Source organism: Mauremys reevesii, linkage group 2, assembly GCF_016161935.1.
Source record: "Mauremys reevesii isolate NIE-2019 linkage group 2, ASM1616193v1, whole genome shotgun sequence".
Classification (NCBI taxonomy): Eukaryota; Metazoa; Chordata; order Testudines; family Geoemydidae; genus Mauremys; species Mauremys reevesii.
This window is the reverse complement of record NC_052624.1, coordinates 213,735,519-213,979,311: the sequence shown is the minus strand read 5'-3', so window position 1 is coordinate 213,979,311 and position 243,793 is coordinate 213,735,519. Positions and strand designations below refer to the sequence as shown.

Here is a 243,793-nt window from a genome sequence, read left to right as displayed (position 1 = left end):
TCGGGGGAGCAGGAAGGGAAAAAGGGGAGGGAGAAGAGAGAAAATATGGAGACAACTCAATGTATTTAATTTATGGTTTTGTGAGTGGTCATTTTTGTAGGCAACAAATGTTTTTTGTTTTTGTTTTTTTAAATAAAAAATGAAGAGCACCATTAAAGAAAGCATGATCCCTGATTTCTAAAGAAAACACTGTCTTTAAAAAAAATTGTTAAAATGCTTCTTGCAATCAGTCACATTTAGTCAGGTAACAAAGCAAGCATAACAGTATTAAATTGTAGTAACCTCACTGAAATCAACTACTCCCCCTTCCGAGGATTCAGAGAACCACTTCTGAGCTTGTCCTGTGGGAATAATGTTTTCTTTGGTAGAGGATTGAAGGAGGGTTTTTACTTCTCCATATGTTGATAAAAAAAAAATCTATGCATGTTAGGGATTTCCCCCTTAAATCTGTGTTTCTCATGCATGTTAAATATGGGTTGATTTCAAATTGCTGTTACACTCCAGGAGTAATACTGCCCTAAAAAGGCATTGAATGGCTAATGTCAAACAGATGTAAACATTCAAAATACTGACAAATTAAAAAAAACAAAACCAAAATAAAAAACACAAAAAACCCTGTACTGAAATTGTGAATTGAGTTAGGTTTCTGTAAAGCAGAAGAAATATTTTACAGCAGTACAAGAGAATTATGGCAACAAAGTAAAGCACTTTTCTTGTAACATTCATGAACAGTACAAATACGACAAAGTTATTCTACAGACTAAATTATTCTGTAACTATCAAATATAGTACAAAGCGAAATATTATGTGCTATAAAAGAAGCAGCTCCTTTAAATTAGACTAAAAATGTTTTTGTTGGTTTTACAGTGACAAAAGCATGATTACTGAAGACAACAGGATTTTTAGATTCAGAAACACTTAGCTACACAGGTCCATGATTATCCACACTGAATATTATTTTTTGCTTTCCCCCAAAGTCCTACAGAAACACAGAAAAAACTGCTGTGCTGCTTTCACAAAACTGTAGAAAGTCATTCAGTGTTTAAAGCAGGGCCGTTCGCACGTGTCAGCTAAAATGATCCCTTTAGATGACATTTTTGAGCTTTTGAGTGTTCATCCTGGTACTTCACCACACCTTGGTAAAACTGCTAAACCAGAGGCTACAATAACTATTCTGAAATTGTGCGTGTGTTTGTAAGGGGAAGGGAGGTGCAGCATAAGATAATTTTACTTCAGAAACTGCATTACAAAGCACCAGATGCACCAGTTTATAAACTGTGCAAGGAATTCCAGGACCCTAAAAAAATATGAACATTCTGTAGCTTACTCTAACACAGAGCCCTCATCAGGAAAAGGGATATAATTCTGCTTTATGGCTCAACCTTATTTTTACATTAATTCATTTCACGTGCTAAACCTCAGCAGGTAAACATAATGCTGAAATGAAGTGCCCAGTTCACCAATTTTTTTTATATTATTTCAACTAAGGGAATTTCTGACTGGAAAATTAGTTCTGCACAGGAACAGACAAACATACACACTACAAATGCCCTAATGTTAACTACACACCTCAAAAATAAGCAGATTAAAAAAAAAAAGGAAGGAAGGAGCACAAAAGTATTTCTTCCTCTCTCCCAAAAGTGCTGCAACTCGGGAAAAAACTTTGGATATTTTCCAAAAATGCATGTGTAAATTATTCCTGCAGGAAGGATGGATGGACTGACACACGCAAACACACAGAGGTGTCTTCTTAAGTAATGCTTATTCTCACCACTTTTCAGTGCATAAACCTTAAGTGTTCAACAGTGCAAACTGCACAATCACTAACAAACCAGAGTGACATGGGGATTGAAATTGGGACAAAATTAGACAAAACCAGGAGCAATCCAAAATTCAGTTATAATCTTAGGCCTGGTCTACACTAAGGGGGCAGGGGGAATCAATCTAAGTTATGCAACTTCAGCTACATGAATAACATAGCTGTAGTTGACATACTTAGATCTACTTACTGCAGTATCTTCACTGGTATGTTGATGGCTGACGCTCCCCCATCGACTCCTCCTGCGCCTCTCGCCCTGGAGGAGTACCGAAGTTGATGGGAGAGCGCTCGGTGGTCGACTTATCGCGTCTAGACTAGATGTGATAAATTGACCCCCACTGGATCAATTGCTGCCCGTCGACCCAACCGGTAATGTAGACAAGCCCATAGGTGGGTACCATTTTCAAGAGCACCTGCATGATTTAGGAACGTAAGTCCCATTTTCAAATTAAAAATCAATGAGACTCAGGCTCCTAAATCAGTTAGGTGCTTTTGGAATTTTACACCATGGCTATAAATCACTTACATCACTCACCAGATGTTTCTAAATAGTGGGTCAAATTCATTCCTAAAGCAACTCCACTGATGTCAAATAGAAATCAGTGCAATGGCAGCACCATGAAGGGGTTTGGCCAATTGTGTTATATTATTTAGCATCATTTTGTCCAAAGCAGTTTTATATAACATTTTATCTTATCTCAAATATGCAAACTGCAACCACAGTACAAAGATGCCATTGACATGAATTCATATTATATCATATTATTTACTCCCTCATCCGTCATTCAAAATAAAATATTTTTGGATGCTGCATTTTCTTTCAATACCATGTCAGTCATGGGTAGAATATATTTCAAGTTGCAAGTAAAAACAGATACTGATACATGCTGTGGACAAGGGATTCTGAGCCAGAAGTAAAAAGATTCCCAGCTCTCAGAGGGTTCATATAAACACAGGTTATCATGATTCTAAGAACTGGCCAATCTGTTTATTTAAGGGAATAAATTCTACCTCTACCATATGTAAATGCAATAGGATATAAGTCCAATACAGAAGTTTCCTTAAATATGGTTTGGTATGCATGACTACAATATACTCATGTTTACCCATGTGACCATCATAGCTCCCATTTGGGTAGCCATCAGCATACCACTGGAAATTACTTTTCAACTGTTTATTTTTAGTTTGTTTTTCACTCCACAGAAAGGCTTGAAAAAGTGGAAAATCTGTGGGATTTTCACCTTTCATAAAGGAGTGCTTTTGTATACAGAAAATATATTACTGTATCAGCAACAATTTTGTTAATGGAATCGTTAATAGCTTTGGATCACATGGTGTCAAAAATTAATACTTAGATGTCACTACTACAGTAAAACAGAACTCTAGTTGCACCACAGAACTTCTTATGGCAGGAATGTACTTCCTACAATGTTCCAACGAATTTTTAAAGACAATCAAAAGGAATAGTATATTTTATGTTTGTGAAAATGGTCCCAAAAGAAAATAAATGTGATTTGCATATACGGTAGAACCTCACTAATATGCACTGATGCCAGGGAGACCGATGATAAATTAAATAATTATAAATTACTAAGCAAGAAAAGATCATAAATAAACAAGTATAATGGATCATATAGTGTACTTTTTTCATTTGACAGTTTTATTGTTCATGTTAATACTTCAGGATATACAAGTAAATGTGTAGTGTTATATGTTTTGTATAAATACTAAAATCTGAGGAGTATGAGACCTCAACTCACTGCTATTACATGTTTCACTGAGAACTAGGGAGAGAATGTCTGTTTTTTGTGCAGATGGTAAGGGGTATGCATTAGTGAGGTTCTACTGCAATGGTAAAAATTACATTGCTCTCTATGCTCATATTTGTGTTGTTAGCCGCATGTCAGCATATGGGGGTACTCGTACTGCACATTGTGTTCTTGAATCTGGAGTAAAAAACAACAGCAAGATTTTTTCCTGTCCCCAACAGCTGCATGTGCTTTATCCCTTTATAATATTTTTCTTTTAGGTGGACAGGGCCCCAAAATTACTGCTGTTGTCCTCTCATGCTATGGTGACTAATGCATCTGGAATGCAGCTGTAGTCCTCAACATAAATACAGTACTGGATAAATACTGAAGATTATTTAAAAGATGCAGTATCCCTTTTAAGAAAAACACCTCTTTACTCCCAACTCTCCAAAAGATACTACAAGTGGTCTGAAATCTTTAACAAAAAAAGGTAGTGTTAAGTCACTTTTGAAAATAAGTTTTTAAAAAAGTCAAAACTTAAACATATTTAAATAGATAGTAAATCATATAGGAGGGGAAATAACTGATTTTCTACTATTCAGCTCAACACACAATTATAATCTGTCCTCAAATCATTAGTTATACCTTAGGATCAACCTTAGGCCATGGAAATGCTATTGAAATCCAGAACCTGTTTGTTACCTAGACCTGACCCATATATGTGTTTGGGATAGATAGCTCAATAGGTGTACAGGGGAGGTTTGGGGAAGAGGGAAAAGGAGAGGTTGCTCAGTTCTCTAAGAGAAGTCGTTACTTCCTCTACACTCCATTAAAGCCAAGAAGATTCTAGACATGGTCCAGCTAATCAAACCACATTTACAAATCTAATTCTCAGGGAATCAACAAGAACAGCTGACAATTAAAACCTTACCTCCATAATGCTTTGTGTAGAAGTGAGCAAACTCCTTTAATTAAATCTGTCTAAAGTCTCTCCTTCTTTTGTTAGGTTGACTGTCTATAAGTTATGGATGGTAAAGGTGGGTTCAAGAAAGCAATCATTAGAAAAATTGCAAGTCAATTTAGTAGCTCTGAAGGTGATTTGTAACAGAACACCAAGCTACTTTACCCAAAGCAGTCTTTACTCAATTTGTTAGTCATCTTGTTATCTCCGCACTTGCAGTACCCCAGCAGTTAGAAATCATGAGAATATAACTAACCTGTTATTCTTAACCTAGAGGGTCTGCTATCACTCTAGATAAGTGGGGAAATAGTGTGCTGCACTTTGTGCAAATAAATAGAAGCTAGGAATGACATGTTAATACCTTTTCTTTTAGACAGCAAGGAAGCTCATAGTAGCGTAGTAACAAGTTTGTTATTTTTTTAAAAGAAATTCTAACGGTTTCTTCTTCTTTCCAGGGAATGTCATGCAAGCAGAAATAACTAAATTCTGAAACAAAGCATCACCAGAAAAAAAAATGGCCTAAAATGTTACAATTTCTCCACTTCTTTGTTCTGTTCTCCCATGCTGAGAAGGGATACTGCATCTTTGACTCAGTTTCTACCGTACAACCAAACAAGCTACACACAGTTTTGAAGGGCCTATGCAGTCATCATGGCAGAAGGCTCCACAGCCTTTGCACACTATCATGGCTTTCAGCCTGCAAGAGCATTTCAGTTCCAGTTCATCTGCATTGCTGCTGTCAGCAAATTTCTGAACCGGAATCGGAACGTTCTGATTAGACAGACCTGTAGCAGTATTTGAGCCACTTCCCAAAATTCCAATAGATTTTTCAATCGCAGATGCTGCCCTTTTGAAGCTTGTGCTACCAAAGTGTATAGTTGGATAACTTCCACAGAGCTGCTGCTGCTGTGGGTGCTGCGTTTGTATTTTCTGAGTCGCTAATTGGGTAAAAGGCTTCTGTGGCTCAGAAAGTAAATAGGAAGAGAAATCTGCATTTTTTAATGCAAATGCTTTTAACTGTTCTTTTACTTCATTCTGATCGTACGAAGCTTGTTTTATGCCTAGTTCGCAGCTGCTGCTTAAACCTTCCTCAAAAGAAACAGGTTCAGATTTTATATTGCTACAGATGCTTGCTGGCTGAGGCCAACTAAGTCTTTTAGTGGTTTCCATAGTAACTGTCGGTTGTTTTTGATCAGATGGGACTTCTGCGTTTGGAATAGGGGGAGGAGGAGGAGGATGTACTAATGTTTTATTCTGGAGAGTTTGTGAGGCACTAGCAATGTCATCTCCTTCCTTAATTTGAATATTAGGGGAAAAAACACTTCCTAGCCTCAGCTGGTGAGCTGCTGCAGAAATACTGACCTCTCCCAAACCCTTCTGTTCCAGGTGCCTACTGAAAGCAAAAGCATTGCAGACAGATGGGACTTTTGAAGTAGTTTGCAACAAAGCTGCCGTAGGAATGGGGCCTCTTGCAGCCATGGACATTTGGTAAAAATGCTGTCTGTGTGAGGTACTAGCTTCTGCATGAAAACTGCCGTTTTTGTCAATGTGAAATAAGTTCTGTTGGAAACTGCATGAAGGCAGTGGCCTCTTCTGCTGCTTGATCTCTGGACTGTGAACAATTCTGTTCTGAACTGCATGTTTGTTCAGCCACTCTTGTTTAAATGGCTGACCATGCCCTAGTTGATTCATGTTGGAACTGATCACACAAGGAGCCACTTTAACATCTGTGTCCATTGATACCTTCCCAAGCTCACATTTCATTTGAGTGTGCTCCCCCACAGTCCTGGCCATCCGCTTTTTTGGATGGTTTTCACGCTTTCTAATTTGTAGTGGGGCTATGCTGCCTGCTGTAAATCCTTTACCATCTGGATTGGGTGAGCTGGAAGGATTTTCAACCATACTTCTCTCAGATGCTGATGTTTTACACACTGAGGTAGTTTGCAAAGGCAAGGGAAGCCTGTTAATTTCTAGTTTGGCTCCTGATCTGGGCTGCGGCAGCACTTTTTCCAAAGGCAGGTTGCCTTGCAGTAACTGTGTCACTAGAGGATTGTTAGCCTCAACTGATGACAAACGACAGCTAGAGCTTCCAGCACTTGTAACTCTTTTTAGGGTTTCTGTCGTCAATGACAAAGAGTCCTCCATGGAATCCGTAGCAGATGTCTTGGAGGTCTGTGTTGGCTGTGCACTTGTGGCTATTTCTGCAGTCTGGCTAGGCATTTCAGGTCCGGTAAAATCCTCAGTGTCCATCCTAAAGCACTTATCAGATTCGGTAGTTTCTGATTTAACAGGAACAGCGATGCTTGTCATAAGACTCCTTGACTGCAACTCTGACATTTGCGTGTAACTTGAAGGTTCAGTTTTGACAATTTTTAAACAGTTTTGCTCTGTATATTCTTTATGCTTGTTTGGGTTAAGATGGCTGACCATTGGCTGGTCTGTGTGCATTGCCTCTTCATCATGCCAGCAAATTCTGTTATTAGTGTTATACTGATTGACACAGGCAGCATCTACTTCACTTTTAAAGGCTGAAGGACCCCGTAACTGCTCCACAAAACCTTGGCCGGGGGCAACAACATCAATTAATTTATCTTGAGGAGTAAGAGGCACTTCTTGAAGACTTGTACAAGCTGCCTGCAAGGTTTTGCCCTCTTGCTTTGCTGTAACAGTTATGAAGCTGGAACTGTGCTCAAGGCTTTCATTACTGACTATTTCAGGCCTGCTTATTACAGACACCTGAGGACATGCTATATTTTGTAAGGCAGTTTCTGCCCTCACAAGTCTGCTCTGAAGATCTATGCTGTTTTCTGCATTTTCAATGGAAGCAGCCAGTGACAAATTGGTATTTAATGTTGTAGTGTGGTCAACAATGACTTTACAAGGTATAGACCTGTTCATGGCTGTTTGTGTAAAGCTCACTGGCTGAGATTTACTGGACAGATCTATTCGGTTTCGTGGTCCAGAACTTTTTTCCAAGTTGTCAGCACTTAATTTAGCAGTGTTGTCATAAGAACTTATTGTCACCATATTACCAGTAAACATTGAAATGGGTGGCCTTGCAACAGAATCTACTACTGCAGCCACATCACTGCAGCTTAAAGTCGCTCTAACAGTAGTGTTAATGGATACAGTACTTTGCTCACTGCATCCAGTTATGGCTATCTTATCAGAAGAAAATCTAGTAGTAGTCCCCACTGGGGGAATCAGTACAGAACTACCTGGGAGATGATTTGGCAAATTACTTGCAATGGATGAAGTTGGCACAGTGGTATATTGACTGGAGACTGCATTATTTGCACTGCTACTTGATACTGGCAACCTTCTCTCATCACTTGAATTTGACAAGACTGTACTGTCTATTGAGGCTGGAACAATAGTGTTATCAATACATTTTGGTACAATGGCAATGCATGGAGTATCAACCCCTTGGGTGGATTTCAGCATGTTTACATTACAAGCCGAAATCGTTGTGTTTGTACTGTCAACAGACATTAAAACAGAGGATTTATCAAGAGAACTTGCAAAGGGAAGTTCTTGAATTGTTCCCGACATAGCAGTGCTGCAAACAGATGCAGGGACTGAATTTTTACTATAAAGCACTGGCACATTGTTATTTTCAGTGGAGGTAGATGAGATAATTTTCTCACACAAATGTGGCATAGGTATGTTTTCATCAGAACTGTGCACAGATACGTCCGTAGCAGTTTCTGGCAATGCAGCTGTGTTAAGTGACTGCTGCAGTAAAGTGTTAGTCTCACGGAGGTGAGCAGACTTGTTGCTAGGAGACCTGCAGTTAGGATTAACTATAATGACACCAGTAGAAACTTCAATCTTTGTGTCAGAAGGAGTCGAGGTTTCTACGGACGAAGGACATTCCTTTGAACTGAGCTGCGACTTTGCTTCTTTACTGGTCTGGAGTAAGTGGGCTCTGGCTTGATGCTTTGCAAATAGTTTGGCCTTTGTTTGCTCCTTGATGTGTGCCAGTGTTCTTGTCTTCCCACCTTCGCAGGGACTCCCCATTGCTCCAGAGACTATGCTTGCAGCTGCTGCCACAGCAGCTGCAGCTGCCGCCTCTCTCTGGGCTCTAGCTTGCTGAGCTCTTGCCTTGATATCTGCAAGAGTTCTAGCCCCAGTGTTCCTCCCGCTGCTGACTGATGTACTCTGGGAAACCCTAGGTTCTGGTTTTGAAACAGGTTGACTCTTGATAATAAAAGGTGGCCCAATTTTTGAAAGTTGAATCTAAAAGAAGAAAAAAAACCAATTTTAATGGGGTATCAAACATATTAAATTTCTCTGCTGTCCCCTAAAAGGTTCAGAGCATGATAGCGAATTAGAGGTCAAACTAGATGGTCAGGTGGTCCCTTCTGGCCTTAAACTCCATCATTAGAATTACCATGCAGGGTAGTTACACAGGAAAATGCTAGAAGTTAACAATATGTTCATTCTCTAACAGAAGTAATGAGTATTTGAATTTGCCTCCATAGACCTACCCTTTTGTTGAGAAGGAAAGTTGACTGAATGTGATAAAATATAATGGTTATCTGATATAATTCATCACACCTTCCTAATCTCCATTGTATCTAGTTGGAGATCAATCTGTCCAGTGCAATGGGACTGGAAAAGGGTTTCCTAGTTAACACCTACTGCAAATGTTTGAAAAATAATAATCATAGTGGTTTTGCTCCTCACTCCAAGGCATTCAAACCTTGGTAACTACTTAACCTTTCCCTCGTTACACCAAACATTTATTGTAATATCAAATGCAACCAAAAAACTTTTCCTCCAGCTAGGAGGAGTCTGAAATTCCTATGAGTCTGTAATTCATACCATACCAAGGATCAATCCCTGACTGTGACTTAAAAGGGGTGAATCACAAAAATGTCTTTTTTCCTCCCTAGCGCTCTAATTTTAGGACACCTACCGTATCATCTTTCTGGTGCATCCCCTGCTCACTACTGTGTATTGAGACCCCAATCCTGCAAATATTTAGAGAGTGTTTAATGAACGTACATGAATGATCTCACTGAAATCAATGGGATGACTCATATTATATGTAAACACAAGCACATGTACGTGTGTTTGCAGGATTGGGGTGTAAGAGTCATGAAGTCACATCCAAGACAAGCTCCAACAACAATCAGCGGAATGCACTTCTATTAAACACAGCAAGCCACGCAGAATAGTATTTTAACCTCTTAAAATGGACACATTTTTCAGCTGTCCAGGTTAGTGGGGCCTCAGTGATCAGTGAGGTGACTTTCTTGTGGAGAGTAGCCGAGAGTTGAAGTAGCCATGGGATAAATGTGAGTTAAGGGAAGTCAAAGCTACAAAAGGGCCCTTATTATTTGGGACATTGGCGGGGTCATTCTTATAAGGAAAGGTAGCCGTTATCAGTGACACCATCTTACAGAGCTAAATACTGATTAAATGAAGATATGATTAACATATGATTTTCCAAAATAAATTTTAGAAATGCCTGCTGCTCTTTCAGTATCCCTTCAATGTCTCTGGGGCTGACTGTTTTGGTAGGAGCTGCCATTTTCCCAGCAAGGGACTAATTTGATGATGCAGTGTGGGATTGAAAGAGTCTGCTTTTCTATTAGAAAGCAGTGGAACTCACAGTTCCAGTGCTGTAGTAATATACATTTTATTTGTCTCCACAGTACAGCACAGACAGTATCAGTATAACTTTCCCCACACAGCTCTGTCAACAGGCCTCAACCCTAACCTTGAGGGAAAGAGCAATTCATTCTACATGCCAATTCAATTCTTAGCCTGTCTGCCGAATCTGCCAATTAGTGCTAGTTATGGTGGTGGTTTTGTAATGTGGAAACTTCTCAGCTGGGAAACGGAACGAGATCAAACTAATTTCACATATATCAATGAATATCCAGCAGATAGTGACCAAAAATCAACACTACTGATTTCATCTGGGTTTGAACTAGCAACCTACAGACAAAAGGTTCCATCATCTAGAACTAATCTCTTGAATCATTTTGTTTCTCCTCCAATTTTTTTTTAAAAATTGGTTAGTTTAATAGTTGAGTTAATAACACTTACTGTCATAAATAAACAGATCAGGGTTAAGGTCTCTTTTACCTGGAAAGGGTTAACAAGCTCAGTAACCTGAGAAACACCTGACCAGAGGACCAATCAAGGGACAGGATAATTTCAAATCTCTGTGGAGGGAAGCCTTTGTCTGTGTTCCTTGTTGGCTCTGCGTTCTCTCTTTTTGGATCTAAGAGAGGCCAGACATGTCTCCAAGTTCTCCTGGAGTAGTTCTTACTATCCAATAGTGAGTATTAATTAGAAAGGCGGATTAGTCTTATAATTTGATTTCTACATTTGCAATTGTGTGTTTGCTGGAGAAATATCTTTATTTCTGTTGTTGCTACTTTGCTTTTACTGAGAAAGAAAGGAGGGGGGTGTGGAGAGCCTCTCCAGGTTTATAGGTTAGACTCTGTGTATTTTTGCATCCTGGTAATACAGAGAGAGTGTACTTTCTTTTTTTGTTCTTTTTAATAAATTCTTTTCTTTTCTTTGGACTTGGTTAATTCCTTCTCGTGTGGAGATTCAAGGGAAGGGGAGGGGGGAAGAGTGAGTTCCTCCTGAGGGTGATTCACAGAGTTGAATCGGTGTGTATCTCTCCAAAGTGGCTAGGAGAGAGGAAGCGGGGAAGTGGGCTGCTTCCCTGTGTGTAGAGATTCAAGGAGTTTGAATCAAGGTATCTCTTTCTCCGGAGCAGGCTGGAGAGAGGGAAGAGTGGGGGGAGGGGAACTGGCTGTTTCTCTCTCTCTGGTGAGATTCAAGGGGTTTGAATCTGGGTTCCTCAGGGGAAGCTTGGGGGACAGGCAGTGTGTTACTCACTTAAAACGTAACTGGTGGCAGCGAGAACCAGATCTAAACGAGGATTTTAGTTTAAAGGAGTCCATGCAGGTCCCCATTTTGGAACCGAACAGCTCTAAATGGGGGTGAGACCTATGACACTTACATTAACACATTTCTTAAAGTACACTGCGACTTTAAAACACTACTTTGAAACATTTTGCTTTCCAGCTCAAAAGCAGATTTTTTTCAATCCTACTTTGCAACATCAATATTGATAAAATGGTAACTATTGTTTGATTGTGAATTTTTTAAATTATAATTATGATGCCTTTTTCTCCCTACTGATCTACTTTTCTTTGTAATTAGATAGTGATTAGAATTCCATACATAACGCTGGAGTCTTTCCCAAAAAAGACAAGAATACCACTAAAGTTAGAGTGGGCTAGCTTCCAACTGTATTCTTCCTCATCAACTACTATTAGCTGGTCCATGCTGTAGTACTAATGATTGAAACATTTACTGTATTTGCCCTTCTGATGAGATTAGCAACGTTCAATGACTATAGCAGTTACAAATAAATGGGAAAAAGGGACAGCTCTGAATAATTGGGAACTCACACTGCACAGCCAATAGGTTAAGTTAAGTAGACTGGACCTAAGTTTTGGCCAATGTCATCACGTACAAAACTAAGATGGACAAGACATCATGAAACAGACTAAATAAATCTATCGTCCTCACATGTTAAAAAGAAGAACTTTCCAAATAGAGCTAACTTTAAAAAAAAAAAAAGACAAATGTGTACAAACCAATTTATCTAGCCAGTATTTTGCTGCCTTTGCTTTGCTGCTAGTAAAGATATGTGCATTCTCATAAAGACTTTCTCCCTTACGGCTAAGGTTCTGCTTCTTAACTGTACAGGGAAATCTTGTATTTAAGCCATCATGTGTCCCAGTCTTGCAAAAAGATCTGCAAGCACACACCATTACTCATAGACTCTCAGGGTTGGAAGGGACCTCAGGAGGTCATCTAGTCTAACCCCCTGCTCAAAGCAGGACCAATCACCAACTAAATCATACCAGCCAGGGCTTTGTCAAGCCTGACCTTAAAAACCTCTAAGGAAGGAGATTCCACCACCTTCCTAGGTAACCCATTCCAGTGCTTTACCACCCTCTTAGTGAAAAAGTTTTTCCTAATATCCAACCTAAACCTCCCCCGCTGCAACTTGAGACCATTACTCCTTGTTCTGTCATCTGCTACCACTGAGAACAGTCTAGATCCATCCTCTTTGGAACCCCCTTTCAGGTAGTTGAAAGCAGCTATCAATTCCCCCCTCATTCTTCTCTTCTGAAGACTTAATAATGCCAGTTCCCTCAGCTTCTCCTCATAAGTCATGTGCTCCAGCCCCCTAATCATTTTTGTTGCCCTCCATTGGACTCTTTTCAGTTTTTCCACATCCTTCTTGTAGTGTGGGGACCAAAACTGGACACGCTACTCCAGATAAGGCCTCACCAATGCCGAATAGAGGGGAATGATCATATCCCTCGATCTGCTGGCAATGCTCCTACTTGTATAGCCCAAAATTCTGTTAGCCTTCTTAGCAACAAGGGCACACTGTTGACTCCATATAGAGCCTCTCTGCCTTCAATCTGGGTCCCTCTGCAGGACTGAGGATTTGACCAGCTGTAACAAAAATGACTCTGATGTAACAAATTCACTATTTCAACTTCCCTGGGGAAGCCAACTAGAATGAAAAACAGACTAAGAGAGAGCAAGCCCCTGCTTAATCTTGAATATTGCAGACTGGGGAATTAGCAAATATACTAAGAAACAATTGAAAAGTCCATGGATTTATTTTTAAGTCATATATATTTGGATTGTTTTCCCTTACATGAAAGTACCTTTGCAACAAAAAAGGGGTAACTCGAACTGTGCAACACAGAAAGAGAGGTATTGGAAATTGCTTATCTTTCTGTCCCCATACCAAACATTTAAGAGAAACAGAAACAAATCCAGAAGCAATCAGCAGATACCTCATCTTTAGCCTTCTGAATCAGTAGGCTTTTACTACCACTTTACCTTGAGGGGTGGGACTCGGGGCTCTTCTCTCGGTGGCTGCTCTTTCTCAGATGGACTCGTCAATGGGGCATTACGATTAGACTGATCATCTTCTATTCTAGCTCTCTTCTCTTTACAGATTCCAAAACTGTGCTGTTCTGCAGTCTTCCTCTTTGGGATCTCTGCATCTCTATTTTCAATTCTTACTTCAGGTGATTTTGTGGGTTCTAATAACTTAGATGAATGAGAACTCTCCAGCCGGATCTGTGCACTGCTTTGTTGTTTATGTGACTTACTTCTGCACACTTCTGAGAATGAAGTCTTTTCTAGAGATGAGGCATATACTTTATCATGTGGTTTAATTGGAAGGAGTTCAGTGCTTTTGCCCACTGTCCCTTCTGATACGACAGATATCTCTAATGGCGAGAGCACACCTTTCTTTTCCACTCTTTGCTGAACATGATGATTTTTAATTTTGATCACTTCTGGAGAAGAGAGTTCTGAAATGGAAGCAATATAAGATTTCTCAATTTCAGTATGTGATCTGCATGATTGATGAGTAAGATTTTTGCTCTGAGGCTCTTCCAATATTGGACTTTCAGGTATATTTGCTAGAGGACCCATTTTCATAGTTTCAGTTGTACACTGAATCAGTTTTTCTTGCGCAATAAGGTTTTCCTCTTGAGATGCCTTAGGAATGGTTGAAGTTTCTTCTTTTAAAGGGGAGAGGGATTCTTCAGATAAACATGGTGATTTCCTTTGTTGCAGAATAAGTCTTTCACTCTGTGGGGAATTAGAAATTGGTGATGTTTCTGACAGAAAAGGTAAACTGGTTGCCACAGATGTTTCAGAAGCTAGAAGTACAGAAGACATGGAAGAGGTTTCTGATGTTAACGGTAAATCAGACATTGGAGAGGTTTCTGATGTTAAAGGTAAATTAGAAGCTGGTGATGCCTCTGACGTCAAAGGTAAGTTTGATGTCAGAGATGCTTCTGAGGTTACAGGTGAAGTGGACACTGGAGATATTTCTGACATTAAAGGTGTGTGCAGGCTTTCTTCAATGGTCTTTTGCTGACTATCAGGTTCAATATTTTCACTGCTGGCTGCCTCAGATGAACAAGCCGTTTCATGAGATGCTGGAGTACAGGGCTCCTCTGAAGTGGACTGTGTGTCACCTCCTGGAGAGGCAATACCGATACAAGGTCCCTCTGGGCTTTCAGAAGAAAAGGAAGTTTCAGAAATACAAGCATTTTCAGATAACTGTTCATCAGGGTCACTCTGTAGCTCCATATCAACAGCAATGCCTCCATCAGTGAACAATGAGCCTTCTAAAGCAGAGTTTTGTGTTTCTGGAGCACTTAGCTCTTTTGTAGACTCAGAATCCCTCTCTGCTGTATCGCTGACAGAGTTCGTAGATGAAGCAGGTGATAAACAATCCTCCAGCTGATCAATCACAACTGACATTTCTTCCTGAGGACATTCTGATTTCAACTCCACTTTAATTTCAATGTGAGACAAAGTATCAACTACATCATTCATTACAACACAAGATGCTGAGTTGTCTACAAGTGGCACTGCTTCTACTTCTTCATTAGTACCAGCTGGGCTTACTGGCTCCTCAGAAAACTCATGTTCTGTTTTATGGTTCTCCTCCTGGCATTCACAGATACTTGTCTCAACCTCCTCAGCAATCTCTTCCTGAATTACAGATTCGTCAGGTACCAATATATCCTCTGAATCTGATTCCGCCATTAGATCCTTGACTGGAACCTGTTCCACATTACAAAGAGACTGACAGAAATCTCTTTCAGGAAGAGGTGGAATTTTCATGCTTTTCTGTTCATGGTCCTCAAAAGTTGTTTGTTTAGAAGGACCAGGTATACCAGAAGATCCACACAGCAAACTATTCTCATCTTCATCACTGTTCTGTACTGAAGTGAGCTTCATAGATTCTTCTCTTGACATTCCCAACCTAAAATACAAATCACTTAAGTTAAAATGTCATGTAATCACAGACAGAATTAAACAATTACTTGATTTTTGTCCTATGCTTTTACTGAATACATGCCATTAAAAGGGCATTGTCATATAAAAATAATGGGGCAGATTCAACAGAGTGATGCCAATTTACACTAGCTGAGGATCTGGCTTTATATATTTAGGAAAACAAATTTCCTTACCTGTATTACTTATATTACCTTTGATTAGTAAAACTTCAGGAATTTTAAAAATGCAATTTACTTTTTATTATTTAACCATTTGGCATTTTATTCAAATTGCACATAAAACGCAGACTAATTGGTTTCAGTTTTATTTATACTCCATTTCCCTTTCTGATTTTCATATGCCAGCACAATGCTGCAATAGTAGCACTGCAAGTATGGCAGGAGAATTGTTTAAATCCAATGAAAACAATTTTGGTTTGAAATTTAATAACAGTTCAGAAAAAATATTTCTATTAAAATCGCTGTTGCCTAAATTAGCAGGAAAAGCTGCACTTCAAAAACTCATTCTTGCCTCCAGTTGATGAACTGTTTCTTTTCTGTTTACAAACTTTTAATCATTTCATGTGTTTTTGCAATGAAGATTAAAAAAATCCCATTTCATCCTCATTTATTTTCCAATCAAGAGTCTACTACACAAAGTAAGAAAATATCAGTGGCAAGCTCACGTTTTTTATTCCATTCTATTTCAGAAGCATATAAAGCAGCATTATTTTATGATAAACTTTCAGTTTTTTAATATTTAGGTCTATGCATACACAAGTCCTCAGATTTCTCTATAATAAAAAAAATCTTTTAACATGCTTAAATAAAAAATAAATGAGGCATTTATAATCTTTGTATTTTAAGTGATGGAAGTGTAAAAAGTCACAGTGTGGGCCCTTGTTTACACTTCTATTTTAGGATTTTTCTTAATCCCTTTCTTATCTAAAATATTATGTATTAATTTACATATAATTCTATTGCTTCAGACAAATAAAACTAAAACACAGCTAAGAGTTGCAGACAATTGTTAAAATTTATAAAAGTTATTGGTTTAGGCTGAAAAATGACAACTGAATTTAGAACGAAGAGATACTGAGAGAAAATATAAAAAGAGCATGATCCTGCACTCTCATTTCTGAACAAAGACAATGGGTCTGAAGAATACTCAGCACCTTTTGGAGTGGGCCATGGGTGACCATACCAGCAGCAATGTGACACTCCAGAGTGCTGGAGAAGACACAAATGCTAGATTGTGGTGGTAGGAGGGGTATGGTGGTCTTCAGAATCATATGCCAATAACAGAAGATTGATCTCCATCCTCAGTTTAATGAGAAGACAATGTAACTGAATAAATAAGTGAGTGATGTGCAAGAACGAAGGATATCAGGAAATTAAGCAAGCAATGGTTTTGAATAATTTGCAGAGGGTGACAGAGGAAATAGGAAGTTCATTTAGGTCCGCATTGTAACAGCTCCAAGTATGGAATAATCATGGAATGAATCAACATTTTTAGTAGCACACTTTAGTAATTCTGAATAGATGGCATTGTTGACTATGCAATAACAATCATGTTATAAAAAATAATCAATCTATAATCAGTAACCAAACAGAACTCCCAGTCTCTTGATTGGAGAAGCAAAGCCAATCTCAAGAAAGGGATGGGGGCAGGGTGAAAGGTACTGTACAGCTAAAAGCCAGTAAGAGGACCTTGTTTTTAGCCTTGTTAAATACGAGGACATTCTGCAGCATTCGACATAAAATGTCTACCAATCACTTAGTAATATAGGCAGTGGTGCTGGAAATAGAGGTGCTGGGGTGCTGCCATACCCCTGGCTTGAAGTAGCAATAACAGACCCCAAATGCATGGTTTCCAGGATCAGTACCCCCATTATAAAAATTGTTCCAACACGCCTGAATATAGGAAAAATAGACTACATAATAGAAAAATATTGTAATATAGAAAAAATATATCAGCTGAAGAATTAGGAAATGCAAGAGAAAGCTGAACATAATCAGCACAGAAATGATACTCAAAACCAGGCGTCCTAATAATTTCAAGGAAGGGGAAGACAGACAATGGAAATAAAAAGGAGAAGGGATTAATACACTGAATCTACCCCATTATTTTTAATCTGACAATGCCCTTTTAATGGCATGTATTCAGTAAAGGCATAGGGCAATAATATTTCTGATACTATGACTTAAAGATGTTCCCATGGGCTCAGAGAACAGTGGATGAAGAAGCTTGCAACAAAGGAAAACCTTAAGGTCACAGGGTCTAAGACGATAACAGCCTACACAACTGGCTGGTCTTTCCACTGTTTTAAAGATAGCAAGACACCAAGACTGCAGTTACACGGAAAGCAGGGGTCAGCACCACCATGTTGTATGACGGACACTTGACAAAATTACCCTACTTAGTGACGGACATGGGCCAGGGGGAGGGGGGGAAAGAGGTTATGTCATTCAGTCATTCAATTTTTTGAAAAACTATCACGGACCTCAACATTTTTCTGTGTACAGACATGTTGCTGACCCCTGATGGAAAGTATCAGATTGATGGTAAAGGTGTTCACTGTACTGAAAGTGCTTCTAATTGGCTAGTGTGGAATTATTTGGTGAAGTCTGACAGCCAGTCTTGAAATTAAATATAGCCATCAAAGGTACACGGAGGATGATACAGTATCCATATTAAAGGGAAATCAGTGAGACTATTTTGGCATTTAATTAAGAGTTTTAAACAGCATTAAAATTCAGAGAATACTGGTCTAAAGCCAGTGGTAGATGATGACCATAGCCACTTTAATCTCAGAGTGGGAACAGAGATAGTCACCACAATATAAGACCACTGGAGTCAGATTCATCAAGTAAAAATCATGTTTTTTCTAAAAATGCAAATAGTTAATATATCTGGAATTGCACATCATCTGGTCATGATTAAGTACTTCAGTTAATCAAAGGTTTACTATTTCAAAGTAAGAGAAAATGGAGAAAACAGAAAATAAAATGGATGAATGTGAACAATAGGAAGGAGACCTTGCTATGTATTATATAATACACAGAGTCCGGCAAATAGATGGAACGGCTCTTGGGCGCAGTCTAAAGCTATGAATTGAAAGGGGGTTTAATCAGGGTGATCCCAAAAATTCTCAATTTATTAAAGATCCATCTCCAGGTAGATGATGGAACTTGAGAGCCAGGTAATGGAATATTTATAAGCAGTTACCTCAGCTGAGGCCACAACAAAATCTCCAAACTGACTGGAGAGGAAAATCGGTCAGATCCCAAGGTGAGATCCAGTTTGCTGCCAACACACCTGAGAAATAGCTCATAAAGAATCGGATCTATCAAGAGCTTCCATTTCAATGGAATCAAAGTATTTGAAGGCACTCAATCCAAACTGTATTCAAAACAAATTTAAAAAATCCAAGTCAAAACAAGGTAGTAAGCGGCAAGTAGACTGAACTCTAGTAAAAATGTTGCCAGACAAACAGTAGTCCACCAAGCAAACAACACTTGAGACAAGTCAAGCAGTAGAGAGATCTAGAGGGGTGAAACAGCAGGTGCCCGCAGATTAGCCAGATAAGAAACATGCCGATGAAACAGAACAGGTGGAGAAAAACAGGTTCAGTCTAATGGTCAGAAGAAATTGTGAGTATTATGACACCCAGCATTACTATCTGGATGTCAAAAGCCTACCATCAGTATTGCCCTGTGACACGGTCATTGCAGACTGAACCTTATCTGTTTGCCATGGCACCCAACTTTCTGTTAGCAAGGTAGAACTGCTGGTTCCTTTTAACATAATTAATACTATGCCCTATGGACATGTTACTCATCAGTGCATTTGGATCACCGTTTCCTTTAAAATACACTAATAATTTCGCTTAGTTTGTGCTTAAGCTTCTAATTATAGCAGAAAGTCCCAAGGCAACCTTTCAAAACAGCCCTCCTCTTAGAGCAGAGTTCTGTAACTCTGACTTGTATACTAACATGCATAATTAAAGGCCATTAGACTCCATAAACAAATGGCTAGCTTTACATATATTTAAATGAAGAGGTCTACAGTTGAACTATATCCTGGTCTCCAGGCTTTCAAGGAAAATGCTTTGCCACTTGATCAAAAAGAGCAGTTCTGTTATACTAAGGCATCCCAGAGTGTTAACAGATAAAATGGTATTCAAACAATGCTCATGTTGTGAGAAAGCTGCTAGCAAGGAAATGTAAAGTTAAACTTGAAACTCAGTCCTTTAATCTGCTGCCTTATTTCACTGAAATACTGCAGTGGTGTGAAATCAATGGATTGTGCAAGGTAGCACCTATGCGCTAATGTCCAGGCACAACGCTTTAGTTACTGTCATAATCCTGACTTTATGTATATGTAGGTTTTGGTCTCTGAATGTCCTTGACTGCTTAAGTAAACAAAAGCTGTTTTAAAATAAATAAAATATAAACAATCCCACACATTATAATGGCTCCTTTGGGCCTTTTCTGTCTATTAAACACATATATTATCCACACAAATTTTACATAAGATGTATTCTAAGTTATAAACTGAACCCACTTTAAAGTTAGAAGTGCACAAAAAATTACATAAAAACCAAAAAACTCTATATTCTATATTTTAACACTTACATACGTCAGAGCACTGGACTGACTTTTTAAAAGCCATTTAAAAGGGCGTTCTCAGGTTTAAAAAACATTAACGAATTTCCTTACCTATATTAGATTTTTAAAACAGAATGAATGTTAAGGCTGTAAACAGCTCCTGTAAACTGGGATAGCTATACTGACATCAGAGCTATGATGACTTAAACCAGCTGAACCTTTGGTCCAATACATCTAATTCACTTTACTCCTCTTCTGAAATTTGTTTTGTTTTTGTACCTCATCTCAGAAAATTAAATTAGACTACTCAATTTCACTTTTGTAAAGTTATTCTCTAATCAATTTCACCTACCTATTGTGTGCACTAGCACAATGCTGGAATGTCTGGGTCAGAAACAGCTTAGGAGACTAATTTTTTAAAACTGACTTTTTAAAAAATGTCATAGAAATATCTCTTTTGGTCTTTGGTTTTGTAAAAGCTTTGTTTATAATTTCAGGCAAAAACTGGCTTGTTACAATACTTTTAAAATAAAAATTATTCCCATGTTCAGACTCTGTGTTTTAAATTCTGCACAGAATGAATTTTTGAGGATGAGTTCTGAACCCCATAAAATTCATTTTTAAAGTAAACGCTGATATGCCACTATAATTTTACCCACAATTTCTTATACAGGGGAACTACTGCCTTTGATAACTGGTTTATTAAGTTTTACAACATATGTGACTGTATTATGTCAAGCACAGAACAATATTTTCATTTCCTTCTAAAAGAAAATGAAACAAAATGGTTTTTGGTCCAATACTTACTTTTCACCATAAAACCTTTCAAAGAACCTTTCCTTCCAAGGTTCTGTTTTCTTTTCCTTTTCAATCTCTTGTCTGATGCGCAACTGCATTTCTGGAGTAAATTCTCCTAAAAAACAAATACTAATATATTGAATAAAAGTTGTCAAGGTTTACGCTAATACGGGACCATTATATATTGTACAAAGATACACAGATATACTGTTCTTTGTTATAGCCATCCAAACAGTAATTCAATGGAAAACAAAGGTGAGTGTGACCTGCATGACTGCAATTAGCATATAACTTTGGTATTTCCAAAGTATATTGGTGGGATTTAGTCACATGCATTTATGTTTCCAAAGCTGACAGTGATGAAAATGCTTATCTAGTTATTTTTAAACTGCTCAAATAAGCTGCCCTAGTGAACTATAGAATTATTAACTGAAAAGAGATTCTCTAGAAAAATTCAAACCTGAATCAGCAATTACTGTTGCTGAATTTCTGCTGTACTGCATTTTCCATTCTAAAAGTATTTCTCAAATATACATCTTTTTTTATTTTGGCTAAAAAAAAAAGGCATCTTTCATAAAAATTAATATTTGGTAAATCTGAGAACAAGTAGAGAGTTACCTTCTGCCAATCGTTGTTTCCACCCTTGTGCTGCATATGCAAAGAATTCATTATTTAGAGCGGAACTACTGAGGCGCAAAACTCCATCACTTCCCATCTAGAAAATAAGCCGATGGTAGCAGAAGACACTGTCAGAAATAGCTTCAACTAAGATTACATAAGAATAGAGTTCCAATTAAGGGGAATGGGAAGGGATAGGAGGTGGGAATAACAAAGGAAATCAACTACTAGTATTAAAACAGCATTTTCATTATAGTCATTACTGTAAATGCAAGTGGCCTAATCCAGCATCTATGTGCCTACTTCAAAAATCATTAGTATTACCAATGATCACACAATTTACAACTGATTGATGTGGTTTAATCACAGCCATATACCTTGAGCCTAATATGCCTAGAATTGTACACAAAATCGAGATCATTATTGTACTTCCTGGAATACAGTATAGAAACAAATTAATTAAATGTAATGAAGGCAGTAACTCTAGCATATTTCTCTGTGCTGAAGAAACCTAGTTCCCATGACATCTACTATATCCTACTTGCTGAAAGCAGTGTGGAGAAAAACAATTTTCCTTAACAAAAACATAAAAAGAAAGAAAAAAAATAGTATAACATTATCAATAAAAAAAGCAGCAAAAACCCTGTAAATGTAATTTTACAGGCATCAAAAGGGTGAAAATGGTGGGTGTGCTAAAATAGTAATTATTTTTACTTTCTACATATGTAAAACACAGTTATTATTAAAATATTATTTGAACTACCTCATCTGCAATAAGTGATTAAAACAATTCTAGTATTGATTCTCTTTTTATGGCATATTGGACACATTTTGTTTTTCATTTCATGGATGCATGTTGAAATAATGTAGATAACAATTTATCAACTAAGAAAATCAATAAATAAAATGCATTACAGGTCACATCACATCTGTAATAATTTTCCTATAACAGCAACAACAAAAAAGATAAAAACACCAGACAGAAAAGGCTTTAGTAGCAGCCAATTTGTTCAGGTCAAAAGGTACCTAGTGCTCAGTATAGTTCATTATACATCCTTTGAGGTTGCTAATAGATAAACGTTTGACTCTTTCTCTGTCATCTGCTAGTGCAAAGCGTCACAATTCTCAGCATGCCAGCACACTAATTTTAACTATGAACATAACTCCAACTGCCCTCCTCCATCCCAGATCTGGAAATAGAGAAGGAAGCAGATGTCACAGACACATTTAATAATATTTAACAGTATCTACCTAGTTATTTTCCTGATTTACAACTAATGCTGCTCTCAATCTCCAGCACAGTTTTATAAATTTAATCATTTCACAGCTGATTAATAACCCATAATATTCTGTTTTATGAACTAAAGAACACCAGAGTAAGTTTTAAAATGCAAAGTTGCGAAAACAGGAAGACTAATCAAGGTGGAGTCTGGGAGCTGGGTGCCTCAGTCCTGAAAGGAAAACTATAAAGGACCCCGGCTGACTTCAGTGGGGCTCAGTGAGGACACGTATCTGTCTGGGTGGGTCTCTTTGCAGGGTTGGGGCCTTAAGTGGCTTCTCTTTTTTGTCTGAACACAGCAATGGCATTTTCCTGCAAAGTCAATACAACAGAAGCAGTTGCTGACAAGTAATATGCTACTTCCTTTTCTGCTCCAAAGCTTAATGTACTGTTCCTGCATACCTCCTACATCCCACACACGTAAAGGGACCAAGGGTCTGAGTCACACATTACTTTGATCAGCTCAAGGGTCTAGCGTGAATCAAAGTGGAGATTCTAAAGAGAGAAGATGATCTACATCCAAGAAAGAGGAACTGATAAAGAAGGTGAGAATTTAGTTTCTATATATTACTACAGAGATACATTTAGATGACCAAATATATTAGTGGTTCTCAAACTTTAGTACTGGTGACCCCTTTCACATAGCAAGCCCCTGAGCATGACTCCCCCCCCTTATAAATTAAGAACACTTTTTAAGTATCAGAGGGGTAGCCGTGTTAGTCTGGTTCTGTAGAAGCAGTAAAGAAGCCTGTGGCACCTTATAGACTAACAGAAGTTTTGCAGTTTTGAACACTTTTTAATATATTTAACACCATTATAAATGCTGGATGCAAAGCGGGTCTTGGGGTGGAGGCTGACAGCTCGCAACCCCCCGTGTAATAACCTTGTGACCCCCTGAAGGGTCCTGACCCCCAGTTTGAAAACCCCTGAAATATATGTTGCAGAAATTCTTTGGGTAAAGATGCAAGGAATGAAAAACAAAGCAAAATTAACTGTGGACACCACTTAGAGATCACGAGGACAGGAGAGAGAACAAAAAATTCCTAGACTAGTTTCTTAGGCTCCAGTGCCAATGGGAGATTTTAAGAAACATTTGCTTGGTAAAAAAAAAAAAAGAAGATGAAAAACCCCCTAAAACATTAAACAAACAGTTCCTAAATTACACAGAAAACTATTTAATGATCCAGAAAGTGAAACCACTCCAACTAGAGATGAAGGTGCCCATGATTTAATATTTTTAACTAATCTGAAGGAACTGTTTGAGAATGAAAGAACAATAGGGAAGCACTGAACCAGTGCCCACTATCTAGGCTCACGTTATTAAGGAATGGAATGGAATGGAAAGGAATGACATAATGCAGGAGTAACAGATATCAGGTAAGCCAATTTTGGGGGTTTGAGAAATCTACTAAAGTGCAATATGATTAAGCACTATAGTCCACTGCTGTGGTTAAAGGCTGTAGAATCCTAAGAGACAGCAAGTCAGATCCTGAGCTGGTGTTAATCAGCATAGCTTCACTGTGGAGTTACACCGATTCACATCAACTGAGGATCTGGCCCAAAATAATTAAGGCACAGCAGTCAAAATTTCTTTTGAAAAAGAATACAAGAAATAAGAATTGGCCAGCTTCTGTGACCTTATAAAATACACTCAAAAGTTTGAGGTTAAAGAAAATCTGTACTGAGAACAGAAAAGGAAGAATGGACTCAATCAGTGAAAGCTTTAAAGGAAAAGGAGGATGGCAGAAAAGCAAAGTGAGTTAATGATAACCAAAGAGGTTAAAGTGAATAAGAGAGGCTAAACTAATAAGAAATAAAAAATACCTGACATGTTAAACTCCTTTTTAAATCTGTATTCAAGAAGAAAAATAGAGAAGTCTGAAAACTTTAAAAAAGAAGCAAGATCTTGTAAAACTAGCTATTAAAAAAGAACAAAGATAATGGAATACTTGAAAAATTTGAACACACGGTGTGCAAATCATCTGATCTAATGACACAAAGCCTATAGCATAAAGGAAATGCATTAAACAAATTTACTGCACTCAGAAGCTACTGAAAAATTATACACAAGGATTTCATATAGTTCAAGGCCAGAGGGGATCATTAGAAAATCTTCTAGTCTGACCTCTGTGTAATCACAAGCCATTAAATTTCACCCACAATTCTGTGTTGAACCAGTAAATTGGGTTAGACTAAAGCATTTCAGTCCTCAGAGACTGAACTGCTACATGCCACAGGCAGAAAACAGGGGAGACCAAGGTGCCACCAATGTCTGATGTCCCTGGAATGGCAGGGAATTGATAAGAGATACTCAGGTGTTCGTAGCAGGTGATCTCTACTCCATACCACAGAGAAAGGCAAAAAACTCCCAAGGTCCTTGCCAATCTGACCTGCAGGAAAATTCGTTCCTGACCACAAATCTGGCGATCAGCTAAGCCCTGAGCATATGCGCAAGATACACCAGCCAACCATTTCAGAAAGAGGATTCTTTATATCATCTTAAACACTGGTCCACCCAGTCTGGGGTCCCATCTCCAACTATGGCCATTCTTAATAATTCAGAGGAAGGCAAACAAACAAACAAAACCCACAAAACTCCAACCGCCATACACACCAAAATGTCAATTGTTCAGCCACGGGAAAAAATATTCTTCCTGACCCCAGTTAGCAGCCAGCTGAAGCCCTGAAGCAAGAGATTTGTTTATAGTGATTGTCTTAATGCAGATCTGAAAATGGCATGAGCATGATGAGAGCAATGTATAGCTTCCTATTCTCTCCATGGACCATGAAGTGAGAGAATATAAACAGGACTCACACAGTCTAAGGCTAGGAGGGAACATCACAACCACCCAATCTGACCTTTGTGCACACAGACCATGAAGCTGGATTAAAACAATCTTTTAAAAAGATATATAAACTTGTCTTAAAGACACTTAGAGCTGGTGAGTCCACCACCTATCCTGGTAAGCTGTTTCAATGTTTAATACCCACAATATTAGGAAACTGCATCTTATTTCAAGGTTGAAATTCTAACTTCTAACCCAGGGGTAGGCAACCTATGGCACGCATGCCAAAGGCAGCACGCAAGCTGATTTTCAGTGGCACTCACACTGCCTGGCCACCGGTTCAGGGGGCTCTGCATTTTAATTTAATTTTAAATGAAGCTTCTTAAACATTTTTAAAACCTTATTTATTTTACATACAGCAATAGTTTAGTTATATATTATAGACTTATAGAAAGAGACCTTCTAAAAACATTTAACTGTATTACTGGCACGCGAAACCTTAAATTAGAGTGAATAAATGAAAACTTGGCACACCACTTCTGAAAGGTTGCTGACCGCTGTTCTAACCATTGAATCTAATTATGCTGAAACATTTACTCCTGGGGGAATTCTGCGCCACTGTGCAAGCGCAGAATTTATGTCCCCTGAAGATTTCTTTGCTTCCACACAGAAAAATGACTTTTTGATGGGGAAGCAAAGTGAAGTCACAGAAATGGTCATGTGACCCTCCCCAGCAGTATGCTTTGGGTGCCCAGGGCAGCCGGCAGTGAGGTAAATCACTGTGGGACAGGGGAGGGAGTGGGGAAGACATGGCTGGTGGTTCCTACCCTGCGCCGGGCAGGGCTTCTAGTCCCAGCTGGACTGGGGAGACTGGGACTTCCTCTTCCCCTGCACGGCATCCAGGGCTGTGTCAGACCCATGCCGAGATTTCTCCCCCGGCTGTAGGAAGCGCTGCAAACTCTGCCCCCCCCCACGCTTCCTGCACCCCTCGCTTCTCAGCTGCAGGGGGAGGGATCCCTGTACAGGGATCTGCTCCCCCATCCGCCCAACCCCCGTGTATCCAGACCCCCTCATGGCCAGACCCTCACCCCCCTGCACCAGAGCCCCACCCCGACAAGCCCCACTCCCCCAGCATCTGGACCCACCACTAAGCCTCCCACACCCAGACCCCTTGTCGAGCTCTATCCCCCACAATTCAGACACGGCCCACTACTGAGCCCCAACCACTTTCACCTGGACTCCCCTGTACAGTCCCATTATCACTGCACCAAGAACCCCCCAAAAGGCCCCTGTACATCCAGATACCACCCTCCCGTCCCCGCACTGAGCCACCCGTACCCAGATTACCCCACACAGAACCTTCTCACCCCACACCTGGATCCCCCAACACTAAGCCCCTCCACACTTGGATCCTGCCTTGCTGATCCCGCCTGCCCACACCTGGTGCACTTGGCACAGAGGGGCAGGCCCGGTCCTTGTGCTGTGTCAGGGTTGCAGCCTCACCACTGAGTCCATGTTCCAGGGGGAAGCTGCACAGTGATCTCCCACCTCTGTGTAGCCAGTGGCCTGTGAGCCCCAATGCCATGCTGGAGCTTCCACATTTATTTGATGAATAAAATGTGCAGAATTTTAAAATATTGTGCACAGAATTTTTATTTTTTTGGCACAGAATGCCCTCAGGAGTAAATACTGGAGAAAAGTAAATGTGACACAGATTTTCCCAACAGGAAATAAAAATAATCCTGACAATTACCCTAATCTAACTTCTATATCTAGTAAGATAATAGATCAATTATTACAGGGGGAAAAAATCACTATGTCTGAAAGCTGAACCCTGCATCTATTAAGGGCCATGGCAACACTCCCATCTGACTTCAAGGTGTGTCGGATTCAGTCTCTAGAAGGAAAATAGCTACAAGCAGTAGGTAAAAAGCATTTACAAATATGTCTGTTAAGATTTAGTCATGCTTTGACAAAAATCACAACATTAGTAAACAGTGAGCACCAGATTTATTATATTTGTATTCTATATGACACTGTCTCACACAAAAACTTAGCTAGACAAAGTATTTACTGTAGGAAACAATCCCATACTGCCAAGGAAAAGGACTAGATGAGCATGTCAGTCGTTTCTATTATTAGTTGGGAACTTTTCAATACATTTTTAGTCTGAAAATGCACATTTGCTGACACTGAAACTTTTTTCCAAAGCATACTGGTTCCAACAAAGATTTAGTTGGGAAAGATTACCTGGTTTTGACCAGGGGAAGAGAGAACATGCCCCAGAATAGACAAGTGGCTAGGGCATTCACCTGGGATGTGGGAGAGCCAGGTCCCTGCTCTAAATCAGGCAGAGCACCCCCCTTAAAACTTAAGTTTTGGTGAAACTTTCATCAGGAAAATTAAGAGAGAATAGCCAATAGCCCAGTGGTTCAGGCACTCACATGGGATGTGGGAGATGCAGGTTCAAGTCCCTGGTCTGAATCAGGCAGAGCAGGAAGGGACTGGAACCTGGGTGTCTCACACTCCACTTGAGTGCCCGAATCACTGGTCTATTGCTATGCTGTGTTCCCTCTCCCACTCTGGTTTTTGGGGTTTCATTTTAAAAAAATATGTAAATACAAAAGGTCTTGGTTTCATTCCATATCAGAATGGAAATATATACCAAAACCTCAACATTTTCGTGAAATGGAATTCTTATTTTCCAACCAGCCCAAGTCGCTTCCCATCTCCATTTCTTATGGATAAGAAAGCCTACTATCAGCAATTGCTACTTTAATTAAGAGTAGTAAGGAAATGGATTCAAGGATTGTAGCAGGACAAGGAAGTAGTGTCCTGCTTTAGAACACTGAACTTTCCTCCATTTCAATGGAGCAAACCAGGAACAAGGAAGAATCCAATTGCTAGGAGGAAAAAAATTCAAGTTACTCATCCCCTCTTCTCACCAATATTCTAGTTCCAAACAAAAGACTGTGTCACAAGTGACACTGACAGGAAAAAATATATTTAAATCGTCCTATCAATATAACAGGCAAAGGAAATTTCATTCTGATTTCACATGTTCTACCATATTTAAAAAGAGGACCAAGAGTCCTTCAGTCCCAAGGTGTCAGGTGGTGGATTGTGCATCATGCATCTAAACCTTTGCGTGTATTGCATATCTCAGAGGATTAATTTCTACCTGAATTGCAAAAGCATAAGAAGAAAGAATTTACATTTCTGAAGCCAAAGGGAGTATTTACTTCTATATCTCATCCATGGAGACAGCACAATTAAGAGCTAGAGCTAAATTAGAATTTGGAGAAACATGCCAATAAAGCACTTTTTAAATACACTATTAATTTTTATGGTCTTTAAGAAATGTTGTCCAACAGAGACAGTGCATTAATGAACTGGAACTCCAAACAGTTCTTGAAAGCTTTATATTTTTTCTATTAGGGTTTGAATTCCTGTTTTGTCTGATTACGCACAATGGCAGTGGTAAGTCTAAAACAAAATTATTTTATGAAAAATTCAAACCAGAAACTTTAAGAGTATCTTTTTTATTTAAGAAAATAATTGTCACATCTCAGTGGTTGTTTTCATAACAGGACATGGTAATGGCAAACAGTAATGCAAAGCTTAACTGACTAGGAATTTTCTACCAAGGTCTAGTTTAACTCCTTTGTTGATGGTTCCCCCACTGCAGAATCTGCATGGCAATAAAATTTGGTTATGTTTTCTGCAGTTCCATTAGAATGCGAATGTTGTCGACACTTCAGGAGGGACACAGCAATATTCACATGGGTGCATTCTGCTCCACACAGCTGCTGTTACCTGAGAAGGCACTGAATTGGCCAATCCATTATTTCTTTCTCCTATTTATTTATAAAACTATTAATAATCATTTCTACACAGCTGCTCTGCAGTACCACATATATTTCTCAAATATAAAATTATATGTCCAAGCACAATTAACCCAGAAAGTAATACATTGTATGATCTGACAATAGTATCTCACATTACTAAAAAAGGAGAGACAGCTTTAAAAGGGAAGGCTCTCCTAAATTAAGTGCATTATATCACATAATTATACACTTGTTACGAACCACTATTCAACTCCTTTTGTGCTTTTATTTTTGTCTTGGGGGGAAAAACAGGCCTATAATTTATAGAGTTCCCAAAAGGTATTTAAAAGGAATTACATACAAAAGGACAAGGGTCTGTAAGAAAATACATCTTGTCATCTTTATTTATTCATTGAGGTGTAACACTGGTTTTGAAAGCACTTAATACTGACAAGAAGCAAGCAGTTTTAGGTGACAATACAAGCTTCAAATTTTTAAAAGAAAATTAATTATATATTATATTACATTACAAGTAAAGGTCTCTGTGAGGACAACTATAATTTTTGTAAATATGTAGGGACATAAAATACTCTACCATGAGACTGCGGAAAAGGGCATTTTGGATAACATCTGGTTGGAAAAACGGAGAAACTTTCTGCAAAATTTTTCATGAAAAAGTGTCCCTTTTTTCTACCAAAATTATTAAATTCAATATTTTTCAACCAAATATAGGTGAAAGGGAAATCAGGGTTTACCTACATATTTATATATACCCACAATATGCAATGATACCTTTCAGCATTTAAGTGAAAAATATGATGCAGAGAGAATTAACCAGTGGCTCTGCACTATTGCTGCCATTTCCTGCACCTTAAAGTCCAACTTAAAAAGCAGGCCTCCAGTCACTCTACTACCACTCTCAAACTGGGCACCAGCTTTTAAAGACCACCATCCTGCACAGCAACAGAATTGTGAATGCTCAGAAACACACACTTTTTTAAACTGCAAAAATGTTTACCATCACATAGGCTACAATGGTTGTACTTGTTCCTAACAATGCTACTGGTCCTTTATTAGATGGAAATGGTAGAATTCTCAATAATAATGCAGAAAAGGCAAAGTGTTCAATATACATTTCTGTGTATTTCTGTTCTGTATTTGAGAAAACACAGATGATTCAGTCATATCATATAACACACTTGCCATTCCACTGGTATCTCAGGAGGATGTTAAACAGCAGCTACTCAAGTTAGACATTTTTAAATCAGTATGTCCAGAAAACTTACACCCGAGAGTTTTATAAGAGCTGGCAAAGGAGCTTGCTGGACTGTTAATGCTGATTTTCAGTAAGTCTTGGAATACCAGGGAAGTTCCACAAGATTCGAAGAAAGTAAATGTTGTGCCAATATTTAAAAAGGTTAAATGGGACAACCTAGGTAATTATATACCTGTCAGTCTGACATTGATCCTGAGCAAAATAATGGAGTGACTGATACAGGACTTAATTAATAAAGAAATTAAAGGAGGGCAATATAATTAATCCCAATCAGATCCTATCAAACCTCTTTTTTATGAGATTGCATGTTTGGTTGATAAAGATAATAGTATAGAGATACTATTCTTAGGCTTCTGTAAGGCATCTGACTTCGTACCAGTGATATTTTGATTAAAAAACTAGACAAATATAAAATTAAGATGGCACGTTTTAAATGAATTAGAAACTGGCTAACTGAAGGTCTCAAAATGTAATTGCAAACAGGGAATCATCATTGAACAGGTGTAGTTCTAGTGGGGTCCCACAGGGATCAGTTCTTGTCCCTTCATTATTTAATATTTTTACTAATGATATGGAAGAAAATATAAAATTATCACTGATAAAGTTTGCAGATGACACATAAATTGAGAGAATAGTAAATAAAGAAGAGAACAGGTCACTGATACAGAGTGATCTGGATTGCTTGGTAAGCTGGGCGCAAGCAAAAATACATGCATTTGAATACAACTAAATGTAAATGTATACATCTAGGGGAAAAAATGTAGGCCATACTTACACGATGGGGGAATCTATCCTGGGAAGCAGTGACTCTGAAAAAGATTTGGGGGTCATGGTAGATAATCAGCTGAACATGAACTCCCAGTATGATGCTGTGGCCAAAAGGGCTAATGCAATCCTTTGATGCACAGACGGGGGAATTTTGAGCAGGAATAGAGAGATTGTTCTACCTCTATATTTGGCACTTGTGCAACCACTGCTGGAATATTGTGTCCACTTCTGGTGTCAACAATTCAAAAAGGATGTTGACCAACTGGAGAAGGTTCAAAGAACAGTCACGAGAATGATTAAAGGACTACAAAACATGCTTTATAGCAGTAGACTCAAAGAGCTCAAACTATTTAGCTTAACAAAGAGAAGGTTAAGGTGTGACTTGATTACAAGTCTATAAGTATCTACATGGCAAACATATTTAATAATGGACTCTTCAGTCTAGCAGAGAAAAGTATAACACGATCCAAGGGTTGCAAGTTGAAACTAGACAAAGTCAGACTGGAAATAAGGCATATATTTTTAATGAGACAGTAATTAACCATTGGAACAATTTAACAAGGGTCATGGTAGATTCTCCATCACTGAATTATTAAATCAAGATTAGCTGTTTTTATAAAAGATCTGCTCTAGGAATTATTTTGGGAAAGTTCTATGGCCAGTGGTATATAGGATGTCAGCCTAGATGCTCACAGTGGTCCCTGCTGGCCTTGGAATCTATGAATCATGGATCCAGCAGACCTAGTTGCCATGGACCTGGAGTGCAAATGGGGCTATTTGACCAATACCTTTCAATCTCAGGTCCAACACCTGACATTACTTGTATCAGATTTGGTTAGATGATGTGCCACGCCAAACTCATTTTATTTTTGCTGGTCACAAAGCATAACAAAGGAAGTTGCCAGGAGAGGAACAGTGTCCATATTCTCCACAACCAATCTCCACTGCAAGAGAGGACTCATTCCAAGGACAAATCTATTTGACCATATACACATATTGCCTGAGTCCCACGACAAAATCAACACAAGTACCTTGTAGTGTACAGGATGCCCTATAGCTGCACAAAATTCCCAGTGGAATGAGTGTTGCTACCAAACCTGGTAAAAAGGGATAGTGACAGAGACTTTTCCAACATGATGATCAGGACTTTATGTCTATCATGACAAACACGGTGTTCTACCAACAGGTCATCAGGCCCATGCACATGGCCACACACAGTGATATAATGCACTTAATTTAGGAGAGCCTTCCCTTTTAAAGCTGTGTCTCCTTTTTTAGTAATGTGAGATACTATTGTCAGATCATACAATGTATTACTTTCTGGGTTAATTGTGCTTGGACATATAATTTTGTATTTAAGAAATATATGTCGTACTGCAGAGCAGCTGTGTAGAAATAATTATTAATAGTTTTATAAATAAATAGGAGAAAGAAATAATGGACCTGAACTACTGGTTTGACCAATTCCTCCACTTCTCTCATGCCCACATGAGGTGGGCCATCTATGCCAGTCCATATTCAGAGGCTCATGGATCCCACATTTCCATAACTTCCTGCTGATGATCAATGACCAAACACTAGACCATGAATCAGAGAGGCTGGTAGGACCCTAAAACCATTTGCCATCCAGAGTCATTGATGCACCAGCCCCTTCACATGACAATATCACCATAAATCACAATGACATTAGTGGGAAAAGACAAATCTGAATTTCATCATCTAAGGTCAGATCTGACCTTAGAACCTACACTATGGCAGTGAGTGATGCTAAGACAGACTTCACTTCCACTATAGTTTCTGCAAAGTCTCTGCCTATGTAGCTGCTTAAGACAGCAGATTGCCTAAAGTACTTAGACTACTATTTCCCAATTTCAGATCTGAACATTTTCAGCTTCTTGGAATAACCAGCCCACTTCACAGGAAATACTGACTATAGGCGAGACATTTTCTCCAAGCCCTGTTGAAGCAGTATTTAGAGTAGAAGGAGTAAAGCACATCAATTGTCCTGACTGATTTTGGGCTTGTCTCACATGCACAAGTTCAGTGTGTGCAGGAGGAAATCTGTGCCACCATAGTCAAATTAGATCCTTACTCTCTGATTAGTGACTTAGGGCCACTACTGACAAAGTACCAATAACTCAATTAGGGAGAGCAATTTACTAGCATTTCTAAAAAAAACAGATGACAGCCTGACCCAGGGGTCGGCAACCTTTCAGAAGTGGTGTGCAGAGTCTTCGTTTATTCACTCTGATGTAAGGTTTTGCGTGCCAGTAATAAATTTTAATGTTTTTAGAAGGTCTCTTTCTATAAGTCTATAACATATAACTAAACTATTGTTGTATGTAAAGTAAATAAGGTTTTTAAAATATTTTAAAAGCTTCATTTAAAATTAAATTAAAATGCAGAGCCCCCAGACCAGTGGCCAGGACCCGGGCAGTGAGAGTGCTGCTGAAAATCAGCTTGCGTGCGCCTTCGGCACGTGTGCCATACATTGCCTATCCCTGGTCTGAGCTGTACTTAAGAAGATCATTGCCAGTGAGTGATGGTTTATTAGCTAATTAATTTATTATCACCCTTTACTACTTCTACTACCATAATGCCCAAGGTTCTCCCAAGTCAGGATTAGGGTTCCACTGTACTGTACAAACACATAAGTAGAAACTTCTTTGTCTCAGAGAGCTCACAAGCTAGATGAAGAAAAGATGTCTGCAAGATGCACCTCTTTCCAATGCAAGGGAAGTGAGCATAACAGTAATGGGCTCATGAGGTTGAATAGACAAGCTGTGCTATTTTTAAACAAAAGAAGAGATTAATGGATCTCTACAGGCCATCCATCTAGTCAAAACCAGCTGGCAGTTCTACCACAGGCATCATACTACAGATGGGTCTTGAGGAGGACAGTACTTGCTTTGTGGATGAGAAAGAGAGCATTCTACACGTAAGTGGCAGTTTAAAGTAAAGTGAAAAAGTGCTTATGAAGCATTGGTGAAGTAGAGGGGACTGCCACAATGCAGTCACATAATTGTGATGGACACTGAGGGCACATATTTTTAAGCCTCTAAAGTAGCATATAGAAAACGAGTACTGGATGTGTTAAAATGATCATTTCATGCACAAATTACTCATTTAACATGTGCAATTGCTTGTTTTCCAAGTACAAAATTCATGTATAAGTGCACAACGTACCAAAGTTATATGCTACAAGACTAGAAAAGCTCCCTGTCAGGTCTCAATACTATATTCAGATACAAACCTTAATTCTTCCTTAAAACTGATTAAATAGCCTATTAAAAAGTAATATACTACTGTTGCCTGCTCCATACATCCCATCACAGTCCTTTGCCTATAAAACTGCCATCCATTACACTACTGTTAAAAAACAGCAAACGCTTACTCTCATCGCTCCTCTGACCAGTTGCTAAATCTCCTTGTTGTAAGAAAGGTACTTGAGAAGGTAGTTGCATTCCACTTTCATGCCCATTTGCTTCATTATTGATTTCAACTTCTCAGTCTACCTTCCAGTCAAGTCACTGTACCCAACTTGTTCTTGTCAGGCTATATAACAATCTGCTTTACAATGCAATTCACTAAAGCTATTGAATCATCTCAGAAGCACCCAATAGTCTGGACCATATAATATTTAGAAAATATTATCGTCTCAGTAAGACACTATTCTGGCTTTGTTTAAACACTACTTGGATCATCACACTTTACCCCCTAAATTGCAAAAGTGCACGCCCTCAAACGCAACCTGTTGTTCCTCAGAATTCCATCTTGCCCCTCTCTCTCTCTCTTACACAAGAGATTTTTCTCAACTTTATACCCTTCATAATGGCGGTTCACTATCCAACAGGCTGAGAATGGGTGCGATGGACCCTGCTTATGGTATGACAATACCTCTCATTCTATGGCTGGAGAGGGCCACTGAAGAGCAAGGTGAGATATTTCCTGTGCCAGAGCCTGGGAGTATTGCCTTACTGCTAGACTGGGAAGCAAGAAACTAACATTGGGAATTGAATCTCAGATCTCAAGCATGGCTGTGTAGAGCATTATGATTAGTTCACCTGTTCTTTTAAAAATAAATATGCCGCCAGTGCAACAGAACACGGCATTCATTATGCAAACAGAACCTAAATATTTCAAGCTCTATATTTGCTCCTGCCAGTCTCTGTGCTGTTTAACAATCAGACTGACATTCAGTCTTCAGAAATTCCTAACCAGCTTTGCCTCAATTGCTTTAAGACTGAGCTCTGTACAGTAATGCAGAGCAATGATCTTCCCTGTCTTTCACTTTGGTCAAATCTCCCGAGAGCCAGTTCTGTCAGGGAGCTCTCCATATTAAAGCACGGGATAGCTACTACAAAACTTTACATTTTATCCATCTAAAAAGTATCTTCAGCATAAGACACCTGCAGGCTAAGAAGGAGTTGGAGAATCAATCCCATGATTTTCTAACTAGTATATGAAATAACTGCAATATTCTGTATCTCACCTCTCTATAGTTTGCCACTCTGCCACTGATACTATACCCATTCCGGGGTCCCAGAATGAAACAAATGGAAGCAGATGACTAGGACACAGTCATGATTGGCAAGCCTGAAATAGTGGTTTTTATTTTAAATTGCTCTACTTGCCCCTGAAAATCTATCAGTTCTCCAAAACAATGGTTGCAATAGTGATAAAATACCAATGTTCCTGCTAAAGAACCTACCAACAGCAAAGGTATTGGATTTCTCTGTAGGTAAGAACATAGGGTTGGTAATACCAGATTAGACCAGTGGTCCATCAAGTCTGGTATCACGTTCTTGACAAGCGGCAAGAATCAGACTGCTCATTCTTCAGAGGAATGTGCAAGAGACCTCACAAAGGCCAATTATTAGACAAGCTATGATAGAGGGAGGTTTCTTTCTAATGCCAGGAATTAACTGGCATATGCCTAGAAGTATGAGGGTTTTTAACCTCTTAAAAATATATTACGCCCATTTAACGTCACTGTAGATGTTGTTAGTCATAAGTATCTATTTTTTTTTAAATGAAAGCTGATAAATGCTTGGTTTCAATACCATCTTGTGGTATGGCAGGGAGTTCCATGTATTAGTTGTGTAAAAATACAGTACTTAATTTTTATAAATTTTACATTTGTTGCCTTTTAAATTTCATTGGATTCTGGCATTATAAAAAAGATTGAAGAGGAGCTTTTGATTTACCTTCCCTACACTGTTCATTATTTTACATTTTTCTATCATGTCATCACTTATTTCTCTCCTCTCAAATGACATTCCCATCTTATTCTCTTTCCATAAAAGTTATTTACTTATTCCCATAATACCAGAACTAGGGGTCACCAAATGAAATTAATAGGCAGCAGGTTTAAAACAAATAAAAGGAAGTTCTTCTTCACGCAGCGCACAGTCAACTTGTGGAACTCCTTACCTGAGGAGGTTGTGAAGGCTAGGACTATAACAATGTTTAAAAGGGGACTGGATAAATTCATGGTGGCTAAGTCCATAAATGGCTATTAGCTAGAATGGGTAAGAATGGTGTCCCTAGCCTCTGTTGGTCAGAGGATGGAGATGGATGGCAGGAGAGAGATCACTTGATCATTACCTGTTAGGTTCACTCCCTCTGGGGCACCTGGCATTGGCCACTGTCGGTAGACAGATACTGGGCTAGATAGACCTTTGGTCTGACCCGGTACAGCCATTCTTATGTTCTTATGTTCATACCTCTCACTGCTTCTGTTGCCCTACGCTGGACCAGGGTGGATAAAAATCAATGATTAAAAAAAACAAAAAACATTTTAAAATCGGATTTTTTTGATAAAGTGCTTTTTGAGGAGAAAACCTATCTAAAGATAGTTTTAATTAAGATACATTATTGCTCAAAGATATCTCATCATGGAATAGGGATTATAATTCTAATTCTATAGTATGAGACAATATATTCATGTAATGTTTAAGAAAAGTTTTCTAAATGAGTTCCAATAGCTCATAGATTAGGGACCCAATCTTATGGGGCTCCAGAGGCTTCTGTATAGATTACTTAGATTAACCTTTCTATCTACCCAACGGGTCTGTCTAGAAGATACCATCAGAGATGCTTGGTTTTGCAGTTCTCAAATAGTGGATTTGTATCTCTGGAGATAACATGCTTGTTAACAAGAAACATGTTTTAAAATAAATAAATAATATATAGAGGTGAGAAAATAACAGACCTCAACCCTGTTGTCCCACTGCAAATTTGTGTACGCAGAGTCACAATGGGTAACTCAATGGGTAGAATGGGTAAGAATGGTGTCCCTAGCCTCTGTTGGTGGTGGAATAGATCTGGATAAAGAGAAGAAATCTGGAGATAAATGTGACAAGTGAGGGACAGGCAATAGAAACAAAAGTGAAATTGTTTGAGAAGCATATTCCAGAAGTTTTGAGGTCTTTCTAAGTGTACTCTTCATTGATTTGAGATCTTCCATATCATTCTCTCACTAGAAGGGAAAAGCTAGAATGGAAGCAGGCCATAAAAGAGACCCAGTTTGGGAATATGTTAATGAAGTTCCTTTATCTGTGGGTAAGACAGGCATACGTGCAAAATGCAAACAGTGTAACAAAGAAATGCAAGGCCTGGTTGCCCAAATGAAACAACATCATGAGAAGTGTTCCTTCTCAGGAGGAAGCTGCGTTGATGCATTTTAAATGCAGTTGTGATAAAATATAAATAGTTGAAATCAACAGATCTTCCTTTTACAATTTCACCTTTAAAGTAGTACCGAGTGTCAGTGAATGCAATGCGTAATACTAAATGAGCAGTATGGTAATAATAATTAAATAACTGCATTGACTTATTTTGTTTAGGAGAATCTATCCTCAACATACGGGATTCTGAAGACTATCCACCTTCAAGATCACCATCATTTTCTATAGTTTCAGAGTTATTTCTGCTATCTAGTTTTTGAGATGGGATGACCAGAACTGAATACAATATTGAAGATGGCTTATTATCAATCTATATAATGGCACAATACTTGCAGCAGCATCTCTCTCTGTATATACAACTTAACATTTTGTTTGCTTTTCTGTTCATTGAACAGATGTCTTTACTGAGCTGTCCACAATATCGGCTAGAGCATTTTTTCTAAGCTATCTCAGAAACCACCACTGAGTATTTCAAATCATTTTTTCCAGCATACCTCACCTTACACTTATCTACATTGAATTTCATATGACAATCATGCCCAACTGTCCCTCTCAGCCAGGGCCTTCAGTAGCTTCTTTTCTCGTACTCTGCTAACCTACATAACTGTGTCATCAGCAAATTTTGCCAACAAAACTGCTTTTCTGGATTTTTTAATATATTAAACATCCATCCTTGCCTGAATCCCTGGAGCACCCCAGTATTTATCCTCACAGTGCTTGTGGTCATTGTACATTTATATAGGCCTAACCTCTTACTCTGTCTCCTTACTCTGTGCTGTTAGTAGACAAGATATTTAAATTTATAAACGGGTTTTGTTCATGTAGACTTGGAGCCCATTCCTGAAAAACCACCCCTTATAAAAGTACTGAATGCCTGCGATGCCCATTTAAGCCTCTGAGTGTTGCACACACTAAGCACCTTGCAGAATCAGACCTCCCAAGAGCAGGGCTCCTGTACTGGTTGATGCGGAGCTATGCTGATAACCTGCTTCTTTCAGGACATGATGTAGTTCATGCCAGGGCTGCTGTAATAGCCCTTGAGGACATTTATTGGGTGAGGGTTTCCCATGGGACACCGATCAACATCACAGAACACATGCAAGCAAACTAAACAAACATCACAGAACACATGCAAGGAAATCCAAAATGAGTTTATGATAACCCAGCTACTATGGGCAAAAATGGAGTCCTTACAGTGAGATTCTTTAACCTGCCCCCATGTGAAGTACAAAACCTTCAGAAGGCACTTTCTGCCATAAGCCTCTTTATCTTAAGTCAGAGTGAGCAAACTACGGCCCACGGGTCATATCCAGCCTGCAAACCGTTTTAAGCCAGCCCATGAGCTGCACCAGCAGCTCGGCACCACTCCAGCACTCTGGCCGGGGCGGGGTTGCACCACGCGGCTCAGCCCTGCTCCATCCGGGGCGGGGCTGCACCATGAGACTCCCGGAAGCCGGCATGGCCCTGCTCCAGCACCTACATGCTCCAATGGGAGCTGCAGGGGTGGTGCCCGAGGATGGGGCAGCAAGCAGAGCCACCTGGCCACGCCTCCGCGTAGAAGCCAGAGAAGGGACATACCACTGCTTCCGGGAGCTGCTTGAGGTAAGTGCCGCTCGGAGCCTATACTCCCTGAGCCTCTCCCCATGCCCCTGCCCTGATCCCCCTCCCACTCTCCAAACCCCTTGATCCCAGCCCGGAGCACCCTCCTGCGCCCTAAACCTTTCATCCCCAGCCCTACCCCAGAGCCCACACCACCAGCTGGAACCTGCACCCCTTCCTGCACCCCTGCCCCAGCCCTGATCCCCCTCCCGCCCTCTGAACTCCTCGGTCTCAGCCTAGAGCACCCTCCTGCACCCCGAACTCCTCATCTCCAGCCCCACCCCAGAGCCTGCACTCCCTCCTGCACCTCAGACCCAGTTTTGTGAGCATTCATGGCCAGCCATATAATTTCTATTCCCTGATGTGGCCCTCGGGCCAAAAAGTTTGCCCACTTCTGTCCTAAGTAATAGGTGGGCAATGTTCATGGGATTTTATTCTGAGTCATCCTCTCACCATGCCCAGAGACCAAATTAATATACCAAGTGCCTTTTGGTAGAAGGGTGGTTTAGCCAATCCCAGTCTTCACAGTGTATCACTTCAAAGCAAAGTAGCTAGAGTTAGTAGGGAAAGAAAATGCAAATCACATAGAAGAGAAAAAAATAAAATTAAAAAGTAATGAAGCCCCTTCTCCAGTCTACATCCTTGCTCACAAGAATGGTGCAAACATATGGCAACAACAGGCATTTGTATACAGATCAAACGCAGCTGGTAGAGCCAAGTTTAGACCCACCAATCTTGCCAGTGCCCTTTTGAAATTCATTCATCATGCAACTTCACTATGACACTTCACTGTCTCCATCATCAATCGTTTGCTATTTTAAAAAAATGAATAATGCATCCTATTAAAATAAGCAGAGAAAGAAAGAGCTAAGTACATATGTAGATGAGCTAAGTACATATGTAGATGAGCAATAAAAATGGGGAATAAACAATAAAGGAGCAGAAAATTATGAAGTATAACAAAAACACACACTTCAGGTTTTCAAGGACTCAGATGGTGGAAATGAGAGAGATATGATGGCAGCTGGAAACTACAGAACATTTTATAAACAGTGAGACTTGCCAAAAACAGAGACAGAAGGGCAGAAACTTGTATTTCGTTTACTGAAGATAAGAATGTTAGGAGAGGTTAATTTGAAACACAGAAGCGAAGCTGTGTGTAGTTATATATACACACAAACACGTGGGTTTTTATGATACAGAGAAAATAGTCTGGGAATTTGAAGATAAACCTATCTTTTCTAGAGACTGTCAAAATATATTTAATAAGTATTGTTAGTCTCAGAAGGAGAGGGAAGTTCTGAGTTTCAAAAAAAGATAATGAGGAATCAGAGGGTTACACAAACCGAACATATGGAAATGTGTGACTAATCAGGACATTTCTTTGACAATAAAGCACACTACATTAAAACTGAAGAGTGCAAGAATGCCAAAACAGATACAGACTCAGAACGAAGGTAGTTGCCACTAATCATACTATATGCAAATCTATGCAGATGACTCTTTACTACGCTCAGAACTCAGTATCTTTTTGCTCACAAACATAGCCAACCTCAACTTTGCATTTCATCTAGATGCCAAGAAAAAAAACAATTGCAAATTATGCCTCAGAACTCTGACATTCTGGTGTAACAATAATCTGAATATTACTGTTTACTCAGTAACAATGTCTCTTACAGTGGTCTCAGCCTTCAGCCACAGTTTATTCAGCCCAGAATATGGTTATTATCTCATAGGCAGAACAGGAAGCAACCCCAAGTGAGCATCAACATAAAACAAGAAAAATGGGCTGCATCTGTATATGGAAGAGACAGATAGAGTCTAGAGATAATGCTAAATATATTACTTGACCTAAAAATCTAAATCCGAAGGGGAGATCTAGAAAGAAAACTAAGGAAAAGCTTCTGCTAGAAAATTGTTTGTTCCACAAGATCTATAATGCAGCAAAACAAAATGGTAAGAGTGTTTTACAGAATTTAAAAAAAAATTGACAAAAAAATTGACAAAACAAAGGTACTCTTTCCCTCCCCCCCACTACTAATGTAGGAAATAACCAAGACAGACCACAGAAGTACAAACATATATTTTCAAAGTGAAATGTGATTTGGTTAATTTAGACCTTGTCTAAATCAAGCAGTCAACTGGGATAGCTATATTCATTCTAATACACTGTAGTGTCAAAAGCGACAATGGAATCCAACCTGGCTGAGATGCAAGAAGCTAAATGAAGAATTAAAACAGAATAATAAATCTGGAAAAAGGAAAAGATAAAGCAAGTTTCAGAAGCGAGCTACAACAAATTAAAAGAAAAAAAGAACATCTGAAACAAACAGCATCTTTTAATTGCATACATATTAAACAAGTACAACTAAATTTATTTTCATATAGCATCTGTCATACAAGTATCACTACCAAATGCTTCAGAACAAGTTACAAAGTTGAGACATTTATAAAGATCATAATACAATGAGGAAAGTTAAAAGACACCCTCCACCCCAAAAAATAACGGCGAGGTGAAGAAGATCAGCTGTAGGCTGTGATTAGCAAAAGCATGAATGAAGAGCAGCCTTTTTAATAGGCTTTGAGAATTTGAAAAGATGAGAAATAGTGCAGTCATCAAGGAAGACAGAGGAGGAAAGGAGTTGGTGGAGGGGGAAAAATAAGTGTAAAGAAGCAGATGCCTTTATGACTACCTGCTAATAAAACATGTATACCTCTCCCCATGAAAAATAGAATTGTAGAGTATTACAGATAAACATCTTAAACAAGTAAACAATAATTTCACATGACACTGTAGTGATTTTAAGTTAAATAGGAAAAGTGAGTCTTTTACAAAATTCTTAAAAATAAAAATGCTTTACTGTGAATACCTTGCACACTGGCCAGATGCAAATATTTAGTCATGCATATAAAAGCCTGATTGCAGGGGTTCAAAATGGAAATATTGTCTCAACTCCAGCTACAAAAACATCCCAAATCCTATGCTATCATTCACCCAATGCCGAGAGAATAATGGTAATATCCTGCACTTCTAAAGCACTTTTCATCTGGCAATCTCAAATATTTTACAAATAATAATTAGACCTACAACACCCGTGTTTATAAAACTACAGATGGAAAGCACAGACAAAGCAATTAAGTGACTCATCCTATGTCACACTGAGAATCAATGGCAGAATTTGGAATAGTAGTCTGAAGTCCTGCTCCGTGGTCTCTTACTCTAACCATTAGATCACATTGCCTCCCTACGTATAAGGATAAGGAGATTGTGTCCCCATAGGAAAAGAGAAAAATGACACAGAAAACATGAGGTCAACAATCCAGAAGAAAAAGGAGTAGACACAAAAAAGGAAATTATTTAAAAAAATAAAGTAGCATTCGACAAAGATTTTAAAAAAATAAACAGACGGACTGCAATTTTCAGTTAAAAATACATTGGGGGGGGCTAATCAGGGGAGAGAACAATAAAGGAGATACAACAGTAAATGCTGTTTTCCCCCACACCCAACCATTTATTGTAACATACCATATTTTTAGTATGAGAGGAGGAAGGGTGGCTAGGAAAGAGGTAGGGGTTTGTTTGGCTCCATCATCCACCAAAATCATCCTGCTTATAACGCCCTGCATGTGTCTAAACCAAGAATTTTAGGGTATTGTTCATCCATCAATCTAGCCCACTGGTTATCAACCCGTGGCCTGCAGGCCGCTTGCAGTCCAATCAGCACACAACTGCGGCCTGGGGACATCCTCAGGGCTATACAGATAGTATAGCAGTGGATGTGGTATACCTAGACTTTAGTAAGGCATTTGATACAGTCTCACATGATATGCTTATCAATAAACTAGGCAAATACAATTTAGATGGGGCTACTATAAGGTGGGTGCATAACTGGCTGGATAACCATACTCAGAGAGTAGCTATAAATGGTTCCCAATCCTGCTGGAAAGGTATAACAAGTGGGATTTTGCAGGGGTCGGTTTTGGGACCGGCTCTGTTCAGTATCTTCATCAACGACTTAGATATTGGCATAGAAAGTACACTTATTTCTAAATACGCTTATTTCCAAACTGGGAGGCATTGCAAATGCTTTGGCGGATAGGGTCATAATTCAAAATGATCTGGACAAATTGGAGAAATGGTCTGAGGTAAACAGGATGAAGTTTAATAAAGACAAATGCAAAGTGCTCCACTTAGGAAGAAACAATCAGTTTCACACATACAGAATGGGAAGAGACTGTCTAGGAAGGAGTACGGCAGCGAGGGATCTGGGGGTTATAGTGGACCACAAGCTAAATATGAGTCAACAGTGTGATGCTGTTGCAAAAAAAGCAAACATGATTCTGGGATGCATTAACAGGTATGTTGTGAGCAAGACACGAGAAGTCATTCTTCCGCTCTACTCTGCGCTGGTTAGGCCTCAAATGGAGTATTGTGTCCACTTCTGGGCACCGCACTCCAAGAAAGATGTGGAGAAATTGAAGAGGGTCCAGAGAAGAGCAACAAGAATGATTAAAGGTCTAGAGAACATGACCTATCAAGGAAGGCTGAAAGAATTGGGTTTGTTTAGTTTGGAAAAGAGAAGACTGAGAGGGGACATGATAGCAGTTTTCAGGTATCTAAAAGGGTGTCATAAGGAGGAGGGAGAAAACTTGTTCATTTTAGCCCCTAAGGATAGGACAAGAAGCAATGGGCTTAAACTGCAGCAAGGGAGGTTTAGGTTGGACATTAGGAAAAAGTTCCTAACTGTCAGGGTGGTTAAACACTGGAATAAATTGCCTAGGGAGATTGTGGAATCTCCATCTCTGGAGATATTTAAGAGTAGGTTAGATAAATGTCTATCAGGGATGGTCTAGACAGTATTTGGACCTGCCATGAGGGCAGGGGACTGGACTCAATGACCTCTTGAGGTCCCTTACAGTCCTAGAATCTATGAATCTATATATATTGTGTGGATGTGGCCCACATAACAGAGAGCTGCACATGCGTCCCACAAAGATAAGTAGGTTGAGAACCAATGATCTAACCCCAATGCTGCTCCACCAATGGTGACAGTGTTATGTAGAGTAGCTTTCGCTGTTCTGGTACTAGCATGTTGTTGAGACTTGACATCTGTTTTAATTTGCAGTTATACAGTGCTCCACTCCACTACTTGCTACTCCTGTGGTACTAGTGCATTGTGTGGACCTATACCACAGTTCCCAGCAGGGGTCCCTTAAGAGGGTGATTGTAGGAGGAGCATCTCTCAGTTAGAAAAGTGTTGTATCAATTTTTTCTTTAAACATGAAATTAATATTTTCCAATGTAAATAATAATATATTTTGTAAAATTAAATTGACTCAATGTTCCATATAAAAATCCTTATTTTTTAAACAAGAAAAAAAAAGTTACTCACCTTTTGTAATTGTTGTTCTTCAAGATGCATTGTTCATGTCCATTCCATTGTAGGTGTGTGTGCTTGCCACACCTGGAAGTTTTTACCCTCAGCAGTACCCGTAGGGAACCGGCTCTGGCGCGCTCTGGAGAGGTTCGCATATGCGCTGGTATAATGCGCGCTGACGGCCCCCTCCCTCCAACAGTTCCCTCTTGCCAGAAGTCCGATAGAGGGGAAGGAGCATGGGTCATGGAATGGACATGAGCAACACATCTTGAAGAACAACAATTATGAAAGGTAACTGTTTTTTCTTCTTTAAGTGCTTGCTCATGTCCAGTCCATTGTAGGTGAGTTCCAAGCAGTACCTTCGGAGGCAGGTAGCAGTTCATGAATGCGTCATTTGCAACACAGCTGTGCCAAATCCAGCGTCATCTCTGGCTTGCTGCGTGATGGCGTAATGTGTCTTGAAGATGTGTACTGACGACCATGTTGTGGCTTTTCAGATGTCCTGGTTGGGAACATGGGCCAGTAACGCAGCCGATGACGCCTGAGCCCTTGTGGAATGAGCAGTTATTAATGGTGGAGGCACCAACTGTGCCAATTTGTAACAGGTATGGATGCAGATAGTTATCCAGTATAAAATCCTCTGAGCCAACATTGGAAAGTCATTCATTCTCTCAGCCACTGCAACAAAGAGATGAGTTGATCTAAGGAAGGGCTTACTACGCTCAAGGTAGAAAGCCAGGGCACGTGTGACATCTAGGGTGTGTAGACGCCTTTTCTCATTGTATCTGTGGGGCTTTGGACAGAAACTGGGAGGAAGTTGTACTAGTTGACATGGAAGTGCAACATCATCTTTGGCAGGAAGGCAGAATGGGGACGCAGTTGGACTTTATCCTTGTAGAACACCATGTAACGGAGCTCCGACATAAGAGCTTTAATCTCGGAGACTTGCCTTGCTGAGGTAACAGATAGAAGGAATGCGACCTTCCACGACAGGTGCGAGAGACAGAAAGATGACAGAGGCTTGAAAGGAGGACCGATGAGCCTGGAGAAGACCAGGCTGAGATTCCATTGGTGAACCAGATCCTGGACCAGAGGAAACAGTCTCTCAAGGTCCTTCAAGAACCTGATCGTTGTCACATGTGAGAATACCGATTTACCGTGGACATGAGGGTGGAAGGCCAATATGGCCACCAAGTGCACTTTGACTGATAAAAAGGCCAGGCCCTCGTGCTTTAAATGCAGGAGGTAATCCAGGATGGATTACAGAGATGCGCTGACTGGAGAGATATTCCGCTTTGACGTCCAGCAGGAAAAGTGCTTCCACTTTGCAAGGTAGGTAGCCCTAGAGGAGGGCTTTCTGCTTTCCAGAAAAACCTGCTAGACCTGAGTGGAGCAGGCCTGCTCCTCAGAGTTCAGTCATGCAGCATCCACACTGTGAGGTGGAAAGAGGTGAGATTCAGGTGCAGCAACCGCCCTCCGTGATCCTGAGAGCAGGTCCAGATGGTCAGGAAGAGGCCATAGGGCTGCTACTGCTAAGTCCATGAGCATGCCAAACCAATGCTGATGAAGTGCCTTGTCTTTCTTGATCTTGGAAAGGACCCTGCTGATCAGTGGGATTGGCAGGAAGGCATACATCAGAGTGCCCGACCATGACAGGAGAAAGGTATCGGATAGCGAGCTGCTGTCAAGGTCTTGCAGAGAACAGAACTGGTGGCATTTTCTGTTTTGCCTGGTGGCGAAGAAGTCCACTTGGGAAGCTCCCCACCTCTGGAAGAGCATCTTGATGACTTCCGAGTGGGGGAACCACTCATCATGAGAGAAGAAGGACCTGCTGAGGTGATCCACCATCATGTTCCGAACACTGGAGAGATGGGAGGCTTCCAGGTGAATCGCATGCTGGATGCGGAAGTCCCACAGGTGAAGGGCTTCCTGACAAAGGGCTGATAACTGGGCTTACCCTGTCTGTTTATGTAGAATATAGAGGCCGTGTTGTCTGTCAGAACCTGTACCATACAACCAGACAAATGGAGAAGGAAAGAAGGAACACAGCTAAGATGTTCCTCTCTCTCTCTTCACTTACCTATGTGACTTGTCTCTCACATACCACTCTCATTGAGAGAGAGAGCACCAAGGTGTAGCACATAACTGATAACCGTCTGGAATACTGTTGGCCGTGGAGTTACAAACGGAATACACCGGAATACCGACCACCATTGGAGGAGAGTACCCAGAGGGAGGATCATGAGGGAGGATCCATCTGGCTGGGGAATAGACTAACAACAGCCACATTTGAAGGGGCCTTAGCTGCAGCCTTGCATGTCGGACGACATAGGTGCACACAGTGAGCAGGTGTGCAGTGACTTGTGTGATCAGATCCAACATCGCATCTGACGAAGTGGGTATTCACCCACGAAAGTTTATGCTCCAATACTTCTGTTAGTCGAGAAGGTGCCACAGCACTCTGTTGCTTTTTACAGATCCAGACTAACATGGCTACCCCCTGATACTTACTAGAGCAAGAGCAGCATTCAAGCCCCGACACTGGAAGTAAGAAGGAACTAAGGGAGGGAAGGGGCCAGCAGCGCCCTTATACGGCACATATGCACGCCACTCCGGGGGCGCCAAAGCCAGTCCCCTATGCATACCACTAAGGGTAAAAACTTCCAGCACCGGTGCATGTGGCAAGCACACACACCTACAACGGACTAGATATGAGCAAGCAATCAAAGAAGACACTCAAGACTGCCTGCTCTGCTCCATATAAAACAGAAAACTCATATACATAAAATGACAGAAGCTGCACTCGCTCAAAACAAAAAAAGCAATCAGAAATACAGGACGCATGGCACACTATCCAGAGTGGTTGCTTGTACTGACAGGCTATAGGAGGATAGTGCAACTTTGGCAAGACCAATTGCAATAGCACATCTTCAGTAATGAACTTACAGTCTACAGCTAACACTGTAATATTGCAGTGCCCCAGTGCAGGCTATAACCAAGCTGAGCCTTGTTCCAACCAGGAGCAATTTCAATAGTTCTGTCAAGACCTGTGCACTGCAGCAAGCACTTACCTGTGAGACATGTCACAAAGAAGCGTGAGGACAGCTTGCAACAAGGGCTTTAATAACCCTGCACAGAGTGAACAGCTTCCACAGCAGTAAGCCTGTATGTGCTAGCAAACACCGATTCACACTTTTTAACAACTGTGAATAGGTTTGCAAAGACTCAAAAAACCTGGTATTTAAACAAAATTTTCACATCATGGTGTTTGTGCGGCACCTAGCATGACATTGCCCTGATCCTGACAGGGGCCTCTACTGAAATGAAATATAAATAAATAAATAAATAAATAAACAAACAATTTTTAAAAAGCAGCAAGAGGGCTATTAACGCATTGTTCATCTTAGCTGAAATGCACTGAACTTGACAATCACCACAGTTAAGAGCTTGAGCCAACTTCTATAGTCTTTCCATTCACTTACATTTAAACAAAAAAAACCACTAGCATGGTTTTGAGAAATCTCTCACAGTTGCACTGCCACTAGCAGAACTTCACTACTGGGAGCAATAGTGGGAAGACTAGTTTAGACGGGACATGGGTATATTTTCCAACATGTCACTTAACAGTGATCTGAGCAAGTTGGAAATATGAAATTTGTCAAAATATTGTGAACACTGAAAAGCAATCAGGTGTGAAATCACTATCAAGAGATTGACTTCAATAATCATTGAGAGATAAGTATGTACTGAGATTAGGACCACTGGATCAGCAAATTAAATTTTAAGGCAGCCACTACATTGTTCTGTAGGGTAAGGTAAACATTTCAAAAGTGCCCACTTGACTTAGGACCCTAACTCACATTTTTGAAAGTGGCATAGGCATTCAAGAGCCTAAGTCCCATTAACCTGTCAACTGACTTTCAACGTATCGTATTTTTGAAAATGTACCATAAAATTAATGAAGAAACACACCCATACAAAACTGAATTTTTCCACTTTTGTAACTGCTGTGAATTGAGAAATTGTACATGAATCATGCACTATGAAACTAAATTGTACCATAAAGAAACTTGAAAAAATGCTAAGCTTTTCACACTAACCAATAAAATCAAAGGCAAAAATCAGTTAAGGAAAGAAATATACCATATGACCGTCAATTACTGGACACAATGGGGTGCCATTTTAATGGCTTTTTTAATGTGCCTAGTTGTGCCTAAGTACACAAGACATATGGCACACTTCACCCTGTACTATGAATTTTTCCTCCTAGCTTGTGTGTTTCCATCACAACTTCAAAATTATTTCAGTGTAGTTCTTGAATGGGTAAACATTTACATGAGCAATTATAATGAACAACAGAAAGCTCAGTACCTACCCAATGATAAAAAATTGAAAAAGAACAATTAAAAAAAAAGAGAGAGCATTAGTACAACTAGCTAAAAACAAATATAAATCGGGAAGGTGTCTGGGGTAAGATATCTATTATACAATAATTCCACAGAGAAAAATGTAAAATGAATCATGTGAAAACAGTACAACACAAAGGATGAATTCTGAATAGAAAGATGTCATAACACAGAAAGGTTTGTGAGGCACTGCAGAAAATGTCAAAGTCTTTGCCTGAAGAACAGATGCTGCAAAGAAAGCTGTCAAAATGATGGGTTGTACTACTAAAAAACGCAGTGTGAAAAAGAAGCTGAACTTGCTCTCTCCTAATATAGCAGGGCTGTATGTTAAAATAGTATTAAAGTATTAATAAAAATGACAAAAACAAGCTGACAGAGTGAGAGCTGCCAAACCATCTTCGTCTCACTTTGTTCTGCTCAAATATTGTAGCTGATATGTACTATACATCACCTTCTCTCAACACTGCTGAAATACTTGAGTATCTCAACCTAAGCACAGGTAATTTCAACAGAAAAAACAGGCTTAAAAAAAAAGGAAGTTACTTTCATAGATGTTCATTTGTCTTGAGCTAAGCAAAAGCAAAGAGTTTTTCAAAATGAAGTTTTGTAGGTGACTGGTCCCTAAATCACATTGCCTATTTGAAAGGAATATATGAAATCAAACTTATTTCATTTAAAAAATGATCTGCACATTTTTTCCAATAAAGCATTCAAAAGGAGTTTTAACATGGGACTTGTTCTAGATGTGAAGTGCCAACATTAACCCAATCGAGTGGGTCAATGATGTGAAACAGAAACAAAATATTCTGTAGGTAAAGTTGAGCTGAACATGACAGGATGTAACAGTGTTTTAGATCACTATTACTCGCACTGACTCCCAAGACAGGCTTCAGTTCTGGTGTCACTGATCTACAAACAAAAGTGCTTGAGGAAGGTCTTGACTCATAATAATTTTTGTTTAAGAGGAGATATTATGCAGTGTCTAATATCAAGGATTTGTTTTTATGAATCTTAAATATTCACATGCTTTTGTGAATTATTACATTATTTATGTATTTTCCTAATAGTATTTAAATGTAGAATTTTTTGCCCTACTGACTACCTAGTTCTTGCCGTGAACGGTAAGGGTGACCTGAATTCAAACCAAGAGATTTCCATTTCAGTGGCTAGGGGAGACTTACTTTCTGCCAGGCCATTTGCTATTGCTCATTTTTGTCTTAAATGCTCTGGAGCTGATAAGATCTGTTGACTAATACATGCTGGCAAGCATAGAAATATGTATCATAATAATATGTATTATTCTCTCATATATATATTATACATACATACACAGACACAGACACAGACACACACGTATACATTAAGCATCAACAACAGTAAGCACAAATATTGTAACTGATGCAGCTTAACCTAGCTCATATAATAATCTTGTTCACTTATGCTAAATCTCCCATAATTCCTTACATCTGCTAAAGTAAGCATTTGGCATAAGCAGATAAGAACCTTGTCAAAAATCAAGATACATTTGCTCTACCTTCACTGACCAGTACATGGAATGCTAGTATCCAAAACAAAGATAAGGCAGGAACTCATGGGTTGCATTTTAGTGATGTGAGGAGATATGTAATTTGTAAAATAATATAAATAATACCATCAAATGTGTAACTGGGGGGAGCACACCTTCTGTGTGAGGTGCATGCAACATTGCTGCAAAGGACAGCTCCTTGGAGTCTGGTAGCATATACCTTTTTCCTGTGCCGTATTAATAATCTGACTAACATTGATTATTAGATCCCTTGAGTATATTTCATAACAAACCAAAATATGGTCAAGCAATTGACTAAAATTTATCAACAGCTCAGAAGCCCTGGGAGCCCCACAATGCAGACTATGGGGCCCCAGACCTACCAGGTTCCCTACTCCTGAGCAGTTTGCCAAGGAGGCTGCCAATACATCAGGGACACAAATATTTTCTGGGACCAAGGCTCTGGAGCAGCCCACCAGGCAGATTGCCCCAGAGCCAGGGCTCCATTCCCTTTCACGGAGAATCTCAAAATATTTGTCCCCCCCCCCCCAATCATAGAGAAAACTAATTTCAAAATAACAAAATCCTCTGGGCAATGGAAATACATTTTTCCACCCAGCTCTAGTTCCAAATTATTTTCATGATATTTTGAACACAAAGAATGCTGCATGAGCATCTTTACTGCTGAAATAGAACCTAATCAACATGTAACTCGGAACTGTTCAAACATATAAGTTGTGAATAGCAGATGGCATTCACGCATAGATACTGTTCTAACAAACATTCTGGATGTTAAGAAGATGATGATTTTAAAATGTAGGGAACAATCATACAGTACTCAGGCAAAATTCCAGTGAGAATAGGAAAGAACACACACAACAAAAGCGTGATAGTGTCCAACCTTTTCCATGCAGGGACCCCACCCCTAAGCCTCTGTTCCCATTTAGTAACATGGGAAGGGTGGGGTGGTTGTGACTCCTCAACACCAGCTCATCCCCATATTGAGAACATCTATTCTAAAGTGCAGGATTTGGTTCTAAGCCTTTTTTGAACTATTAAACACAATTAAATCTTGAGTTAGTGGGGGGGGGGGGGGCTTGCTTAACTAAAAAAGGCTACTCACTTAAGTAATGGTTGCTAAAAATGTTTGTATAAATGCATGACAAGTTTCAGCCCAATGCCATTTAAGAAGGTGGAGTTATATAACTTAGAAAAATGGTGTTTGTGACAGAAATGACAATTGACCATTCATCATATAGTTTCTGTCTGGAGCAGTAATAAAGTGTAATTGAGCCTGCACTTACTCAACACTATATTTCATTGATCACCATACATGAAGACAAATAGTATTGATATATTGCATTTACATAGCATCTTTCATCACAGCACTTCATATAGCATATCCATATAGAACTGCTGAAATGCAGCCATCTCTAGGGAGGACGACACCAGCTAACTATTGATTGCACAATAGTATAAGGATGGGAAAAATTTAATTGCATGTAGAAATCATTAGACAAAAAGTTGTGGAAAAAATATCTGTGGAGTTTGGATTTCTCCAGCATTAGCAAGTAAGTGTACAAGTGTTCCCAGAGATGGGCAGGGAATGGGCAGGCATTTGCTTGGCTGACGTGGTCACTGGGCATTTAAAGCTTTCCTACCCCCAAACAACACAGCTTCCAAGAGAGACTGGTGAAATCAGGTGTATATGAGGGCAGTAAGAGATACTGCTCAAGTGGCTACCAGGGCTCCAATTTCCCACTTCCCCTGCAGAGAAAGGCAGGGTCACTCTAGCTTTTCTGCTCCTGGTAGCAGGTGGCCCTCTGAAACAATGACACATGGACACCCTCAGACTATGTCTGTTTAGGCCCCTCAAAATCCTTACCCCTCTCGCTCCCGGGCGGAAGGTGGGATAAAGGAATATCTTCCCTGGTATTCACTGAGTATGTACACACTTCGATCTAGAGGGTAAGCGGTGATTTGAGAAGACGCACCCACATTAGCTGTGACTGAGATAGCACACTAAAAATAGAAGTGTAATGGCTATACTCATACACATTCAGCTTGAAGTACAGACATACCCTTCCTGGTTCTGGGGTTGGAGGAGACTGAGACAAGAGCATGGCCTGTGAAAACACAGAGAGCTCAGCTCAGAAAAGCCATGCTGCTACCGGGAGTGGAAAAGAGCCTGCCAAGAGAAGTCCAGCCCTGCCTCAGTGGGAGAGATTAGGAAATCAGAAACCTGACAGGCCCTGCGTCTCACTCTTTCCCGCCTCTGGGAGGTGTATCAATGACCAGCACTCACCCCAAACAGGCAGAGGTGAGACAGTGTCCTTACTTTGATCAGCCCACTCCTGTTCGCAGCCAGGAGGATGCCTTATGGGGCACCTTTTCAGATGTCACATCAGGAAACACCCACATGTGGTATTACAACCTCTGTAAAGGTCAGGGACAGGCCCCCAGAACTTCCATCCTCCAAGAGACAAGAAACCCTGAAATGATCATTCTTCCAGCCACCAAATCTGCCCACTATTCCCAAACATGTGCCCCATGTTGGCTTTCCAAACGCATATAAAAAAAAAGAAGAGCCTGAGTTTCTGTTCAGACACGTGAAAGACAGAAAGAGGCATAGGGAAAACATGAGACTAAAGAAAAAATATTGCTGTAAGAGTATGAGGCTGATGGTGTATTCTTTTAGTAACTACTTTTCTTGGCCACGGAGTTGAGGTTAGTTTTGTGGTACTGTGCCTGTTGCACTCGTATGTATTATATCAAAGTTTATTGAAACAAGAATGAGAAGGAAATGTTTTTGAAAAAATTCTTCGTAATTTAGGGCCTAGTTCAACAAACATTCTTGTTTTTCATACCAAAAAACATGCAAACCTAAAAAAAAATCAATTTTCCATGGTACTGAGCATGAGTGCAGTTTTTATTGAATACATTATCTTAAATGAAGGTAAGGCAGTAACTCAGTACTGTGGTCCCTATCTTTTTATAATCTTTACGTTAGGAGGCTTGTAAATAATGCCAGTAGTTTTACAAATTGAAGTGTGAATGTTTAGCTCAGACTGGATTGGATAGGAAATAGGATCATATCTAACAATCTTATCTCTTCTGAATCACTAACTGAAGGCTGTTAGATAACTGAAAGCTATCAATAAAATTTTAACTGCATCGCAAATTTAAATCTAACTGGTTTTCTGCCTCATGAAAAACTGTCCTTTTTAATTTTGTTGATAGCAATTTTAAGTGCATCTGAGGAGAATGAGAATAAATAATTCTACATAACTTCTGATGCAGATCTGGCTTTTAATGTTCAACTTAAAATACTCCCTGTTGACAAAGCATATAGTTTGAAGAATCCTTAAAATATAGTATATAATTTGTTAAGATGTTGAGTCAATCAATTGTTTATATTGTTCTCGCTATCTTTCTGTTGTGTTTTTGTGGCATCTGCCATCTTCACAAAAACTGAAGAATGAGCCAAGAACCTCAAGAGCGAAAGCCATGAGTCACAACAGTTTGATCTAAGAGTTGGACTCTGTAGCTGGGGCTGTTACAGACTCAAATCCTTTGTGGACTGAGAACAGAGAGGAAATGTATGCAAATAGTCAGTGAGTTACAACGCAAAGTCCTGATTCAGCAAAGTATTTAAGCATGTAACTAACTGTAAGTAGATGCGTAGTCCCATTGAAGTCAATGAGACTATACATTCATTTAAATTAGGCAAGTGTAGCCTACATTACTATTGTTCTAAGATACAGAAAGGCTCCCCTGCCCTAAGGAGCTTACAGTCTAAAGGACAGATACAGAAAGGACAACACACTTGGGAAACCCGAACTAATAACTTGAAAAATGTATCTTCTCTTCCCATGCCCATTCCCATTATCTCCAGTGGAGCAGGTGTATGACTAGATGAAGTGAGCACTGGTGGGGCTCATGCAAGAAGTGAGTCTTTTAATAGGGATATGAATGAGATGGGAGGAGGCCTCATGCACTGGAACTGAGAATCTGTTCCAAAATAGACTGAAGTGTGGAAGAAGGCATGGAGTGAGAGAAGGTAACAAATTAAGCATTGAGCCTGATGATGTTGGCAGAGTGCAGAGGCTGAGGGGAACACAGCAAAAAATGACATGTGGGGTGAGATTGTGTGGGTCCTTGAAAGACAAGAAGTTTAAGCTTGCTATAGAAGGCAAAGGGGAGCCAGTAAAGGGATTCAACTGCTTAAGAAGGTGATCTGACCGGCTGCATTTTGGACGGGTTGTAATTGAGTGCCTTGGGTTTCAGGGAGGTCATAGAAATGGAGGCAGCAGGGAGGCAGGACATGATCTGGATACAAGTGAATGTTAATTAAAACTCGCTGATGTAGAATAGCTAAGAAAAAACAATTATTTTACAAGTTTCATTCTATAATGATTTTGAGTGGAATCAAGTCAGACTTTGTAAATATTCCAAAACACAAAAAGTTTTATTAGTAAGGAAGCAAATGTTTTATGTTTCTACTTACCTGCCTGTCTACTTCTGGAAGCAAAAGCAGGAGGTATTGTTGAAAATGCTGAGGTAAGGAAGCAAAGGTGTGTTTGTTTATTAAAGCCCTCAGGTTAGTGTTCACTAGAATAGATCCTGGTGTTTCTATGTCAATATCCTCAGCTTTGGTCCATTTCAAATGTCCTGGAGTAAACAAACAACACATTTACCTTTACAACAGATAACAGAGGGAACAGGAACAATAATTTTTCTCAAAAGTTATTTATATTTTATATAGTATACTGCACTCCAATAAGACAGAGCTTTGGTGAAGGGGAAATACAGCTTTCTCCTGGATTCTATGAGCTTCCTTTTATACATCCCAATGTTCACTTCCTCACCTTTCACAGCATCCATGTTCCACTCTACACCATGACCAATATTCTCTTTTTTGAACTAGAAGTCAGGATATCACCAACATATTTTTAAGCATCTACTGCTAAGCAAAATTAGCTCACACAAGACTGAATGTTTGCTAGAACATATGTGGCTGCCTGAAGAGGCCAAAGTGGGTGAAACTTTATTACACAGAGTGAAGTTTTTATTTGTGCTCCTGCACCTGCAGTACATTGTTGTCCACCTATCCTATTCATTTGCTTTTTCTATGTATTATCACTCTTCTGTATTTTTATTTGCTGTTAAAAAACCCTCAGTGCATTATCACAACTTGAGACATCTGATCACAGAGAGACTGTCTAATTTATGAGTGATATATTAATTTTGTGCAAATCAATTAATATTTTTCTGAATTTTCATAAAATCAAAAAGATGTAAATAGCATACTGCAACTGCAGACTAACCCACTAAGAAATCTGTCAAATGGGATAATAAGACTCATTAAATTAATTAGCTGACCAGTCCCAGCAAGTCCAAAAGAACATGCAAGTTCCAGGTGAGATTAAAAAAGAATAGATTTGTACCCAGAAGGTTCAGTAGAAGTGTGCAAGACAGAAACTGCTGAGGCCAATCACCTGAGATTCTTGTTCGCTTGGACTTTTAATATTTCAAAAGGCCCTGCAAAGGAATGTTTCAGCAAGATCACACCCAAGCAACAAGGTGAGTCATGCCCGAATTCCAAGGGAGTCCCCTGGAATTTTTTTGTCATTGTTGTTAATAATGAGAATACTCAGCACTTATACAGGGCCTTTCATCTGAGGATCTCCAAGTGTTTTGTAAAGGAGGGTTGATATCCCTAGTTTACAGATCGGGAAACTTGGGCAAAGAGACCTTAAGAGACTTGTTGAATGTCACTCAGTATGAAGAGTAATATGAATACAAGTACTACAATTTAATTTTTCTGAATTTCTTAAGAGCCTTACTATTTGGTCTCTGCTGAAAAGCTATAATAGTGTTCAGAACCTCATGGAAAGGAAAAAGTTCGCAGCCAATTTGCAAGTTCAATAGTTTCCCCCTTTGAATGAATAGAGAAACTCTCAGCCTCCCATAAATTTCTTGCAATTTCTTGTTACTTTTCAACAAGCAATACTGACTGAATGAGATAAGGCTTAGTTTGTCTTTAGCATAGTGTAACCTTATACAACATATGCTTTGAACATCCTGCATTTCAATACAGCAAAAACTCCATTAAAACCATTGAATCCCCCGTTATGAAGGACAATCATGTGGAAGAAGTACTCATTTTAATGAGTGTATCACATTAAATTGTCTTCACCATCTGTTCCACCCACTAACTATACATGCAGAAAAAACATAATTCCCAAGTGTAATATGAGTAAGTATGATGTATATGATTTAAACGTATGTTTACATTCTGTTCTTTTACTAATGTAGGATGCATCTGTCTTCATGTTTTAGGTGCAAATTGGAGAAAAATTATTCTCCCCTGCTAATATCTTCCCCTTCGATGGAAAAACCTCATGGAAAGGGAAAAGGTGCTCCTAAGACTAAAAATGAGTTTTATACTGCAGAGTTGCTACCATAGTATCTCCTCTAGAATGAAAGTTTGAGGTGGACAGAGGGTGTGATGTCTTGAAATTGCAAATAGCCCAAGAAGCTATAGAAAAATCAGGTTTCATCTTCACAGATCTGGGGTATACACATGTTGTGTTGGCGCCTTCACCCTGCTATCAACTTCAATTCTGTAGTACTGCAGAGACCTTATGAATTAGTAGGAATAATTGTTTTAACAACACAACATATCGACCCCAGAATAAAGTACCGGTAGAATATTCTTAGTAGAAACCTTGAAAAAGACATGCTTAAAAATGTGTTCAGGAGGATGCCAAACATTGAGATGAGATGATATCTCTCTTCTTTGCTTATAGAGAGGTACCTCGGGCAACAACCTTTCGAATTATTTTATGATCATCAATCTAGGGGACCCATAGCTATCAGAGAACTGGAAACTGAGGTCAGATAAAAAAATAGAGCCCTGCAATTATAGAATACACCCCAAAGACGAGAGAAACTCACTCAGTTTATTGAGCTGGCAAAGGAGAATCTAGCACAAGTCCCAGTAAACCAGAAGACATGGTATGATAACAGGGGCGTGGGAATTAAATATAAACCAGGTGAAAAAGTTTTCCTTCTGCTCCACAGCAGTGAGACTAAATTAGTAGCAAAATGGCAAGGACCATGTAGTCATGAGACTGATCAGTGCTATATATTATGCAATTACCACAGCTGGTAAACAAGGGCAAAAATATATTCTATGAATTTATTCAAAGGGGTGGACTGAACCCCGAAGTAGTCAAAAGGGTTTTCTTCCAGGGCATACCACAAGTAAATCAGAGAGTGCAATAGAAGAAATATGGGAGATTGGGAGAGTCTCTGGGAATTGAGATAGTTAAGCAATGTCTGGAATTGAACCAGGCATAGCATTGGGATTTGGACCTACTCTTAAAGGTATATAGCAATTATTTTACTAGAACCCCAGAACACACTGATACTTACTCACACAATAGATATCGAGGGCCATAAACCCATAAGACAAAGATTCAAGCGTATATCTGAATGGATGAAACCTTTGGCAGAGGAAGAAAAAGAAAACATGCTCAAATTAAAGGTTCCTGAAACCTCCAGAAGCCCATGGCATTCCCCAGTGGTTACCGTGCCCCCAAAAGACAGGGGAATTAGGTTCTGTATAGATTTCAGAAAAATTAATGCTATCTCTACATTTGATAACTATCCAATGCCAGGAGTTGACAAAATACCGGAGAAAATGGATGTGGAAAAATCTCTCTTAACCGTACATCTAGACAAAAAATACTGCAAGATCCCTCTAAGCCCAGCATTGTAAAACAGAAGTTCCAACATCCTAGGGATTTTTTTTATTTAACAACAATGCTATTTGGTCTATATGGCCCACCAGCCACTTTTTAAAGATTGATGGATAGTCTGCTGAAAGACAATGTATGAAACTGAGTCACATCACTCGATGATGGGCTGTTATTTAGCAAGACTTGAGTGAACTCTCTGGTACACCTATGAGCAGCAGTCTAAGGTACATCTACACTACAGCTAGGATCAACGCTCTGAGATCAATCCATCAGCGGTCAATTTAGCAGGACTAGTGAAGACCCGCCAAATCGACAGCAGATCGCTCTCCAGTCGACCCCTGTACTCTACTCCCGATGAGAAGAGTGAGGTAAGTCAATGGGAGAGTTTCTCCCATCAACCCCCCACGGTGTAGACCCCGCGATAACTCGAGCTAAGGTAAATTAACTCCAGCTACGTTATTCACATAGCTGGAGTTGTGTAGCATAGGTCAACTTACCGCGGTAGTGTAGACGTAGCCTAATAATTACTTGTAGCAATCGATATGAAGACATGTTGTTTAGCAAAGAAAAAAATTAAATATCTTGTGGGTTTTTTGTTTTTGTTTTCCTCTCTTTCAGAAAATGGATTCATAAAACTAAAACAAGACAAAGTCAGGACACTAAAGGAGACCAAAGTTCTTACCACTAAAGGAAAACTTAACTCCTTTAAAAAGTTAGCCAGCTACTTACAGAAAGTTTATTCCTAATTTCTGAGATGGTTGCTTCACTAACAGATCTCACCAAATACCTGTCAAAAGGACTCAGACTGCTGAATGTGAACAATCCTTTGTGGAGATAAAGAAACAATTATGTTATTGCCCCATTTTACATAGCCCAGTCTTTGAAAAAATTTTTTTGCAAACAGATGCTTCTAAACTGGGAATGGGAGCAGAGCTGAGCCAAGAATTTGAAGAAATGGAACGCCCTATTCTGTATGTGAACAGAAAACTGTTCTCCAGAGAACAGAAACCTTCCACAACAGAATAGGAAGATCTAGCTTTTGAAAAGTTACTTTATCTCCTCTTAGGACCAGATTTTACATTAATTACAGATCATCATCCACTAAATTGAATATGAAAAATATTTGGTATTTAGCACTACAGCCATATAGCTTCAAAATAATGCATGAGTCCTAAAATCAACATAAAAATGAGGGTATCGTATCTCATTATGGGATGGAATATGAAAATGTTATTCAATTAACAGGTTTTCTCCTGACAAGTAGTAAGAATGTGCCATTCTCTTTGGGAATAAGAAAGAGAAGATTGTGAGAAACATAACAGGAGATGAGAGTACTTTCCAGCTAGTAAAAAGGGTAATGTAGCAAGCAGTAGCTAGTTACAAAATGGCCTCTTTGGGCTGCAACTACTTGGCACTGTCAAATTTAAAAGGCCAGTTGCAGAAAGGCATGCTAGGAAAAAGATTCCTATATAAAGGCAACCCTGCGGAGTTCACAGGGATGAGGTAGCCATCAAAGGAGGTATGCTACTAGGGAAGAGCCTGCTTTTGCATTGATAACAGCATCAGCATATTACAGTGACAAAAAGGAACTCTCTAAAGGGAGATTACATGGTTTATAAAAAGTTCAGTATTATAGTAACAAATAAAATACTTTAGACATCCCAGGTCCTACTCACCTAAACCAGACTTTTTTAATCTCTTTAAGTGCTGACTTGTTTGTTTTCCAGTTGGAGATTTTTGCCCATGTTTCATTTCTTTATCAGAACTGTCTGCTTCACCATTTTTAGATTCAGATCCTTAAAAATAAAAATAAATAAATAAAAAATTACAGGGATGCACTTTCTTCCTCCTTCAAAACAAAAATAGGGTTTTTTTTAAAATCAAGAGCAACATCTACTTTATCTGATACTTGCTGAAAGGTAATATACTTTTTGGCCACAATTTGATTCCCGAGCACTGGAGGAAATGGAAGGAAAAGTTCAATAAATCAAGTAAGTCATGAAAACTAAAATTTGCTGAACACTGCAGTCAATCAAGATGTTCACTAATCCACTATAAATAGAGCTCTGCTATAATACTCAAGAAATATCTTGAAAAATAATTAAGCTCCATATTATGGAGTAATAAAGCAATCAAAGGAGAAAAAACACATTTCTTTGCAAAGTAACTTTTACAAAAGAGGCGTACCTGGAAAATACAATCATCGATCTGTTATAAATGTGGATGTACATCTCTGTAGGATCCTTTTAAAATGAAGCAGCTAACAACCAGAACTAAAGGTCAGGGTTGCACTGTGATGATAAGAATGTTGCCAGAACAAAAAAGCTAATGCAAAGATCTCTGGTATTGCAATGGAGAACTGAGACACAAATTCACACTCACAGAGGAGCTGTTTTTTGATGGCGTTGAATGCCAGCATGTGGTCTTCCATTAGAGTTCCACAGCCAAACAGAAATATTACTTTGCATTCCCTTAAAGCTGCTGCTGCTATCAATTGTCAGTTTATTATGTACTTTCAGTTCTTTAATAATAAAAGAAAGAAAAAAAATCTTTGACTCACTAGATTTGGTAAGAAAATAAATAAGTTAAACAAATCTACTATGTGGAAATATCATTATTTGCAGCAATTCTAAATTTTGTATGCTACAGATTCAGTCAGAGGAAGGCTTTGTGACTAGAACTGATATTTCACGCAGTCCTTTAGCTATTTACCTGAAGGTGAATCCGACTGCTCATCAGACACCTTTAATGGTGTCAAAACAACACGAGGAACAGTCTTGTTTACCATCATTGAGACTCCATTTCTTCTTTTCTGCTGTTGTCTTAAAGCCTATAAAATAACAAAACATAAAAATGCAACAAAAATACTGCTTTTAAGTGGATTACATGAGACATTTGCCTATCATTAAACTGAACCTCCTAAGATAACTACTTTACATAGTTACTGATTTTTCAGCCTTCACACTAGTCCCCTTTATGTCATTTTCTTTTAAAAGCATAAAATCAGGCTTTTGGTTTTAGAGATAAAGAAGATGCACCTTAGATCATTTTCCAATACAGTTTTGACAACAAAGAAGCATATAACCGTTTGCTCTACCTTAGCAGCACAACATGATAACCCATGGAATTTGAAACTAAGACATCCAAATAAAATAAATGTAAAATAAATGTTTTGAAACCAGAATAAAAATGTGTGTGTCTGCACATCTCTTGCAGGTGCATCCTCTCCAGTATACTGCTCAGTCAATCAAGTTAACACAGAGTGTCATCAGTATGTACAGCATGTAAGGACTACAGTATTGATGCACTCACTCAGCCGTGAGTAGTGCTGCACAAAATCACTGAACATGGCAGGAATCATTTATTTCTGTGAAGGGAATCAGTCCTAATCTTGGAAACCTTGCAGCACTTGGCTTCTGTCTGCTTGACTTTGGGCATTAACCTTCAGAACACGAACATGATGGTGTTCTGGCAAATCCAGGGAAAAACGATACAAGAATAAATCTCTACAAATGGGAGTGCTTTGTGTTTCATAGATGGATCAACTACAGGGGTTAATAATGTAATACAAAAATATAAAAAGTTTAGAAACAGTGAATATCTGCCAGATTTTCTGTATAAAACAAAGACATGAGAGTCAAAGGTCTTAAAAATATATGAATATGAACTTTTGCCAGTTAAGATATTTACAAGAATTGAAAGTTTGGAACAAGTCAGAATGGACTGGACTCAATACTGATCTTCTCTAATCTTCTAATTTTCTGCAGTCTTAATATTGCACTCTTTTTTTCCTCTCTGATTTGTGTTTTGGTTTTTTAGATGGCACTCAAATAGAGGACATGTTTGTAAGGACTAAAGGGATTATTCATACTAAACATCAGTGCCTGATTTATGAAGTTAATTCTGTAATTCATCTGTAGTATGCTCAAAATATTTCATAGGTAGAACAATTCCAAAAACCTAAACAATTATCTATTTAATTTAAATAAAACACTATAAAATACATTCAGCCACATAAAAATATAGTTAAACTATTTCATTAATGAATTTATAGGATGCTTATCCAAAGGCATCTAAGCACTATGCAATCCAAACCAAAATAAAACATCTGGAAATCAAACAAAAGAGAGAAGCTGCTCAGATCCACCTGAGGCTATCCCAAAGGTCAGCGAAAGCAGAAACCAAAACAGTCAAGACCAATCCCAAATTTCACACCTCACCAGCCATACCAGCATGTACACAGTGCCAAAAACTGTCTCAAAACACTTCCCTCAATCCATAGTATTGCCTGGCTAAAATTAAACCCAGATGTCACTTACCCAAATAACAATATCATTTAGATAGTAAATTAAAAAAAAAAAGCCAATAAAGGATTAATTGAAAAGGAAGCAAAGTTGTGTGATATCAGTCAGCACACATATGTAACCACAACCATTCTCTCTTTATTAACTCCCTTAGCAGATTCATATATGTATTGAACTGCAGGGAGAGGAGATTATAAACCCACAATCTCCTATGGGGAGACCCCTAAAGTGAAGCTGAGCAGGTGCCCATGACCAAACAGAGTCCACCCCCTACCAAGACTGAGCACAGCCATTCGGGAGCACTCTCACTCACCTCCACCATGGACCTCAATCTTGTCATCAGCACTCGATGGCAACCAATATTTCCTATATATTATACAGAAAATGCAACAGAGGCATATTTGCATCAGTTTCATTGGGCAAGTAAGAGATGGGGCATTCTCCATCCACAAGAAGTTTTAGTCTATTTCGATCTAACTTCGGCATTTTCTAATGAACCCATAACCAACGTATCTAGGCACTGAATACAAAGGTACGCTTCTCTTCGTCACTCAGATTTATTTTTAATTTAAATTTTCATAATTTATTGTTTTGAGACCCATGGTCTTCTATTTAACAATCAAGCAGCTAACTATGGGAATGATCCTGGAAACTTACTGCCATGCATGGACCTTTCCTTGCGTCTGGAGGAAGTGAAATAAGGGTCCGTACATGTGAATACGTGCAGGACTAGGCCCTAGGATAATGAAAGCTATGAAGCTACATGCACATTGTATTTTTACTTGAGTTAGTTACAAAAGTACCAATGAAGAATATGGTTTCCAGCAAGGAAAAAAATGTTAACTACTAACTCAACCCATGCCTGTCCTTCCTCAAACCTCCCAAAGCGAAGATATGGAAAAAACTGAATAATTGATATCTATTGTAAGGCAATGTCTGGGATTTTTGTCAGCCCACCCTGTTTCCTGGGGATGCTAATCCCTGCTGACTCGTCATGGCAGATGGAGCTTGTTAGCTCCACACTGGATTTAAGGCCCTTTTGGTAGTGGGAGCTGAGGTCTAGCACTGAGAGGTTTTTGCAAGAAAACCACAGGAAGAGACAAGCTTAGGAAGAAATCTCAGTCGGATGTTTATGTTTTTATTGTTATTTTAGTAACCAGTAAAACCAAATTCCAGAAAGAGTAAGTTTGGCCTAAAGAAGCATGTGCATACTCTTGTAAGGTGGAGACTCTACCGTCATATGCCTAGCCTGAGATTTATCAATTTTAGGATAGAAGACTACTGTAGGATATGAGAAGAATCTTGTATCCTAAGATTAATTAGGTTAAAAAGGCTGTAAAAGGCAGAGTCCAGAAGAGAACACAAATTTCTTGAAACACAGCCCACTGTACTAACTGTAGAATTCTAATTCCCAACTGATTTCCATCAAGTAGTCACAAAGGAAAACTTGCTTTTTTTTTGCCCCCACTAGAGAGCAGCAGTGCACTGGAGGTTTCATGGTATTTCCTAAAATATAGGTCAATTATATTTAACTGATTTTAAGGTTGGAAAGACTCTCTGACCTAGGTGGGGAAATGGCTGTTCTCCCTGCTAACAACTGAAAAAAGCCTCCCTTAGTGGAGGAATATCCAGTCAAACAGTAACTGGGGAGAAGAAAAACCATGCACCCTAAAGATGGTGTAAATTCCCCTCCAAACCCAGAAGAGCAAAAGGTCAAGTTTTTTGTTTGTACCTTACACTGCTCTGAAATCTGTGTGACTTATTTTTTTTACATCTCTACAATTCATAAAGAAACAGTGCAGCACACAGATAAAGAATGAATATAGAAAAACACTTCTATTTGAGATTAAACGCATGACATGCTCAGAACGTCAAAAAAACAGTTATTAACAACACAGATATGTAACAGTTGGTTGCATCAGGCAACATCATCCTGGATTGCTACTTTGTTCTATAAATGTCAAGTCTGCATTCTGAAACTTCTATCATGAAACATAACCTTTGAAATTTCACACATTATGGATCAGAAATATTAGGCTATGGAATTTTTCTGTTCTGACATATGAAAAACAGGATCTGTGACATGCTGAAGAAAATCTATTATGCAAAATAAATAATGAGTCCACACCAGGACCATGGATTCTAAATTGGAAAAGAGGAAACAGATAGATTTATACTGTATCACCAATTCATTTCACATCACCATAAATTCAGTCTTTGTCCCTTTGCTTACCTCTATTCTGCTAGCCAAATTTAAAAAGTATAACTGCTATTCCTCCATTAAATTAAAATCTCACTGAAAACTTTCTTTCACAGATTCTAAAAAAAACCACAACAGCGAGCATTACAATATACTTCCAACATTCTTATGAGGCTGCTACATGCTTAAGATTTTTAACACACATTAAAAATGTTGAATTATAAATATATAAGTGCAACACTAAGCACCTTGTACAACAGTATTATGTAAAACTGTATCATGAAAACGGCTACAGAATATAGGAGTAAGATCCAAATACATGGAAGGGATTTATTTATTCCATGCTAGACCTGTAGACCAGGATCAATAATGTATGTAAGAGTAATGGTAAACAATTTTGAGAGGCAGTGTAGTCCAGTGCATAGAGTACTAGACTTGAACTCAGGAGACTTGGGTTCTAGTCTCATCTCTGCCACTTGTCTGTTGTATGACCTTGAGCATGACACTTTTGTATCTGTTTGGATTCCCACCTTTTGTCATGTCCATTTAGACTGCAAGCTCTTTGGGGCAGAGCTTTCTTCTGGAATGTGTTTGTATAGTGACTAGCACAATGGGGTGCCATTCTTGGTCAGGCTTCTATATGCTACTGTAATACAAATTAACTGGACATTGTGTACACGAGTGATGGCATGGAGGTAAAATGTAATACAACATACGGCAGCATGTGTGTGTTAAGCCAGCATTACTTCTTCTATAAGAAGCTTGATCATACATTCACAGCTACAATTTCCATAGACCATTGTAGTACAAAAGTAAATCTATTTTTTGTTGCTTTTCAACAGCACAAAGAAACTGGAAAGACAAAAGAGCTGATGTTTGCGTTAAATAACCATTCTGACTTGCATGAGAATTGGGACAAGGGTGGCATGTGCATCAACTCGCTAATAATTTTACTTTCAAAAAAGAAGAGAGTTTGTTTCAAAACAAAAAATGGTTTGTGTAGTATTAAGTGGTTAACAGTGATCAACGGAAAAATCTTCTATGGAGAAAAACTCTCTCTCTTCCAACTTAGCAAAAAGCAAACAAGCTACACGGGAAGCAGCTTGTGTCATATGTTTTATTTTAATAACAAAACTGGACTATATTAATGTGATCTGGTTAGTTTGCACTTGCAGGGTCTACATGGTGCAGTGCAGCATGCAAGTACGCGCTGCAATTTACAGCCCCATGATCTGAACTGCTGAGCCATGCAGGCTGTTTTGTTATTAAAATAAAAACCAAATCACCATTTTCTTTTAAACCAAACTCCCCAACCATGGTGCACAGAACACACAAAGGATATGCTCAGCCAGATTCTCTATCTGTTTTCCCTAAATAAAGCATGTATCATACCACTTTTAACTGAACTAGTGACATTGCATCAATATAAATAGCAATTGTGCAATGCATCTTACTTCTCTGCAGACCTGCTCCATGCCCACACTCAGCATGCCAGTCAACAGTGCAGGCACACTGCCATCTGGGTACCTATCCCACAGTTCCCAGCATAGCTCCCTAAAGTAATGGATTGTGAGAGATTTGGAAAGGCTTCTTGGAACCCAAGGGAGTCATGGAAGAAGGTGGTCCAACTTCTGTATCTCCCTGGGAAACGCAGCCATTTCTGCAAAATATTTTCAAAATGATGGTCAGGCCGAATGGATAGAGCTCATTCTTTGCTCAGGGAGAATTTTCTGCTGGAGGCCATGAAAATTAATGGCCAGACATTACACGTGGCCCAGGAGAGGCAGCAGGAGATGTTCCAGTGCAAACTTAGATCAGCAGTACATGGAAAACATGGGGCAACTTGTTTGTCAAGAGAGAAGCTCGATCCGCCCTCATCCTAGCCTACGTGACTCCACGAGTTACTTAAAGGAGAATTTTGTCAAGCCAAGTGCTACATTTGGGACAAGACCACCACCAACTGGTGGATAGAGTTGTTCGAGAATTTGGAGAAGCAGCAGTGGCTGCAGAACTTCTAAAGAAGTAAGGAGACCTTTTATTCCCTTTCTCAAAAGCTGACCCCAACAATGCAGCAGTGGTGGATTTGACCTGAGGTAGTTGCTAATACAAGGATACATTTTATGATTTTGGGTGTGATGGTAAAGGAGGGGTGCCCAGAAGGATTTAATACGGTTATGTTTCAAGCTCAAAAAATTTTGCTTAATGAAATTTTAGAGAAAGAAATCCTGAAAACCATGTTTATTAAAACACAAAACATGCAGGCCAGCTGCAATAAGCACCCAATACAATTAGCCACAACCCCCCCACACACAGTTAGTTGGACACAATATGAACGGAGAATGAACCTACTCCTGTTCTCTTTTTCCTGACAATAGGCAGGGGTTGAGTACCATGGAAATGGCCAGGAGGCAAGTTCTATAAATACTGCTACTGTCCCATACCATGCCACTGTGTTGAGGAGCTGGCATCCACACACAGGGACCTGTGGAAGGACACACTGTGAACTTTGCTTTCGGGCTCTACATGTATTCCCTGAAGAACCACCTCTGGAACACTTGCGCTTCCAGCCTCATTTTCCTGTCATGGTATTTTTAAATCATGACTTCTCAGTTCTCTTTCCTATTTGTCTTGGCATTCAAAAAAAACAATTTAGTTTGTCCTCCTCACACTTCTGTTTCTTGGCTGCATTTAGTAAGTTCTATCACTGTCCCTTTCCATGTTTCCCTGACGGTAAAGAAACAATTCATCTTTCTCATTTTTCACCTGTTGACACGAAGATTTGTCAAGCAATCTGCCTCTTGTGTTGCCAGATGTCTGATCACTCTCCACTTTGTTGAGCTAGCATTTCCCAGTTGTGGCCTTGATGCAATGATGGTTTCTAAAATTAAATATAAGGAAATGGTTAATATGCATATTAACACACTAGACCCCTTACAATACCAAGAATGCAATACAAGCAACATTTTTTCAGTTCACTTTGGAATTCCAAAGCCTTCAAGGAAGACACCCTGTGCTAGGATTAGAGATGGTAATGATCGTCTCCCTAACATTTATTTATTTTTGTTCCCCGATGAAATTTTGGGTTAGCTGCAAGGGGTCTGAGTGTGTTCCTGGTAGGAGGTAAAGGATGTACGTTGCAGTACAGCGAGACGAATACTGGGTTATTTACTGCAGACTGCAAGATGCCTGGAAAGACCCTCTGCACTAGATTGTAGCAAAGTAAAAAGATTGCTATTAAGGTGAGCATGAGAGGGTAGGGGGAAAAGACACTAATATATTTGCTATATTTATTTTCTCAATTGGTAACATAGGATGTGCAATGGAGCTGAAGAAAGTGAAGTGAGTTTATCTGAGGGCCAGGGAGTTTGGAAACTGAATTAAGAATGAATGTCTACAGCACTGTCTTTACCAGAATATTTTTTAGAATATTTGGGAAACTTTGGGTTAAATTACACCATTATCTGATAGGCTGCTATCTTGTGCTGACTGACAGAGTGATGCTTTCACTGCTCTGGCCTATAGCTGCTTTAAAGCAGGTTGCTACCTGATAATAGCTTAGGCTTGTGTCCCATGTACGTGATAGAAAGATGACATGAAATGTGGTTGGAAATAGCTAAGTGCTTTATGTCCTCTTACCCAAAAGCAGCATGTGGACCAAGCCATAGTCCCCATCATGTAGCTTTCTGAAAGCATTCCGTTTTGCCATTTTCAATATATCTGTGGTTCTATAACTTTATTTTTTAGTTTTCCCTGCTTGGTCACCCTGTCGAGACTGGTCTTGTGGCATGGTTCAGAAACACCTATGCAGAATTTGCCAAGTACTTGTATCCTTACTTCGAACAGCAAATGTAGCTGACAAAAGGGGTGTTGTGCATGGGGCATATGGAGAGGGCTTCTGAATCTGGCAGTGTTCACTGGCGGAACACAACAAAGCAAGTGGAGGGGTTCCTTCCTCCCTCATGAGAGACTGCATCTACCCATATCACAACAGTTATAGCAGCACTCAGATGAACCCAGCCATCAAGCATGCAGATAAAGCCCAAAGCAGTAAAAACATACCTTGTGTGGAGGTCCCCTTATTTCCTGAGCATCATATCCTCCCAAACCCATTTGGCTGCTGTCTCTGGAACTTGTCTCAATCAAGAGGGCTTGAGGCCCCAGCACAGTTGCAGACATGTCCTGGCCCTCACTCTGATTCTAGGCCTGGATGATGGCGTCCTCCTCTTCTTCTCCCCATAGCACACTGCTGGGTGCCTTGGTGCTGTCAAAAAGGAACTCCACTCCTTTAATTCCAAAGGGCCAAAAAAATGAGGCAGGTTTTCTTCCCTGACTGGAAGGTCTACTGGCATCCCAGGCATTGTTGCACTGCAGCTTCAGACTCTTTATCTTCTCCTGGCACTGTCCCATGGAGCAAGTGATAAGCTCCTGAGCAAAATGCTTTTACACCTGGTCACAACACAGTTCAGCAGACACTATCACTTCACCATCTTAGTGGTTCACAAGCATCCTGTGTCATCTGCATCAGACCAGCCGATAGATATGCTCATATGATGGCTTCTTCTGAGAAATGCCCCAAGAGCAGTTTGGTAAATGGAGCAATCACAAAGAAGTGGATGCTGGTGAGAAAGTGTGTGCCATGAGATTTAAAGTGGGTACAGTAGCTCATTCAGTACAGGTGAGGGACTTGCAGAAAACTTGACCCAGATCAACAGAACAGAAATTTTACCAGAGAGGCACAGTGGAGGATGGAGTAATTGCCCATTGCAGCTGCTATGCCAGAACTTGAGGTCTGTACTTGAGTTAACCTTGCTCACAGCAAGTGCAACTTACATAGTGCTATGATCACCTATGCTCCATTGGTAGCAACTGTGTGTGTGGATTGTTACTTGCATGGTAGGAGACCCTCACACTGGTTAGCAGGCCAAAATCCTCTAGTGTAGACAAGATCATAGAGGGCAAAACAACATGGGAATGATGCCACATCCCCTGCCCAATAGTAATGGATAAGAAGAGCTGTGTGGCACGCACCTGCCTCCAAAAGCAAGAAAGAAATAAGAATCTAGCAAAGGAGAACCTGCCAGTAGAAGCTACACATAAATGGGAGCTCTACCTCAGAAACTATTTTGGAGCAAGCCATCATAAACTAGGATCAAGTCGTTAAACCCTCCACTCAGTTATAATCAAGAGCAAAGTCAGGTGGTGAAAATCCCGCACCCTCCACAAAAGGGGAGACAAATGTGCCACATACTGGAAACACACCCAAGATTGAAATACTCAAAACACTTGCCCCAAAAGTGTAACAAAAGAGAGGGTGGCAATGCTAAAAAGCTCCAGGGATTGGGACCTTAATACAGGCCTTGGAAGATGAGAACACGAGATGTGAGCTATGACACAGACTTTTAGAGTGGACTAGCACTGCAACCTCCCCTATCACTGAAAAGCAGAGCGCAGTAATGACTAAGCAACAGTTCCCATCCCCCACCGCCATTCTGAGTTAGTGCATGGGCAGGACCCAGGGCTCAAAAGGTGCCCTCCTCCTCCTCACACTACAGGCATAGCCGCAGAAGCATGGTGATACTGGAACAAATCCCAGTACACAAGGGGAATCGTCCTAAGATGCAGAATGTTGCAGGGGAGAGCTAAACCTACTCTTAGTGGTCTAAAACAAAGGATTTCTATAAATCTTTATAAAAAACAACCTAAACTCCAACATAATACTTTAAAGCCAACTTCAAATGATTTGTTTGGTTTAATAACTATATTAACAGAGCAGACCACTCCACCTGAGCTCAGGTCTTCAAGTAATATTTCACATTATCAGCTAGACTTTCACTTACATTTAGTGGGCAAAAATTAAGCAAAAGATCAATATTAATTCAAAAATCTTGCCCTTATTTAATATGATGAAGAGAAAAAATGGTTGAAAGAATGCTTTGTGGACTGTCATTTTGTGAGGGACAGTTTTATTAAAGAAAAAATAAATGTACAACCAGGCAAGTGCTCACTGTGACATTGTACAGCATTAGTAGCTCTTACTAAGAGCACAATAAAGGTTTAGCTTCTTGTTATTGCAGACGAGAACCAGTAAGTTAATATCAGTTGGTGGAGTGTCACATACAATTGCCTAATGTTTCTGTGTATTTAAACATACTGCGGGCTCTTCTTTGTGCAAAGATGACACATTATGTGTCCATAACAGCAATAGAAACCCTGAAGAGAGGATATATGGTAGGTGAATAAACTTTCAACAGCAATTTTCTGAATAAAATTGCTATTGAAAGTTCATTCACCTATCTTATAGGATTTACAATACTGGATTAAATCAAATACAGCATCTTGTCTGGCCAATACTCGATGCTTCATAGGCAAGTAAAAAAAGTGCAAAAAACCTCATCACCTCAATACACCTAACCAATTGTACAATGTTGTACATGAGATAAAACATTCTTCTTCACAGACGGCTGTAATAATAAACTCACAACCTGAAGCATAGGATCTAATTACCATAATCTTAATTACAGCTGCTTTCCATTCTTTCCATTGACTACTTAGCATTCTGGTGCTCTTGCAAACCTACTGCCCTATGGACAGTTTTACAAGGACTTCCATCTCGGATATGAATTTTTATGTTAATTAAGCTTCTCTAATTGCTTTTGGTCTCTGTTCATTTGGTTTACTTTTGTTTTCAGCATTTTCCATCCCCTTCACTCCCCCAAAAGCAAGTAAGTGACAAATCTGACCCTAAGTGTTTAGATACATGTTGATTCTTTTCTGCTCTAAAGATTAGGAGTTCAGGTAAAACAGTAGTGGCTTACTCAAATTTCAGTACACTCACATATTACAAAAAATGTTTGCCTCACTCACAACTCACCCGTACTCCACACAATTAGTAAAGCCTGCTGCACCCACCGCTCTACTTCTGCTGACCCAGAAGTCTGAAGGCTCCAATTTAGCAAACCATCCCTATCCTGCAACTCATGTAGGCATGTGCTTAAAGTTAACTTCAAGCACATGCTTAAATCCTATTGACTTTAATGGGACTTAACCTTTAGTGCTAAAGTGTTCTGCTGAACTGGGATGGACATAAGCACATGCTTAGGTGCTTTGCTGAGCTGTGGCTTAAGTTAATAACTCTGGAATGGCCTAGTGTTTGAGATAGTTGGCTTCAACTACCATTTTTATTTGCTAAATGTAACCTAGACACAAAATAAGGGAAATATTAACCAACACCACCTTATTACACCAATATTTAACAAAAGTTTTATTTTATTTGATAAAATAAAATCTTTAAGAAATGGGAACCATTTCTGCCTTTAGCAAATAGATAGCAGGATTAGAGTGATGTTTTTTAAACAAGCATTTCTTTGGTTTTTCATTCACTTTGCTCTAACATTAAATTGATTAGCACTGTTTTGAGCAAATTTTTCACATCATTATACTGTTCAGTTTACATCAGACCATGAATATTCAGTCACCTGTTCTAAACTTTATTATTTATTGTGCAACCCAAACCCATCCAAAATCAGTTTATTCAAAACAAAGAGACTCTCAGGTACTGTATTTTTGCATTAAATACAGTATGTGGACACACAGTCTACAGAGAAACTGAACAGCAAGTATATTCATCTCTCAGTGCTACAACCTCTCACAAAATCTGTTTTCCAAAATTTATTTTAAAAAAAGTTTGTCAATAAAAGTATTTATATAAACAAAACTTGGGAAGTAACAATAAAGCATACAAAACATTTTTGCTTGCATAGAAACCATTTAAAAAACCCTCAAGTATACAATAATAAGCAGGATTACAACACTAGTGCACAGAACACAAAAGCGTCAAAATTTTGCCCCACAACAGTTGTTCTTATTGCAGATGTTTACAGATCAAGAAAAAAATGTCCAGCTAAATAAGTTGCTGGTACTTTTATTAGAAATGTCTTAACATTTTTCTGTGGTGTTTCTACATTGATTTCTTGTTTAAATAGTCAGGCAACATGTTAAAAAGAAAGCCACCTGACTACCAGTAAATACCAGCTTACCTGTTTAAGTGCCTTTTTGGTGTGCTGCTGGAAGGAAGACACTAGCTTGCTTTGCACTGGTGTGTTAGTAAGGCTCGAGTCTCGATTGGAAGACGCTTCTTCAGGTATCTGCTTTGGACAAACTATGAAAAAAAAAAAAAAAGCATTTTAATACCATTGCTTAGGCACTTGAGGTCTTAAGAGGATCCTACAAATGGAATAAGGGACCCTGTCACCAGAAAGCAATCTCCAAGGCTGATGAACCAGGAAAGCCATGGAGTCCCAGGATCTGCTAGACTTGAATTTTCAGCCACACCCTAACGTCTAATACATTGCTTCACAAATGTTTGTTTCTAATCATGTTCAACCCTAGACTTGAACAGAGATGAGTGCTGTGTTCCAGAATACGAACGTTCACACTGGGAGTTATACCAGTATAACTACAGCAGTCTAATTATATTGCTAAATCTCTACTTGTAGACATCCAAGCTCTAAGTGGCAACAGAGGCTGGGCCAGGACAGAAGTTGTGGAGTGTAGGAAGCTCAATTACATATACTGAGCTCTTTTCCATGTCACCCCACCACACTGGGGCTACCTCTCCAATTCAGAAAACTAAACTTTTCTCTTGAATAAGCCAGTCTGTTGTAGAACCAAATTCTGTACCGCTCAGGAGCTCATGGGTATTTTCCATCTAATCAAGCCTTGATGTGGCAATTGAAATATTTTACGTATATCACAATGTTTTCTAAATAGAAGTAGACAGTAACTTATTTTCCCCAGGAAGTTTAACAAGATTACATGTCTGAATATATATTTAGAAGAGAGACACTGATGGCCCTGTGTTCTAAAAATATTTATAACTATGTAACTGCATAACAGATTGTAATGGCTTCTAAGAAGCCATCCCCGTCTATCATGTAACTATTGCTTGGTAAACCAAGAACACACACATGCTCATTTGAGTGATGGACTGGAATAGCTCACAAAGAGGAGTTCTGGTCTCTGAGGCAAATATATGTTGCTAATTTTCAGGTCTCTTAAAAATACATGTTTTAATGAGTTAATATTACAGTACTTGCTTTTAAACAGCTGCCTGAATATGTGTGTGTCTGAGGGTCTCTAAGACAAAAAAAAAAAGGGGCCAAGTAAATTAATTTATATTTTAAATCCAACTATGTTTAAACAATATTAAGACTGCAAAAACAGCCAAAACATTCCATTAGACTTACTTTTTAGTAGATAAAAGTAAAATGGCTGTAAAAATGATTGCAGACTCTGATGTTTTGTCTATACTGCTACTTCCACCAAATTTTAAACACCAGTGTAGCTAAAACAGTGTTAGAACCAGTTTGAATTTTGTGTAAATTTCCCCATGCTCACATAGTAACTGGTTTCAATCCTCAGATACACAGTGAAGATTGCCACATATCTTGGAATATCTACTATAGTGCTATGCACGTGTAAACAATCCAGTAGATGGTTTTCCAAAATGTGCAATGGGGTGTACCACATCTATAGAAGCAGGTTTGGGATCCTCAATAGAGTTGCAATGGCATATGTCAGCTGTGAATTTGGCCTTATACTTTTATCCTGATTTGCTGTGTGGTTTTTCTTTTTATTGCTCAGTGGAGTGAGCAGAGAATTCAGTGCCACTCAATTTCTTCGTCTTTGGTAATGCCTTCCACCATTAATATTATTGAAACTTTTTTTTTGTATTTATAAGATAAAGTATGGAATTCTGACAACTTAATTGCCAATAATTCATTGCCAGTATGAGGTATAACTGGTAACACACTGAACATTTGTTTTCATCTTGGGAACAAAAAATAGTCAATACTCATCTCACAAATGGTAGAGAAAGAACTACTTTTTCACAGTTATGTCATTATGTCAATACAGTTCTCATAGTGGATTGGGAAGAGAGTTTTGCCAGAAGCTTTATAAGTGAAATTTGTCTCCTTTTTCTTTTTTGCTTATGCTGAAATTATGCCTCACAATACCTCAGGGAGCTGATGGGCAAAAAATGCCTTGAACTCAACTGCATCACACGGTTTGGATAAGAGAGTCTTTTTCACATGATCAGCAAAGCTTACTATCAAAGAGACAGCTTAAAGAAGGTATCAGCAGCAAACAAACATGCTAGTCTAAATATTTATTTAACCCCATCTCTGCAATATTTGGGCACCTAAGATATAAAACACACAATCCGAAAACAGAAACTTGATATTTTAAATTGCTCAACTTCTGTTTCCACATCCCTTTTTGTTTTTAATAAGAAATTTTCATGGATTGTTACATTTCTATGAGGTGGCCAGTTTGTTTTGTTGGCAAAACAAAGGGGTCAAAGAATTGAAGGAAAAGCAGGAGTTGGTCTATGTATATAAAACCCTACAATGTAAGAAAGCGCAGAAGAGTGGAATCTATTATAAAAACAAATGAATTTTAGAAAAAATATGACAGGAAAGCCACAAAGTGTCCTTCATAAGAAAGTAAGATGCAACATGTCCTGTCACTAAGCATATATTTTATTCCTCCATGGTGACAGGGAACCCCACCCACTCCTTATATAGAAAGGTCCGATTTTGATGCAATTTCCAGGATATAAACCCAAGTGTCCTTCATTTACTTTGGTGATGATACAAGTTCACAATGTTGTGATGCTGTATCACCATCCAAATGGCAAGAAGTCATACAGCAAATGTCAAACTCTTGATTCAAAAATCTCAGGACAAAGCAACAATATTTGTAACCATAAAGAATGGAGGGGGGAAGTCTTATTATCTTACTTCCTGTGAATGAAAAGTGATACAGAAGGAAAACTAATGGGAAAAGTTGAAGAGTAGAAGCAATAGCAATACTCTAAGGGGAATGGCAATATTCATAAAAGCAACACTCAGCAACAAAACAGTCAGCTCCAATATGCAAAACAGAATGAAGAAGAGTGTAATAGAAAACAGAGTTATAGGCAGGAAGAGCTAGAAGTAACAGGGCACATGTCCATATACACCAATGATAAGTATATGGAGCTGCCACATGCACACACATACTATATCAGAAATGTGGGATCCTTTGTTCTCTCTGGATTATAAAACAGCAGCAGCAATACAACTGACTGCCTATGCAAAAAGTTCTGAGTAGCATGGAGCAGAGTGGGAGAAATATCTGGGTAGTCAGCAATTATTCACCGCTAGTGCTACGAGGAAGTAGGGGAAGAAAAAGGAAGCAAGCAGAATTAAGACAAGGGAGGCACTTCATTCAGTGAGATGATTAGCATTACTGTGTTCTAGTCTATATGTCATCTCCTCCAAGGGTACAGGACCCAGTAGAGGAAGTCAGAAGAAAGTGGCTGCGAGACAATAAACTGTTAGGTCTGTTGATTTTCTTTAAACAAAACGTAAAATCAATGTGCCAACCTTTGACAGCATGGTTCACTAACTTTCTCCAAAACCTTAAAATTAAATGAGGCTTGGGATACCAATATTAAGTATATTTATACACCAAAAAATGTTTAGTGAAACATAATTCAAAATGACTGTGCAGCTACAGCACTGAAAGTTATTAGGAATAATATTAAGCAGACTTGTTTATGATCTACAAAAAAAGAAAAAAATTCTCTGACTGCTTTAAGAAGCCCCATCTTTCCAAAAATATATGGAACAGTTGATTTTGATTTCAGACAGGCCAGACTGATTTAAAATCAGACCAGAAAAATCAACAGTGGTACAATTCCTTCCTTACTATGGTAACCACACCAGATGAGAAAGTGTGTCTGTAATATGGCTATTAGTAAAACAAATTAATATTACTACCATATGCTAAAAACTGTAGTCTACCTCAAGAATAAAATCTATGCCCACACTCTTTAATATTAAACTATACAGAAAACATCCTCAGAAAAACATAAATCTCTGACTAAAATATCCCACAAAATTCTATATATTTTCTTTGGGTGACACAGATATATACTTGTTTTGACATAATTGGTCATGGCTTGTCAACACTGATATGTCAAGCAATTCACCTAAGTCACACTTTCATCTGCAGAGCTTAACTTGCAAAATCTGAACAGTTCACATTTCCAGTCTGTTGGCTTTATTCTTTATCAAACAAAATATAGTTTGGGAGGTAAAGTGATTGTATAGTTCTTTGTATAAGGGAAATAGCAGTATTGTGAAAACATCAGTAATAGTGCTCAAACACATTTTTTTGGAAAAGAAAAAACAGAAAAAAGCCCTGTAAAATGATATGCTCACGTTAAAGTAACCAATGCAGCACAAAATAGAATGGAACTAAGAACTCCATAAATCTCAGAAAACTGTGGATCCTCATTCCACAGCAAGGCAACTTTTTCATCAGAGAAGTATGATCTGTTACTAACCAACCAACCCCCAACCCTTTAGGCCTCACTAATTCTGCTCTATAGCAGAGAATAAAAGAGCCAAGAGACCTCACTCAATTAGCTCCCAGCCTCTCACATTGCACCACCTCAGTAGTTGGGACCTTCCCACCCACAGCAATGAAGCAAAGGGTAGTCAATCTTGCCCTGGAGGGGGCAGATAATTTTCCTTTGTAACTAGTGGTGGGGAAATGAAGAAAATAAATCAAAAGCTGGGTCTCTGTCCAATCTGTAAGCTGAGGAAGAGCCCCATATGTTCAGGCTGTGATCCCATTAAATTTCTGCTGGGGAACACTGCACATTAGTATCAGAATATACACCAAACACATTCAGCGGAATCGCTAAGCATCATTCCCAAGAGCCCAATTGCTATAAGTGACAGGCTGCCCTGAATGAGCCAAAATTTCCAATCCTGGGAAGGAAGAGTGTGGAAAGCCTCAATGAATACTTCATAGCCAAAGGAAGGGGAACATTAGCTCCATAGTCAAGAGTTATCCTTGTGGTTTCTTAGCCCAGAAAACACACAGAATTTCAATGGACTAACAATTGCAAAGACAAAATTTCAAGACTCAGGATGAATCTGATCCTCCAACTTCTCGATGGCTGACCTACTATATCCACTAGTGTTATACTATAGATGAATTTGTCACAATGTAGTCAATTTCACTTTTGCAACTAAAGAAGTTTTAAATTTAAGAAGTGCTGGGAACTGTAGTTTTTGTTAGGATGTAGTAAGGTCACCTAGGACTACTCTACACTTAAAAAGCTGAAGTTGGGGTTCGCCTGTCGGCGTAGGTACTCCACCTGCCTAAAAGGCGGTAGATGGGTTGATGGGAGAATTCTCCTGTCAACCAACCAGCACTGTCTACGCTGGGAGTTAGATAGGTTTAACTGCGTCACTCAGGAGTATGGATTTTTCACACCCTGAGCAATGTAGACCTAATTTCCTAGTGTAGATGAAGCCCTACTCAGAGCTGGTCACACTTTAGAATCTATGTTTGTCACAGATTGGAAGTGGAAGTCACATCTTTCTATGGATCACTACCATCTCCATCTTGAGATCATGATGCACTCCTCTGATTGGAGTGAAGGACCAAGTTGGCAAATGGAACTCAATGGGTTTCAGACAATCTAGAGATGGATACTGTTTTGATTACAGACCACACTACTGTGGTCTGCCATGCACAGTAGGATATTATAACCATTTCTTATCCTAGACTATTATCATTTTGGATCTTAAACACTAAGTATGGCTTCATCTTTGCATGTTACTTGGATGACTTACAACTGATGATAAGAAAGGCTGCTAGAGGGCTGCTGGTGGAATTCTCATTCCAAAGTAGGTAACTGGAGCATGAATAATTTTTTTTTTAAACATATGCCATGATGGTATGGGAAATCCTGATGTGCAACCATTCCAGATGGTCGTCAACCTAATTAATCCAAGTTGTTAGCACAGCATTCAGTGAAACAATCACATGTTTATCACTGAGGAGTTCTAAATTTTTTTTTCTAAAAACACTGCTCAGATCCAGATCAAGAAGTTTGCACCTGTGCTGGCAAAACTGTACCGGGGAGAGTAGGGAAAAAGGAAGAGAAGAGGAGCAGATTTTTCTATCATTTAATTTCAAACAGAGTTTTGCTGAGGTAGTGAGAAATCTGAAGGCTATGACTGAAAGACAAGTGGAGAGACACTGGGACCAGTTAACTATCAGTGCCCCCTGCTGGGTAGCCTCTACTTTTAAAGAAGATATTGTTAGACACACACATACTCCCGCCCCTGCTCAACAAACTCTCTCAAGATGGAAGATTACTCCAATTATCACCCTGTCTTGAATCTTCCTTTTGGGAAAAGGCTGTCAAGGACGACGGGTGGAACCATTCTGGCAGCATCTAGGACTCTCAAGTCTTCTCACCCATTCAGTACATTACACAGATTATACTTGTGTCAGTCGGTGACTTTCTTCTGGCAATGGATGAAGATCAAATACTCATGCTCATTCTTTCAGACTGTTGGACAATGCTGCCTATGAAGTTATGCTGACACATTTACAACCCAAGCAAAGATATATGGAATCACCCAAGTGGCTCCATTCCTTTCTTTAAGGGAGAACCCACAAAGTAAAATAGGCCAATTGCTCATTTACTTTTAGCAAGGCCCCAGAGGCTTCTAGCTTCTATTCTGGCTTCTCACATGTTCAACATCTATCTGAGCGGGGAACCATCTTATTGTTCTATGTTTGTACAGTGCCTAGTACAACAGGGTCCTGATCCACAATGGGGTCCTGGGGCTCCGAGACATGATTGAAATACATATAATAAATAAATAAATAAATAAAATATGGAGCCGCGGAGACAAGAAAGACAGACAGACAGTATACGGACAATATCCAACATTATATAGTTTCACAGATTTGTAGATTTTAAGGCAAAAGAAATTATTACGTTCTTCTAGTGTTACTTCCTGTAAAACACAGGCCAAAGAATTTTATGCAATATTCTTGCATCAGGCCCACATATTACGGTTGAGTTAGAAACTGGGGGGGGAGGGAGAAAAAAAAAAGCACATCAGATCTTAAAGACTTCAAATGATGGAAAATCCACCACATACCCTGGTAAACTGTTCAAAATATGTGCCTTAATTCTAACCTGATTTTATCGAGCTTCAGCTTTTAGCCACTGAACCTTGTAAAGCCTTTATCTGCTAGATTCAAAAGGGCTCTCTTCTACCAGAAATCTTCTCTCCATATAGGTACTTATCAAGTATGATACATCACCTCTTAATTTTCTCTTTGATAAAATAACTAGCTTGAGCTTCCTAAGTGTCTCACTGTAAGGCATATCTCCAAAATGCAAATAATTCGCGTAGCTCTCTTCTGAACTTTTTCTATACTTTTTTTTTTTTACATCAAAAATGTATACAGCCCTCTAGTAATGGTGTTACCAATGCTGTATACAGAGGTGATATCACTTCCTTATTCCTACTTGATATTCCCCTGTCTATATATCCAAAGATTGCATTAGCCTAATTAGCTAGAACATCGCACTGGAAAAAACGGTTACTTACCTTTGTAACTGTTGTTCTTCGAGATGTGTTGCTCATATCCATTCCAATTAGGTGTGTGCGCGCCGCGTGCACTTTCGTCGGAAGACTTTTACCCTAGCAACCCCAGTGGGCCGGCTGAGCGCCCCCTGGAGTGGCGCCATAACGGCACCGCATATATACCTCAGCCGACCCACCCGACCCTCAGTTCCTTCTTGCCGGCTACTCCGACAGTGGGGAAGGAGGGTGGGTGTGGAATGGATCTGAGCAACACATCTCGAAGAACAACAGTTACAAAGGTAAGTAACCGTTTTTTCTTCTTCGAGTGATTGCTCATATCCATTCCAGTTAGGTGATTCCCAAGCCTTACCTAGGCGGTGGGGTCGGAGTGAGACGTGGCGGTATGCAGGACCGCAGAGCCAAAGGCTGCATCATCGCTCAACTGTTGGACCAGGGCGTAGTGTGAGGCGAAAGTATGGACGGACGACCAGGTCGCCACTCGGCATATCTCTTGTATAGGTAGTTGCGCCAGAAAGGCAGCGGAGGACGCCTGGGCCCTGGTAGAGTGGGCGGTGAGATGGCCCAAAGGGACATTAGCCAAATTATAGCAGGTGCGAATGCACTCTGTGAGCCACGAGGAGATTCGCTGCGACGAGACAGGAAGACCTCGCATCCGGTCAGCAATTGCCACAAACAGTTGCAGGGATTTGCGGAACGGTCTTGTCCGATCAACATAGAAAGCCAACGCTCTGCGAACATCGAGGGAGTGAAGTCGTTGCTCTCTCGGAGATGCGTGAGGCTTCGGAAATAAAACTGGCAGGAAGATATCCTGGTTATTGTGGAACGCGGACACTACCTTTGGGAGAAACGCTGGATGTGGACGTAGCTGCACCTTGTCCTTATGAAAAACGGTGTACGGCGGGTCCACCATGAGCGCTTTGAGCTCAGAGACCCGCCTGGCAGATGTGATAGCCACGATAAAAACCGTCTTCCATGAGAGGTACAGCAAGGAGCAGGTGGCCAGCGGCTCAAAGGGCGGAGACATGAGCCTGTTGAGGACCAGATTGAGGTCCCAGGTGGGAGTCGGATGACGCACCTGGGGGTAGAGACGATCAAGGCCGTTTCTGAAGCGAGTAGTCAGCGGGTGAGAGAACAGCGTATATCCCCCCTCACCAGGGTGGAAAGCGGAGATGGCCGCTAAGTGCACTTTGATGGAGGACAGTGCAAGACCTTGCTGTTTCAGCGACCAGAGATAGTCAAGGACCATTGGAAGCGGGAGTTCCGAAGGAATAGCATCACGCACTTGAGCCCAGCAAGCGAAGCGCTTCCACTTGGCCAGGTAGGTAGATCGAGTGGAAGGCTTTCTGCTGCTCAATAAAACGTGCTGCACAGGAGCAGAGCAGCGCAACTCCGTCTGGTCTAGCCACTGAGGAGCCACGCCGTGAGGTGGAGGGCCGGCAGGTCTGGGTGACGGAAAGTGCCGTGATCTTGTGTTATAAGATCTGGGTGAAGCGGCAGAGGAATTGGGCTGGCTACCGATAGACGGAGCAGCGTGGTGAACCAGTGTTGTCTGGGCCACGCTGGTGCAATTAAGATGAGACGTGCCTTGTCCCGTCGGAGCTTCATCAGGACCTTGTGTATGAGGGGAAATGGAGGAAAGGCGTAGAACAGGTGACGAGTCCATGGAAGGAGAAACCCGTCCGACAGAGAGCCAGGAGCCAGGCCTTGAAAGGAGCAAAACTCCTGGCATTTGCGGTTCAATCGGGACGCAAACAAGTCTACATGGGGAAATCCCCACTGTTGGAAAATGGCATGAGCGATGTCTGCTCTCAGCGACCACTCGTGGCAGAGAAAGGACCTGCTCAGGCGATCCGCGATGGTGTTCTTGACGCCAGGAAGGAACGACGCCACCAGATGTATTGAGTGGGCTATGCAGAATTCCCACAGTAGCATCGCCTCGTCGCAGAGGGGGGATGAGCGGGTCCCGCCTTGCTTGTTGATATAGTACATGGCCGTTGTGTTGTCCGTAAAGACCGAGACACAACGGCCGTGGAGGCGAGTTTGGAATGCCCGGCATGCCAGGCGTACTGCCCGGAGCTCCCTGATGTTGATGTGCACGTTCAATTCCTGCAGCGACCAAAGGCCTTGAGTCCGAAGATCGCCGAGATGGGCTCCCCATCCAAAGGACGAGGCGTCCGTTGTCAGGGACAAGGAAGGTTGAGGAGCCTGGAATGGGACCCCCGCACATACGTGGGAAGGGGTCAGCCACCAATCCAGGGATTGAAGGACACCCGCTGGGATGGTGAGTGGGTATCCAGAGGGTCCCTGTGTTGGCGGTATCTGGAGTGGAGCCACAGCTGAAGCGGGCGGAGGCGGAGCCTGGCAAACGGAGTGACGTGTGTGCAAGCCGCCATGTGACCAAGGAGGCGGAGACAAGCACGGGCCGAGGTCATCCGAGAGGCCTGTAGGTCGCGGATTAGCTGCGTAAGGGCCTGGAACCGGAGCTGCGGAAGGAAGGCTGTGGCTAAAGAGGAGTCCAGGGTCGCGCCAATAAAATCCAACCTCTGAGTTGGAACTAAGGTAGACTTTTCTATGTTGAGAACTAGGCCCAGGCTCGTGAATAAGTTCCTGATCTCTGCGACCTGATGCTGGACCGTGGCCTGCGAGTCCCCCCTGATAAGCCAGTCGTTGAGGTAGGGAAAAACGGAGATGCTGCGTCGACGGAGGTGGGCGGCGACAACGGCCATGCACTTTTTGAACACCCTTGGGGCCATGGAGAGGCCGAAGGGGAGGACCGCAAACTGGAAGTGTAGGTGAGCGATTGTGAAGCGGAGAAAGCGTCTGTGCAGTGGGAAGATGGCGATATGAAAATAAGCGTCCTTCATATCGAGGGCAGCATACCAGTCTCCCGGATCCAAAGTAGGGATAATGATCCCGAGGGATACCATGCGGAACTTCAACTTCAGCATGTATGCGTTGAGGTCTCGCAGGTCGAGGATGGGTCGAAGGCCTCCTTTGGACTTGGGAATCGAAAAATAATGGGAATAAAACCCCTTGCCCCGTTCCGCGTCCAGAACCCTCTCGACCGCTCCGATGGCTAGGAGCGAGTGCACCTCTTGTAAGAGGAGTTGCTCGTGAGAGGGGTCCCTGAAGAGGGACCGGGAAGGAGGGTGGGAAGGTGGAGGTGAAACGAATTGGAGTTGGTAACCACGTTCCACAGTGCGCAGGACCCAGGCATCGGTGGTCAGCCGAGCCCACGCTGGGAGGAAATAGGAGAGGCGGTTGGAAAAGTGTAGGGAGGGATCTGGAGAGAGATCCGGTATGTCGCCCCCGGGCGCATCTTCAAAAGGATGGTTTAGGACCCGATGGCTTAGAAGGGGTTCACCTTTGGGACGGTTGGTTGCCAGGCCGTCACCCACGGCCCCGGCGACCCCGCCGCCGACCAGAGTCTTGCCTGTAGCGAGGCATATAGTAAGGGCGGTTAAACTGGGGACGGAACGGACGCCTCTGGGTAGCCGGGGTATGCATCCCCAAAGTACGGATGATAACCCTGTTGTCCTTCAGATTTTGAAGCTTGGAGTCCGTCTTTTCTGAGAAGAGCTCCTTCGAATCAAAAGGAAGGTCCTGAATGGTGTATTGAACTTCAGGAGGAAGCGTCGAACTCTGGAGCCAAGAGATCCGGCGCATGGTAACACCCGAGGCTACAGTACGTGCTGCCGAGTCAGCCGCGTCTAAGGAGGCCTGTAACGAGGTGCGTGCTACCTTTTTACCTTCCTCTACGAAGGCTGCAAACTCCTGTCGGGAATCCTGAGGCAGTAGCTCTTTGTATTTCTCTACCTCAGCCCAAGTGTCATGGCCGTAACGGCTCAGCAAGGCCTGCTGGTTAGCCACACGGATCTGTAGGGCACCGGCAGAGTAGACCTTGCGACCAAGCAAGTCCATGCGCTTGGCCTCCTTCGACTTAGGAGCCGGGCCTTGCTGGCCGTGCCGCTCTCTGTCGTTGACAGACTGCACCACCAAGGACGAGGGGGCAGGGTGCACATACAAATGCTCGTATCCCCTGGAAGGGACCATGTATCTGAGTTCCACCCCTCGGGCTGTGGGCGCAATAGACGACGGAGTCTGCCATAAGGTATCAGCGTTCGCCTGGATAGTCCTTATGAAGGGGAGAGCTATGCGGGTTGGAGCGTCCGCGGACAAAATGCTCACTATCGGATCACTCACTTCCGATACCTCCTCAGCCTGCAGATCCATTCGCAGTGCCACCCTGCGAAGGAGCTCTTGGTGCGCCCGTAAGTCAATTGGCGGGGGACCTGCTGATGACGAGCCTGCCACCGCCTCATCCGGGGGAGAGGCGGAGGAAGAAGTGCTGGGCAGGATGGCGTCTTGGTCAGCATCCGGCCCCTGTGAAGGTTCCTGCCCCAGAGATTCCTGGGCAGGCTGATTCTCTGCCTCCGCGCCGGATGGTACCTCCGTGTCAACTGGGGGGCGGCTTATAGTAGCCTCTGGGATGCGTGACTCGTGCGGTACGGTACGCATAGGAGGCACAGGAGGACCTTGGCTTTGGTGGTAGGCCCAAGGGGTCCAATAACCCCACTGATTTGGGTCCTGGTCTGCAGGATGGGACTGCCGGAAAACTCCCGAAGGTAATCGACATAGTAGCTGTCGGCGTGCGAAGAGGCCGAGGCATGTCGAGATGGCCAAGGTGGAGCAGATAAGCCTTGCGCCTAAGTGCCCACGGATCTCATTTCCCGCCTTTGTGGCGAACGGTGCCGGGAGGCATCTCGATATCGAGAGCAGGAGCGAGAATGGGACCTGCGACTGGCGCGGTGCCGGGAGGTCGACCGGGATCTCCATGATCGGTGCCGGGAACGACTCCGCGAGTAGCGGCGGCCATATCGGTACCGAGAGCTTGATCGGTGCCAGGAGTGACGAGTCGGAGAGCGAGAGAATGACCGGTGCCGCGAGTCTGATCGGTGCCGCGTGGTTGAGCGGTGCCGGGACTGCGAGCGGTGGTGCGATCGGGTCCCAGATCGGGATCGGTGCCGAAAGCGGGAGCGGGAGCAGCGTCGAGAGCGGGAACGGGTTCGGTGCCGGTCAGAGTCGGTGCTGGCAGGTGGCTTAAACATGGACGGCTTGCCCATGGAGCGGGGCACCTGCACCGGTGGTGCCGGGGGCGGTGGCACAGCCGGTTCCGTCATTGCGATGAGGTCCCATGCCGCCTCGAAGGTCTCCGGAGTCGATGGCAGTGGCATCTCTACTGCGGCCAGAGCCGGGGAGGTTACAGGTGCCGTGCTCGACGGCCTCTCAGGGGCCGGAGTCGCCGGTGCCGGCAGAAGCATCTGCAGCAGAGGAACCGGTGCCACGGCAGGTTTCGGTGCCGGGCGGTCCGGACGGGGCGCACTCTGGTGCTTCGGAGCCGGTGGTGCTGTGGAGGCAGCGGCCTTTCCCTTCTTCGCCTTCGGCGAGAGAGAGCGTCTTTGGGCCGGTTTTGGTGCCGATGGCGCTTTCGGTGGCACAGCAGAGTGGCCCGGCGCCGTGGCGGTGCTGCGAGAGTCCGTCGGGACAGCGGGCGGTGCCGCGGCCGGAGGGGTTAAGGCTGCCTCCAATAGGAGCTGTTTAAGCCTAATGTCTCTTTCCCTCTTAGTGCGAGGCTTGAAAGCCTTGCAAATTGGGCACTTAGTAGATAAGTGCGATTCTCCTAAACACTTCAAACAGGAGCTATGAGGATCTCCTGTAGGTATAGGCCTGCGGCAGGCTGAGCACGGCTTGAAACCCAGGGAGCCGGGCATACACTCCGGTCCCGGGTGCGGGTGGGGCTAACCCTCGAACCCGCTAACTATCTAACACTAAACGGATTTTAAACTATCAAAAACAAGAAAACCTAAGCTAAGATAAGAACTATGTACAAATTTTAACAGAGAAACTATGAGGAAGCTAGGGAAGCGGAGGTCAGACAAGCTGCACTCCGCTGTTCCAACGACCGACACGGGCGGTAAGAAGGAACTGAGGGTCGGGTGGGTCGGCTGAGGTATATGCGGTGCCGTTATGGCGCCACTCCAGGGGGCGCTCAGCCGACCCACTGGGGTTGCTAGGGTAAAAGTCTTCCGACGAAAGTGCACGCGGCGCGCACACACCTAACTGGAATGGATATGAGCAATCACTCGAAGAAGAAACTCACGTTTAATTCCATGATCCCTACGTATCTTCCAGAGTTACTGCTTTACTGGATTCATATCCCCATCCCATTAGTGTCATCTACTTTCTTTGTTCCTAGATGTATGAACTTGCATTTGTTTGTAATAAAAAGCATGTTGTCCAAATTAGTCCAGGTACCAATCTGCCTTACTGACCTGGCCTTGTCATTATTTACCACTCCATCAATTTGGTCATCTATAAACTTTACCACTAGAAGCACTCCTTTTGCCTGATGATTCCTACTGAGATCACTCATTTGTCCAGTTCTTAATCTGTTTAATATGGGCAACACTGATCTTGTGCATTGCTCATTTTTTACGCAGTTGTGGGCAGTAAGTTAAATACCTTATGTTAGCACTTACTGACCAAACTTGTATTCTCATCAAAAAGTGATATTAAGTTAGTCTGATAAGACCTATTTTTCATAAAATTATATTGACAGAATTAGTTATGCTACAATCTTTTATTCTTTACTGATTGCATCCCATATTAGCCTTCCCATCATTTTGCACAGGAATGTCATACTAACCAGACCATAGTTACCAGGCTCATCCTATTTACCCTTTTCAAATATTGGGAAAACATTCATTCTTCCAGTCCTCTGGAATTTCCCCCATATTCCAAGATTTGTTGAAAAATCAGCACCATTAGTTCAGAGAACACCTTGGCCAATTTTTTTTTAAATGCCTGGTTGCACGTTATCAGGACCTGGAGATTTAAAATGTTTATCCATTGCTGTTTAACATCCTGTCTAGTAAATGTCTGAATACAAAGTATTTCATTAAGAAAGCAGTCTGACTGCTCAGAGCTCCGGTATGAAATTGCAGAAAAACCTGAGAGTCTCTGGATTAAGTTTAGAAGTGTGAACAACAAGGGTGATGTCATGGTGGGAGTCTGCTATAGACCACCAGACCAGAGGGATGAGGTGGACGAGGCTTTCTTCCAACAACTAGCAGAAGTTACTAGATCGCAGGCCCTGGTTCTCATGGGAGACTTTAAATCACCCTGATATCTGCTGGGAGAGCAATACAGTGGTGCACAGACAATCCAGGAAGTTTTTGGAAAGTGTAGGGGACAATTTCCTGGTGCAAGTGCTGGAGGAACCAACTAGGGGCAGAGCTCTTCTTGACCTGCTGCTCACAAACAGAGAAAAGAGTTAGTAGGGGAAGCAAAAGTGGATCGGAACCTGGGAGGCAGTGACCATGAGATGGTCAAGTTCAAGATCCTGACACAATGAAGAAAGGAGAGCAGCAGAATACGGACTCTGGACTTCAGAAAAGCAGACTTTGAGTCCCTCAGGTAACTGATGGGCAGGATCCCCTGGGAGAACAACATGAGGGGGTAAGGAGTCCAGGAGAGCTGATTGTATTTTAAACAATCCTTACTGAGGTTGCAGGAACAAACCATCCCGATGTGTAGAAAGAATAGTAAATATGGCAGGCGACCAGCTTGGCTTAACAGTGAAATCCTTGCTGATCTTAAACACAAAAAATAAGCTTACAAGAAGTGGAAGATTGGACAAATGACCAGGGAGGAGTATAAATATATTGCTCAGGCATGCAGGAGAGAAATCAGGAAGGCCAAATCACACTTGGAGTTGCAGCTAGCAAGAGATGTTAAGAGTAACAAGAAGGGTTTCTTCAGGTATGTTAGCAACAAGAAGAAAGTCAAGGAAAGTGTGGGCCCCTTACTGAATGAGGGAGGCAACCTAGTGACAGAGGATGTGGAAAAAGCTAATGTATTCAATGCTTTTTTTGCCTCTGTCTTCACAAACAAGATCAGCTCCCAGCCTGCTGCACTGGGCAGCACAGTAAGGGGAGAAGGTGACCAGCCCTCTGTGGAGAAAGAAGTGGTTCGGGACTATTTAGAAAAACTGGACGAGCACAAGTCTATGGGGCCGGATGCGCTGCATCCGAGGGTGCTAAAGGAGTTGGCGGATGTGATTGCAGAGCCATTGGCCATTATCTTCGAATGATGGTGGGAAGCGTCTGGAGGTAGGCAGAAAAAAAAAGAGTAATGTAGTATAGTATTAAAATATAGCATGTTATTAAAAGTCAATTTATTAACTTTTTTATTAACGTCTTTAACTGTAACGTGAATAGTCAGTGCTAATTTTGACAGTCATTTCATTTTTGGCCACTTAGCTGGCAGCGTTTTGCATCAACCAGAGCATCAATATTAGGTTTGATATCCTGAGACAAAACCAATCTCAGTGTTGCTTTCAAATGTTCATCAGTGAGCCTTGACCTTAACACAGATTTGTTAATCTTCATGGAAGAGAAAAACTGTTCACATATATATGTACTTCCAAACATTGCAATTATCCTTGCGGAAGCAGAGAATAACATGGGAAATCTTTCTTGTGAAAGAAACCTGTAGAATTCTGGAATTCCAACATCTGTATACTTCTGCTTCAAAATGGTGTCACACTGAAGCTGTGGAACCTCCTTGTTTTTCATTTTCATGAAGTAATCAATCTCCTCTCTAAGTGCATAAAAACCCGCTTCAAAACATTTCCACGACTCAATCATCTAACCTGAGTGTGATACAGAAGTTCCCCATATTCACTGTCCATACTTGCTAGAAAAGAAGTGAACTGTCTGTGATTTAGCCCTCAGGCACGTATAAAATTAACAGTTTTAACAACTACATCCATAACTTCCTTCATTTGTAGACTTTTACTACACAGGGCTTCTTGGTGCAAAATACAATGTATACCGGTGAAGCTAATTCCTGGTATATTGAGGCTGTTCGGTTTGGTCTTCAATAATCCAACCACACCAACGTTTTCAGAGCACATTGATGGTGCACCGTCCGTAGCCAAAAAATACGAGTTTGTTCCATGGCAGCGCAGCTTTTTCAATGCACTCTTCAAGTTCTTGAAATATGTCACGTTCCATTGAGGTACCCTTCAGTGGCATTAAGTCTAGCAATTCTTCAGTTATATTCAAATTGCAATCCACACCTCTAATGAACACTGCACAGTGTGCAGTATCTGAGACATCTGTACTCTCATCAAGAGCAATTGAAAATGCTTCGAAGTCTTTTGCCATTTGAATCAATTGTTTTTGCACATTATCTGCTAAATCTGTTATCCTGCAGGCAACTGTATTGGCAGACAAGCTTATGCATTCAAAACTCTCTTCCTATCAGGACATAAAATTTCGCTGTCCTTCATAAGACATTCTTTTATGAATAAGCCTTCTGTAAAAGGTCACAATGATTTAGCTATCATTTCACTTATCACAAAACTTGCTCTTACTGAATTTTTGCTAGACTTGTTAATCCCCGAAAAGAAATTTCTTTGCTTGGCAAATGCTGCTTTAAGTTGCTGAACTTTTTCCTCTCGGGTTTTTCCGGTGAATGCATCATATTTTTCACGGTGCATCATGTCGTGGTGCCGACGCACATTATACTCCTTGGGAACAGCAATCGTTTGCTGACAAATAAGGCATTGAATTATATCTTTTACCTCTGTGAAAAAAATATAAATTTGCCCATTTGTTTTGGAAAACACTCTTTTCTTCCATAAGTGATCTTTTTTTCAACGAAGTCATTTCCAAGCGGTTTTAATAAAATATATACACTCAGTAATGCACCTCACTCAAAGGACAAAACATGCACTTAGCTAGATTGTGTCAAAAGACTCACTAAAATCAAGATATCACACCTACTGTTTGCCCCATCCACTAGAGCAATAATCCTGTCAAAGAAGGAAATTAGATTGGTTTGGCATGATTTGTTCTTGACAAATCCATGCTGGCTATTCCTTATAACCCTCTTATCCTCTATGTGCTTACAAAGTGATTGTTTAATCATTTCTTCCACCATCTTTCCAGGTATTGCAGTTACACTGCCAGGTCTATAATTTCCTGGGTCCCCTTTGTTCCCCTTTTTAAAAGGTAAGTATTATATTTGCCCTCCTCTAGTCCTCCGAGACTTCACTGGTCCTCCACGACTTCTCAAAGATAAATGCTAACAGTTCCAAGACTGCTTCAATTAGATCCCTAAGCACCCTAGGATGAACTTCATCAGACCCTGCCCAACTTGAATACATCTAACTTACCCAAGTATTCTTTAACCTGTTCTTTCCCTGTTTCAGCTAGCATTTCTTCCCTTTGTTGTTAATATTAATTTTGTTGAGTATTGCTCATCATTATCCTTTTTAGTGAAGACTGAAGCAAACTAGACATTAAACTTTACCCAGCTTCTTTCCTAGTACAAATCAGAAATATTTATTCAATGTTTTTGCTTTCTTTGCATCATTATTGACAATTTTTCCATACCTGCTTAGTAATGGATTTATGACTTTCCTAGGATTTCATTTGCCCTTGAAATACTTCTTAAAAGTCCTTCTTGCACTATGTGCCAGTTAAGGCTGCACACATTACATATCTAAAATAAAAGTCTCTAAAGTAAGGAAATGAAAAGTTCAGCCATCTAACAGTACATGCCCTTTATAGCTCTATCCAGATTCACAATCTCATAATTCAACTCACAAATGCCTTCTATCTTAAGTATATATATGGCCCCATAATCATGGTTTCTGAGCACCTCACAATCTTTAATATATTTATCCTCACAACACCCCTGCGAGGTAGATAAATATCATAATCCCCATTTTACAGATGAGGAACTGAGGCACAAAGAGACTTAGGGCACGGCTTCACTACCGGCCGGATCGGCGGGTAGCAATCGATTTCTCGGGGATCGATATATCACGTCTCATCTAGACGCGATATATCGATCCCCGAACGCCCTCCTGTCGACTCCAGAATTCCACTAATGCGAACGGCGGTAGCGGAGTCAACATGAGGAGCCGCAGACGTCAATCCTGCGCCGTGAGGACGGTAAGTAATTCGATCTAAGGTACTTCGACTTCAGCTACGCTATTCACGTAGCTGAAGTTGCGTATCTTAGATCGATCCCCCCCCAGTGTAGACCAGCCCTTAGTGACTTGCCCAAGATCACACAGGGATTCTGTGGCAGACCAGGGACATTAACCCAGGACTCCTGTATCCTAAGCTGGTGCCCAAACCACTGGAACATCCTTCCTCATTCTATCCTTCCTTATATTTATCTGAGTAATAATATCCACAAAGATTATATAAATCCAATAACGGGTATTCATCCACCCTTATGCCTCAGAAAGATCCAAAAGGGTATGCTTCAAGTCCACTAGTGGGTCAGGGTTCAAGAGGGAAGGCAGAAGAGAGAAATGCTCAAAAAAGGGCAATTCCAGTGGCATATAGCCATGAAAACTTCCAATATACTGTAAAGTATGCACAGTATAAACACTTTACTGGTTAATCTTCAAGAGCTATAGCATTCACCACTAATTGTTAGTACTTGGTTTAGGGGTTTATATATGATGAAAATTTGAGGGAGTAGGTTCTCTCTTTATACGTATCTATTACCTCCTAAAAGTAAGACGTTTTATTTCTAAGGGTGGCATTTTAAAGTACCATTGTTCAGCGTATTGGTATTTAAGATTTAAGTCACACTGCCTCCATTGTACTGGGCACCATACCAGCACAAAGTAAGATCCCTGCCCCAAAGAGTTTATAAACCTAAGACCTTGTCCTACACAAAGAACTGTGTTGGAGGAACCCTGTGCCCATGCAAAATCCCACTGGGGCTCCAGTCAGGTGTAGGACAGAGTCTACCTACCTACCTACCTACTCTACCTACACTCTGCAAGATTGGGGCCTAAGAAGGCCTAAGAAGGCAAGCGATATACTAGAGGGAGAAGGGGGGAAATACTACATGAAAAACAGGTCTACTTAGAACATTATAAATACTCCATAGCTTCCCCATAACATACCTGTCTTTTAAAAACAAAAAGGCCACTTTTCTCATGTGGCCCTGACCCCTTCATAACAACAAAATTAGGACGTTGTTTCTCAAAGTTGTTTTAACTAATTGCAAAAACCACCATAGTTTATTTTGAAAACATGAATAATGAACCTAATTGGTATATATGCTTTCCATAGTAGCTCCTGTAAAGTGAAATTAAGAATACCTACCTCCATTTTCTTCTCCATTACTATTGTTTGTCTCAGCCATTTCAGTGCCATCTAACTCAGATTCACATCCTATATCCAATGTTCCATCTGCTGGGCATGTAGATTCTTCTTTCTGCAGTTAAAAAAACCCCCAAGAAAACCCAAATGGGGGTGGGGAGAGGAGAGAGAAAAGAAAAATAATGTAAGGCCAGCCACAAAAAATGTTTATATTACTGTTAGGTTTACCCAAAGGTAAAACTGTTGCAACACATTTGGGTGTCTACATTTCAAAAACTAATCTGCTTCCTGTATATGAGTTACTTTATGGAAAGAAGTAAAACGTGATCTTTACGAGATAGCTCTTTTAAGCTTTTGATTTTCAAGTTATCCTGTAAAAAGTCACAATTTAGACTTTTGTAAGAAAAAGTTATAAATCAAAATGCACTTCTTTCGCTTTTTATGTTTGAACAGACTTGTTTGGCACTTAAAAATTCTAGTCATCTAGCTGAACCTCCTAAGTGCTGCAAGAGAAACACAAATCCTTTAATGTTTCTCTTTTGCCTGTGCCTGTTTCCTGAATTCAAATAGTAACCTGGAACTCACAAGCCATGGGAATGATTGCAAATACCTGGTTTCGAGCCAGGGATCTCTTCAGATTTAAAACAAGACCAAACTAAACATTCTTCCACTAGCAAATGAGAAAATGATTATTCTGAAATACATTCATTGTTAACCAAAAAACAGTGTATTTTTAGTTCTAAGGACCAACATTATCCATACTGCTTTTATTGTTTCTAAACTGTGCACAATTATTTTTCTATCACAAATATCAAAGAATTTCCCCCAAAACTTCAATAGATTAAATCTAGTCTGTAGAACATGTAATTTCACATTATTGTTTTCTTGCCCCTACTTCACCCTCCGCCCCAGTATGAAGCCACTATAGTTTGATCATGGGTATCAGGGGGAAAAAAAATGTTTTCAAACACACAAGAAAAAACCCACAACTACAACCATCACCACCACTTAATATCAAACCACTCAGGATTTTATCACTGTAATTATATTCCTGATTTAAAATAAGTTGCAACTTAAAAGCTATTTACACTGAACTTGCAAAAGTCTTCCACTGTTCAAAAAAATTAAATATTAACACAATTACTTCATGAGAAAGTCAGTGATCTTCTTGAACTCACTGCTTATAAAACAAAGGCCTTTCTGTTAACAACTCTATAGCATGGTTTTCTTACCATACGCCAAATTCAAGAACACGTATACTCTTTGAGATAAAACATTCAGTGTTTACTTTCATTATAAGACATCTGAAAACAGTTAGAAAAAGACTTTCAGCTCATCTACTCCTCACAGAATCTAATTTGTTTACCTTTATATCTATTGAGACATACATGGCGTTATTAATCCACTTTATGTACTTTCTATATGCAAAAATTCAACTTACTTTGAGAGCATAGAGTCCCAACTTCCCAGGGATTTTGAAGAATGTTCCATCACCTACACGAGTGTTAGTATGAAGCATTGCATTCAGACAAGCTAATGGAGAGGTTCCACTGAAAAATAAAATTGTGCAAAAATAAAGCAGTCCAAGATCGAGTGCCTCTTGTAAAACTATTCCCTCTTTTTTCTTTTTTTTTTAAACCCATGCTTGCCTTGCCTTTTTTTTTTTTTTTTAAATTCTCCCAACCTTGAAAACATCTACATTACAATAACAGGCCAGTTTCAAACTTAATCATATGCATCTGTCCCCTAGGCTTCAGGCAAAAAGTCTGTGAATTATAATTATGCTTTTCTTCATATAGCAACCAGCTCCACATTCTAAAGGAACCAAAGTCCAAATATTTATGTGAAATTACTTCACAAATAACACCATGAAGCCTCATTTTCAAAATGTTACAGACAATGTGGCTGCTGCACATGAATGATCAAAACAGTACCAAGTTCAAGGGCAGCTGCATCCCATAGGATGAAAGGCAACAAAAGAATAATAATAAAGAGCCCAGGAAGAACATATTTAAACTTACAGGAGTTAAAGTTATTTAGGACAGTATTTTCCTAAAATGGCCAACCTAAGTTACTATAGAAACATACACACACATATTTTATACTTTTAGTGGAGCAATAATTATATGCAATATCATATTGAAATGAACTTTAAAGTACCTTTTAAAAATGGTCAAATAAAATCAATACCTTCACACTGTGTTTAATTTGTACGAATATCTTTATGTGATGTATACACAGGGCTAGATTTTACATGCAAGAGAAAAACAAAGCATGCATTTTTGCTCTGGCTAAATTCATATTATTCTGAAAAGTTAATCTGGGGGATAGTGGGGGTGCAGGGAGCGCTCACAAACTTATCCTATTTCATATTAATGGAATAACTAAAATTAATTACAGCGTTTATAGATACGATGACAGTACACCTATCTCCCCACACACATTGCTATACTTATTATTAGAGACTGAACTTTCAATTGTGTTTCTTCACATAGACTCCAATCTTGCAAACACACATGCTTAACTTTATCCACATAAACAGTCCCATTGACTTAAGACTAACTAGTCATATGTGTAAAGTTATGCATGATTGTTTGCAGGACTGAGGCTACACCAGCAAAATACTGGGCCTGGAACTTAAAGTCCATCAGAAACTAATATGCTTCAGTTAGACAATACAAAAAGGCTGCAGGAATTATGGTTCAGGAGTCCATTATACAATTTTTAATTATAGTAGTCCCTATTCAAAACTGTTTCTGGTAGATTTTATTGGTAGGAGCTAAATTCTGTCCTCTGATGTGCACACTGTTCCTAATGAGTTCAATGGTTGCATCTCAAAGCAGAATTTGTCCATAATATATATACATACCTCTACCCCGATATAATACGACCCGATATAACACGAATTCGGATATAACACAGTAACGCAGTGCTCCGGGGGGGAGGGGGGGGCTGCGCACTCCGGCAGATCAAAGTAAGTTCGACATAACGCGGTTTCACCTATAATGCGGTACAATTTTTTGGCTCCCGAGGACAGTGTTATATCGGGGTAGAGGTGTACACTAATTTTCTGACAAAATGGATTATATGATCATTTATTTGTTGTTCCAGTAAAAGCTCATAAGTAGTTAGTTAAGGTGTCCTCATATCAGAACAGCTGTATGATATAATTTATTATAGGTTACCTAAAGTACCATATTACCACAATATCTACTTCTGTATTGACTTTCAGACAGTGTACATGCTGCTTCTTCATTAAAAACCAATACTACAGCTAAAACTGCGGCTTATAGAGCTTCATGTCAGATATTAAATGGTAAATTTTAAAACATACAAAATAACATTTTTAAAGGATTTGTTCTTTAAAAAAAATATTTTTCCTGCAAATAAAAAGAATCCTACATGTGATTTTGAGCTGATATACTACTATGTGACCAGTCTAGGATGTGAGTAAATTACAAGTACAGTTATTGTACTAGCTGTAAAGTAGAATATATTAAAATGTCTTGTAACTGTTTGAAGATCAGTGAACACAGTTCAAATGAGATGCACACCTTTCTCTAGAAATGTTCTTATTGAATTACTGGTGCACATACAGTGACATATGGCATTTAACTGAGCAATGCAAGACCATTTTTCTCAAGTTACATTTTTTAGCTGATAACATATATAACTTGAAGCTACTGATAATTATGTCAGATGCTTGGAGCTTCTATTTAGTGAAGCTGTCAAAAATGAAGACTATTTCAGCAGGATGCTGATAGGAAGATGCTAACTGCAAAGGCAGCTGAATTCTATGCATGGAATAACAAAATAGAGTTGTGTGTGTCTATATAATACTCAAGTTTGCATTTAGCATCTTTCTTCTAATTTCTGCTGCTGGTCCATCTAGAGAGATTTTGGTCACAACACTTGTGTTTAGGTATCTCATCATTAGGCAATTACAATACAAGATAAATGCACTCAAAATGTAGAACTCTCCCCCCACAGCCACTATTGTTCTCACAGCAGGTATCTTAATCTTCAAATACTGGCCAATTGGTAAATGGACAATAGTAACAACTTTCAGAGTACAAAGGAATCCATGTCAGCTACTGATGTGCCAACTTCAACAATCCCTATATTAGCTCCCCTCCTGTAGAACACCAAGAGGGGGAAGTGGAGATCAGACCAATTCTCCTTGTGTTGAATTTGAACTGTATAATCCTCAGGAGAACTTGCCACATACTTCTTCAGGAAGCACCAGGCTGCATCCTGAAAACCCAATGACCAACGATCCAATCATGCAGTGTGGTGTCAGCTGAGTGGAACTGAGTCTGAATATTACCCTAGTTTGCTAGGGATGCATGAAACATATAATGAGCACTCCAACCTTCCCTCCTTCTTGAAGGCCACACTCCTCTTTTCACAGGCTACCACTCTTTCGTCTTTATGGTAGAGAGAGTCAAGGCTGCAGTTGCCCAAGAGTATCTTAAAAAGCTACACGGCTGTTTTCCCCTTTCACTAGGTCTTTCCTAGGCATTTTGTGACTTCTCTGCACTATTTTATTCCTTGCATGTCAAACAGAAGATACTCAAAAAACTTTGGGTCAAACTGTATCAGAATCAGTTCAATTTTGACCAAGTTGCACATCGTGCCTTGGTATTTATGACTCTAAAAGAGCCACGTGTTTTAAACCTACACATTGAAAAAATGTTTGTTACTATAAATCAGCATATATGAAAATTATTTTACATTTTAAAATAGGGTGACTAGACAGCAAATGTGAAATATCGGTACAGGGGTGGGAGGGTAATAGGAGTCTATATAAGAAAAAGACCCAAAAATGGGGACTGTCCCTATAAAATCAGGACATCTAGTCACCCTATTTTAAAATTACATTTTATACTGTGTGGAAAACTATTTTGTTATTATGAAAAACATTCTTGAGTACTTTCATCTGTAATAGTATATGTCTTTAAGGTGGGTATTTCCTGTTACCACAAGAAAACCGATTTACTCTCACACACAAAAAACAAGCACTTTTAGAAAATACTTTCAAAAGTATAAAATATTTTAAAAGATACTTACTTCCTATAAAGGAGTTAGGGAGGCACGAAGCAACCACATACAAAACAAGAAAAAGAATAATTGGTTAGTCTTCCAATACAAAAAGGTGTTACGACTTTTTGATAATTTAAAAGATATTGTCAAGTAGTTTAGGATGCAAAATTTGTTGTTTTCTAAAACTGTTATGATTTAGAAGGACACAAGTTCTTAAACACTGTGTGGTATCTTCCTCCTAATATGCACACAAACTTCCATTTACCAGTGCAAGCTTCCCCTTTCTCCCCTCAAAAAGGATCTTGTATTTTGTGCTTTTGAGCTCCCTCTGCAGGTTCTGCAGCAGGAGTTAACTAAATTAACCCTCTGCAAGTAGACAAGAAAGAAATCTGACAACTATGTTCAATTATCCTCCATAAAACATCTGGGAGAACTGAAGAAAGATTTTTTTGAGAGAAAAAGAAAAAGTCAAAACAAAAAAGGTTTTTTTTTTTTTTAAGATTAAGCAGCATGAAAAAAATGTTTATAAAAATTAAAAAAAAAAAAAAAAAAAAGTTGTGTAGCCTAGTTTTTAATCAAGATGGATTGCCATGCGAAAGATGGCTTGCCAAAGTACACTGTTTAAAAAAAAAGGGAAATTAATTGATTAAATTCAATTTAAACAAGTACAGCATAGCAGACAAATATTTCCCCACACTGCCCAGCCAATGTACCTCAACTGCAGAAGAAGGGAGGCCACCAGTAGCAACAAGAGGAGTCCAGCCATTACGCACATGCAGATTTTTGTTTAGGCCTCTTCATCAAGATTAGTAACAAGGGTGTCACTTAGTTCCAAGTCTGATGACAATTTCAATAATGTGGACACCTGAGTGCTGCAAATGGTACTAAAATCACCAATTCATTTCACACGGGCAATCAAACAGCCAACTGACACTAACAACTTTTGACCACTACTGGAAACAAACCAAAAGTGAAAGCTCCATAACTTATTACTAATCCCTAGAGCTAACACGAGCCGTATCTTTAGTAGTATTCAAATATTCTGTAGAAGCTAGAGATTTACCCTACACTATAAATAAATTAAACTAATATTTTTTCAATATATGTGACAGCCAGAAATGCTGGGGGAAGCCTTGACTGAGCATGTTGTCTGCCCATGCACATTGTAAAGCAACACATATGGGGCCTGATCCAAAGGCCAGCTAAAGGCAGTGGAAATACTTTAATTGACTTCATGCAGCTTTGGATCAAGCCCTTCCTTACACTGTAACAATCAGCATGAGGTTATTACCCCTCTCCTCTTCAAGAACTAGCTGACACAAAACTTAAAGTGAGCAAAATCATTTCAACTAGGAAAAATACACATGAACATACACAAAGCTCTGATCCCGCAAACGTCTCCATCTAGTCAGACCCACACGCACTACAGGATCTGGGCGGGGACATTTTCTAGTTTTCAACTATATTTGCTTAGAGGTGCCCATGTCTAAGAACCACCCTCATTCAGTAGCTACACTTATGTACATTATTTACTTGAATATAATTTTACAGAATTCACCCCTAATTTAAAGCAACTGATCAAGTAATTAAATGTAAAAAAAGTTACAACTTCACCAACATAAGGACTATTGATACTACACTAGATTAAATAATTTATAGTTCTCCTAAGGTTTTCAGGAGTTCTCTCCCCTGACCATCACCACCCATATAAGCAAATTGGTCATAATGTAAGATAGTGGTTCACTGAAGCGGACACAGAGTGTATTCTGTTACAGATTATTTAATACCTCACAGAGTATATACACTTTGGAAAGCAAGAACTGCAAACATGGATCTTTAACCTACAACAGGGGCAGGCAAACTTTTTGGCCTGAGGGCTGCATCGGGTTTCGTAAATTGTATGGAGGGCCAGTTAGGGGAGGGGGTCGTGGCCCGGCCCCCACCTCCTATCTGCACCCCACCCAGGACTCCTGCCCCATCCAATCCCCCCTATTCCCTGACGGCTCCCCCCCCAGGCCCCTGCCCCATCCAACCACCCCTTCTCCCTGTCCCCTGACTGCCCCTGGAACCCCGGCCCCTGACTGCCCCCTGCTGCCCCATCCAACCCCCCCTCCTTCCTGACTGCCCCGGGGACCCCTGCCCCCATTCAACACCCTGTTTCCCGCCCTGACCCTTATCCACACCCCCACCCCCTGACCACCACCCCGAACTCCCCTGCCCTCTATCCAACCCCCCCTGCTCCCTGCCCCCTTACCGCACTGCCTGGAGCACTGGTGGCTGGCAGCGCTGGAGCCAGGCCATGACAACGACACCACCAGTCCCAAGAGCTCACAGCCCCGCCGCCCAGAGCATTGCGCCGGCGGCAGAATGAGCGAGCTGCGGCCGCGGGCGGGGGGGGGGGGGGAGAAAGAGGGGCCAGGGGCTAGCTTCCCGGGCCAGGAGCTCGGGAGCCAGGCAGGACCATCCCGCAGGCTGTAGGTCAGGGGTGGGCAAACTACGATGTAACACTGTCTTCCTGAACAAAGAAAAACTTCTCACATGAAGGTAAAAGTACAACGCAAAAGAAAGTTTATACTGAAGAATAAGATACTAACCATATTGTAGGTGGCTAAACTAGAAAAAATATATATAATACAAATGTCACAACATATACTGTACAGACAAATTATATTTACACCTTACATTCACTTTTTTAAAAAGCTATGCTTGTTCTCTTTTAACTGATCTGTGCCCTTTTGTCAGACACTGCTTAAAATACCACCCTGTATATTTCTAATATTCATAGGTTCTAAAGAATATGCTTGTATCATTAGGAAGCCCCTTTAAATAACATAATGCTTATTACTATAAGTTACCTTGACCAGAAAGGAAATGAGAATAATATTTTACAAAACATGCTTTCACTGTAATTTGTTCTGCATTTGGGGGAAGCAGAGAGAAAAAAAAACCAAGAAGATGAGACATACTCATACTGAAATGTAACTGCCTTGCAGGGAGGGAAAAAAACAAAAGAAACCCACCACAGTAGCACATAACTTTAAAAAGGAGATCTACACAAAAATGAGAAAGCTGGTTAAATGGAAATTAAAAGGAACAGTCACAAGAGTGAAATGCCTGTAAGCTGCATGGAAACTATTTAAAAATACCATAACAGAAGCTCAAACTAAATGTATTCCCCAAATTAAAAAAAAAAAAAGATAAAAAATGCCACCATGGTTAAACAAAGTAAAAGAGACAAAGGCAAAAAAGCATCCTTTAAAAATTGGAGTCAAATCCTACTGAGGAAAATAGATAGGAACACAAACTCTGTCAAGTCAAGTGTAAAAATATAATGAGGCAGAACAAAAAAGAATTTGAAGAGCATCTAGCAAAAGACACACAAACTAACAACAAAAATTAAGTACATAATTAGCAGTAAGCCTGCCAAATAACCAGTGGAGCCACTGGATGATCAAAGTGCCAAAGGAGCACTCAAAGAAGATAAGGATGTTGCAGAGAAGCTAAATGAATTTTTTCATCAATCTTCACTGCGGAGAACGTAAGCGCGATTCCAACACCTTATTCATTCATTTTAGGTGGCAAATCTGAGAGTTCTGAAGAAACTCAGATATGAAACTGTAGAACTACTAACTCTGATATGTAACCTATTGCTTCAATCAGCCTCTGTACGAAATGACTGGAGGATAGCTAATATAACACTAATTTTTAAAAAGGCTTCAGAGGAAATTCTGGCTGGTAAGTCTAACTTCAGTACTAGGCATTTGGTTGAAACTATAGTAAAGAACAGAATTATCAGACACATAGATGAACACAGTATGTTGGGGAAGAGTCAACACAGCTATTAGAATTCTGAGGGTGTCAACAAGCATGTGGACAAGAGTGATCCAGTTGATGTAGTGTACTTGTACTCTCAGAATGTCTTTGACAAGGTCCCACATCAAAGGTTCTTCAGCCAACTAAGCAATTGTGGGATAGGAGGAAAGGTTCTCTCATGCATCAGTAACTGGTTAAAAACAGGAAACAAAGGGTAGAAATAAATGGTCAGTTTTCACAATGGAGAGAGGTAAAAAGCAGGTTCCCCCAAGTATCTGTTCTGGGACCTGTGCTGTTCAATGTATTCATAAATAATCTGGAAAGGAGGTGGACAGTGGGATGACACAAAATTACTCAAGATAGTTAAGTCCAAGATTGACTGCAAAGAGTTATAAAGGGATCTGACTAAACTAGGTGACATGGCAACAAAATGGCAGGTGAAATTCAATGTTAATAAATGCAATGCAATGTGCTTTGGAAAACTTAATCCCAACTATACATATAAAATGATGGGGTCTAAATTAGCTGTTACCAGTCAAGACAGACATCTTGCAGTCTTAATGGATAGTTTTCTGAAAACATCTGCTCAATGCGCAGCACCAGTCAAAAAAGCAAACAGAATGTTAGGAGCCATTAGGAAAGGGATAGATAATGAGAAAGAACATATCATAATGCCACTTTATAAATCCCCGTTACACCACACCTTAATACTGTGTACAGTCCTGCTTGCCCCATCTCAAAAAATATATATTAGAATTGGAAAAGTTACAGAGAAGGGAACAAAAATGATTAGGAGTATGGAATAGCTTCTATATGGGAAGAGATTAAAAAGACTGGAACTGTTCATCTTAGAAAAGAGATGAATAAGGGGGGATAGGATAGAGGTCTATAATGGTCATGAATGGTGTGCAGAAAGTGAATAGGGATATGTTATTTCCCTTTCACGTAACACAAGAATCCAACAAAAATATGCAGCAGAACAACAACAAATATAAAGGAAGTACTCCTTCACACAATGCACAGTGAACCTGTGGAACTCACTAATGGGATATTGTGAAAGCCGAAAGTAAACTGGGTTCAGAAAAGGATTAGATCAATTCATTGAGGGTAAGTCCATCAATGGCTACTAACCAAGACAGTCAAAGATGCAACCCCATGCTCTAGGTGCACCTAAGCCTCTAAATGCCAGAAGTTGGGACTGGACAACAGGGGATGGATCACTTGATAATACCCCGTTCTGCTCATTCCCTCCAAAGCATTTGGCATTGGCCACTGTCGCAAGACAGGAGATTGAAATAAATGGACCATTGGTCTGACCCAGTATGGCCAGTCTTATGTTCTTATTGTAAGCCCATTTCCATCCTGAGCAATCTTTTCCAATGTGGTAGTTGCAGTATGCAGAATATAGAAATAATCTAATGCTAATAATGATGATAAATTTTTAAAATGCATGCTTACGAAACTCAGGCAGAAACAAAAAAGTACTTTTTGAAATCCTCATCAAAAACTGTTTCAGAATAAAAATGGAAACTGAAGCAGGAAGAATTCAGCATGCGCTAAAATGGTTGCCAAAGACATTAGCTAAAGTGTCCCCCCAAACATAGGATTTCCTCTCCATTCAGTATAATCTACGAGCAGGTATTTCACTACTTTGAGCAAGGCACACTTAAACCACCAAAAGAGTATATAACTTTGTGATAGTCATTTTCTTCAATAAGCAAGTAAGTGTGATTTTTCTTCACTTTTTTCATTACAAAGTAGCCTATTAATAATTATAACTAATTGTATAACTACTTTTTTGTTTCTGCTCCAATGCTAGTGGCTGTCTTGAAGAACAAAATTAGGGGGAGAGGAAACACATGGGCTCTTGCCATGGAGAACAAGCCATGGAAGAAGAGGTAAAGGTCATAAAAGGAGATTCCCCCAAAGCCAATAAACCTATTCTTTCTGCTTGAGAAATTATGGTTTTGATGCATATTATGTACTGAAAGTCTTGTTTTCATATCATATTTCACAGGCACTTGTGATTTTTAAATGTATTTGATTAGAAAGTGAAAAAATATCACTGTGCTATAATTAGAAATGTACTAAACACAAGACAAACCGCCATAAAATGTGTGAACACAAAATGAATAGTTAGCTTCCAAATCTCTGTCCTTTGAGTTGGGTGTCAATTGTATGTCATTCATTCTTCAACAAAAAATTAAGTTTGAAACTAAATGACCATGTCAAACAAGACACATTTAGCATTATTTTAATCCCCTTCCTTCTCTAACATTTAATCCCACACTAGGGAGCTACAGAAAGTTATCACTAATTCTGTTGTTTAATTTAGCCATCTTAAAACGGTTAGCCTCCCCCACAAAAACCTCTTCGGGTTGTTTTGGGAAAAAACCACACACTGACCTTTTCCTTTTCTAACTAGCTTTATTCTTTGTGTGGTCAGAATTTCATTGGCTAGCCAAGTGATAATTTACAAGGTAAAATATCCTAAAGAAATATAATACTAATTGTGTTTTTCCATGAAAACACAGCTCCACAAGAATATGAACCTTAGGAGCAGACTGACACACTTTTGTGCAAAGTAAGTAAAATGTTCATGTGTTAAGTTAACCACCAAAGGGAGCACTTACAGTGTTTGAAAGTGACTGTATCAAAGTCACACACAAAGAAGAAGAGAAGGGACAAATTATCTGCTCCTGAAAATCCATCTAACTCAACAGTTGTCACTATGGGGCAGTCCTCTCAAGGGAAGCATGAGAATGTGTTAAGGGAACCACAAGATGTGCCTGTGTGTGTGTTGGGGGCAGGGGATTAGAGCTCTCTGTCTGTCAGCCCAAGGTGACTGGGCTGGGGCTCCTGCAGGAGGGCCGTGCACACCCAGAAGGAGGAGATTAATAATAGGAGATATACCTATCTCCTAGAACTGGAAGGGACCTTGAAAGGTCATTGAGTCCAGCCCCCTTGCCTTCACTAGCAGGACCAAGTACTGATTTTTGCCCCAGATCCCTAAGTGGGCCCCTCAAGGATTGAACTCACAACCCTGGGTTTAGCAGGCCAATGCTCAAACCACTGAGCTATCAGCTGGAGCCCCACCACATGGGCTCAGGGTATCCTTCTCCCCCGCCTCCCATTCTCTCACAGGGAGGCAGCCTGGGCTCAGATTCTTCCCTGTCCCCCGCATCTCTCACCTGGAGGGGTGCAGCAGCAGCAGCGCAGAAGCAAAGGTGGCACAGGGGCGCTAAGTTTGCTGTGAAAAGTGATATTGATGAATATCACTTTTTCACATTGCCACCCTTACTTCTTGCTGCTACTGGCGCAGTGTTGCCTTCAGAGCTGGGCGCCAAGCAGCAGCCGCTGCTGCTCTCTGCTCTGTCTTCAGAGCTGGGTGGCGGTATATGTACTTGTGGAGGGAGGGGGAGTGTGAATGACTACAGACACAAAGAAGGGGGGCCCAAGTTTGAGAACCACTGATCTAACTCAATGGAACTGAGCCCACTTACAGCTCCAGAGAAATTAGCCATATTTATTTTTATAGCTAGTCTAGAAAAATAAATTTTTTCAAGTCACACCCGCTGCAAAGACAAATGCAAAATGTTACTAAAATTAGATCAAGGGAACACCCAAGAGGTGATAAAGCACATATCAGCCCTCTTTCCCCCTCACAGCCATGCAAAAAAATCCAACACCAAAAATCCAATTACTAAATTTTTGAAATTAAATAAAAATACATATTTCAGGTAAATGAAAAATGTGTTAAATTATGCCAATACCTAATCATTCTTTAAACCAGTCCAAAAACACTATTTGGTGAAATAACTGGCAATTGTTGAATGTGAAGATTTTGTTTTCATCTGATGGATGTTTACAGATATATCTTTTCTCTCCGAAATTGTTAAAACCTAAAAAAAATTACTGACATTTTGAAAGCCAGAATGTGACATGAAACGGAAGGATCTATGTATGGAAAGAGTTTATGAAAATCTCACATTCTGCTGAGAGGGCCAGCTTTAATACAAATATGCTGTAGAGAAAAATAGTGCACATTTTCTTTCAGCTGCTTTCACTAACAAAAGTCTCAATATGTTTAGCTGATCTTAATTATTTTACTCCTTTAATCCAGTATTTTAAAACTGACAAGTTGCCAAGATGCTGTCCTGTTTGAATTTGCCACATTAATGTGCAGTTTCTAGCACACACTTTTCTGAGTAAGATTTGGAATTCCCGCTTAAAATTTCTGAGGAAATTATTCCTCCATCCAAAATTTACCTCATGCCTAATCTCTACCTTTACATCAAGTCAGAGGAATATCAATATTATAACGATTTTACTGTTTTTTTTACTTAAGGATGAGTTCTTAGGTCCAACTGAATAGGGGCCACAACATTGCTAGCTTCAATCACATACACACTTGGATTCTGCTGCTAAAAGTATTCTAATATAGTTTCCCTGACCACAGTGAGGATGGTTCAGTTTTTTATTTAAAGAGCTTTTGAGACTCTATTACAACCACTGAAATATACTCTACTAGGAAATAATTTTGACCCTATTCCATAATTTCATCCCCCCTCACCTGACCCTTTTCCTCTTCCCTAGGAAGGATATTTAAGTGCAAATAAGATCTTTATTCCCAGCCATCAATACAGCAACCATGATGTAAAAAACAGAAAACTGACTTCAAAAGAGGAAAAAACAGTAGGAAAACATAAACCAAGGAACAAAGATGTTTTCATGGAAATGTCAGTAACAAAACACAGGCGGGGGGAATTGAGAGGGTGGAGGTGGGGTGGGGAGAAGAAATGATGATGATACAAGCAGAATTCATACCTACTACAGTGATTTCTCCCTCTTCCCCCCCACCCAAGTGATCCATGAAACATTTGTGGATCTTTAAGAACAGGTTGGGTTGCAATTATCAGTTTTGTTCTCAGATATAAGGAAATCTGACCAGCACGCTATGAGATATGAAGCTACACGTCTTCAGCGACCCCCTCCATCAAGGAGAAAAGCATCACTGATATATTCTGAAAGGAGTCCAATTCAAATCTCTGGCGAGGAGGATGAGCTCCATGGTGGGACAACAAACAATGGCTGTGAAAAGACACAAAGAAAACTTCTAGGCAAAAAAAAATCCCCAATACTCTAAATTTAAAGGTGCCTTGACTAGTTGCAAAGGAGTGTAGAGTACAGTGGATTTAAATCGGTCATTTAGAAATAAAATCTTTTTAGCACAAAGTACTCTGGAAGTCAAAGATAATAATCACTCTGTGACTTCTGATCTAAAGCTAACAACCCTAGTTAAGCCTTATTTTATGTTCCCCTATTTCTGTGCAAAACTCTGCAGGGACAGCACCTTTTATTCCTCCTTTAAAACATGAAAAATGCAGGAAAGTAGTTTTTTTCCCTCCTTGTAAGCATTCATGATTTTCTCCTCTGCTTTTTATGGGTCATTATTTTTCATCTGATTTGTTTTGAGAGAGTGACAGTTTACAATTTTGACACTGAACATCAAGTGGGGTTCCCCTCCAAAAACATTCATTTTCATGTCTTAGTATATCAAATTTTTACAATCGGGGGCAGGGGGGAAATAAAATGTGGGAAAGTATCATCCTATTTCTACATAAACCATTTATATTTAAACAATAAATGAAAAAAATAAAAATTTAAAAAACAAAATCTATTTTGGGGGATATTAGAGTAGAACAGCAGAAAGAAGATTCTTTCCTCTATAATAAAAGCTGGGTTGGGAAAATCCTCTCTTTCTGTAGTAATTTACCCTTTAAATACCCTCAACTCAAACATCTATGAAGTGATACTGAGAAATGACAGTCACAAACAAGACGACTGGCTATCAAGGAAAGCCAAAAATAGTGATCTTATAGTAATACTTCTTGGTATCAGAATTAAATATCAGCAGAAGGATATCTGCTTGCCTTTGACTACTCCAAAATAAATATAACTGCTAAGGTTTTGCTGCCTAGCACAGTCAAGTATGTCTTCAAAATATTTTTGTTAACAACTCTCATCTATCACGGAACACTAGAATATACAGCCTGCAGTTATGGTATATATAATTAAGAAAAAATCAAATTTTACATGGCCTAGAGTACCGGTTCAAGTTAAGATTGTGTTTTTGAGGAAACACACATTTAAATATGGAAGGTATGCTGCTCAGATTGGAATATGCACAGTGAATCACTATGCTGAAGAAGTTATAGTTAGCAGTGTTCCACTGTAGAAACCTCCTTTCTTTCCTTCAAAGTACTAGGCAGATTATTGAACCTTCATGTTTTAATTTGGCCCAGATGCAGATTCCACTATTACAAGTTATGTTATCATTAGCTCTTCTTTGTTCTTTTTTGACCTTGAGTGGTTTATTAATTCTGAGAGTGGTTTTTAAGCTTAGCATATGGTAAAATCTCAATGTACTTTCAAAACTTCATTCCATAATCAGTTAAGGTTGTTAGGTGACAACAACAATATTACCTATCACATCAATTGCAAGATCCCAGCACTAAACTGTGGAGAAATGAATAATTAAGGGAATCATAAATCTTATACTGCTCTCGTAACAGACAAGCACATTATTCTTACTGGGTGAAATCTTGATTCCTAGTCAATGACAAAGATTGCCATTAACTTAAATGGGTCAAAGATTTTACCCACTAATTACAAAGAAATGCATATTTCATCACAAAACAATCTTAACTCTTACCCAGGAATTGTTAGGATATTTATTTATCATTTATTATTACCTTGATTTCAGTGTCTAAATACTTCCTTTTGGATGAATACCATTAAATGGTAAACATTACTGGATAATATATTTATCAACTGAGAGTAGAAAGTTTGGTAACTATTTCTAATTCATGTTTAATGAGAATATTGTTTATGTATTCTTCAGTAAGAATCTATTTAATGTTTTAATCTTATGTATTCATGGTATAAGTATGACACTGATCCTGCAAATACACACTTCATTGAACGTGCATATGGATTTCAAGATAGGCATGTGCTTAAATACCTTCGTGAATATCAGAGCCTCCCACTGCACATCAGAAAATGTATCTAGATTCACCAGATAGGTATGTTAGATATGCATAACTAGCACAGCCAACATTAACTCCAAAAAAATGGTAAAAAGTGCAGAGGGCCTGTGCACCAACAGAGCTCGGGCCTGCCTTCTGGCCCTCTTTCCAACCAACCAGGATACTTTGCAAGAGACAAGTGTCCTCCCCTATTAACTCACCATGAACTAACCCCCAACAACAGACCCAGATTTGAGGGCTTACTTTTGGATTGTGGTGTAAAAACATACCTATTTTTTCCAGTAGGGCCAACTCCAAGTGTTCAAAACAAATAAAAAGTTTGGCCCATTAAAATCATAAGACTGGTTTAAAAATCAGGATATATATATATATATATATGGTTCTTTTTATTTGATCTCTGATTTTTGAGGCTTTACAGTTCATATTTTCAAGCTTTAATCCATAACCATGACAGCTAGAAACTAATTTTGTTAAAAATTAAAACCTGAGATTCTCAGGCAGTCATATGAAATAGGGCTTTTAAAAAAATATCTAGTATTGTGAGATTCAGGATAAAATTGAGAGAGCTGGCAAGTGATGGGGGCAAGATCTACCACAAGATAGGAGAAATTGATGGTTTTGAATTTTTTGGTGTATGAAACTCATCCACTGGAAAAAGTTGCCTCTCTCTTCCCTCGAAACCTTTACAGGGACACTGGGCAGTGAGATACTAGGTGGGAGAGGGAGGTTTAGTTGCATAAACGGCCTTTGAAGCCAATCCTGTGGTACTTAACTGATGTCGGGGACCAACCCCTCCTTCCTACAGTTTGAGATAGGAGTACTTCTATCCTGTTGGTGGCCAGGGAGGCAAAGCAACGTCCTTCGCCTCCCCAATAAGGCCTTAAATTTTCAACCACCAGATTTGTTTTGGTTGATGAATTGGACATCAAATCTCAGTTTAAGTTCCCCTCATTGTGAGGAAATTCCTAGTAACTTTGTGGATAAAAAAAATGAATGGGTTTGGACCACACTACATCTCACAGATACAAGAGGACATACACATATGGCAAAAACTAAGACTTCTCTGGCTGCGTTTTGGTATCTGTGAGTGTCAGTGGCCAGAGGTAAGCAGAACGATTCAGGTTACATGTCTTTCTGGATGATAAGAACTAATATGGAAAAATGGGTACAGTACTGGTGAAAAAAATTCAGTGCCTCCCTATGAAAAGGCATTTTGCTGTTATAAAGAATTTTTTTCCTCAGGAAATTATCAGCACTTGATAATGACAATCTGACCAACTTCCTAATCTTCCTTTTCTAGCTAAGATTATGGACCAGGTTGCCACACAACCCTCACAGTATTTTGATGTCTAAGATCTCCTTAATTTTTATCAGTCTAGTGCAAATCTATGGACAGCAACTCTCTCCATAATATCACTGCCTTAGTTCATGCATTTCTATACATCATCTGGTGGAATGATATTTTGATATAGCTGGTTAGGTTTACAACTTTGTAACACTCTTGCAAAACAAAACAAAAAAACCCAACCAAACAAAAAAAAAGTTTCTTTGATATTTAGCATATATGAAGAGGTTGAAACTGGGCTGATTTTCACCTGCTCTCAATCCATAACATAACCAAAGTTTAGTAGCTCTTGAGAAAAGATTATAGCCAACAGCATTTATTTTTTGGACATTTCTTTCCCAGCCTTTTCACCCTCTCAAGTCTTAGATTGTCTCTCGCTTTTTGGCTGGGGTAGTTGTAGAGGAAGGATGTCATTCTTCAGATAATGTGGTTCAATTTCTAATTGACCAGATATTTAAAATATTTTAAAGGTCTATTAAACAAAGAGATGGACTGGTAGCACAAACAAAGATAAATTAAAATAAATAGTGGAAAACAACAGTGGTTATTTTCAGTACAAATTTACAATTGTCTTCAGATATGTATAATATGATAGACATGAAAGCATTTCAAGCTCTTCTAAAAGACAAAAAATATCCCTTGGTTGGATTCTCAAAAGCTGATAAACTGATCTCAGTAATAACTGAAGCAGTCTCATAAAGAAACAGGTAAAAGCTAAAATTTTATCCATGAAGGCTATATACTGAGAGAGAGAGTCTAGAAGCTACACATTTTTCTGGTTTCCATCTAGTGAACAAGCATCTTCTACCAGAAGAGCTTCCAAATTCCATTGTCTGCTCTCCAATTGCAGGTAAAGTCCATTATGAATGAGAAAAGAGAATCTATTTTGTCTCATTTACCTGTCAAGGCAAATAGCTCAAAAGAGCACTCTCTAAGAACATTTTCTATCTTCTCATAGCATCTTTACTGTTTGAATAACTACAGATCAGAGGATGTTAATGTCCCTAAATTTTGTTTAAAAAATTCATTAATCCTATTCACAAAGGTAAAAAAATGGCTTCTACTTGTCAATTCCTCCCATTTACACCTTGAATATTTGCCAGCCAAAGGATTATTGAGAGTTCAGTGTTCAGAAAGTCATCTGTATTGATAAATACTGAGTTGTATGTGAATTATGTGCAGAAAATGGGAATTTTTCATGTGGCTTAACCAAAAACTAACCGTATATTAAGTAGTACACTTTTTTCTTTCAGATAATGTCATATAAGGAATTAAGAAAAATTTCCGTATCAGCATACTAATTGCTTTTCATTTTCATTCTGCTTTCACACTGAAAATTGGACAAAGTAATTTGATCTCACAGTAACTTTAAAGATTGGTATAAGAATCGAGAAAATTATAAGAAAACAGAACTATTTAGCTTTAAACAAAATAAAAGATGCTGCATTTAGAGTGTCTATGATATGCCTTCCTGAAGAGTTACACTTGATCTATATCAAAATCCTTGTAAAGAGAAGTCTTGCAGTCATTTTTGGTTTTATTTCTACACAGAGATGTTTTGGAAGTTAAAATATACCAATGTATGAATAACATTTCAGAAACAGACCCCAGAATGCCCCTCCTACCCCATATATACACTTCAACAACTCTCCACCAGCTCCCACTTAGCCTGACAGCCTCCACACACACATCCCAGCAGCCCTGTAATATATCCTGCTCACCACAGCCCCCCAGCAACTCAGCCATACTGGCCTGGCCACAACCTCCAACATCCCCTTCTCCTCCAACATCCCAGCCCCCAATCCCGCACACACACACCCGTGCTCCACTCGCCCCCACACACGCCGCCTCCCAATACTCCCCACTCACCCCAGGGCACAGCAACTTGCCCCCAGGACCTTCTTGGCTGTGCACCCTCCTCCACCCCTTCTTGAGCAGTGCTCCACTCCTGTCCCAGCTCAGATTGCCACTCCTGATCCCAGCTGTGATGGAGGAGCAGCTGAGCCAAATTTGAGTAAATGGCACTGCCTGCTAAACTATGCACAGGGTTGCAGCATCACTGAGTTTTATTTTGGGGGGTTTTCCCCAGTGGCTGTGGGCCCCTCTGAGATGGAAGCCCTGTGAAAGTGTCCTGAGGGCACATTGGTTAAGATAGGCCTGCAAGGTAGAGGGTTTGCGAGTGTCCCCACATCCTCTCATCAGGATCACCTAATCTTCCCCCTGCCAGGGTTTTCTGTATACCTCTATTCCCCTTTCCCCCTACCAGGATCCCCCATGTCAGGGACTGTGTGGACTTCCCCATTCTGCCCCCACTTCCTCCTAGTCCCCCAAGTTATTTGTATTCTTTCTTTCTGAGATATAGATCATTGAGGGTATCAACCTGTTAAACTCTATTAGGAGGACAACAGATGAGACTGAGTATGCAGGTGTTAATGGGTGCCATCAACTAGTCCTTTTACCTATAGTCAATTACAGAGGTGTTTACAGCTGTGGCAGTGCTAATCAACTGTCAGGGTTCCATGTGTCCCCCATTTTTCCCCTTTCAGTTTCCAGATTTTCCCTAATAGCAGCAGAGAGTTCTGACCACGGAGGCCTGCAAAATTGTCTGAAATTCTGAACTGATTGGATAAGAAGTTAAAAAGTTATTGCATTACATACAGCCCATTGAGCTGAGCATAGTCCTTCACAAGCTCTATCTGCCACCAAACCTCAATGAACTGAAGATTTCTTAAAATGCTAAGAGCTCTGGAAAATAAGGGGTTCATATTATTAGAAAACCAATTTACAGTCTCCCTCCTCTTAACCAGGAGATGTTGGCAAAGCTGGCTGATTAAGACAAACCTCAGAGAACATACCACTCTTTACATAATAGTGGTTAAGTTAACAAGGGTTCAGATGAACACACACTTTGACTGGACATAGGTAAAAAGATTAAATTAAGCAAGGGAAAATTCTAAGATTGAGTATCAGGAAACTGCTCCCCAAAACAGAAGATCTGTTAAATCAGGGGAAAAACTACCACATTAGTTATTTTAAACCAACCGGGAGAAACCACTGGATACAGGGAAGAAACTTGCACTGCCAGGGGAATGGATTAGTGATCTAGTCAGACTTTCTCCCTCTTTAACTTCCACGTGTGTATGAATGGATCTGTACACATCTGTAAGAAATCTTAATTTCTCTCTCTCAAAAAAGATGCAAAATTTAAAGTAGATTATTTTTTTTTACTTAGAGGAAAGAAAAGAATTATAAAAGTCAACTTTTGCTGCTATATTGCCAAAGGGAGGCTACACCTTCCCAGAAAAAAACATTGAAAGATGTTCTTGACACTACCTATATAAGTTTTAAAGTGACAATATGCATTTGGGGACTCCAATACTCTAGTTTCCATTTCCACACAAGTTTTATTAGTTACTAATTTGGGTCTCTCAAAAAATTCTATAGCTGAATTGTATTAACCATGACAAAGGATAGATGAACACAGGTTGTCTTTGTTATATAAAGCATCAAAAATATAGAACATTAAACCTTCTCTTTCACTATGAAAAGGATGCTGAGGGTGGAATTTGTAGAAAGGACGACACAACTTTAATTTTCACAGCTGATGCCTATTTCCTGCCTACAAACAGTAGGTGGGTTGGACCAATAAGAAGTGTTGATTTTTATTGTACCCGGTGTAGTTGGTAAATATCACAAATAAGACTATCAATTATATACTCGTTCATAAGCCGCATTTTTTATTAAAAAAGGGAAGCACCAGAGAAGGGGGTCGGCTTATGAACGGGTATAGAGAGGGAGGAGTGAGACACAGCCCCTCCCCTCAACAGAGGGAGCCAGGAGAGGCAGCAGAGCCAGAAGGGAAGAGGCGGGGCCAGAGTCTCTCTGCTTCTGGCCATGCTGCTCTCCCCCCAGCCTCCGAAGCAGCTGAAGCTCCGGGGCTGGCAGGTTGCAGCCGTGCCGCTCGCCCCACCACCCAGAGCAGGCTGCGGCCGTACCGCCCGGCCCAGCCCACTGGAACATGCTGTGGCCGCACTGCCTGGTCTGGCCCACCGGAGCAGGCTGCAGCCGCACTGCCCGGTCTGCCGGAGCAGCTCCAGCCAGGCCAGAGACATCCTCCCCTGGTCCTCCCCAGATAAGGTGGGAAGAGATGGGATAGGAAGAGTGTGGGGGTCCCAGGCTAGGGGTGGGGTCATGTGGGGGGTGGTCACAAGGGTTACTTCCCTGACCCCCCGTTTCTCCACCCCCCAAAAAATTTCCCCACCAGTTGCTGTCCCGGCGCGCCAGCTGCTTACCCTGATGGGCTGGGACACCTTGTTTACGTAGGTTTACCTCCGTGCCTGTGGACGCTGGAGGTAAACAAACCATCTCAGCCCTGCAGCGGCTTATCCTCATGGCCCAGGCGCCAAAGTTTGCTGACCCCTGAATTATAGGGTCGGCTTATGAATGGGTCATAAAACTTTTTAATTCTTCCTTATCCATCTTGGGGAGGGAGGTCGGCTTATAAACAAACCGGCTTATGATCGAGTATATATGGTATACTATTAGTCATTATTCATTGTAACAATTGTTTACTGTCCCTCCCTCCATACTTAGAAAAAAGTAACCTCTGCAATATGGCACTAATACACAATGTGGATCCTAATTTCAGCAAGTTACAGTGTAACAATGGAGACTTGGACATATTCAAAGACAAAATGCTTTTGTTTTACAGACCTAAAATGATGACATTACAACTAAACATGGATTAACTGTAAAATCTTCACTTTCACTGTATGTGCTACAATTTCACAGTATAACAACAATATAGCACATATTCCCTTTAAACGGGCTTCAAGCACTTAACACTCCTATCTAGCCTTTGGGGAAAAAACAGAATGGGTAAACAAAAACTGAAATAACTATACAAGTAAAATGAAAATATATTTTCATTATAGCTAGGAAAGCAAGCTTCTCATACAGATTACATTCTCATTTTCACGGTCTTCATAGTGAAGTACTTTCCAGTGTTATTTCTTGATTTAAAATAAACTATTTTATTGCTGACCCTTTAGAAAACCAAGCAACAGTATTTTGCATAACCACCTATGTAACTTTCATAGAAGTTATGTCACCCATTGCTGTACCTAGACACATCAGACTGTAGTATTACAAAGTTCACAAGGAGGAGAAATGAAGCACTGAACAACTTACAAACAGATATATTAATTGAAAAAAATAAAATCAATCACCTTACATAAGAGAATCAACTATTCTAAGGCCCCAGTTCACTAAAGCACATAAGCACATGCTTAAATTCTTTGATGATCAGCACCAAAGTGCAGAAGGGGAAACCTTAAAATACATTGTAACTGATTTAAGCTCTTGAAGAGCTAAGGGAAGTGATGGAGTGACTAGATTGGTGTTTTTTATTCCTACAAATTAGTTACGAAATATGAATATCTGTATACACTCAGCTACTACATACAGTCGGTTTACAACAGGATACAAATTATATTATGGGCTGCCTGTATTTTATCCTCTTTATTTTATATATTTATACATATATGCACACACAGAGAAAGGTCTAGTGCAGAAGTCAGCAACCTTTCAGAAGTGGTGTGCCAAGTCTTCATTTATTCACTCTAACTTAAGGTTTTGTGTGCCAGTAATACATTTTAATGTTTTTAGAAGGTCTCTTTCTATAAATCTATAATATATAACTAAACTATTGTTGTATGTAAAGTAAATAAGGTTTTTAAAATGTTTAGGAAGCTTCATTTAAAATTAAATTAAAATGCAGAGCCCCCCGGACCGGTGGTCAGGACCCAGGCGGTGTGAGTGCCACTGAAAATCAGCTCGCGTGCCGCCTTCGGCACACGTGCCGTAGGTTGCCTACCCCTGGTCTAGTGGATAGGGTACTGACTGGGAGTCACAAGACTAGGGCAAGTCACTCCACCTGTCTCCATACTTCTCTTGCCCCTCCACCCTATGCCTTGTCAATTTATATAGTAAGATCTTCAGGATAGAAGCTGTTTCACACTATGTGTTTGGGCCCAGTACAACGGGGTCCCAATCCACTATTATAAATACAAATACATAATGCCAATGGTCTTTTCAACTCCCTCTTAAATTTAACCCACATGATAATCAATTTGAACTTAAATTTATATCTGAGAGAAACATAAAATTGACACCAATTTGAAATATTTCTTATATGACAAGCAGAAGCAACAGTCCAACTGCATCAAAGACACTCATGGAAACAACTTATTTTTACTGTTCTGTCCCTTAAAGCCCCTTGACAAAGCTTCCATGGCATTCCAAAATGGAGAGAAGAAGTGTTAAAATATACCAATTAGGGATACTTTCTACATAAACATGAACTAAAATAAGCCATCAGTGGCTAAAATATGATACATTAAAATATGCCTAAAAATTATGAATTTTAGAATTATCAGTCCAGAATAGTGTATCCAAGATTCAGAAACATTTACAAATAAAAACTGTAGTCTTTGAAACCTCCAATTCACCTGTCTGCAATGGAATACTAGGGATCTTATTGTTTAATATATATTGCTACAGCATTTAAAGACCACAACCATGTCAAAGTTCCATTGTGCCTGTATACAAACATATAATCTATGACTGTCTCTTCCCCCAAAGACCGTACAGTGTAAAAAGACAAGTAACAGGTATCTGAGACAAACAAGAGGGCCAGGAGGGGAGTGGTGGAGATACAGTAGCAAATATAATATGACATGCACCATTCTTGGCTGGTCAGCAACAGTGATTGCAGCTGTCCACCTGCATTGCCGTAATCAGGTTGCAGTCTGCTATATGCATTATGGAAGAGGTGAGTTTTGAGAAGGTACCTGAAGGAGGACCAGAGAGGGGATCTGTCTAGCAGTCTTTCATTGAAAGAATGAGTAGAAGTTACTCAGACACAACTTCTCTCATCACTCCATAGCCAAAAACTGCATCTGTTGATGCATATGCAGTAATTCAGTCATACTAGGTGAAAAAAATGCACACAAGCTTTATTTCGCTCTTCCACCAAAATGTCCCCTCTCTGTCCCAAAGATTGACTACATAAAGTCAGAATAGGTTCTGACACTGAAAAAAACAATGTGCTCCTTCACCTGAATAGGCGTCCCAAATACAATCTAGCAAACTAGAGTTACCTTAGAGGTTTTGGTCCCCATCCTTGGCTCTTCCCATAACAAAACGAACCAGAAGACCAAAAATTCTTCTTTGTTCCAAAGTTGAATTTTAAGGTTCTATAACAGTCAAAGGGCACATGCTGCATTCTTTTTTATTCTGAGTGGAAGAATAAAACTGGACAATGATAGTATTTCTTGACCAAGAAGAAACCTTGAAACTACTGGAGAAAGGAAGAAAAGCCTCCCTATACCGTGGAGAACAAGAAATAGGTTGGCAGTAAAGAGAACTGAGCTGCCAAGCTCATTTACCCTATTTGCAGAAAAGCAGCAACTGGGAAAGGGTTTTTAAAGTCAGCAACTCCACATACAAAGAACTCAAAGGCTTAAAGAGAAACTGGCAGAAAGATCAAGGGATGTAGAAGCACTGGGTAAAATATCAAAAGCACCTACATCACTTAGAAGCCTATATCCCAGTGACTTTAGATGGGACTTCGGCACTTTTAAAAATTTTATCCAACAGTTTTAACAGAGAGAGAAGGGATAAATGCCCACTCAGAGCTGTGACCCAAATGGAGTCCCCTGAGATTCCAAAGAGTCCCTGAGCGCTACCAGTGCCTTCCTAAAAGCCCTATATTAAAGGAAATTGATGTACATTTTTTTTCCTCTGAAAAGAATCATTTCCTCCGGCTCATTCTGAACTCAAAATAAGACCTTCGGTATGCATTGTCCCTATTACCAACCAAGGAAATCCAGTTAACAGGTGACTTAACTAACTAGCCGAATAGGGAGGCTTTCCACAAGGACAGGGGAATGAAAAGAGTCTTATATGTTTCTGATGCATTGATTCCAGAGAGGATCAGAAACCGCTGGAGAATCTGAAACCATAACCAGACAAGACTGAGGCAATGTACACCTCTATCCCAATATACTGCGACCCGATACAACACAAATTCGGATATAACGCGGTAAAGCATTGCTCAGAGGGTGGCGGGGCTGCACACTCCAGCGGATCAAAGCAAGTTTGATAGAACGCGGTTTCACCTATAACACGGTAAGAGTTTTTGGCTCCCAAGGACAGCGTTATATCAGGGTAGAGGTGTACCAGGATACTCAGTAAGTACAGCTTCTGTAGGACACAACAGCATTACTGGAATTGGAGCCAGAAAAAAACAAAAAAAGAATGACGGTCAGAGACACTACCTCCTGTGACAAGGTATCTGTTTCAAGAAATTTGGGGGTGGGAATGGACAGGTCCTTGTACACAAAACTGGTGCAGTGAAAAAAGTTTCAGGATCCACTCCATTTGTTTCACCTTAGAAGCTGAGAGCTTAAAGAGTCTGGTGAGTATACTGTTTAGGTTGACCAGGGAGGGTGTCATTTATCGATGAACAAATTAGAATTGCATACGGTTAGGTGTTCTCCTTTGATGGCTCTTCTCAAGTAACAGATGAAGTCATGGGGTTACTTCCAGGCAACGTACTGGTGTAATATTTCTGCACAAATAGCATAAATCCTCTAGCAGAAAATCTTGAGAATAATCACAGTCTCTCTCTGGCGCCTCCTCAGTCTCTGAAATCTCAATATCAGCAGCTAGGTGAGAAAAGGCTATTATCACCTTTGAGGATGAGAAGCAGAAAGGTTTGAGCCAGCAATGTTACCTATGACAAATATGTCTTCTTAGTCTTCCCAAAGAAGATTATCACCACCAGAATCTATCTGATCCTGTGTAGACAGCATGACCTTGGGCAGAGTAACAGCTGCACGAGAACCAATGTACTTTTTGGATAGGAGAGGGAGATGAGAGAGAAGGACTTGAATTGACATTTCCTGTAGTAACTAAGAGGGAAGCCAAGTCAAGAAGGAAAGAGAGGTAGGGTTAAGAATTCTACGGATAAGTTATAAATGCAGTAAAAGTAGCAGAGTGAGCAAGATTTCTTACTTCTTCTAAAGCAGTGGTTCTCAACCTGTGGCCCGCAGGCTGCTTGCGGCCCAATCATCACACAGCTGCAGCCTATGTAACATCCTCAGGGCCATACAGGTAGTATTGGATGCGTCCCACAATGGTAAATAGGTTGAGAACCACTGTTCTAAAATAATAGTAAAAGTAATAGGCCAGTCACAGTTACTTGAAGATACTCTCAGGTCAAACATTCCTTAACAGCAAGAAGGGTAAGGAATGATCTTGCCCCAGAGTTCAGAATCCTGAGTGTGACAGAGGAGGAGGTCAAAGAGATACAGGACCTGTGGGTTAAAGTTGCATTCTAAAAGTTAAACATTTCTTGCCCCCCTTTTCTTGGTTTATTGCCCTTTTAACTCCCATAGAGTCACTTTTTCTTTAATCTATTCTAGAGAGGAAGGAGTAGGAGTGAATTTCTGAGTGTTACCAAGCAAGGCAGAGGGAGAAGTACAAAACTAGGGAGAAACAGGGCATGAACAAGAATCCTCAGCACCAAAACGTTTGGCACAATTTGACTGGAGATTTTCCCCAAAAACTCATGTGATAAGAACTGCAGACTGATACAGTTTCTGGATTCAAATGGGAGGGAATCACATAACTTACTTCAGGTTCCAATATGTGTTAACATTTCATAGTACATTCCAAAGAGTCAGCCTATGATTTTTTTCATTTGTACAGTAGAACCTCAGAGTTATGAACACCAGAGTTACGAACTGACCAGTCAACCTTACACCTCATTTGGAACTGGAAGTACACAATCAGGCAGCAGCAGAGACAAAAAACAAAAATAAAAAGCAAATACAGAACAGTACTGTGTTAAATATAAACTACTAAAAAAATAAAGGGAACGTTTAAAAAAAAGATTTGACAAGGTAAGGAAACTGTTTCTGTGCTTGTTTCATTTAAATTAAGATGGTTAAAGGAGCATTTTTCTTCCACACAATAAAGTTTCAAAGCTGTATTAAGTCAATGTTCAGTTATAAATTTTTGAAACAACCATAATGTTTTGTTCAGAGTTACGAACATTTCAGAGTTACAAACAACCTCCATTCCCGAGGTGTTAGTAACTCTGAGGTTCTACTGTATTTATTATTGCTGCTCTTTCTATTATTGGGGGTAGTTACTATCTGGGGGTGGGAGGTGTCATTTAATAGTATTTTTCATCCATTGGATGCAAAGATACCTTCTGCAATGAAACAAAAAATATACATGTTAAAATAATCATTAATTTTTTACAGTAAGACTCTGAAACCCTAGTCTTTTTTCTTCTCCTCTTCCCGAGGATCTGAATTTTGTGTTCCACTGTGGCTGTGTCTCTCCACAAAGTAACACACTCTTCAGAGAACAACTGCATCTTTGGAAAGTCTGTATGTAGCCGGGACATAGTAATTTTGTGCAGTTTAGTACTGTAAGTGTTATCTGGGGGTAAGAATTCAGATATAGCTTTGTACATTATGATAGCTTTAGTACCGCTCCAGAAAGGCTTAACAAAAACTGCAGTGTCACAAAGTGACAATCAGTAGATGACCAGAGGCATAACAAGTAAAAACAGGAGATGGAGTATCTGTGATTCATAATGTTCCAATCTTTTATTTGGGAAACTTTTGTTTTGTTTTAACTAAAACAAGCAATTCATACTGCTAGATTGAAGTCTGCAGATTCACTACCTGTCCTAAATATAATTCAGACATATTTGAAGCTTGTACTTTTAGCACATATACCTCATGACTATGGAATGAGTTGCCTTTTCATTTCTGGGAAGGCAAACTGGTTTCCATTTTTCAACAAAAATGAAAACATACTTATTTGATGTTTCATGTTTATGTAAAGCACCTGGAGCATTCTGTAAGGAATCCTGTATGCACTGCGGGAGTTTAAAAAAAAAATCTACTTGGCCTTGACCAGTGGGTAACTACTCCCCACTGGGTATAGGAGCCTAAGCTATCAATTTTGGCAGAATTTAAACTTTCACTTGAAGAAAAAACTTCAAGCCCTTTCAAATGTCAATCTAATGTAAACTAGCATAGTGCTGTATTCTTGAGTCTGCAGACAGTGATGTCCACTGCCTCTGCTGCTGCTTGTAGCTTCCTCAAACAGCAGCAGAGTGAATTTATATGGCTCTAGCTCAGTTTCCCTACTGTTGTTCTGAACCCTGTAAGCAGCAGTGAAGCTGTCACAAATCATGTCAATTTGATGATGCTGCCTAGGAAACCTGTAAGCAGCAAAAGCAGGCGTGGAGTTATTCCCAGAAGAAGACCCACCCACACCTGTCCACCGGCCAAAAAAAAGGTCAAGGCAACAGGAGGGGTACAGTAGCCAAGAGCTGTCTCCTCTCTCCCCTCACATCAGCCAGGAGCCTCTGGAAGTGCCAAAAATCCAACCACCAGCTACAGGGGTTATGGAGCATCATACATATCAGACAATTACTATCCTGAGACTAATAAAAGAGAACAAGCACTGAAAGTAGCTCAGGATCAATACCCACTGTAAAAATCTCAACACCTACTCCCTCTCCCAACAGCTGGGGATAGTGGCGGGGCTGAATTGTTCATCAGGGCATTCCCCTTCATCACCACGAGTGGTATACCCCTCCTCATCTTTCATCTATCACTTCATATCTGGCTACTAGGTTTCTGGTAATTATTTCAATCCCTCTGACGTTTCTCTAATAATAAAACTGCCTGCTGTTGGCAAGTGAGTCAATTCTTTTCAGAATCCTTTTTTGCCATCCTACACTCTCGCAAATTAACATTATAATTCTTTTTAATTGGAAATAATCAGAAGAGGTTCTGCACAAAGATTTCTCATAAGTCCTTCCCCACTACACTATATCGCTTGGACTCTAAACTAGCATGCAGCAAACCTGTATAAACTAGAAAACATGGAAGCCAAACAACTTTTGACAAAGTTAACTTCCATTTACAAGCAGCAAAGAATACTGTGGCACCTTATAGACTAACAGACGTTTTGCAGCATGAGCTTTCGTGGGTGAATACCCACTTCGTCGGATGCAAGTCACTGTGAATGGCTGCCAGAACATTAATTTTGTTCTATCTTTCTAACTGCCTGATAAATTCTCACATAGAAGAAACCTACTGACACATAACAGATCCTTATCACCATGAACACATTTTTAATCACACCTGGATATTTGCAACTTTACAAGACGTTAAATTGACGTTTCTTACCATGTAATTTTTATAGTGATTCTGACATCTCTCAAAATCAAACATCTACTCTTAAAATCATTGTGGATTTTATCTCAATTTTAAAAAAATTATATTAGAACACAAGTGTTTGTTTTAATTAACCCATATATCTTTCTCATTATCCCCTCTTGACTTAGCCTGCTATAAAAAACATTATAGCAAATACAGGAAATAAAATTAACTAAGATCTCCAATTACATACACACATTTGATTTGTTTTTATGAGGAAAACAGTAGGTTGGAAAGCTATGGAAGTTGGTAATGGAGCAGGAAGTCTCTCTCAATCATCAATTCAAATTTGACTCATGTCAGTACTATCCAAAAATTGTTATCATTAAACCACTGCTTAGTGGCCTATGTGAAATAATTTCGTGTTTTCAATCCAGTTAAAAATGGCCAGGTGCACAAATGACACCTTCATTTGTAATCTCAGCAGAGAGGCCAATGTTTAAACAGGCACATAGCTAGGCTACCCTGTCTCCAAGAAAAGCAATTATTTCAGAATAAGGTTGAGGTACAACGAAAGGTAAACTTGAGGTTTGCACTATTGTTGCATGCATTACAACTGCTCTGTAGATAAAAGACTACAGTTTCAAGGATGTCAGTTTGCTAACACTTACATTTAGACACACAAATAATTTATTTTCATTAGTTAAGAAAAATGTCAAACTTTTAGGCCCCAAAATTGTTTACCTTAAGAGTTGGTTTTCCTTCCAGGTACAGAGAGGAGGATTGGCCAGATGATGATCTTTTTACAAGTGATTGTCGCAGCAGGAAAGATATTTAAAAAACAAAACAAAAACAAAACTGAAACATGCATCTCAACATGATAAAAATCTGTGCAAGTGTACTCTCCAGCACAGCTTATGACCATAGTTTTGTTTGTTTTTCCCTTGAGGTGCACCTGGATTTGTGGTAGTGTTTTTGTTTTTTAAATTTTCTCCCTGCTGGACTTAATTTGGGTAGAAAAACAACCAAACTGTTGGGGAATTCCACATCTTATAACATCAAAGAGAAATAAATGTAAGGGCCTAAAAGGCCGACAGAGTCCTCCTAAAGATTGGCCGCTAATGGCAACAATAAAAATGCCAAAACTTAAAAGTTATTAATTCTGAGTTGCTAATACAGCAAGAAATGTTACATTAGTTACTTTTGCAATATACATGCAAAATGACTGAACTGAGCAGTCCTATTGTTCACTATACAATGGAAAGGCTGGAAGAGAATTCTAGGAGAACTTCACCTAGAATTGCTACAGGTTTGCTGATAAACATATCAGCATAAGGAAGAGGGAATAGGATACATAACCCTTCACTGGTGGTTCAAATCTAGTCCAGTTAAAAGAAAGTCATCAAAGAATGAAGGCTGTTCAGTGGTCCAAGACACTTTGGTGGTCTCATTCCAGCTCTTTTTTTTGGGGGGGGGGGAAAGGGTGGTTGGGGGGGGGGTGATAGAGGTTGACTATTCATCACAAAATCCACCACTACTTGTAAGTCTCAGTAGATAGCAGCATGGAGACTAAAGTGCCTTGTAAGCCATAGAGATGGTCCCCTGCAGATTATAGTTAAAGTAGCATGGCTAAATAGGATAAGTTTGCACAGCCTGCTGCTCTAGTAGAGGAATTTAACCACCATCATTCTCAGACAAAAATCTTTCATGAGCCTTAATTTCAACTATTTTCAATGCAGTAGAAAACACTTAATCCAAACTTTGTTTAAATTTAAACTCAATTCTAAAAAAAAAAAAAAAAGTCACAATTTCCAGACAACTGCAACAATCAATTTTTAGGCTCCTCAATTTGGGGCTCAGTTAAATAGACAATATAGAGATTTGTCCTGCCTTCAATAGCAGGAATGCTCATCACTACATATGATATTCCGTATAGTTAGTTACTACTAATTACCCAGACATGTGCTGCATTCATTTTACAGCACACATACTCAACCACAATACAAATCATACAGAAATAAACACTTGTCGATCCTTTTCTTGCCTGTCACTCTGAGTTCATGCATTACTACAAGGCTGATTTTCCGTTTAGTAGCTTCTTCTTCCTGTTGCATGATTTATTTATATTTACCATCAAAAGGAGTTTTTGTGTTTTCTGTATTTTAAGTATATTAAAGAGCTAGCTTCACCCCCTACCCAGTCTCTGTACACTGCTTCCTCTTTAATACACCATGATGGGGAGAAAAGCATTCTAAGAATTATGAAGAGGTGTTGTTATTATAACAAGAATTATTAGAATAGCATTGTAAGCCAGAGTGCATAGCGTCATATCACAAGACTAGAAAGAACAATCAGCAGCTCATTCTGTGGAGTATCTTAATATACAATTTTCAAGTGATTTCTTTTCTGAGACTTGTTTGTTGTTTGCATATCCTTGTGGCACAGAGCCTAAGTTCAGACATTTATTTTCTAAAGCTCTCTCCTTCTTCCTTGGCACTGGCACAAACATTTTAAATGATTTCTGAACAGCAACTTCATTTGCAGAGCTTTAGGGGGCATATGCAGCTTCCACTTATACATAATACTATCCCTGCTGCTGTTCATTCCACCAACACACACTTATTATATTTTACAATATGCTCGTATCTAGTTTACCACTAAGCTGCATGGTTATATACTGTGAAAGACTCTACACTGCATTATTCCTTCTGTTTCTTAGGAAATGTTTCTGAATGACAAGAAACATAACACAGTACCTAGGGAAGATTCTTTTGGGTAAACAGTATACATTCAGAAATAACAGATATAATGCATTACTATTCTACTAGACTAGTAGTCTTTAAAAGATCACTTGCCCTACATGTTAGGCGCCACAGTAAAAGGATACAATTAAAATAGAAGCAAATGCCTACCTTATTTTGCTGCCGCAGGTCAACACCTACTGACACAGTATCTTTGAAGAGAAATTCCCTGTGAGCTGTTATCCCTCAACACCAGTCATAGAAGAAGAAAATGCACCCTGTATTTGAGCATCATTACTTTCCTCCCCAAACTAATCTCTCCTTTCTCATTAGAGTAATCTGTCGTTTTGTCTTCATGTCCAAGCTCTCAGTTATAGCTTAGATCACCTCACAGTTGTGATTCAGGAATTAGGAGCTGTATGTCCACCAGAAGCTCGACCCAAAGCCACTGGAGCCAATGGAAAGACTGCTACTGACTTCATTGGGTTTTGAATCAAACCCCGTTACCCCAACCTGCCCATCCTCCAGGGGTTTATCCATTGCAATCCATTTCTGCATCCAAATCACTTGCAATAAGTTGAGTCACATGATTATTTAAGAAACATTAAAAAAAAAAGTGGGTGAGGTAATCTCTTTTATTGGCCCAACTCTGTTGGTGAAAGAGATGAGTAGGTGCAATAAAAAAAATATTACCTCACCCACCCCTTCTCACTATCATCCTGGGACCAACACACAACACTGAAAACTAAAAAAGTCAGATAAGCTTGCCATGCACTGACATTCCGATTTAGCCAGTGCATATTACTTTAGGAATGGCATACAGCCCAACTAGATTTCATTGTTTTCAAATAAATTGTAAGAGATATTGAACATATAAATACTGACCTTGTTTCTTTTAACCCTTCTTTCTGAATTACTTCCAGTATTTGTTTTGCAGTCATTGGTGAGTTGGGGTGTTTTTCCAATGCCTAAAAAGAAATGACATATATGTGTAAATAAGATACAATAATTCTGTGAATTTGAAAAGTTATGTGTTCATGCACTTTTTTCCTAATTATTTTTGGAGGGGGGGTTGCAGTGTTGAGACTGGAGTCCGCCATCTGTTGGAAGGCCAGATATAGTCCAGGACACTGCAGAAAAAGTGAGATTTACTTGCTGCTTGTGTGCATCATCTGCTGAAATGCATGGGAAGATTCTTCCAAAGATACAAAATAAACTAAAAAGAGTTAAAATATGAAACCTATTTGAGGAGACCAATACGGCAGTACAGTTTCTCTGAGGTGGGGAGGGGGGAAGCGAGAGAGATTGCTAGTTTTTGCTCACTATTTTAAAAACAGTATGAGGTCACTGAAGTACTGTGCTTACATTTTATGAGGACCTCAGAAACAAAAAAGGCTAAAAACTTCTGTTTGCAAAGGAGGAGCCACTGTCAGAAGTGACATGATAGGTTTCAAATTTTAAATGCTTTTTGTTTTTAAAAAGATGAAAAATTAAGTGGTCAAAACTCACAGAAGCACACAAGATGCCACATGACTCACTCGAGTGCAGTATGTTTTCCAGTTCAGCTCAGTTTTCCACTCCTTTGCCTTTTCCAATTGAGCCCAAATTAATCCACTCCTCATCCCAATTCAGACCAATTGGCATGGAACTTTCTAGTTTGTCATTTGCTTTTTGTCCCTTTTCAGTTTTAGCCAGTTAACTCTTTCTGCCATTTTTTTGCTCATGTAAGGTGCCAGATTGACAGCCCTGGAAACTGAAATCCTTTATCAACAGAAAAGGTACAGCACAGGCAATGGCAATGCAAGCTTCCCCACAGTGTCTTTCCAACATGACTCAGTAACAACTTGCACTTCCACCTCTGGCAAATGAGAAATTGGTTTGGTCTCCATGCTCATTCAATCCTTTGCCTCTCTTTACTAGTTACCAATTAATGCCAATTGTGATGGTAGCTACTGTAACGTGGACACCTGTCCACTCGGAACTAGAAACATACCACCAAAACATATCACGTAAGTCACCGAAGACTGGATGGTGAATATTTTCAATCACTACTAACCAGGGCTGTAATTCAAGCAGGTGACCTAGAGGAGCCAAAGCCTCCATACCCTCTACCAATCCCTTGAGCTCCCAGGGCCCCTCCTGCCATTTTACAGTTCTGGTAGCTTCCTGTTCTCCCCTTTCCAATTCAGAACACTATTTACCAAATCCCTTGCCCCATATTGTTTTCCATATCAGACAAGCTTATTCTTTACCTTTTAGTTCTACAAAAGAAAAATGCAGAAATGAGGGCTGCACTACAAAGGTTTGGGAGCTGAACTGAGCTTATAACAATGTGTACGTAAATAGGAAAGATTATACATGGAATTTCCAGGAAAGGAAAATGGAATGGTGACCTGAAAGGGGGAAAAGTAGGGAGGAAAGAAATTAAAAGATGCAAAAGGGATCAGTGAAGAGGGATCTCGGAAAGAGATTATTACAAGGGAGAGGAGAGGAACTATAGACAAAACAGGAAGTAGTAGCAATAGGACAGTCTAATTCACTGGAAAGAGGACAATGTGAGTGAAGATTAAGACTCGAATGATGGAGGTTAATAACATCAAAAGGCAAAAAAGGAAAATATAACCTTTGGAGTAAGGAAGAGAGGCGAGATAACAGAAAAGGATGAAGTAAAATGAATATGCAGTAAAATGGAGGGGGAAAAGGGAAACTGAACTGAACTGGGAACACTCCAGAGGGCAAACTGGGTAAAACTGGAAAGGGCAGAAGAGGAAACTACACTGTACTGGACATGGCTATGAAGGAAACTGGGTGCACTTGAAAGTGGGGTTACTCACTGTGGAGGATTCCCTGTTTCTCTTCCTGAGTACAGGCCCCTCAGCACACCTGGGCAGCTCCTCCCTGCAATTGAGAAAATTTGGGTAGCCCTGTCCCCTTCTCTATGACATCACATCCTACTCTATAAAGGAAGTAAAAGTGCCAAGTATTACAGTGTGAATTTGATGACAGTGGGAAGGAAACAATAAAGCTACGCAAAACATCAGAAATCACCCTGTCTGGGGAAGTGGGAGAAGGGAGGGCAGTATGTGCTGAGGAAACTGCACTGAACGGATTGTGGAAACAATAGCCAGACACATGGATACAGATCATCTTCACAAAACAAAACAAACAAAACAAAAAAGGAACTGACAAAGCAATATGTATAACACTACAGAGATTTTAATCAACCTCACAAGACAGCTTTTAAATACCAAAGTATGAAGTAAATACATTCTGGATATAACGACATACTAAAATGGAGAATATGTTAGAAAGGCTGAATGTGCTGGAATGAACAATTGCCCATTGTGTGAAATGGTTTAATCACTGGATGCACAGTGTGGGCTGTGGTTTCATATATCCTGACAAGTGTAACTGTATTAATCTAGCCATTTAGAACAGATATATATTATATGCACGTGTACACACACACACCCCAAACACACACACACACAACACAAAAGTTACCTTAAGTGAAGAGCAAACATTTCCTGATTTAGAATACTATTGAATGAGAAGTCAGTCTTCCGTATGTCTGGGGTTTTTCATAACTATTAAGAAGACTATTTTAGCTAAATACAGTAACTAGGCTGTATTTCTTGTGTAAGGAAAAAAAACTAGGCAGGCTTAATTTAAAGTAGCTTATTTGAAGAAAGTAAAAGTGATTAGTTGAAGAAACATTTCAATGAAGGGTTTATGATTTCCCCCACCTACCTATGGAAAACAGGATGAGGTGACAGTACAGAACATCACACATACAGCAATATTATGAAGAAGCTTGTGCGCTAACGAACAGACTGAACTTATACCTGCACCAACAATGCATACCTCCACGGCGCACCCACCACCCCACAAAAAAATTGTATTTCCATGGATTTTTCACAATAATGCTAAAGATTAAAATTGAACTAGTAATTGTCCACTAAGACATGTAAAATAATAAAAGAGAATAGCTTAATGCAGTATGAACACCTTGGTAAGACAAGGTAATGAAGGGCAAGGGAGGAAGCCTTACCTGTTTTAAATCTTTCTCCTATTTCCCAACCCCATTCTCCAACATTCATATCCCCTGAATGGGAATTTACTTAGACCTGGGCAATGACTGATAATGCTGGGATTATAATTAATAGTTAGGACCCCAGAGCAAGTCAAATTACAGTCATGAAAAATATGAGTCTTCCTGTCCCTAGTTCTTTGGGATATAACCAACATATTTTCTTAAGGGCGGGGAAGGAAAGGAATGATTTGCACTGTATCCTTGAGTATCCTACATTTGTTCTTCCACATTAGGCATAACTAGCAATGAAATTCACCATCTAAGCAGGACTAAGAAAAGTGGTGAGCAACCTGCGGCCCACAGGCTGCGAGTTTGTTTACACTGGCCAGCCGAAGGCATGGCTGCCCGCAGCTTCGAGCGGCCACAGTTCACCGTTCCCGGCCAAAGGGAGCTGCAGGAAGTAGCGCCGGCCATAGGGACGCGCCAGCCACAGGGACGCGCCGCTCCCATTGGCAAGGAATGGCAAACGGTGGCCACTGGGAGCTGCGGGCAGCCATGCCTGCGGATGGTCAATGTAAACAAACTGTCTCGCGGCCCACCAACAAATTACCCTGACGGGCCATGTGCAGCCCGCAGGTTGCCCACCCCTTACTAAGAAGATCCTTAAGATCACTGAGTGTTCAGTACAGAGGTCACCAGGATACTTGAGTAGTTTACCCAAACCCTGCTGATTTGGAGAGTGAAGAGACCAGGACTCTGAACCAAACCCAGGTTCTATCACATGGCACTTCTGAGAGCTACTAGTAGAAAACAGACTTATTAATAAACATTAATGGTCCAGAAGACAAATTGGCACTTTTGAATTTTTTCCCCGTGGGTGCTCCAGCCCCAGAGCACCCACAGAGTCAGCACCTATGCTCCTGTATACTATTGACCAACAGTCAGAGCACCCACACACTAAACCCAACAACCACATTTAGACTAAAGTATCACAGCCCACAGGAGATTAAACTATTATTTGCCACAGGCACAAAACAGGAGGGATAACGGTGCACCAATACTTGAGGCTGCTGCAATGGCAGGAAATTAAGTGTGAGATACCTACATGATCCTAGCAAGCAAACCTCACTACTAGCTCTTCTTTGCACCCGTTCCTGTTTGAATTAGTCTTTCCTGAATAACAGTGAACAGAATCTGTACACAATATTCCAAATGAGGTCTTATCAGAGCCTTGCACAATGTCTTTAACACTTCTCTATCTCTACTGGAAATGCCTTGCCTGATACATCCTAGGATCGTATTTGCATACTTTGCATTACATTGGTTACTCTCGGGCATCCTGTGCTCAACCACACACTTAGGTTTCTCTCCTTCTGTCAATTCCAACTGATAAACCTCCATCTTATAGCAGAAATTCTTATTAGACCCTAAGTGCCTGACCCTTCACTTTGTAGTATTAAATTTCATTCAATTTCTGTTACTCAGTGTTCAGGATCATCTAGTTCTTCCTGTATAAAGCTCCAATCCTTCTCTGTATTAACAATGCCTCCCAACTTTGTACCATTATAATCTGTTTGGCAGTAATGAAACCGGGAGATAACCTCTGTATGTAACATATCACCAGGTTTTTTTAAATGTATGTGTAAAATTGGCCTTCAATGCACATAATCAAATCTGCTCAACTGTTTGCAATTCAACCATTACAGAGCAACACAAGCAGAGAAAACAGACAGTGGTGCAAACTACAGTTTTAGCAATCACAGAACTCAAGAACGCTATTCTCCAGTGGCAAGTAGGAAGCTTTCGCAGACAAGTACCATCCACTTCTGCAGATTCGAGCCATTATGTTTGCAGAAAAAAAGATTTCTTAATATGAAGCCAATGTAAACCGATACAGTGCTGTCTTCTTAAACTAGCAGACAAGGCTGCTCCCATGGCTCTGCTGCTGCTCATAGCTTTGTCAAGCTTTCCACTGATACATCCAGATCCCTGTGAACAGCAGCTAAACTGAAAAGAATCAGGTACATTTCATTGCTGCTGCTTGGCAAAGCTACAGTCCAAGAAACCACAATGACAATAGAGCAACACACTAGGAAAGACAATCCAAAAAACCCAAACACCACAGGCTGGGAGGGAGGTAGAAGTGATACTACCTAGCCCTTTTTCTAAGCAGCCACAGGCAGGGGCGGAGGGGGAGGAAGGCCCCACACAAATCTTTCATATTGGTTTTTGGTCAGCAGATTTAGCCTTCTGGCTATTAGGTTTCTGCTAAAACGTCAAAGCCTTCTGTTGTGAGAGGAGAGACTGATAGGTAAATCAATTAGAAGAGAGATTTGGGGAAGTATTTTGGGCTGGGACTGAGGATAAGAGAAGCAAGAAGAGACAGACAAAGGGGAAGAAGTAGGGGACACAATATGTGAAAAAAAGAATGTAACAGAGTGAAAGGTAAAAGGAGGAAAAGATGAATGAAGACAACAAAGGAAGGTACACCACGATTACTTGCTTGCTGGTGGTCTACAGATAGTTGGCTGGTCACATGATGCTAGCTCTCTTCATTTCCAGCTGCTAAACTGCATTAAAAGACACTAAAAATATGTTAATAACTTTCCTAATATTACTTTTCCATATGAGCAATTATAATTGCCATGGGGATGTTATACAATTGTGAATGGGAGGGGAAGTGTCCCTGAGAGACTTTTTTTTTTTTTTTAAAGGATGTGGTCTATATGGTGAAAAAAAATTGAGAAATCCTGTATTATTATAGGAAAGAAATGAAAAAGTAGAATGAAGCCAAGAAGAGTATGAAGATTTAATAAAAGCAAAATTATATAGCGATATAAATATAGTACATTCAGGTTTTCCAAGTATATCAAACACAAAGTTTAACAACTGATTGGTACATTGCACATATATATCGTGATCCACATTGGCTCCCTATTGGTTTCTATAAAGACCTAGTGGCTTAGAATACGCCACCCTAAAAGTTCAGACAGCCAACACCATAGTCGGCAGAGACACATGAGCTGCAATCCCTTCAGTTGCCCTGGGGGAAAACAGCTGGCAGATAGTTTTCTGTCAGAATATCAACTTTGGAACATACTCCCCATCTTGGTCTGAAACTGCCCCAGTATTCTGACCTTCAGGCCATGGAAGGCCTGTCCAATTCCTTAGGCATTTGATGAAGGTGAAGACAGAGAATGAAGCTCTCCAGTAGGATGGATGATTTCTCTGTTCTACTGCTTTGATTGGCTGGGTTAATGTTTTTTGGGGGGACTGGGATAACTGGATCAGTTTTGAGTATAATGTTTTTTCTATAATGCCACATTTTAACTCATGTAATGGAAGCTAGGGCTCTTTGAAAAATCAAAATAAATGGCATACTTGCATTTAGAATTCAAAATAAATAAATGTCACAATTAAATACAATATACAACGGAACAGCACAACTGTTTTATTCCTTTAAATTGCAGAGGCTGTGGCAAGTAAAATTTTTTGTCATAATGAGTAAAATCAACCCTCAGGCTAGTAGGTAAAGAGTACATTTCCCATTTTATTACTTAGTAAGACAAGGTAAGTATCTAAATGACTAATATCCTGAACCTGCATTGGGATGAGTTATCATAGACCCCAGCACATCCCACTGACTATAACAGGATTTCGCATAGGCAGAGGGTCCATGCTACCAGATTGCTTTGCAAGATCAGGGTCAAAGGCAAATATCTTGATGAACACTGAGTTTTGTTTCCATTTCTACTATAGCATGAGCTCTATTACTATTCCAGAGAGTCTCCTTTAGTTCCAGTGACAGAGGGCTACGAGTTTAGAGTATTAGGATGGGAGTTCTAGTCTGTGACATATGCATGCGGTTAGCTGACAAACATAGGTGCTATGCAGTTTGTGGCTATGAATCATTACATTGGATGAAGCTCCGCTGTGGAGAGAGCAAAGAGAAAAAGATAGCCCTCCCACCCCACCACCATATCAGAGATTAGTTACAAACTGCCCTGAATTCATGGCCATGATCCTTAACTGCATCCATAAGGGAGGTGAATGCCTCTTTGGCGCATACACCTGGTACAAGGGGAGAAAGCGACCATGCTTAGGTGATTGAGACTGTTCCTTTCCACCCCAACAGTTTGTGTCCTGCATCAGCTTGCCTGTATTTTATGCTGTATATTGTTTCCCCTCTATTATCTAAAGAAACACTATGAAAAATTAAGAACATCAGAACAGCTATACTGAGTCAGACCAAAGGTCCATCTAGCCCAGTATCCTGTCTTCTGACCGTGGCCAATTCCAGGTGCCCCAGAGGGAATGAACAGAACAGGTAATCATCAAGTGATCCATCCCCTGTCGCCCATTCACAGCTTCTGGGAAAGAGGCTAGGGACACCATCCATGCCATCCTGGCTAATAGCATTGATGGACCTATCCTCCATGAACTTATCTAGTTCTTTTTTTAACCCTGTTGTAGTCTTGGCCTTCTCAATATCCTCTGGCAAGGAGTTCCACAAGCTGACTGTAGAATTGTGTGAAGACATACTTCCTTTTGTTTGTTTTAAACCTGCTGCTTATTATTTTTATTTGGTGATCTCTAGTACTTGTGTTATGAGAAGTAGTAAACGACACTTCCTTATTTACTTTCTCCACATCAGTCATGAGTTTATAGACCTCTATCATATCCCCCCTTTGTCATCTCTTTTTAAAGGTGAAAAGTCCCAGTCTTATTAATCGCTCCTCATTCAGAACCCATTCCATACCCCTAATCATTTTTGTTGCCCTTTTCTGTACCTTTTCCAATTCCAATATATCTTTTTTGAGATGGGGCCGACCATATCTGCAGGCAGTATTCAAGATGTGGATGTACCATGGATTTATATAGAGGCAATATGATATTTTCTGTCTTATTATTTACCCCTTTCTTAATGATTCCCAACATTCTGTTCGCTTTTTTGACTGCCGCTGCACATTGAGTGGATGTTTTCAGAGAATTATCCATAATGACTCCAAGATCTCTTTCTTGAGTGGTAACAGCTAATTTAGACCCCATTGTTTTATATGTAGAGTTGGGATTATGTTTTCCAATGTGCATTTGCACATTGCATTTATCAACATTGAATTTCATCTGCCATTTTGTTGCCCAGTCACCCAGTTTTGTGAGATCCTTTTGCAGATCTTCGCAGGCTGCTTGGGACTTAACATTGATTGCTATGTGAGTGATGGAGAGAAAAATAGCACACAAAAGCCTGAATATATTCACTTTTTTGTATATGTTATATCACTCTAACGCAAACTAATATAGATTTTTTTTTCAGACACTAAAAGGTTTACTGTACTACTGATGTTTCAACATGGTCAGAATCAAAACACGTGAAGAGGAAGTCTTCTGAAATCGTGTGTGTGTGCGCGCGCGCACGCACACAAGTGTGCGTTTTTACAAGCTTCCATCACTTACTCACTTTGGAAGTACTCCTTAAACATTACATTTGCCTGAGGAAAGTAACAGAATTCCTACTGGCTACTCTCTAAATGTACCAGATTTAACAAGAGGAGACAGTTATGCCAGTTTTCTTTCCACTCCTCTCCTACAAGGAGTTATCTTGTTAGATGGTGTCCTACAGATACAGACCTAAGATTTCAGAGAGAAAAAATACTAAACTATAACATATAGGATTAAGAATAAAATATGTTTAGGGGTACATACAGCAGCTAAACACGTACTTCCTATCACCTTTTAAAATACTTTTTCTAGATCAGGGTTATCCATGAAATTAATAAAAAAAGCAGATTTTGTGTTGTGACTGATATGGGTATATTGTGAGGCATGAATACAATTAAGCATTTATAGCCATGGTCTGGGCTGATTATAACAAGGCTTTATTTACAAATAATAGGATTGTTACATTATACCACATCTAATAATAATATAGAAAGAAATACTGTGTGACCCTTAACAAATCACGTAGCCTCTCTGTGACTCAGTTCTCCCATCTGTAAAACAGATAAAATATTTATCCTCATTGTACAGCATTTTGATGCTTGGATGAAAAGTTTATTTACATTCTCTCAGTCTTTGTAAAGAGATTCCTTATCCTTGCAAGACTTAGTGTTTTCTCTCTTCCTCTCTCATCGCCAGCTACACAGCACAGTTCCCTGTACTGCTGCCTGTTGGCTAACATGAAAAGAAGGGGAGCAAAACTGTGTTGTTACTGATGTAGAGAGTGAACCTTTGTTCGTACTTTGGTAGGTTTTATCCTTATAAGGATGACCAAAGTGTGTGTGCCTGGAGGGTGGATGGGCTGGGGTGCAACACAGAAGGTCAGGACAAGGAAAACTAAAACCGGAAGGGAAGAAGTGACTTCCTCTCCCCCCCCCCCCCCCAAAAAAATAAAGCATCTGAATTCCCCCATCAGGAAAATCCCTCCAAAGAAAAGTGAAATGAAAGCCATCATCTTGTTTTATTCAGGGGGGAATTATTCAATTTTCGAGGGAACTGGTATTACAAATGAAAGGGACTTTGGGGGTTTTCAAGCTTACAGAATGTTCAAAACTGACTTGAAATCAATTTGAATTGTGACATCATATCCCTGTATGTAGTCAATTCACTGGTACAATCAAATTATAGTACTTCAAATGCTCCAAAAGTAGACAGGAAAGTCACATTTTTGAATTAGAGAAATATAGCCTTCTCGCGCCACATATATAGAGAGAATTCTTTTGTTAGCTGCCAGTGGGATTTTGCTATCTTTGTTAAATATAAAATGGTTAGTGTCATAACAATGAACATCCATCATTTTTATGACATTTATCTTCATGAGTGAGGAAAGGAAGGGCTACTGTGAATTATTCCACCTCTCCTCATGAGATGATTAAAGTCTTAAGAGATTAGTCATCAATACCAGCTGTATATAAAATAAAATACATGACGGTGTGGGATGCTAGAAGTTTTAATTGCCATGAATTGGGGAACAACATCTTACTCGCAGATGGTACAGCTGTCAGTTACTCATGCAAGGTTCTCAAGCAAGGGAGAATCAGTATTTTGTACCACACCAAACCATGCATATTTTGTTTGAGTCACATATCTTGTTCATTTTTAATTCTAATCTTCCTACTGTCTTCCCCCACCTGGCTTTAAAGTATACTAGCTGTAACAAAAACGGGCTCTATTTGGGTGGAACCTAGGGATGTTCGTATAAAGTTTGGCAAATAACATGTTGTTTCAAACCCATTACAAACAAGAGTTTGGCAAGGTACCGATAGATTAGATAGAACACATGATGGTGTGTCTATATAACGGGGAGATGCCCTAAAGGTTTTATTGGGAAGACCTGCATAACTTACAGCTTTTCTATTTGAGAACGATCTGACCTAGGGTTGCCAATTTTGGCTGGAGGGATTCCTGGAGGTTTCAGCACATGACAATCTTTAATTAAAGATTAATCTTTAATTCCTGGAGACTCCAGGACAATCCTGGAGGGTTTGCAACCCTAATCTGACCATCCCAAACTGCTGGCAATTAAAAAAAAAAAAAACACCTTTCATGGCACCTTATACCAGCAGTTGTTCTGTTGGTTTGTTCATTTGTTCTGGGGTGATTGTTGTTTATAATACACACAAAAGAGTATGGTATTTTCCCATTCCCATTCTTCCTCATGGCAGAAAATGCTTTTGATTACAATTGTGGTGAGTTGTAAGTGCTTGGAATGCATGGTAATCACAAGGTTGAATGAAGGGGAGCAGATTTGTTTTTTGGGGGTGAATTGCCCTGGTTCTTTTGGAGAAGTTCTCCTTCTCTGGTTACTGCTAGATCACACCTATCATTTAATCTGTGACTCAAAAGATAATTCTAGGAAATAATTTTTTGCCTTTGGAATACACGAAATGATAAGCATTACCAGTTTTCCACAGGGAGCATATCTTTATCCACACTACCCTTGATAAGGGCTTCAGGAAGCCCAAGCATAAGGTTTTCAAAAATTCTCTGATGCGATCAGTAACTTACACAGATCAGCCATATAACAAGGCAACATTACTGTGAGGAGGATATACCATGACAGTATGGTTGGGAGACACTGCATTGACATAGCTGACAAAGTAAAATCAACAGAGTGGTTTACCAGCTGAACAGAAGTTTCCCTTAGAGATTTAAACTCAATAAACGGGATCAATCTTCATAGCCAGAACAATTAAATAGGGCCTCATGCCCACAAGGAACACAGATGAACTCTGACTTCAAAATTACAGAGGTGATAGTGAGACAGAGATAAAGATGTGATCCTTATACCAAGAGTTTGTAACCCTAAGCCCAAAATTAAGATGCAGATTTTGTCTACCTATCTGAGTAAAACCTGAAAGCACTCAGGATAGGTCACTAGTTGTTGGCAGCCATGAGCTCCAGACTCAGCCTGGAATGACTACTCTTCGCATGGGCCATAAGCCTGCTTCAACTCTAAAATCAGATCGAACAAGAACTCGGCACACACTAATGGGAAATCTGAGGTGCAATAAATCAGCCTGCATGCCACAAAACTATGAATCACAAACAAGGTAGATACTTTAATTTGTAGAGGAGAGGGTACGTAGGATTTTCTTTTACGGCCGGGAAGGTTATAGGTACATCATTTTCATACAACTGGGTTTCCTGCTCAACCAAGAGATGAGCTTTATTTTAGGGCTCTCTTAGTTTACTGCCTTCTCTCTCACTGTCCTATCTTCATTCTACTTTGAACAGCAATGGCCTTTTTTGTTTTCTGGCAGGTGAAAGCATCAAAGAAAAGCAAACCAGGAAAGGGCAAAACTCGCCCATTAGGTAATTAATATATGATTTACTCAATGGCAGATTCATTCTGCCCTACTTGAACTACACATTTGCCTTTCGTGAGGGGAGTTTTACCCTAAAGTAAGCCCTTTTTTGGAACCACAGAGGTAAACATTAGCAGCTCCTACTCTCAGCATAGCACTAGTCTTTTCACATTTTAAGTAAGACTTTTCTGAATGCTCAGTATGAATTTTTATTTTTTCGTAGTCCCAGGAAATCAAGGAATTTCTTTAGTGGATTCAATAACGTGGCCCTTCCTGGATACTACACTGTGACATGATGGAAGACTTGAATGTTTTGATGACCCTGAGAAGTTTGCCAGGAGGAGTTACTCCTGGTAGGGCCATCCAAGCCATATAGGTCAAAGGGTAAGGTTCAGATTAAAAGCAGTCCACTGGTCCTACAAGTTGGGGGTTAAACAAGCCTAGGGGGATAGCCAGAAGGAAATAATATCACCAACTGGCAAAATAGCAACTGCATTCACCAATTTCAACAGGATCTGATAAGTTATAGATTTTAAGTTATCAACCAAACTATGACTCTTCAATTCAAATGTTATTTCCATCTTAACATACGGATGTGAAAGCTGGAAAGTCACCAGAGACAGATGTCTAAATGTCTTCGAAAGCAAATACCTTAGAAAAATACAAGATAGTAAATGAAATAACATATGCCAAGATTTGTCAGAGTTTAACACCTCCTGATCTCTAAAGTTATCCAGGGGGAAAAAAAGATGGAAATACAAAGGACATGTGTTAAGAATGAAGCCAGAGCATCTGCCATGGCAAGCGTGCCATTGGGCAGCTGAAAGAACGTGCAAAAGGGGCTAAGTGAAAGAATACCTTCATCGAACACTACTCAGAGCAGGATATCTATGGGACTTAACAACATAGAGAACATACACAGTGTGGATTAGGATAGACAGGGATAGAGGAGCCTTGCTCAGGCCCTAAGTGACATATGACAGCACGGGAAGGATTATGATTTAAAATCAACTGCAGTCCACAGGAAAAGATTTAACTGTCTTTTATCCTTCAACTCTATTGGTGCTCTACCACAGAATGAACTCTCTTGCTCAATGGAGCAATCTCAGAATATTTTTATTTTAAGGATATGGAACACTATTGTAAAATTGGTATCCTAAAAGAAAAGAAAAGGCCCTTGCCTATTCACAAAAGCACTGAAAAGAATTCTAACACGGAGCTATAGAGTCAAAACATTCATTACCAAAATCCCATGCAAGTTACACAGACTCCCCAACAGCCTGCAGTCTTAGTTCCAATGACTGTGGTCTTAGAAAACCATGTTTCCTTAAAAAATCCTGTTAACAGAAAGACGAAAGGTCACTTTGCACAAAGGTTATGATGCCTCAGCATTGGCCTCCAGTGTAGCTATCCAGTTCATCTTCTGCCTATAAGGCAATACAATGCAGTAGTTAGATGAGCCTTTTGCCTTAAACTGTTCCAGATATTGTGACCCATAAATACAAATCTATTTGTGGAACATTTCGATGTTATATTCTTCAACGGTAAGAAAATATATCAGTATTTCTGGTTACTAAACAAAAAACAGCAGTAGTCTCATCCTGCAAAAGAGATTCCAAGACAGGTACACATATAAGCATTGCTTTTCTAGAAGCAATCTGGACAAGATCAGGTGACACTAACTCTGAAAATTCCATTAGTAGAAAGGATTGCCTATCGCTCAAAGGAGAGGAAAATATTTCATAAGACAAGTGGGTCTTTTCATTTATTTCTAAAGGGTTGGTTGATTTTCTTTTTTTACCTTTTCAATGTTCTCTTGGTTGAAATGGATGATAAGGCAAATTATCCTAAAATTAGTTGGAATGTGATGTAATAAGAAACACAGTAGTTCATTTCCCAGAAAAAAGTTCTAATTATAGTTGTGACATTCCTCTGGTGTTCTCTGGACCTGTGATCTACTAGGTCACTCCAACCCTTGACTCTGGGAGCTAGCCTTACCCTGCTCTGCTGTGAGAACCCCCACTCCCAGGCTGTTCACACACAGCCTCTGGCATGTAAGCTGCTCCCAGCTATGTGAGTGAGCACTTTTGGCCAACCACTGCATGGATTCTGCAACTGAATGACACTAGCCAATATCTCCGGTCCCAGACACAGCCCTAGAAACCTTTGTCTTGCAGTGTCCAGTTATGCCCGTTCGTCAATTTAACAAAGAAATTGATATGTACCAGACTTGTTATCCCAAGGGAAGTCTCTGACACGCTTCAAACCAAACTTACTGCTTCAAGTAGAATAAACAAACAGATTTATTAACTATAAAGATAGATTTTAAGTGATTATAAGCCAAAGCCCAACAAGTCAGATCTGATCAAATGAAATAAAAGCAACACATTGTAAGCCGATCTTAACATTTTCAGTGCCCTTACAAACTTGGATGCTTCTCACCACATGCTAACTGGCTGCTCTTCAGCCAGACTCTCCCCTTTGATCAGCACTTCAGTCACTTGGTGGTGGTGTCTGTTGATGGAGGTGAAAGAGAGGGAGAGCATGGCAAATGTCTCTCCCTTTTTATCATGTTCTTTCTTCTCTCTTGGCTTTGCCCTCCCCACCCCCAGAGTCATGTGAGCATTACCTCATCATAGTCCCAAACTGACCAAGGGAAGGGAGGTGACTCACTCGAGAGTCCAACAGATCCTTTGTTGCTGCCTAGGCCAGTGTCCTTTGTTCCTGTGAGGCTGGGCTGGGTTTGTTCCATACATGCCCTGATGAGGTGTGAACTGCCCCTCTGCTCTGGAGGAGTTTTTGCCTGGGCTTGTTTTAAGACATGAGAAGACATTTTGAGCCTCATAACTATATACATGAAATTACAACCTATAACATTACTAAAACAACAATGCTCAGTGCATCATGAGCCTTCCAAAGACACCCGACATGACAAACTTTACATTGGATACCACACAATCATTTTATAAGGATGAACATGGGGGTGCAGGGTGTTCCCCCGAGGTACAGAGTGTCACAATAGTTTCTACAGAGGACAGGATTCTTTGGTTTGTTGTTTTAATCTCCATACTTCATAATACCAAATACCTGAAGAAAACAAAAAGTTAGCAGGGAAGTCTTATTTGAGATTATTGTGTTACCACTTCACTTAAATAAGTAGCTGACAGTCCAATAAAGTGTCTTCCCAAAATTAAGAAAATTAATTTCTCTCTCTCTTTCCATTTCTCTCCTTCTCTATCATGGAATTTTGGTTTCCTCCTGGGATATTTTTTTTTTGTTCCACTTCATACTGTGTGTGCGCACCTCTGCATCTTTTCCCCCACTGCAGTTCTCCAAGTCCTCTCTGCCACTTTTCCCTGGCCCCTTGCCAATATTGCTGCTCCCACACAGAAGAGGCATGCTAGTTTGCATTTTAAAGTTCAAGAGATAGGTACGTGGCAAAATACAACGATACAGAAAACTTTAAAAGAGTTTTATAATATGCCTACCACAAACAAATTCTGTATGAATATATGTCTAAATGCAGGTTTTTGGAACATTAGTACTTACAGAAGTTTTCTAGACTTCCCAGAGCTCTCTCTCAAACACACACACACACACACACTTCAATATCTGAGTAACTTCCACCCTTAATGGCACTTCAAGTAATACATAAGGGGTTTCTTAACATGCAAGTTTTAAGAATGCTGAGAAGAGCAGATAGGTGCAGTGTTCTTTTAAATTTAAACCGATAGTTCTCTCTGCATCTGTGACTTTCAGGAGCACTTTCCTACGCACACATCAGGCATCAAACTTCACTTTCTGTTTACAAGGACATTTATGTAGGTCAGGCCCAAAGTTTAGACAGTAGGGATTTTTTTATTTTGTTTTGTTTTCAGACTTAAACATTGGCCTAAAGGGTTGCAACTCAGACATTGCAGTACTCTGCTAGAGCATGTGAATAACAGTGAAATTAACCAGTTTATTTTCATTGCCCAACTAACCAAAATAAAAACAGAAAACTGTATAAATGGTGAAAAATATTTTTAAATATAATCCAAATTTTAATCACTTAAAATGTTAGTAATATAAAGAATCTTTATGGTAGTATATTAGATAGAAGTTGTACCTATGCAGGGCAGAGAACCTCATGAATGGGTGGATAGAATCTTTGTTCTTTTTCAAACACATCTACTCTATCATTTGACAGTAACTCCAAAATACACTAGCTGTAACAGATGCCTGAAGAGAAACAATTAAGAAGATCCATTTTTAGAGAGCCAACTAAAGTGAAGAGAAGAAAGCAGCTTGAAGTGTTCTTGTTTTTTTTTTTAAATCAGCTCATCAAATGATAAACACAGTGGCTCAGATATGTGCTCATCACCTTCCAATCCATACAAAATATAGCCATTAAAATCTTCTAACCCATTGCTCTATATCACATCCTTTTTTTTAACCTGTCCTCTGTCTTATCTTCAACTGCATTACATTTATACCTTGATTTAATCCTCATGCCCTTCACTCCATCCATCTCTACCTATTGTTTGTTCCTCATCACTTATATTGTATCCTGCCCTTCTATTTCACCAGTTACGCCAGTCCACCCAGCCATCCATTTGTTCACTTCTTCCACGTTTCTGCTTTCTTACACACTACCCTATATGCAAGGAAAGCCTTCCCAGAACTAACCAGAACAACTTTACAACATCTACCTCAAAACCCTCTTTTGCTATTGACCACTATGACAGACCCAGACCAGTGTGGTACAGGAGTCTGGTAGAGGGCAAATATACTGGTCACTGGATGAGGAGTTTTCTGTTCCCTGAGTGACCAAAGCAGGGGCTGCACTAGAGTAATCAGGAACCTGCTAGAACCAATTAAGGCAGACAGGCTGATTAGATCACCTGCAGCCAATCAAGGCAGGCTAATCAGGGCACCTGGGTTTAAAAAGGAGCTCACTCAGGTGAGAAGGAGCCAGAGGAGAAGAAGTGCATGTGCAGAGCTGGGAGCAAAAGGAGCTGAGAGGGTATACTGCTGGAGGACTAAGGAGTACAAGCGTTATCAGACACCAGAAGGAAGGTCCTGTGGTGAGGATAAAGAATGTGTTTGGAGAAGGCCATGGGGAAGTAGCCCAGAGAGTTGTAGCTGTCATGCAGCTGTTACAGGTGGCACTATAGACAGCTGCAATCCACAGGGCCCTGGGCTGGAACCCAGAGTAGAGGTTGGGCCTGGGTTCCCCCCAAACCTCCCAACTACTGATCAGACACAGGAGGAGTTGATCCAGACTGTGGGGAAGATCACTGAGGTGAGCAAATTTGCCAATAAGCGCAGGACCCACCAAGGTAGAGGAGGAACTTTGTCACATCATGGATAGCTAATATTAGTTTGTTTACTAAAAATATCCAAATGATTCAGAATCATCAAGCTGTCCACAGTTAGCCAATGTTACTTCATTCATCCTCCTTCCCTCACTGATTGTTTCATAAACATTCACCTCTGCCTTGTTTCAATTTAGGTTTTAACCTTTTCGGGTCAGGGATCACGTCTTCATTTAGAACAATACAGCCCTGATACTGACTGGGGCCTTTAGGGAATCACACAACCCAGATAAAATAAAATAAAACATTTTTCTTGTTGCCTTGCTATCAAATAGCATATATATATATTTAAAATTCTCAGAATGCAACACCTGGGATGGGGGAAGTAGACAATTGCTTATAAAAGTATGTTTATCCTGAAATATTGCGAGATGACATTACTAGATTTTAAGTCAGAAAACTGGAAGAGGAAATGAGATGCTCTATGTAACAGGAAATAGTTTGAAGCATAGGTGTTATCTAAAGGTGACCTGCAAACATAAAAAGTAAATTCCATTGACTTCAGCAATACATATTGATTGAATGCCCTCACTGAAAAGGCAAAGATAGACATTTAGCATGTAAGGCCAGATCAGACTATGTGCAGAGGACCGCCTGGGAGACGCTGAGTAGGCTCCACTCCAAATCACATCAAAGGAAACTGAAGGCACTCAAGACAGGCACTCAACATCTTGCAGGATTGGGCCCATGAACAATCCAAATTTTCCCTTTTCTGTTCTTATTTCAGGTCTTGAGAATTCAGACATCTGGCTCCTGATTCTCTGCAATACTCCACTGGACCCCATGCTGTGATATCACAACTACTAAGGAAGCTTTCTGGAGCACTGAACCCATCTATAGGGAGCTGAGGGCTCTTCCAAGGGCTTTGTGTAGTTTTCCAAGTTACTTTAAAGTCATATAACATTCCTCTTTTCTTCAGTATCTATATTCAGAGGTCTGGCTCTAGAGTACCTCATTGGTACCTGAAGCATCACAGTTGATCAAGACAGACATGTCTTCAGAATATCTCAGAGAAAAAAGTATGGCTTAGTTGTTTATAAGATTAATGTGTCTCATTCTAATTAATAGGGTCACTGTCCACATATTGGACAAGTAAATTAAATTTACATCTTATTTGCAGTTCACCTTTTTAAATTTTTTTTTAAATCTACTAATCTCTAGAATACTCAATACTAACAAAAAGTGGTGCTGCTATGTACATGCAACCACAGAAGGTAAAGAATAGATGGAGGAGTTGTGCTACCTAACAAGTGCAGCAATTGCTTTGAATAAAAAAAAAAATCCAAGAAAGCTCTAGGGCAAATAAATAACATTAAAAAACCCCACAGATCTTCAAAGCAACATTGATTGTGGATCAAAGTGAAAGGCCATCAAAACCTCCCGAAGCAGCAATATTTCTGCATGTCTAAAAAGAATGAACTTAGAAGAAATATGGAAATAATAGTAGGTCTCTGTTAAGCCAACAACAAAGAAACCCTTAGTGTAGTAAAACAAAGTCATGTCAAATCCCCATTTTTAGAAATGCATGAACTTCCTTTCATAACGTTTTAAACTGTATTTATAGTAACAAGAGTGAAGACTGGAGACAAAAATCAAAGGTATTATTACAAAGCTCTAGTTATACATGTTACTATTCTGATTTTTGGTCCCATTTGTGGGCTTCAAATATAAAGACATACTGCAATATAATTCCATACCGCTGTATGAGCTACTTCAACTACACAATCTCAGTAGAACAGAGGACAAGTGACCGGTAACCAGATTTGGACAGCCAGCCACACTAAACGTAAACATACAGGCTAATAACCACAACTCCAAAGTAGTTATTTTTTAAAACAGCAAATTCTTTAATTGGCATACAAACTTGCTACTTTTTTTAAAGTCTTTTAATTTCAACTATTATGTAGGAACAATAATTTATTCTTAAGACCTGTAGTGCCAGGAAGCTACAAAAAGAAATACTCAGAACCAAAGCATTAGAACACCCCAGTTCACTCATCTCCTGTACCAAGAAGATTCTGCATAGTGCAGCAAAACAGGCACAATGCTAAGCAATTGGAGCAAACCTCTACATTCATTTAATTATGAATAGGGCTTGGAGGAGGAAAAGCAGGCATTAGAGGGTAATCTAGTGAACATAAGTGATGTGAAAATCTACTAGTTTCAGAATTTTCAGCTACTCCCACTATCAAGTGGAAGTTACAGTTTAAGTATGCTTTAGAGCTGTGCTTAGAATAAAGACAAAAGGACAGTGATGAGGGCAAGTTATTCACAGAAATTCTTTCAAACGGTTCTGATAAAACACCATCCTTTATAGGCAGATGCTCAATGCCTCATGAAATATACTGGCTACGCTGGTCTTGAGGGTTTACCAGCCTGCAGCATCTGCTCCCTTCAAGCCTATTTTACCTATCTGGGTCATAAGTAAAGCAGTATGCCTCGCAGCCATAACTAATGGCTGAGTGTTGTTCTATGACAACTCCGATCTATACCATTGAAGGACTGAACCTCAAAAGAACAAACCCCTTCAGTTTAACTTCAAATTTGTGTTGACATTTTCCAAGTGATCCATTCATTCCCAACAGCCATGCATTTGTAAATCTACATTCATTTCATTATTTTAGAGTCTTCCTCAATTTTAAAGTGACTGAACTTAGAATGTGAAACTACACAGAGACAAAAATTACCAGAACTGCTGGCTTATGACATCTATTAAAAATATAAACAGCTGGTCTACAATCAATGCTTTTGTGATGCATCTGTACTGTGTATGTCTTGTGCAACCAATGAACTTGGAATATCCAACTCAAGGCACCAAATTAGTATAGGACAGAAGTTAATATTTCAGGACTTATAATACTGGTCTTAAGAACACCTAGAACTGAGGAGGCACAAGCTTTTCCATTCAATGGTGTCATTTTTGGTTGCTTTAACTTTTTCAGTCTTTAAGCTTTTTCCTGAAATTTGGCAGGTTTGCTCTCTCTCTGAGCAAACAAACAACTAAGTTTAAAGAATATATGAGCCAAAACAGTTCAATTGTACTCTCCTCCTCCCTCCCCCATTTATAAAGTGCTATGTTTTTCTCTCTGATTAGTGGAGGTGAGTGAGGAAAGAGGTAGGGTGCTACATATGGAAAGAAGTTAGACCTCAAAGGAACCCTGCCATCCTCCAAAAAATACAGGCCAAGGAATGTCTCCAGGGTTCCTGCCTTATTGATTGCACAGTCTAAAACATTTTAATGTGATATAGTAAACAGCTGACTATAGTCGCATTTGTTAGTTTCTTCTTTCATTAAGACTCTCTACAAAAAACATTACAAGAATGTCAAGATGACAGACGATTTATTCAAGTATCAAGAAATGATAAATGTAAGGTTGCCTATCAACCTTAAGCATGATCGCTTGGATATATGCATTACAGAACAGCCTTATTATAAAATAATCTACTATTTTTTTTCTGCAGAACTGTTGCCTCTTTCTTTGTGCATGCTGAACAAGGAATAAGACAGGGCTGTGTAATGATATGGGTGTGAGGTCCAGATTATCCCTGCTTTATTCTATGTAATTGTTGTATGGGGCATATGAGTTTGAAGTGAGGACGCTACGGACACCACTATATCCACTTCTACCATGACTAGTGTATAGCTTAGGGCTAAGGAACTAGACTGCAACCCAGGGAATCTGCATTCTTTTTCTGCCTCTTTCAGAGATTTCCTATGCAACCTTGGACAACACATTTAATCTCTCTGTGCTTCGGTTCTGCATAGGTACAATATTTAATAATACTTAACTTCACAAGCGTGTTGTAGGGCTAAATCAATTTACATTTGCAAGGCTCTCAGGTACTACAGTGATGAGTGTCAAATAAGAGAAAAAACATTTTAGTTAGTCCACAGTTTGGAAAATGTGCAGTACATGAAGCACGGGGCCACACACTGGAGGAACAAAGAGGACAAAGTGAAAAACTCAGCTATTTCATTCACTGAGCACTGTCCCCATTCTGTATTGTGTGAGCTAGAGGTGCTATGGAAAAAACAGTGCATGAACATATAATTTTGAGACTGTACTGTAATGCATACACATACACAAGGGAGCAGAGTTAAGGTTATCTTACAATCTTAACTTTGTCATTTCATAACTTGGGAGTAATTCACTTTACAAGCTTAACACACTTGTAGGTTTTTATAGGAAATATAAAAAAATGAGTATCAGTACTTATAACTTATTAATTCAACCTTCCTATTCTTAAAAATAAAGAAATTCAGAAGCCAATCAATTGTATAACGTAGATATTGATCTAGCTAGCTCATGAGTCATTACGTGTGAGTATGTATCAATCACTTCATTCTTTACTTGTCGTTGGAAAGAAATTGATTTAATCAAGCCTTGCAGTAATACATTATTGATGTATTCCAAGAAAATGGAATCATAATGAACCATCAGGTCCTTTACATAAAATACTATAAGTACTCCACAGATTTGGCCTCAATAAAGATCTGCTAGCATGAATCCCTGCACTAGTAGATCCTGATGCAGAATCAGGGTCAAAGCAAGCAGTCTGTGCATAAGTCATATAGGAAACAGATTATGGACAAGCTTCTGGACAATTTAGTAACTTTAGGAGGCTGAACAACATTTTGTACAACAGGCAACGTGCTTCATCACCCACTCTTCATATAAAGCAACTACCAGTCCTAGTAGGTTTACACAATCAAGGCTGTTCTGAGTGAGAAAAAGAATGCCACTCAAACAGAGAGAGTTTCCCTATCTATATCAGATCAATCTATGTTCTAGAAGCTATTGAACTTTTCCACAGAGTTGACTACACCTTAAGAGATTTTCCTTGCACAGACCACCTCCCTTCCCATTCATGATGGCTTATATTCCCTGTGGCAGCTACAGCAATTGCTTACATGCAAAACTAACATTAGGATAGAATTCCAAGTATTTTAAACATCTTTTAATGAAGTTTAGCAGCTTACAATACAACAAAAGCCAGCCACAAGCCACAGCCACAAACAACCATAAAGAGCTATAAAGTTAATGAGTTTGGGAACATCTATTCTAGTCATTAGTTTGGGGAAGAGAGTGCCTTCTTAATACACTTACTCCTTTACCAGGATCCACAGAGTTAAGGAAAGACAATAGTGAGAAAGTAAGAACCTTGGGCCTGGCACATTTCCTGTTTTAGACAGACATATTTTTCAACTCTAAAAGTGCCTACATCAAACCACCCTTGCTAAAGCTGAACTAACTGTAGTATATTTTTTTTTGCCACATGTCCAATGAACCTTATATGTTCAATCAATGCAAGACTCCTATGAGGCACTGGCAGTGACATCTATAGTTAGGACTGCCTCTTATTTTGATACAAATTATGCAGTGGAAGCACTGAAAGGCTGAAATTCCTATGTAATGCTCCATAGTCCCACAAGACACATCCTTTCAAAAAGGACTGTGCTTCACAGCCATTCTAAGACAAAAAATAAATAAAACAGACATTCACTAGCACCACAAGAAAAGGATCACATTCTTTTGATACTAATTTAATTGTTGAAATAATCAGTAAAATATGAAATTGATATGAATAACCAAAAAAACCCACCCAATATAAACAGCAGCAGATCTTTCTAGCTGTCCTCTTTCTATAACCGCATCTAACTGATGCTGAAACAACCCCATCTTCAGGGAAAGCATACGCACTATAGTGTACAACCACACATGCTGTATTGTACACACACACTGTGAAATTCCTAGAATGGAGAGAACTCACACAAAAGGGTCCTGAAGCACAAAGTAAATGATGTGTCCTAATACACTTAAGTGAACAATAAAACAAAGTCACATAAAACAGATACTGGAGAAAGACGACGACAAATAATTCCTCAAACCTCTGGGAACACATTAAGTCTTTAGAGCCAGATAGCTTTCTGAGGGGTGGGATTGATTGCCTGGGCTATTTCTCTACACAGATGGGTGGAGAGGAATCCCTGGATAATTCTCTCTCCTACACACACTAATGGAGTGATGGGAAATCCTTGGATCTTTCACTTACATATATTTTAAAGGGGGGGAAGGACTTTTCTGGGATATTTGAAACAAATACACGGGATAGGGAGAAGGGAATTTCTCTCTCTCACACACACACACGATGTTTTTCGACACACACTAAAGAAAGGTGTAGCTATTTCCCCACACATTACAGGGAAAAGGGAGAGCTATGTCTCTCTCACATATACACACTACAAGAGGGGCTACCCTGGTAATTTCACACACACGCATACCAGGGAAAGGAGGCGCCCCCTGGGGATGAGGGAACTTCACACGCAGTGTGTGTGGGGGGGGCGGATTCCCCTGGCTAGCCCCTCACACACCCTTATAAGGGGGGAGGCTAGGTTGCCACTCACACCCGCTACCGCCCGACGAGTCAATCGCTTCGCTCACCAAGCCCTGCACGCTCACTCCAACATCCCCTACTGATTGCAACAAAGCCGGGGGGGGAGGGTCCTGTACGGGGCTGACCGCCCCCTCCACTCGCCGGGGGCTCGCCCGCCCGCACCATGCGAACGCGGCACCTACCAGGCGGGCAGCCTCGGCCCAGGTGCGGTCCTTCTTCTTCCTCTTGTCTTTCATGTTTGCATCTCATTGAGATGGTTCTAGGGGGGCGGGGGGAGGGCGGACTGGAGCGTGCGGGGGAGGGGGGCCCGGAGGGGCTCCACACAGACAAGGCTACACGGGCGCGGAGCTCCGGAGCCCCCGGGGCGGGGGGAGGAGAAGGGGGCTGGGCCGGCTCGGGCTCGGGCTCCCGCAGCAGCACAGCTGACAGCTTGAGGGATGCTCCGCTACTCTCACAACAATGCACTATGACGTCACACAGGGGAATGGCGACCGCACCAAACATCCCAGCCAAGGCGGACGCCCTCGCGAGGAAACCGAGCGCGAGACCAGAGCGATTCAAAAACCTCGCGAGAGCTGTGAGGGCGGCTGCCTCTGCCCAATGGGGGGGCGCTAAGCGGAGACTACATATCCCAGGGTGCAGTGCGCAGCCAGCCGGCGGAGCGAGCTGGAGCATTGCCCCATGGGAAGTGTAGTCTCCCCTAGGCAGCGTGGCTAGAAGCCGCTGCGCGTTGTTGCCAAAATTGCTAGGCAAAGCCAGAAACTTGTATACGCGTCTGTCATAGGAGGGGCAGCGCTCGGTTATTATAATGTGTGGGGGGACAGCTAGGCACTATGGCAAGAACGTGGTCATTTAAAGGTGATGCCTATTAGAGCTGGCTTGCTGTGCTTTCAATTATAAAATAAAATGTTATTTTTAAATCCCACCAAACCTGTTAGGGCTATTGCCAAGCAATATATACACCTTAAAGAATCAGAACAGTGTAGGTTACAAAAATTAAAATCTGCATCCACAGCCTCCATCCATGTAGATCCCTGAGACACACTTACATCCACACACTGTAGCTCTGCTGCACTTCCCGTACCACAACCATACCTCCATTCTGCCATCCTATGTTCTATCTCCCAATGTATGAACCATCAGCAGTCTCACCGCCTCCTCAATCAAATACCCTCTTTCTATTCACCTGCCCTTTACAAGGCAGAGACGATAACATCTCACCTCTTACCTTGCATAAATCTTCCCACAATAGTTGATACCACAACATTTTCATGTCTTACTCTGTATATATTGCCCCACCCTCTCAATAGCCTAGCAACATCACTATAAATTTATTATTCACTCTACCACCCACACACAGGACCGATATCCACCCTAATCCATCTAAGGTACACATTTTTGTCCCAAAGTATCTCATACTAAAACAGGCTATAAACAAAAGCCCTTATCCTGCAAAGATTTCCACACAAGCTTAATTCTAAGTATGTGAATAATCCCTTTGAAATCAATGGAACTACTTGCGGTGAGGGTTAAACAAATGGTTGAGTATCTGCAGAATCAGGGGGACTCAATCCTGGAATTACTAATGATAACCAGTAACGTTCATGGTAGGAAGTATTCTCCTGGATTGCTTATTCTACACAGGGGACTGAATGGATAAGCTTACAGTATAATACAGTACTTTCCCTTAGTCATTTAAAAATTGAAAAGTAGCTATGATGCTTACCATATACCCATAATGATGTTATGTGGACAGTATACATGATAGTAAGGTATAGAAATTGTTTGGAGCATTTTATTTCTGAATTGTCTGGTTTTCAATTTTATTTTTCAAACTACAACATTCTAATGAAATTCATTTTATTGTATGTTCATAACTTTCCAACTTTAACTGTCTTAAAGTTTATATACCGGTATATATATTTTAAAAAGCAAATGAAATTAAACACACCCTTTATATACAGTCTCCTAAAAGAATTAACAAGAATTAACCAAGGGCTTGACACATCTTGAGCCCAATAATGGATACTCTTTCCCCTGGTACTATTACAGATTGTATCTTTTCCAGTTTGTTATTTACCTGTACATGAAGTTCACATACTCCTCTAGTGGGAATAAACTCACCACTGAAGACCACATGTTTTAGCCATATACCTTCACTGTCTGTGGCTTTTCTTTGAGAGTTACTAGCAGTATTTCTACTGTCGGACTGGTGTCTAATTTAAAAATTATAAATGTCCCATTTGTTTTCAGATCGATAGTTCATTCATCTTGTGCTTCAGCATAGTCCATTACGCCGCTGAGCTAATGGTGCTATCATGATGCCCTTTGTCCACACTATGCACAGACTGCTGGTACTTGCAAACTCTTTCAAAGTGATGTAATCCATTGTCATTCTTGCATTTTTACATATGGTGGGCATTATCCTAGCTTGCATTGGTTGCCACAGCATGTGCAGCTCCTTGTGCTGTTCTTGTTTGACTTTGACTCTAAGCTCTATGTGCCTTTATGCCTCTGATCTCTTCATGCACTTCCCGTACCACCAAATGGCATACACAACACCCCCTTGCAGCCCAGTATGACACTACTCATCCTGCTCCAGTGGTTCTCTAATGGTTGGCCACTGCCTCTTGCAGGGTCCAGTACTGAGGAACCCAAGCCTTCCAACTAAGCCATTCTCCAGTTCCATCCCTTCTTCTGTATAAAAGTCCCCAAACAAGAGAAAACAAGGCACTAAAAAGAGTGTTGTCTGGCAAGTTTTTGGCAGGACTCCATCCTTGTCTTCAGGTTCTGTCTTCTGTCTCCCTGGGCCCAGTCTCCCTATCAATAGACTTGCCTAGCTGGCATGCTGTCTCAGATTCCTGCATACAACTGCCTCAGTTAACTGAAAATGAATACATTAAATCCTTCAGAATCAGTCACTATCAAAAATTCTGAGCAATATTGCTCCTCCTTGTATCAGACGAGAGGTTGCCACTGACAAGTTACTGGAGAAAGTACACGCCGACCAGGGCCGTCCCTAGGCATATGCCTCATACACAGCTGCATAGGGCACCATGAAATTTAGGGTACCACCAAATTGCCCCAAATTTCATGAGCCCTAGGCAGCTACGTGCTGCATACGCGGCAGCACCAGCCCCGGCGACCAGCCCTATCCCTCGGTCGGCCCCTGCCTCTGCTACTGCTTCTGGCTGATGTCTCACCACCCACTGGAAGGATTGCATCCCCCTGCTGGAAGGATTTGGGTGAATCATTCCATGATGATCTTTTCTGCCACCTGAATCCCGGTATGTACCTCTGGCTGGAGCCACTACCGCCAGTGTTCTTTCAAGCTCTGAGCAACCACCCATGGCCATGCACCAGCGGTAAATTTCTCAAGGCAGAATTGGTGTTGTTAGGTTTCTGGTGAGATGCTGAAGGTGTCTAAGATGGCTACTTTGACATGCATGTAGTCTAGGACACTCATCACATCAAGACTCCAAGATGTGGCGGGTCAAGTAAAGGGCTGATAAGGTGGCCCAGCTCTCTTTGGGCCATCGGTCTGACAGCAACCTGCTTGAAAGTGACAAGTAACATCTCAAGGTCGTCTGCAGGTCCCATTTTGGTCAGCTTTACTGGGATGGGTGGGGTTGGATCTGTCTCCCCCTCCTCCAATGGTTAGGCTCAAGTTGCCCAGGGTGGTTGTAGGAGTGTTGCCATCTGCTGAATGAGCCAATGTTGTTGCCCCTGGTGTTGTGCTATCACTTCTTTAATCAAATGCTGATGTTGCTGCTGCTTTGCCACCTGTTGCTGCTGTTGGGTGGTGAGCTGCTGCAGCAGCTGGCTCTGCTGTTGCTGCTGCTGGGCAGCCTGCTGCTGTTGGTTTTTGAGAACCCATGTTAGCAGTTTCTTACTATCCATCCCTGGTGTTCTCTGTGTGTGTTTTTCTCTTCTTATGGTCTACAATCAGGCCTGGGTCACTGTCGTGCCCTCCTTCTCCACCAAATGTAAGAGGATCCCTGGTGGCCCAGTGGTTAGCACCCACCCAGTAATAGGGACAGTGGTAGGGGAGCCCAGGCCCACCCACTCCACTGGGCTCCAATCCAGTATCCTAAGATGGTCAACAGAGGGTCAATCCTAGAGGCCCTTCTGATTTACCCTCTCTGGGTTACTTCCTACCACTGCTTTCCTCCTTCAGCTTCTGGTCACAGATAAAGGGTGGGTGAGGAGGGAGAGAAGAAACCAAACCACCAACATCAGTGGGGCTCAGCATAAAGTCCTATTCCCTTAGGGAGACTTCTCCAGCACCTTTTTCAGGAGCCTTCTGGGTATGTCTGTACATCTCCCCAGCCTCCCACTTTCTAAGCTAGGTTGCTCCCTTGTCAACTCTGTCTCCAGTTGGAGCAAGCTCTGCAGGGTGGGAAGGGTGGGTCTACCTGGTGCCAGTACTATCCAGTTAACCCCTTCCAGCCCAGTGTGGGGTTCGTAGACCCCATCATAGTATTTTATATTGTTTTCTTAAATAAAAGAACTAAGAACACGTCTAGTATCAGTTTTAAAAACAAAGCCATTTTTCAGTTACTTGATCATTAAGAACACAGGGGCAGATCATTAGATGATGTAAATTGTCATAGCTCCATTGAGTTCAATGGAACTATGACAATTTACACCACCTCAGGATCTGCTCCATTGTCTTAGACGCAAACTCTTTCATTTGTTACATTTTTGTAACTCAAAACAACCAAACCAAACATTCTTAAATTTGGCAAACAAACAAACAAACAAACAAAACCACACAGACAGCAAATTCAGACCAACCTGGAAAGTTTTAACTTGAAACTGTTACTTTGTCAAAGTTAAAACAGGTTGAAAATAGGGTTATTGTACAAAAATTCATCCTCATCTTTAACTCTCACTTCATTAGTAGGATATTATGGGCCCAGTGCAGTGTGCTCTTGGCCTTGTAGTATTAAGACCACACATGCTGATTAGAAAGTCTAGAGGTAAAGAACGGGTTTACAGTATATTTTTAACATGTGATTCCAATGAGAGGTACAAATCATTCAGTTTCTATATATATATAAAAAAATGAAAGAGAGAGAGAGAGAGAAATTCCTCAGTGACTTACCCAGAAAATATTCAAAGATTTAGCCTTACTTACCATTCATTGCTCATGGGCAAGAAAGAAAAAGTGGGCCTTAAAGTGTGCCCTGAATACTAACAAAACGTGGATTGCTATGGATCTGGGGAGGAAGTGAGCTCCAAAGTTATGTTATTTTTTGGTATGTTTAATCATCTGGACTGAATTGTCTGGCTTTGAATGTTTTCAGTCTGTACAGTATGTGTGAATTACAGCATTGTCAGGATGTTAAGGATGAGCCCAAATTAGAGCTCTAAGAAACAGATAGTACTACCTCAAATATGGTCATAATCAAGCCATAAATTGCTACCAGGCATAACCACAGCTCTATGAATAGTAATGCCTTTCATTTTTGAACTTACAAGAATGTAATACATTGCTTGAATTGCTTCTTTGGGAGGAGAACATGTCACTTTCCCAATAAAATATGTCAGGAAACTTCTTGACTTTGAAGTATAAATACTATAGGTGTATGACTGCTCTGAATCACAGCCGTCTACATTTTTAATCAACCAATTATGGAACACACTGAAGCTGTTAAAATGTGGAAGAAATATACCATGAGGATTATAGGACCGTTGAAAGTTATTGAAATCTGCCCTTTAGTAAAAAGGTCAAAACCTGTAAGTTCCAGATGGAATATTACTCTCTAAGTGGAAAATCCAAAATGTTAGAGGGATTTTTACTGACAGTGTTGAAGGAATATTAAGATTTTGAATTTAAAAAGAATAACATTCCACAAAATGTGAAAAAATGATGGTTGAAAGTGCCAATACATCATCTTTTTTTAAATGTTACATTTTTATGACCATCCTGTTTGATCACAAAGTTTTCTTCATTTTGCAAGTGCTCTCTCACTCTCTTTTTTTCTCTTTTGCTGCTGAGACAGGAAAAAATAAATAATATATATTTATATATACAAATTCAGTTGCACATTTATAGTGCATATATATATTAGTATATATATTAGTATTCAGGGCACACTTTAAGGCCCACCTTTTCTCCCTTGCCCATGAGGCAATGGATGTTAAGTAAGGCTGAGTCTTTGACTATTTTTTGGATAAGTCACTGAGGAATTTGTTCATTATATATATACATTTTCTCCTTCATGATTTCTGAATAATTTTTCTTCATGAAATGCTTCTAAATTAAGAAGAAATGCCACTTATAATGGAAACATGGGCAAAGTACTAAAAGGACATCACAGGGAATTTTAAACTGAAATCACCACAGAAAGAAGATAACAGAATATCAGACTCAAGGGGCAAAATCTTGGCTTCATTAGGGAGAGTTTTGCCATTAGCTTCAATGGGATTCCAATTTCATCCAAGATCCACATTCAGATCTGAGATTTTTGTTCTCAAACATGTTGTTGTAATTCACTTTTTCCATAATGTACAGTCACTGTTGCATGATTCTTAGAATTTGCTAGTGGTAGCAATATCAGCAAGTGAAATCACAATTAATGCATGTCACCACCAGTGTAAAATGGTTTATGTGTCTAATTGTATTTTGTGGTTCATCATCTAAGACCAGTATTCTCTCAGAAGCGACATGACTAATCACTTTGGAAAAGTAGTTCATTTAAAAATATCAGCAAAAATCAACATATTTGTGTTTCTCTGAAATGAGTGGCTAAAAATATAATTAAAATAACTATTGAGGTTTTTGAGAGCAGTAAACATAATTAACAGATCCCCTTTTATTTAGACTGACAATTTTGTTTTAGGAGAACACAGATAATTTATTTAAACTAATTCCTCATTTAAATTGAGTGCTAATTGCTAAATTGTTTCTTCATAATGTTACCACAGAAAAATGTGTATCAGATGCAAACACAGAGATTGATAGTTTCAACTTTAGTGTAATTGCTCATTTTTCTTCATCAGAAATGAACAAAAGATCATTAACAGTGATTAATAAGAAAATATTTCAATAAATAACATAAGTGTTCTAAAATCTTCAGTATTGCTAAAATGTATCTGTCACACTTAAGTGATTACTTCCTGTGTTCTCTGTATTTTGATTAAAATAATATGACTATCAGGCAGCACATTGTTCTACATCTGAAAAATGAGATGTAGAACAATGCAGTGATTAGCTACCTTTCAGTAAGTAAAACCAATGTTACAATCAGACAATAACAGGATATGGACATTTGAATAACTTTGTTATAATAATTATTCACTCAGTAAGACATTTATAAATTCTTGTGTGTCTTTGATCATGAAATTCTCTCATAGGAAATTGTTATACTACACTCTGTTTCTCTGCCCATTTGATTTAAGTTTAACCAAGCCATAGATTTATACTCTGTATCCATCTGTATCGTACCCTCAAACGCGTGAATCTTGAGATCATCGATACACACACACACACACCCTGTTCCTGTGATTACTTAAAATTCTTCCCATTTGCATTCAGCCATTGAATTATGCATGGATCAAATAAGTTAATATCCTAAGGGCATTGCAACAGGATTTATAAATCCCACTCTATGGCAGAGATGGGAAGGGCTAGAGCAGTACCAGGCCAGGGAGGCCCTGCCCCTCCAGCACTGCTGAGCATGCTCCTGGGAGAAGACCAGGATAAAGGGAGCTTCAGTGACCCTGGGGTGGTGGATGAGAAAGAAGCCATTTTCTGGAGGAATACTGCTTTGCAGCAACAGGAGTGGAAGATTCTACCAAAAGGACCTGGCTGAGTGTCTTCCCTCTCACTCAGACACTCCCCAGGAGGGAGAACTGTGGGAAAGGGCTCAATAAGTCAACAGGCATTGGCCCTAGACTGTAGGGGTTTGGAAGTAAAGACTCCAAGCCCACTGTGACTATGCCCCAAACTGAGATGCAGTGGTGGTAGGAAGTTGGCTGGCTGAATTTAGGCTGGTGCACACAACTTGACTTTCAGGGCCCTGAACCAGGACCTAGTGGAGAGGGAGGGTCCAAGCTTCCTATCTACCTTGGAGCTATGTTCCTTACTCCAAGGAGGGCAGAGTTAGGGCTTACCATCAAACAGGCGAGACTAACTAAGATGGGGTGGGCAAATTATAGCCTGGAAGCCGCTTCCAGCCCTTCAGACATTTTAATCTGGCTCTCAAGCTCCCGCCGGGGAGTGGGGTTGGAGGGCTTGGCCTGCTCCGCGTGTGCCATGGCTCCCGGAAGCAGCGGCATGTCCCCCCTCTGGCTCCTATGCATAGGAGAAGCCAGGGGGCTCTGCACACTGCCCCCGCCACCTCCGCAGCTCCCATTGGCCAGGAACTGCGGCCAATAGGAACTGAAGGGGCGGTGCCTGCAGACAGGGCAGAGCGCAGAGCCATCTGGCTGTGCCACTGCGTAGGAATCAGAGGGGGGACATGCCGCTGCTTCTGGGAGCTTCTTGAGGTAAGCGCTGCCCAGAGCCTGCATCACTAACCCCCTCCCACACTCCAGCCCTGGTCCCCCTCCCACCCTTTGAACCCCTTGGTCCCAGCCCAGAGCACTCTCCTGCACCCCCAACTCCTCATCCCCAGCTCTCACTCCCCCCCCACACCCCAATCCCCTGCCCCAGCCCAGAGCCTCCTCCCACAACCCAATCTTCTCATTTCTGGCCCCACCCTAGAGCCCGCACCCCCAGATGGAGCCCTCATCCCCTCCCAAACCCCAATCCCCAATTTAATGAGCATTCATGGCTCGCCATACAATTTCCATACCCAGCCTCGGGCCAAAAAGTTTGCCCACCCCTGAGCTAAGACCTCATATCCAGAGGACAGGGACACCTTAAACTAACAGAGACTGGAATCAGAGACCCAGCACTCTAGGCATGTGGACTGAACAAACCACCCTGCTACAGGCTTGTTTTCAGGGCAAGTTACTATGCTGCAAGCCAGCAAGTGAATCTACAGCAAATCATAGAATCTCAGGGTTGGAAGGGACCTCAGGAGGTCATCTAGTCCAACCCCCTGCTCAAAGCCAGACCAATCACCAACTTTGTCAAGCCTGATCTTAAAAACCTCTAAGGAAGGAGATTCCACCACCTCCCTAGGTAACCCATTCCAGTGCTTCACCACCCTCCTAGTGAAAAAGTTTTTCCTAATATCCAACCTAACCTCCCCCACTGCAACTTGAGACCATTACTCCTTGTTCTGTCATTTGCTACCACTGAGAACAGTCTAGATCCATCCTCTTTGGAACCCCCTTTCAGGTAGTTGAAAGCAGCTATCAAATCCCTCCTCATTCTTCTCTTCTGAAGATTAAACAATCCCAGTTCCTTCAGCCTCTCCTCATAAGTCATGTGCTCCAGCCCCCTAATCATTTTCATTGCCCTCTGCTGGACTCTTTCCAATTTTTCAACATCTTTCTTGTAGTGTGGGGCCCAAAACTGGACATGGTACTCCAGATGAGGCCTCACCGACGTCAAATAGAGGGGAATGATCACTTCCCTTGATCTGCTGGCAATGCCCCTACTTATACAGCCCAAAATGCCATTAGCCTTCTTGACAACAAGGGCACACTATTGACTCATATCCAGCTTCTCATCCACTGTAACCCCTAGGTCCTTTTTTGCAGAACTGCTGCCTAGCCATTTGGTCCCTATTCTGTAGCAATACATGGGATTCTTCCATCCTAAATGCAGGACTCTGCACTTGTCCTTGTTGAACCTCATCAGATTTCTTTTGGCCCAATCCTCTAATTTGTCTAGGTCCCTCTGTATCCTATCCCTACTCTCCAGCGTATCTACCACTCCTCCCAGTTTAGTGTCATCTGCAAACTTGCTGAGGGTGCAGTCCACGGCATCCTCCAGATCATTAATGAAGATATTGAACAAAACCAGCCCCAGGACCAACCCTTGGGTCACTCTTCTTGAAACCGGCTGCCAACTAGACATGGAGCCATTGATCACTACCTGTTGAGCCCAATCTAGCCAGCTTTCTATCCACCTTACCGTCCATTCATCCAGCCCATACTTCTTTAACTTGCTGGCAAGAATACTGTGGGAGACCGTATCAAAAGCTTTGCTACAGTCAAGGAATAACTCATCTACTGCTTTCCCCACATCCACAGAGCCAGTTATCTCGTCATAGAAGGCAATTAGGGTAATCAGGCATGACTTGCCCTTGGTGAATCCATGCTGACTGTTCCTGATCACTTTTCTCTTCTCCAAGTGCTTCAGAATTGATTCCTTAAGGACCTGCTCCATGATTTTTCCAGGGACTGAGGTGAGGCCAACTGACCTGTATTTCCCCAGATCCTTCTTCCCTTTTTTAAAGATGGGCACTACATTAGCCTTTTTCTAGTCCTGATCTCCATGAGTTTTCAAAGATAATGGCCAATGGCTCTGGAATTACATCTGCCAACTCCTTTAGCACCCTCAGCCCCATGGACTTGTGCTTGTCCAGCTTTTCCAAATAGTCCTGAACCACTTCTTTCTCCACAGAGGGCTGGTCACCTCCTCCCCATGCTGTGCTGCCCAGTGCAGCAGTCTGGGAGCTGACCTTGTTCGTGAAGACAGAGACAAAAAAAGTATTGAGTACATTAGCTTTTTCCACATCCTCTGTCACTAGGTTGCCTCCCTCATTCAGTAAGGGGCCCACACTTTCCTTGACTTTCTTCTTGTTGCTAATATACCTGAAGAAACCCTTCTTTTTACTCTTAACATCTCTTTCTAGCTGCAACTCCAAGTGCAATTTGGCCTTCCTGATTTCTCTCCTGCATGCCTGAGCAATATTTTTATACTCCTCCCTGGTCATTTGTCCAGTCTTCTTGTAAACTTCTTTTTTGTGTTTAAGATCAGCAAGGATTTCACGGTTAAGCCAAGCTGGTCGCCTGCCATATTTACTATTCTTTCTACACATCGGGATGGTTTGTTCCTGCAACCTCAATAAGGATTCTTTAAAGTACAGCCAGCTCTCCTGGACTCCTTTCCCCCTCATGTTATTCTCCCAAGAGATCCTGCCCATCAGTTACCTGAGGGACTCAAAGTCTGCTTTTCTGAAGTCCAGAGTCCGTATTCTGCTGCTCTCCTTTCTTCCTTTTGTCAGGATTCTGAACTCGACCATCTCATGGTCACTGCCTCCCAGGTTCCCATCCACTTTTGCTTCCCCTACTAATTCTTCCCTGTTTGTGAGCAGCAGGTCAAGAAGAGCTCTGCCCCTAGTTGGTTCCTCTAGCACTTGCACCAGGAAATTTTCCCCTACACTTTCCAAAAACTTCCTGGATTGTCTGTGCGCCACTGTTTTGCTCTCCCAGCAGATATCAGGGTGATTGAAGTCTCCCATGAGAACCAGGGCATGCAATCTAGTAACTTCTGCTAGTTGCTGGAAGAAAGCCTCGTCCACCTCATCCCCCTGGTTTAGTGGTCTATAGCAGTCTCCCACCATGACATCACCCTTGTTCACACTTCTAAACTTAATCCAGAGACTCTCAGGTTTTTCTGCAGTTTCATACCAGAGCTCTGAGCAGTCATACTGCTCTCTTACATACAATGCAACTCCCCCACCTTTTCTGCCCTGCCTGTCCTTCCTGAACAGTTTAAATCCATCCATGACAGTACTCTAGTCATGTGAGGTATCCCCCCCACCCAAGTCTCTGTTATTCCAATCACATTATAGTTCCTTGACTATGCCAGGATTTCCAGTTCTCCCTGCGTGTTTCCCAGGCTTCTTGCATTTGTGTATAGGCACTTAAGATAACTTGCTGATCGTCCTACTTTCTCAGTATGAGGCAGGAGTCCTCCCCTCTTGCGCTCTCCTGCTCGTGCTTCCTCCCAGTATCCCAGTTCCCCACTTACCTCAGGGCTTTGGTCTCCTTCCCCTGGTGAACCTAGTTTAAAGCCCTCCTCACTAGGTTAGCCAGCCTGCTTGCAAAGATGCTCTTCGCCTCTCTTCATTAGGTGGAGGCCGTCTCTGCCTAGCACTCCTCCTTCTTGGAACACCATCCCATGGTCAAAGAATCCAAAGCCTTCTCTCTGACACCACTTGCGTAGCCATTCGTTGACTTCCACGATTCGACCGTCTCTACCCAGGCCTTTTCCTTCCACAGGGAGGATGGACGAGAACACCACTTGCACCTCAAACTCCTTTATCCTTCTTCCCAGAGCCATGTAGTCTGCAGTGATCCACTCAAGGTCATTCTTAGCAGTATCATTGGTGCCCATGTGGAGAAGCGGGAAGGAGTGGTGATCCGAGGGCTTGATGAGTCTCAGCAGTCTCTCTGTCACATCATGAATCCTAGCTCCTGGCAAGCAGCAGACTTCTTGGTTTTCCCAGTTGGGATGGCAGATAGAGGACTCAGTCCCCCAGAGGAGGGAGTCCCCAACCACCACCACCCACTTCCTTTTCTTGGGAGTGGTGGTCGTGGAATCCCCATCCCTAGGACAGTGCATCTCATGCCTTCCAGTCGGTGAAGTCTCCTTTTTCTCCCTTCCCTCAGGTATATCATCTAGTCCACTCTCCGCATTAGTATCTGTGGAGAGAACATGAAAATGGTTGCTCACCTGTATCTGCATTGCTGGTACATGGACACTCCTCTTTCTTCTTCTGGTGGTCACATGCTGCCATATTTCTTCACTGTCCTTCTGTCCCCACTGTGCAGCCTGCTCTGATTCTTCAGAATGTTGTGCCCATAGAAGCATATCCTGACGTCTGTCCAGGAAATCTTCATTTTCTCTTATGCAATGCAGGGTTGATACTTGTATCTCCAGACCTTGAACCTTCTCTTCCAATATGGAGACCAACTTGCACTTTGCACAGACAAAGTCGCTTCTGTCCTGTGGAAGAAAGACAAACATGGCACATCCTGTGCAGGTCACAGCAGCTGATCGCTCACCATCCATATTACCTTCCTTCTAAGAGCTTCCTCAGCTGTTGCATTAACTACTAAGAAAAGCCTGCAACATGAAAGCCTCAGTGGGCTCTCCCCAGGCAAACTCCCAGTCAAACTCCCTCTGTTAGCCTCTCCACTGTTTGCCACTCCAAGCAAACTTTGAAATAGTAGTATATGTTGTCAGACGCTACCGGTGTGGTGCTCTGCTCTGTTCAATGTTGATATCTGTTGGCTGCGTGCGTGTGTTCCCTCTGTGTGCTGCCCTGGCTCTGCAGATCGCTGGCACAGCAGACCCTGAGAGAATCCCCAATGACCACAGACTCTAATAAGGTACGAAGGCACCCAGGCAGGGCCGGCTCCAGGTCCCCGCATGCCAAGCGTGTGCTTGGGGTGGCATGCCACGGAACAATGGACACAGCTCAGTCAGTGGCAGGACTTTCCACTAAGGGTTGCCTTTCTCTTGATACAGGTTGCTTTGAACAAACTATTCATCCATCATCCTGTCTATCCGTCATATTGTTCTTTCATATTGTCTATTCATCATATTGTCTCTACCTTATTGTCCTTTCATATTGTCGTCAATCCATCATATTGTCTATCCATCATATTGTCCTTTTATGCTCTCTTAGAGTTACACTCTGGTCTGCCATGCAATAATGTGCCATATAGACAATCCCTAAGTCATGCCACAGTTCCTGTTGTCAAGAAGATACTAATGACTAGAGCTGGTCAGGATTCTTTTCACAAAATATTTATCCATAAAAAAATTCTGATTTGTTAGAATTGAAACATTTTTCAGGAAAGGGTTGGTTCTGATGAATTTCCCATTTGGAAAAACTGAAAAAAGTTTTGTATTTGTCAAGTCCCATTTTGACATTTTCAAAATATGTTCAAATATTCTGTTAGAAACAATTTCTTTAAGAAATTTAAGTTAATTTATTTTAATTTTTTTAATGTAAAAGGTCAAAATCTAAATAAAATGTTTCAACATTGTCAAAAAGATGTCTGAATCTCCATCTCTCTCACTTCACAGATCTTGGGGAGACAGACCTGTCAGACAGCACAGCAGCAACCCAAACTGAAAGCAATACTGACCCACACACCCAACAAAACACTATCTGTCCATATATCTATTCAAGTGACACCATCATCAGAGGACCATCACCATCAGCCCCACACCATCAGCACATTCACCTCCTGCACATCTATATGCCATATAGTCCCAAGAGTATGAAGGACAGCACAACCTCATTCACTCTCTCAGTTCCTTCTTGTCATCCAGTGTCTCAAAGAGTCTCTGAGCTGTGGGGATGGAGGGTGGGTTATGGGATCTACATGCACAGAACATCTAGAAAACCAACTATAAGATAAGTAACTGTTCTTTCTTTTCTTCTCTGTTCTTCCCTGGTTTTAGCCCATTCTCTTCCTCTCTCTCTGCACTGAGCCCTGGGAGAGTGCACTGGGGGGAAGGGGCTGGGGTTGGGGTGGGGGGGTCTGGCCAGAGCTAGAATGAAGGGAGGAGTCCAGGGTTGGGGCAGGAGGTTTTGTGTGGAGAAACTTACTGGGCAGCTCCCATTTGGTGGTGGTGGTGGTGGGGATGTGGGGTGGGGGGGTGGGAGTGCAGGGTCAGGGCATGCATGGGGTATGTGTGTGTGTGTGCATGGGTGGGGGGAGGGGGGGGGGGGGGGGGGTGAGAGAGGTACAGGGGTCAGGGAGGGCTGGGGGGTCATGTGGGGGGCCAGAGTCAGGGGGGGGGGGGTCAGGGGGGCAGGGTCAGGGGCAGTGGCTGTGTGTGGGGGGGGGTCAGGGGGGGGGGGGAGGGGTGGGTGAGTGGCAGGGCAGGGGGGGGGGGGGGGGGGGGATTGCCTCCTGCCCCTGCAGGAGAGGCGGTGGGGGGGGGGAGAGAGAGCAGGCTGCCAGGCATCTAGCGATGAGCTGGGGCAAAAGACTTCAGAAACAAATCATGTTTGTGTAGACATGCCTATTCTTCCGAGGTGAGCAGCACAATGGAGCTGCTTTGTCAAAATGATCACTTTTGGCTGTTGTTGGATTACACTTGTTGCCGCTAACTCCACTTGGCAGAAGGGTTATATAAGACATTTTTAGACAGTCTGTAATACATCTTGATAATCTTTGAGAGGAGACTGGTTTGCCCTTTGAGCACTTGCATGTGTGCATGCAAGTCTAGGGAGTCTTCCTCAATCTTCTTGTGCTCCTAACCTACTGCATTCCATTCAGTGTTTTCTTTGCCATCCAGGATTAATGAGATCTTGGGAAAAAACCCACAGGTAAGTGTATATACTGGTTAATGTGAAAGTCTGAAATGTCTTTTGAGATAAATTTGGGATGTGATCGTATAGTTACTTTGTGTGGAAAACTGTGAATGGAGGATTGGACATAAGTCGTGCATCGCACTCACTCTGTGCACAGAAGTGATAGCTACCAACAATGCCCTTTAATTGAAAAATGGTGGAGGGAGCAAGGTGAAAGAGGTTCAAATGGAGGTGCCATTAATGATTAGAGAACTAAGTTCAAATTCCATGAAGGTAGCATATCCCTAATTGGTGGAAAGGTGTGCAACAATCCGTTAAGAAATTCTGTGACTGTAGGATGGGAAATTACCAAAGAACCTTGAAGAGGAGGATGAAAGTCTAGATGAACTTTGGCTGAACTAAACAAGAGTACTGAATGATTTAAATTATAGTAAATAATCCAGAATTAATGGAACAGATGCTTGTAGGGGATTGATCTGTTTCATCTTCATCCATAAGGAAAATACTTACCAATTTGCAGCATATGCTTTCCTGGTTGATGGCTTTCTATGTTCCATAATAAATCTCTGGATCTCATCAGGATATTTTCTATCCGTGGAAGTTAGACAGAGAGCCTCTATGTCATGAAGTGACGAGACTTTGGATACAGATGGAATATGTTGCCAGAATCTGAGAGATTGTTTGGCAGAAGAGGGAGTTATATGTTATTGAATGGAGAGTTGCAGTAGGTCTGGATACCAAAGTTTCCATAGCTATGCTGGAGCCACTGGGATCATCTCAGCCCAGTCTTGTCTCACTTTCCTGAGCACCTTGGGGATTAGGGGCAAAGGAGGAAATGCACAGAGCAGATAATCCAACCAAGGGATCAGAAAGACATCTACTAGAGCACCTTGACTCCAACCTCTTTGAAAGACAGAACAGGGGACATCTTGTTGTCCTTGGCTGCAAAAATCTATTTTTGGGATCCCCAAGTTTGAAATAGTTTTGTTGTACTGTATCCTTTAAGGACCATTCATAAGAAGAGGACACTGTCCTGCTTAGGTAGTCTGCTAATGCATTGGATTCCCCTGGTAGATGTACGGCTATCAGATCTATGTTGTGCTTGAGGCACCACTCCCATAGCAATATGGTCTCTTGACAGAGAGGGCTTGATTTTGCTCCCCCTATCCATTTATATAATACATCACTGAAATGTTGTTTGCCAATTTGTACTGTATGATTTTTTATTAGAGGAAGAAAATTTGCAGGACAAATGAATTTCTCTCAGTTCCAACATATTTATGCAATCTGAATGATCAGCAGGAGTCCATAGATCTGGAATCAACCCAGATGTACTCCCTGTCAGAGGTAAGGCCAGCTAAGACTGCCACTAGCCTGCTCCTCTGCTAACTTTACTGGTAGTAAATTAATAGACTCAGCTGCACTGCCCTGGAACAGCCTGATTAATCACAGTGCCTGATTGGCTGCAGGACCAGCAATCTGAGTTATAAACCAGCAGCAACAGCAGAGCACTGACTGCTCAACACACACAAGCCTGTGGATTCTCTACCTTCCTGTGCTCACCTCTCTTCTAGCCCTGTTCCAGCCTAGACCTTGCCCTATACCTGGCCTTGTTCAAGTTCTCTCAGCCTCATTCCTACCTCAGAGCCAGCTCTGCTTCTGCCTTCCTTGACTCCAAGCAATCTGGTTATGACCCCTGGCTCCAATTCCTGGCTTTGGCTTTGTCTCAACCCTGTTGCTGCTGGGTTTAAAAATCAGATTACTGATCCTGCTGCCAATCAAGCACTGTGATTAAACACTTGAGGTGCAGTCGAGAGGCAAGACAGAAGGACCATGCACTGATAATGATCATGTAGTACTTGGAAATGAAGAAATTTCTTGTGTGCATGATATATCACAACATGAAAATATGTATTTTTATCCCATGATATACAATTGTATTTGGCCAGCATAATCTAGTAGCTTGCAGTTATGACCTGAAGAGATGCAGAAGAATAAATCTTATGGCCAAGCAAATCCAATTTCTTTGGTTCTTTTTCTTAGGGGGTTGACTTGTAAACCTGCTTGAATCATTCATTCACTGCTGTAATCAACAGAGGTGGTAGTGATGTCTATGTATATGGGAGTCCAGTGAAATTTTCATGACAGGTGGCCTGGGTTGCCCTGATGGTGACTTTGATTAGCTGAGAGAGAAGAATAGTCACTTTACCTTGAATAGTCTCTTGCAATATCTGTTATCTGTTTTACCCTTGTATTTAGCTGTGACACTGAGTATTTTTCACAGACCTGAAGAAGAGCTCTGTGTAAGCTCAAAAGCTTGTCTCTCTCACCAACAGAAGTTGGTCCAATAAAAGATATCTTGCCCATCTTGTTTCTCCAACAAAGGAGACAGCAGTTCAGGGATTATCCTGATATCCGCTGTGTCCCTAAAGGAGATGGCTGAAGAGTTTCTGGGTACCATACTTTTGAGGGGGAAAGGCTCAGTGCCATATCTGTCAGCTGCTTTTTTATCAGTAGGAAGTACTCTCAGTACTACAGAGGCTGATATCTCCAACTCTCTGAGTCAAGACTGAGGAAGCTGGCTGTAAGCATCCTGGAGCCAGAGTTTGTCAATGCTGGGGTATGATGAGACTGTTACCACAGTATCATTTAAGCCCATGTTGAAGGATTCTTTGAGGCTTGGGGCTGCTACAGAGGCAGATCCCTCCAGTACCACATTCCTTTGGAGAGCAGACTTGCCTACTTCCAGCTGCTTTGATCTGCAGGATTCTGCTCTCTTCTCTCGCAGTACTGGGGAAGGTGACCAGCTCCGGTCAGAAGGTCTAACAGAGCAGGTCTTATCTTCATGGCCAGCAGGAGTAATTGATGGTTCTAACAAGTCTTAGAGTTCTTTGAAGAACAGTGCCTCTTAGGGGATATAGCAATTGGAGTTACCGCAATAGTTTGTGAGGCACTGACAGGCTAGGTCCCATGATCCTGAGGATTCCCACAGTTGAGATCTCACTGATTTCTCCATCAGGAATAGCATTGGTCTACACTCGCTTGACTTTTTAAAAAAGTCCAGCAAATAGCACACCTTGAAGGAACTATTTTCCTAAATGAAATAGGCAGAGATAGTGTCCATTTGTGAGGGGAATAACTCTCTGACACAAAGGGCATAATTTAAATCTTGGTGATTGACAATCTGACATAAAGGCTGTAGATGGGATTTCAATCCTATTCTGAAGCTCTACGTTATATATAATTTTAGTGAAGCCAATGGGTCAACAGTCGAAACTAAAGTAACTAAGTAAACTAAGTAACTAACTAAGGAAAGACTAAAGAGAGGGTTACTCACCTTGTGCAGTAACAGAGGTCCTTCCAGATGTATGTCCCTCTGGGTGCTCCACTTGAGGTGTTAGTGCGTCCCAGTGCAATCAGAGATTTATGGTAGCAGTGTCCATGTGGTTGTGTGTGCACAGTAGGTGTCTTGTGGTGCCATTGGTGCCTCATATAGCACATGCACGAACCCCTCCAGTTCCTTTTCTACTGTAGAGTCCTTACTGCAAACTCTGAAGTAGAGGGGAGGAGGATGGGTAATGGAGCACCCACAGGGACACGCATCTCGAAGAATCTCAGTTACTGAACAAGGTAAGTAACTCTCTCTTCTTCTTCAAGTGATGTCCCTGTGGGTGCTCCACTACAGATGATTGTAGAGCAGTGCCCCTCAGAGGCTAGGAGGGACTTCGGGTTCATTTGTGCTGTAGAGGCAAGTATTGTTAGGCCAACTATGGCATTGGATCTGGAACCTTGAGTGATTGCATAGTGATCAGTGAATGTATGGACAGAGGCCCAAGTGGCCGCTCTACATATTTCTATTATAGGTACATTGTTTAGGAATGCTGCCAATGTTGATAATGAGCGTGTGGAATGAGCTCTGATGGTCTTAGGAGGTTCAGTATTCTGAATTCAGTAGCATTATTGAATACATGTGGAGATCCATTTAGATAGTCTCCTTTTGAATGCTTGGTAGTAGATACAAAGTCTTGGGTAGTTTCAGAAAGGCTTGGACCTTTCTAAGTAGAATGCTAATGCATGTCTAACATCTCTCGATCATTCAATGGTTAAACAGACCCCGCTGTGGGGAAACTATGGGGAAGGGAAAACTGGGATTAAAAACAATTTTTTTTTTACTATCTAAACAAAATTAACTATAACTATTACTTTCTAAGTGATTATATCAAGATAGTTTCTCTTGGAGTCCTGTGTGGTTTTAGGTAAAACGTGGGAAGATGAATTGGTTGGTTCATATGAAAGGATTATGATATTTTCAGTAGGAATTTTTAGTGTGGTCGTAACATGACCTTGTCCTTGAAAAATATTGTGTAGAAGGGATCAGCCATGAGGGCCCCATTTCACTCACACGTCAGGTGGAAGTGATAGCAACCAAAAATACCACTTTCATGGACAAATGTAGTAAGGAACAGGTGGATAAAGGTTTGAATGGTGGTCTAGTGAGGCATTTCAGAACCAGGTTTAGATCCAAGGCTGGAATAGGTGAGTGAACCTCTGGGTAAATGTTCTGGAGGCCAGTGAGGAAGTGTCTAGTAGTTGGGTGCGTGAAGATGGAGGTCCCTTTGATCTCTTGACAGAATGCTGTAATGGCCATGAGATGTACTTTGATCGAGCTTTTTGCCAAACCCAAGCATTTTAGCTCCAATAGTTATTGCAGCACTATCAGTAACAGTGTTGTAATGGCCATCAAATGTTTCTCTTGACACCATGAGGAGAATCTCTTCCATTTTTGAAGGTAAGTATTATGTGTGGTCAATTTCCTGTTGTTTAGTAATACTGTACATGTTTGACTTGTTCTGAACAGGCTAGTTTGCCATGATAGAATCATGCAGAAGCCACGTTTGCAGGTGGAGTTTCTCCGGACTTTGGTGAAGAGCGTGACCGTTGTTCTGTGAAAGCAAGTCCGGTTGGTGAGGGAGAATTTGAGGTGTGCATATCACCATTCGCATCAAGTAAGGGTACCAGGCTTGTCTGGGCCTCGTCAGGACTATCAGGATGACCTCGGCCTTGTCTATTTGTATCTTGTGTATTATGTGTGATATCCAGGGAATTGGTGGGAACACATACATGAGTTGTTTTTGTGGCATAGTGTGTTGGTACTGCTGATGCTGATGGAGGTGCTTTTTTCAGTGATGGTGCTGGCACCGGAAAATGGTATAGTGTTTTAATTGGTGCAGTCAGTGCTGATTTGGTTTTCTCTATTGGTGCCCACTGCGATGTCGGTGCTAGAGGCGGAGACATGGTGCTTGGGGAGAGTCTCGGCATTGAGTCCCTCACAGGTGAGGTCGATGCCGTGGAGGAAGCATGCCTCTTTCTATGCCTCGACTCTGTCTCCTTATCTCAGGACTGGCGGTGGCGGAGGTGCCCAGAGCATCATAGGTGAATCACCCAAGTGTGTGTTGGCATTGGCGGTAGTTACCTGTCAGGAAACCACTGTTGTTTTTGCAGTGCTCTGTGTGGCAGTGTTTGCACTCTCCTCTCTCAATCTTTTAGAGGAAGGCATGTCCGCTTTTGCTGACAGGAGGGTGCCCGGAGAGGTGGTTTATTGTTCTGTCTCCAGTTGGAGAGATTTCTCCATCAGGATCATTTTCAATCAAAGATCCTGGTCTTGCCGGCTTCCTTTCAAATTACTACAGTGGGTGCATTTTTGTGGGATATGCGCCTCACTGAAACATTGGACACATAACGAATGTCCATCAGAAATGGGCATTACTTCGTGGCATGAGGCACATCTCTTAAAGTCTGGGAAGCCAGGCATCATTCAATGGTTAAACAGACCCCCCCTGTGGGGAAACTAAGGGAAAACCGGGATTAAGAACTGTTGTTTTTTTTTTTTACTATCTAAACAAAATTAATGGTAACTATTACTTTCTAAGGACTATCTTTTAAATGTATTTTTAAGTTTTTTTGTGAAGAGCAGTGAACACTACCCCAGAGCTCACTCTCAGGCAGAGGATGGTTGAGAAGGAACTGGAGGGGTCAGGTCTCGCATGCGCTAGATGAGGCACCAATGGCACTATGAGACACCTACTCGCAGGTGCGACCCACACAGACACTGCTACCATAAAACTCCAATTGACGGCGCCAGGACGCACTGACACCTGAAGTGGAGCACCCACAGGGACATCACTCAAAGAAGAATAAGGGGTAGTCAATAGGCAGACCGCAGGCCAAATCTGGACTGTCAGATGTTTTTGAATGGACCCTGAAATCTTTTTATTTACTTATTATCATTATTGTTGTTCTTTTTTCTGAAGTCTGGACCATGACTATACCTTGATCAAGAAATCTGGACCTTGACAAAAATAGACTACCCACGGACTAAATAATTTATATAGAAAACTGTAACTAGCTAAGGAGAACACAAATCAATTCTGACTCTGCTGAAGGGCAGTTAGAAGAAACTGAGGGGGTTCTTAATTAATATTAATATTCTATTTAATATTTTAATACACTATAAAGGCTAAAACTAAATGTAATGATAAAGTTGAAACTAAATGTTTGTACCTTATTGAAACTAAATATTTAAATGGTTCCAAACTGAATTTTTTCAGAGTTTTTTGTTTCACAGTAAGCTTCAAAATTTTGACTTTTTGCTCTGATTTGGAACATTTTTTTGTTTAATGCTGATATTTCCCAAGAACGGTAATTCTGATTTCCAACAAGTTCTGACATCAGGCATCTTTTCAGGTAACTCTTTCACCAGTCAAGTACTACTGCAGGTGACCCGTCAGTGCTTCCTGCAGATTAATCCTTCTTACTCATCCTCCAAGAGAATTGTGAAGAAATCCAAGTGATAAGATACTGCATTTTACTCTAGTTGAAAAGTCCACATACACCAGTAGACAGGTTACAGAAAATATTTCCATTGTCAAACTGTATTTAGTATGAACAGTTTGTGTAATTTCCAAATGTTGAGCCAGTTAGTTCTGTCTTATTTAAATTATACATTATAACAACTGTTGTGTTAATCTGAATTTGCTGCAGTGTTTTTTACAACCAGCTGTCCTGAGGTGACTTTACACCAAGACCTTCTTAACCATAAAAAGGAAGATTGGAGGATATTGAAAATGGTAACGTCCATATAGCCAAATATTAGTGCATCTCTAATTCTGTAACTGACAAAAACAAAATATCTCTGTAAAATGTGTAGTGTACTGGTTTTGATCACATGTACATTGCCACATTTTCATTTTATAAAGTTAAACTTCTTATTTAACTGGCACTTTCTGTACAGGATTAGCAATGATTAAAAACAATCATAGCAAGGTAAGAGTTTATACCATGGAGCATATTCTGGTGTTTACTGACTTGGTAAAGGGGCCCACATTTCCTCTTTGCGTACATGTATTTTCATTGGAGAATTTAGGTACATGGTAAAATCATTCATGAATAAAACAGACATATAAAGCAAAGAATTTTCTGCAGTAATTTCTTCTACAATGGCATGAGAATTTTCAGAATGCTTTGCCAAAATCTGTTACATATATATTATTTAGTTCTTCCCACTAACCAAATGCTATTGTATCAAAATATGCTATAAGTAAAAACTTCACAGTTTCTTTATTCAATAATCTTTGACAGCAATAATGTGAAGTAGTAATAAATAAATTTTTCCCACTGAAAACAAATTTTATCAAGAGAACAACATGAATTTCAGACTAGATTTAACTAGATTAAAGATTAATTTAGATGCTATGATGGAGATCTCTGATATTCTGAAAAATAATCTCTCTCTTTATTGGATTTCTTCTCACTTTTCCTTGGAGGGTTATTTTAATAAGAGTTCACTCTATAATGTATGATCAAGGATATATGAGAACCTCTACCATGAGTACTTGTGTTGCAGTTGTGCTTATGTCAGTATTCATTTGATTAAAAAAAATCTTTGCACTCTATAACTGAGATGCTTATGGTCTGAAAACATGATTGTTTTCTTACGGGACAGTAAAGAATGAGATCTTTAATCTGTTTTCCAGTACTGAACTCCATCAAAGATATAGCATTTTTAAACCAGAGACCTTCTGCAAAGAAAGTTTTTAACAGCACTTTAAAAAGAGAAGACTCATATTCAGATACATCAACTGCCCCTTGCAGTATTAGAATAATTTTCTAAAGTTGTTTGTTCTCTTTATCCTGTCTCAGTACATTCCTAATGATAACACTGAATTTTATTTCCCAACCATATAGTAAAGAAATAAAAATTAAAATGTTATTTGCTCATCATAAGGCATAAGGTAAGAGATTCTTGCCAATTTTACAACTCTTAGACAAATTCTAAACTATAGATTTTTTTTTGACAGACCCCCACCAACAGAACTATACCTTAGAAGATATCCAAGTCTGTTATTTCCCCATTGTCATGTTTGATTTAAACTTGAAGACTAGTACAGACAGGGTCTTCAGGTTTTTCTGATAGTTTTTTGCTGAGGCTATGTTTTCCCCTGCTTTACTTACAACCATTTACCATATCCTGGACTGTGATTGACTACACCAGCCAGAGGTGCTGACTTCCTGATTTCCTGGGGGGTGCTTGACCCCTCATGCCCCGGGCCCTGCCCTACTCCACCCCTTCCACCAACCACCCCACTCCTTCTTGCCCTCTCCCCCCGCCTCTTCCTGCCCCCACTCCTCCCTCTCCCCCCCCAGCACCTCCTGCACACCACTGAACAGCTGATCCCTGTGGGTGGGTGGTGCTGGAGGGAAAGGGGAGAAGCTGAACCACAGGGCTGTTGATGGGTTCTGAGCACCCACTATTTTGTCCCACGGGTGCTCCAGCCCTGGAGTTGGTGCCTATGATACCAGCTCTTTAGGCAGGGTATATGAGGGAACAACTCCTGTCCAGTACTACTTTGTTCCAAGTTTTCCTGGGACAGGGTCACTGATGAGAAGTAGCAGCATTGAGGGAGCATTCTGAGGTTAGTGAGAGGGCCTATGTTCTTGACTGACTTCAGAGGTCAAGGCTAGAGTTGCATTAGCACATTGAGCTGGAATGGAAACTGCTGGTTTGTGGTAGTCCCCAACTGGGCTCTAGCCAAGAAAGCAGGTTGCTGGGAAACGTAATCCCTCCAGGTGGCCAAGTTCATATAATGCGGTTCCGGTAACCCTGTTGGGAAACAAGGGTAAGTAGGAAGTCTCTTCTCTTTCACCCCAGAAGACCCTCTTCAATACCACTGGGAAGGGAGTGAAGGCAGAATCCTCTGCACTCAGGACCCCTGAGGGGAAGAGAAAGAAAAAGGAGATGCTCCCAGAAGATGCTGGAAGGGGGAGCATTCTGGGAGTCCATGTCTGAAGACAACAGGTAAGGAGGCTGGTTTCTTGTGTGTTCCAATATGTATTTTGTTTACACTAGTTCTGATTGACTGAATAGTACTTTGTGTATTTTGGAAATACTAAATTACGATACTCTGTATTTGGGAAGTGATGAGGCATATGTTTTTGTGTTTGTCCACCACTCCTTGCTTCAGTGGCAGGGACAATTCCACTGTGCTTTCTCTCTGCTGTACCTTAGGCTGATTCATATACTGATACTGTTGAATTGGGGTGGAGGGAAGGGCAGAATTCTACACAATAGTGTGGCAGGCAAACCAGATGGTGGGTAGTAAAGTTGGTTGAAAAAGCAAAAATAAGTAAAAAAATTTGAAACTATTTTCATTTCACAGATTTTAAATGGACTAACTTTGTTATTTTCAATTTTTTCAGGAACTATTAAAATTTTAGATTTTTGGAGGGAGGGGGGAAATAGTATTTTTCAGCCATTTTTAAAAGGAGAAGCCAGAAGAAAGAAAATCAAATGCCTCCCATATGAAAACCCAACCTCCCCCAAAAAATCAAACAGGCTGATTTTACTTGTTTCTCCTTTTGTTAAAAAAGTTAAATTAAAATATTAAAAGATTTTTGATTTAGCAAAAAGGCTGTTATTTGACAAACATTTTTACTCAAATAACTTCAACCATTTGTAATGGGTAGGTGATGTGACACTGAGAGCACTAGCATTTAATGGCAGGCAGGGGGGCTCTTTCAGCACTGAGGTTTATTGATGGTTAGCAAAGTCAGCTACTGTTTAGAGAAAAACAGGTTAGATGTCACTGTTCAACACGGTGTCTTTTCCTGTACATGTGTGTAACAGTGTTGAGACTCACCACCGCAGCACCTACCACTGGTGACCCTGGGAATTATCTCAGTCCAGTGGAGCGCCCCCTCCTGGTGGTGTCCCATCCATTGTCTCGCCCTTGATTGGCGTGTGGAGCCGTGTTGCTCCCAACTTGCGGCGTCCCCTTTGAGCCACTGCCCTCCGGCAGTGCCCCTTAGTCCATCCTCACCCCCTTCCGTGTGTGTGTGTGTGTGTATGTCAATCAGCTGTCTCTCTGCGCCCTGGCCAATGTGGGCAACTGCACCACCAAACTCACACACCCCTTGGCAGGGGGTTGGTGCAGCCCTAGACAGCCACTCCCATCAGCCAGGTGTAAGGCAAGGGGGGGGGACCCAAACCCACCCACTACTCGGGGTCCCAACTCAGGGACCCTCTAGTGGCAGCCCTCCTGCTCCTCTCTCCCTCCATCTGTCCACATCCCTGGCCCCTTCCCCTCAGGGTCTGCAGCCTGGCAGACACCAGGCTGGAGTTCCCTTCTGCACCCCCGGGCCGGGCCTGCCCAGCACTGCACTGCACTGCACTGCACTGCACTGCACTGCACTGCACTGCACTGCACTGTCCCAGGTACTAGTCTCCCAGCTCTATCAAAGGCCTGGGACAGACTGCCTTCTCCCTCCCTGAGCAGCCTTTTATAGGGCTGAGCCTGGTCCTGATTGGCTGCCTCCAATCTGGGCCCCAATTGGCTCCCAATAAGCCCTTCTCTAATTGGCTGCCCATATGCACAGGCGCACTGGTGTGCTGCACTCTACAGCTGCCCCACAACAATGTGCTATTTCTTACAGTGGAAGGAAATAGAACAGAACATTTATATTGTGCTATATTAAGTTTTACAGAATCACTTAAATAAAATTCAAAGGAACTTTCTATTTGCCCACGTGTATGTATATACATTCATAAGGCCTGAGCCAAAGCTAATTGAATAAATGGGAACTTTGCTATTGCTCATATAGAAAATTGGTATTATATTGCTGCGGAATAGACATTCTTAAAAAGGTAATTAGACGACACTGGGTCAATTACTAATGGATAATTTCTAGCTCATGGTGTTAACAATCACACGTTGATCTACTTATTTCTAAATTATGTAGCTGGGACACATGTACTTTTAATATTTCTTATTCTCCACACAGATGTTTCTCAGGCAGAAACAACGGGTCAGATCCTCAACTCATGTAAGTTGGTGTTGCTCCATTGACTTAATTTACATGCATAGACTCACTTTGACTTTTGCTTCACATTAAAGGCCCAGACAGAGTTTGCCAAAATCCAGGCAGCATACCTTTAGATAGCTAGAGGATTACTCATGGTTTGTAAATAATCCTTCCCTGGGCACATGTGGATAAACTTAATATCAGTTATTGATACCCTGGTTGTTATTGTCTATTTTAAGTTACTTTGTATACAGCAGTGGTTCTCAACCTCTAGCCCTTGGGCTGCTTGTGGACAAGTCAACACACAGCTGCAGCCCCTGTGACAACCTCAGGGCCATACATGTAGTATATATATTGTCAATGTGGCCCACATAATACATAGAGAGCTGTGTATGCAGCCTACCATGGTAAAGAGGTTGAAAACAACTGGTATACAGTATGCCTCTGATATATTTGTGTGTCTTGTCTTCACATACCTCACCTTGTTTTTCTGGTCTGGGAGTTTTTAAAAAAATTCAAAACAGCTTTTGTGTTATTTACAACCTCATCACAAGAATTTATGTCTGTTAACTCACAATAGAAGGAAAACAATGTCTGTCATTATATCAATCAGATGGTCTTAATGTTTTTCTCAAATGCCCACTGCAGTACAATCTGACTTGGCTGTTATAAGTACTATTTTTCTTTATTGACAATTCATTACTTTTAGGCTTACAGGAATCAACAACAATTGATTAGGAGTAAAGGGGCACATGGTAACCATACAGAATGGCTATTATAGACAGATATTGCAGAAGAGATACCATTTGCAGCATTATGCAGTCTGTCTAAACATGTCTCTGCTGGACACTTGTGCCCTAGAAACTGTCAATTTCACTTTCTGACAGAATATACTACCATCCTAATGCATGGCTGAGAGTGTAGGCAGCCAAGACACCATGTCTGAAGATCAAATTTCCTTGTGTTGAGAGAAAGAATACTAGCCAGGAATATCATAACTGCTGCCTTTCATAAGTTATTCCACACTACTACTGTATACTGGCTTGCATGAAAATTTAAGAAAGGCTTCTACAACAATGTAAAATGTAGTTTTAATTGTGTTTAATCAGGTTTAATGAGTTTTTGAATCTGTACAGAATTGCACTACAGAACTGGCAAAAGCACTTTGTAGCATAGATTAATTTGCTGATTAGGTTTCCAGGGGAAAAAATATCCTGTTTTGCAGCCTTCTATGAGCTTTTATTAAAAACTTTTAGGCTTTTACTATAGGGCTCTTTAGGATCCAAAGACTATGCCAGCTTACTCAGGCTGCCTAATGCCCCATTAAGTCATTATGGTAACTGTAACAACTGCTAGGATATGCTTGCTTTTCCCCAAAACATCCTCCTAAATGGTGGCTGTAAGGTAAGCATGGTATAGAAGCCATTTCAATAGCACCATACGGTCCATACCCCTGGCAGAGAAATTCTTAGATAGCTGCTTAAGCTAGATTTGAGTCTGTTTTCCAGTACTTGAATGGTGGAAAGCAGACTTGGGTAGGTGAATCTTGCTCATCGTTTATTTTTCTGTGTCGTTGCTAAGACAGGACCATTGTATTCTGAAAAATGCACATCAAAACAGAGGTGCTGGAATTAGAGGTGCTAGGGGTTCTGCAGCAGCCCCTGGCTTGATATGGTTTCTATTATACACAGGATTTACAATTTTATTCAATGGCTCTCAGCACCCCCACTATAAAAATTGTTCCAGCACCCCTGTTTCAAAACAAACACACAGCTTTTTACCTTGTGTGTACTGAGGCATATGGGATGTCTCAAGACTAAATTTTTCTGCTTTTCATTCATGTTATTGCAGCGAGGGAAAGATCCCATTTTTCCTAGTACATCATGAAGAAGTGTTTATAAGTTCCAATCAGTTGCACTTGTGCACATGTTTAATTAAGGACATAATTTGGCCTGCCTCTATTATTAGTGATGATATGAAAGAAAACAAAATAAAGGGTGTCTTCAGTTATTAACATCTTTGACATAGGGCACATCTAGCCTTGTATTGAAAGCATAATGGATCAGCGTCTGTGCTCCATTGCCTGAGAGATGCAGCACAGAGCTGTAGCCCCAAGAAGGAGGTTTTATTCAACCTTTGTGCCACCCAGCCTTCAGAATGGGCTGAAACCTGAAATGGCCATCAGTGTAAGTTACAACATTTCTCATGGCTGCTCTAACTTGTAGCAGCCTTTCCCCTGCTGCCTATTATTTCAGCATGTGGTACTATATCCATCACGTGTGTCTCAACCAATGTGATCAACAGTCACGAGCGTTCTTTCATCCTCTACTAGGAGAATAATTGTGTGCCTTAGAGTTATTGTAGAATTTAAGTTTCATACATAGAACACCTCAATACCCCCCTCTTGGCTGCAGGAGGCAGTGCAACACTTTGGCTCACTTCATCCCCACATTCTTTTGGGGGTAATACAGCCAAAGGTGTGTCTTGGCCCTCCAGACACCAAAGTCTTAAGTAACATGTACTAAAACCAAACCTTCAGCCCAGCTGGGGTAGCTAGCAGCCTCCACACTGCAAGCATGCCTCTACTTCTTTAGACTATCCTGTATCTTAATCAACAATACCTTGTAGGTTCCAGCCCACTTCTCCCTTTACTACAGGAAGGCTCCAGCTAGGTCTCCAGCTCACCTCTGGAAGAGCTGTTTGTTTTTTTCCCCTTCTCAACCTTCCTCCATGCAGCTCCTCCAAGAGAGAGTACCTCCACTCTCTGAATTTCTTCTCTCCTAACTGTGCTTACTCAGCTCTTTATGGAAACAAGCCCAGCTCTTCCCCAGCTGGGCTTTATTTCTAAGTAGGTCTGGCCCACCCTGTCAGGCCCATATTAACCCTTTCATGGCACGTGTGAGGTAAACACCCCATCACAACCGACATTTTGCAATATGTTTATGTTACAGAATGCAAAGTCAAATAAATGTGCCTTTCCCTCAGAGCATGCAACTGCAGCCCAGAATCTCTGTAGTGCTGAGAACTTTGGCTATTGCCACTGCTATGCTTTACACTATTGCTTACATCAGCCTTAAGCTGCTTCTGCATTGGGGGGGCATTCTCCCCTGGCCTCTTGTATTTACATTTCTTGAATCCAATGGAGCAGTGTATAGGGGCTGGAGCAGAAGGAAGAAAAGTTCCCACTATTTTCTGGTTTTGACGCTTCTACAACATGTACACCTGTTGCAGATCATCTGTTCTCGCTCTACAGTAGAATTCTGATTTTATGTTCAACCAGTTATATGAACCATTTTAATCTCTGAATCAATAACGTACATGTGTATGTATTTAATCAGTGAGCAGAGGCCACACAAACTCAGTACATGGGTGTATCAACCATCCCATGCTCTGGTGAAAGTGCCTCAGTATCAGATGAGAAAAGTATCAGACTAATTGATGCAGTTGTCTCAAACAAAAGAAAATCAGTTATTTATTTCACAGTGACTACTGTGACACTATAGCATATTACGCACCTATAGCACTGTAGGATGTAATGCAGTATATTGGCAAAATTGTACTATCAGTATGTATACACTGGATGATTAATAAATTAAATTGTGCACTGTACCTACTGTAATTCTGAGATGTTCAATTTTACGAACTCCTCAATCCCAATTAGTTCATAAAATAGGGGTTCTACTGTATGTGATGCTTTCTGTTGGTAAGAACAGAGAAAACACAGAGCACTTTTGGACACTGGACCCAGCCTATAGGACAATAAACATTCCCATTTTAGAGTACAGTGCACTTTGCAACATTTTCTAAAATAGTCTCATTTTATATCCCATAGATATAAAAATAAATATGTAAAAACTAATCAAAACTGAAATATGGCATAAAACCTCCAAGAATTATTTTATGTTTATAAACTCCTGTCTCTTGGAGTTCTGTGGTGGCTGTAATGTTTTCACCAGAGATGCTTGTGGGGTAGCACACTAAGAGCTGATGATCTGTAGACAGCATGGAGATCAGAGAATCTACACAACTTGCTTGGTCATATAAGCACATAATTCTATAAGTTTAATATATATATATATATATATATACACACACATACATGTATATGTAGAAATCATACAAAGTCCCTCTGAATTATAATTGATTTAATGGGTGCAGAATTGGATTCTATGTTTGCAAATATTTAACAAGAAGAATAATCTAAATGATATTCTAAAAACACTTACATCAGACTTCAGCCACTTTCTACTAATATTTATTAAAATATTCATGAATACATTTTATTATAACATTCAAGTTTTATTCAGACTCATGAATAAATTGTAATGTTAACTACAACTGATACTCAACCTTTTGGTAAGTAAGAAAAGAATGGCAAATCTACCAGTATACTTGAAGCTAAATGCATTTGTAACAACTTGTTTAAAGAAATGTTATGATCTCAGTGGGAAACATGGAATTTCCATGATGGTAGTTAAAAGACTACACTTGCCACTGTCCTCTTTGCCTCACAATAGTTGCCAAGACCAACATATAAACATATATTCAAACACCTAAAATATCAAGTAACATTATAACTTGTCAGAGACTAGAGTTTCTGACAGAAAAGAGCTCTCTTCACTGCCTCTGCTCTTGATCTCTTCTTCTACTTAGGTGCCAACAAGAATTTGAAACTCATATGTTGCCAAAAAGTATTGACAAATCCAAAGGAGTGAAAAGATCATACAGGTGGGGACTTCAGGACCTGAAAGTAGTCAATAAGAGTATGGAAGGAATGTCTTTTACAAAGCTATATCTGCTCTTCAGTCATGTTTAATTTGTAAAGTCAGTATTAGATTGTGGATTATAAGCCTACAATACTGCTAAGAATGTGGCATTGCATCTTCTGTCAGTTGTTGCTTAGGAACTTCTCAATCACTCAGACTTTATCTTCACTGCTAAAAAGGTGTGTGTGTGATTTTTTTTTCTTTTTTTTTTTTACACAGTGAGATAGCTGTCTTGATGCAAAGTCCTAGTGGAAAGAAGGCACAGGTAGTTTTTACCTTGATGTGGCTAGTAAAGGTCAACTCTATGCCCTCCACTTGTGCCTTTTCTTCACTAAGGTTTCACATTGAGATAGCTAATTTGAGATGGCTATCTTGATGTAAAAAAACTTTTTTCTTTTGCAGTGAAGACATAGCCTAAAGGTGTGAACCTGCACAGTGTAAGTATAGAGTGCTGTGCATGTAAACAAAAGATAAATAAATAATGAGGAGGAGGACAAGGAGCACTGAAGAAATTGATTCTTCATTAGTAAATGAGCTATTACTTGGCTGCCAAAATTCTGTTGCCTAGTAGCAGGCATAAGACCTACGAGGGGGAAAAAGGGGATAACTGAGGATTACATATACACCCAGGTCTCTTCTGAGTCACCTGTTCTCTACATATGCAATCCCCTTTTACTGTATGTACTTGAAAGTAGGGGAGTGGGCATACAGGATGCTTACTACCTCTCAGCATGGAGGACTAAGCCTACACTTAACCTTACTTACATCTATGAGTAGTCCTACGTACACTTGAGCACAACAACCTTGCACACCATTATATGTTTTGTGCAAGAACTTGTAGGATCAATACCTTAATAATCTGAGTTGACAGCAAACTTTGAGGGTGCTGGAGGCCAGTTTAGTGAATAGGAAGTTAACTGTATAAAATTAGGTCCCTTCTAATGAAGTAAGATGGGAAGGATTGGACTTGACCCCTAAAATAGCAGTTCTCAAACAGGACTCCGAGGCCTCCTGGGGGACTGCAAGCATGTTTCAGGGGGTCCACCAAAATAAACCATAGAGCAGGGCCAGTGTTAGTCACTGAGGCCCAGGGTAGGAAGCCAAAGCCTGAGCCCCGCTGTGCAGGCTGACACCTGAACCCTGCCACATGGGTCTGAAGCCAAAGCCTGAGTAACTTGGTGTTGCAGGGCCATTGCTCTGCTTGCTACCCCCAATGCCAGTCATGGCTTTTAATCTACTGGATATGCAGAACAGTTGTTGTGGCACAGACAAGCCATGGAGTTTTCATAGCATGTTGAGGTGGGCCTCAGAAAGAAAAAGGTTGAGAACTGCCGCCCTAGAAGATACAGAGCAGGGGAGAAGCTAGGGGCTGGCTCATAACTATTCTGGGAAATAGTCTCCTTGGAGGCAGGCAGGAACTGAAGTCTTTAAATATAGGGCTTTCCTCCCTCATTAGGGATAGACATTACTTTACTGGTAAAGTACCCACTTGGTTGGTATAAACCATTTGGAGTATTTAATAAAGTTGGTTAAAACTGGTCTTTTTCATGTCAATTTTTGAAAAACATTAAAACATTTCACTTAAGATGGTGAAACAAAATAACCTTTACACTGATCACTTTCACAAAATCTTCTAGTTTAACTCCCACGATACCCTCTCAGAAGCAGGTAATCAGAGAACATTGCAAGGTAACTAGCAAATGGAATAGTTGATCAAAGACCAGAGTAGGAGCTATTTACCACTGGACATGATTATGTTCATAGTTTTACCATAGCTATAAAATAATCCAAGTTTTTTGTAAACCAATACAGTAAATGCTTTGTTATCCGGCATGTTGGGGGAATAGGGGGTGCCAGTTAGTCAAAAATTCAAGTTAACTAAGAGTTATACTTACCAATGGATTACCAATTTTCAAAGAATTAGAATACAATAAAATCAATAAACATTCATATTCTTGCCCTTTTCAGGATGTATACATCTATCTATTTTCTGTTTTAATGTCAGCACAACTCTTATGTGTCTCTCCTTTGCTTTTCGTTGGTATTTTGGTATGGTGGTGTTAATATTTTATGATAAAAACATGACAATACACTGAGTAATACACCTATCACAATGGCAGATACAAACAAAGAACAGCATTCTGCTCTTCTTGGCTAACTCGAGCGTAGTCCGACTGCTCTTGGAAATACTCGGGTCCCAAATAACTTCGGCATTGGTCCTGGTTACTAGATTGAAGATTTGTATTGGGAGATATCAGAAATGCCAGTTTCTAGAGCTTTCCAGTTGGTAAAGGGCCAGATAACACAGTTTTTATTGTATTTGAAAAACTGTAGTAATTAATTACCCTGACTTCTTGCCAAAAGCAGCAAAGAACAGGTGAGAAATGTTGTAAATCTTCCTCTGACATGCTGAGTAATATAATTTCTTTTAGAATGTTGAAAATGATATTTTTATGTGTTTGCTCAGTTTCAACTTCTGTATGAGAAAAATGAGTGAGATACTTGGCTTTTCCACTTTTGCTTAAAGTACTAATAAACCTTATTTATGTATTGTAAGGACATTAGGAAAGACCTGAGTCAGTGCCATTTCCTATCCAATGAAGAATTACCCTACTCCAGGAGTCCAAACCCATCTTGACTGCATAGAAATTGGCACAAGATTTCCCTTCCCCCCCAATTTATATTTAGCAACTTTGGTGCAAAATGCTGTGAAAGGCATTGCAAATAAGGCAAAGCTAGAAGAATAAGCTACATGATTTTGGACTTGAATGAAGTGTGACGAGATGATTTTGAGAGCATTGCAGGAACCTACTCACGACGACAAGTGCTTGGACTAGAATTTAATTATTACCCTTTTCTTCATATAAATTTTTAATGTGCACTATGATTATTATTAAATCCTACTTAATCTGTGACTGAATAAAAGTGTCAAGAAAGGTGCAGGCAGGTGCTATTCTTGCTTCTTTTCAAAACAGGTTGGCAATGCAACTTAGTATTCCAGTCCTATTCTTGTCACTTATAGCAACTTGTGTGTTGAGTATGTGATGTGACAAATATTCAGTCAAGTTTATTGTCACTTGTGACCCCAGCAGAATTTTAACTTACTGTAGGTTTCCAGATGTGAAAGGCTTGGGCACTAACCTACTGTGCCACTTAGTCTCCAAGGCACTGCTTCTGTCAATTAATGTTTCTGTCGAGATGCAGTAAATCTTGCAGTTAGGTTAAGGGCAAGTAAGCAAAGTGTACTGAAATGATATAATAAAAAAAAAGTAAGACAAATGACATGGCATATTAACAATCAAGTGACACTTATTTCCAGCCTCTAGATTATAAATGGAAATAATGTGAGAAAAGCCTTGACAGCTGCTGTCCAACATCCTGAAACAGTGACTTACTTCTACTATAAATTCTCCCTTTGGGGGTTTGCAAGTTGGTCATAAAAAAATTAACTCTGGGGTGAAACATGGCATATAAACTGTCAGTGTAGGAGTAAATGTTTAAAGTTTAATTTATTTTGCAGTATTTAATTGGATTTGTTTTAGCTGTTTAGCTTCTTAGACTAGACCAGTGGTTCTCAAACTAGGGCCACCGCTTGTTCTGGGAAAGCCCCTGGCAGGCCAGGCCGGTTTGTTTACCTGCCATGTCGGCAGGTTCGGCCGATCGTGGCTCCAACTGGCTGCAGTTCACCGGTCCAGGCCAATGGGGGCTGCAGGAAGGGCAGCCAGCACATCCCTTGGCCTGCGCCGCTTCCTGCAGCCCCCACTGGCCTGGAGCGGCGAACCACGGCCAGTGGGAGCCGTGATTGGACGAACCTGCGGATGTGGCAGGTAAACAAACTGGCCCGGCCTGCCAGGGGCTTTCCTGGAACAAGTGGCGGCCCTAGTTTGAGAACCACTGGACTAGACCAACACATTTGTTTATGTTTGATCTGTTGAACTCAGAAGGAAAATGGCTAACTTTTAAAACTTGGACATTGTAGGCATTTATCCCATATAGGGTTGCCAACTTTCTAATTGCATAAAAATCAAACAACCTTGCCCTGCCCTTTCCCAAAGGCCCCACCCCTTCCCCAAAGCCACACCTCTTTCCGCTTGCTCTTCCCTAACCCCCACCCTCACTCACTTTCACAGGCCTGGGGCAGGGGGTTGGGGTGTGGGAAGGGGTGAGGGCTCCAGCTGGGGGTGTGGGCTCTGGGGTGGGGCTGAGGATGAGGGGCCCAGGGTGCAGGACAGGGCTCTGGGTTGAGGGTTTCAGAGTGTGGGAGGGGGCTCAGGGCTGGAGCAGGGTGTTGGGGCGCGGGAGGGGGTTTGGGGCTTACCTCAGATGGTTCCCAGCCAATGGGAGCTGTGGAGCCAGCACTCGGGGCGGGGACAGCGCGCGGAGCCCCCTGACCCCTGCGCCTAGGAGCTGGATGTGCTGGATGCTTCCAGGAGCCGCGCGGAACCAGGGCAGGCAGTGAGCCTGCCTTAGCCCTGCTGCACCACTGACCAGACTTTTAGAAGGCCGGTCAGCAGTGCTGACTGGAGCCACAAGGGTCCCTTTTTGACTGGGCATTCTGGTTGAAAAATGCATGCCTGGCAACCCTAATCCCATATGTTTGACTTTGGTTTGAAGACAATTAAATTTGAAAATTGACAGCTAAATATGTAGATTATTCTTAGTAGTGTTTTTAATTGTAATTCAGACTATAATTTATAGTAATATTTTATGTTTTATTAGCAGCAAGTTTTACAGGTAATTAAATAGAAGATATAACAGTTATTGCAAAGAGTGTCATGCAACTGGGGCTCTGTTGGAAGTCACAATCATGTAGCTTTGGCCTAACTTAAGAGGTGCATGTAGAATTTAAGAAATATAGAAACTCAATGCTTTGAAAACTAAATAATGTAGGCATAGCCACTTTTAATTTCATCACAATTTGATACAGGGATCATATAACTATGGGCATGATCCTGCAACTGGACATGTGTAAATGGTCTTCTGCACCTGTGCAGAGCTCCATTGACTTAAATCTCTGTATGACTGCAAAGATCCACCATGGGGAGCTTTACAGGACCAGGGACCCATGTTTTATGCACAGCACCTCAGAAGTCAAAGGCGAATGTCAATTCTAATGTAAACCAAAATTTAAATGTTGAAAAAACAAGGTTCCACAAAACCAAAGGTTTGTTTCTGGTGGGGTCCCATCGGGATTAGTCCTTGACCTACGCTGTTTAACTTTTTTTTTCAATGACCAGAAAGAAAATAATCACTGATAAAGTTTGCGGATGACACAAAAATTGGAGGAGCGGTGAATAATGAAGAGGACAGGTCACTGATACAGAGCGATCTGGATTGGCTGGTAAACTGGGTGAAAGCAAACACTATGCATTTTAATATGGCTAAATGTAAATGTTCACATCTAGGAACAAAGACTGTAGGCCCTACTTACAGGATGGGGGACTCTATTCTGGGAAGCAGTGACTCAGAAAAAGATTTGGGGGTCGTGATGGATAATCAGCTGAACATAAACTCCCAGTGCAACGCTGTGGCCAAAAGGGCTACTGTGATCCTTAGATGCATAAACAGGGGAATCTCACGTAGGAAGAGAGAGGTTATTTAATCTCTGCATTTGGCACTGGTGTGACTGGTTCTGGAATACTGTGTTCAGTTCTGGTGTCCACAGTTCAAGAAGGGGTGGGCATGGAGGGAAAAAGGGCAATAGAGGCACACAAAGAGGTCTTGTCTTGGGGGGGTGAATGGGGGCACCCTTGAATGAGGAGATTGGGAGAAGGATGGGCACACAGCCTCTGGCAAGTGGTGGTGGGGAGGGCGCAGAGGGGTGGAGAATAGGCAGCTTTGGTATGGGGAGGAAGAATGGGGGACATTCTGAACCCCTGGCTGGATAGGAATGGAGGGACCTCAAGGGAGTACCTGAAATAGAAGGGGATGGAAGGGTGGCACAAAGGAAGCTTATAAGGGAAGTGGGAAAATGGAGGGATCCAAGGAGCCCCAGGTGTGTGCAATAAGCTCACCTACACAAGATACCAAGTGTGTAACACCCCCCCCCCCCAGTATAACATCCCTATTCATACTCTCAATATTCCTGTTTATACATCCAAGCATCACATTAGCTCTTTTGGCTGCAGTGCCCCACTGAGAGCTCATGTTCAGCTGATTATCCATCATGACCCACAGTGATGGGTTACCTTCCGCTCCTTTGGGGTGCCATCTGATGTACTGGGGTACCACTGAGCCTGCTGGTTCCACCAGTCTGGGTTCCCTTACGCTGCCCTGCTGAGCCAGGCCCTCAAGCCTCCTCCAGCACACACGCAGGTAGGGCCACACCCAGTTGCAGAAACACACAGACACTGAGATCAGCTCTATGTAGGAAGACTCAGCTCGGTAATTGCCCAGCACTCAAGTGCACGCTCCCTCTGGAGTGTAAACCCAAAATTGTCTTGTCTTGCACTGCACAGAAAATTGTACAGGGTAAGCTTATGAAATTTGTTCCCTCCCTCAACTTGGAGAATGGTACGCACAGCTTTTTGCACCCACCCCCCCATGAATTGCACAAGCTAGTTAAGAGAAAACAAAACAAGTTTATTAACTACAAAGGATAGATTTTCAGTGATTATAAGGGACAGCAAACAGATCAAAGCAGATTACTGAGCAAATGAAGCAAACACACAAACTAAACTTAATACACTAAAGAAACTGGCTACAAGTAATAATTTCTCACCCTAAGTGTTGTTTTAAGTAGGTTGTAGAGTTTCTTGAAGACAAACTGCTCTTGCTTGCAGCTTAGAACTCCAGATATTCCTTTCACAGGCCAGACACCTTCTAGCCTGGGTCCAGTCCTTTCTTCCCCAGATCAGTCTTAGGTGTTTTCAGCAGTCATCTTGAGCAGGGATTCAGTGAAGAACTGACCTAGATTAATTCGCTTCCCTGCCTTAAATTGGATTTTCATATGGCGGGAATCCTTTGTTTCCCAGTTTGGTCCCCACCCCCTATTAGTGGAAAAATACTAGTAGGCCAAGATAGGGTCCAATACTAGGTGATATGATCACATGACACTGCAGTGTCAAAGCAGCATCCCAGGAAGCTACTCAGGAAGGTGGGAGATTACAAAGTCCTATTGTTCTACCTGATGGCCCATTGACTAACCAGCCAGACTGATTGCATTTTGTCTGGTGGGCATTCCCCAGGTGCAAACACTTTTGTAATTGATACATAGTCCATATTCTTAACTTCAGATACAGAAATGATACATGCATACCAATAGGATAATCATATTCAGTAAATCATAACCTTTCCAATGATATCTCACATGACCCATCTTGCATAAAATATATCTTAGATATGCCATATTCATATCATAATATTTTATGAAGAATATGGGGAGTAGCATCTCAACCCCCAAGTCCTTTCCAGAGTCACTGCTTCCCAAGATGGAGTCCCCCCACGTGTAAGTATGGTCTATATTCTTTGTTCATAGATGTATAATTTTACATCTGATTATATTTAAATACATATTGTTTGCTTGTGCCCAGTTTACCAGGCCATCCATAATGCTCTGTATCAGTGACCTCTCCATGGGCGGCATGTATAATAGGCTGGGGAAAGCTGTGCCTCCTCAAACAGCTTTGTGTGGCCCTGCCCCCGAGACTCCCTCCTGCTTGCCTCTAGTTGGCCCCAGCCCAGGAAGGCTGCTCCAAGTTCCGGGAAGCCTGCTGGGGCTGGACTCTGGAGCTAGGGTGGCTGGGACTTGGGGTGGCTGGGGCCGTGCCGCCCAGTGCTCCAGGGCTGGGGATGCCACTGTCTACCTCGTGCTCCAGGGCTGGGGAGCGCGCGCTGCCCACCAGGTGCTGCAGGGCTGGGGAGCACGTTACACCCACCTGCCTGATGCGCTAGAAGGTTGAGGATATTACATCCATCTTTATCAACCAAAATTTAAGTTAATCAAAAAAAAGCTTTAGTGGGAGCAGAGTTGAACCAGTATTTAGCACTTTTAGAAATCCCCTTCACTACCTCTAAAAACCAGGATAGATCATGTTTAACAATATAAAGTGTTATAAACAGCATAGGCAAGGAAATGAAGTTGCCTAAATTATTTGTAAGTTGATTTGCCAGTGTTACCAACTCTCACAGTTTTATTCTAAGTCTCACAATATTTCACATTTTCTTAAAAGTTGCAGCTTCAGGAGTCATGTGAGTACCCAAGACACTCAGCTTTTTTTTCTTTTTCTTTTAAAAGCAGATTTCTAGCCTCATAGTTGTGGCAAAAAAAAGCTTGAAACCACAAACCCTAAAGGCTGAAGAACCAGAGGGCAAATAAAAAGGACTCAAAATACATTATTTTTTAAATCTCATGATTTTTAAATCAATCTATTGAATTGCAGGGGTGGGAGGGGGACTCATGATCTTTTGATCACTTGCGGTGGCAGTATTACTGTGCCTATTTAAAATCAATTCTGTTTCAATATGGTAAAGATAACATTAATCTTTCTTTTCCTGGAGCACCAAGTTTTAGACACACTCTGCTATTTGGAAAGGCTGTGCATTGGCAGCACAGCAGGCAAGGGAGGGAAACAAACATGCAGAGTGACAAGCAGGTGATACAAAGTGTGTGTGTCAAATGCTGGACAGAGAGATGTAAAATAACAGTATTTAGTACTTGCACAGTATAGTGCTTTACAGCCCTGGAATTCTAAGTGCCTTACAAAGATGGGTCAGTATCATTATCCCCAGTTGAAAAACCTGAGAGCCCCAGAGATCAGTGGCAGAGCTAGGAAGAGAACTCTGGAGTCCTGATGCTTAGGCTGGTGCTAGGGTTGCCAGGCATCCAGTTTTTGACCGGAATGCCTGGTCGAAAAGGGCCCCTGGCGGCTCCAGTTGGCACTGCTGACCGGGCCGTTAAAAGTCCGGTTGGCGGCGCAGTGGGGGCCCAGGGCTCAGGCAGGCTCTGTGCCTGCCCCTGCTGTTACCCGGGGTTCTTTCAACCCAAAGCTCTTGGTAACTATACTCTGTGTGAGGAGGTGTCAGGAAATAAATCAAGGGAGACACGGCCATCCGACAGATAGATGGCCGGCACAAACAGGACAACACAAGAGTGCTTTCACTTAAAGCTAAACTTTACTTAGTCTCAAGTACTTACACACGTCCGCAACAAGTTAGTAAAACACCCCCAACCCTTGATAATTACCAAAGCTAAGTGTGGCTTTCGAGTAATACAGCGGCAGCCCGTCTGCCGCTGGGGAACACAAGATGCATCCAGAGAGAGAGGCCAGTCCTGAAATGAGTCCCACCTGTCTCAAGCTTTTCCCCCTTTTTATTTATACATTAGAGGTTACTAACATAAAGGAATGTAAACTTTCCATAGAAAAATGGCTATATGGGGCCAATGCATCAGTTGGAATCAGTTGCTATACATTAGTAATTAAAGAAACCTTGTTAAGTAAGCAGTTTCAAGCAAGAGGTTCCTTCTTATTATTAACCAGGCGTGGGTTTTTCCAGAACTTGCAGCCTTGAGACCTCAATAGACATTCCTGGGGCATAGCCTAGTCTTTGACAATGCATGTATCAGCAAATTTTAACCCAATTCTTATCAGGAAGGACGCGGGGTCAAGCTGCCCTTTTGGTGGCACCCTAAATCCCCCTCCCCTCCTGCCTTGGTCAAGCTGAGACTTGCTTTTAACAGCTTGCTGACTAGGCGGTCTTTAACAATAAGCCATAGTGGTTTCAAGCACTTTACTGGTTTGCCAAAGTCTCTTCATGCACCGCATGGGTCCTGGAAGTGGCCACCAGGTCCCTGTGTTCCCTGGGGCATTGGTGGCCAGGGAAGCTCCGTGTGCTGCCCCCAACGCCAGCTCCGCAGCTCCCATTAGCTGGGAATCACAACCAATGGGAACTGCAGGGGCAGTGCCTGGCAGCCGCTTCCTAAAAGCCACAGTAAGCACCAGTGGGATCCTGCACCCCAACCTCCTGCCCCAGCCCAGAGTCCCCTCCTGCACCTAAACTCTGTCCTGGAGCCCCCATCCCCCCACACCCTAATCCTCTGCTTCCTCCTGCATCCCAAACCCCTCATCCCCAGCCCCATCCCAGAGCCTGCGATTAGAATGTTGGCAACCCTAGCGGGTGCAGGTTGGTGGAGAGAAATTTGGGGCCCTAGTTCCTCATGTTGGCCCTCCCGCCTTGGCCGGCAACATCACGCAGCCACCCCAGGGCAGGGGTAGCCCAGCAAGCTGGACAGGCAGTGACGGGCGCCAGCATGGGGACAGTGCCCGGGGCCCCTCCCGAGCCCAGTAGGGCTGGGAATGGGATGACAACAACTGTCCCGCTCGGCGGAGGAAGGGAGGCTCGGCGCTGTGCAGCCAATGACCCCGCTCCCCGCGGGTCAGCGCTCAGGGACATGGGGCTGGGCCGCCCCCGGCGCGGAGGGGGTCACCTCCTGGCAGGCAGGGCGGATTTGCAGACGCTCCCTGGCTGCCCGCGCTCGCGCGGGGGGCTGCCGTTGCCTGGAGACGGCACTAACGAACTCCGAGAGGAGAATGCAACGCCCGCAACCGCCACAGGGCGGGCAGGACTCGTCCGCGGCCCGGGAGCGGGCGGGGCCCGGCCCTGCTCTGCCTTGCCGCTGGGCGGACTCAGCACGTGAGTAGCGGGGCCGGGCGGATCCCTGAGCAGAGACGGGGCCTCGGGCGCAGGTGACTGGCGGCCGCGGGCCTCAAGCGGCTCGGGTCGGGGCAGCACCCCGTGACTAGCCTCTGGCCTCCGCGCGGAGGACTTGGCTGGGCTGGGAGGTGACTTCCCGGTCTCTCGCGTCGCCCCCTCTGGCCCAGGCAGGCTCCGCTTCTTCCCCGCCTGCACTGCCTCCGCCTGGCACCCCTGCCCCATTGCTGTGTCCCAGCTCTGCACCGCCTCCTCCCTCCTACCCCTCAGCGCTGTACCTGACATTGCTCCTACCCCTGGCTCTGCATGCAACCCCCCTTCCCTAGCGAGGCTCTGCTGCTCCTCGGCCCCCCACCCCCAGCACTGCACCCATCCCACTGCTTCTCCTGCCAGGTTTGAACTCCCCATCCTCCCCCTCTGCTCCCATCCCCCAGCACTGCATCTGCCCCACTGCTTCTACTCCACTTTGCTGCACCTGCACCCCTTCTTTGGATCAGACTCTGCACTCATCCCACTGCTCTGTCCCAGCTATGTATCCCTTCGTTCCCCTGGGCTGGAAGTCCCTTCCAGTCCTATGATTCTATGATCCCTATTTTTGGTCAGAAAAAAATGCACATAGAGACTATTAGGTTTGAAGTAAAGTGTCTCTTACACCTTGTGCACAGGGGGGCTTTCAAAGCGGAGTTAAGTGGGAGAGGAGGAACAGGGCATGACTGGCAGCAGTGGCAGAGTACTGCTTGGGGATGGACTTTGATCTCAATCTCTCATCACAGACCTGGGTAGGCAGGTCTGAAATAGCCTCCCAGAAAAAGAGTCAGTGTGTGAATGTCTCCCCTTGAAGGAATTGGAAGCCCCGAGGCTCCTGTTGCCTGGGGGTCCTGTAGACCGTGTAACATTTTTCTTGTTTTGGGTGGGACAGAGTACTTCCCTCTCTTATTTTGGTATCTGGATTCATCTGCCTTAAGTAGTTTCTGGAGTTTGGGGTCTTTCATACTAGATAAAATTTGTAAAAGTATATTTTTGACAATCGTAAACCCAAACATTTAAATTCAGTTTGTATTTAATATCCAATTGTACTAGGATTTAAAGTGACTTAAATGTCATAATAAATTATTTTATTGACTTTTATAGTTTGTCTATCATATAGTGCTTAGGGATAGGAATAGAAAATAGAAACAGTTTTGTTCATTGGAAAAAAGCATATGCACCAAGTTTGGGTATTGCATAATTTTACATAAAATTTCTAGATTTCTAGACCTTCTGCCTTAAGAAATATGAGCAAGAAACAATTAATATCGAGTATCGATAACAATATGCCTCTTTTAAGCTCACCATACCAAAGGGCTTGTCTGCACAAAATGTTACTTCCAAGGTGGTTTGTCTACCACTTTAACTATATTGATATAATTAAAGCATTGTTATTATACTGGTATTTATACCAGTATACAAAGGTGTTTTTTACTGTTATAGCTATTGACTCACAGGAAGGAGATTGAGTATTATACCTGGATAACTATATTGTTTTAAAAAAAATCAACCCCCTAACCGACATAGTTATAGCAATACAAAAATGGTGTGCACACCAGGCCTAAATACTGAACTCTTTTTATTGTATGTCTGAACTGTGTTGTCTTTGTTTGTTTTAGTACTGTATATAGGCTCCTTGTGGCATTGACTGTTTTTTTGTATAGTACCAAGAATCCAATAGTGTTCAATATAAGTACAGTTATGTAGAACCCTGTAAACCTAACAATTTAAAAACAGTCTCCTTTTCCTGCATTCACAATGGTATGTTTTAAATTCATCAAATAAAACTTTTGGGATATTTTCAATAAACTATCCAAAGTGCTTTTATTTGAATACGGTTGAAAATAGTTATTTAATTTGAATTATTGAGCTGTGGAGCACAAACACAGTAAAACCAACATTTCTTCTTGCTGCATTTTATGCTGTAACTAGGGGGGAGGTGGTGTGCGCGCGTGTGCCTGTGTTGTTTTTTTGGGAGGGGGCTTTATGTGGGAAAGAGAAGGAAGTGTTAGCTTGTTGCCTTCAGCTGCTCCAGTCATTATTGAGATAGTGGAGGAAATAATCAGTATCTTCCCTGTTTTAATCCTTTTCTCCCTCCCCGCCTTCAAGGCCCTGTTTTAAGCTTCCATCCTGTAAGAGTAAGCAGTGTAGTTGCCTTGAATGGTCCTTAAAATATGTGCTACCATAACTCTGCATTTAGCTGTGAGGCTTGGAGTACCTTTCCTAGATCTGAAGTAGACCTCAGTGTGGCTTGAAAGCTTGTCTCTCTCACCAACAGAAGTTGGTTCAATAAAAAATATTATCTCATCCACCTTGCTCCTCTATCCTCTAAGACAGGGGTGGGCAAACTTTTTGGCCTGAGGGTCACATCTGGGTGGGGAAATTGCATGCAGGGCCATGAATGTAGGGCTGGGGCAGGGGTTGGGGTGTGGGAGGCAGTGCGGGATGTGGGAGGGGGAGCGGGATGCAGGAGGGGCTCAGGGCAAGGGGGTGGGGTGCAGGAGGGGTGCAGGGTGAAGGAGGGTTTTGGGGTGCGGGGTCTGGCCTGGCGCTGCTTACCTTGAGTGGGTCTGCGGTGGCAGCGGTGCACAGTAGGGCTAAGGCAGGCTTCCTGGATGTGGGCGGCACCACGTCCCTGAGGGGGGTCAGCAGAGGGCTCCGTGCGCTGCCCTTGCCAGTGGGTACCTCCCCCGAAGCTCCCATTGGCCGCGGTTCCCCATTGCCGGCCAACGGGAGCTGCAGGGGGTGGTGCCTGCAGGCAAGTGCAGCATGCAGAGTCCTCTGCCCCTTCCCTCCCCCAGGGGCCACAGGGATGTGGTGCTGGCCACTTCCAGCAGTGGCGCGGGGTCAGGGCAGGCAGGGAGCCTGCCTTAGCCCCGCTGTGCCACGGGGCTGGCAATCCCGCAGGCCGGATTGAAAGCCCTGACGGGGCCGATCTGGCCCGCGGACCATAGTTTGCCCACCCCTGCTCTAAGAGTATAATTTAGTGGCAGTCAAATAATACTGTGCTCCTACATTAGTTGTACTGAACAGTATGAGTTACTCTCTACCTTGCTGCGGATCATGATGCAAAAGCCAGTATCATAATTTAATATTTTGTTTAAAAAAATTATTCTTCTATTAATTATTTTCTAATGTAACAATTTCACACAGCATCAGGAAATAATTAGTTTCCAAGATCTGAACACTGCTACAAAATATTCATGTTCAGCTGGAGTCAGAAATATGTTTATAGTTACTCAACACTTGATGTGGTCTTTGGCAAAGGATGTTCAATTAAACTTAGTATAACACACAGAGATACAACTTCATACTATTTAGTAGTGTGATCTGTTTCTTTTTTGTTTTTAAAATAACTTGTGTTCCTGCCAAACTTTTATCTCATTTAATTTTTGTAATTTTTGCAGCTAAACTCAATTTAAGTAACTATAACACATGTAAAAATAAGATATGCTTCTCTAAAAAGTTGTGCCTATTCTTTCAAACCACACAGAAGTTTTAAAATACAAAATAAAATTAAAATGGGAAATTAAAATAGAGATGGATCTGTATTTAAAATATTGATTTTTTTATTGATTTGTTTATTTATAACAGTATTATATTATGGTACATATCATTCTGAAATAATCACGCTTCATTCAGAACTAGAAAACAATACTGGTATCTTCATAAAAGGGAAACAAGGATTCTATTTAAACTATAATATTCTTGAAAAGAACTGTTTTTGTCTGAACAACAAACATATTTTTTTAGACCTAAATCCTGCAAAGATTTGTGCAGTTGCTAACTTAAAGTTCAATGGGATGACTTATTTGTTTAATGAGACTACTCCCATATTTAAAGTTAAGCAAGTTATTAAGGCCTGGTCTACACTAGGACTTTAAGTTGAATTTAGCAGCGTTAATTCGAACTAACCGGTCAACCGTCCACACCAGGAAGCCATTTAATTCGAACTAGAGGGCTCTTTAGTTCGAATTTGGTACTCCACCCCGACAGGTGGAGTAGCGCTAAATTCGACATGGCTAGCTCGAATTAGGCTAGGTGTGGATGCTAATCGAACTTAGTAGCTCCGGGAGCTATCCCACACTGCACCACTCTGTTGACGCTCTGGACAGCAGTCCGAGCTTGGATGCTCTGACCAGCCACACAGGAAACGACCCGGGAAAATTTGAATTCCTTTTCCTGTCTGGGCACTTTGAATCTGACGTCCTGGTTGGACATCGGGGCGAGCTCCGCAGCACCTGCAACGATGCAGAGCTCTCCAGCAGAGGAGTCCGGGCAATCCAAGAATAGAAAGAGGTCCCCAGCATGGACTGACCGGGAAGTCATGGATCTGATCACTGTGTGGGGTGAGGAGTCTGTGCTCTCGGAGCTGCGCTCCAACAAGCGGAATGCAAAGACCTTCGAGAAGGTCTCCAAAGCCATGATAGACAAAGGATACAGCCGGGATGCGATGCAGTGCCGCGTGAAAGTCAAGGAACTGAGACAAGGTTACCAAAAAGTCAGAGCGGCAAACGGACGCTCCGGAGCACAGCCCCAGACATGCCGCTTCTACGAGGCACTGCATGCCATTCTCGGTGGGTCTGCCACCACTGCCCCACCAGTGACCGTGGACTCTGAGGATGGCATAGTGTACCTGGACAGTTCCTCGGCGATGTTCGCCGATGGGGAAGATGAGGAAGGGTTTGTGGAGGACGGCGCAGGCGACAGCGAACACAATACCGCTTGCCCTGACAGCCAGGATCTCTTCATCACCCTCACAGAGATCCCCTACCAACCCTCCCCGGCCGTTAACCCGGACTCAGAATCAGGGGAAGGATCAGGCGGTAAGTGCTATAAACATGGAAACATTTATTTTTTAAAAAACAGGTATAGAAAAAATAGAAATACTATATAAAAAATTTTAAATGTCAAACTATATAAAAAGTAGGTCCACACATATAGGGATAGAACAATAATCCTCTTGGGACAGTTCAACAAAGCTCTCAGAAAGCTGCTCGAAAAGCCTCCGCAGGAGGTTCCTGGGGAGAGGTGCCTTATTGGGTGCTCCGTGGAAGCACACTCTTCCGCGCCAGGACATCCTAATGTAGAGAGGAATCATCGCCTCCACCAGCATTGCTGCATATGGTCCTGGTCTGTGCAGGGCTTCCCTTAGCATCCGCTCTCTCTGACTCCGAGTGACTCGCCTCAGGGTGATGTCGTTCTGGACAGGCTGCATCTAAGTAGGGCAATTAGTGTATTGTTACTACTGTTAATGGTTTAAAATTAGGTTGCATAACAACGACCCTAGCTTAACAGCCACGTGCTGGAGGCCACAGAGAACAAGCATACATTGATCTTTCCCATGCACTGGCGGGAGGGGCTGGAAAAGGCTCAGCCTTTCTGCTTTCCAGATTGCCTTTAGCAGGAGAGCACAGCTATCCACTAACTGATAAGCATTATCTACTTTAAGGCTTACCAGGACTGTCTGCAAGACGGATTCAGCTGTCTCTCCCCGCTTGTCCGCTCTCCTGTGCAATGGCGCCGCCAATGACAGCGTATTCCGAAATCTCGAACTTGTCCTGAGATCTCGTGGAACTTGGTGCCCTGTATGGTCTTGTTCAGAGAAACTGACTACACTGTGTTCACTGTTCGCAAACATGTATCTGTTCAAGGAAATCACTTACTGTTTCCCATCACACAGCTTCTGCTCTTTCCCGGACTGCCCCGGCATCTCCCTCGCAGAGGCTGGCTCAGATTAGGCGGCGAAAGAAAAAGACTCGGGACGAGATATTCGCGGAACTGATGGCCTGCTCCAGAGCTGAGGCGGCCCAGCAGAGCCAGTGGAGGGAGACCCTCTCTCAGCAGCAGCGCTCACACAGCGAACGGGAGGACAGGTGGCGGCAGGAAGACCAGCAGGCGACTCAAACGCTGCTTGGGCTAATGAGGGAGCAAACGGACACGCTCCGGCGCCTTGTTGATGTTCTGCAGGACCGCAGGCAGGAGGAGAGAGCCCCCTGCACTGTATCTGCAACCACCCTCCAATGCCAAGAAGTCCTGTCCCCCCCTCACCGAAAATTACAAGACGGAGGGGCGGTAGGGGCCGTGAGAACTGTCACTGCACCACAGCTGAGCGCTAATGTACCACACACCTCTGACGCTATAACTGTGTAGAAGCGCTTCCCTTACAGGATCACCCAGTCCCAAATCCAAGTTTCATCACCCCACTATGTAGTAGATTAATAAAAGCTGTTTGCTGTTGTTCACTCTTTCCGTCACGTCTTTCGTGTCAGAAGACTGTGTGTATGGGGGGGGGCAGGGGATTTATAATTGCACGGGATAGCCTACATTAGCAGGGTACAGACTATCGGGGGCAGGATCACACACAGACTGCAGTCAGTAGTCACCAGGGTCACTCTGTGTGGTGTATGCTGCCCCGGGTCATTCTGTGATGTGTACGCTTGTCCACGGTCCTAGCGCCTGCCACCCCCTAATGTTAAGGCATGCTGCCCTTACCATGCACTTCCACCATAGGCGCGATCCTCTCCGCTGCCCTGAGCCCCAAGAAGAGCCCTCATCCACGGACAGATACTCACCCTTCCCCCACACCCCTCACCCCTTCCTATGCCCAAACCCACAGCCCAGAGCCTGCATCCAAATCCCTATCCAAAGACGGCACCACTCGCCCCTTCCTGCAAACCCACCCCTACATGCACAACCACTTGAAACCGTCCCCCACCCCAGAGACCTATGTAGGAGCAGGAGGCTGTCTGTCCTGTATTGTACAAGCGGTCTGTACATCAGTGCACACCGTACCCAGCACAGTATGCGTCCATGTTTCAAACCCTGAACAGAAATGCAAAGTAAAAGAAAGATTTATTAACAATAACTGTTCCGTTTAATTTGTTTTAAAACGTGTTTGGGAAGTGGGGGAAACTTGGAGAACGGGGTATGAAACCGCAGATCTCACTCAACACATAGAGACACAGGCCCAGGATCAGCTTCTCTTAAAATCAAGTGGAGAGTCATAGGTTACCCTGCTCTCCGAGGAAACTTGCTTTCAAAGCCTCCCGGATACACAGCGCTTCCTGCTGGGATATTCTTTCGGCACGGGTGTCTGGCTGAGCGTAAACAGCAGCCAGGCGATTTGCCTCAACCTCCCATCCGGCCAAAAAGGTCTCGCCCTTGCTCTCACAGACATTGTGGAGCACACAGCAAGCAGCAATAACTACGGGGATATTCTTTTCACTGATGTCCGAGCGAGTCAGTAAGCTCCGCCACCTCCCCTTAAGACGTCCGAAAGCACACTCCACCACCATTCTGCACTTGCTCAGCCGGTAGTTGAAGAGTTCCTTCTCACTGTCCAAGGCGCCTGTATAGGGCTTCATGAGCCAGGGCATTAGCGGGTAGGCTGGGTCCCCGAGGATCACTGTAGGCATCTGCACATCCCCAACCGTTATTTTGTGGTCCGGGAAGAAAGTTCCTGCCTGGAGGCGTCTAAACAGACCAGAGTTCCTGAACACACGCGCGTCATGACCCTTGCCCGCCCACCCGACGAAGATGTTGGTAAAACGTCCCCTATGGTCCACCAGTGCTTGCAGCACCATTGAAAAGTAGCCCTTTCGGTTAATATACTGGCTGGCCTGGTGGGCTGGTGCCAGGATAGGGATGTGAGTCCCATCTATAGCCCCACCGCAGTTTGGGAATCCCATCGCGGCGAAGCCATCTATGGCGACCTGGACGTTTCCGAGAGTCACTACCTTTGAGAGCAGTTGCTCAACGATTGCGTGGGCTACTTGAATCACAGCAACCCCCATGGTAGATTTGCCCACGCCAAAGTGGTTCGCTACTGACCGGTAGCTGTCTGGCGTGGCAAGTTTCCAGAGGGCTATGCCCACTCGCTTCTGCACACTCAGGGCTGCTCGCATCCGTGTGTCCTGGCGCTTCAGGGCAGGGGCCAGCAAGTCACAGAGTTCAAGGAAAGTGCCCTTATGCATCCTGAAGTTTCGCAGCCACTCTGTTTCATCCCAGACCTGCGGCACTATGCGGTCCCACCAGTCCGTGCTTGTTTCCCGGGCCCAGAATCGCCGTTCCACACCATGAACTTGACCCATTGCCACCATGATCTCCACTGCGCGGCGTACCCTGCTTTCTGAGAGGTCTGCGCCACTCTCCTCACCGCGCTGCCGGAGCCTCCTCGCCCGATTTCTCAGCAGCTGACTGTGCAAGAGGTGGACGATAAGGTGCGAGGAGTTGACAACGGCCATAAGTGCAGCGATGATCGCAGCCGGCTCCATGCTCGCAGTGCTGTGGCGTCCGCGCTGTAACCGACCAGAAAAGTGCGCGAACAGATTTCCCGCCGGCGCTTTCAGGGAGGGAGGGCGTGATTGACGGTTGAATGACGACAGTTACCCAAAACCACCCTTGACACATTTTTTCCCCCACCAGGCATTGGGAGCTCTACCCAGCATTCCAATGGGCAGCGGGGACTGCGGGAACTGTGGGATAGCTTCCCACAGTGCACCGCTTCGAAAGTCGATGCCGGCCCTGTTAATGTGGACTCAGAAATTCGAATTAGTGTCTTTACTGTGGATACACAAATTCGACTTCATAAGGTCGAATCCACAAATTCGACTTAAGTAGATTCGAAATAGTCTTGTAGTGTAGACAAGGCCAAAGTGTTTGCAAGATCAGTGCCTTAAAATGAAATCTTGCTTCATAGAATAAATAGGTCTGTGAAGATTGTCCTTCATTCACTTTTGAAGGACAATCATATTAGGAGGATTTTAGCCTTTCAGCACACCACAATTAGGCCAGTTGTGGCTAGGAACTACTTTTAGCAAAGTATAACACCACACATACTCTTTAAATAACACCTAAAATTACAGCTGAAAACATTGTCAAAGTGTTTAATATGAAAAAATTGGAAGATTAAAATTAAAGCTTAGTTGTTTTCAGTCTTGTGGTACACAGTTTATTGCTGATTTATTGGGTTTTCTAGGGTGATGTTGGTTGATATAGAGTTATAAAATGTAAAGTATATGTATTTTGTAAGTCACAATGAATTAAATCCTGGGAGTTTGGCCACTGACTTCAGTGGAGCCAGGATATATCACTAGGGTCCTATCAAATTCAAGGTCCATTCTGGTCAATTTCACCGCCAGAGGATTGTAAAATTGGTCAGTTTCCTGATTTTGGATGTTGACATCTGAAATTTCATGGTGGTGTAACCCTGGGGGTCCAGGATCCAAAATGGGATTGTGGGGGGAGGGGATTGCAAAGTTGTTGTAGGGACTGGTCCCAACATTGCCACCCTCACTTCTGTGCTGCCTAGGCAGCAGCCTCCAAGCTTCCTGGAGTTAGAGGCGGTTCCGGGAGATGAAAGTGGGTAGGATCTTCCCCATGCTGCTAGGAGCACCCCAGCCGGGGACTCTTAGCTGCTAGTCCAGGCCAGTGACAGATTAAGGCAGGGCCCCTACCTCCTGGCCAATCTGGGCCCCCCCTGGAAAAATGGGTGCCTCACCCTCAGAAGGAGCCCTAGGGTGGAAGCCCCAACTGGGTCACCCTGAGCCTCAGCAGGAGCCCTCGGGGAGGAAGCTTTTGTCAGGGATATTTTTAGTAAAAGTCATGGACAGGTCAAGGGCAAATCAGAAAAATTCACAGAAGCCATGACCTGTTCCTAACTTTTACTAAAAATATCCCTGAAAAATCTTAGCCTTACTTATGATTAATGTGACAAAACAGTGTCGATAGAATTGGGTAATGCACCAGAACCTTAATTCTCTATAGCAGTGGTTCCCAAACTTGTTCTGCTGCTTGTGCAGGGAAAGCCCCTGGCGGGCCGGGCCAGTTTGTTTACCTGCCGTGTCCAAAGGTTCGGCCGTTAGTGGCTCCCAGTGGCCGTGGTTCACTGCGCCAGGCCAATGGGAGCTGCTGAAGTGGTGCGGGCTGAGGGACGTACTGGCTGCCGCTTCCAGCAGCTCCCATTGGCCTGGAGCAGCGAACCACAGCCAGTGGGAGCCGTGATCGGCCAAGCCTGTGAACGCGGCAGATAAACAAACCGGCCCGGCCAACCAGGGGCTTTCCCCGCACAAGCAGCAGAACAAGTTTGGGAACCACTGCTCTATAGGGATGCCAGCCTGCTACTACCCTATTCCCAAAACCATTAGGAAATCATTATACTTGCTTAGATGGTGAGAAGCTGAGCACTATGTATTTTCATGTAATCAACATTGATAGAACCACCAAAGGTATATAACACTATTCACTGAGTTGGGGTCCTTTTTATACAGGACCAAAGTTGCTTTAATATTTAGACATAGCAGTAAATTGCTTTTTTGTTTGTTTTGATATCATGGCCATCGTTGTTATAACATAACTTATAATTGATGGGAGATGCCAAAGGGCCACTAGGATCTCTGCAGCAACAAAAATGACCTAAAAATGTTTAGCAAATAAAGCAGTATAGTTGAATGAAGTCCAGCATTAGACCACAGCTATAAAAATCTCAATATTCTACCATTCATTTAATATTGGGTTTTGGAGAAGATTTATGGCATGTTCCAGGAGATGATGTGGGGGTGGGGGGTGGAAAAGAGGTTTGGTGTAGCTGATTCACTGGCTGGTTGAGTTGAGTTAATTCGTTCCTGCTGGATGCTTGTTTTTTATGCTGCTGGGTAAATTATGCTGTTGTAAGATTAGGTGAGTGTCCGGAAGCCTAGAGCTTTTGTCATCTTTTTCACTATTACTTAAATCTAAATAAACAAGTTATCCAGCATCCAAAATAAACCTCATCCAAATTAAATGAAAAGAAACACAATAGGCCTCGCTCTCATAGTTTATTATGTTGAAATTGTAACTTTATCAGACTTTGGCTTGCTTACAATAAACAAATAGAAAAATAATTGAATGGGGCATGTTACAAGAATTATACAGTAATATAAAACAATATATCAATGAAAGATAACAATGTATCGTCTGCCAGGTATATAAACTATTGCAATGTGTTTTTTCTTTGTGTTTCACCATTATTTCTTTTTTAAAAATTGAGGTCAAAAGCGCTCTTCAGTTTTAATGCTCAGAGTAAGAGATGTGATTTGTACAAACATATGGAGCAATTATACTGAAACTAAGTTTCCTCAATTCTGTCGTTACTATGGTAACCAGTATTCACTGTATTTCGTTTAGACATATAAAATAGAATGGAAAGAGTCAGTTTAAGGTTTGCTGTTCTACTCAATAGAAATGTAACGTTACATGATATGTAGTGGAGTTGTAAGCCGTGTTGATTGCAGGATGTTAGAGAGACAAGCTTGTCTCTCTCATGAACAGAAGTTGGTCAAATGAAAGATATTACCTAATCCACCTAGTCTCTCTAATATTACATGATGTTTATTTTTAATCACATGTAAGGAGGCAGATCAGATAATCAGTGTGCCTGAGAGAATGAACATCAGCTGTACTCATCCTTTTAAAATATTTTTGGTTGAGTCTTAGAGTACTAGGATATTTGACTATCCAATACCAGCAATAGAATTAAGGTAGCTCCAGTGCTTTTCTACCAGCTAGGACTTCCTGACCTCAAAGGAATAGAGAAGAGAATAATAACTCTGGTGCTATTGTTCTGGCCTCAGGACTCTTGGGTAGGAAATGAAGACAGGTACTGCAGTAGCATCTTTACCCCAATGTTATTTATATATCTTAGGTACTTAAATGGCCCCCATTACCACAATATCCTCAGAGTCTTTAATGTGTTTACCCTCACAACATCCCTGTGTGCTAGAAAAGTAGTATTATCCCCATTTTAGGGGTGGGGAATTGAGCCACAGTGAGATTAAGTATCTTATCTAAGGTCACACAGGAAGCCTGTGACAAAAGAAGGGAATTAAACTGAGATCACTGAAGTTCCATGCTAACACCCTAATCATTTGGCTGTTCTTCTCTAGATTATGTTAGTAAACTGACATAGATTCCTGTCCCAAATGTCATAATGGGATTTGGATTTAGTGTTTGCTGTGTGACACAATGTGAAACTCTAAGGGATACACAAAAGTACACCCCTCTTGTACATAACTCCATGTTTGTCTCTGGATAATACAAAGGCTTTGCTGTGTTCTAGGGTTTGTGATTCATAGGCTTTTCTGTCTTCCTAACAAATGGTGTCAAAATAGCTCTGTCTGGATGTCAGGCTTTCTGGAGTGGCTCACCAACGTGGGTGCCAATCTCAAGGCAGACTGTTACAAACCAGGGCACAAACCTGAAACTGGTTGTGTGTTCTATAATTAGATGTCACCAGCCAAGTATTTAGTGTGAACTCCTCAAGCACTATAACAACCTTAACATGGAATCACAGACAGTCTCCTTGGGCACTTCAGTTTATCTTGCTACCCAGGCAAGCCTGCTTTTGTGGTAGATGGTCCCTTACACCAAAAATCACAACAGTATTCAGGTTACTACCAGACCAAAGGACCAGTCACTTACTCCAGGTCAATTGTACCTTAGATCTCACCAAAGACAATGGTTGTAGCCAATCCTATGTTAAATTTACTAAAGGTTTATTAGGAAAAAGAAAAGAGTTATTTACAAGGTTAAAGCAGGTAAACATACACACACACAAATGAGTTACAGTCATAGGTTTCCAAAAGTAATAGAAGCTGCTGTAATGTTCAAGCCCTTTATGTCCTTTAGGGCTAACCCATGCTAAGCAGCTTGGGGATCCCTTTCTTATGCTTAGAAATACTGCCCTCTCCAAATTCCAAGCAGTATAGTGATATAGATCATTCAGGTCAGGGATTTTTATTTGCTTCCCCCAGAGTTCAAATGATGATGGGGCGAGGGTCTGTGCATGTCCCTTTTTAATGGGTATGGGGGAGCAATTTATAAAGTATTTTGTCAATTGATGTTCCACAATGGTTCATCTGGTGTCTATAGGCCTTCTTTTGTTGGACAGGAGATGATATCTCTAATGGAAAATTTCTATTTCACACTTGGTAATGCTTTTATCCTGACTCTGAAGATTTCTAGTTTCATAGCAAGCACTTTTATAGTTACAAAGCAAAGTTACATAGTACTTTATGACATGGGATACTGATATTATAAGTAAGATTAATGCATGCAGCAACTCACAAGCATTTAATAAATTCCAAGCATTAAACACTTCTCTATAAATCTAAAACCTGTTTTAACAGTACTAACACACAGGTGAGTCAGACTGGTTTCCAGCTATGCATTTGTCAATGTTCAGTGAGGCTTATGGGCTTTAACGTGAGCTGGCTCCTGGTCTGCCAGCGTCACACTATAAGGTGGTGATTCTGTCTTAGGTAACATGCCTGAAGCACATCATCTGAGAATTTACAATCTTAAATAGACAACAGTCAAAGAGAATGGGGGAAAATACCAAAATACTTAAACTTATTTCTCCAGCTATTACTTATCATTAAGGCTAAGATTTTTGTCACAGATATTTTTAGTAAAAGCCACAGACAGGTCACAGGCAATAAAGAAAAATTCACAGAAGCCGTGACCTGTACCCAACTTTTAATAAAAATATCTGAGACAAAATGGGAATTTGCAGGTCTCCACACCGCCTGCAGCAGGGCAGCTGCACGGTGACTAGGAACTCCAGAGGCCCCCATCATGAGTTGGGTGTCAGAGCTCCAGGGTCCCTTGCCATCCAGGGCTGGGAGCTGCAGGGCCCCCATTGCCTGCAGCATCTGGGGGCTGCGGGGTACCCCTGTGGTCCACAGCTCCGTGAGTCCCCTGCAAGCCGTGGCGGCTGGGAGCTGCAGGATTCCCCTGCAGCTCTGCAGGCCCGTGGCATCCTGGAGCTCAGAGGTTTCCTCACTGCCAGCAGCAGTCAGGCGCTGTGGGGTTCCCTGCCACCTGCAGGAGCTGGGAGCTCCAGGGTCTCCCACCGCCTGAAGCAGCTTGGAGCTCCAGAGGCCCCAGAAGTGGCGGGGGTACCCCGCATCTCCCTGCCCTCATGGGTGGCAGGGGACCCTGCAGCTCCCTACCACTGCAGGCTGAAGTCACGGAGGTCTCTGGAAGTCACAGATTCCATGACTTCTGTGACCTCCATGACTAAATCGTAGCCTTACTTATAACTTCTTTATTGCTTTATTCCTCTGTTCTGTGCTGATTGTTTACAAAAAGCTTTATACTGAATCTGCCAAATCTTTGTTTTTGGGAGCTGGCCTGCTCATGCCATGTGAGAGATTGAGAGGAAACATTCTACGCTCTACAATTCTGGGGGGACTGCATGGTCATCTGTGCTGCTGAATTCGCCACGCTGACCAAACAGGAAATTAAATTCAGAAGTTCCCGGAGCTTTTCCTATGTATCTGGCTAGTGTATCGGAGTTCAAAGTGCTGTCCAGAGCAGTCACATTGGAGCACTCTGGGATAGATCCCGGAGGCCAGTAGCATTTTTTTGCGTCCACAGTACCCCAAATTCAACCCAGCAAGGTTGATTTTAGTGCTACTCCCCTCGGCAGTGAGGAGTACAGAAGTCGATTTTAAGAGCTCTTTAAGTCGACAGAACGGAGTTGATTGTGTGGACGTATTGATTTTAAAATCGACCTAAGCGGCTAAATTTGACCTAACCCCATAGTGTAGACCAGGCCTTACTTTACACAGGTTTTTACATTAATACATTTCAGTAAGTGATTTCAGCATGTACTTTGACATCTTATATTCTAGATGTTGGCTTCCTTCATGTTGAGCTGTCTAAAGATCAACAGTGCACTTGTTTTGAGTCTCAAGAAATATAAAATGTTAAAAAGAGTTTTTTGCCCTTTTGTTGTCAGGTTACATATGTAGAGATCCTTTACCCTGGACTGCAAAAGATCTGTTAGAGAGCATTGCTGTTCCATCTATTTGTGAAATTGTTCATTGGGGAAGTTGATTAAAATTCTACTCTTTCACACCCAGAATATTCTTTCAAAGAAAGAGATGGAAGCCCCATAGTATGACGCATTTGAAGCTAGAATGCAAAATTTTAATGGAGCATATCCTGGAGGGAACTCTCTTGCCTTTGTCAAGGTGATGAAATATCGCAGACGACTTAATACATCTTTTTCTGTCTTTAATTTCTCTTTCTCAATCAAACCCTCAGACAGCTCATATATTTTAAGACCAGAAGGGAACATCAGGATCATCTAGTCTGACCTCCTGCACATTGCCATCCACAGAACCTCACCCACCCACTCCTGTTTTAGGCCCATAACCTCTGGCTGAGTTACTGAAGTCCTCAAATCTTGATTTTTAAAGTTACAGAGAAACCAGCATTTACTCTAGTTCAAACCAGCAAATGACTCTGTGCCCCATGCTATAGAGGAAGATGACAAGCTGTCAGATTTTGTCTCTGACTACTAGGTCAATTTATTTATTTATTTTTGCATATGTCATTCCCATCCTCAGACTCAAAGCTGAAGAACAGTGAATTTTCCCCCTCTAAACAATATGGATATTCAGACATTTCTTCCTCCTGTGGTTGTTCATTTGTCTGTGGTGGACAAAACCAGAATGTGCTGGTAGAGATGTCCCCTTCATTTCATTCTGCAAAGCATTCCTTGATTAAAGGACCTGTCTATTCAGAATCTGTGTACAGAACAACTGATGGAAAGATTCATTTCTCTTGGAGTTGAGCCAAACGTTCTTGTGTGTTCCCTCCTGGTCCCTTATCCCCAGGATTCTGTGGAGAATTGGAGAAAAAGCCATGGTCCTGCTCCTAGCCCCAATTTGGGCCTGTCAGCTTTGATTCCTTGGCTTGTTGAACCTGGCAGCAGATTCTCCATTTTCTGGATCTCATGACCCTAAGGCACAGTCAGATTCTCCTTACTGATTCTAAGTTTGTCATTCTGATAGTCTGAATGCAGGCTGGTTGATCTATTTAGATCATGATTGCTCTGTAGAATTCTAGAAGATTCTGATGGAAAAGCAGGAAAACTTCTCTGTAAAATGGAAATGGTTTTCCATCTAGATGACAGAAAGGATCTGATTCTTAACATTTTTCCATTTTCTTTGTTCTGGACTACCAGCTGTATCTCAAACAGTGTTGTCTCTCCTTCAGTTCCATAAGAGTGCATCTGGCTACAGTTTTGGCCTTTCACCCATCAGTTTGATTATGTTCCTTCAACCTACAATGACAATAATTTTAAAAGGCCTATTTCACTTATTGCCTCCTGCTAGGAAGCAGCCTCTGTCCTTGGACTTTAAATGTAGTACTCAGCAAATTAATGAAACGACTGTTTGAACCATTGTCAGCATGTTTGGTGCAACATGTCTCATTGGGATCACATAATCTTGAGTGTCTCAGAGATTCAGGTATTAATAGCACACCCACTGTATATATCATTCCATAAGTACAAGGTGGTCTTCTTGCTAACAGCTCAGATATTTGTCAAAGATGATCCCTATTTTTCTCTTCAACCAAGCCATACCTTTATCATTTCCCCCAAGCCTCATTCTCTGTCAGTGGAAGTTTGGCTACCCTGTTCACATATTAAGAAGGCCATGAGTTACTGTCTAAACAGGACTAAGTAATTCTTCATAACAGCTAGTTTATTTGTAGTTTATGGAAATAACCCCAGAGGATCCTTGTCTCATGCTGTATGATCTGTTAATATTTTTTAAACGAGCTGGAGCCTTGCTTCATTCAATGTATAAAAGGCATTTCTGCCTCAGCTGAGTGCACATTTTTTCTTTCAATAAATCCTAGACTCTACTAAAAATGATGTTAAATGCTGAAATTGAAAAATGAAGCGCTCAAAAGTCAGGAAATACTTACATTAACAAATGATGGTTGTCTTAACTCTACATCCTTTTCTGTATGCATTACAAGAGAGTCTTTAATTACATGACCACATATTTGTTTTTGGTCAAGATCTTGTCTCATTCACAGTGCTGGTTGGATGGTACACAATGAATGAGGCAGGAATATGTTGATAATAAGAAGATAGTTTTGCTGATGTTTTCCTTAATTTTGGCCAAATTCTGTTTATACCTACCACACAGAGAGATTTACACTGCTTTAACTAAGGACATGTGTGCACCTCCAATGGACCAGAGCATAGTGATTTGGTATATAGTGTAAGACAGAAAGGGAATGTAGTGAATAAAGAAGCATTTGTTGAATTTTGAACTTGCTATTTGCAACTTTACTATTCTTTTAAAATGTTATATATCTATATCTATAATGTATGTATAAATATAAATTTATTACAGCAACATCTTAAATGAAAGGACCAGAAATTCCTCATGAAGAACAAGGACATCATTTTACACACTTGAGCAAAATTTAAAGTCAATGTTTTTTTTTAAAAATTAAAATTAAAGAAATTAGAACTCTAGTAATTATAATTACTATCCACATGGTGCAAATAATGATTAACACTTTCCATTATAAATCCCACCCACATATATAATATAAAAGAACTATAGAGCATCCTAGAGCCTTGATGTGGGTGGGATTATTTGCACCATGTGGATAGTAATTATAATTACTAGAGTTCTAATTTCTTTAATTTTAATTTTTTTTTAAAAAAATTGACTTTAAATTTTGCTCATGTGTGTAAAATGATGTCCTTGTTCTTCATGAGGAATTTCTGGTCCTTTCATTTAAGATGTTGCTGTAATAAATTTGATGTCTTTAATAGCTGTCCTGACAAATTATTATTTCTGTTACAGTAGTTTAAAGTACCAACAAAGTAATTAAAAAAGTTGAATATGTGAACTGCAGCTTCAGACATATTTAATGAGCTGTGAAATAGAATGTAGAGGCATTTACACATGGTATACCTGATGAAGCTAAGCATCCACAATGGTTTTCCATTATTTTTACTTTTTTTTGTGGAGTAATATACAGTGACTTCAGAAAGGTATATTGTGGTAATAGCTACAATGTGGTGTTTGTCTTCATGTGTCACTTCAATAAATATTATAACACAAATTGCCTTGAGTCTCTGCAAATCACGTAGTATTGTCTCATACGGAAGTAGCAGTGTTAAGTATTGAGCGATTTAACAGATTTGTATAGTAATACTTCTTTTGTTGCTGATTTGCCTCTCATACTAGCTTATATCTGGCCGAGATTTTCTGCTTCAAGTTTTAGTTATTTCTTTGTGCATGGTAGTATTAAGAGAAGGCAGCTCAGAAGTAGCTGGTCAATTACACTCGTGAACGTGTGTATTCCAGTACTTGAATAGACTGAGGTTGGGATTTTCAGAGGTGCCTAAAAGAGTTATGTGGCCAACTTCCTTAGGCTCCTTTGAAAATCTCAGAGTGGGATAATAGTTTTTGTCAACCGCCTTGGGTTTATCAAATATGAATTTTACAGTTAGGGCACTTTTACAGTTGTTTCAATAAGGCCATTGTTTTGTGGATAAAAGTATTCCTGTTCTTTTTGTTAGTACCTGGAATTCAAAAATTCAAACCCCGCTCCTAACACAGTGTACACACAGTGTCTCACCCCCTCGCCTTTTCTGTGTTTTACCTTTAATGTTATCTTAAATAGCAAGAAACAGCTGCAATCTAAACTGTGGCCTGAATTTAGCTGTCCCTTGGTTTGCTTTACCCTGAGGGTATGTCTACACTACAAGAGTAGTTCGATTTAACTTAGGTCGAATTTGTGGATTTGACCTTATGAAGTCGAATTTGTGTATCCACACTAAGGACACTAATTCGACTTTGTGAGTCCACACTAACGGGGCAAGCGTCGACATTGGAAGCGGTGCATTCTGGGCAGCTATCCCACAGTTCCCGCAGTCCCCGCTTCCCATTGGAATGCTGGGTAGAGCCCCCAATGCCTGCTGGGGGAAAAATGTGTCGAGGGTGGTTTTGGGTAACTGTCGTCATTCAACCGTCACTCCCGCCCTCCCTCCCTGAAAGCGCCGGCGGGAAATCTGTTCGCGCACTTTTCTGGTCGGTTACAGCGCGGACGCCACAGCACTGCGAGCATGGAGCCCGCTGCGATCATCGCTGCACTTATGGCCGTCGTCAACTCCTCGCACCTTATCGTCCACCTCTTCCACAGTCAGCTGCTGAGAAATCGGGCGAGGAGGCTCCGGCAGCGCGGTGAGGACATGAAGCGTCAGAGTGGCACAGACCTCTCACAAAGCACGGGATCCCGCGCCGCGGAGATCATGGTGGCAATGGGTCATGTTCATGCTATGGGTCGGCGATTCTGGGCCCGGGAAACAAGCATAGACTGGTGGGACCGCATAGTGCTGCAGGTCTGGGATGAATCACAGTGGCTGCGAAACTTCAAGATGCGTAAGGGCACTTTCCTTGAACTGTGTGACTTGCTGGCCCCTGCCCTGAAGCGCCAGGACACCCGGATGCGAGCAGCCCTGAGTGTGCAGAAGCGAGTGGCCATAGCCCTCTGGAAACTTGCAACGCCAGACAGCTACCGGTCAGTAGCGAACCACTTTGGCGTGGGCAAATCTACCGTGGGGGTTGCTGTGATGCAAGTAGCCCACGCAATCGTTGACCTACTGCTCTCAAAGGTAGTGACCCTGGGAAACGTCCAGGTCGTCATAGATGGCTTCACTGCGATGGGATTCCCAAACTGCGGTGGGGCTATAGATGGCACTCACATCCCTATCCTGGGACCGGCCCACCAGGCCAGCCAGTATATTAACCGAAAGGGCTACTTTTCAATGGTGCTGCAAGCACTGGTGGACCATAGGGGACGTTTTACCAACATCTACGTTGGGTGGCCGGGCAAGGTTCATGACGCGCGTGTTTTCAGGAACTCTTGTCTGTTTAGACGCCTGCAGGAAGGTAGTTTCTTCCCGGACCACAAAATAAGTGTTGGGGATGTGGAGATGCCTACAGTGATCCTCGGGGACCCAGCCTACCCGCTAATGCCCTGGCTCATGAAGCCCTATACAGGTGCCCTGGACAGTGACAAGGAGCTCTTCAACTACAGGCTGAGCAAGTGCAGAATGGTGGTGGAGTGTGCTTTCGGACGTCTCAAGGGGAGATGGAGGAGCTTACTTATTCGCTCGGATCTCAGCGAAACCAATATCCCCATTGTTATTGCAGCTTGCTGTGTGCTCCACGATCTCTGTGAGAGCAAGGGGGAGACCTTTATGGCGGGATGGGAGGTTGAGGCAAATCGCCTGGCTGCTGATTACGCTCAGCCAGACACCCGTGCGATTAGAAGAGCCCAGCGGGAAGCGCTGTGCATCCGGGAGGCTTTGAAAGCTAGGTTCCTCAGAGAGCAGGGTAACCTATGACTGTCCAGTCTCTTTACAGAGAAGCTGAACCTGCCCCTGTTTCAGTTACTATTGACTTTTTTCAGCGGTTACATACCCCGTTCACCAGGTTTCCCCCTTCCAACAGACGTTTAAAAATGAAGTTATTGGAACATTTTTAATTAACAAAGTTTTCTTTACTAACGAATTCGCGTTAAAGGGTTCAAACAGGGACGCAGACTGTGGTGGGTACGGTGTGCAGTGATGTACAGACCGCTTCTACACTCGAGGACTGACAGGCTCCTGCTCCTACAGCGGTCTCTGGCGGGAGGACGGTTACAGGAGGGTGTGCAGGAAGGGGTGAGGGGTGTGTGGGAAGGGTGAGTAGGTGTAGGGGGATGATGGCTCTGGCTGGGGCTCAGGGCATCGGAGAGGTTCATGGCTAGGTTGGAAGGGTATGGTAAGGGCAGCCTGCCTTGCCATTTGTGGATGCCAGGCGCTCGGACCCTGGGGCAGCATACACCTCCCAGACTGACCTGGGGCAGCAGATACCTCCCAGAGTGACCCGGGTGCCTAGTGACTGCACTCTGTGTGTGACCTGCTGTTGATCCTGCCCCCATGTCTGTACCCTGGTAATGGTGGCCGTCCTATGCAATTAACAAACCCCTATCTCCCCTTCACAAAAAATCTTCTGCAAAGAAACATGACGGAAACAGTAATGAACAGCAAACTATTTTTAATACTCAACTACACAGTTGGGGGATGAAACTGGGATTTTGGATTGGGTGAGCCAGGAAGGGAAGCAATTCTCATACTTTAGGGAATGAGAGCTGTTTGGTACATGAGCGCTCTGCTGGGGTGGAGTGACAGTTTTCACGGCCCCTAGTGCCCCTCCTTCTTGTGATTTTGGGTGAGGGGGGGACAGGACTTTGTGGCGGGGGAGGGCGGTTGCAGATACAGTTCAGGGGGGCTCTCTGCTCCTGCCTGCGGTCCTGCAGAACATCCACAAGGCGCCGGAGCGTGTCCGTTTGCTCCCTCATTAGTCCAAGCAGCATTTGAGTCACCTGCTGGTCCTCCTGCCGCCACCTGTCCTCCCGTTCGCTGTGTGAGCGCTGCTGCTGAGAGAGGGTCTCCCTCCACTGGCTCTGCTGGGCCGCCTCGGCTCTGGAGCAGGCCATCAGTTCAGCGAACATCTCGTCCCGAGTCTTTTTCTTTTGCCGCCTAATCTGCACCAGCCTCTGTGAGGGGGATGCCGGGGCAGTTCGGGAAAGAGCCGCAGCTGTGTGATGGGAAAAAGGAAGTGATTTCCTTGCAAAGATACATGTTTGCGAACACTGAACACAGTCTACTCTGTTTCTGTGAACAAGACCATACAGGGCACCTATCTCATGTGCTCTCAGGACAAGTTCGAATTTTCGGCATTTGCTTTCATTGCCTGGGGTCTTGCACTGGAGATCGGACAAGCGGGGCAGGACAGCAGAATCCATATAGCAGCCAGGCCTGGTAAGCCGTAAACTTTAGGCTGCTTAACAGTTAATGGATAGCAGTGCCCTCCTGCTGCAGGCAATCTGGAAAGCATAAAGTCTGACCCTGTTCCAGCCCCTCGCGGCTGTCCCCGGGAAAGATCCCTGTATGCTTTCCCTCCGCAGCCTCCACCACGTGGCTGTTAAACAACGGTCATTGTTATGCAAAGGAAAAGTCAAGCATTCACAATAGTAACATTACAGTAATTCCCCTAATTAGATGCAGCAGTCGCCGAGCGAGATCACCCTGAGGCGGGTCACTAGGAGAGACAGAGAGCGCATGCTGCGTGAATCCCTGCACAGACCAGGGCCCTATGCTGCCATGCTGGTCGAGGCAATGCTCCCACTGTACCTGAGGATGGCCTGGCGTGGAAGAGTGTGCTTCCACGGAGCACCCAATAAGGCACCTCTCCCCAGGAACCTCCTGCGGAGGCTTTTCGAGTACCTCTACGAGAGCTTCGTGGAACTGTCCCAAGAGGATTTCTTTTCTATCCCTATATGTATTGACCTTCTTTTCATATAGTTTTTATTCCTGTTTTTTAAAAAATAAATGTTTACATGTTTATAGCACTTACCGACTTATCCTTCCCCTGATTCAGAGTCCGGGTTAACGGCCGGGGAGGGTTGGTAGGGGATCTCTGTGAGGCTGATGAAGAGATCCTGGCTGTCGGGGAAAGCAGTATTGTAAGCGCTGTCGCCTGCCTCGTCCTCCACAAACCCTTCCTCATCTTCCCCATCGGCGAACATCGCCGAGAAACTGCCCGTCGACACTATCCCATCCTCAGAGTCCACGGTCACTGGTGGGGCAGTGATGGCAGACCCACCGAGAATGGCATGCAGTGCCTCGTAGAAGCGGCATGTCTGGGGCTGGGCTCCGGAGCGTCCGTTTGCCGCTTTGATTTTTTGGTAGCCTTGTCTCAGGTCCTTGATTTTCACGCAGCACTGCGTTGCATCCCGGCTGTATCCTCTGAGTGCCATGGCTTTGGAGACCTTCTCGTAGGTCTTTGCATTCCGTTTTTTGGAGCGCAGCTCCGAAAGCAGAGACTCATCGCCCCACACAGCGATCAGATCCAAGACTTCCCGGTCAGTCGATGCTGGGGCCCTCTTTCTACTCTGAGATTGCATGGACTCCTCTGCTGGAGAGCTCTGCATCGCTGCCGGTGCTGCTGAGCTCGCCCCGATGTCCAACCAGGAATTGAGATTCAAAATGGCCAGACAGGAAAAGGAATTCAAATTTTCCTGGGGCTTTTCCTGTATGGCTGATCAGAACATCTGAGCTCGGACTGCTGTCCAGAGCGTCAGCACAGTGGTGCACTGTGGGATAGCTCCCGGAGCTACTAAGGTCGATTTCCATCCACACATAGGCTAACTCGACATAGCCATGTCGAATTTAGCGCTACTCCCCTCGTCGGGGTGGAGTACCGAATTCGAACTAAAGAGCCCTCTAGGTCGAACTAATTAGCATCCTGGTGTGGACGGTTGCACAGTTAAATCGAATTAACGCTGCTAAATTCGACATAAAGTCCTAGTGTAGACCAGGCCTGAGTGATCCCCTCTGCCCCTACTCCTAAATGTCTTTGAGTCAGAGAGACACTCAGGCTGTCTACACTACACTGTATTCCACTATATTCCATTACACTACACTATATTCCACCTCGCCCCTTCTCCCCCCCCCTCCCCGAGCGACATAAGTGTTATGTTGGTAGCAGGGCCGGCTTTAGGAAGTGCAGGGCCCGATTTGAATACCCAGCAGTGGTCTGGGACTTTGGCGGCAGGTCCTTCACTCGCTCTGGGTCTTCCGCGGCACTGAAGGGCCTGCCACTGAAATGCCTCCGAAGACCCGGAACGAGTGAAGGATCTGCCGCCGAAGTGCTGCCAAAGACCCAAACCGCCGCCAGGTGAGTAAAAATTAAAAAGTTAGGCACTCTTCTTTAGGGCGCAGGGCCCTTTTAGGCTCGAGGCCCGATTCGGGTGAATCAGGGGAATCGGCCTAAAGCTGGCCCTGGTTGGCAGGAGAACTTTTCCTGCTGACATAGCTTATGCTGCTTGTGGAGGTGTTTTTTTATGCTAACGGGAGAGCTCTCTCCTGTTTGCATAGCGTGTCCTTGCCAGATTTATAGACATGGCCTCAGTCTGGACAACTTGGTCTGGCTGCCAGAGTTAGCTAGCAGAATAGCTCTGCATCACTTTGTAGGATTCCAGCAGCTGACATCCTGTCTGAGACACAAGGTGGGTGAGGTAATACCTTTTTTTTGGACCAACCTCTGTTGATGAGAGAGAGAGAGAGAATCTTTCGAGCCACATAGGGTATGTCTGCACAGCAATTAGACACTCACAGGTGGCCGGTGCTAGCCAACTTGGGCTTGCAAGGCTAGGGCTGCGGGACTTCATTGCTGTGTAGACTTCAAAGGGCTTGGGCTAGGACCCTGCAGGGTGGAAGGGTCCCAGAGCTTGGGCTCCAGTTTGAGCCTGTAAGTCTACACAGCAATGAAACAGAGCCCGAGCCCCGCAAGCCCTAGTGGCTGGCAGGAGCCAGTCACTGTTTTTTCTTTGCTGTGTAGACATACTCACAGAGCTGCTGTTCAGGTCCTGTCAGAAATATATTTAAAATTTTGTGGTTTAGCCAAATTGACAAATTCCTTTGAGAAAGACTGAGGCTCATTGTTGGAGATAATCCTTTCAGGGATTTCAAAAATATTAGGTGAGTAAATCTGTGAATGGGCAAATGAGGTATCTGCACAAATGGCTAATTAGGGGTGTTTGTATCAAAAGTTACCATGCAGTTTACAACAATTAGCAAACTGTGAACTGTAACTGCATTTTTCCATTATTTATATCACTGTGCCCTGTGTGTGCAGAAAGTCTGCAGGAGAACAACTAAAGAGTTTTGAGCCTGGAACTCAGTTGCATAATGTTGTCCAGTATTTAGCTCATGGTGGTCTGATTCTTCTTTCTCTAATGTTCTGGAGTCTCCCTCTACTTTTATATAGTACAATAATATATATCCGTTTTATGTGTACGTATAATGGAGTTCCTTAGCCTTTTTATGTATTTATTTATTTATTTATTTAATGGGTTGATCTTGGAATAGATAAGGTGAATTTTCACATGTTGATATTATTCAACTGAATATATTAACTGTAAGGGTAACAAAATATTGAAATAAATTACTTTAACTGGTCATTTGAGTTATTTTCAATTCTTGCTATTTTAAAAATGTATATATTATTTACTTTAGTAACCTTTTAACTATAAACTTGTATGGGATTAAGTAAGTAGTTTTTTCCCTGCGTGTCTTTTATCCATCCAGATAACAATTCTTCAGTTGTTTCTGACTTTACACATTTAGGCACCATCATCAACTGTCTGTTCTTTAGATTGAATTTATATTATAGGTCATCCATTTGGTTTCTTAAAGCTTTACAGTCCTTGATAAATTTTTATCATGTCTGAATGCAAAATAGCATGCACAGCTTAGAAAGTCAGGTCATATAAATAAAGAGTTAACAGTTTGGTCTTTATTCACAAACTTTATAACTATTTTTAATCAAGTTTGTTAATTAAAATGGTTTAATTTGGTGCTTTGTAATATCATCAGCTGTCTCACACATGCTTTTCTATTGGTAGAAGATTTGAACCCATAATAAAAATCTCTTGGTGGTTTTGATCAACATTATGTCTAGTTAATATGGATGAAATAAATTTTGTTCTGATGACATAAATGTATTTTTTTTAATAAATAATATATAATTTTTAAATTAGGCTACAAAGTAATATTGGCAACAGTGCTTGAAATGGAGTCACTTTCCTGCTCTTCTGAGGATGGTAGTCAGCCATCACATGGTAAGTTTCCTATAAATACTTTGTATTGTACAGTTTTCAGTTGGTTCAGACTTTAAGCCTTTAAACAAGATTTAAGTAATTGCTTTATTTTTATGTTTTTTTAACTGTACTTAATATGTTTTTTGCTTGATTAGCTCTCCTTGTGCCCACAGTGCTGCTTCACAATCCTGTTGTGGAGGGAGTGCTATAGAACACTTAAACTCAAGCCACTACCTACTCTTGGTTCTTCTTCCCCTGAAGTTAGAGTTCAGGTCTTCTGTCTGGAAAAACTGAAATTGATTAGATTTGAAATTGTGTCCTTTTAAATTAAATTTTAAATTCTGCAGAAAATGATGAGTGGGACCCTTTTCACCAAGGTACATTACCTACTTGCCACCAGTGAGTGGACTTGTGAAGTCTTGCTTGTAACCCATGGTTACAATCTATTGAAGAGAAAATTGAGCAGTTAGAGGGTAATTTTCTTTATCTAATAAAATAAAAGAATTTAAGAATCCAATTTTTAAAAAATAAGAAGGAAAAGTGAGCTTGCTCAGTTAAACTAGTGATTTGAAGAAAATTAGGAACTGCAACACTCACAGCAATATTAATTTGGCCATATCCTTCATGCCTTTGGAAATATATTTCAAAAATATTAATCTAGTACAGATTTAATAAAGACATTGGGAATAGAAGATTCTACATATTTACAATAAATTAGAAATAATGTTGTTCTGGGACTCTTAACTCTTGCATTTCCTGGTATTTTTCCATTTTAATTGTGCAGCCTTTGAGCCAGATAATGCCTTTTAGGTACTGGCCCACATTATGCATGATGTAGAACTGCAGTACTTCAGGGGGACCTGCAAGAGAGATTGTGCCTCAGAGCATAGGGGGAGAGCAGCTGCTGCATTACTGGTTAGGAGAGTGCAGCAGGGGTATGGCTATCTATCTATCTCCAGATACAGTCATCCATGTTTCCTTCCAGAGGCAGTGTTGGATGTATATTGTAGTCAATTATAATGTCAACATTTTCTGCAGGGTATCATTCCTATCCTGATAATGCCCTTCACCACAAATTTTGGTTAAAAGGTCCTTGGTTTTTATCTGGAATGGGTTACAGTCATTAGAAAAGTCCATCCAAATTTTTGTTTCATTTGACACCAAGAGATTAAGTGAAACTTACTCCAAGAGAATTATATATAAATGGCTGTCTCGTATCATATTCATTGTTACATCTTAATCTGATGTATTGATTTATTGAATCTTCAAAGCATATGAAGGTATATGTAGTCTCAGGTACATCAGTGACAGTAGCTAGCCTTACATCAGTTTATATCCAGGAGTCCTGCAGGACAGCCACATGGCATTCTCTATATTTTCTTCAAAACTCTCTCATTTAGATTCAGCAGCTTGGCATGATTCCTGGTTTCTTCAATAGATAACATTTTGGGTCAGACTCTGATACCCTTACTTAAGTTGTACAGTCCCTTGGGCCTGGTCTACACTGCGGGGGCGGGGGGGGAATCGATCTAAGATACGCAACTTCAGCTATGAGAATAGCGTAGCTGAAGTCGACGTATCTTAGATCGAATTAAAATTACTTACTTTGCGTCCCCACGGCGCTGGATCGATGGCCGTGGCTCCCCCGTTTACTTTGCTTCTGCCTCTCACACTGCTGGAGTTCAGCAGTCGACGGGAGAGCGATCAGGGATCGATTTATCACATCTACACTACACACGATAAATCAATCCCCGATAGATCGATCGCTACCCACCGATCCAGCGTGTAGTGTAGATGTACCCTTACTCAGCAGGTTGATAAGATACTGCTGCATGTGAATTGAGTAGGGGACTCAGTGAAACCTTATAGACTTTTAATATGTTTGCTTAAAATGGTTTATTCCTGGGATAGTTTCACTGCCCCAAAAGGAAAATCATAGAATATCAGGGTTGGAAGGGACCTCAGGAGGTCATCTAGTCCAACCCCGTGATCAAAGCAGGACCAATCCCCAGACAGATTTTTACCCCAGTTCCCTAAATGGCCCCCTCAAGGATTGAATTTATAACCCTGGGTTTAACAGGCCAATGCTCAAACCACTGAGCTATCCCTCCCTGCAAAAGCCTTCTGGAGAATGCGGGCATCGATCCTGCTACCTCTTGCATGCTAAGAGAGCGCTCTACCATTTGAGCTAATTCCCCTTACACAAAAGGATTGTTCTATGCTTTCATTCCTCCAAAAAGTAAAAGTGTACACTGGCTAGAGTTAGGTATAGTATATACAAAGCTGCCAAGCAGGTTCACCAGAGATATTCTTTCACCTTTTCTGTTCCACTTTAGGCCTTTCTAGAGCAGAAGCTGGCACTTGTTTCCTGTTACTTGTCATTGTCATTTTCCTTATTTGGACAATTATCCGCCAAGGACAAGAAATAAACCATCAAACACATTTCACTTGTGATGAGCTGTAGATGGAGGAACGCATTAAATTGCTTTTTGGCCTCAGATTCCTTTGTCTTGTCTCTCTCTCTTTTTTTTTTTTTTAGTTTCTTCCTCTTTGTATTTTTCTATACTTTCTTGAGTTTCTCCTTTCATCTTTTAAATTGTATTTTTAATCCTCTGCCAACTTCTGTTTGCGGTTTCTTAAAATCTGAAATGTGATGTTTGCTGTTGTAAATGACAATGGGCTAGAACTTTGTGCAAAATGCATTCACATTGTTAGAGCTAGTTGCTATGTCTTCTTAATCATAAAACCAAAATTTATTACTTATAAATGTCAGCATTTTTTTCGTTAATTTTCATGTGACTTTTGGTGTGTATTTTGTTTTCAGGTAAGAATAAAGAGATGCTCCTAGGTTACCCCACCAGGCGTCGTAGTTGTGCTTTGGTAAATACTCCATCTCCATGTGTTAACAAAGCTATTCATCACATTCAAGAGCTGGAAGTAAAGATAGAAAGCTCCTTTCAACAGGTACTGTATGACTGAAAATTGTCAAATATGAATAGAATCTTGGGTCTGAATAGATAACCAGATTGTATCTTTGAAAAGGATTACTCTTTTATAATAATGGAAAGTAGTATACTATTTCTAAACCAGTGTCAAGCTAGTTCATTTATCAGTCGAGACATCTTTTTAGCTATGTACAGTCCTGGAGGGTCAAACTACCTCATTAAAATCAAGCTGTCCTCTATCTGTTTCACACATCATCATCCAAAAGCACATAGAGGACATCTTGATTTTCCTAAGCCAAATTGTTCCAGTATATTGCATGGTATTCAAAAAACTTTTTTTGACACTAAATCAACTAGATAAGTAAATTGATCTATGCACCTCTGTGTTATTTCTAATAAGTGATTTTGGTTTTTTAGCAACATTTAATAGTTCTTTGATTTAAAAATAAAAGGCAGTGTTTCTTTATTCTAATGTCCACTAAAAAGCATGGGTTGATAAATTTTCTCTTATCTGGTTATATGTTGGTAGAATTAAGACTTATGTATCTTATTTTCCTGGAGCTTGGTATGTAGGATTTCCCAGACTTTGGGAAACTTTGCAGGAGAATTGGAAGGTGGCTTGCAGCAGGCATATACATTTTAAAAAAGAATATGAGTAGGGAAGCTAAGTTGGGAGAAAATAAGACATGAGGGAGGTGAAACATACTGGCAGATAGGTAGAAGAAAGGTAAAATGCATATGTGTGTGTATGGGAAATTTGCCACACACTTCTCTGGGAACATGATCAGGGTCATTGAGATAATATACTCTTATATGAGGAGGTTTTTCCAAATAGCAATTAGCAAAGTTAAAGGGAGAACCTACCCTGTCTCATTCATGTTTTTGAAGAAAGTGGAGAAACTGTATGAAAGATACATTGCAAAATTGGGTAATAGATAATGTTTATAAAATGGCATCTATATTGGTATTCCTTTGTATTGACAAAGACTGTTTTTGAGTACTAACATTATTTATTCATAATTTTTGGCATGGTATGGAGCAGCTATTAATAGAAGTTTTTTTTTAAAAAAAGACTCTTATTTAGGGTTGGTTATCATTTATCTTATTTAACTGAAAGGATGTTAGAGTCCATATATATTTGGGATCTACACAGTTCCAAAGACATATTAGCTATAATTATTTTTAAAGCAGGTAAAAACAAATTCATGTTTATGTACATTGACATGGCCCTCTTGCAATGTAAATTTTAGTGACCTTTTACATTAGAAAACATGCATTTGACCAAGATGCCTTAGTGAAATTTATCTTTTATGTTTGCAGCATGATTGTATACTTGAGAAGGAGAAAATTCCATGGTAAGAATTATACATGATTTTTGTTTTAATGCCAGATAATAGTTTGATAAGTTAGTCTGCCTAAAAACCACACTATATGAACTTCAGCACTTCACACATTTTCCACCCTGGTTTGAATGGAACTATAATTACCATACGTTTTTTTATATAGCATTTTGGGGAACTGGATGACTCAGGGGATCAATAATGATATATGGAGCATTTGACCTAAATGACCAGTTGATGTCAGAGGGATCTGTTAGGTGCTTGTCACGTCTGAAAATCAAGCTGCTTAGTTAGGTGCAAAAATATGGAAGTTATAGCTTTACTGTAGAGTCTCATTTTTTAAAATCTTAGCCTTGAAGTATTAAGTGTGAAGGACAGACTAGTTATGATAAACCATACTTCATTGCAGTGCTCTGATATTTGTAAACTCATGTTGTTCTGTGTAAATTTTCTTAAACTTTCTTTGATTTATATGTGTAAGCAGTCAGGATGAGCTCTACCCTGACATCTGGTGGTGAATTGTGGCAAGTTGTGGAAAAGACCTTCAGGGGCTAGTCTTGTTTGCATAGGCACACCCACCCCGCCTAGCATGAGCCCACAGCCACCCAAATGGTCACTTTGGCTGCTGTGGGTTCCCTAGTTTCTCTGTTATTGGGGCAGGAAGAATAAAGTGTTGTTACCCTGATTATGTGAATCAAGGCCAATGGAACTGTTTTATGACAGAGTGACTCACCATCAACTAAGGAGCACTCGCTAGACAAGGGATATGGGTTCCAAAACCCAGTGAATTGAGAGAGAGGCTGGGGACAGGTATTTGCACCTGATGGTATGGGCCCCTTTTGAGGGCCTGAAACACCAATTGCACCGCCACCACCACCACCACTTCCTCCTCCTCCTCTTCTCTCCACTGTTGAATAGCAGAACTAATTTTTATTCCATTAAGAGTCTAGTTACAGGCTGCTGTGCTGAATTCACTTTGGGCCAATGGTGCACCAGCACTGGGGCTCCCCTACTAAGAGCTGAAATCACTAAAGGGCTAAAATTACTAAGAGCTGAGATCACTGAGTGCTGTGTTAACTACTGTGGGAGCCTGAAGATGTATTGCTAAGTGGCTGGCAGAACGGAGCAGTTTGTGGGATGGTTGGAGCGGCCCACGGAACGGTGAGTGGAGTGAAGCGAGGCCGAGCAGAGCAGTTCGTGGGATGGCTGGTGGAGCGGAGTGGCTCATGGTGAAGGCTGCAGCAGAACCCCACGGAGAGGTGGGGCAGTTGGCCTCGGACCACGTAAGGTGCCCCCTTAAAACTCCAGGTGCCCCTTTCCCCCCCGCATTTCCACCCAGCCTGGGGGTGTGTGTAAAACTCTGCAGATAAACTTTCAAACTCAGGGGCTGCACTGACCAGGGGCAGAAACTTTTCGGTTGGGCTTTTGGGTGACTTTTGGGGTGTTGGACTTAAGACCCTGAGGGGAAAAGGATACTGCCAAACTTACTTGGGGGTGGGTCTTTTGCTCATGGTTTGTGTTATGAATCCTGTTTGTGATGTTTCCCCAACATAATGCCGCATTGTTTCCCTCCTTTATTAAAAGGATTTTGCTACACTCAGACTCCGTGCTTGCAAGAGGGGAAGTATTGCCTCCTAGAGGCGCCCAGGGGTGGTAAGTAATTGTCCTAGGTCACTGGGTGGGGGCTCAAGCCGGTTTTGCATTGCGTTATTGAAACAGAACCCCTAGATACTGAACCTGGCCCTTGTTGCTGCCAACTCAGATGGGCAGAAGGGAGTTGCCTTACCAAGTGTGAGGTCAGTCGAATGAGACAATTCAATTAACAGTAGGATACCAAGGGAGGAAAAATAACTTTTGTAGTGGTAATGAGAGTGGCCCATTTCAAACAGTTGACAAGAAGGTGTGAGTAACAGTAGGGAGAAATAAGTATGGGGGAAAGTAGGTTTAGATTTTATAAAGACCCAACCACTCCCAGTCTTTATTCAGGCCTAATTTGATGGTGTCCAGTTTGCAAATTAATACTAATTTTCTGTTAATTGAATTGTCTTGTTAGACTGACCTCACACTTGGTAAGGCAACTCCCATCTTTTCATGCATTTATACCTGCTCCTGTATTTTCACTCCATGCATCTGATGGAGTGGGTTCTAGCCCACGAAAGTTTATGCCCAAATAAATTAGTTAGTCTCTAAGGTGCCACAAGGACTCCTCGTTGTTTTTCCTTGTTTTCAGTTTCCTGAGATCCAGGAATGCTCCATATGGCTGGGGAAGCATGAATGGGAAACTAACAGGCTCCCAAGCTGTTCATTGAGTTCCCTCCTCCTTTCATTGAGTCTGAATGTTCTGCTTGGGCTTCTTCTAGTGTTCCTAACAATCTTTGAACTTCTCAGTTTCTGATGTTTTCCAGGTGTCTCCAGTAGCAGTCCTTGGCCGATGTTCCAAATCCTATTTTTCTGTATCACATTTTTCAGATTCTGGTACCTCCTTCCAGTTTCACAAGACTCTACACACACTCTAGCCTCCCCAAAAATTCTTACAGTCGCTGGTCCTCACGGTGTTTCCTTTCCACTCATTATTCTTTCCTTCCTCTTTCCAAACTTCCAGTCTCTTTAATTCCCTTCCTAACACTCCTTCTTTGTGCTGTCTTCCTTAAGGACCTCAGCTCTCTGTCTTCTTCTCTCCCCCACCCCCTTATCCCTTCATTCATCTTCTCTCCATATCTGGAGTATTAATTATCTGAAGGTGTTAGCTGTCTGGTGCTGCGGCTGTAGCTGTTTTTGAATCAACTATGTGTCCTTCCTCCCATTTCACTGTCAGCTCTATGTTCTCTCTTTCTGGGTCTCTTTCATACTTCCCTTTGCACTGCAGTTAGACAAGAGGAGTGGGAGCTGAGATGGGCTCAGGCAGGTAGTGGGGAAGAGAAAATTCTACTATTGACTCTCCATTCACCCAACAGTGGAGGTCAGCGTCTGGCCTCCCAGATTCTGCATTACCCAGAATCTGTGTCCAGCTTCCCTTCCCTCCTCATTTCCTTGGTGTTGGCCCCACTTCCCACTGTCTATGCAAGCTGTATAGGGCAGATGGAAAGATGTACTGACACGTGGGAGAGCTGATGGCTGCAGTGCTGTATGTGTAGAACATAGCAGAGGAGCCTCTACGGCTTCAGCAATTGGGCATAAGCACAAAATGCCTGTGTGTAAGGCCCTAGCTCCTGGAATCATGTGATTATACCAGAATTCCAGCTTTCATTTAATAAATAAGTTTCTAGCCCTCATGGTTGTAAAGAAACCCTTGAAAATGTGTATTAAGAGTAACTGATGCAGTGATGTCTGCCTGAATCAGCAGACAGCGTGAAACAATAGCTCTGAGATGGAAGAGCTGCCCCATGCAACTCAACAGGGTGTTAATGCCGAGACTCAGAGCTCTAGGGTGCCCACCAACAGCATCCAAGCAGAGGACTCTGGCATCAAGAGAAAAATGCACTGGCCCCCTCCCAGCCCCCCAAACAGATACATACTGGGTGCTGGGGTAAATATTGGTGGGTCTCTCTTGTGCCACCCTGGCTTTTCGGGTAGGGAAAGGGGGGAATCTTCTGCTTCTCTGTGGGAAGTGGGACCTCTGCTGCTGCTCTTGGGCAGGAAAGGGGCCCTTGCATTTGCCTCTCTGGGTGGGGGATCCCTACCACCACCTCTCCAAGTGGAAGTTGAGCCACAGTGTCTTGCTCAAGCCTTTAGTAGCAGATAATTGGTTGGGAACTGTTGTGACTGTTGAAATCAATACAAGAGGACCCGTAAAAGTCAAGGGACTTATAACTGCTGGCTTTTTAGATGTCAGAAGACATCCTAGCAAACAGTTATTCTCTTTAAAACAGATAATAAGCCAATTAATTCAGTACTTAAACCTTATCCTGCTCAGTTATTCATCCTACCTATACCTCTGAAGTGTATCATATATTATTAGAAAGTACAAGATAGAAGCATACCATTTTCAAAATCTCACAAGACTAGAATGATACATGGTCTTAATTTTCTTTTTCGTATTTATTTTCTTGTATAATAGCAACACTCTTTATAGCTTTGCTAGGGTGACCAGATAGCAAGTGTGAAAAATCGGGATGGGGTGGGGGGTAATAGGAGTCCATACAAATAAAAGCCCCAAATATTGGGACTGTCCCTGTAAAATCAGAACATCTGGTCCCCTTACTTTGCTGTTATGTTCTTTTATTTTGGAATATATTGTTTGCTTTTAAACTTAAGTATTCACCTTGTTTGGTTTGTTGTGGCTTAGTACAAAAACAGTTGAATTTAACTTCTTCATGTAAGCAAAGTTCACTCCAGTAAGCATCCTACTCACATCTGTATTTATCCAGTCTCCTCTACTTCTTAATTGGAAGTGCGGTATGGGAAATAGTACCAAATTCAACTTTGAGTGGATGCCGATGTGTATTCCACTTAGGTGTGTGCGCGCCAAGCTCACTGGAGCTGGAGACTTATGCCTAACAGTACTTGTAGAGGGGCATCACTAGCACCTCATGGCTGTGGTCCCTCCCTTAGCTTTATGAGGCAGCAGTGCCCTGACTCCTCTCAGTTCCTTCTCACCGCCTGTGGCTGGAGTAGGAGCTCTGTGTGGTTGTAGTCTCACAACTTTGTATTCAGTCTTAATCTAGTTTCTTGTGTACAGTTAGATGGTTAGTATTAGATAGTAATCAGTAGATAGTGTTCCTCAGTGATGCCTTCACCAGGGTTTAAACATAGTCCATTTTGTGGAGGGATGATCTCCAACAGCGACCTCCATACTAGGTGCTTGCTTTGCTTTAGCGAGGCCCACCTTAAGGAGCATTGATTGATCTGTAAATTGTTTAAAAAGAAGACTCAGGTCCTGCACCTGCTTGAAAAGACTGTGTGGTCTGATCTGGTACTGAGGCCTTTCTTGGGTTGAAGATCACCCTCAGGCTCGGAGAGCACTGCTGCCTTTTGTTCTGGGGCAGGTGCCTTGCTGAAGAGACAGAGGATCCGAGAAAGAGGTCTCAGAAGACCAGTTGGTACCATTCCAGGTTGTGAGAGAACTCTGCCTCCCCCAGGAAAAGTGCAGATTGGCATGCGACCGGTTCCGACACTTGGGATGGCACTGGTACCACTGACCCTTTCCTGGAACTGAATGGGAAAGGCAGAAATCCTGTACCATCTACTCCACTTCAGGCCTCCAGGCATCCATTGAGTCCAGTACTGATAAGGGAGATGCCGGTACCGACTGCTTCCATGCTGCCAGTGTACCAAGCAGCCGCAGACCTACTCTGCCTTTTGGTACCAACCTCACTCTTCATCCAGGACTTTCTCAGGGCTATGGCACCTATAGCCCTCTGATGGAGTGAGCCACTGAACCCTTGTGTCTGAAAACACTGCATCCAGATCTCCCCTCCCTGTGGTGGAAATGGAGCCAGTACCAGAAGCGGTTGGGGAGGACCTTGGCACCGGACCCTCTTCAGCCTCACTGCATTAAATGCTGTAGGTGCTCCCAGGGCAGCTTTTGCCATCCTTGATATTGATGTATTTTGGTGCTCGGGTACCCTGTTTATGCTGTGACGGACACTGCCTGCAGCAATGGCATGCTCTGTACTAAGGGTACTTCCTTCATTGGGGCACCAATTCCTGCCTGGTTCTAGGTGACAGATGAATCAGACTGCCTGTTGGCTCCCTCAGGCATTGCTCCGCCCATGCTGCTGAGATCCTGGGACACTTTTGATTCCGAGTTGGGATCATCATCTTCCCGCTCTGCATCCTCTGATGAGTTCCAAGAGTCTGATGATCTTCCTGCTCCTCATCCCCTGATGAATTCACAGAGATCCCGCTCTTCATCCCATTAGATGCTGAAGTCACCCATCAGGTCAACGGCAGTGGTTTCAGATCAGCTGCAAGCCCAGGTATGGGTGGACTTCCTCCCTGCAGAGCTGCTGGAGTCCTCCCTCCTGGGATGTCTTCCCATGGGTGAGAGTCAGTTTGGCTTAGCTGAGACCTTCTTCCTCATTGCTGGATGATGTCGTGCTGCCTGGTTCGTCCTCCCCCTCTATTCCAGAGGGCTTTTTATGCAGCGTAGCCACATTCCTAGGCATCCAGGTGGAGTTTCTTCAAGAGAACATGCACAGACGGGTGGACATTTTACAGCCTGCCATCCCTGGAAGAGTGACGCTCCTGTTCAGTGATGTGCTACTTGAGCCAGCGAGAGCTCTGTGGAGTACACTGGCTGTGGTATACTGGTAGCTAAGTGCATTGAAAATCACTACTTTGTTCCCATGCAAGGATTTGAGGGGTTCTCTTTTCACCTGGCCCCGAATTCCCTGGTCATAACAGTGGTAAACAACAGAGCTCAGCAGGGTGAGTTCAAGTCTGCCCACAAGGGCAGAGACTGCAAGTGGTTGGCTCTTCTGGGCAGGAAGATCTATACTTGTCCCCACTGTGACGTTGCACTCCATATGTTTATGGAAATATGCTTATGGGTGTGAATATAATGTAACTGGAATATGCTTTCTGCAAAAGGTCTCTTGTAAGGTGTTACTACAAAGCTTATAATCTACTGAGTGTGTTCATCCTATTTGTATGAATGTATCATTCTTGTATCTGAAGCTAGAAATATGAAGTATTACTGTGAAGTCCTGTTGTAATTATGCAACGTGTGAGCCATTAGTAGTGGCTTGGAATCTTGATGGCTCCCATTGACTAGGACAATTGGTTGTAAATGGCTCTGTTTACTTACAAGTCTTCTTGTGTTCATGTGAGTCAGCCCAGGAATAATGGAGGCTTGGGGTCTCACAGGACATGTGACCATGTCACCTGGTACTGGAATCCATCTTAAACCTGGTGCTTTTCCATTTAGAAGGAGATGTGGGAACCCGTGAGAGACAAAAGATTCTCTCCTTGTGAGAAAAATGGCTGCACCCTGCATCCTGTGATCAGTTCCCTGAACTTCACAGCATGGCTACTGCATGGCTAAATGAAGAGGAAGAGAAGTGTTCGGAGGCTGTCTGACAAGTCCTACTCACAAGTAGGAAGTCTTCCACTAGGATGGCTTATTTAGAGAAATGGAAGAGGTTCTTGGTGAGGTCCTGGTGGGACACAACTGACAGAGGCTTCCATCCAGGACATCTTGGATTACCTGTTAAATCTTCAGAAACTGGGCCTTGTACTCAGTTTGCTGAGAGTGCATGTGGTGGCAATATCAGCATTCCACCCCACCTCCACCCATTCAAGGGAAGTTTGTTTTTTCTAATACCATGATGATGAAATTTCTGAAGCGGATTCTCTGCTTACATCCTCTGGTCCGAGAAGTGGTTCCCTTGTGGGACCTAAACACAGTTCTGGTGGCTCTGATGGGCCCTCAGTTGCATCCTGTCACTGCCCCCTGTCTCAGAAAACTGCGTTCCTGATAGCCATCACTTCAGCAAGAAGACTTGCAGGCCCTGCTAGTTGAGCTTACACTCAGTTTTCCAAAGAAAAGACCTTTTATCCAAGGTGGTCTCTCAGTTTCATCTGAATCAGGCAGTGTATTTACCTGCATTTTTCCCTAAGGCTCACTCTTCCCCAAAGAGCAGTGCCTTCCTTTTTAAAAAATGGAACAAGTTAATTTGTGTCCTAAAAGGCAATATTTATTTGTCAGTGTCTGTTTAATATGTAGTAAACCATTTTGAACGACAAACTTGTTACTGACAGTTGTCTGTACACATAGGATTTCAGATATGGACAGCACTGAAATAGTGAAGATATCTGGTTATCAAACTCCTCTAAGTTGGATGATAAAGATATTGGGATGTATTGTGAAGGTAAAGATGTTTCAAGGTGTTTGTTCTGAATGACAGAATTTTACTAGTAAATTTGTTTTTCCTTCTGTGACATAATTTTCAAAGTTGTAACAATGATTGCAATATACCTAATATAAACACATTTTTAAAATGTAAATATCTTCCTGATTTGCAAGGTGGAGAACTAAAACACAATAGCATATTAAGCACTGATAAATCATAGTCTCAAAAATTGCTCTATGCCGAGACAGCTTTCATTTCTGTGGTTAAACCTCTACTGCATTTTAGGCATTTAGGGTCTGAACCAGCCAAAAATAGCCTCTGTGGCTGCTGAAAATTCTAGAAGCCTTTTTTGCTTGGCACCTGTGGACACAAATTATAATAGTAATAATAATACAATGCATTCATACAGTTGTCTTGACAAAAAGGCTGAGGCTCTTTTACAATTCATGCAATTAAAAACAATATTCAGTACATACCTTTTAAAGTTTGATTTAAAAATAAAACAACTTTGACTTTCCATTTATCAAAAGGAAGCCAATTACATAACTTCTCAATAAATATTAAGGGGCAGAGGTGAAATCCTGGCTCCACTGAAGTCAGTGGCAAAACGCCCATTGACGTCAGTAAGGCAAGGCTTTCACACCAGATTTTAAGATGTGGCCTCCCTTTCTGTGCTTGCAATTTTTTGACTTTTTTAAGCCTGCTGCACACAATAGTTTGGTCTCCTGTGGGCGGTAATAATTTGGTCTAATTCTGCTGGTATGGAAATGCCTGGGTTGTGTTTAGTGGCTTGTGTTGTATAGGAGGTTGACTAGATGATCTGGTGGTCCCTTCTACCCTTAAATTGTAGGTGTATAATGGGAGGCCCAGCTGAAGCCCTTAAGACTGTAGTTTAAAACATTTTAATATTTTTAGGTGCAGTAACTCCTCACTTAACGTTGTTTCATTGTTACCTTTCTGATCAATTAGGGAACATGCTTGTTTAAAGTTGTGCAATGCTCCCTTATAAGGTTGTTTGGCAGCTGCCTGCTTTGTCCACTGCTTGCAGGATTCTCTGGAAGAGCAGCCCCTCCTCGGGGGATTAGAACCCGGGGGGGCCAGCAGCCCCCGACCCATCAGCTCCCCTAAATTCCCTGTAAGGTATGTGGCTCAGCAGCTACCCAGCAGCAGTTCAAGTCACTCTCCCCACACTGCGGTGCTGCTCCTGACCTGCCCTTTGCCTTGGAGGTGCTCCTGGAAGCTTCCTGCTTGCTGGGTGAGGGGGGCAGAGAGGTGATGATGTCAGGATGTCCCCCTGTTCCTGCCCCCTGCTCCTTACCCCCTATCCACAAAGCGGAGGAGGGGACAGTTACAGGGCTCGGGGACACAAAGGAGGGGGAGCTTGCAGGAAGCTGTTGCTTCCTGTCTGAACTGGCTGATCTGCTTAAAAGGGCAACGTACTTGAAGTGCAGTCAGCGTACTTAAATGGGCAATGCACGTCTCTCTCATTCATGCACGCACCCACCAGCACTTTGGAAAGTCAGCACCTGTGCAGCTGTCAGAGGAGGGAATGGTGCACTCCAGCTGGATAGCGTGGGTTCATCATCTTGTTCAGTTTTTGCAGGGAAGTGTTTGTAGCTACTCCCCTGCATCTATTGTGTTTCCTCTCTCTTGCCTCAGTCCATGCTGCCCTGTAGAGCGTGAGGCTACATTAACAACAGCGTATTAACCCTTGAGGGCTCATCATTTAGCAGAAAGGCATTCCGTGGGAAATATTCCACCCTCTTACTCCACCACCTCAACCAAGCTTTACAATCATTCATTGCTGTGTACAATATTAAACTGTTTGTTTAAAATTGTTTAAAACTTATACTTTATATGTATATAATGTCTTTTGGTTGGGAAAATTTTTTTTCCTGGAACCTAAACCCCTCCCCCATTTACATTAATTCTTATGGGGAAATTGGATTCACTTAACATCATTTTGCATAAAGTTGCATTTTTCAGGAACATAACTACAGCATTAATTGAGGAGTTACTGTAGGTGTATAAATCAGAACAGCAGACCTTGACCTCAGAGATTCTTTTATGGAAATAATTTATCCTTAGTGCTTGAAGCATGTCTTGTAGCAGCTTTTCACAGAGTGGAATTTTGACTAAGTCTAAATGCTCATGGTAGATAATGATATTGAGACCCCATTGAGTTTTATCGGGGTACAGATGTTTTAATAAGGTACTTTCTCAGCAAGAAAAAGTACATTAAAGGAATCTGGAAGAATTTTGCAGTTGTACTCCTCTCTGGATAGTATCCCCATAAGCAAATGAGAGCTTATGTCATCAGCCATTTTACTATACATTTACTATACTCTGTATCAGAAATAAAGTGAGGGTATAGAGATAAAAAAGGAGCACTTAAAGATGGTAAAGTCATTGCGGAGAAACTAAATGAATTCTTTGCTTTAGTCTTCATGGCTGAGGGTGTTAGGGAGATTCCCAAACCTGAGCCGTTCTTTGTAGGTGACAAATGTGAGGAATTGTCACAGATTGAAGTGTCATTAGAGAAGGTTTTGGAATTAATTGATAAACTTAACAGTAACAAGTCACCGAGACCAGATGGTATTCACCCAAGAGTTATGAAAGAACTCAAATGTGAAATTGCGGAACTATTAACTATGGTTTGTAACCTGTCCTTTAAATCGGCTTCTGTACCCAATGACTGGAAGATAGCTAATGTAACACCAATATTTAAAAAGGTCTCTAGAGGTAATCCCAGCAATTACAGACCGGTAAGTCTAACGTCAGTACCGAGCAAATAAGCTGAAACAATTGTAAAGAAGAGAATTGTCAGACACATAGAAGAACAGAAATTGTTGGGCAAAAGTCAACATGGTTTCTGTAAAGGGAAATCATGTCTTACTAATCTATTAGAGTTCTTTGAAGGGGTCAACAAACATGTAGATAAGGGGGATCCAGTGGACATAGTGTACTTAGATTTCCAGAAAGCCTTTGACAAGGTCCCTCACCAAACACTCTTACTTAAATTAAATTGTCATGAAATAAGAGGGAAGAGCCTTCAATGGATTGAAAGCTGGTTAAAAGACAGAGAACAAAGGGTAGGAATAAATGGTAAATTTTCAGAATGGAGAGGGGTATCTAGTGGTGTTCCCCAAGGGTCAGTCCAAGGACCAATCCTATCAACTCAAATGATCTGGAGAAAGGGGTAAACAGTGAGGTGGCAAAATTTGCAGACAATACTAAACTGCTCAAGATAGCTAAGACCAAAGCAAACTGTGAAGAACTTCAAAAAGATATCACAAAACTAGGTGATTGGGCAACAAAATGGCAAATGACATTTAATGTGGATAAATGTAAAGTAATGTACATTGGGAAAAATAACCCCAACTATACATACAATATGATGGGGGCTAATTTAGCTACACCGAGTCAGGAAAAAGATCTTGGAGTCATCGTGGATAGTTCTCTGAAGATGTCCACGCAGTGTGCAGAGGCGGTCAAAAAAGCAAACAGGATGTTAGGAATCATTAAAAAGGGGATAGAGAATAAGACTGAGAATATATTATTGCCCTTATATAAATCCATGGTACGCCCACAGATGTGGTCTCCTCAACTCAAAAAAGATATACTGGCATTAGAAAAGGTTTAGAGAAGGGCAACTAAAATGATTAGGGGTTTGGAATGGGTCCCATATGAGGAGAGATTAAGAAGGCTAGGACTTTTCAGCTTGGAAAAGAGGAAACTAAGTGGGGATATGATAGAGGTATATAAAATCATGAGTGGTGTGGAGAAAGTGAATAAGGAAAAGTTATTTTACTTGTTCCCTTAATATAAGAACTAGGGGCCACCAAATGAAATTAATGGGCAGCAGGTTTAAAACAAATAAAAGGAAGTTCTTCACACAGCGCACAGTCAACCTGTGGAACTCCTTGCCTGAGGAGGTTGTGAAGACTAGGACTATAACAGGGTTTAAGAGAGAACTAGATAAATTCATGGAGGTTAAGTCCATTAATGGCTGTTAGCCAGGATTGGTAAGGAATGGTGTCCCTAGCTGCTGTTTGTCAGACAGTCGAGATGGATGGCAGGAGGGAGATCACTTGCTCATTACCTGTTAGGTTTACTTCCTCTGGGACAACTGGCATTGGCCACTGTCAGCAGATGGGATACTGGGCTGGATGGATCTTTGGTCTGACCCAGTATGGCCATTCCTATGTTCTTAAGTTCTTAGGGGAAAATACTATTGAAAGTGCCAGTTTTGTGTTGCAAGTAATTGTGTATACTAGGGATTGGCAATCTTTGGCACGCGGCCTGTCAGGGAAATCGGCTGGCGGGCCGGACAGTTTGTTTACCTGTAGCATCCGCAGGTTCGGCGATCGCAGCTCCCACTGGCTGCGGTTCACCATTCCAGGCCAATGGGGGCTGCGGGAAGCAGCGGCCAGCACATCCCTCAGCCTGCGCCGCTTCCCACAGCCCCCATTGGCCTGGAACGATGAATGATGAACCATGGCCAAACCTGCGGACGCTGCAGGTAAACAAACTGTCCTGGTAGCAGATTTTCCTGACGGGCTGCGTGCCAAAGGTTGCGGATCCCTGGTGTATACTTTGGTATATGTGAATAGGACAACTTTATGTTGAGAACTTAGCTGAAGGTAGGGGTGTGTGTGTGTGTGTGTGTGTAAACATATATATATATATATGTAGTTTTATATGTAACTTTTAAAAATGTATTTTAAAACAGCAGGACTTTAACCTTAAAGCAGGAAACAGAAGCAGTGTTATCAGAGGTCATTGAGCTGATTAAGCGACTAGAAGCTGAAGGTAAAGAGGCTGAAGAAGCTTTGAAGCGGGAAAAACAGCGAAAGAAAAAGCTTGTAATGAAAATTGATTGCATGTCAATTTGGAGGCTTCAACAATTCCCTATAGCTGTACAAAAAGGTATTGTGATTAAAACTAACGGTTTTCATTAAGTTGTAGTCTGCCTATTATGAGGGAGAGGATAATCAAGGACAGTTAGATTGGAGTCACATTAGCTCTTCTGGCACTCCAGTAAACTATTGACTTACGGTTAGGAATTTGGTTTACTTAAACAATTATGCAGAAAAAAATTGAACATACGATGGAACAATTGAGCATTTATTTAGGAAATAGCATAAGTGTGCACAAAACAGTCTACAAATATCTCAAAGGAATGAAGATTGGGAAGAGGAAGGAATTAATCAGGGTTATGAAGGGAATGTGAACGAGGAGCAAAAACATAAAATTAGACTAAAGTAAAAAAATTGTTTTTAGGAATAATTAAAATTTAGAAATACTTGGATAAAGAACTTATTAATATTTAGCAGGAGCTGTTCTGTATATTATAGGAGGTTGGAATAGATGATTTTGGTCTTTGGTACTCAAATATCTAGATCAGGGGTGGGCAAACTTTTTGGCCTGAGGGCCACATTGGGGTTGCGCAACTGTATGGAGGGCTGGGTAGGGAAGACTGTGCCTCCCCAAACAGCCTGGCCTCCACCCCCTCCCACTTCTCCCCCTCCCCCGAACCTCTAAACCATCCAACACCCCTTGCTCCTTGTCCCCTGACCGCCCTCTCCTGGGACCCCTGCCCCCTATCCAAACCCACTGGTCCCTGACCCCTGACTGCCCTGACCCCTATCTACAACCCTGCCCCTTGACAGCCACCCCAGGATTCCCACTCCCTATCCAATCATCCTCTGCTCTTCGTCCCCTGACCACCCCCTCCCGGGAGCCACCCTGCCCCTAACTGCCCCCCGGGATCTGACCCCCTTATCCAGCCCCCCCTGCTCCCTGTCCCCGACTGCCCTCCCCACCCCTATCCACATCCCTGTCCCCTGACAGGCCCCCTGGGACTCCCACTCTCAACCCTCCCTGTTCCTCATTCACTGACCACCCACCCAGAACCTCCACCCCATCCAACAGCCCCCTCCTCCCTGACTGCCCCCCAGTACCCCCCGCTCCCTTACCCAACCCACCCGCTCCCCGCCCCCTTACCAGCAGCAGGAGCTTGCAGCCACGACACCTGGCCAGAGCCAGCTGCACTCCCCACGCTGCCCAGCGGGAGCGGCGGGCTGGAGGGGGGCCTGCGCGGTGGCATGGCTACGGGGGAGGTGGGACAGCAGAGGAGGGGCCAGGGACTAGGTCCCCAGCCAGGAGCTCAGGGGCTGGGCAGGATGGTCCCATGGGCTGGATGTGGCCCGCGTGCCATAGTTTGCCCACTTCTGATCTAGAAGGTGGTCGTAGGTTTAGAAAGGATGTGTACTGAGAAGCCTGTTGATATTCCTCATTGTCTCTGCTGTAAACAAAAAAACACAACACCCCACCATAGTCATCAAATATATTGCAATATTTCATTGCTAATTATACTCAAAATTCCCTATTTATATTTATTTTGTGAATTAAAGGTGAACCATTTTATGTATTATAGTGTCTTTGTTGTAACTTCTTTTTAACCATGACAGCAGTTTAAAACTTAAAAAAGAAAACTCTCCTAGAATAAGAATAAAAGATTACAAGTAGGCACTGTTTTCAGAGAAAATAATTTGTGTATGAAGCCATATCTTAAACCAAAACTGTTAATTTTATAATAGTTTTTCTGTATTTTTTTCTTTTAAGTTGTTTTTCTGATTTGAAACTGATTATTATTCCTGAATCTTTATTTAGGATGAGTTTTAATACAATTAAGTTTAACTCTTTATTTTGCCTTTGTGTGGCAGTAATTTATTAAACTTAAACAAAAAAGTGGTATGTTGATAATTTACCTACTCACTGTCTGATGCTTTTTTGTCTTTTCTACAGCGGCGGCTCCAGGCACCAGCGCTCCAAGCATGTGCCTGGGGCGGCAAGCCGCGGGGGATGCCTTGCCAGTCCCTGCGAGGGCGGCAGTCAGTCAGCCTTCAGTGGCTTGCCTGTGGGAGGTCTTCCAGTCCCGCGGATTTTGCGGCAATTCGGCGGCTGGTATGCCAAAGCCGTGGGACCGGCGGACCTCCCACAGGCAAGCCACTGAATCCGCGGCACCGGGGACCTCCCACAGGCAAGCCGCCGAGGGCTGCCTGACTGCTGTGCTTGGGGCGGCAAAAAAGCTAGAGCCGCCCCTGTTTTCCTAACCTATCATTGATAATCAGTCTGAATTTAAATGTTGTTAGACAATGAATGATAGTGGCTTTGGAAACAGGAGATTCTGTGTTCGGGCCTTATCCACTTCCAATGAGTGCCTTTGTCCTTCTGAGGGGCAATATGTCAGGCAAGAAAAACATGATGGTACTTTTACAAACATATTTTGAGGAAAGAGGGGGTATTTGGGTAGAAGGTCATCAGCCTCACAATTCATTCACAAAGTGAGCTGAAACTACTTTAGGGAGAAATTCATGCTACAACTGAAACACCAGTTTATTAAGGAAGAATTGCAAGAATGGGGAGACTGATAACTATGGATTTTAATTCTTCAGTACAATGTTTCAGGATTATAGCTACTAAAAGGGTTACTTTCTCAGTCATCAGCTGCAGTGATACTTTAAATCATATTCATGTATTGCCATATGGACTTATTAATTTCAGTATACTCTTCTGCACTTTGATTAGGAATATGAAATGTTTGAAACATGGAATATAATTAACACATTTTCAGTTTTGTTAATAGATGCAGTGATATAATTTTTTTTAAAATCAGCATGGGATTTTAATGTGAGAAAACTCTGAAACTCCACTCCCTTGAGTTACATTACCAAAGCCAGCTGATGAGATTCTTTCCTTATATTAACTTGTATTGTCATTGTCATCATTATGGGTGTTGTTATTTATTGAAATGTAAAAACTATGCTAAAGTGGAGTTAAGCAGGAAAGTATATATCTGTAACTTTAGGGTAAGAAACATTACAGGGATGTTGTAACTGTCTCAAGCATTACAAACCCAGGAATTTCATAGTTAAAGTGTAGCAAGGTCTCGCTGAACCTGGCATCAGACCCTGCATCTTCCTCTGCATCTTCCTAAATTTCACTTCTGTTTTAGTCATTCACTGATTCCCAGTACTCCTGGCTGCAAGCTCTGTCAGTTCACTGCAGTTGACCTAACCCATTGGTTAAGCCCCCAAAATCCACCCCTTTCACAGAATAAATCAAAAGAAAGTCTCTAGTTCTGGTATAATTAAGACATTTTAGTGTTTGTCCTAGACTAGATGAGTGGCCCTCCACATGGACACAGTCACTAATCATCACTCTGCCAAAGAAAGGCAATCTGAAATTGTGTCAAAATTACCAGATCATGAGCTTATTTAGCCATCCCAGCAAAGTGATGTTGAAAGTCATATTGAAAAGATTGACGCTACAAGCGGAGACTGTCATCGCTGAAGAACAGGCTGGCTTTCATGCTGGAAGAAGTATCACGTAACAGATTTTCAACCTTCATGTTCTATGTGAGAAGTACTTACAACACCAGCAGGATATCTACCACGTCTTTATTGACTTCAAGAAGGAGTTTGACAGAGCATGGCATGAAGCTCTCTGGGCAACCACGAAGAAATGCACTGTTGGTTGTAAGCTTATTCTTACCATTAAACAACTGTATGCCAAGGCCAGCAGTGCAGTTCTCATCAATGACACAATAAGAGAGTAGTTTTGCACCACTGTTGGAGTCCAGCAAGGCTGCCTTCTTTCGCCCACACTGTTCAACATCTACTCGGAGTGCATAATGACTGATGCCCTAGAAGATCACATATGCACAGTCAGCACTGGGGGGCGAACAATCTTAAATCTTTGGTTCGCTGATGATATTGACGACTTGGCAGGCAGTGAAGATAGGTAATAATAAGGTAATAATTGGAGATATACCAATCTCCTAGAACTGGAAGGGACCTTGCAAGGTCATCTAGTCCAGCCCCCTGCCTTCACTAGCAGGACCAATTTTTGCCCCAGATTCCTAAGTGGCCTCCGCAAGGATTGAACTCACAACCCTGAGTTTAGCAGGCCAATGCTCAAACCACTGAGCTATCCCTCCCCATGAACTTGCCAACCTTGTGAAATGATTGGATGAAACCTCCGCAAAATACGGCATGTAAATTAGTACAGAGAAAACCAAGCTGATGACAAACGAACATGACAGGATCAGCTCACACATCACTGTCAGTGGACAAGAGCTGGAGATAGTGAAATAGTTGAAGTATTTGAGGGCAATCATCACTGATGAAGGATTCAAGGTAGAAATTCTGGCAAGAACTGCGCAAACTATAACAGCAGCAGTGGCAATGTTAAAGCCAATTGGAGGCATAAGAACATCTCCCTGGAATCAAAACTGAAACTGCTACTGAATTGGTCATCTCCATTTTTCTGTGTGCGTGTGAGACATGGACCCTTATGGCAGAACTTGAACGGAAAATACAGGTAGTAGAGTTTGAGATACTTCTGTAAAATCCTGGGCATCTGCTACTTTGACCATGTCACTAATGAACAGGTCTGCAACATCATCACTCAATGTGCTGGGTCATATAAAGACCTCCTGACGACCATGAAGAAGTGCAAGCTGAAGTGGTACGGCCATGTAACAAGATCATCTGGATTATCCAAGATCATTCTCCAAGGAACGGTACAGGAGAAGAGGATAAGAGGTAGATAGAAGAAGAGATGGATTGACAACTTAAAAGAGTGGACAGGAATGGACTTCATGGAGACTCAAGCACTGACACACAATCGTTTGGGATGGAGACAATTGGTTGATTGCTCATCAATGATGGTGCCTCAGCGACCAGTGCGGTTATGGGAGTGATGATGATGATGAGATAAAATTGATTTTTTTAAAAGACACATTAGGTTTTTTCCATATGTTTTTCCCTCATGGTGTCTCACAGAGCAGAGTTAACTCTTTCAGTTGACTTCACTGATCAGGCCAGCATTTCTTACAGGAATCCTGCTCAGCAGAATCCAAATGTTGTTTGACTCTTCCAAGGCTTTTTATGAGGTCTACTACAGTAGCAACATTTTCTAAACTTTTCCCCCAGTTGATAAAACCCGTGCACTTCCATCAGTTTGGTACCACTGGGTATTCTGTTCTAGTCAGGGCACCAGCTACTACCAACATATTTGTAATAACATATTGAGTAGGACTTTTCTGAGCAGGGTTAAATGATATAGTGTTAATAACACCTGCAGCAGCCAGTGGCCACACCAAGAGCTTTCCCACTTGGGGATACTCAAGAAAGTGATGCCAAATTAACAAAAGATGTGAATTTAAAGTAAGTGAATTAAGCTAAACTGAATGAATACCACTCTGTTTCTGAAATGAGAGCATCCACATGGGTTTAATGCACTTTAACTAGTGCATTTCACTTTAATTTATTTGGCTTAAGTTACCTGGGTATCCCCAGGTATCCTAACACTAAAACTGTTTCCAATATTGTTGCAGCTGAACTGGCATTAGCATTGCTGGGAAATGTTTACAACATGTTTTAACTGTAGACAAAGTCTTCATGGCGATTACATTTTATCAGGTATTTTAATTCTGTGAATTAGGGAGATCTGTATCACTTGCCTTTGGCTACCTCTCTGTTTTATGCACTTATTTATTTATTTATTTATTTTTATTTGTATTATTGTCCTGTGGCCCCCATGGCCACAGTATGTGAGTGGCTCATAATTTTTAATGTATTTATCTTTGGAATATTTTTGTGAGATAGGGACCTATTATTTTAATTTTACAAATGGGGTTCTGAGGCTCAGAGAGACTAAGTGACTTGCTCAAGGTAACACAGGAAGTCTGTGGCAAAGCAGGAAAAATTGAACCTTGGTCTCCCAAATCCCAGCCTCACACCATAACCAGTGAACCATCCTTCCTCCACTTTGGCTGATTCTAATGGTAAAAGTATCCAACAGATTGAGTTGATCAATTTTATCACAGAGTCTTAGAAGACAGAGAAGAAAAACATGAGAATGGCCATAATAGGTCAGACCAATGGTCCATCTAGCCAAGTATCCTGTTTTTCAACAGCGTCCAGTGCCAGATGCTTCAGAGGGAATGAACAGAATAGGGCATTTATTGAATGATCCATCCCGTTGTCCAATCCCAGCTTCTGCCAAACCTCGTTTTATTCTTGTCATGTGGGCTTGATGCATGCTGCATAAAAGAATTGCTTTTTGTACTATAAGCATGTAGCAGTTCTCCAAAAAGGGCAATATTTTTGGAGTTTAATGTAAACACCCTACACACCCACATCTTATATAATTTGAAAACTCATTTTATGTACGTTTAGATGAGGTATGATGTGGAGCTGTCAAGTGGTTTCATAAGTCTGTAGGTGAGGTGAAACAATGGTGCCCAAAATAAGAAAGTATCATTTTTTTTTGCACAGTTTCAGAAATGTTGCAAATCAGTGGTGTCTCCTACTTGCCTACTACAGGTAGATATGTTGAAAACTAGTCACATGGCTTTCCCCAATATATCTAATATTGGATTCAAGGACATATGTAACTAATGTTTAGCCAAAGTGTACAATAAGAAAGAATCTCAAAGCTGTCAGAAATTTTTAGAATAGGCAGTGAGCTCCAGGCAAACAGGACCTGCCATCTCATTTACCTTTTCTTCCTTGTAAACTGTATTGCTAGTGTAATGTACTGGGTATTATTAAGCACAATTTTTGAACAGCTCTTCATTTAATAAAACTTTTAGTGATCTGTTTTGTAATGCATGTTCTCTTATTGACCCTTAAAAAGTAGGGTTTACAACAAACTGTTTATAAAATGTTTGCAGTTATTTTAGCAACATATTTTATAAGCTCATTAAATATGTGTAATGTTACTCAAATGTTCTTATTTTTATACTACTTGTCTTTTTTTTTTTAACAGAACATGAGATTTGTACTCAAGATATCTCAGAACTACAGTGGCATTTTGACTGTGCAAATCGTCAGCTACAACAGGTAAAAGCCCAAGTACTTAAGATAGAGACAGTTAATGGAAGGATTCAGGAGGATATAGACTTCATGAAGAAATACAGCCCTCTGCTGGAAGAAAAGCTGAATCTTGAGGGTGACGCTATGAAAGATGTATTACTGGCACATGGAAAGGTAAATAGAAACAATGCAATTATGTTTTTACTAAAATCTTTCTGCTAATTAAGGACATGCACATTTAGAATTGCCATCTGTTGCTAATGCCAAAGTGCTGTTCCATATACTGCACGCAAAGGATGAGAACCTTAGAGGTGCACTAAATACAGGAGTTTTCTGCTTACATTAGTTCTAATGTGCCTTAGTGTTCCGTATCAATAGTTTTTGTAAGATACATGTATTACTAATAGTGTTCATTCTTCACATTTTGTAACCCAAAAGAAAAGTTTATAAAAATTGTGTATTTTTAGCATTACAATATTTTGGAGTATACCTTTGTAATTACTTCTTTTAAATGTGATACAGAGGAATTCAGGCTACTGATTTTACATCTAAAGACATTGTGGCTCTCTTTCTCAGATGTTTAATGGTAGTTGCAGTATTAATATGATTAAAAACAAATTTATGAAGTTCCAGAAAAAGTGGAAACATATTTACCTGGAAAATTCAACAAAACATCTTATACTATCATTCTGCTTTGGTCTTCCGTCAGTGTTTCAGTAATTTTCTCTTTTTTTATTAAGTTTATCCAGTTAATTATGTTTTCCAGTTTCCAAATTGTAGTTGTTGTTGCACTGTTGGATGTATGAATAGTATTGATATTTTTTCTTCATAAAGATCCACGTGAAAAAGTTTAGCCCTTTTCTGTTCCATAGCTGCCATAAGTGCCTGTGCATTAGAATTCCAAGAAGACCTCATATTAGTGAGCTTCTGCAGAGAATTTTACAATTTATTTTGTGCTGTGTGCAGATAGCTCATGATACATGAAGCCCAACTCCTGAATTACTAGAGTCACTGGACTTGCAAGAGAAAATTTTACCTTTTTAATGTCAAGGAAAACTTTACAAATATCATGATCTTAAACAAATTTGCTATTGATCCATTTTTCTTTCTTTAAAATAAAAATCAACATTAACAAGTATATCACCACAGTACAATATACCTGAATAACTACTGGTACTCCTGAAAACTCCTCACTTCTAAATTCTTTTATAAAGCCTGGGTGATATTTGTTGATACGTACATAGGGGGTATGTGACTGTGAGTTGAGTAGATGTTCTATTCTTAAAGACTAACATTTTCATTATGTCAGCAGATAGGGTAGTTTCAAAATAATGGCTAATTAAAGGTCAGGCTGTTAACTTTTTCTTCTACTTATTTTTTTATTTCCTTTCTTCTTCTTGTTGCCTTGGGATATATTTGATGCAGTGAAAATTTCAAAATGATTTGAAATACAATTCACGAAATAGACTTTTCCCAAAGCAATTTTAAATTAATACCTTTTCCAGTACTGATTTTTTTTCTTTCCATTACTAAATGAAATAATGCAAAATCTCATCATAGAAGTGGTAACACTACATGGCATAATAAGAATATAGGTCATTTCTTGTGGTAACTCATTCATATATTTCCTCTTTAAAAAGTTATTAGATATTAAAACAAAAAATATTCAAGGTTTAAATTGTGCTCTAATTCATATGCTTGGGTTAACTGGTTCCACCAATTGTATTGGTTTTATCCTCCTCATTGCCTTAGGATCTTGCAGCAGGCACTTGATTTTCTCTTTAATTAAAAATAATTAGATAATATTGAGTATATATGTTTTTTTTTAATTTCCCAAAGAAAAAGACTGAGTAGTTAATAAGGGCTTTAGATGATAATATACTCCTATTTTTGTTCTGTTATGTGAATCACTGATTTCTTTAACTGTTGGAGGAGATTTTGGAAGGCAGAGAGAGCAGCTATGTACCGAATTCCCATTGAATGTCAATGGGAATGTGGTGCCTAACTCATTTGTGCCTTTGAAAATCTCCGTCGTTGTCTCAGGCTTCTCTGTTTTGAATGTCAGGCTTGTACAGCGCCTCAGAAGCCTTTAAGTAATGATTCTGTCAGGTTGCTGAGTACAGACTCAGTGGCTTCTTCCAAGGTTTTGTGTTCTGCTTCATTGGTCTCTGCCTTCCCATGCAAGTGGCCATCTTTTCACAATAACTTCTAAATGTTATAACAAAATGAAAGCCCGCTTGCTAACACTGGCTTTTTGATATCATCAGGTTCTACACATGCTTTGTCATTGTCTTCTACTCTTACTGCTTTTTTGGTATTCCAAGCTTTATTTATTGCTAAATATTGTGACATCCCAAAGCACTACACTCAAACTTTCAAATAGTGATAAGTGAGTCAGAAGATTACTGAATGTTGTGTATTTGGTTGTCATGGTAATAGAATCTTGTGTTGCAATGGCAACTGAGTCAGATTATTAGGGGATAGCCCAGCCTGTTTTGGCTGGCTGTTGGTTAGTTCTGTGGTAGCAAAAAATGGCTGCTCCAAGGTTTACAGCTCTCTGTGTCTCCAGTGATTTCTTCC

The 243,793-nt window shown here is 41.5% G+C and overlaps 2 protein-coding genes and 1 long non-coding RNA gene across 46 annotated transcripts in view; 2 read left to right on the top strand and 1 right to left on the bottom strand.

Moving 5' to 3' along the window:
- Window positions 1-2,565: 2,565 nt before the first annotated feature.
- On the bottom strand, window positions 2,566-150,214 carry ASXL3 (ASXL transcriptional regulator 3). Of its 23 annotated transcripts, XM_039524848.1 has the most exons (17): window positions 149,923-150,214; window positions 127,985-128,048; window positions 126,036-126,118; window positions 125,322-125,362; window positions 123,154-123,208; window positions 112,469-112,471; window positions 95,096-95,148; window positions 94,347-94,455; window positions 92,909-93,020; window positions 73,266-73,387; window positions 61,438-61,555; window positions 60,402-60,521; window positions 55,467-55,630; window positions 21,427-21,523; window positions 20,818-20,923; window positions 13,436-15,386; window positions 2,566-8,770 (listed from the first exon to the last, which is right to left on the bottom strand). In XM_039524848.1, the coding sequence occupies exons 8-17, from the start codon at window positions 94,422-94,424 to the stop codon at window positions 5,129-5,131; spliced, it is 6,510 nt and encodes a 2,169-aa protein (XP_039380782.1). In that variant the 5' UTR covers window positions 94,425-94,455; window positions 95,096-95,148; window positions 112,469-112,471; window positions 123,154-123,208; window positions 125,322-125,362; window positions 126,036-126,118; window positions 127,985-128,048; window positions 149,923-150,214; the 3' UTR covers window positions 2,566-5,128. The 23 variants fall into 23 exon arrangements, with proteins under 23 accessions (XP_039380782.1, XP_039380781.1, XP_039380783.1 ...); XM_039524847.1 differs by lacking the exon at window positions 95,096-95,148; XM_039524849.1 differs by lacking the exon at window positions 123,154-123,208.
- Window positions 150,215-174,178: 23,964 nt separating this feature from the next.
- LOC120396930 lies at window positions 174,179-183,735 on the top strand. Its single transcript, XR_005593547.1, has 3 exons — window positions 174,179-174,283; window positions 176,266-176,307; window positions 183,610-183,735. It is a non-coding gene; the product is annotated as an uncharacterized LOC120396930 (long non-coding RNA).
- A 7,835-nt stretch (window positions 183,736-191,570) lies between these two features.
- Window positions 191,571-243,793, top strand: part of CCDC178 (coiled-coil domain containing 178) — a 350,640-nt gene continuing 298,417 nt past the window's right edge. For 18 of the 22 annotated variants that reach the window (XM_039524821.1, XM_039524819.1, XM_039524815.1 and 15 more), the window contains exons 1-6: window positions 191,571-191,684; window positions 217,188-217,268; window positions 220,072-220,211; window positions 221,513-221,547; window positions 234,058-234,254; window positions 241,167-241,387. In XM_039524821.1, the coding sequence (XP_039380755.1) occupies window positions 191,582-191,684; window positions 217,188-217,268; window positions 220,072-220,211; window positions 221,513-221,547; window positions 234,058-234,254; window positions 241,167-241,387 (777 nt within the window). In that variant the 5' untranslated portion in view covers window positions 191,571-191,581. Of the gene's footprint in view, window positions 191,738-217,187; window positions 217,269-220,071; window positions 220,212-221,512; window positions 221,548-229,293; window positions 229,344-234,057; window positions 234,255-241,166; window positions 241,388-243,793 lie in introns of those variants that run through there. The other 4 variants (XM_039524816.1, XM_039524818.1, XM_039524829.1 and 1 more) reach the window with 4 other exon arrangements.

Excerpts from the sequence above, each read along its gene's own strand:
- ASXL3 (XM_039524837.1), bottom strand. The coding sequence starts at position 149,976 with ATGAAAGACAAGAGGAAGAAGAAGGACCGCACCTGGGCCGAGGCTGCC. Across the intron at positions 61,556-73,265 it reads CCAAAAAGGCACTTAAACAG|GCTTTAAGACAACAGCAGAA; the intron begins GTAAGCTGGTAT and ends GTTATTTTATAG. Across the intron at positions 55,631-60,401 it reads ATTAAAAAAGTCTGGTTTAG|GACATTTGAAATGGACCAAA; the intron begins GTGAGTAGGACC and ends TGTTTACTCCAG.